The sequence below is a fragment of the Monocercomonoides exilis genome, assembly GCF_001643675.1.
Source record: "Monocercomonoides exilis strain PA203 chromosome Unknown scaffold51-639645, whole genome shotgun sequence".
In the NCBI taxonomy this organism is placed as follows: domain Eukaryota; phylum Preaxostyla; order Oxymonadida; family Polymastigidae; genus Monocercomonoides; species Monocercomonoides exilis.
Window position 1 is genome coordinate 298,910 of NW_027150596.1, and position 273,548 is coordinate 572,457.

The window sequence follows — 273,548 nt, forward strand, 5'->3', positions numbered from 1 at the left end:
TGCCTTTTGAAAGTTGCATTGAAGAAAGAGGAAGATAAAGAAACTCAAAAGGAAGTGGAAATGGCTCTTCTTGCATTGAGCAACGTAAGGAACTATGAAGCTTGATTTTATAATTGATTGATTTAATGAATATTCTTTATTTCATTTTCAAACATTTTTCCTCTTTTTGTTTCAGAAACCATCAAAAGAACTTTACTTGGATAAAATCAAAGAGATTATCAAGCATCATCAGAAGTGTAACAATCTCACTTGCCTTGCCTATCAATCGGGTTGGAAGTGTTTGATATATAGAGTTCTTGATGAAAAAAAATTGATGAATAAAATCATGAATGAGCTGCATTTTGTGAAAGAGGTGAAAAGAGAATTGGAAGAGCTGACAAAGTGCGTGAATTGGAAGAGAGAAAAAGGTGAAAAAGATGGTGGAGAAATAAACACTTTTGAGAGATGGATTTCTATTATGGAAACTTTTTTTGACGAGTGTCACTTGAAAGATGAAAACTTTGTTGTTCTTATCGACTGTATTGTTCAAATATTTAGAGCAACAGAAGATAATTGCAGAGAAATATGCGATCAATGTGTTGAATCATTATGGATTATGGTGAAAAATAAAGCTGTGAAAATCGAAGATTTATTGAAAAGAGGAGCTGTTGATGTAATTTTGGAGATAATTGTCCAATTTAAAATTTTCAATAATACTGTTTTATTAAGTGTGTATTCTTTAAGAAATCTTTGTGAAAAATTGAAGAACATGAGTGAAACAGAAATTGACGAAGTGAAACGAAAAGATATAAAAAGAAAGATATTTGAAAAAATGGAAGAAAAAGGATACGATGATTGCATTGTCAAATTGCGCTATAAAATTTACTACGAAGAATTTGATGAATTTTTTATTATTGATAATTGTGAAGATTATTTTGTTTGTTGTTAAACGATATGTATTTTTAAACAACATTAATTTTTCAACAATTGGTTTAATGTTCTTTTGTGTGGAACATTTATTGGCCTATTGAAAAATAGAATTTATATATGTGTGTGTGATTCTTTTTGATTTCATATTTTTTCCATTATAATTTTCGAACAGGGCATTTGTCAGAAAAACTTGGAAATGAATTGTTGATTTTAAATATTGATATGAGACAATTCACAAATATTCTTTTGTGACAAAAGAATGAAGGTTAAGCAATTTCCAAGCTTGTTATTTATCGATAAAAATTCTGTCATCAGTAACATTAAACTTGGAAACAATTTTCACACAGAAAAAAATTATGTTTTCAAATTAAATCTTTCACATATATAACTCACATGTGATATTTTTGAATAATATTTAAAGCTGAAAACTATTTTTCATTTTTTCATTAAAAATCGAGAGTTTGGGAAGATTTTTTTTTAAGCTTTCACAACTTTGTTCCACACACCTTTTTTTATTATTTTTGAAATTTAATGGTTTTTCAATATTTTTCACATGATAAAATCAAACTTGTTGTTATATATGAGACGAAAATATTTGGTACAAATTGTGAACTTTTTCAAAAAATAACTTAAATGTGTTTGATTATTTTTTTTTTGAACAGATTCTGTTTGAAAAACGCCGGACAAGATTGATTTCACAATAACAGCTAAAGGAACAACTCTGACAATTTTCCTCAAAATATATGGGACAAAATATTTCACTTCAGGCATTTTTATTGAAAAGTTATGAATTTTTCATTGACTATTTTATATCAAAATACACAATAAAAATTGGTCCATTTTTTGACATTCGTGAAATGTTGGAAAACTCGATGTTTTGATTTCAACTATGCCAGTTTCCGGATTTGAAAATCTAATTTATTTTGAAATCTGAGAAAGAGAAATAAAGTTATGAGTGTTGCAGTTTTTCAATGCTTCGTGCAAAAAAAGCTTGACAGTCCGTATTTTCCCCCATTTTAGTAATTCTTTTTGAAAAATCACAAAAGTTTAATTTTCAAATAAGTCAAAATATTCAAATTTTGCTCAAATTTCTGTTTCCATTCACGAATCTTCTTCAGAATGTTTGAAATAGCATTACAAAGATATTGATTCCATGTTTGTGAAGTTTGGTTGATGTTAACAATATTTTGAGCAAAATATGAAATTTTTGATTTATATGAAGATTAAACATTTGCGACTTTTTAAAAAGAATTACTTATATCTCATAAAAACAAACTCGTTTGATATACAAAACATTCAAAATAGCTTCATTTGCGCTCAGAAAAAAATCATAATTAAAAACTCGGAGAAATAGGATTTTGAGTTTCTCCTCGATTTTTATAATGATTTTTTTCTGAGCGCAAATGAAGCTATTTTGAATGTTTTGTATATCAAACGAGTTTGTTTTTGTGAGATATATTTTGAGGAAAATTGTCAGAGTTGTTCCTTTTGCTGTTGTTGTGAAATCCATCTTGTCCGGCATTTTGTGCGATACACCAATAATTATTCTAATTTTATCAACTTATTTTTCGAAATTGGGAAACTAATTATTTAAAATTAATAAAATTTATTATTTTTTGAAAAAAAATTTTTTTGAATTAAGCCTTCTATTGATTGAGTGTCGAAAAGTGATTAAAATATCATATTCAGTTAATATTCAAAATGTAGATGAGAAATTGAACCTCTAATTTTATTATTTGTGAATAAACATAAAAATTTCCGATTTTTCAGAAAAAAATCATCATCATGGAAATCGGATTATCTTTGAATTATTTCGCCTCACATTGTCAGATTTCACATTATGCAATAATGATATTATATTTTAATTTTAATATATTAAGAGGATCGATAAAAACAAATGAAAAATTGTGAAAGTGCTTTTATCTATTTATTTAATTGTGACAAATTTATGTTTCATGATCTTGTGTTGACGAAACTAATTTTATTTTGAAAGGATAATGTGAAATCTGACAATGTGAGGCGAAATAATTCAAAGATAATCCGATTTCCATGATGATGATTTTTTTCTGAAAAATCGGAAATTTTTATGTTTATTCACAAATAATAAAATTAGAGGTTCAATTTCTCATCTACATTTTGAATATTAACTGAATATGATATTTTAATCACTTTTCGACACTCAATCAATAGAAGGCTTAATTCAAAAAAATTTTTTTTCAAAAAATAATAAATTTTATTAATTTTAAATAATTAGTTTCCCAATTTCGAAAAATAAGTTGATAAAATTAGAATAATTATTGGTGTATCTGTATTATCAATTCTTTTTGTTCTATCGAAATATCTTGAAATGAAAATGATAATAAAAAAGCAAAACAATATAAAAATAAAAAGTTTATAAATAAACAAATTAAAAAACAAACAAATATAATAAAATTAAATAAAACAAAATTAATAAAAAATATTTTTTTATTAAAACTATTTCATTCTCACTATTTTTCTATAAAACAGTTTAAATTTGAGTAAAAATTGCAAAGAAACAATATAAAAGTTTCCGCTGTTGTTTTGAAAACTTATCCCATAGGTGGAATCATTATCTGCAACATAACAAAATAAAACTTTTTATAATGAATGGAGAAAAAATTGACAAATTTAAGGATAACTCCATTGAACACATTCATAGCTTTGAATCATTTTATGGAAATGGCTCCGAAAATACGTCTTCAAACATTGAAACTTTCAAGAATGAAATTAGCTGTATTTCTACTTTCACAATAAAAGGTGTGCTTTTTTGATGAATTGCATTTTCACCCAAATACTGAACAAAATCAAAATAAAATTCAAATTTGAAAATCATTTTATTATTCTTCTTTCAGATAATATTGGTTCATTTGTTTGCGTTGATGTTACCCAAGCTCAACAAGATGGATCTTTTTCAGATACTCACAAGTGGCAAGTGAAGGATGAAATTCAGAACAAAGACGATTCGCAAACTGAAAAAGGAGACACCGAAAATTCCGAACCTGATTTTTCTCAATCTTCATTTTCTCCATTCATTCTTCCAAAAGGCGTAACAAAAACTGCAGAAATTTCAAAGACAAAAGAGTGTGAATGTCCTCAACTTGCACAAGCAGAAAATTCACACAGTCAAGAACAAATAAAAAAAATTAGTCCTGATGATGAACTTGCTTATGCGACAGCAGCAGCATTATCAGCGCAAATGATCATGGATTCTCCTCCCCCCGTATCTTCTTTGGTAATGTCAACACCTTCGGATTCATTTGTTCTTCCAGCTTCTTTTTCTGTTACAGACACTTCATCCAATCAACACACTTCATCTTCGTCTTCCTCGCGCTCATCATCCATTTCACATCAATCCTCTACTCCTTCATTTTCTCGCAGTCACCCTTCGTCGCCCAGTCGAAAGGGAAAAGCTATTTCCTTCTTACCCCAGCGAACAGTATCTGCCACTTCACTTAGCACCTCACCAATGCCAACCTCAATATCTCCGCACATCACATCCCTTCTTCCCTCACGCATTACAACCGTCTCTTCGCTCAGCACTGCACCTTCATCGACGGGATTTAGCGTGCTTCCGTCGCATTCAGCGTCGCCTCCGTCGCCTTCAGGATTGATATCAACGCCAGCAAAGACGTCTTCTCCTCGTCTGAAGCCGACATTTACGCGCTTGGTCTCCTCCCAACACACCTCTCAAACACCACACCGCTCTCAAGTGCTCGACTCCTCCAGCATTTCAACCTGCTCCTCGGTGTTTGAGTCATCAACCACGTCATCCTCTTCCTTCCACTTTCCTGGCGACTCGCCTGGTGGCACGCCTGGGCCATCTTCTCCGTTTGCCATGTCCTCTTCAACTGTCATCACGTCTGCCTTGTCCGTCCCCTCTTCTCTTCCTCCCCGTGGCACATGCTCCTCGCAATCTGTCTCGCGGCTGTACCAACAGCAGCACCTGCAGCAGCTGCAGCAAAAGGAGCTGGAAAAGCGCGAGGACAAACTGAAGCAGTATCTTTCTTCGTGGAAAAACGAAGTGCTGCCGGCGTTCGACGAGAAGCGAGAACTGGAGAGTGTCAAGCAAATGTGGCGGTTTGGCGTGCCGTCGGCGATCCGCGGGGTTGTTTGGCGAAAGGCTATTGGAAACAGGCTGAACATTACGTACAAGCTGTATGAGATGCTGGAGATGCAAAGGAAAGCTACAGTCAAGCTGATGCAGGAAGAGGCAGAGCGGCGAGCGGAAGGAGAGTTGGGTGAATACGAAGCGAAGGAGGAGGAAGATGAAATGTGCCACTTTGTAAACAAAAGCAATGCAAGAAATGCCGAAGATGAAGCAAATATTAAAGGCAAGAAAGACATGTTAAGAAGCAGCAGCCAGCAAATGCTTTCATGTGAGCTGAATGAAAGTAAACACAAAAGTAAAGAAGAAGAAGAAGAAGGAAAAGAAAAAGAAGAAGAAGAAATAAAAAGAAGTGAGTGTTCAAGCTTAAAGAAAGACAGTGCTTTATTGCCAGACAAAGACAAGCCAGCCCAGCCAGCAGAAATCAGACGAAGCAGCACGCAGAGCAGTCTGAAGAAGAAAGCGCAGCCAGCTGAACTGTCTCCCATGAACGACCTTGTCAAGACGATGACGCACATCCAGCTGGATCTCCCGCGGACGCTGGGGCAGTACAAGAACTTCCAGCAGGGCGGGCCCGACCACGAGGCGCTGTGCTCGGTGCTGTTCTGCGTGGCGCGCTATCGGCCGGATGTGGACTATGTGCAAGGGATGTCTTTTCTGGCGATCATGCTACTGACAAGCATGGATGCCTTTGACGCCTTTGTCTGCCTGGCGAATATGGTCTACCAGCACCACCTGCTCTTCCGCATGTTCTCGGCGTCGCAGTCAGAGACGGTGGCAGGCGCAGAGGAGGAGCGCAGGAAGCAGCTCGAGAGGGAGAAGCGGATGGGCCACGTGGCGCCGCCGGGGCTGCTGCGCGTGCCGAGAGACACGAACGGGATTGTGGCGCATCTGAGGCTGTTCTCAGAGGCGATCAAGCTCTGTCTGCCAGAAGTGGACGAGAAACTCCGCGCTCTCTCGATCGAGGCGGGGCTGTTTGGGGTGGAGTGGTTCATGACGCTGTTTGTGTACACACTCCCGCTGGACACGGCAGCACTCGTGTGGGACAGATACACCTGCGACGGAGAAATTGCACTTGTACAGGCTGGATTGGGTTTGTTATTATTATTGTTAGTATTATTTTTTATGACTTGTGTTTCATCATTCAAAATGATTGACATATTGAAATGATTTATTTATTTATTTAATTATTTTATTTCCATTATTCTATGCTTGGTTTATTAAAATGCACCTTATGCCTTCAGGTGTGCTGAAGTCTCTGAGTGAAGTTATCCTCAGCAGCGATTTTGAGGTGGCGATGACTGTGTTGCACAGCCCCCAAAAGGGAATCACCGTGACGATGATGGGCGAGCTGATGGACTCTGTTCACATGACAAAGAAAAGATGGCTGAAAATTCTGCAGAAATTTGATACGTGCGAAAGAGACACCTGGTTTATGACAACCGGATGATGGATGGGTGGGCAATGTGAAATGCGTATGTATTACTTTGTTTTTTTTAACTTTGCACAGTTGGCAATTTCTTTTGGTCCGGAAATTGATTCGGTTGTGATTTTTGTCATGACACACTTCATTTTGGAGCGATATATTAAGAAAATTTGAAGTTTGATTTCATTCAATTTTTATTTCAATCATTTTTGCGAGTGATTTATACATTTTTTGTTTAACGATATATTAATAATTATCGCGAGTGACATGCACTTTCTCTATGTCTGTTATATATCTTTCGTTTGATTCTTAATTGTATCAAGAACTTTTTGTTTTATTTGTCATATTTTATTCCTATTTTATATCATTCAATTCATAATTATGAAAATACATTTAAAGGAACAATAAACTTTTAAAAAATTATTTTTGCAAAAAATAGCAGAAAAAATTGTTGGTGTTCAAGTCTTGGAATAATTGACTGAGTTGGTTAAAAAAAGTAAGTAAATATGGCTAAGATCAGGCTTTCTTCTCCCAACTCTTAATCACAAGTATATCGCTTATTCAATTATTTTGCACATTTTCATGAAAATTATTATTATTTTATGCCTTTATCATTTGAAATAACTTCTATGTTTTCTTTTGTTTTTTGATTCTGAGATGGGATGCGGAGCGTTGTGTACTACACCTGTTATTGACTTCAATAATCAGAATCTAGTAGCCCTTCCTGATTACATATATCAGAGTCGATCTATTGAAACACTAGAAGCATCTCACAATTCATTAACAATTATTTCTCCTTTGATAAAAAATTTACAAAATCTTCATACTCTTAATCTTCATAGAAATTTGATTCTGGTGCTTCCAGCAGAAATTGGAATGCTCACACATTTAAAAAGGTATTTCCTTTAATTTTTATCAGTTTGTAAACACTTCATAAAAATTCTTTCTACGAAAAGGCTTGACTTGGGAAAAAATCGATTGACTTCAATTCCAGATTGCTTTTCACATTTAACCGAATTGACATACCTTGATCTCAGCGAAAACCAACTGGAATTTTTACCAAAATCCATTAGCGAATGCACTCAGTTGAGAGAGCTTTATTTATCAAAAAATCGTTTAACAGATCTTCCTGATGAATTTGGAAAATTGAAGAATCTTGACTCTTTGAAATTTAATGGCAATACACATTTAAATTCAACCTTTTCAAGATTTGACGTTCTTGGATCTGATTCAGTGAAGTTTCTTGTTCATTTTCTTGAATACAGGGGGACTCATCCTCTATCAAGTCGATTTGCTCGTCGAGTAGATGCACCCCGCCTTTACTTTGCGGATCATGGACATCAATCTACATCGTGGATTGATCCAAGATATTTTGAGTATGTGCGAACAATTCCATATGGGCATCGCCAACGTTTCAAAATGGATGGCGATCCTTTCATTTCACCTATTAACCAAGCTCATGTTTCTGTATCTGTGACACAAGGTTCACAGCCAAGCTGGATGCGAGAGCCCTTCAAAACAGACATTCCCTGCGAGAATCCGCAATGCACAGGGCGCAGCTCGATGCATTGCTCCTTCCGCTTTTGCATCCAGTGCTGCACCAGCGACAACTGCATGTACCACATCCGCCTGAGAGAAGTGCAGCGCCTCAGCGCCACGCGCACAGCAGCGTCTGCACAGAGCTCGTCGTCTTCGTCGTCAACATCGGCAGCGTCCCCAGCGTCGACTGCTTCAGCGACCTCGTCTGATTCGAGCAACAGCTCCAGCTCATCTGCGAAGACGAGCGACTTTCTTGTGCGTGCTGCGAAGCTGAGGGAAGATCTGCAGCGCCTCCACCCACCGGAGCCTGAGCGGTGGTCAGAGAAGCCCCGGATGGGGTGCATCGTGCGGAGGGAGATGCTGCTCGAGGACTCGTTCCAGGCGTTCATGACCGTCAAGCCAGATGTGCTGAAGCTGCGGCTGAATGTGAAGTACCAGGGTGAAGAAGGGCTCGACTGGGGCGGGCTGTCGCGGGACTGGTTCTGCCGGATTATGCCAGAGGTGACCAACCCGAACTACGCGCTGTTCTCCTCCACGGAGCAGAACCCGTACGTCTTCAAGATCAACCCGCTGTCCTCAGTTAACCCCGACCATCTGCAGTACTTCCGCTTTGTGGGCAGGATTTTGGGGAAAGCGCTGTTCGACAACTTCACCATCACGGTCTACTTCACCCCGGTGTTCTACAAGAAGCTGCTGGGGTATCAGTGCTCGATGACAGACCTTGAGATGGAGGACCAGCAGTTCTACCAGTCGCTGCTGTATCTGCAGGAGAACGATGCAGAGGACATGGACTTCACATTCACCGTGACAGAGACGGAGTTTGATGTGGTGCGGGAGCTGGAGCTGAAGGAGAACGGGAGCGAGATCGCGGTGACGAACGAGAACAAGGCAGAGTTCATCCGGCTGATGATCGACCACAAGCTGAACTACAAGACGACCGAGCAGATGAGGGCGATCCGGCGGGGCTTCTACGACATCATCCCGCAGCAGCAGCTGGCTGGCTTCACTGCTGCTGAGCTGGAGCTGCTGCTGTGCGGCACGTCTGAGATCGACGTGGCTGACTGGAAGGCCAACACAGACTACGCCCACTGCACATCGGCCACCGAGCAGTGCAAGTGGTTCTGGGAGATAGTCGACTCGATGAGCCAGACGGAGCGGGCGAAGCTGCTGCAGTTTGTGACAGGCACCACAAAAGTGCCCAGCGGCGGCTTCGCGCGGCTGATCGGGGCGACGGGTCCGAGGAAGTTTACGATCTACCGCTGCCAGAAGACGTGTGAGCATCTACCGACAGCACACACATGCTTCAACCAGATTGACATTCCGATGTACTCGTCGAAGGAGCAGATGCAGAACAGACTCACAACTGCGCTGATGGAAGGGGCAGAGGGGTTCTACGAGAGATAAAAGGAAAAAAGATTGAATATAACATATCAATCAGTTAGGCTCATTCAAAGAAAAAAAAGAAATGCTAAATAATTCTTGTATATCTCCTCATCATCTTCAGTAATTTCATTCGTGATTGCTGAGATGCACTCAAGAATTTAATCTTTGATGCATAAAAAAAAATACACGACGTCTCACGTATTTTTTTTAAAACTATGTCTTCACAATAGATTTCATAGTATTTTTTATTAAGCTGTTCTTTTTCAGAGGTTTTTGTATCTGTCTTTTTTATCTGTTGCTTCTGTGCGTTGAATGTTGTTTTGACATATTATTGGCACTATTTTTGAGGAACACCTCTGCATCCTATCCATTTCAAGCATTCATTTCACCAACACTTGTGTTGGATCTATCCTACTTTATATCGGTTTATTTGGTAAACTTTTTCAAAGCCTATTTTCATCTATTTTTTTCAGTTTAAAACATTTTTTGAAATTTCTTGTGATTCTTTTTTGATTTGTTAAATAAATTTTTTTCCTTGTTATTATTTACAATATTCTATTATTTTTTCTTTAATATTTTTGAATTCAAGCGAATTATTATTCATTCATTGTTTGTCAAAGAAAAATATATATATAAGATCACAACAATGTTATTCTTCCTTTTTTCTCTCTTGTTTCTTTCTGAACTAATTGAATCAAAGATATATTTTAAGGAAGAATTCGACAGTTTGTATTTTTCAAGAAAATATTTGTTGATTAGCAAATTACTTTTAATGAAAAACATGAAATTTTTGAAAATTATTCTTTTTCAGAGGATTGGGCCTCAAGATGGGTTATCAGCACAGCACTTCCCGAAAGAAAGCTTGGAAAATGGGGGTTGGGAACTCCACCAAAATATCACAACAAGGAGAAGGCAAAAGGGCTGAAAACATTCACAGATCACCGACATTATCTCATCAGCGCTGATATGGGTAAAACCTTTTCCAATGAAGGAAAGACGTTGATTTTATCATATTCTGTGATGTATCCAGAATATAAAGACTGCGAAGGAGCATACATCAAATTGTTGCCAGAAGTGATAAACCAAGAAAAATTCAACGCAACAGATCCTTATTACATCATGTTTGGACCAGATATTTGCGGAAGAGATAAGAACTTCTTCCAGTTTGTGATTATGAAAAATCAAAAGGCTCATCCAATCAAAAAGATCATCAACAGCACTGCAGATGCAGGAACACATTTATATACATTGTTCCTTCATTTTGAGAACTACACCTATGAAATATTTATTGATGAAGATAGAAAATATGATGGTAAGCTTTGGGAGGACTTTGATTTTATGGAGCCACCTATGGTTTGACTTATCATTTTTTATTTCAACTTTGCTAAAACTGAATTTTCTCTTTTTTAAGATTCCTGATCCTGACGCAAAGCAACCAGACGATTGGGAAACAGATCCAGATATTCCAGATCCAACAGACAAGAAGCCAATGAACTGGGATCAGCCAATGGTGATTCCGGATCCTACAAAGAAGAAGCCCTATGACTGGGACGAAGCTACTGAAGGGCCTTGGGTGCAGCCAATGGTGAAGAACCCAAGATACAAAGGGAAGTGGGTTCCGAGGTTGATATACAATCCGAAGTACAAAGGAGAATGGAAGCCGCCTCTGATTCCAAATCCAAAATATGCCCCACAACTGAAGAAACTGCCATTTAAGCGAATCAGATACATCGGCTTTGATTTGTGGCAGGTGACAGCAGGGACGCTCTTTGACAACATCTTTGTTGGGGACGATGTGGACGAGTACAAGACATTCGTGTCTCAGACGTGGGAGCTGCAGAAGAAAGCAGAAAAGGGAGCATCGGAGACAAGCACAAGGGATGGCAATCTGATGGATGTGGAACCAGAGAATTATGATGATGAGCCTATTCCTGATGACACAGAGCTGGCTGACGAGGATATCGACAAGGAAGATGATGACTTCGAAGATGAAGGCATATCAATTTAACCAAATAAGCTCACTTCATTCTTTTGCTGTTTGAGTTCGACTGCAGAGTTACTACAAATTCATGATTATTGTTTTCTCAAACTTTTCTTCCTTTTATTGAATTATTCCGTAATTTTTTGTTTTATTACACGACAAAATTAAAGTCATTGCGTGAACATGCGTTTGTTTTATATATCTTTTCAATGGACAGAATATTTTTATTTTTGTTCGGTTGCAATTCAAATTGATCATGACCCCCTTTTTCTCTTTCAAAAGAATGGTATATAACTTCATTAATTCAAAATTTGAGATGACATTTAAATCTGTGATAATTTCTTATACATTCTCATTATATTGTAGGAAATGCATAATGACAAATCACAGAAGAGATAAAGCAAAGATATTCGCAGGCTGTCATATTATTTTGGCAGTTGGATTAAAAATTTGCATAAATCAACAAAATAAAAAATAACTGGAATTTTGAAACATTGATATGTTATAAATTTGAAAAAAATAGTTGGAAGTTTCGTTTGAATTGCAAAGATTTCTTTTATAAAAATAATTATTTTTCAATAAATCCAAAAAATGAAAAATTTAACAATTTCATTTTTAATATTCATTGAATAAAAAGCAAAGCAAAAAATTGTCTAAAATTCGTTAAAGAAGTGAGATGAAATAGTATATTTGAAGTTAGACCGAAAAAGTTATTTAGATCATATCGTCCATTGGCAAAGGAAGTGCAGCGGCTTCAGCAACTTCTTGTTGGATTTGAAGTGCAAGAGTTGGATCCATTTGGATTTCTGGTGGCATTAACGCCATTTGTTCCACCAAGGAAACAGATGGATCTCCAAGAAGTTTTGACAAAAGCATCAAATATGGCTTTTCGATGTTGTAGTTCGATTTTGCTGAAATTTCAACATATTGCAAATTCTTCTTGCGATGGAAAGAAACTTGTTTTGTTTTAACTTGTCTGTCTTTCACATCAACTTTGTTTGCAACGAGAACGATGGGAATGTTTTCACAAACACGTGTAAGATCTCTGTACCATTTCTCAACGTTGTTGTATGTTGCACGTGAAGTAACATCGAACATAAGAATTGCGCAATGTGCTTGAATGTAATATCCGTCTCTCAATCCACCAAACACTTCCTGTCCAGCTGTATCCCAGTTGCAGAATGTGATCGGTCCGTGGTTTGTGTGAAGAGTGAGGTTTGTCACATCAACACCAACTGAATTAAAAAATTTAAAATTCACATAGGACACCATAAAAATAATTAAGTTCACAAACTTGTGGCTATATATCTCTTTTCGAATTCTCCAGTTCTGTGACGTGTCACAAATGTTGTTTTTCCAGTTCCACCATCGCCAACAAGAACGAGTTTAAAAGTAGGAAACGATGGGGCTGCAACTGGAGCAGAGGTCATTGCGGGAGCAGGAGCTGGAGCGCCAAAAATTGACATTCGATCTTCAGATATACAACAAAAGGGTTAAAATACCAGTTGAGGAAATTTAGATCACTCTTTTCCCACCATTTTTCAAAACTTGTTATTCGTTGAAATAAGAAAAATTACGAATATATCGAAATTGAATATCATCAATTAGAAAATTCACCCTTTATTTCCTAAACATCTCTTACTGTATTTCACAAATTATAAAAAAATAATAAAAAAAATTTTTTTCATTTGTACAATAATTGGAATCTATGTGTTCAAGAACACAAAATAATTAAAACGAAACAAAGTGAGATGCAATAAAAAATCACCAAATAAATTAAACCTTTAAAGAATAAATTGCTGGTATTGTAGAAAAATTTAAGCCAACAATTTCTGAAAAAAAAAGAAACATATTATTTCATCGAAAATTATGAATAAAAATTATTCTTTAACGAAAACTCAAGAATATTAATTCCAAATAGCAAGTAGAATGAACAACATAAACAAGTTATTCATGGTAATATGGGAATACTTCGAAATCATTGTAAAGCACTCTTCCTTCGAAGTCATAGTGAAGCGGGCGGTAGCAATGCTCGCAGAAGAAGAATGGATCTTCAGTTGCCATTCGATCTTGGTACGTAACATAACTAGAATAAAAGAATATGAATGAAATTCACACATAGAAGGAAATAATATGAAGCAAATATTCTGATAAAAATAAGGAATAAGGATAAAGTTCCACAAACCGAGCAGGAAAGATGTCGCAGATTTTGCACTTCCTTCTTCTGATTTTAGCTTGGAAGATATGACGTGGGTAAGATGAGTATGTTTGGACGTCCATGGGAGTTGCGAGCCTTGCTTCAGTAAAGACAATGTTGTGCTCACACGAGCCCTGATGAACGTAAAGATAGGGCTGGCCTATCTTTATTGTCAAATCTAAGAAAGTCGTGTCTTCCATTCGCTTGGAGCTAAACATTCCAACAGAAGGGATAGTAAAGCGAGATTTGTCATTCACCCAATCTGATATGAATTTTGAATAATCCATATTCTCAGGTAGACGCATATCATTATAAAATGTGTTTTCAATAAGGAAAAATCCAGATTTTGTTTGTTGGCCATCCATAAGATAATCAGCAAGACAATATAAACGATCTCTAAGCGCAGTAAGTGACTGTGAGCCAAGTACTTGAAATTCTTGCTGTTTCAGTAATTTGGACGGATGATAAAGGGCAACTGTAATGATAACTTCATTTGGACCAATTGTACGTTCTTCTGGAGCATGAGTTGGCTCCTTCATCATCGATGCAATGTAGTTGATTTGCTTATGAGATCTGGTTGACTTTATATCTTGTGCGGTTCTAAATATAAATTAAACATGACAGCACCAACAAAATTTTTATGAATTAAATATGTACGACAAAAAAATTAAAGAAAAATATTTTTTTATGATAAAGATATTAAAATTAATAAGTTTCAAACCGATTTTTGTACATTTCATAAGATCTAAGTTTGCAAGGCTTTGGATCAATTTGGCACTCCCTCTTTGCGCGCTCAACATTGTCTGCACCATTAACTGTAATATGAATATTAACGATTTCAATTGTCAGCCGAACATTGAAACAAATTGATAAAAAGATATTCACGTGATCAGAAAAAAGCAATGGGTTTATAAGAAAGACACGAAATAGGGGTTCAAAAAAACTCTAAAAATCATACAGCTTTCTTGCTTGATGCCCATTTCCGCTTCTTCGTGAATGATTTTATCAATTACATCATCAATAACTTCTTTTTGTGATTTTTGTTTGAATTCGGAGCAGCTGTTGTATAATTTGTTTTTGAATTTTTATTTTGAAATAGGAAAGATAAAATCATAAACTCTTAAGAAAATCATCTTTAAATAATTAATTGTCACACTCCAAATCAACCTGGTCTCGCGACCATCCTTCTGGAATAAAGTCTTCTTCAAATTTTGGTACTTTGTCACTAACTGATGATTGAAAGTGGCGCAGTGATATTAATCTATGTCCTACAGTAGCCATATTTCTTTTATTTTCGATTGCTGTTGCAAAAAAAAATTATAGTGCAGCAATCAAACCAACACAGAAAATTTTTGAATGGCAAAGGGGGAATTTCATGGGTCGATCACATCAAACAGATCTTAAACGAGTATTTATTAAGTGCTCTTTTATAAAAATATAACACTCCCACATTGCAATTAGCGATATTATAAAAAGAAGATTCTTCAAAATGTACAAGTTACATGAAGGAGATCAAATGTCATCTGAATCATCTTCTGCTTCCGAGATACCTGTTGTGCAACGGCAGTTATCATATTCTTTAAGCGATAAGAATAAAAATATACCAGCTAAAAGTGAAGAAACATCCGATGATATGGACTTTAATCACCCTGGAGAACCTCCGCTCAAATCAATGTTTAATAAGGAAAGAATTCAAAAACCGTGGACTTTGAAGACTCATTTGTTTTTCATTTTGTGGTTTCCTTTTGGATTGGTTCTTGGGACATTTAAGTTTTTAACTGTTATGTTTGTCGGAATGCCACTGATGGTGATTTTTAATCTGTTTGATAAAGAATGGCTTTTTTGGCAAACAGTGGGGAGATTCTACAATTTCTGGTCATATGTTCGAAATCCTGAAATGTTGGCACCTGCCAGTGAAGCACCTATCATCACATGCAATCATGTCACTGATTTAGATGGTAAAAATATTTTATTAGAATTATAATTTCAAAATATTTCAAATATTTTATTTTATTAGGAATTGCTTATTTTCCAATACTTTTAACCAAACATGCAGTTGAAATTACGACAGTATTTTTGAAACCACTCGTTGATACCGCTGCGAGATGTAAATGGCCTTTGAAAGTTATCATTAGGGAAACGGACCCAGAAAAAAAACATCTCACCAGAGAAAGACTTCTTGAATTTTTTAATTCTGAAGAAAGCAAAGATCGTCAACTTTTTGTTTTGGCTGAAGGTGCCACCACAAATGGTAAAGTTGGGTATGCTATTCATAATATTTTAAGTTGAGTTAGATATTTAATCTTTTAAACGCTTGACTGTTCAAATTTTTAGGTTACTTCAATTCAACAGATTTGTTTTCTCTCTCGACAAGCCAATTCAACCACTTGTTGTCAGGGTGAATCCTCATATGCCAATAAATATTGACATTCCCTCAAAGAACATGTTTCCCAATTGGTGTGCTGTTTCTAAAATTGTTTAATTGATTGTTTATTATCTTCTGTATATTTTTTTTCTTTTGATTTTTTGTTGTTTTACTATTGTTGCAACTATTCTCTTTATAATTTTTCGGTTTTTGGATGATTTTTCCAGGTTTTGGTATATGTTTTGCCCATTCGTCACTTATGAATATACCGCACTTCCAGTCCAAACTCGAAAGCCAAATGAAACACCAGAGGAGTTTGCACGAAGAATTCAGCAAATGACTGCGGATGAGCTTGGATTAGCATGTACAACTTATTCTTACAAACACAAGGTTTGAATTGAAATTTTAAATGACCTATTTATATTTCATTGATAAATTTTATTCCTGTTTTGCATCATTCAGAATCGCTTGAAGAAAGTTGTGCGTTAATACTATCTTTAATTTTCGTTTCTGCTTGCCGTTGTTTTTTTTAAACTTTTTTGGCAATGTTCAGAAAACTTACATATAGTTTCATACACTCTTTCATTTTTTTCCCCTTTGAGTTCAGCCGATTTATTGCGTCATTATTTGTTTGGCCTGTTTTCCTCCGTCAATTTTTCGTTCCTATTGGTGAGCTGTTTTATTACTCTTTTTTCAAATTTGCTATTGTTTTATTCGAATTTTCAGTTTTGAGGATTCAAAAAGAAGGCATTGACGCAAATAAATTTAACAAAATTATAAAAAGAAGGAATGATTAATTCAGATGTGATTTAAAGAAGTAAGAAAATTTTGAGAGGTAATCCATTTTCAATTCATCAAAACAATCATGAGTAAGTTGCTTAATGCAGATGTAAATATCCCTTCATTTGCTTATGTACTTGTAAAGCAAACATGCCTCTTACATAATTGTTAAACGTTTTGTGATAATTCATTCGGGTTTCGTTCTCAAACCTTCTCGGAGTCGAGAGTTAGGAATGAAAGGTCATCCCAAGCTGCTTCTCACTCAAATGCGATTCATAATAGCTAAGAGAGGGGGAATGCAACCACACAAAACGAAAACAACAGAAGAAGTACATTAAGAAACTTGTTAAATTACGAAAAATTTCCTCATGAAGTCAAGATGCTTGAAAAATAGATTCCTCTACCGTCCTCATCCGCCACCAGGTCTGCATCCGCCAGGTCCAATAAAGTCTGTCAATAATAATAATAATAATAATAATAATAATAATAATAATAATAATAATAATAATAATAATAATAATAATAATAATAATTATAATAATAATAATAATAATAATGTAATAGGCATTAAAACGGGATATCCAACGATTATTTGTGACAAACCATCTTTTCTTAGGTCTCTCATGTTCATTTGACGAGGATGCGACTGCCTGGTCTGTTGAGGAGCAGAATATCTTTGTGAAGGAGCTTGAAATGAGAATCCAGAACCCCTTTGCATTTGCGAAGAGCCATACATTAATTCGTATGCTTTTGGTGGCCAAAAAGTAGCAAAACTACAAAACAATCACAAAAAAGAATAACATTTCAAGAAAAAGCAACCATTGCATCACTTCGGCATACTACCAATAAATATATTTTTTAGTTGATTTCCATATTTTTTTAAATGGAGATTCAACCACACGCCCGTCGCGGATGTTCTTTAAAAATTTTCGGAATAATCCAATAAAGTGTGCAAAATAACATAAGCATTAAAATGGAAAATGCAGATTCATAAAAAATAAAACAATATGCATTTATGCCACAATTCATAAAGATTATATCAAACCATCCACCAGACAATAACAAGAAGAAAAAAGAAATATGTAATGGGATAAAACCAAAACAAAATTTAAAATTTCTCATTTATCGAGTTGGACAACAGCATATTTTTTTAAAGCCAGGAATTTAATAACCTGGAGAAGTCGTTAGATTTTTTGCATTGAAAAATGGAGCTTAAACGTCAGGCCATACGTGCTCATTTTGATGATTTGCTAAATTTTGCTCAAAGCAAATATGCAGAAGTTCTTACGTCCCAACCTTTTAGCCCAGAAAGAAGTATTTATTTTCAACAAGTGTGCTCTTTAGACATTGCATTTGTTTTTGTTGAAACAAATTATGATTTTTTAAGGCATTTGATGCATTTCGGGAGTTGTGGGGATTTCAGCAAAACGAAAGAACAACATTGGAGCGAAACAACAGCAACCCATTACAACGCATTGATATAGGAAGCATTGCTTATAAAATTGGTGTTCTTTTAATGGTCTATGCCGAGCAAACAAGAGATTTTCATGTATTGTCTTTTTTTTATTTGATTTTTGAAAGTTAAATTTGCTTTTTACAACAATCGCAGTATTTTAAAGATGCCTTTCTGTTTTTCAGAGAAATTTATGGAAGGCAATATTTTGCTGATCCAGCCAATCTCAATCAACCAAGTGATCTGGATAAAACTCTCAAATATCTGTTTCGTTTTCTCAGTTGCTCATTAATTCTTCGCGAAGAGCATTGGCTTCAAAAGATAATAAGCGAAATCAGAACAATTTTGGCAGCAGATTCAATGACATTTTCGCCTCCTGTTTATTCAAAGTGGCAAGCAACTTTTGTGCAATCTAACCGTCTTATCATACAGCTTCTGAATATTTTACCACCGTTGTCACCTCCACTGACATTCTTTTTTTCGCGTTCGCTATGTGTTGCGCCAGATGAAAAACACACCAAAACTAAAGCATCAATAACGTTGTATCACCACAATAACTATCTGACTTATGTGGACAGAGACAACTTACTGTTCAAAGCACTTGACAAGGAAATTCAAAGTAAAGCTGATGCATCATCCATCTCATGTACGCTTACTGTTATCTGCTTTTATTGCATATTAGCGCATTCTATTTGATTTGTTAATTTTTTTTCCCTTTCCTTTCTTTATTTAATATTCGTGCATCATCAGATTCAAACTTGCCAACCAGCTGCTATGCAACTTCATATCAGAATGAATGGAGCAACTGCGGAATATCTGCACCTTCCATTCAGCCATCGCACCATCCATCTCATCCATCAACCGACTCATTTGTTTCTGTCTCGCTTCACAACGGAGTTGGCTTCATAACACAGACATCTTCAGATCCAGCAGACTCCACTCGAATCAGCTCATCTGCAGGCCATCTGCCTCCGTCTCTGTCCCCAACACTGTCCATTGCAGACATTCATACCTCCGTCCCATCAAACAAAGGAAAGAACATCCAATCTCCATTGCATTCCTTCTTCTACTACACATCCTCTTCTTCTGTCTCCTCAGAGCACTCAACACTTTCTCCTCTCCCCCTCCCTCTCCCCCCTCTCCCCGTTGACTTCTCCAAAGAAGTCCTGTCTCCCCTCCCTTCCACCTGCTGCCTCGCTGCCCAGCACACCCCTTCCTTTCAGCTGTCCCATTGCATCCTCGTCTCTGGCGGCACAGTAGCTGTTGAGTCGCTTCGAGGGGCTGTGGGAAAGCTCACACTGGAAACACTGCTGATGAAGGAGACACTCTGCATACAGACAATGGGGGTGGACAGCAATGGACATCACAGACAGGGAAAAGGAGTAGGCAATGGGGAAGGTGAAGGTGAATCATCGTTATCATCATCATTGTTTGAAGAAGAAGAAGAAGAAAGAGAAGAAGAAAGATCAGTGACAAATGAGAAGAGGAGAAAGCAGAAGAAAGAACGTGAAGGACACAACAATTGCTGTTTGTACTATTCAATGACATCTTCTTCACCAGCTGATCCAATTCCTCTTCCTCAGCCTCATCCTCTTCCTCCAAGTATCATTCCAATTGGAGTGTCTCCGTCTTGCCAGACAAACACCTTCCATCATCCAATCAGCATATCATCTTCCCTCTCCTCTGCCCTTTCACCGCCTGTGATGTTTTCTGAAGAAGACAGCTGCTGCACTGGAGAAGGGTACATAGACAGAGGAGATGATGCTGAGGAAGAGGGAGAGGAAGAGGGAGAGGAAGAGGGAGAGGAAGAGGTAGATTCAGAGAAGGTGACAGACACAGCGCGCGATGAAAGAGGAGCAGTTGCCTTTGACACAGATGATGAAAGAGCAGGAGGTGAGTCAGGATTCAGCCACCATCAGATGCAGTGGGAGCACCAGCTGCTGAGTGATTCCCGTGTTTATTCTCTTCCACACAGCAGCACATTCGGAGACAGCTTTTCTCCACAGGCACAGCCAGCACACAACGCTCAGCAGCAGCACCAGCCAGTTCGCCATTCACACAACATTCAATCAACCATTCCTGTTCTGGCAGACACATTCTCTGCCAGTCAGACAGTTGGATCATCGCTCTCCCACCTGGCACCATCATACGTTGCCATCGAGTTTCCCGCGCATTCTTCGCATCCTCCGTCTCATCATCCTCTTCTTTTCACTCCTTCTTCTTCCTCATCATCATCTTCTTCCTCTTCCTCTTCCTCTTCTTCTCTCTCCAACATTCCCAACAGCCACCCCCATTCAACCCATCAGTCTTCCCTTCTCCAGTCTTCAATGCAATCGATCAATCCACCCCCTTCCTTCCACTCCACTCTCTCTCCAATCACCACTCCATGGACATCACTCATGAACAATGGCTATTCAGACACTGCTCAGACACTAAGACAGCACCAGCAGACTCAGATGCTGTCTGCACTCAGCTCATCTCCTCTTGGATTGCATTCCTCCTCCTCCTCTTCTTCTAATTTACAGCAGTCATCAACTAACAAAGGAAACCATTATGTTGAGAATCCTCGTACTCTTCTGCTCCAAAATCCTTCTGTCGAGTCCGTCGTCTCCATTTTGGGACAAGTTCTGTCAGCACAGCAGATGCAGACAAGAGAAACAGGAGTAGCTCAGCCAGATCATTCGTCTCAATCATCTCAATCATCTCATTCAGAACACACAGATCAAGCAGAACAACCAAAAAGAGTCGAAAAAGTAACAATGTTGTATTTGACAGGAGACAGCGACCCATCTGAGATTGAGGCATCATTCTATGGATTGGCTGGAAAAACGACTCACCAAAAGAACACAGCTATTCCATCGATACGTGCATCTTCGCCTTCTTCTTCCTCTCCTTCCTCTTCCTCTTCTGTTGCTCCGAAAAGCCCACTGGCTCAGACACATGCACATTCACGCAGCACGCCAAAACAACAGCAGCAACAACAGCAACAACAACAGCCACATCTGTCTCCACTGACACAGTCTTCATCTCAAAAGAAAGAAGAAGCTGAACAAAACAATCGGAGTGCTACTCCTCCTTCTTCTCCTTCTTCACTCAACCAGTCCATTCTCTTATCTGATATAATTATTCCACCAACCTCAAAGCACTTGTTCATCCAGCCATTCAGCAACGCCCACTTTATAATCTCCTCCACCGCTCAACAACAACAGCAACAGCAACAACATTCCAAACAGAACCAGCCAGTCAGAAGAGAATTAACACCAACAGACAACTCAACAGAGACACCGCTGCCATCTGCAGAGTCACCTGCTGTTGTCCCCCTGTCAAGCGCACAACATCTTCATCAATCTCAACAGCAACAGCAACAGCAACAGCAACACATTCAACAGAAGATGTTCCATTTGGGCTTTTCAAACGAAGCTGCAAACGAAAATGAATCTTCAGACAGAGCAAATACAGCACAGGAATACAAAACAGCAGAAGCTGTTTCGCGTTCATTGCCTTCTGATGAAAGAGAAGACACAGGAAATTCATATGACAACAGCAGGAGTCAATTCGAAGAAGCACAAATGAATCTTTCTTCTGCTTTCCCTTCTGAAAGTTATTCTCCTTTTCCTGCTCGTTTTTCGACTTTGTCGCATTTGCAGTCACAAAATGACACAAACAACAACCAATCTTTTCATTCTTCATTGCCTCAAAACCAAAAAGGAGCGAATGCTCTTTCTGAGAATGCTTCAAACAAAACAACAAAACGCGAACAGGAAAAAGAACAAAAGCCAACCAATCAGAAGGAAACTGAACGAGAACATTTGATCACAAAGCAATCACAGCCACAAGTGCTGAAGAAGGCGAATCACATGCAGCTTCCACAGCCTGTCTTTGCCCTCGGTACAGCTGTTGGCGCAGATGGGGCGCCACTCGACACACAGCAGATGCTGAATGAGCTGTCGCAGATAACTTCAATCAACCAGATCCTCTCCTCACATCAGAACGCAGCATCTGACCTGTCACCTTCACACGACTCCATCGCTGCCTCTGTCGCTGCTTTATCTCCTCCTCACCAGACAACCCCATCTCCAGCCCCTCCCACGCCCTCTCCGCCCATCCCCTCTCAGTTCCCCTTCCCCTTCCGTCTTCCTCAGCATGCCCCGCTGAGTGGAGTAGACAGACACTCAGATCTGCCTGTGTCTCTGATTGATGGAGAGCCCCCAATCGCTCTGGACATTGCAACAGAAGCCATCTGCAAGTCTCCCCCGGTGCAGTCCATCCCACACCCAGCCACCGACCTCAGCCAGTCTGGCTCACTCATCCTCGACAGGGTGCTGTCACACTCCATCAACAACCTGAAGAAGAAGCCCAATGCAAAGAAAGGGGGGAGTGCAAGGCGGATGATGCGTGAGAGTGGAATATGCTCCGATTCAGAGCCAAACACAGACTCTGTGTTTGAGACGTGCTTTCAGTCAAAAGAGAAGAATTCGTTTTCTGGTAGAAAAGGGAAGGAAAGGCAAGTCCATTCATCTTCTGTGTCTGCACTCCCACATTCGTCTTCGTCATCTTCGGTTTCGTCTTCTTCATCAACATCTTCATCTGCTTCATCATCATCATCATCATCTTCTTCTTCTTCTTCTTCTTCTTCTTCATTAGAAGGAGAATTGGAGCTAATCGACTACAAAAGCGAGAACGAAGACGAGAAACTGAAAGGCAATGCTTATCAAAAGAGCACGTTCAACAAGAAAAGCAAGAGCCACCACAAAGAAGAATACCATTCTTCACAGAAGAGACAAGGCAGATCACACAAACACTCCTCAAAGAGAAGCAAACAGAAAGAAAAAAAGCATTCACACTCATCCAAAATCAAGCACCAGAGTTCTCAAATAGCAGAAGAAGTGAATGAAGAAATGGAGTTTCCACAGCCCCGTCCACAGCTTGCCCCTGTTCCAGCGCCTTTCCATCTCTGCCAGCAGCATCAGGAACATCAAAAGTATCAGGAGCAACAACAGAGGAATGAAAATAAAAACATGAAGAAGAAGAAGAAGCGAGGCGCATGGCATCTGAACACCACAGCCACTGCCTCGACCGAGTCTGTTTATCAGCACATCCACGAGACAGATCAATACTCTCTCTCAACCATCCAGCTCTGCGCGCCCATCGACAACCGCCCGTTCTTCCGCCCTGTTTCTGGCTATCGGCTGCCCCACCCAGCAGACGATGACGCACCTCTGCACTTCGAGGCATCAGTCCAGTCAGCTCCTGTGCTTCCCTTCCAGGGAGGAGGAGGAGAAACAACGTCTCCAGCACCACTCATGGTCCTGTCTGCTGCTACGCCCACTCCTCCGTCACAGACAGAGCAGCAGGTGTTGGCGGAGCAGATGAGGAATGCGCTGTCGGAGGTGTATCTGATGCCGAAGAAGAGGAGAGAGGCAGAAATCGATCAGAGCGAAAGCATCTCAGACAGAACACGAAATGGCTCAGTCGACGTCATCTGCGCTGATCAAACACAGAATTATGATCTCTTTTCACAGCAAAGCTCACAGCCAATGAAGAACCACTATTTGTTCAGTTCGTTCTCTCCCTCACTCGCACAGGACGAGATGGCACGGCAGGAAAGGCTGTTTGAGACCGAAAGGCTGTCGCCGATGGTTGTGAAGAGCGACTATCATCAACCACACAGACTGACAGCCATTTCGAGTGAGTGGGCAGACGAAAGCGAAGGGAGCACGCAAACATTTGGATCGGCAAGTGATAAGAGAGATGCGTATGATGGGTGCAAAAGAAACAGCAAGCGCAAGCCGAAGAGAAGGAGGATAAAACATTGTGCTTCGCAGAGTGCATTCAGCAACTCGCAGTCGAATGAGTCGTTTGACTTCAGTTCGCATTCAACGGAAGACAGCTATGGAGGAGCTAAGGAAAGCATAATTGTTGCTTATGATGCAACGGAAGATTCAAATGTGGTTGAGGAATATGATGAAGACGACGAAGAAGATGAAGACGGTGAAGAAAGCGAGGAAGAGGAAGAGGAAGAAGAAGCAGATAATGATGAAGGTGAAATGGCTGAGGATGATGAAGAAGAAGCATCCAATGAAAGAGACAACCATATACCATTCTTTGGAACAGTTGATATTACAAGTAAAGGAGACGAAGATTTAACTTTACACAGATTTCTCAAGGAAAGTGCAGGAGGGGAAGAAAGAGAAAACATCAGAGAAGGAGAACAAGGAGCACGAAGGAAAGCGAAGAATCGTCCAAACAGCCGAATACTTCCTCATCGTCTGCGCTCGTCTGTTTGGCGAAGGCACAGCAGAAATCAGCGGACGCGCCGTTTTGAGGGGCGCAACCGCCATTTGAGTTCTGTTGAGTCTGAAAGCTCATCGCCAAAGCAACAGAACGAGGAGGAGCTGTTTGATGAGAACATTCTCTATTTCCAGTCGCAGTCGAGGAAGGAGTCTGAGTCCGACAACCAGAGCAAGTACGACCAGGCATCGTCGCTGTTTGAGGAGAGCGAGGCAGAACAGTGTGGCTCTGTCAGCTCAACTGTCACTATTGAAAGAGTGGCTGCTCCGATGCGCTTCAATCCAGCCATCAAAAAGGGAGAGCAGACACAACAGCAACACCAACAGCTTCAACAGCTCCAACAACAACAGCAGCAGATTTCATCGTGTTCTGCCACTTACTCCCCCAGTTCCACAGAGTTCGACTCATTCCCTTACATCCTCTCTTCCCAGGGTCTTGTCAGCACAGATTCTTATTTGCAGAGCAAGTTCTCCTTTCCGCTGGCTACATCGCCACACGCAGGGATGTCTGCTGCTGCCAATCGAGGCGACACTTTCCCTTCTCCCATCTGCACATCCCCCGCAGTCATTGCCTCTTCGATGCTTTCAACTAACATCTCCTCTTTTCAGCACATGACAATCGAGAAACATCACCCTGTGCCTGTCATTGCCACAGGTACATTAACATTTTCTCCTTTGATTGAGTCTAATTTTCCGAACATTTACGAAGGCGCTGTCAACACCATCCCAATCTTCACTTCTCCCACGCACACTCCCACCCCAGCTGAAGCACCCATCCTCTCCTCTGTTCTTAGCGTGGCCTCGCAATCAACAACGCCTTCGCCCACTTCTTCCATCGTCTCTGCCTCTTCCCTCCATCCAGCACTGCATCAGTCCTCTGGCTTCTCCCTCCCTCCTCCCTCTGCTCTGTACGTCCAAGTCCCTTCTCCCTCGGCCAGGCGGTTCACTTTCTCTTCTGCTGCACTCGGCACAATGGCTGCTATGCCCACACGCACAATAACAACACCCAGACACACAGGAATACATTCTCTGCAACAAGGAGAGGAGCAATCTCTGATTAAGCCAGTTGCTTCATCTTCTTCATTGCTGTTGTCATCATCATCCTCTTCTTCTTCTTCAGCCAATTCAGAACTTCCATTCACACGTGGAGTTCCTCAAAGAAAGTATTCAGCCCCTCAGATAGAGACATCCCCACTGAAGCACCAGAAGACAGCCACAACAGCCAAACGAAAGCTTTCTTCACGCCAACTTGCACAGCAGATGGCTGTTCAGGCAGGAAAGCAGTCTTTACCACTCGCATCAACTCCAAAGGGCTCTTCTTCTTCTTCCTCTTCCTCTTCCTCTTCCTCTTCCTCTTCCTCTTCCTCTTCCTCTTCCTTTGCCTCTGCCTCCGCCCAGCTCCACTCTTTCTCTTCTGCTTCGTCTGCTTCGTTTCCTTTGTTCTCTTTCTCTGATTCCCTTTCTCCATCGCAGGCTGCTTCGAAAGAGACAGACAGAACAATCAGAGCAGCTCAGCCTCATCTGCCTCCAAATGCCACAATGTCAACATTAAGCTCTTCATATTCAGGGCATTTCAGAGACAATTATCAGACCGACTATTCTTCTTCAAATCAATTCCTGGCTGCTTTATCATCATCAAGTTCTTCTTCTTCTTCTTCTTCTTCTTCTTCTTCTTCTTCTTCTTCTTCCTCTTCTTCTTCTTCCTCTTCCTCTTCCTCTTCTTCCTCCTCAACTTCTGCTCCTTCCTCTTCCTCCTCATCCAACATTTCTGCTTTGCCTGATGAAGACAAACCCACAAACGAGTCCTGGCTGCCTCCGTGTGTCCGAACTAGCCTTCCTTCTCTTTCTCTTCCTTTGCTCCGTCCAGAGCGCTTTCTCCAGTCTCTTTCGCCTGCTGATCTGATCCCATTCACCTGCCGCCCGTTCTTCTGCATCATCGATTCAGATGCTTCTAAGTCTTTTGCTCCTCCTCACTCATTCAGACAGAAAAATCCTGTTATTCAAACTAGAAACCAGCCTAGCTTTCCCAGCGCTCCAGAATCAGCTTATCGTTCTCCCTTTCATCGCCATGGTCAACCTGTTGTCCTTCTTCTCTCGCCTTCTGTCCCTCTGATGGTGCCCTGCCATGTACATGTGGCTGTTCATGCACGCATCAATGCGAAGGGGCCTTACCCACCTTTCTCTGCCTTCCGCTCGTTTGCTGCACCGTCACAGCTTCGGACATCGATTTCGGCTGCTGAGCACACACCGCAGCCAAACAACATTCTTCATTCATCATCATCATCATCTTCTTCTTCTTCCCCTTCAATAAATACTTCATTGCCCTCTTCTTTCTCTTCTGAGAAACCTCCTCCTGTTCACATGGTGCCTTTTCTGCCTCCTTCTTCTGTTGTCGGACGCTTCTACACACTCGGCCTTGCAGACCCTGTTGCTGCCTTCCTTATTCTCTCTGCGCCAATCATCAGCTTCATCGAGTCCCTCTGCCGAAGCGATCTGTTTCCGTCTTGTCTCTCTTTCCCTCTGCACCCTGCTCACATCCCTTCCAAAACGCACATTGCAGATATGGCAGAAGCGCACAGCACAGCCAGCGACGCCTCGTCAGTACAACAACAGACAGGAACAGCACATCCCCACACCTCCTTCACAACAGCTGCAGGGAAGAAGATGGTCTGCCCGTGTGTTGCATATGCCATTGGCTCTGTTCATTCTCTTCTCTCTGCTTATTCTGCTGCCATGCCCATCCGCACCTCCCAGCAGACTGAAGCTTCGATGCTCTCAAAATCTCCTTCTTTGCCTTTGAATGTGTCTCCGTCTCTTTTAGAAAGCCTGGTGACCTTCTCTTACAATGACAGTGCTCCATCAGCTGCCTTGCTGAACAGCGAAGCCAGTTCAATGCATTCTTCTGCCAGGTTTTCGAATCCTTCTTCGCTGGCATCGTCTTCTGCCTCAGCTGAGCATTCGTCTCTTTCAGCGTCTGCTTTATCTTCGCATTCATATGAACTCAATCAGAATCACCCAACTGCGTATTCAAGCAAACAACCACTTCATTCTGTTCCTTCTTCCTCTTCCTCCACCTCTTCCTTGTCCTCCTCTTATACATCCTCTTCCTCTTCCTCTTCCTCCTCTTCTTCTTCTTCTTCAGCATCCCTCTCTTCTGTTGCATATTCTCAAAGACCCTTTCTAACCGACGATCGTTGGTCGATGCTGCCCCACCTGTCTGCCAAGCCTGAGACTCTTCTCCGCTGCCGCGAGTTGATCGAGCGCACGTTTGTGCTGATGACTCATCTGTATCTCCACCCGCATCTCCATCTGCCTCCTCCTTCTGCATACGATGTGCTGTGCGACCAACGCTGGAGCCTGCATTTTGCCGGATCTGCTGGCTCTGCTGGTTCTGCCTTTTGCTCCTCCTCTACACCTCTCTGGAAGACTTCTTCAGAATGCATCGACGCCTCCTTCTTGCGTCTGTGCGAAGACCCGTTCATTCGGCATTTTGTGCTGCGCCACACGCTGCTGTATGCCATGATGAGGATGCATGTTGCATATCAGGAGGCGCCTTCCCAGTGTTTCCCTTCGTCCAACCCGGAGCTCCCGCTTTGGTGGCTGACACACCCCGTCTGGCAACGACTGGTCCAGGAGCTTGCGAAACTCTGCGGGGTTGAAGGGATTTATGCACCAATTAGATGATAGGTTTTCAGTGGCAAATACTTTCTTTGCACAACAATATGAATTGGGTTTGAATGTTTATATGGAAGAAGAGAAAATCAATCCAAAGTAGTTTTAATATATTTTCATATTCATTGAATTTTTTGTTACTTTTTCGTTTTGTTGTAATTATTTATTGAATTATCTGGTTGTTGTTTCCTCTCCTTTTTGAGTGATTGAATTCAAACATTTGCATTTTTCATTTTTTTTTTTCATTCTTTCTTTCACATCTTGCTTTTGGTTGTTGTCTCGATTCGTTAATGGCAAAGCATGTCATTTACCTCTGCCTTACAAAAAATTTTGGAATGTTTGAAAATGTTTGATTGTTCGATAGATTTGATGTTTAGTCATAAATAAATTTTTGACTCTATTTGTTTTTCTCAACTTTCATAATCTTTTCATTTATTATTTAAGTATGTTTTTAGACTTATGTTTTTTCTTTTCTTTTTTTCCTTTCTTTTTCTATTTAGCAGCAAACTTTTAGAAAGGGAAATTGCTAATTATGGAATTTTTGAATATTTAGTTCCTTTTTGCTTCGGCTTTTATATGTTAATATTTTTTTTTTTAAGTTGAATTAAATATTTTTTTTATGGAGAAAAAATGAATTTATATCGTGTGTTTAGAAATAAAATGAAAAAATAATAATTGCTCGTTTTTTGATGTTTAGTGTGTAAATTTTGAAAAAAGAAATACTTATTTCCATTGAACCAATTCAGATGTTTTGTTGGAAAATGGGTGATTATTCTCGAAAAGAATTGTTTTTCAAACGCGTGCGTTATCAAGCAGAAAATTTACACTAACATGTTCATGCTTTTTATTTGTCTCAATTCATCAAAAAATTCAAGAACCAACATCTGAGCATTTTCAAAAGCTGTGAAGTCTATTTATTTCATTAAAAAAGTGTTGAATTCAAATCGAAGTTTTTCTTTCTATTTCCAAAATGGAAATAATTGTTTCATATGGAATTATTTTTTAATCAAAATATCATAATTTTTTGTATTGTGCATTTATTTCCACAAAATAATAAAATATTTTTTTATCAATTTTTTCGGTTTTTTTTTTTTTTTTTTTTTTTTTTTTTTTTTTTTTTTTTTTTAAATTGAAAATGATAAACTTTGATAGAGTTAAAAAAGAAAATGTTTGAAACATGCAGTTGTTAATTACCATGCCAACATTTTTTTCACGTCATATCATATGTGGCTGATCCTTTTTGAAATCACACTTTCGTTCGAGTTTTGATCAAAATATAAATCTCAATGGGATTTAAAAAAAATGAACTGCATATGTGAATTCACATTGTTTTTGATGCTGTAATTTCAGAGACATCAATATTACGATAAATCCTATTGAGATTCAATTTTAGATCAAAACTCGAACGAAAGTGTGATTTCAAAAAGGACAGACATATTTTTTATCAGATTTTTTTATCAGATAGTTTATGCGTTATTGGGGAAAAAAAGGAGGATGAAGGGGGGGGGGGGGTACAAAACAGTTTCAGAATTCATTTATCAAATATTTTTTAACATTGAATTTTGATTTAAACGCTTTTTTGTTATTTTAATTCAACTTTAATCTGCTTTTCAAAAATCCTTCTAATAATCAACATCCTGAATTATATTGAATTACAAAATAAACTATCATTATATTTGATGGGAAAATAATGAAAACGTTGAAATAGATCATTAATTTTTTCTTTTATTTTTTTCAACATTTCTGAAGTGAAAAATTCATGTATTTATATATTTGAAAAGATTCTTTTGTTCATTTGAGGGAATAAATGAACTTTCAAGCTTTTTTTGCACAAAGGACAAAATAATTGTTTCAATCATAACTTTACTAAATTCTCTCAGATTTCTTCATAAATACTATTCTCATATCCATGAACAGATATCATTAATGTTACACCACAATGTTTTGTGTTTTCGCACGTATTTCAAAAAAAAACACATTTTCCCCTTATTTTTTGATCAAAAAAGACAATTAAAAGTGCATAATTTTTCTATGAAAAAGCTTGAAGTTTCAAAATTTTCTCCACATCATGAATTTTTCTTTCTTGAAAATCGAATAAAGAATACAGATATTCAGGTTTGCTAAATATAAAAATTTTTTGTTAGAATTTCGAGACTTATGTTTCAAATAAGCCAAAAAAAATTGAAATTCATTAAATGTATGTGATTATTTTTGAAATCATAACTTTATACGGAGAGCCACTTTTTCAAATGTTGTTTATCTTTGAGTTGAAATTTTGTATTCAATTGAAAAACACATCGCAATTGTTTTATTAGTCTAAGTTTCTGTTGAAATAAGGATGAAAAATGTATTTTGAAAATTTATTTATTTTTTTATCTTTTTTTGCAGATATATGCGATTATTTTTGAGACCATATAGGGGAAAATACAGACTTTAAAGCTTTTTTATTGAAAAATAAAGTGTTTCTAATTGACTTTTTGAGAAAAAAATGATGAATGAAATGAGTTCATTTTTCATGATACGTGTGAGGCTACAAAGCACTTTGTGATATTTTTCTATGATTTTTGTTCACAGAAGAAAAAATGCAATTTATTTTGAAATCTGAAAAAGTGAAGAAAAGAAATTAGAGAAAAAAAATTTTTTTTTGTTGAGGGTAACTTTGCACCACAATTCAAAACTTATATTTTCTTGAAGACAATTACTTGTTATTCATTTACAAGAAAGAATTATCATTTCAAACCTCCGGGTTAATGAGGAATTATTTTTTAAAATTCAGAGAAAACATCTTGTTTTGATGGGATGGATCAAATTTGATCGCATTGACGTCTCACATTCCGAATCACAAATCAAATATTTTTCTAAAAATAAAACTGTTCCAAGAAAATGAAGCAATATGGAATTGGATAATGAGATTTTTGCCATTTGCAGTGAACAGAAGATGCCCGAAGTGGAGGAATAAATTTTCCATAGAAGCTCAAGATAATTGCAGAAATAACAGGTGCAACAGATGTTGAAAATACTGCTCATTGTTGGGATTAACTCTATTGAAAAATTCAAGGCATAGGTCTAAATGCGCTCCTTTTACAAATTGCGTTTTTATTCAATATTTTTATGATGAATTAATAGTTAATAATTATTTAAAAACTTTTTATGGACCGATTTTTCGAAAAAGATTTTTCTTGTTGAAAAAAATGATTTTTGAAAAATGACCCATAAAAACATGAATTTCATTGAAAAATATTCAAATTTAAAAGAAAATGTGATTTTTACACATCAAAAGTGTTTGCATTATTATATAGACTTATTTGTTAATTTTCATAACAAAAAATGAAAATCATAAATAAAAAATTTTATAAATATTTTTGATCTAACCCACAAGTAAATTATTTATTATATAAATAGTTGAATTTGTTGTTCTGGTTTAAATAGAACCTAAAAGTTTGTAATTCGTTCACTTTTATATGTTAATATAAGTATATTATTATATGCACACTTGTATAATATCGAAAACAGCTCTCTTTTTTCAATCAGATTTACATGTGCTTTTTGACTTGTATGTTTTTAAGCTGCAAGAAAAATTTTTCAAATTGATAGCAATGGAATGTATGATGTTTAAAAATAATTATGAAGTGTGAAAAATGTTAATTTTGATTTATGATGTGATGAAATGACAAATATTTTTATTTTTTAACTTTATATTTAAAAATTTACTTAATAAATGCAATGCAACCGGTAATTATATGGTTTAATTAATCTGTTAATGTCAATAATTTATTTTTTAGTTGAGAATAATTGAGTATTTATTTTTAATAAATAATTCTTTTTTCTTTTCATTTTTTTATTTATCATTACATGCCACAGATATAAATAGAAATGGTTTTAATATGAACAACGCAAAGCGAGTTTAGGGTATATATTTTTTTCACATTGTGAAACTGCTTTTGAAATAACACTTATTATTTCTTCTTCAAAAATATTTAAATCATTTTATTTTCAAAATCGGAAATGAAACATAAAACAAAAATGAATAAGATATTAATATAAATGCAGCTCCATCAAAACAATAAAAAACAATAACAACATAGGATTTGCAACAAAAAAATATGTTAATTGCAGTTTTTGCAAAGTGAAGAAGTCTCAATAAATAATTTGAAATGTTTTCTGATTCAATTCTAGTTTTTTATCCACTCATTGTAACTCCACCTTCTTGTGAATTCATGATTGTTGTGTCTTTCGTCAAAACAGAACAGTTGGAGATATCCACAAGAGATCCTTTCCATCTGCAAATCTCATCATCTCTTTCTCTCATCTCATTCACTTCCATTCCTTCTTCCTCTTTTTCATCTCCTTCCTCTCCATCAATCGCACGCAATCCAACTCTCACATCAACACACTCACAAATATCTCCCATTCCCCCTCTCCTTTTCATTCCCTTGTGTTGATTAAAAGAGCAATTCAGTACACTCATTCTCTTTTCTGCTCCTTCCATCTTCAACACACTCTCATTCACACAAACAGAGTTATTCTCAAAATTCACTTCCTTCATCTCCATATCAACCTACCCTCCAACACAAATCAAACCACAATAACTCTACATATCCGAAACTCCAATCTCACTCATCGAAATCTTTCCCTCTTTGGTGTATGAGAGAAATGGTGCTGTGGTGCAAATCCCATCAAATGTTGTTTCTGTCATCTTCAGCTCTCCACTCTCCGCACTCACAATAGTGCTCTTCATCACAAGATCCATTGATAACGAGCTGAAAAAGCATTCTGAAATTTCCAATCTCACATCCTTCTCTTTCAAAACACTCTCCTCAACCCCTTCAAATGCCTCTCAAAACACAAATCCACATCTCTCCACAACACACTCATCAACAAACACAATCACACTTCCTCCATTCATTTCATCTTGTTCAATCCTTGTGTTCAGATGAATGGTTGCCTGCGCCATCTTCAATGATTTCACATTCAAATCTCCAATCTCACACACTCCCCCAATCAGACATTCTCCATCAATCAGAATCATATTCGAAACACTCATTTCAATATGTCGAACTCCTGAGCAAATGCTTTTCATTCTTCTCCCGTGCATCGCACTATCTGTTGTCTCTCCACTGTGCGATGCAGACGTTGCAATACGAGCTATGCTTGTTAAAGACATCAAATAAACCTTAATCCCCACTCGATTTCCATTCACACACTCACACACTTCAATTGTTGTATTTTTCACCTCAAATGTCTCTCCTGCCTTCACACTTTTTTGTCATCACAACTCCATCTCCTGTTGTCCGATTCACATTTCGAATTGTCAAATTCCACAGTAAACTTTCTCCTGAAAACTATTCTGCTGATGATGGATCGGCTTACAGAGGTTGATTCATTTTTATATTTTTTTATCTCAACATCATCCATCTTCAGGTGCCTCAATGCAACTTCAAATACAGGTGCTGTTATAACACTTCCTCCAATTGCTCCTGAGATCACCACATCCTTCAGCGAGAGAGTCCTGCTCCCCACATACATAACAAACACACCTGACAATGAGATCCTTGCTGTGTTGTGATCCATTCTATTTCCTCCAGTTCTATCAACAATCACCTTTCTTCCTATTGAACACAAACGCACAAGCAGTGCAATTACATCTCCTTCATTCCTGTTTTCATTCCCATTCAATTTCAGCAAATCTGATGGAATTGTCAGTGGTGTGAAAAAATACTAATGAGTTTGCATTCACTTTTGATCCCAACAACATATCACTCCCATCCTATTAAAAACATATTTCAAAAAAATAATATTCAACTCATGTATCCTCCTTAACTTTATTCTATCTTCAATGCTCCTCCTTCGTTGCTCATCATCGACTTTTGCCCTTCAATCCAGCTTCCAAACATCGCCATCCATTCTCTTGCACTCTATCCAAACAGTTCTGTTTCTTTTTCTCCTTCTGCTTCGCCTCAAATTTCCAATCCTTCATATAAATGTAATTTATCAAATATATTTGAAAAAAAAATAAAATCTCATTTTAACAATTCTTTTTTAATGAAAAAAAATCAAACTTTGATTTTGTGCATTGTTTTTTTCTCTTCATATCGAGTTGATTTAAGCTATTTATGTTTAATTTTGCAGAATTATTTCATCAAAGTGCGTCAGGATCGCGTCCTAGACAAAAAAATATTAACATATGAAAGGAAAAGATAATATTAAAAAACTAAGCAAATGAAATTCAAAATTTGATAAAATTAAACATTTGATATCTTTTGTATTCTATTGCAATCAGTTTGAAAAATTTTTCTTGCAGCTTAAAAACATACAAGTCAAAAAGCACATGTAAATCTGATTGAAAAAAGAGAGCTGTTTTCGATATTATACAAGTGTGCATATAATAATATACTTATATTAACATATAAAAGTGAACGAATTACAAACTTTTAGGTTCTATTTAAACCAGAACAACAAATTCAACTATTTATATAATAAATAATTTACTTGTGGGTTAGATCAAAAATATTTATAAAATTTTTTATTTATGATTTTCATTTTTTGTTATGAAAATTAACAAATAAGTCTATATAATAATGCAAACACTTTTGATGTGTAAAAATCACATTTTCTTTTAAATTTGAATATTTTTCAATGAAATTCATGTTTTTATGGGTCATTTTTCAAAAATCATTTTTTTCAACAAGAAAAATCTTTTTCGAAAAATCGGTCCATAAAAAGTTTTTAAATAATTATTAACTATTAATTCATCATAAAAATATTGAATAAAAACGCAATTTGCAAAAGGAGCGCATTTAGACCTATGCCAAATTCAAAAATCCCTATTAATTTATTATCATGATATTTATGTGTTTCTGTGTTAACTTCGAAATATATCAATGCAGCTTGCTAACTGATGTTTCAAAACAAACTGTTTGGGGTTTTTATTCCATTGGAAGAGTATTCATGACTGATTACGGTTCAACATCTTTTGAAAAGTTTGGCGGACCTGGAATAAATATTGAAATAGATGAAGCAATTTTGCGAAAAAGAAAGTTTAGAAAAAGAAGAAGAAAGAAACAGATATGGTTATTCGGCATGATAGAAAGAAAAGAAAATGTTTGATTGTGAGAGTGAAAAACAACAAAAAAGAGACATTTAAACAAATAATCGAAAGAAACACAATTCCAGGATCAACCATTTCCTCAGATGAATGGAAAGCCTACATCCCTTTTCATCTTTAGGTTATGATCATCACACAGTTTCTCACAAATACAATTTTGTGGATCCAGAAAGTGGCATTTGCACAAAATTGATTGAAAGCATTTGGTCAAGTTTTTGAAAATCTCTTCCGAGAAATGGGATTAAAGAAAAATATATTGATGACTTTGTGACTAGCTTTGTTGGAAAAGATCAGAAACACTTAAATTTGAAGATTTCATTCAAAAATAACTTGTTTATAATTTCGTTAATGTTGAAAAAGAAATAGATGAAACTGAAATAGATGAAACTGAAGAATCTGATGAAAGTGATATGCCTGTTTTGAATGAAAATGTTGAATAAACTGAAGATGAATCTGATTCTTTTGGAGCAGGCGATGGAGCAGATGCATAAGAGATTGAATTGTGACAAATTAATTTTTTGCAATCACATTTGGACCCTAAATAATAAATTTTCTATGATAAATGCATTTTTGTTTTAAATACTTGTTAGTTCATATTTTCCTCCGAATTATCTCTTTCAAGTATTTCGTTTTAAGAGCTTTCTTTGAATACCAACAAAATGAAAACTGAAAAGTTTTATCTCCTTTCAAAGATAATTTTATAATAAAAATAAATTCAAAAATCTTCATTTAAAACAATTATCGTGGATTTTTCTATTGTTTGAATAATATTTTTTCAAAGAAATAAAACCTCTTAAGAATCAATACTTCGAAAATTTTTATTATTGCAAAAATAATCACTCATTTTTTTGTATGAAAATGATAGACTTATAAAGAGATGATAACAGAAAAAGTTTTTAACGAATCCTTATTTCTATTACAAATAAAAGAATGCTGCCATTAATAATTGAAGGAATTGAACAAAAAAATTACTTTTCAAAGTTTCTCCAACCATTATCAAAAAAAGGCAATCATTTATCAAAGACAAAACAGAAAATCTTTTGCGTTAGGAAAACATCATTTTTAAAAATAAAAAAATGAAAATAATTTCGTCATTGTTGATTATTGTTTTTTGCATTGATGACATTCTGAACAAACAAAAAGAAAACGACAAAAGCCTTGAACTTTGCTCATGTTTTAAAAAAGACAAACTTCTGAATAACAACATCAATAATGATTATTATTCAGGCTTGTTGAAGACCAATAAAAATCAAAACATATCACACGCAATAGCAAACCATCGTGAAATCTTCACAACAGAAATTATATCTTCAATGAGGCTTGTGAACACTTCCATGATAATTGTTCGTCTGTCAATAGTTTCTTGTTTCAGCAGTAATGCTTTTTCTGTAGCATTTTCGAATTTGTCAATACATTCATCAACATTACATCATAACATGCAGACAAATCTGTCATTCTGCCTTTGTGATGCTGGTAACATTGAGTTTTCAAACATCAGCACTAATGCCATTGTCTCAGGAAGAGCTTTTCCTCCATTCATAAGCACCTCCACATCCTGCTTGAGCTTGTTTGTGAGTCTTCATGCAACAGTAGATAAATCGTTGTTTCGCGATCTTTCTATCTATCCTTGCTCCTCGTTGTTTGGAGATGAAAATTTTGAATGCCTAATACTTCATTCTTCATATTTCTCGAATATCACATCTTCCAAAAAACAGCATAAAGAGCGAATTTCTTCATGCTCAAATTCCATTGAAAATTGCTTCTTCGACAAAGTGGATACGCCTTATTATGGAACTGTTGCGTCGGGGCTTACAACTTCAGCAACATTTTCATCTTCTAATTGTAGCTTCCAACAATGTTTGTCTCCAACAACTCCAGGAATAAGAAAAGAAATTAGTCAAGAAGGTACCTACACATTTTCTGATACTTTTTTTCACTCGTTAGACGGAGCAGAAGGAGGTGCTTTAAGGATTCTGATAAAATCTAATGTTGATATATCATCTTGTGAGTTTCATAATTGTTCTGCAACAGGCCACGGAGGAGGTATCTGCAATTTATGCAAGCAAATCGTCTTGTTGCAAGTAAATGCATCAAATTTTTCTGTTTGTTCTGCTGCAACATATTCTGGTGGTGGAATAATGTGCTACTATCAACAAAACACTGTTATTAGCAAATGTTGTTTTAATTCATGCATATCAGCTCGTGGAGGTGGAGGACTTGCTTTCATAAGGTATCCAGTTAACTGTTCGGTTATAGATTCAATTTTCAAGAAATGTGTGGATGAAACAAACAACCTTCTGTATTCTGGAGGTGGGATATCGATGGCTGATGCAACAGACGCTAAAATCAGCAATTGCATCTTTCAAGAGAATATTGCACCATATGGAGGAGGAATGAGCTTAACAACTGATGGGCCATACGGTGGAGAATTTTCTGCGAAAGTGATTTTCTGCTTCTTTGACCAAAACACTGCGCTGATATGCGGATCAGATATGATGATATCACAGGGATGGACTTCGAAAATCCAGAGGAGCATGATCGATAATTGTCTGTCTCTGACCACAAGCGTAAAAAGAGTGATGAATGGTACTTCAAACGATATTAGCTTTTTAATTCCTTTTGGGTTCAATTCTTTTGTAATAAACTCAATAAACGGAACAGATAATTGTGCTTGTGGAATGCCAAACAGAAAATGTAGATCCATTGCCTTTGCCTCAACACTTATCAATAGTGATGTCGAAACAATTTTTATATTTGTCGAGAGTTCTGAACTGTCAGAAGAAGAATGGAACATAGGACCGAACAAAATATATCTTCAAAAAGCAGTCAATGAAAGTGCAATTATAAAAACAAAGCATACGGCAAGTTCATGGATCACATTGACAACAGGATATATGAGAATTGAAGGATTTGAAATACTTCACGATACCTCATCTTCATCAAGAAACTTAAGCCTTTTTGCGATTACATCCACAGGCACAATAATTCTCAGTTGTTGCCACATTCACACAAATGAAGCACACTTCAGTGAAAGTGTCATGTCTTGCCCAGTTTTCACTCTCCAAGGAGGGTTACTGATTCTAGAAAACTCGTCAATCGATTCTTATCATCTTAATGCTGAGCCAGTGCTATTATTTTCATCGGAATCATCACTTCTTCTTTCAAATTTTACTGCAGATGCCTTGGTAAGAAATTCAGGAAATGGAGGTGCCATCAAAGGAGAAATCGGATGCAATATGCTCGTAAAGATAGATGGAGGGTCATTTGAGAACTGCTCAACGAATAATGGGAATGGAGGCGCTTTGGCATTTATCATTCTGCCTGGAGGTGAGTTGAATATCGGAAATGTTTCGAGTTTATGGCAGAATAACAACATTCAGTCGTGCAAATGCAATTCATTGGACCCAATGGATATTCAATTTGGTTATGGGGGAGGGATATATTTGTACCTGAGTGAGGGAGCTGACGCATTTTGCTTGTCACAAATTCAGTTTAACGGATGTTGGGCAAGTTGCTCCGGACATTCTGTATTCATTAATGCAACCAAATTATCGTCTGTCATTAATTTATCAACAATTGCATATCCCCTCGATCTTAATTGTTTCACAGATATTTGCGGATGCGAGCAAGATGAAATAGCAAATAACGAGCAAATTCCACTTGTTCTGTATCTCCGTCAGCCTCCGATAATTGCCTATGTGAATGGCAGAACTAACGGCCACAACAACAGTGCTTGCGGGTTTTCTGATTATCCTTGTGCAACAATCGTCGATGTTGCACATTATATATTTCCTTCGTCCGAGAGACGAATTGTTCTTCTCGATACATTTTCATTTGACTGCCCGCTAGACTTGGTCGGAGAATCATATTCTATCTCAACGCAAAGCAATAGCGCGCACATATCGGTAGCTGTGACATGCGCAGACAATCGAACAATGCTCATCTGTTGCACATGTGACACAACTTTTACAAACATAACTTTCGATCTTTCTTCATCTTTGAATGGCCCATCTGTCTTTATTCACTCGGCCCAAGGGCAACTGAAACTTCTGAACACGTCAATGAGAATGAATAGCGATATAACCGGTGTTGATTTTTCTTTTATTTGCGTTGCTAGTGGATCTTTTGTTATTCAAGGGTTTTGCGTGGCTTGCAATGACAAAGTTGTTTTCAGAGATACAGTGTTTATTTCTCTGAGCAATAATGAAAGTTGTCTCATAGAAAATTTGAACCTTAATGGAACATTTTCAAACAGTATGAAAGGACTCATATCAGATAATTCTACAGGATCAACAACCTTTCAGAATTGCTCATTTTCACGTTGTGAGCAAGATGGAAAAGGAATAATCAACTCTCAAAATGGATCGGCTCTTACCATTCAGAATGTTTCGTTTGCAAGTATTTGCTGTTCTCAAACAAACGGATGCGCCATATCTCTCCAGACAAATGACGAGTCAGAGCATGTAATAAGCGTTTCAGATTGCTTGTTTGATTCGTGTAGTTTGAGCGGGGCCGGGTTCGGAGGAGCTGGTATTTATGCATCATTAAACAGTTTTTCGAGTTTTGAAGTTACAAAGACAAGCTTCACAAAATGTTGTGCTCCTTTCAATGAAGGAAGCGGTGGAAAAGGTGGAGCAATGAGACTAACTCTGATTGATAACAACGCTTCATTTAAAATTGGTGCGACTGTGGTGTTTGAAGATAACAATGCTGAATTTGGAAAACAGTTATTTTTACAATCTCCTGAGTTAAAAGGCTGTGTCAAAACGGAATCAATCTGTTTTTATTCTGAAGCAAGCCCATTCCCGCTTGATTGGTGCATGGGAGTAGATGAAAAGATGCAAACTATCTTCGTTCCCTTGGTTCTTTTCTTGATTGGGAGAGAAGAAGTTGTATACGTATCTGCAAACGGGTTCGATAACTGTGTGTGTGGATTTGAATCATTTAAGTGCAGAACAATGGATTATGCATTTCACCAAATAGAGAACTCACACAAGCATTTATGCATATCTTCCAATTATTCACTGAACGAGGTTCTCATTCTGGATGATCCATATGGGTATTCGATTGAAGGCTTTATGCAACGTTCTGCTTTACACATGATAGGAAACAACACTGAAGTTTTCGAGATGATCTCGATTGAAAATGTTGTAAATCTCTCTTTTTTTTCAATTGTCATAATGCCGAAACTATTCTCAACACAAAGAATTCTTTTTCACATTGCAAAGCAAGCTTCGAATCTATCACTTTTTCGATGCCAAGCTTTATGCGTTGATGGTGAATCGAATGTAGAATATACGATTATTCAAGTTACAGCAGGAAGTATCACAGCGGAAAACTTTGAAGTTCAAAGCATCTCATTCATTGTCGGCCCCATGATTAGCATTATTAACTCTGGACATGCCTTTCTCGATTCCTGCTCTTTGATTAACATAACCTCAGATTCAGCTGAAGGGTTGATATGCTGTGAGTCCAATGGCATTTTGAAAATTGTGAATACTTCAATGACAAACAGCCATTCGACCAGAGGATGCTTCACTGCCGTGAATACAGGATCGTTGTTTTTGATGAGAAACTGCGCGTTTTATAATATGAGCTGTGATAATTCAAATGGAAGTGTTTTCTGTGGAATGCTGAAATATGGATGCGTAATAGATATAAGTGACATTAATATGACAAAATGCAGTGTAAGGACGGGCAACGGTGGAAGCATTTATGTTTCCATGAGTTCGAGAAGTTGCCTTTTCATTAACAGCAACAATAGTGCAGGGAACTCATTTTATTCATGTGAAGCTCATAACGCAAATAGCATAGCGGGATGTGGAGGAGCGATTTATGTGAGGTGTTTAGAGAATGATAATGAGTTAATATTGTCAGATTTGGCGTTTGGCTGTAGTGCAAGCAAAAATACAGCGGACTCGGGAGGTAATAACATATTTCTAGAAGGAGGATGTTTGAGCAATCTTGTCACGAAAAAAAGTTTCAACTTTTCTTTCAGCTATTATCCCAATGAAAGTTCTGACTTGAATGATCTCATGGGCTTTGATGAGGAAGACATCACTATCACAATTCCACTTGTGCTGTTTCTTCGAGAATTTCATCTTCCAGCATATATTGGAAACAATGGGAATGATATCCTTCACTGTGGGTACTCTGATTATCCATGCAAGACATTGCCATTTGTTCTGTCTAAAAGAATAAGTGAACCATCTGGCCATATCAGGTTTTTACCTTCATTTACCTTGTATGATCGTCTTGTTCTGGAAACGGCAATCCTTGTTTTTGATGCTGAGGAAAAAGGATCAATAATCGAGATCAGCCCAAACGGAAACGGAGAAGGTGAAGCGCTTATCGAGCTCAAAGCCAATACAACATTTTCTGATTTGAACTTTTGCATTCCATGCTCTTTTGCAACCAGTAGAAATTCTCTTTTTGGCATTCGAGAATTTTCTCTTTGTCTTGTGGAATGCTCCTTTGGGCCATTGGACATCACAAGCAAACTCACATATTGTTTTATTGATGTTTCTCAAGGTGAATTGTTGCTCAGTAATATCACACTCGAATATGCTCTTATTGGAGCATCAGGGCTAATCGTTGTTTCAGGAGCTGGCTCGTCAGCCTTCATTAATGGTCTGATATTACATGTAGTGAATAATAGTAATTCACATGCTTTACTGAAAATTTCCTCACACAGTTCATTGACAATTTCTAACTCGTTATTGGAAAAATTAACCATGCCTGATGCATGCCTGATTGAGGTTGAAGACACATCAACGCTAACAATGAAGAATAACACTTTTCAAAAATTGACAAGCGAAGCTGGTAATGGGGCAGCTGTTGCTGGTACTGTTGGAGCAGGAAAAGCATTTTCAGTAAGTAACTGTTCATTCTACAATTGCAGTTGCATTTCAAGTGGATCTCTTGGAGGAGCGCTGCTTGTGGATGTGAAAAAGGACGGAAGCTGGAACTTTGATCGCAACAACGTTGAACAGTGTACAGTACCTTGGCAAACAGGCCACGGAGGTGGTCTTTTTTTGCGTTTTGCTCATACAGCAATTGATTACTCAATGAGAAATATTTGCTTCACTTCGAATGATGCACACATTGGAACTGATGTATACCTTTTATGTCCGTCACCTCAAGATATTCTTCTTATACACAACTGGGAGGTGTCTGTGAACGAAGGTGACCCCAATAACACGAAATGGGTTCACGACGATTTGTCTGCACCTCCAGTCGATGCTTCAATATTATATTTTCTCTTTCCTCCAAATTCTGAAATCATTTATGTGATGAGTCGTGCTGAAAGTAATCCGAATTGCGGTGATGAAATATACCCCTGTAAGCATCTCATTGATGGATTCCACAAGCTTGGCCAAACAAAGTCCATTATTCACATCATTGATTCAAATAACCTTACAGAAAAAATTGATCGCAATGGAATGAGTCTCACAATTCGCGGACCTTCTTCAGATTCTAAAAGTGCTTTGCAAATCAACGATAGCGGTAGTTTCAGCTTGACTGAGGGAACTAGTTTGACTGCTCTGACAATTACAAATCTTGTATTTAACATTGCAGAAGCATGTTCATCCCAACAGCTATTCTTTGTGGTCGTTGGTCGTGCAAAGCTGGTGAGCTGTGAGTTTGTGGTTGATGAAGATGCACGAACAAATGCTATATCAATGTGGCTCTTTCATGGTTCTGGAGGAGATATTCAACTTTCATCTGTCGCTATCAATAACATGAAATTTGGGCTTTCAGCTGGTATTCTGAAAATGAATTTTGGTGTTTTTTCAGCTGAAAGGTGCTCATTGAAGACTGTTGCTATTGACAAGCATGCAATTCTTTTGAATGAGTGTTCAAAGGCACATATCGGGAATGAAAGCACATTTGAAAGCTGCGTTTCAAACAATGGAAATGGAGCGCTTCTACATGCAACACTTTCGGAAAATGAGGAGTTAATAATGAGAAATGTCAGTATTTATCTATGCTGCGTCAACGAAACAATTGGAAAAGGTGGAGGTCTATATTTTAATATGCAGAATCAAAAACAACCCCGCTATCTCTTATCAAATGTTGCATTTGGTGGAAATAAAGCAATGCATGGAAACGATATGTATGCGTATTGTAATGATCTCAACAACACAATAAAACCAGAATATTTTGTTTCTGTCAGCTTTTCATCCACGACATCAGACAAACTTGCAGCAGCAGGAACAGATTCGACGAAATTTCGGGATATCCTAGTAGATTTATTTTTGCTTCTAAAACAAGGATCTTTTAATACAGCACACTTGTCTTCTGCAGATGGCCTTGATCTTCTTGGATGTGGAGCAGAAGATTATAAATGCATGACATTCTGGAGAACATTCCAGAATACTAATGATAATTCCTCAGATAAGAACATTATAATTCATGATGCGGCTGTTATCAACAATAAATATGACTTGTCTTCATATATAATCAGAAGTGCTGAAGAAAGAGAACGCGCTTTCTTGAACTTTTCGTCAACAATATACAGCCGTGATGCGCAGTCAGTCATTTCCAATTCAATGCACTTGTCTTTTGCAAATATAACATTTTCAATTCCATCAAGATTTGCTTCCCTTCAGTCTGTCCTTATTTCATCTTCCTCAGCAAATGCATCTCTCGAAATATCAAATTCCTCATTTATTACTGATGAAGAAAACGAAATCATCTTCCACCTCGTTTCTTCGACTGCAGGCACATTTGTTATTGAAAACTGTAGTTTAATTTCACTTTTTTTTCTATTAGTTCCATTCAACTTAGCAGGTGAAGGACAAATTCTGAATTGTGAATTCAAATCAATTCAAAGCAATTCAGAGGATAAAGGAGGTGCTTTGAAGTACACAGCATCAGAAACCGAAAGAATAATCATCAAGAACATAAAAGCTGTTTCATGCAAATGCAGCACCATATCTGGAAAAGGCGGATTTGTATACGCAGACTGTTCTGCTAGCAGACTGTCCGATCCTTTTGTTTTGATAGAAAACATTCACTTTAAAGGCAACATGGCCCAGATGGGGATGAATGTCTTCATAACATCTAGTGATTTGAACAAGACAATAAACCCACAGACATTTGCATTCAATTATTCAACAATGATAGATGAAATCAGCTCCTTTTTTGGAAGTGATCTTGAGCAACAAGAAACAGACCTCTTTAGATTTCTTGTGCAATACATCAACAATTCAATTTATGTTTCTTCAAATGGATTCGATGTGCTAAGATGCGGAAATGAGGCAGATCCTTGTAAAACTTTCTGGAAAGGGATACAAAACATGGATTTTGAAAATCAAGAGAATACTCTGATCGTTTCTGGTTCCACATTAGTACAGGATAAATATATACTACCCACATTTACTATATGTGCGCAGAATACGAGGAAAAACATAGAAGAAAGTACATACGCTACTTTGTGCTTTGAAATGGATCCGTCAAAACAGCATGGAGGATCCATAACCAGCGAAGAAAACATGAGATTGTTCATGATCACTATTCTTATTTCTGAAAAGTTTGTCAATGAGGAAAATGCAATTGTTATAAACGAGAATGACGAACTGAATCTTGAAAAAATAACTTTTCAAGCAAATACAACGGTTGCAAATCCAGGTAGTTATTGCTTTGTGCTAATGAAGAAAGGTATTTTGAAGTGCACTTTCCTTTTGATAGACGCGTCTTGGATGAAAGATAGTGCACTTGTAATTTCATCTGGATGCACATGTCTATTTAAATCTGCAAATGCAAGAAGTCTATACTTCAATGACGGATGCTTTATTAATATTAAAGATCAGGATGAAATGACATCAAGAGGAAGCACCAGTATAATTGCAAGCTCATGTTCCATTTTGAATGTATTAAAAGCATCGTTAGGCTCATGTGTGTTTTGCTCATCATCTGAGGAGTGTGTTTCTTTTGCGATAAACGATTCTTCTCTTGAAGCATGTAAATCTTCGAGCTCTGAAGAAGGAGGTGCGATAGAATTTCAACTTAACTTCAAAGGATCTTTCATAGTCAGTGAATCAAATATCACACAATGTGGATGTTCAACAACAATTGGAAAGGGTGGAGGAGTGTTTTTGCAATCAAAAGAGATTGGCAAACTCAATTTTGAGTTTGTTAAATGCAGTTTCATCGGAAATACAGCTTGGAAAGGAAGAGATATCTTTATCAAGTGCCATTGCATTTCAACGCAAATCAATGAAACACAATTTCGGTTTGATCTTCGTGAAGAGTTTTATAATAGAATTGACGCTATCTATGGATCTGATCAGCTTACAAAAATACCTTCAGACTTGATGGATTACATCACAATCCTTCAACTATCTACCATTGTTGTTTCAGCTTCTTCTCATAAAAATGGTCAGAACTGCAGACAGTGCGGAACATCTGTTTTGCCTTGCGCTACAGTAGACTATGGAATGGGGCATGTTGTTCCTGGAGAAGACTCTAAGATGCGAATTGATGAAGAAAGTACCGTCGAGAAGGAGTTGGATCTCAGAAATATAACTTTCACATCAAAAGGAAAGCTGAGATGCTCTTTAATTATCACCCCTTTAATTCAGCAATCAAGAGATCACATTATTCAGATTTCCAATGAAGTTGAATTTTCGAACATCAATTTTGTGTTTATTGGTTCGTTCAAAGCTGAATACTCTTGTGTACTGAGTTCGTATGGAGGATATTTGATACTTAAAGAATCTTCTTTCTCCTGCAACACAACTGGCAAATCTGATATTCCCATTTTGCTCAAATGTGACTTTACAATATCTGTAATTCAAAAGTGTTGCTTATTCAATTTATCTATTCCTGGATTTATGCGTTGCAGCAATGGAGAGCTAACAATCTCAGAAACAACAGTGAAGGACACTTTCTTTTCATCGTATTTGTATTCCTTCGGAACAAGTCCATGTAAAGTGCAAATGAAAGAGATGCAAGTGATGGATTCCATCTTTGACGAAGATTCATTAATCCAATTTCACGGAGCCTCAGAGGATTCATATTCTTTCAACAGAGATTTTTCTCAAAGCTCCATCTCCATTTCACTCTCTTTATTTTGCAATTTATCAGCACAAGAAGGAGTTTCAACAGTGGTATCCATGGATATGCTACACTTTGCTTCCATTTTGAATAACTGCACCTTTGTTCAATGCACATCATTTCCAGAACAAGCAGGTATTGTATTTGCTTCATCAGATTCTCAGATTCAAATCGATTGTTGTTTGTTTGATGGAGTGCCAATCAATGAGCCAAACGTTGTCATAAATACAAATAGTGACAATTTACACAAATACTGTAAATGGAATGGATCACTTGTTCACTCAGCGAATTCTTCGTTGATGATGAAGGATGTTATAATTTCGAATTCGTTGTCAGGTGGATTTTCCGTATCAGCTGGCGATGCGACTATCGAGAAAGGGGAGTTTTTGAACAACAATCCTTTCATCGAAAAATATCCCTCTTTTCGTCGAAACGTCATTTGCTCAGATTCTGCTTCACTGACCATTTCGAGTTTGAAAGGCGGAGATGGATTGAAAGACAATTCTTCTCTTTGGATCTTGAATGATGGATGCACTCTCGAAGGATTAGCAGCAGAAAGGCCATCTCCTTTCTTCATTCCAAAATTGGAAGATGTTTCTGCGAATGAAAATGGAAGTCACATTGTTGTGAAATTCGAGGGATCTCTTTTTGTTCCTTGTGATTTGTCATTCAGACTTGTGTATAAAACAGGTGATGTGGAATTGGTTGAGACTTATCAGTTTGAGGAAGACAGTTTTGTATCCGAAACGGAAGTGATTGGAAGAATCTCATCAGGAAATATTTCGTCAGCTTCAGATGAAACAGAAGTGTCAGTGATGATATTGTTTGGCAAGCAATTGGCTGCAACTTCTCCACTGATTCTGAAGAACAAAACAGAACCAAAGACAGGAGATGAAAAAGTGGTTGAAGGAGGAAAAGAAGGAAAATCCAATTGGATGCTGATTTCCATTGTGCTTATTGTGATATTATTGATTGTTCTGATTGTTTCTGTTATGCTTGCAGTTAGGTGGAAAAAACAAAAGAGAAGGACAGAAGAACTGGAAGAGATTGTGAATGATACTGTGAAGAAAGATCCGAAGGCATTTGAGATGGTGACAATGGAGATGTCTCCTGAGGAGCAGTGGAGGAGAGCAGAGAGGGAGGCAGAGAAGAAGAATGAAGAGAGGATGAAGAAGAGAGTGTATGATACGAATATGCAACATTCTGAATCATCCGAGCATTTGTTGAGTGAGAGTGGTTCCACTGAATATATCCTTGGAAAGGATTCAGACAAGATTCCAGAATGGGCATTGGAGAAGGAAGATGAGGAAGAGGTGAGAAAGAGATCTCCTTCTCCATCCATTTCATCCACTTCCACCACTTCGACAACTGATTCAGATTCAACATTTGTTCGAGGGGAGGATCTGTGTCCAACCACCTCATCGATGTCGAATCTTGTGGATGCAATGGCTTGTTCATCTCCACATGAGAAATTGATTGTGGATCTGAGGGATTCACTATTCATGCTGCTTCATGGGAGCAACAAGACAAAGGAGATGCCGATTGGCTCCTTGAAGGAGAGAGAGCAAACAGCTGCTCAGATCCTGTTCTGGGTGGCAAATCTTGCAATTCATTCATTTGATGAAATGGAGAACCCACTTCAGTCATTGGCCAGCCTGAGTCCTCACATTGTGCTGTTTTCTGAACACATGGTGATCTGCATTGTGATGCATTCTGACTTCCTTTCTTCTGATGATAGTTCAGATTCCTCATCGATCTCTTCATTAACTGTTGTAACTTCATCTTCCTCCAATATTTCAGTGATGAGCGAGAGATTCACAGACTCGCCACCACCTTCATCTGCTTTTGAAGACGACGATGATATCAGAAAAGAGTGCCTGAGATGGAAGGCACCAGAGCTGATGATGAACAAGAAGATGGGGGCAACAAAGGAATCAGTTGTGTTTTCGATCGGGATGATGCTGTGGGAATGCTTGGCCTTGGAGATTCCGTTTGGGGAGTATGAAGCAGAGGTGGCAGGGCAGAAAATCTTAAATGGGGAGAGACCAAACTTGCATTGGATAGCAAATTCTTGCTTGGCAGAATTGGTAAAAAGTTGCGTGACACAGCTTCCAGCTGATAGACCATCGCTCATCAACACGAAAAAGGAATTCTTTCAGATTTTTCCTCCAGGAGTCATGATTGTAACGGTATCCGATGCAATTGATTTTGTTGAAGACACAAATGGACATTACAATGATAGAAGAGATGCTACAAATTGAATGTTTTTTATCCATAAGATAAAGTCCAAGCGAAAAGTTTCTTCAATCAGAATATAATGAGCATCAACATTTTTGAAGAACTAAATCTTTCATCAGTAATAATTTCTTCGAAGCTAAATTTCATAATTCTATAATACAAATAAATGAAAAGAAATAGCAAACCATTTATGCTCGTTCAAAAGGCATTCACAAGTTAAATTTGCAAAGTTCAATCCATAAAATAATTTTTTATCTCCAAATTATTTTTTTTTTCTATTTTGAGTAGAACTCCACAGGAAGTGAACTCTTCTGTTGATGATTTAATATTGCTCTTTATTTGATTTCAAAACTTTTGTAATAAATTCATCATTCATAGAGTTTGAAAGATTGTGAAAACAACGAAGATTTGTTTCCTTATTCATCTCCTGATAAATATATCTCTCGCACCAGAAATGAAAAATATGCCTAAATTCAAACGTGATTGTTAAGCGATCAGTTTCAAATTGCAACATTCATTATCATGCACAAATGTTGGATAAATTCGGAAAAATAAAATGACTTCAAACTTCAAACTTTTTTTCTTTTGCTAAGACGCTTTTTTAAAATGCATATTTGATTGAATGCCTTATATGTACCTTAATGGTTGATCCAAATATTTTGAGCTGCATGAAATGAAGAAAAATAAAGAACTCGCTTGAACAAATTTTGTTTCAAAGTTCCTCGATTCGTTGAATTGGGCAAAAATAAAAAAGGAAAGGAAAAAAACTCATCCATCTCATTTGTATATTTTCATGAAAGCTAAAGATATCTTCTTATTTGCTGAAAATCAAAAGAATCAAATGCAAATTAATAAAGCTTCAAAGTCCTTTAAATCAAAACAAAGAATAGAAAATCACTTTTCAAAAAATACAAAATAAAAGCTTCAATAATGTGCGCACAAAAAGGAGACTTTCATCTCATATGTTTTCGAAGAAAGCCGGTAATTGGCATCACTTTTTCTTTGGAGAGTATCGCACGTCGTTTCAATGCCCGCAAGAAAAAAATCTTCCAGACTCAAGAAGTGTTCAACCTCCATCAATCACAACTCATCATGATCAAGATCTCTTTCATACCTCATGAAATTCTAGCAATAATCATTTCCATATTGATCGCGTATCCATAATAAATAACTTTGATCAATTCTTCGAAATCGTCAAATACTCAGACTTTTCAAATTTGAGCAGTTTCACAACGAGAATGATAACGTAGAAGCGCTGAGATTTCCATTTTAATTTTTGTTGATTGAAGAAAATTTTGTGATTTTAAAAAAACAAAAAATATTCACTTTAAATGTAATTTATTGAATATGTGTGATTGAATGCAAAGCATTCTTTTCATATAACACAAAAAACATGGCTGAATTTCAGTAACTTTTCAATCAAGAAAATAAAAGAACAATAACATTTTCTTCAAAAATCAAAACTACTTAGCGGTGATTTTTTTTCCCAAAATATTTTATAAACTCATAATGATCTATTTTGATCAAATATCCGCTTCTGACCGTTCATAATTTTATTGTTCAAGAAATACAACGATTTCTAAAATATCACGAGAACAAAAACTTCGAGACGTAAAACTTACGTTTGAAGTTAGAAACGCCAATTCAGTATTCGAAAAAGTTATTGCTGCTCTTGATGCTTTTCCACAGAAGGTTTGTTTGATATCAGAAGCGTTAAACATTACGACCCAAAAAATTTATAGCGCTGTAAGATGTTATTGCGCCGGACAAACTTGGAACGAAAAAAAAGTTCACACAAGGCCTTGTTTGCTTAACTTCGAGGGTGAAGAAAAGGTGCTGAACATTGTTCATGAAAAATATCAACAACATTATGGAATAACAACACAAGAATTAAGTGAAATCATTTATTCGGAAATGCAAAGACAAAATTTGAAATCATTAAGGATGTCTCTTCACTTTGGACTTAATCCTGTTATCAAGCATTTTGATAAACAACTTGTGCCACCTTCTCCAGCATATGTGTCAGGATTTATTTCTAAGCACAATCTGAAAGTTCTCTCTCCATCTAATATCACACCAGCAAAAATGAATGCAGCATTCATGTCAAACATAAGAGCATGGGGCATAGGTGTATTTAAGGTCCTTTTCCAATACTTGGTTATTCTTAAAAACATTACAATAAATATAAAGTAGATTTAATAATAAAACATTTGTATGGACTGGAATTTTGAAATTCTTTCTAATCCTTGAGAAAAAACTAATTTTTAAAATGACCCATAGATATGAGTATTTTTTCAAAATTTTAATAAAAATTGATAATTTTGAAACAAAAAGTAGATGAAATGTTATTAATTGTAATATTGTCCTATTTTAATAATAAAAATTTGAGAATTAAAACATTAAAAAAAATAAATTAAAAATTTAAAATATTTTGATCAATCCCACAATAATATTTCATATTTCCAAAAAATTAGAATTAGTTTTCTTTTGTCATAAATTGGACTACTGTTTAAGGCTTATTAAAAAATGAAAAATATGAATATTGACATAAAATATACATAGATATGTTATTTTGAATACATTCTATTTTTGATGTTTATGAATAATTCATGAATTTTTAAAATGCAGATATATATTATAAGAAAAGATAATATTGTTATATGTTTTATGTCTTATCGATCTTTTTTGATAATATTGCAATGAATATATCGTCCAATTCTTTTCAATTAGTGAACTTTAAGTTGTTGTTTTTTTCTTTTCTAATATTCTTTCACAATACGTTCATTTCATTTTTCAAGAGCAACAAAAAATAATACAAACATACGATTAATGTTATATAATAAGCAACGATAATAACTTGCTTATTTTTGAATGTGTTATAAAATTTGGATTCATTAATTATTTAAAAAAATCAGCAAAACAACAACAAAAACAACAAGAAAAAGGAAAACCAGAATAAGTTTAAAGTTTTCCAATTGATGAGTTGTCAAAACGATCAATTGCTGTCAGTATTAGAATTTGATATTATTTTCCTCAATAAATGAATCACTTCACCCAAAGTGGGTCTGCTATCTGGTTCATCTGCCAACATCTTCTCCATCAGCTCAATTAGCTCCTCTTCTTCGATTCCTTCTGTCAGTGGTCGCACTCCATCCCTCATCATCTCCTGTGCTTCTTCTGCTTCACACTCGCTCAATGGAACTTCCCCTGTTGTCATTTCATGGAGTATTATTCCAAGCGTGAAAACAACTGCTTTTTCTATTTCCTCATCTTCCTCTTCAGGCGCCTTCCATCGCTTCATTTCTTCCTTCTGCTTTTCATCCTCCAATTCTTCAGTCAATAGGTAAATTTCATTATTTCCTTCTTCAATAAAGATTGTATATGGACACAACTGCCTCCCCATCATTTCCACCCTTTCGTCTCCAACTGAAATCAAATGCTCAAACAATTCTGCTACTGCCAACACCACTTCCTTCCCATCAACAACATCCATCGCTCTTGTTCCCAATGTGAAATCACCTTGCACTGAATGAATCACAGAATGCAACGTTTTGATATTCTTTTTCTCCTTTTCTCGAAATGGCTTCTTTGCTGATATCACGTTGAATGAATGAGATTGTGGCATCCCAGAAACAGAATCATTCTCGGACAATGGCAATGGAGATTTCAAATCTGGCAGACCATTTTTATTCAGAATTTCATTGTTCATTGACGGGGGTTCTGGAAGATCTTCTTCATCGTTGTCAATCAGAAGTGGAATTTGGCTCGTCATCCCTTCCAGCAGTGTGGATGGAATTTCACTCATCTCAAAGCTCCCTCCATTGTTTTCCCTTCTTCTCCTCTCTATCTTCCCCTATATCTCCTTGCTTTCAAATCTCTCTTTCTCAACTCTCTTTTCTGATTCTCTCAGTTTCTTTCACAGAAACACAACCACCACAACAAACAAACCAACAAAAATCACCAGAACAACAATGCACCCAATAAACGCAAACAAACACCATTCAATTTTATCCTCTCCTTCAGCCACTTTTTCATCTCCTTTTGGTTCAGTCTCACCATTGTTCTTCAGAATAAAAGAATCAGTTGATGATGGATTATTGCCATCCCCAAACAGGATGCTCACTTTCACTTCTGCTTCATCTTCCGCCTCACTTATCCTCTCCTTTGGTATTCCCCCTTCAACTTCTGTCTCCGACACATATCCACTTTCACCAAATTCATCCTTCTCAATCTGCTTTTCTTCTCCCATCTGTTTCACAACCATGAATGACAAGTCGCATGGCAGCATCTCCTTCCCTTTACACACAATCTCCACTTCTTCTCCCACTTCAATTGCTTCAACACTCTTCAGAACTGGGATGAAGAAAGGAGATGCCCTTTCCCCTGCTATCCCTCTCAAATCACATCCATCATTAAAAATCCAAAGTGAACAATTGGTCATCACTCCATCTCCGCCTTTCAAGCTCGAAATGGTCAATGAGGCAGAATCTGAGCAAATGATGTTTCGACGATGAGTAGGATATTTTCCATTGAATGGATTGTTATTCAAAAATTTCCCTTTCTCAATTACAACGCTTCCTCCACTCATTGTTATTCCACTTTCTGGTGAATTTGCAATAGTTATATCTTTCATCATCACAGAACTCTTCACAATATCAACAAGAGATCATTCCCATCTGCACATCTCTTCTTCTTTATTCCGAGCTTGTTCATTTCTTTCCTTTGAACTCCCATCGAATATGCAAATGTCCATTTTCACATCCAAACAATCCTCAACTTTCATCAATTTTCATTTTGTGGTATTTGAACTTATTCCAGCTGTTGTGTTATTTGCTTAATGCACAGCCCTTTTTAAATAAAATGTTAAAATCTATTTATTTCACTGAACAAAGATAATATTTTGAAGGAATCAATAAAACTATATTCTTCAACATTTGCTCCGTGACTGAAGTATTTCAATCCAAAAAATGTGAAATGCAATCTCAAAATTTCATCCAGCAAAACATGCTCCTCCCCTCTCCTTTGAAATGAAACACCAAAAGCATTGACTTCTATTTCGTTTTTAACGTTCAACAATGATTCGTCAAAAATATTTCGAAATTCAACTTGTTAAGTCCGAATACATAATTAAATAAAGAAAATAATTGAAAAAAAATGTTTCTCACACTTTGTTAGTGCCTATATTTTCATGATCGTCATGTAAAAATACAAACATCCTCAAACTGTACAATAATATTCATTTTTTGAAATCATAATTAAAATTTTTAAAAAATAGAATGATTCATTGATAATATTTCATCATAAACGAAAAGACAATATATGTATATGTGATATATTATATGATCTCAAACGATGGTTCAATTCATAACAAAAGAAAGCAAATTCTAATTTTTTGGAAATATGAAATATTATTGTGGGATTGATCAAAATATTTTAAATTTTTAATTTATTTTTTTTAATGTTTTAATTCTCAAATTTTTATTATTAAAATAGGACAATATTACAATTAATAACATTTCATCTACTTTTTGTTTCAAAATTATCAATTTTTATTAAAATTTTGAAAAAATACTCATATCTATGGGTCATTTTAAAAATTAGTTTTTTCTCAAGGATTAGAAAGAATTTCAAAATTCCAGTCCATACAAATGTTTTATTATTAAATCTACTTTATATTTATTGTAATGTTTTTAAGAATAACCAAGTATTGGAAAAGGACCTTAAATACACCTATGCCGAGCATGGTTCAATTTTATGTTTAACAAAGATATCAAGCCATCTGTCAACAAGCTTAATATATTTAACGCAGACGAATGGAATGCTGATTTTTGTTCTTCCCAAAAATTAATCGTATATGCCGAAGCCAAAAGAGCACCTGATTCCACAGAAGATCACTCTTATAATCATATATCAATAATGACCACCATTGGACCATCTTGCATAGCTCCTCCACCATTTATCATTATTTCTGCATTGAAAACGGTTCCTCCTGAACTTTTGGAGTACAAAAAAGCAGGTTCATGCGAAATTCACGTTAATGCATCAGGAAGGATGGACAGAAATGCTTTCTACTGTTATGCTGTTCATTTCTGCTCGTGGGTAACAATTTGTAGGTCGCTCGGAGTTATTCAACACAATTCTCCCGTTTTTTTGATTCTTGATGGTCATCCATCTCGTCTTTGCTCTTCAGCTTTGGTTTTATTTGCAAAATATTTTATATTCGTTTTCACACTACCTGGAAATTTGACTCACATAATGCAACCTTTTGATGTTGGAATTGCTTGTCCTCTTCGAAACGCATTCAGGAAGCTGATGAGGAGAAGGAAAATTAAGTGGGTGGAGGAGCACAATGATGGACAAAAAATGAAAGCCGCTGACAGAAGAAAATTAATCGTTGAGTGTGCAATTGATGCAGAAAAGACATCAACATCATTACTTAACAAGGAGAACGCATTCAGGACAACAGGATTGTTCCCAATCAATCCAGAAATCTTGATTTCAAATCCGTATGTTTCTGATGTTACAGAAGACCCTAAGTATCCAGATGGGATTAGGACAGGAGAATTTGAAGTTCCTTTTAAATGGTTAACAAGTCCAAGTTTTATTTTTTCACTTCAAAAAAGAGAAATGGAAAAAAGAATAAAATAAATATTTACACTAAATAAATGATCGAATAAGATCATTATGAATTATTGAATCGTTTTGAATAAAAAACACGACGCTATTCATATCATTGTGCATCTCAAACAACAGCTACATATGCGCCAATTCAATTTTGAACCAAAAGGATAAAAGCTCTTTTGACTTTTGTTTTAGAATGTGAATAATAGGAAAACAAACATATTTCACTGCGCAGTTTTTTCAAAAATAAATAAAAAAAATAAAAATAATAAAAAAATAAATAAAAAATAAAAATCTCGAAAGCAATAATTAGAAAAAAATAAAAATTTGAAATTTGAAATAATAATAATAAAACAAAATATAAAAATAAAATATCAAAACAACAATTATAAACATAAAACAAAAATGAAACACTCTGGAACATTTTCAGTAAAGAAAATCAAAAATTTAACACAACAACAAATATATATATCTTTTTTTGACCTTCTAAAAGCGAAGCTCTTTTCCGAATAAAAATGTTGTAACAAAATAAAAGAATACCGAAATAAAAGTATCGATGGACTTTCTGGTTATTTATTCACTTCCGTGATCGACTTGTATTGTTTTCGCTTCCTGTTTCTCACCACATAAATGGCAATCACAACAGTAACTGCAATGGCGATTAAAAACACACTCACAGACACAATAATTGCTGCCAATTGTCCTGTTGTCAATTTCTTTGGTTCTTCTTTCTTTTGCTTGGCCAAAGAAATGAAATCTGTGCTCTTTTTTTCTCCTTCTGATATTCCGCTCGGATATCTCACCCGGCAAACCAACGACGTGTATTCGTCACCATTCAACAGAGATTGAGGAATCATCACTCTCATTTCTGTCTCGTTCACATACTCAGAAACGGGACATTCAATCCACTCCTTCGTTTCCCCAACTCTTTTCTTCTATGCTTCAACTGTAAGTTTACATGGAAACAGATAAGATCCGCGAATCACAGCTTGCGTTCCTTCATCTGATTCTATTATTTGACCTTTTCCTTTCTCTGCCATCCCCTTAGCCTTTATAATCATCGTTGCATTTGTCAAAATTGGGGTAAAGAAATATGAGTCCATGCCTTGAGCTGCATGCCCACCAACTCCTCCTTCCACAAGCATCCCGAACGGCCTTTCTTCTAATCCGTCGCTTCCACTCGCCAAGCTATTGATGAAAAGTGGCTTCTCTTCCTGCTCGTTCTGAAATCGAATGTTGTTCCGCAGTGAATGAAACTTCTCCCAATCCTTTCCGATTGGATGATTGTTCTCAAAGCTGCAGTTGTTCAATGTCAGACGAGAATACGTAGAATAAATCGCTCCGTCGCTGATGCCCACAAATGAGCTGTCGTTGATTGAAATGTGAAAAGCTTCGTACAGATAAAGCAATCCACAATCCCACAAACATGAAGGATTTTCCTCTTCTCTGGCTTCATTCATCTCATCCCTGCTTGCAAATGGCTCCTCCAATCTCAAAACACTCCTCTCCTCCTCTCCTTCTTTCGCATTTTCACATTCGTTGTGCTGTTTGCTACTTGTAATGTTTCCGTTTCTCCCGTAAATAACCAACTGCTTGAACGTTTCCGTCGTTTTTCTGAGCACTATTAATTTGTAAGGAAGCGCTCTTCCTTCTCCACCTTTCACATTTTCCCCTTTCAAGCATGTGTACCATGGCCTGAATACAACATCGGTTATCTCCAAGTCGTATTCAGCGTTAATAATGTCTAATGCATCTCCTTCAACAGCATCTGGATATTCGATGTCAATGTGCTCAAATATAATGTAATAATTGCTCATCTCAAACACAGCTACTTCTCTGTCCGCTTTCATATTCGAGCCTATCCGAAGAATGCCCCGATTCTTCTCTGCACCTGAGAACATCTTCGAAGCTGTAACGGATCCCTGTTCCCACTCAGATGAAGGTTCTGATGAAGCCTCAGATGCAGAAGTTAGTGTGACGAACTCGTCAATTAAAAACGGCTTGTCCACAAAGACTCTTCCAATAATATACATCGATACTTCTCCAATTTGTATTCCATGTTCGATGGCTGTGCTGATCAGATCTCAAGGCTTTTCTTTTCTTCCACAAATCTTGTCGTCGCTGGCCTTCGCTCCTCCAACATAAATGTTCTGCGAATGGTATGGCAGTCTGTTTGCTTCATCGCCCAGAAGATCAACAATATTCACTTCTTCGCCTTTCCTTTCTTCCAAAAGCATCAAATTTGTCTCACCATAAATCTCTTCCATCTCAAATTCAAACAATTCTTCGTTAATCTGCTTCCTTCCATTCGGAAACGAAAGATACACATACTTCCCTTTGTCAGCTTGGCATTCAGCAAATCTCATTCCATTCAATCTCAAATTTATTGTTTCTGTAACTTCGTCAGCCACTCTAATAAACAGCGCTCCTCCTTTCGACTCTTCGTTCTGCATTGAATTCCGTTCGCTCACAGCTGTTTGTACGCTTTTGCACGAGCAATTATTGAATTCAGCATCGTAAAAACTGTAATAATTATAGCTCCCGATTTCCAAATACAGCACTCCTCCAAGCTTATGTTCTTTTGACTGGCAATTAGAAAAATTCCCATTCGAAAAGCTCAGCTGCTCGCACTCCACCAAAACAGTTACGATAGACTGTGCTGTGCATGTTGTGGAGATTGTGTCCATGTTCAATCCAAATAAATCAATTTCTTTCGCTGCTTCCACCAAGACGATTGCAAAAGAAGATGTGAAATGAGACATAAATACTTCGTTCATAGAAAGTTTTCCCATTTTGCATTCAATCAAGACACAGTTTAGAATTTGTTTAGGATCTGTGCACGAGATGTTCACCCGGTAGATGACAGCATACGCCCCGTCTCCATCACACACAAACAGGCCATTGTCTCTCCCGGTTTGTCTCCTTGTATCCACTTGAACATCTGCATTAAACAGATGAATATACGCATTTTTGCGCACATTAAACAGCCCCTCGCCTGGACGCACCTTCGCTTCGTCCAGCGCTGTTATGATGTTGACAATCATGCTTTCTCTGTTTAGGATTTTAACATTCCGTTCTTCAATCACCATTGGTTCAGCATCGTATTTGTTGCTGTCTTCTGTTGTATATATTGCAAATTCTCTGCCCGGAAGACAGTTCAAAAGAGCCTGCTTCATCGTCTTGCAGGATCTTTTCCCACTTCTGCCGCATTCTGCGCTGTCTTCTCCTTTTTCTCCATCGACATCGATAACCACCGTGTCAAAGCGAAGCCAGTCGTCATGGAAAACTATTGTTCCATCTTTCTTTATCGCTCCAACTCGATGGTCTTTCGTCACGCTGAAGGAATCTGCGTCAAAAGGCGATCGGCTCATTTCAATGTCTCCTTCACTGCACAGCGCAAGATCATTTCCGCACTGCCCTGCTGAATTGTCTCTGAAGAAACAGTTTTTGAACAAAATTTCGTCGATCAGCCTTGCCTCTTCTCCCAAATGTATTGCCATCCCTCCGCCTGTCTTCGCCTCGCATCCCCGAAATGTTCCGTTTCTGCATTCAAATTTTGCCATCTGCATCAGGTCATTTATCAGCAGCCCTCCTCCATCGGCAGCTGCCTCACAGCTGCAAAACTCCACATTTTCCAGCTTCACTTTCCCTTTCATTGCTCCAAGCATCACTCCTCCCCCGCGAACTGCCTTTCCATAATCAAATGAAGTATCAAGAATGTTCAATTCGCTCTCTGGGCGCATCATCTCAAAATAAATGCTACCTCCATTTTCTGATTTCAGTGATCGTATCGAAGATATTTTGCATTTAGATATAGTGATCTTCACTTTTTTATCTGCTCCACTTTTTGCTTCGAGCAGCGCTGGCCCTGCATTTGCCCTCTCAACAGAGCTTAAGAGGCCTCCTTCCAGTGTGAACGAAGACGGAAGTTCCAGTGCGCATTCTTTTTCAAGCTTTGCTTTGTCTATTTGAAAGTTCTTCAATTTTTGTGCCACAACTCCCTCAAAAATGTGTAGTGTGGCCACACTTGAAAGATAGCTATATCCGAAATTACCCAAATAAAAACCCTCGATCGATAATTTACCTTCAGTTATTCTCAATATCGAAAATGGAGCATATTCATCTGTTCACTTTTTAATTAATATGTTGCAATCCATTATTGTCAAATCTCCGTCAACGCCTCTAGAAAGAATAATTGCAGATGCTTCTTTTGCTTCCTTTGATAGCTCCTCAGTTTTAAAGGGAATAAGATTAAATGTCAAATGTTTCAATGCCAATGTTTTCTCATTCACCATGTGGAACTTCCCTTTCGCAACAATGCCATCCAATTCAAAATCGAGTGTTTTGCCCGCGCCCTGCTTCGATGCTGCTGCTATCACAAGGCTGAAATCTTTCAAAAACTGAAAACCGTATGGAATTTCAGCGGAATCAACAATCTTGACGGACTTATCTCCAGGACCTTCCCCAAGCAGCTCAATTCCTTTTGCAATTGTTTTGAACGGATCCGCTTCACTTCCACAGTTCTGCTTCGAATCGTCTTCTTTTTCAGAAATAAAAACGGCATCAACAGCTGCCTCGGGACATCCATCGGAAAATGCATTTGACCGATTTTTGTTATCGCTTTGAAGAGCGGGACAGCTGGCAAAAAAATAGTTCACCAGAAACAAAATCAAAAACATTTTTATAAAAAGACAATTGGTTGTTGATCAATAAAAAGTCAATAATAATCAAAAGTGTTCTTGTGCAAAACAATTTTTTGAAACGCTTCGTCTCGGAAAAACTGCGCCATGCTCCAGATATTTTTTTCTTCCTGGGGTTGCAGTTTCCTCATTCCAGAATGCATTTCAGAAAGAAAAAACAACATATTTTCTGCTGTTTGAGTAAGAAGAGAGAGAAATATATTTTTATGTTACTTATAATATTTCTTTATTTTCCCGGAAATAATTTTTCCTTCAACTTTTTGTATGTTTCAGAAAAAAAAATTACAACAAATCATTCAATCAATTCAAATGAATAGAAACAGTTGCTTCAAAACAAAAATTGCAACAAAAAGAAAATATCATAAGAAATTTTTGTATTTGATTTTTTTATGTTTCATGAAGATGAAGTTTAGAAAAATAGAAAATATGAAAACTGACATGATGATGCTTGCTTGGTGAATAGAGACATCTAATTCTATGGATTAGCAAGCATCACTTGCCAAACAATTTGTTGTTCATTCATTCCAATCTTTTCCAGTTATTATTCATTTCAATTGTTTGGAAAAGCAAAATTTGATAATTTTGAAGCAGAGCGTTTTCATTTTCATGAATAAATCCACTTTTTCATTTTCTTCCCACATAGATTCATCTCATTCGGATTATTTGGCCATCATTTTCTCTTCGTCATTGATTCTGCCTTAACACAAGATTTTTTAACTTTTCTCTTCCACAAATCATGAATCAAAATTAAAACCCCTGAATTTACACGTTCCACTGCTCTCCTCCTCCCTTTTTCCTGATCTCACAACTCCTCCAAATTTTTTATGTATCTCTCTAGCTCAGTGAAATCAACATCATCCAAACCTTTTGTGTTAATGGTGCTGGTTAAACAGTCAAATAACAAGCCTGAAGATCAACACGCAGAGTAGGATATTTGATACAGTTGAAAACAGAGCATACTTCGCACCAGAAGTTTATAAACTCAAATACTCATTTGGCAACATGCCCATGGCTCCAGTAGAAGGTGAATAGAACAAAACAGATTCAGAACAAATGGAGGGACTGTCAGCATCGAAAAGCAGAGAGTGCAACAAATTAAACCCATTTGTGGATATTTACAGTATCAAGAAAAGATTAATCACCAAAAACACAAACAAACTTAGAGAACAACAGAAGGCGAAGTGAGAAAAATGACAATTCATTTTCCTGTAATGAAGAGTGCAGCAATTGAGGCAACAGTACTTAAACAACTGAATTACAGTTGTGAGTGAACATTTCATCACACCTGATCAGCAGTATATACAAACAAAGATGGCATTTCCAAAAGTTGAGAAGATGAGCTGTTAATGAGGAAGGTTTAATGAAAACAACAGAAACAGAAATGGAAGAAGGCGAAGAAGAGGAAAAGAAAAAAACGAATTTGAAGAAGAATTTGAATAATAAGAATCAAATGCTGAATGATCAGAGTTTAATACAATGACTGCTTTCACAAAAAAAAAATTCTTGTTGCAGCAGTGCAGAAGAAAGAACGAAAGAAGAAAATGAAGAAAATGCATCTGAAAGAGAAATGGAATGAAAAGAGTTCGATGATGCTCTTTGGACGAGCTGGGCGACAAAGGTGAACAAGACTCATCTGAAGAAAATGCAGATTAAATAAATAGATTCAAATTTCATAACAGACTACAGAAAAAAGAGAAGATAGATTTATTTTGTGTTGCAATATGAGAATTTGTTGGCCATTCAAACAACAAATTCTCAAATAACAAGAGGATGTTCTTTTCATCAACCATGTAAAAATATCATCAATGAAGAGATCGAAGGAGAAGGAAAAGGAGAAGAAAATGTGTTTTCTTCAAAAATACAACTTTAAATGGATTGTTCCTGAAAATGATGCACAACATGAAAAAAAAGCTGTTCATTGGAATGGAAATAAAAAATGTATGAAATTAAAATAATTAGTTTTGCATTTATTTTGAAAATTCCTCAAAAGAACACACTTGTCCTTTCTATCGCAAATGCAGAGGATTGTCAATCACAGATGCTGCCATTCTTCATTTTCATAGTTTCGCAGTGCTTCTTTCTCCATCATCCTTTTATCCCTCATAAACATTCTGCTTTTGATGTTATCATCCACTTTTTTTTCTGAAAAAAATATCTCCGAATTTTATTCTTTCCAATAACTGTCCAATTGTTGTCATTCCTTTTCATTCTCAACCAAATGCTTTGAAATAGAATTAATTGCCATCCCCTGTTTTAATTGAATACAAAAAAATATTCAATTCCCATCCTGTGATTGTATCTTGGCATCTAGCTCTCTTCTGATGTTCCCCTCAGAAAAACAAAGGAATGGCCGTTTTTGTATTTTTTCAGATTCTTGGACTCTGATAAGATGATATATAAAAGAATCTTCTAAACAAACAGGAAGAATTAAAAATGCATACATGCAAATATTTTGATTTTTTAAAAAAAAGTTGAATTTCCTTCAATGATGCTTTTCATAAAAATCATCTCCCCCAATTCCATCATCAATTCCCCGCTGTCGCTGTCTCGTGCAGCCTCTCAAAATAATATCGCCCATTCCGCAGAAAATATTTGTTCACTGTCTCTCATTTAAGCAAGGAATATTTTTGTTCTTTCAAATCATATGATCTGAATGTCCATTACTGAAAACACGAAAATAGTTTAATCGCTTTTTCTGTCTTTCTTTGTGACAACTTACCAAATAACGCTAACAACGCAGAATGGTATAACAACTTATGCTTTCATGGTTGCTTTGAGTTTTTGTTTTGCGCCGATTTCTTCTTTCCAATGATATCTGAATTTAAATCAAATGACGAATTTTCGTTGTTTTCTGGATGCAATATGCTTTCAAAAAAATACAGTCAACGAGTATAACCGAAAGGTTTAATGGTTTGTGCTCATTATTGCAATTTAATTTATTTTTTATTTATTTGCAGAATTGTTTTCTGAGTTTGAAGATTGCAATGAAGATGAACAGAAACAGAAAATCCCTGAGATAAATGAAATAGTTGATGGAATGAATATGGAAGAATTTGAATCAGTTTTCACAAAAGATTTGTACGACAAAATGAACAAAATGATTGAGGAAAAGAAAATATCGATAGAAAATACAATTTTGCTGCTGAAGCATGTTGGATATAGCAGAAAGTTGAAAAATGTAATCAACCTATACTTTGATGAGTCTTCACTGAGCAGAAGATTCGAACAGATGATTATTGAAGAAGAAAAGAAAAAAGAAAGAAAGATCGAAAAGCTTCTGGCTGATCTTTGTGAATGCTATCTTTTGTTGAACAAGTGGGGTTCTTCGAAGTTGTTTTCAATTTGTGTGCCCTGCCTGTTGAAAGCTGCGTTGCACAAAGAGGGAAAAAAGGAGACCCAAAAAGAAGTGGAAATAGCTTTGCTGGCTTTGAGTTGCATTTACGAATTATTTGTTTGAACATTTCTTTTTCATTTTTGATGAAATTTATTTTTTCCTCCTTATTTTTCATTAGAAAATGGAACAAGAACTTTTCTTGGATAAGATTACAGAAATCATAAAATATCACCAGGAACATCACAACCTCACTCCACTTGCTCATCAGTGTGCTTGGAAATTTTTGATTGATCGATTACACAAAAACAAAAGCTTGGAAGAAGTTATTGTGAATGAGCTGCATTTTTCGAGAGAGGCAGCAAGAGAACTGGAAGAGCTGACAAGAAATGTGAATTGGAAGAAGAAAGAAGGAGAGGAAATGAACAAAGAAGAAGCAAATGAAGTGCTGGTAATTAGGAGATGGATTAAAACACTTGAGATTTATTTTCTCTATTGTCGGTTGCATAATGAAGAATTTACAGAACTTTTTGGTTTTATTGTTCAGATATATGGAGCAGCGAAGGATAATCACAGCGTTATTAGCAATCAATGCATTTATTCCTTGAGAAATGCAGCAGAAAATAGAGTTGTGAAAGTTGAAGACTTATTGAAAGGAGGAGCTGTTGATGCTGTTTTGGAGGAGATCCAGAGACAAACATTGGATGAAGTCATTGTATATAAATGCTTACAATTCTTTAAGAATGTTTCGGAAAGATTGAAAGAAGAGGATGAAGATGAAAAGAAAAAAGTGAAAAGAAAATCATCAAAAATGGAAATATTCGAAAAGCTGGAAGAAGAAGGATACGAAGATACCATCACCAGCTTTAATGAAACATTAAATATTTGTAACATACGACATTATCGTGCACTATCGTTGAAATTTTCTGATTATCTTGTGAATATTTGAGGAAATGAGATGCTTAGAATTTCATGACTCACAATTTCACTTTCTCTTTTTTCATTCATTTCACAAAACGGAACAAAATTATATTTTCATATGTTAAAGTGATTTATTATCCAGATTCATCAAAATAAAGTGAAGAAATAAAAAAAAAAAAAAAAAAAAAAGAAAAGAAAAGAAAAGAAAAAGAAAATTCAATTTTTTTTTTCCAAATTAAAATATTAAATATCATGAATTTCTCCATTTTCTTCTTTCTTTCACCAAAGTTCTTCACAAAATGAGTTGACAAACATTTTTTATTTCAAATTCTTCATTCTTTCTTTTGATTGTTTTTCTCAAAAAAACCTCTTTTCAGCTCATTGGCAAAAAGAAAATTGTGTTCTCTCAATACTTCCTTTGCTTTCAAGGAATATCAGAAACCCTCAGTGAATGTTGAAAATACAACAAAAACAGTAAACAACGATGCTGATGCTGATTCAAGTGAAGAGAAACATTCAACCCAAACGCTTTCCTCTGCCTGTTTCCTCATTCTTCATCATTTCCATTTCCAAAAGTTAAAACAATTCGTTTACTGCATCTGAAGGAAATAAAAACATTTTTTTAAAAAATAGGAGAAAAAAACATCAAAATTGAATTGTTCATTTGAGATGATGGACTTTTTGCGAAGAATTTGAAATAAGAAATGCTTCTTTAATCAGAAGAAGAAAAAGAAGAAAACAAAAATGCTGGATATAAAGTTGAGAATTTTGAATAAGAAGAAGATAAAAACGAAGATGAAGAAGAAGAGGAAGAGGAAGAGGAAGAGGAAGAGGAAGAGGAAGAGGAAGAGGAAGAGGAAGAGGAAGAGGAAGAAAAAGGAGAAGAAGAAGAGGAAGAGGAAGAAGAAGAATAAGAGGAAGAAGAAGAGGAAGAAAAAGAAGAAGAAGGAGAAGGAGAAGAAGAAGAAGAAGAAAAGGAAGAAGAAAAGGAAGAGGAGGAAGAGGAGGAAGAAGAGGAAGAGGAAGAAGAAAAAGAAAAAGAAGAATTATAGCGATTATTTTGTTTAGGTGGTTTGATCATTATTCGATACATTTTTCTTGTTGTTGGTTGTTGTTGAGAGGAGGAAGAGGAAGAAGAAGAAGAAGAAGAGGGAGAAAGAGAAGAAGAGGGAGAGGAAGAAGAAGAGGATGAAGAAGAAGAAATTTGTGAAATGTTTTTGTTTTGAGAAGGAGAACGAGGTGAAGAAAAAGGAGAAGAAGAAGAGGAAGAAGAGGAAGAAGAGGAAGAAGAAGAAGAAGAAGAGGAAGAGGAAGAGGAAGAGGAAGAGGAAGAGGAAGAGGAAGAGGAAGAGGAAGAGGAAGAGGAAGAAGGTGAAGAAGATGAAGTTAATGAAGATAATGATTTGATAATTGAAGCAAACAAAATGGAACATCTGAAGAAGAAAGGAATGTTCATGTTTCTGTATTTGAATAACATGAATCTTCGGCCTATTTGATTATAGTGAATCAAATGTCAAAGAGATTGCGGATGAGGAAGATAAACCCTGATGAAAACGAGGAGAATGAGTTGGCTGTGCTTCAACAGCGAAGAGGAGGAAGATGAATGGAAAGGTTGGCATTCATTCATCGATGCTCACGATGCAGATGACAATGCCTCTGAAATGCATTCTATGATACTCAACGCACAAAATTCAATGAGCCATGCACAAACATAAAAGCTCAGTGAAACAACAACTTTGTTGAAAAACAAATGAAGAAAACAAAAGCCATCATATTCTCTTTCATTGGCTGTGGCATCGAAGAAAGCAAACTTCAAATGATAATTGACGTTTTCGCTTTAAATGGTTATCCCTCGAAGAATGAAATCCAAATGCAGCTGGTCCTAATGCAGTTCGATTGCTAACAAATATTCAACAATTATATGCCTCGTAGTTGTGTTTCTCCACTCTTTTGAAGCAAAAGCGGAATCAGAAATAGTATTTCGTTACTTTCCATGTCTGCCGGGCACAGTCCGAGAAATAGGAAAACATTATAAATAAAATTGACATTTTGGGGTTCTCCTTTTTATCGTTGATTTATTGCCTTTTTTTTGTGATTAATATCCTTCCTTTGTATTGCCAGCCACTTTCCTCGACAAAAAAATACCACAAACTGCTCCATCTGCCTTATGTTCCAATATACTATATAATTTTGAATGTTCCCACTTTTTCATTGAAATCCATCCTCATATCTTCATTCTCTAATATTCTCAGTGAATTTGTTTTCAACTCTTGCACCTAATAAAAAATTATGAAAATCATAGTCCTTGCGTAACTTCATTTATTTCCCAATGGCCATATAATAATCAGCTCCGTTCTCATCGTATTGCTCTCCAAAGCGGGGATTGGCCATTTCAACAATAACTCACATTCCTGCACTTTGGAGAGGACACAGATAGAAATATCTTCACAATAAATAGAGTAATGAAAAATACATATATTATATCTTTTTGTGTTATTTATGAAATTGTTGTGTTTCACTTGGCCATCCAATTTCAAAAATAATTTCACAAAAATTAAATAATCAATACATCTTTATCTTTGTTTGATGTCACACAGGAAATAATATTTCAAATTCTGCAGGTTATGTTCACTCACGGATTTTTCATTCTGTGAATGGAATATTCCGTTCTTTCATGTTCAATGATCTTAACAACCATAACAACAAACATAATAAAGATAAAACGTTGTTTGTATTCATAATCCTTTGTCAGAATGACGACCAAAGGAAAAACAGTATGATTTCATATATTTTTATTTCTATTTTGAATTTTAATTTTTCATCTATTTCATCTAACCAAACAAATGCGGATTCAATGTGAATGGCAAATTTTCATTGTTTTCTGAATGCAATCTATTTTCAAAAATGAAGGAGACAGACAACACAAAAAAGTTCACAGGTTTGCATTCGTTGATGATTTGAATTCTTATTTATCGGTTTTCTTTCTTTCTTTATTTGTTTAGAATTGTTTTCTGAGCTGGAAGATTGCACTGAAATTGAGCAGAAACAGAAATTTGAAGAGATGATTGGAATAGTGAGCGAGATGGACGAAGAAGAATTTGATTACGTTTTCACAAAAGAATTGTATGATGAAATGTACAAAATGATTGAAGAAAAGAAAATATCTTTGAAAGATTTGGTTTTGATGTTGAAGCATGTTGGATATTATAGAATGGTGAAACGTATCATGTGCAGTCACTTTTGCGGTTCTAAGTTAGTCAAAAGTTTTGAGAAGATGATTGTGGATGAAAATGAGAAGAAAGAAGAAAAGGATGAGAATCTTCTTGTTGAGTTTTGTGAATCTTATTTAATGCTCTATCACTACCATTCACAGAAATCGTTATTGGTTTGCGTGCCTTGCCTTCTGAAAGTTGCATTGAAGAAAGAGGAAAATGAGGAAGTTCAAAAAGAAGTGGAATTTTCGTTGAATTCTCTGAGCAATATTTGTACGAAAGCAGTATGACTATTTATTTATCTGTTGATTTCTTTGCTTCATTTTTTGATGGCTTCACGTACTTCAAAAAGGCCAATTGGAAAAAAACAGTATTTGAATGGGATCAAAGAAATCATAACACATATCCAAAAGCATAGCAACCTGACACGAATCGCGTATCAATCGGCTTGGCAGTTTTTGATCAAAAGAATGTACAAAGACAGAAGTTTGGAAGAAGTGGTTGTGAAAGATCTGCATTTTGCACGAGAGGCAGCAAAAGAGTTGGATGAACTGGAGAAAGCATGGTTTGGAAGGAAAAAGAATTCTATCATAATGAAATTAATATTATAAGCTGGTGGCTTAATTTGTTGGATGATTATTTTTGCTGTTTGATATTTCAAAAAGAAGAATACAAAAGACTGACAACAAGTATTGCAGATATATGCAGAACAGCAAAGAAAAACTTCAGAAGGATATATGTGAAATGCTTCTCATTATATGTGAAAGAAATGTTTCAGAAAGCAGAATATGTTGATTACTCGTTGTGTGAAGAATCAATTGACTTCATTCTGGAGGAACTGCATTAGCCAACAATTGATAATGAAGTAACAACAAACAGCAAGAGTGTGTTTGAAAATCTTTCGAGAATAATGAGGAGTGAAAAGGAAAAGGTGAATGGAGTGATTTCATTTCTTTGGATTGTCCAAAGCAAGCTGAATGGAAAGGCAAAGCAAAAAATGATGTTTCAAAGAAAGATGCGCGAGAAGCTGGAAGAAGATGGATATGAAGACATTATCGTCAGCTTCTATGGACTTGCTTTGAGAAGTAATATTGATTGGGAATTGCTAAAGCATCTCAATAATTATTTCATTCTTCCTTAAGAGTCATAAATTCAGAATTGTCAAAGATGGTTTCACAATTTGCAACATCATTTATCGTTTTTTCTTTTTCACATATTTTTTCGTCTCTTCGTTTTATTTATCTTGCATATCAGTATTGTATTCCTTTTCTTCATTTATGCAAACAACCCCCCATTTTTCTTTTTTGAATTTGAATTGTTTCCTGACACCTCTTCCTTCTTCTTCATATTTATCCTCTTTTTCTGCGGAATTGTCATCTTTGTGATTGACTGATGTTTATCTTTCTTTTTTTGTGATTTCTCTTGAACTTATTTGTCATCTTATTTTCTTCATAATGGATTCTCTTCCTTATTCTTTTGGCCTTTCAATTTTTATTAAAAAAAAATTTTACCGGATCTGATATGATCGTTGCTGCAATTTCTAATGCTCTTTTTCTCCATTCGTCATCTTCAAATTGTTCTTATTTCTCAATCTCTTCCTTTATTGAAATTTCTCTGTTATTTTTTTCGTTCTGGCACACTTTTATTTGTGTGGTGTTGGATTTTTGTGTTGGGTATTTCTTTTTCTCAGGCCTGTTTTATAACTCTGACCCTTTTTTTTTATGGAGCTGGTCATGGCTTAATACAAACTTGTAGCCAACAAAAAATAGCAAGAAATGTTTGTTTGCACACATTCTATTTATTCAGAGTTTTTCTCATTAAACATTTTCTTTTTCCAATAGATTTTTGGATTTTTTTTTTCCGGAATGCAAAAAATGTTTCGAGAACTGGAGCAATGACCGCTTGATGAGGAGAGAAATAAAAGTGAAGCAGTGAATGGGATGTGTGCGAATGAGCATGTTCTGGCAGGCAACGAGAGCGATGAACACTCAGCCACATTCTGTGCGGAGACTGGTGGCTGTTCCTCTCCAATCCGACTGTTGGGCAATCATTCAGCCATTCATGTTCAATTTCCATCTTGATTCTTTTTCTCTTTCTATTCTTTTGGAGATGCCAGATGGTGCCACTTTTTAACCCTTCCCTTTCACAATCCACTTTCCTTCCTCCATGCTCCCTCCACCCACACACAACCCCCCAAAACTCATTCGCTTCGCTTTGTTGGTGCAATGAAATGGTTCAACATTCAAAACAAAAACAAACAAAAACTGACAAAAACTGACAAAGGGGGTTCAAGTCAAATCAAAATCAAACAAAATCAAAAAATAAAAACAACAGAAAACCATTCAAATAAATGTGTGCTGTCTTTCTGCCTTCAAATCACAAGCGCCTCATCAGCAAAGCTGTCCTGGCTCCCAAAGTGCTCCAAATCCATACGCAATCCTGCCTCCAGCAACAGGCTCCACCCGTCCATTTCATCAACACTCCTCCCAATCCACATGCACCAAAGCCATCCAGACAATCTTTGTTCTGCCCTTTTCCCCCTTTTCCTCCCTTTTCCTGCATCTCTTCACAAAAGAACTCGAACAAAGCATTTCTTGGACTCCCTTCGATCCATGCGCATTCGGCGGTCGATCCAGCTCAGCAGACCCTGTCCTTTGAAGGCTGGCCATTCGTATTTATCATCGGCCACTTGATCGCACAGCTTCGCAAAAATGCTCCCACACACATTTATATATATACACTCTGCTCCATTCAAATCCATTTCTTTTTTCTCTTCTCCTTCTCTTCTCCTTCTCTTCTCCTTCTCTTCTCCTTCTCTTCTCCTTCTTTTTTCCTTCTTTTTTCTCTCCTCCTCTCCTCCTTCTCCTTCTCCAAATTTCTTCTTCTTCTCTTCTCTATTTTCATCTTTGTGAAGTGTTTCATCAAATCCTTTCCTCTTCTCTTTTTCCCTCTTTTCCTTCTTTTCCTCCTCTCTTCTTTTTTTATTCATCATCTTCTTTCATTCTCTTCTCTTCTTCTCTTCTTCTCTTCTTTTCTCTTCTCCTTTCTCATTTCTCCTCCTTTTCTCTTTCATTTTCTCTTTCTCTCTCTCACTCTCTCTTCCTTTATTCATCAACTCTTCTCCTTTCAAATCCATTTCTCTTCATTTCTTTCTCCTTCCCTTTCCCTCCTCTTTCTCCTTTCCTCACTCTTCTCCCTCTTCTCCTCCTTTCCTCCCCTCATCCCTCCATTTCCATCAGCCTTTTATCTCCTTCCCGATGAAGGAGATGGCCCCAGACGCTGCGAGCTCGAAACATATCCCCCCCTGCTCCCGCTCATCGACGATGGCATCCCACTGCTGCTCCGATACCCGCTCGATGACATCCCTCCTCCTCCTCCTCCTCCTCCTCCCATCCCTCCTCCTCCTCCTCCACTCCCTCCGCCCATCCGCCCACTCCCCGTGCCTGAACTCATCCCCCCTCCCATCCGGCTCACACTCACACCCGACCGCCCCATCCCCACCCCTCCTGTGCTTTGTGCTCGACCGCGGCAGCCCACTCCCACTCGATGTTCCATAATACCCTCCTCCTCCTCCTCCCCCACCACCCCCTGCTCCTGCCCCAATCCCTGCAGACTGCGACACAGAGTGCGGCCCACTCCCATACCCTGCATACCCTCCTTCTCCTCCGCTCCGGTGTGCACTCCCTCCCACACCCCCTGCTCCTGCCCCGCCTCCTGCTCCTGCTCCTGCTCCTGCTCCTGCACCTGCACCTGACCCAGATGGCGCTCCTCGCATGCCCCCCATCGCTGCCAGCTGCTGCTGGTACTGCTGGTACTGCAGATACTGCGCCTGCGTCATCGGCGTCGCCCCGGCTGTCCCAGGCGCCACCATCATCGGCTGCCCGCTCGGCCCCATCACAATCCCCGGTGCCATCTGCGGCCCATACCCGCCCCGGCTGCTCCGCCCGCCCATCGACTGTGCAGCTGCTGCCTGCGCCTGTGCCTGCGCCTGAGCCTGTGCTGCTGCTGCTGCTGCCTGCTGCTGCGCCTTTATCTGCGCCTGCATCTGCGCCTGGAACTGCGGCGTCTGCTGCTGACTCGTGCTCCGCATCGTCGCTGGTGCTCCCTCTGATGGCGATGGCGCTCCTGTCTCTCCTCCTCCTCCTGTGACTCCTGCTCCTGCTCCTCCCCCGCTCTCTCGCCCTGACCCCAAAGGCGATGGCCCAGGCGATGCTGTCGACGGGTGTGCTGTTGCTGGCGTCGACGTCGACGGAGGCGTTGCTGTCCCTGCTGTCGCCATCGTCGACGACACACCCATCCCCATCCCCATCCCCCCTGATGGCACTGACCCCACAGGCGCTCCTCCTCCTCCCACTGCTCCTCCTGTCACTGCCCCTCCTCCTCCTCCTCCCACTGCTCCTGCTCCTCCAATCCCTCCACTCCGATCCATCCGGTCTGTCGACAGAACCACCCCGTGCCTCTCGTTCGCCTCCCGCTCCTCCTCCTTCCGCCTCTCCCCTCCCCTTGCTCCCCCTGCTCCCCCTGCTGCTCCTCCTCCACCAGAAGAGGAGGATGAGGAGGAGGATGAGGATGATGACCCCGCTGGCTCCTCCACACTCCAGTCGTATTGGAAGTCCAGCGTGTACCCGCTCTTCAGAAACAGCGACCGGAACAGCCGCCGCAGATAGAAGTAGTCCGGCTTCGCATCAAAGTGCAGGTCCTTCACATACCGCATGTACAGCTCAAACTCCTTCGGGCAGTCTTTGCACAGCGTCTCCACCGGGATGCTCATCTTCATGTCGCAGATCGCCCGGAACTTGTTGTTCCGGTTCTCGATCTTCAGCCCCTGCCACGGCAGCGACCCGTTCAGGAAGTAGATCAGGATGTACCCTATCGACTCCAGATCGTCCCGCCGCGACTGCTCTATCCCGTGGTGCGAGTTCTGCCCACCCATTCCCCAAATCACAAAATGATAATAATAATAATAATAATAAAACAACAACAATAATAAAACACACAATCGATGCATATCGCACAGTCCCGGTCAGCCCTTTGTCCTCCCTGTACGGAATGTGCTGGTGCGTCGACGAGTCGCGATACCGCTTCGCAAGCCCAAGATCGATGATGTACACAATGTTCTTCTTCTTCCCCCGCCCCATCAGGAAGTTGTCTGGCTTGATGTCCCGATGGATCTGCACCACCAGTCAATCAGTCAAACAAATAAAAAAAAAGATAAATAAATAAATAAATAAACTCACAAACATAGTCTCGCGAATGCAGAAACTCCAGCCGGCAGATCATCTGGTCTGCCAGCATGATCGTCGTCTTCAGGCTGAAGCGCTGGTGCGGCTGCGCTGCCACCAGGTCCTCCAGCGACTTCCCCAGCAGGTCCATCACCATCACGTTGTAGTTCCCTTCTGCCCCAAACCACTTGATCTGCGCCGCCAAAAGAGAGAAAGAGAATGAAATAAAATCAAACAATTCCAAAGTGAAAAAAAATAGAATGCACAGCAAATTAAAAAATAAAAAAAGAAAAAGAAAAAAGTGCTTTCCCCACACATTCGGAATCCCTGGCCCTCCGTTCAGGTGCTTGTAAAGCTTGCACTCATACATCAGCTGCGGCATCTTCGCGTTCGCCGGCTGCTCCGCACCACCACCCACCAACAGCAATAGCACGCATACACACAAGCCCCACCATCGTCACCACACCACAAATCCATCCAACAAAAATCAAATGAAAAAAAGTCCCTGGTTCAAAGCGAAAAAAAGTGAATCCCAGAAAAGACACGCCTCCAGCTTCACTGCATATTCCTCGTCCGTCCCCGGAACGACTCCCTTGTAGATGTCCCCTGCACCACAAAAACAGTTAAAATTCGCCAAAACCTAACACCTGTTCTCCACACCGAACGACCCGCACCCGATTTTCTTTTCCAGCTTGTACCGTCCCCCAACAACTTGCGGCACACGCGCAATTGGTGGGGCTTGCGATGGCTTTCGAGATCTATCTGCCATTAAAACTTATGATCAAAATTACCCCTTATTTGCTTTTATCAGATATCTGAAATAACTCTAAAGAGTTTTTTTTTGTTTTTTATTTTTTTTTTCCCACATATTAAAATGGACAAAACAATACCTCTGTGACCTGACAAATAACTTGAAGCCTCGTCTGTCATAAAAAAAAAAAAAAAAAAAAAATTTTTAATAAATTTAAAATATACTATTGCAAAAACTTCTAAAGACTTTTCAAAGCACTATGATAAAGATTTGTTGATAGTATCTGTAATATCTTGTTGTTTTTTTTCTTTTGTCAGTGACCGTCAGTGACTGTCAATGACAAATTGTGACAAAAATATTCCTCAACAGACATTTCGTTACAAATAAAATAAATATCGTAAACTTGATCATTTGGGACAAAATATTTCTCTTCAGGCATTTTCATTGAGAAATTTTGCATCTTAGTGAACTTTTTGTGATTAAAAAAAATGAAAATAATGGGTTCATTTTTTGAAATACACGTGAGGTCGCAAAACATAATGATGCTGTATTAATGATGTTTGTTTACAGATATGAAAATGAAATTAATTTCAAAATCTGATAAAGTTTAAAAATGTTATAAGTGAAACAATTTTTTCATGCCTTGTGCATAAAAAGCTTGAAAGAACGTATTTTCCCCCATTTTTTTAATTTTTATTTTATCAAAATAATAAGAATTGTGACATGTGGATTTCCAAATTAATTATTATAGTAATAAAGAATTATGAAATCGTTATTCAAAGCTATTTATGACAAATAAAAAACATCTTCTCAGTCATTTTGTCGATTTTTCGTTTTTCTCTTGTCACGTCACAGAGGAATAGACAAAACATCTGCGTCACATGCCTTCAGACGTGAACATTTTAGGAGTGACGTGACGTGACTGAAAAAATTTCATTTTCTAATAAATAAATATTCTAAAATTAAAAACAAGACGTACAAAGAATAATTGATTTTTTTTGTGATTCATCTTTCATTATTTTTTTTTTAATTTTTTTTTGAATGTTCATTTTCAATTTTTGTATGAACAATGGGTTGTGTCGTGATCAATTTTTTACGGTATAAATACCAAGGCATTCGCGTCACTGATGGTCACTGACGTGTTTTTTGATAATGAAGCATTTGGAAATTATTATTTATTTGGATCATTCTTTTTGAAAAGTCGCAAATGAAAAAATTTTGGGTTAAATAAAACTGAACATTTTTTGACCAGTTTTTGCTCTTTATACTGAAAACTTATAAACATATAGAATTTGAATACACAAACCTATTTAATGTGAGAAAAAGTGCATGTTGGAGAAATGTGATTGATTAAAAACAAAAAATGACAAATTAGGAACAATTTTTTTAAACCCAAATAATTAGTATTTGCGACTTTTCATAAAGAATGACCCATATGTTATTCATGGATGCATCACATGTGTTTGCCTCTTCATTGGTAAATCCATAAATCGATTGAGGAAAGTTTTTTAATTTTTTCATATTTTTAATAACACTTTTTTATTCTTCTTGATCTAAATAGTTCGAGATGTATTAAGAAACAGAGGAGATTATAAATCACACAGATGCGAATGGATAAAACAGAAAAATATAGAAACCAATGAGTACACAAACTGTTTGAATTTATTGATTTTTCTTGAAATAAATATGGAACTTATATATAATTTTGACATAGGTTATTATCATCCAATGAAGGAAGAATAAATCATTTCCAAACTTTCTCTTGATATTGTTAATCACAAAATATTTATTGGATTCACTCCTTTGAATAATGTCAGGATTGTGAAAAATGATATACACAGACTTTTTATGTGTCCCCGTGAAAAAGATGGTGTTGCTTGTGGAGTGACTGGTCGGAAGGATTACTCTTTGATTTTTATTCACAAATGTGATTTGATTATGAATAATCATATCTCTTTGTTTTTTTCTCTGAAGTCCAATTTCTCAACATATTCTAATTAAAGGAAACAAATCCATGGAACTTCTCAAACAACATTGGAAGGAGAGCTTGCTGAATCTTTCATCAATGTCGTTGCCCGTAGAAATATTTCTTTTCTTTCAGTTAAAACAAATAAATTCAATGATTTTGTATCAGCATCAATAAAGTCATCACCAGCAAATCCACACATGAGCAGAGAAGATATTTTCTCTCGCTCAACAGAGAGAAATGTGAGTAGGATTCTTCATGAAACAAATTCTAAGAAAATGAAAAAAGCAATTTCAATAATTTCTTACAATCCCCTTGGAGTGGTCATTGACAGAGGAGTTGTTGGGGGAGTTAACTACACTGCAGTGGGCATTTCAACAATTGATCGATTTTCAAAACCTCTAATTTGGAAGTTGAACAAAGGCTGTCGATCAGAATCCGGTTATTTCAATATGGGAACAGGAATAATGACAGAGTTGAGTGCTTATGGATGTTCTGTCAGAGTTTGGTGCTCAGATGGACTTTAACCACAAGTTTTATCTTTGAACGAGATATCAACTTATGATTGCATGGAATTACCTACTTTGTCGCATACAAATAATTATCCCAGACCAATTTTTGAAAGGTGTCTGAACCACATGTCAATATTTTTTTTGAAAAGTTCCATTTGTTTTATTTTTAAAAAAATCAAAATTTCATATTTCTATCAAATTTCTGTTCACTCTCACCAAATTTTGCTATTATGAAAACAAAAGTTTGACAATGTTATTTTATCCATTTTTGAGAATTTTCGTGAGTTGGAACAGATACATGTTAGAAATATGAAATTTTTTATTTTTTTTTGAAAATTATACAAATGGAACTTTTCAAAAAAATTTATACATATAATCAACCTGGTTGTCAGTCATGCTTTTTCTGAAAATGTTAAACTTAAGAAAATGAAGGAATTGATTATAAGATTCAGTCAGCAAGCACATTTGTCAATTATCAGAAACAGTTCGAAAAAAAAGATGCCCATCATTTATTGCTGCCAGATGGCTGTGCTTGTTCAATATTTGTTTCTTCATAAGGCAGAATCAATCAATAATAAACAAAACCAGCATGCATTCAGATAACAAAATATTTGAAATTGCTCTAACTGAATTGTTGCTGTATCCACTTTGTTCGATTCATCTTATTTTTGAAAAAGAATCGACAAAACCTGGAGATGCTTTTCCTGTCATGATTCAAGCAATGAATTTGTATGATTCTTTTTCAACATATGAATATTTCAAAGGTGGAGAATGGCATAACGCCTTTACCGATATAGTCATTCTGTAATAAAACTCCACACTTTGTTATTTTTCTGGACAACTAATTGCAACATCTTACGCATTAACTCCAACAGGATCATATAAACATCGAACCAACAAATTCACTTGTGACCCTAGGGAACGTTTGAATATAAACAAAAAATACATATTATTATTATAAAAATATTCATATTTTTCCTTTATCTCGTAAATATTATTTAATTAAGTTTCAGAAACAATTATTGATGTGTCCAAAAAATCAAGCGAATCTAAATCACATTGTTGTGGAGAAGATTCATCTGGATCAATGTGTCTAATTCAAAACTCATCATACACTTCGTCTTCATCTTGTTCGTTATCATCTTTTTCATCCTCCTCTTCTTCCTCCTCTTCATCCTATTCCTCTTCCTCCTCTTCCTCCTCCTCTTCGTCTTTATCTTCCTCCACCTCAAATGTTTCCTCTTTAACTACATTTCCTATTTTCCAGAATCCTTCTTCGTTTGAGTCAAAACCAAATCATTATCACAAAACTTGTTCGGATAAACATTTGTCAAACCTTCCATTTTCATCAACTGAAAAGTTGAAAATAGCTTTTGTGAACTCTGAAAAAGAAGATGAAGGATATAGAAAACGTGTTGTTGGATCTTCTTTTTCAACTTCTCAAACTGCAAATTGCACAAAAGTGATGAATATTGAGTTCTCAAACTCAAAACTGCAAAGTTTATATGTTTCCATTTCAACTCTGGATTCGAATTCTCAAGAAAAAACAGAAGAATTTGAAGAACAATACGAAATAGAGGATTTTGATGAAAAAGATCTGTTTGGATTGATTCTAGTTGAAGAAGAAGAAAAGGATGACGAATATCAACACAAATTCAATCAAATGGATCTTCTTAATTGCTCCCTGACTAGAAAAACAACTCAGCGTGATGAGGTGTCGGATAGTTTGTCAACAGACATTTCTAAAAAGTCACTAACTGAAGAAGAAAATTCAAGAAATGCAAAAGAACTGACGAATTATAAAGAAAACAACGAAAGTGAAAACGAAAGCGAGAGTGATGTGGATTTCATATTCAATTTTTCTCGTTTCAGAAAAATTGAAAAATGAAAAGTTGATTCAGAATCTCAAACTTTGAAAATAATATGGGATTATTTATTTTCTGATTGGTTTGGTTGGATTGCGGCAGGTTTTAGAGTTTTGTTAAATCATGTGATTGACGAAAGGCTCAATAGAATAAAGTCATAATGAATGAAGTTTTTTAAAGAAATAATTCTTAAAAAATAGAAAGATGAAGACATCGAAGCAGATGATTTCATTTTTTATCAAGATTTTGGCTCAAATAGTGGAACACAATTAATATGTTCTTATATAGCTAACTGCACAGTAACTTCTTCAGCAGTGAATCATCTTGTGAGAGAATATTTTCAAAATCCCGCAGAATAATTGGAGATCTTCACCACAATATTTCAGACAGAACACTCTATTCTCTTCTTCTTCTTTAATTTCTTATGGTGATAAATATTTTCAGTTTTGAATATATTTAATCGATCATTTTGTTCGTCACTTAGTAATTTTCTTTCCCAAATCTCTTCATCTTTACAAAAAGCTGAAATATGGAACAGAATTTAAATGTTATATGTTTTGACAGAAAATCAAAGTTAATTTACTGAATATTGAATGAGCTGAAGCAAAAAGAATAAACGAAATATGTGATTAGGGGAGAAAAGAATCTTAGAGCGATAAAGATGAGGCTGAGTGTGCAGGTTCTGGTGGTGAGCGAGGTGTTGGATGTGTAGGATGGTCAAGTTGTGTTTAGCAGTCTGGAGGCAACGGTGGAAGCAGAGGCATGCGATGCGGAAGAGTTTCAACTGGTGCATGGCACAGGCTTGGAGCTTCCGGTGAGGAACATTTGCGTCGTGCTGCAGAATGAAGTGAGTGTGCTTTATGAGACAGTGATTGAGGTGGTGGAAATGACACGCAAGTCTGTGGAAATGAATCTTTTGAATATAGGTGCTCCAGAAAGCAGGAGAGGCGGAACTGTGGCAGCGGATCTTGGAGCTACGAGGTGACTGAAGCAAAAACAGTAAAGCAGTATCAGGATGAACAACTTCAGTGTGCTTGTGTTCGTAGTTCAGTGGGCGATGCAAGTTTTTGTATACGAGGAGAGCTCGGGGAGTACGGAGGTGGTGGTGAAGCTGTTGGGGTTCAGCAAGAACGAGGAGCGGTGGAGGAAGAATACATATGTGCAGGAAGTTGGTCTGGGGGAAGTGGAGAAAAAGGAGCTGATACTGTTTGGGTGGGAGATGTGGATGGGAGACGAGGATTCTGAGGAAGAAGAAGAAGAAGAAAATATTTGTTGTTGATTGAGTTTTGTTGAACAAAGGAACTGAATTTGATCTGCCTCTTCCTTTTTTATTGGAATAGCTGAGCTGAGAGTCTTCAATGTCAGTTTCTGAATGTTTGACTGAATGCTTTGTTAAGTGTGTGTTTTTGAGATTTTCTTCAAAAGATACAATGAATCTGTGTTTAAAGAAGAAGCCAATGAACTCGATGAAGACAAAAGGTTTGCATCTGAAGAAGATAACTGGATTTTCCAGAGGACAAGCGAATTGCTTGTGATTTGTGTGCCACACTGCACATGCTTCCCATCCACCAATGCCATCACCCGCGGCAGAGACGGGTCAAACGGAAGGATAGTCCCACACAAAAGCTGAATCCTGCTGCAGGACGCTTCGCTCGGAAACGTTGATTATGTGAACGACTCTGCCCGCTTCTTCAGAGAGAATATGGTTGACTGTGCGCGATTCTGTGTTTTTATCAGTGTCTGTGATTGCGAATGAGAATGTGTTTGTCCCTCTGCTTTGCCTGGCGAAACAAATAATCTTCCTGTGCTCGCTTTTGTCAAAATTGCCAAGTGCTTTGAGGAAGCAGAAGATAGCAGAAGGCAATCGAGTCTGGCTGAGTTTCCATCTTCATCTGCAAAAAGAGGATAATCTGTGATTTCATCACTTCTATAACTTCCATCATTTCTGCTTCTTCTATTGAAGTTACGGTTACTGTTGTTGTCTTCGCCAAGCAGAAAAAGCGAAGAAAGAGTAGCTTTTATCGACCAGAGGAGCGATGTCACTCCTCTCAGCACTTCCACCTCGTCTGACTGCAGACGCAGATGAAGCGAGGCAGCCGGAGCACGCGATGACTGCAGATCAAGAGGCCTTTCACAGAATATTGAACGTCTTTTGGATGAGGATGAGGATGAGGAAGAAGAAAAAAGAGGATGAAGATGAATAATTGTTGATAGAACGAAGGAAAGAGGATGTTGAATGGGATTGAGGTTTGTCAAAGTTGAGGGAGGACTTGAGAGAGGAAGGCTGGAATGTGCTTTGTTGGATGTGGGGGTGCTGAGAAGGATGTGAAGATTGTGAAGAAGAAGAAGAAGAAGAAGAAGAAACAGAAGCAGCAGCAGAAGAAGAAGAAACAGAAGGACTAGAATTAATCACATCGCTCTTCGTCATTCCATGGACTGACTCCGCAGACACAGCTGAAGGGGAAGACAAGAACATTGACTGATAAGAAGCGAAGGATGTGAATAAATGGAGCTGATTGAAAGAGATAGGAAGCATTCTATTTGTTTCCTTTGAGGAGTGTTTTGTGGGGGTTTCTTTGCTTCTCAGCAGCAAACTGCCTGTGGAGTCAGCTTTTACAATAGAAGAGTGAGGGTCATGTGGTGATTGATATGATTGATATGATTGCTATGAATTTAATGATTGTATTGATTGAATAGATTGAATTAATTGAGATGACTGAGGTGATTGAGGTGTTTGCAATGGAATAGGAGAAGAAGGAGAAGGAGAAGAGGCTGAATGTGAGGCAGAAGGTGAGGTTGAAGAAGGAGAGTTGTCTGAGGTGAGGAAAGGGGAAAAAGAAGAAGAAGTGAATGTTCATAAAGATGAAGATGTGGAAGAGGATAAAGAAGAAGGCGACATTGAAAGTGAAGGCGAAGCAGCACGCTGTTCTGTTGAAGAAGAAGAAGAAGAAGAAGAAGATGATGAAGAAGAAGAAGAAGAAGAAGAAGATGAAGAAGAAGAAGAAGAAGAAGAAGAAGAAGAAGAAGAAGAAGATGATGATGATGATGATGATGAAAAAGAATATTCATAAGTTCTTCTTTTATTTTGAGAAGCACAGTCAGATTATGAAGTCGATGATGACATTATCCCATCCTCTGATGTCATATCCATGTGAGGCGTATGCTGCAAGAGGTCTTCCTTTGAAAATCGCTCTTGTTGCGCAGCCATCCGAGAAGATGTTTGGGGCAAAAATGTGCATTTGACTTGCTCAATGCCGAGTTGAGAAGCTGCGTAACTCTGATGATTATTCATCTGGCTGGATTCAACAGAAGACATTATCATCTGCTGCTGCTATGGTCGTTGAAGTTTGCAGATATGGTTCTTTGGCGTTCATTTAATTCACTTCCAACGCGTTTGCAGCAAACATCCTGTCATTAATTTGTATCTGTTCATATCTCTGTTGCAGTTGAGGCATCTGTTGTTAAAATTGTGCATTTTGCATCTTCCCCATCTTCTGAGGTGGATATTGCGGAAGAACAACATCAGAAGAGTTGAAAAGAGAAGACGGGATAGTTGTGAAGTCATTGTTATTAGTACAAGCATTATCGCTGCAAGCACTGTAACTATTATTATAATTGTGAGGTGGTTGATTCGAAGCCATTTCTTGATTCAACGACTAGCTCTGCTGATATTCATTGATTATGCCATGATAAGTGACAAAAGCGAGCAGAACATTTGAGAGAGAGGCATTCCGTTAAATTGGCTTCAGACAAGAAGGAGGTGGAGGCTGGGAAGCATTTGCCATGGATGATGTTGAAGGCATTGAAGGCACAGATTGAATAAAAGACATAGAAGATATGGAAGGCACAGAGGAGTTGCATTGAGATAAAGAAAGACAGGTGGGATGGTATTGTGCTGATGAAGTGGATGAGGAAGAGAGGTTTGCAAATTGGACACAGGGTCAGTTGAATATTAAGAATTAGAAGAAGACGACGATAAGGAATCCAATGAAGATGACCCAGTATTGCAAGACTGTAGCTGATAACGATGCAGAAGCAGACACAGGAACAGAAGGAACAGTCATTGAGTACGAAGAAGACTTTGATAAATAAAATAAAGTCAGTGTGTGTGAAACCCAAGCAAGGGTGTTGCATAGCATCTGCAGAGGCGACGGAAGGAGTTCCAGCTTCATTATTAGCTGGCTCTGCTCCAGAAATATCTTCTTCACCAGTCGTCTCTTTCTCTTTCTCTTTCTTTCCCTTTCTCTTCCCCTCTCTCTCCTTCATGATGCATATCCGTTGCCTTCCCCCTTCCTTCCTCCTCCTTCTCAAACAGCTTCTCCCGCCCTTCGTTCTTCCCTGAATTCGCTGGTCTCTTATCATCAGTCACATTATCTGCATCCGATGATCCACTCCATTCAGCAATAGATGAAGATACAATGTTAATGCCTTGTGGATTCATGGAAGTGGACATTCCATTGGATGGGGTGTCTGTCACTGGCAAAGCATAAAGTTATGTTTCATCTGGAAAAAACATCGTCTGAAAAAGAGAAATAGAGACGAATGGCTCATCTTTATGGGTACGATGGCAATATATGGTTTGGCATTTGGTTGTGGAAGATTTGTGTGTTGAAGAAGAAGAAGAAGAAGAAGAAGAAGATTCTTGTGAAGTGGATCATATGCCATGAGATGATGGTGCAGACGTTAACGCTGTAGATGTGAGTGTCGCGTTGCCATCAGCTTCTGTTTCCTTTCCATTGCTCATTTTGGTTGATGAAGTCTGCTTGTTGCTAATGTTGTTGTTATTGCTGTTATTATTATTATTATTTATGTTTTTATATTCAGATGCCGCAGATGAAGACAAACAACAGAAAGCAGACGGTTTTTGGATGTTCTTATCAGTTTGGTCACCAGCTGGATGAGATGTTTTCTGAGAACTCGAAGTAAAATTTCTTTTATTAGGTGGATGAGATGATGAAGTGGAGGAATATGATGATCATGAAAGAAGTTTCATGTTTATTTGAAGATGAAGATGACGACGAAGAAGAAGAAAGTTAAAATTGCGTTGAAGACTGATGTTATAACAGTGAAGCAGAAATAGCACTCGACAAAATCTGCGAAAGCGTTGGTTTTTCAATGGTTGAATTGAAAGGTTCGTTGACAGGTGCGAATGAAGAGAATTGTGTGTGTGAAAAGGGATGAGAAATCGAAGATAATTCCATCCCAGCAGAAGAAGTGCCAGCAACTGAAATGGAGTTGTTGTGAGATGCAGCAACAGAAGAGGAAGAGGAGGATTAAGACAAAGCAGACAGAGAAGAGCGTGAATGATGGTTTGCATAAGGAGCCATTCAAGCATCGCTGGTAAGTGCATCCATCATCATTACCAGCCACGATACACTGTTTAGAAAAGACGATAGCAGCTCCAGCGATGAAGCTGGCAGAGCGGACAGGGTGAATACAAGAGAGGCTGATACCCAGGAAGAGGAAGATCCAGAGGAAGAAGAGGGCGTGGAGGAATATGATGAAAGAGTAGAAGAGGTCGAGCATGATGAGTGATTCGTGTGGTGGAATAGCTCAGAAGGCGAAAAGAAAGGCTCAATTTGAGAAGGATATGGAGGAGGCAGGAAAGCCTGTATCATTTGTGTTAGAAGAATGGTGAAGTCTGTCAGTGAAGGGTTTCCAGCAACGCCTGCGATGTGCATCACAGACGGAATCTTCTCAGCCACAGAGGCAGATGAAACAGATGACGCATTAGACGCACCCAGTGGCATTACATTCCCAACAGTCACACCCTGTGAGGATGATCCTTGTGGATGTCGATTGTATCGATTTGATGGGATCTGCTGTGAAATTGGAAGAGGTCCAGTCGGTGGGAAAAGAAGATAAGGCATCCCAAATGAAGTCGATGAGTCCAGTGATGAATGTGCATTTGCTCCTCCTGACGAATAAGAAAATCCTTGGCATTTGGACTAGGAACTCGAACGAGGTGCCGACTGAGTTTGAAAAATAATTGGTGTATTTTGTCTCGGTGTGGAGAAGCAAAATCCTGAGAAGTTGGAGATATTCCATCTGAATGTGGTGTCGGGGATGAAGAGGAAGGAGTTTAATCAGTTGAAACAGATAAAGAAGCAAGAAGTGGAGAAGAATATGAAAAATGATAAAATGATTATTGAGGAGAAGGGGAAAAGAAGAGTAAAAAGGCAAAGGAGAATGAGAAGACGAAGACAAAGGTGAAAATGATGAAGAAGGAGAAAAATAATTTGACATTTGCGCAGAAGATGATGAAGGCTGCCTGGGAATTGAAGAAGTTGGCGAATCAAACGAACGAGCGGCACACGAAATTGATTGCATTGAGTCACTTTCTGTTTGAGATAGCCTGCTTTTCTTTTCCGTCTGAAACGAAATTGCCCCTTCGCTTATCTTTCTTGTAACACTCAATTTCTTCTTCGGGGAGATCATTTAGATTTTTTCGTATTGATTCACCAGCTGCATCAGAATGCGGGCAAGAAGCGGGCTCTCTGCCATCGCTATCATCTGTGCCTCTTTTGTGAGTGTGAGGTCGCTGTCCATCATAAGTTCCATCTTCTTTTTCTGTCTTTTGTGCGCTTTTAGCTCTGCTCTGTGTGCTTCTCTCTCCTTTCGATGAAACTTTCGCTCTTCTTCTCCTTCTTCCTCCTCATCTTTTTCTTCTCCTTCTTTTTCTCCTCCTCCTCCTTCTTTCTCTTCTTCTTCTTCTTTTTCTTCCAAAACACCATCTTTCCCACTGCAAACAGCACAAGCCCATTCAACACTATGAAACATCCAAGTGTAATCAGCAGAAATATTATTTTGTCGTTCTTCTAATCTGTCAAATAGAGCGAGGTATACTCCACAAACGCACCTGATAGAAGAACAGAACTGGAAAGAGAAGAACATGTGCTCCCAGTAAAGGCAGATATCTCACAGAGCAAGGGAAGCCAAGGAGAGAGGAGAGTAGATATGAGGGAGAAGAAGTGTGATTGAAGATGAGAGATAAAGGCACAGAAGCAGACGAGGCTGGAAGCTGAAGTGTGGCAGCTGAAGAGTGCAGTGGATTGGATAAAATGATGTGTAAACTTTGATGATGAAGAAGTTGAAGATACCTATGAATGAAAAAATAAATGAGTATTGAATGAAGTTGTGAAGCTATTTCTTTTTAAAAAATTATTATCGAAAAAAAAACATTAAAAAATAACAAACTTTTTTGTTTTAACCTAAATTTCATAATTCTTCCACTCTTGATATCTTTCATTCCATCCTTCAAAAGCCCTATTTCCTTCCCTGCTTTTGCGCATTTCCCATTTCCCTCAGTCGAAGCGTGCATCAGCAGCACTTTCCATTTCTCTGTCGAGCCAATCGTGCTTCGCTGCCACAACAGCACCCATTCCATGAAAGAGAAAGCAAATGCCTTCCAACACAATCATCAAAAAGCAGGCGGCTTTGGTCCAGAACCGTGTGGATTGCGCAGTTATACATGATACTGTAACGAGGATGAAGGAGACGATGGAAAATGCAGAACAATCGATGAAAATAAACAAAAGTTAACAACAAACACATAAGATAGAGGAGAGGGACGGATGTGTTTGAAAGGAGTGAAAAGAATAGGAGAAAGAGGGAAAGGGAGAAGAAGAAGATAATGATGAAGGAAGAAAGGAGGCCATTTCTATAGATAGTGATTATTCTTTTTCAATAAAATATTTCTTTGTAATTATTTGAATTCATTAAATCTCCATATTTTAATGTCTTCATCCTATTTTCCGTTTGAACGAGCAATTCATATATGTTAAGATACAATAATTATGCGCAAATACTTACCGATAATTTGAAATCAATACCAGCAGCACAAACAATTCTGAAAACATCTATTTCTGTACAAATTATTTAAAAATCAACACAATATTCTAATCCAAACCTTTCACATAAATTTTCCTGTTATTTCTTTAAATATCGAGCTTGTTTCCAAAAATAATTATGAATTATTATTATGGAATTTGTTTTTTTTCATTTTATGGACTATAACGCTGTATTCATTGTAGTATGAATTTGGAATAAATATGGAACAAAACATGATTATTTTCTCAAATGAATAAATTTATCATAACAAATAATGAAATGAATATCACTGACATTTTAAAGCTGTTGCTAACCTAATAAAAAAATGAACATGAATTCTTGTAATATACTCTTTTGAAATATATTTTGTTGAAATAAATCCATCAAATAATACAATAATTAATTCACACTCTTTATTGTCTCTTCAATAAAAATTCATTTTCCTTCGAAATTATTTTCTTTTAAATACAGTAATAATGAAACATAAATATTTTGTGGGCACTTTGTTTCGAAACAATATTTCATTATTTTCTGAAGATTGTCAAATATTTGTTTAATACTGTTTTTAACATTAGATACAATGCAGATTGAATCAAATTATTCAAATAGAAAAAATAATTTAAAATTCTGGGGGTTATTTAAAAATACACCTGTTTATTTGAATTGACTTGCTAATTTTTAAAATCTTCATCCTATTTTGAATTAAATGTGCAAAACATGAAAATAGATATCATTAGATAATTTGCATAAAAGATTGATATGAAACACTGAAGTTTATTTTGATTCTAATTTTGAAAAAAATTCGATCTTTCAATAATCAACTTCGAAAGAATTGAATAACTCGATAATTCGTTTAAAATGCTATTTCAACTTATGTTATCGAAAGCATGAGTTATATAATGAGAGTTTGAATGATTGTTGCAATTAAATATTCAATTTTCCCAATATACAAATCATAAAAGCTATTTATAACTTTTTGTTTTTTTCTTCACAATTGTAAATTGTTTCTTTAAAATTGTAGCACCAACGACAACTTCTGTTCTATTTTGATCAGTCCTCACGAGGAATTTACTGCTTTTTTTGTTTTAAGCAACAGCACTTTTCAAACAATATTGTTTTTCATTTTTCGCCTTGTCGATAAACAATACCTTTAATCATTTACGTGAAATATATAAAACACTGAATATAAAAAAGTGTGTATGGTAATTTTTCAAAATTTCGTTTTTTATCAAGAACATTTTATATTATTTCAAAATTTTCTTTTTGGATATTTTTCTTCTTATAAAACCGATCACACAATCTATTTTTAATGCCTTCAACACTTGAAACCTTTGGCCTTTGCCTGTTTTTATTTTTATCCCACTTCATCCAAACGATTTCTTACAAACTTAATTTCTATTTCAATTGTGATTGACATTTATTCTCTTACGTTCCAATCAACGGCTTTCTCTTCCAGCTCGTTCAAAACGTCATCAGGAGATCCTTTGTTTCTTTCTTCAACAATTCCGACACTTTTCTCTCTGCCTTTAATGCTTCTTTTCTCCACCAAACAAGTTCTTCATCAAATGCTGCTGTGGTTCACATTGGAACAGAATCTCAAAGAGCAAAACCTGTAAGATTGACTTCATTCGATTTAAACAGTTATCGCTTTGAATGATGCGAATGGAATAATTCAAATAGCGGAAGTGATCATGGAGGTGCTCTAAAAGTCAACTGCACAAATGCAAATCTCACAATAACTTTTTGTTCATTTTACAATTGCTCTTGTACAGGTAATGGCCACGGCGGAGCATTATATTGTAATCGTTCGTTGAAGACTGACATTACAAAATCAAATTTCACAAGTTGTTCGGCCACTCATGGAGGAGCAATTTGCATTGCTTATCCACAATCAAATTCTGTTTATTCATTCTCCGAAAACAGAGTGGAAAGTTGTAAAATAACAAGTTGGTGTGGAACCGGTTGGTATTTCTTGCTAAATGACTTGTCTGCATCTGGCCAATTTCTGTTCACAAAATGCAAGTGTATAGCAAATACTGGAAGTGATTGTGCTGGTTCTCTGTCATTTTTTAATCCTCCAGGAAATAAACCAAATCAATTCTCAATCAATGATTTTCAGTACATAAACAACAAATTGACTGCCTCTTCCACATGGGGTGGGGCAGGTATTTAATTGGACGTCACTTATTCCTGGATGAGTGGTGCAAAATTCATCACTTTCTGCTTCTTCGATGGCAACACTGCCACAAATGGCAGAGGAAATGACGTGTTCTTTTACGGAAGTGATATTACCCAATCCCCATTCGAGAATTGTGGATCAACAACTCCAACAAAAAGAGTGTGGAATCAAGGAACAGCTGATAATACCGTGTTCAATGGCTGGCTCCCCCTCGTTGCCCAGAACAAAATCGTTGCCAGCAATGGAACTAATTCTGATGCCTGTGGCAGACCCCAACAGACCCCATGCGCCACCATCGAGTATGCCCTCAACAGCTTCATTTCCCTCCTCCAAGACGCCTCCCTCACCCGCCTTTCCTCAATATTTGTTCCTCTTCAAACACTAACCTTCAGCGCCATTGACACAAAAATCACAGGAAATGGCACAACCGCCACCACCATCGCCTCCAGTGGCATTCCCCAACCACCAAACTCACATTCACAGTCATCACAATCAACATCATCTCTTTCCTCATTTTCATCATTTTCATCTGCATCTTCTTCACCAGATCCATCTGCCACTTCTGCCCTCTTCCAACAAACCCAGGGCTCCCTCACAGTCTCTGCCCTCGCCATCTCCCACAACTCCACAAATCCCATCACCCCCATCCTCTTCCACCTCTCCCAAAACTCCCCTTCCCTCAAACTCAACACAACCACAATCACCGGAACAACCCCATCTTCATCATCAATCACAACTCCCCTCTTCTTCCTCACTGCTGGCTCCCTCGCCCTCAACCACACAACAATCACCAAACTCATCCTCAACAGCCACCCCCGCCAGCTGTGTCCTCTCCTCTGCCACCTCCCCTGCCCTCTCCTTCTCCCTCACCAACCGCACCATGGCAAATATCACCTCAGAACAGTTGAGCCAACAGACTGCCACCAATGGCGGGTGCATCTCATTCTCCTCATCTGCATATGTCAACCCGTTTTCGGTGAGCAACACCATCTTCTCCACCTGCTCTGTGAGCGAAAGGAAAACGGATATCGAGAAAATAAAGGAGGAAAAAATTGAAGAGAATGTGGGATGCTTCTGAAAACAGAAGCGAAGGTACAAAGAAGATTCGCTATTCTTTGAAAAGAAAAAGAACAGAAATATTGATAAGGATGAGTTTGAAAAGGAAGAAAGAAATGATAACGAAAATAAAGATGATTTACAAGATGAAAAGAACGAGAAAATTAAAGAGAAAGATCATTTTGAAATTATAAGATTACGACAAAAAAGAGAATGAGTGAAAAAATGAAAGAAAATTAGGAAAATGAAAAAGGAAAAGGAAATAGACATACGATTCTGCAATTTTTCCATCACTATTCTATGTTAATAGTGATGATTCATTCTGTATTATAAAACACTCGCATAAAACAAATTTGTTCATCAGAATTCATAGAATATCGTTGTATTCTTTTTATCATTTATGCAAAATTGATAAAAATTATCTTCAAAGTGAATCATTCTTCACTTAAAACTCAAAACAAATAATTATTTCATTTTGTTGACAAATTATTTATTAAACATTTATTTATTTTATGCTTATTTTCACGCTTCCGTAGAATAATCAAAATTTCATTTATGAAATTGTCAAAAAAGGTTTGATTTTTCGGCATGATTTAAGAAAGGTGGGCAAAAAAATTTTATTGAAAAAATGGCAAAAAAGAGCACCCCTCCGGGTTCGAACCTTCGACTCACCAACTTGCAAGTTTGTTAGCAAGTCGCTGGTGCCGATCGGCTAGAGTGCTCTATTTTTCTATACTTTTCTTACACAAATATTTATAATAAAACCCTAACACTAAAAATTGATCAAAAAATGAACCACTTTTTTCGAGCGCAAACCCTAAAAAGAAGAGCGGGAACAAAACCCTAAGCCCAAGAACTGTTACGCTAACCCTACAACCTAAACCAAGCAACTAATACAGAGATTATTTTTGAATTTTAACCCTAAAAATATAATTATACTGGGTCAGATCAATTTTGCCCACCTTTCTTAAATATTGCCGATTTTTCTTTTATTTACACTTTATTTTTGTGAGTGTTTTTTGTTTGTTTTATTATCATTTCCCACAATTATTATTAATTTGAATGATCTTTTCTAATTTGAATTAGGATGGTGATTTTTAATTTTTGGCCTTTTATTTGAATTGAGTGGTATTAATTCAAATTAATAGAGGCTTATTTAAAAAACCTCAATTAATTCAAATTTCGCAACTTAATCTGCATTGTATCTATTACAATTCTGACTAACAATTTCATTTGATTCAAAGTGATCTGATATTTCATTTACAAAAAGGGTTCTTGATCAACAAAAAAACATATCACGATCATCACAAATCCACATGAGAAACGATACAAATTCGATGAGTAATTGTACATCTGACAGATCGGAAATGAGCAAGTGGACAGAAAATAGTGGAACTTTTGGTGATAAAGATGGAAGAACAGAGGCAATGCGACATATCATCAACACAAAAACTGAACCGCCTGAAGGGATGAGACATGACATTACTCTTGCAGATAATGACGGATACACAATGGCCATGCTCTGGATCAAATATGTCAAAACAGAACCACCAGAGTGGATGAGACATGACAAAACAATTAAATGTGGTTCAGAAGAAAAGACAATAGACATGATATGGTTTGAATATGTGAAAACAGAGCCACCCAAGTGGATGAATTATGAAAATACAAAGAAAGACAAAAACGGAAGAACAGATGCAATGAAATGGATTCAAGAGACAAAATCTGAACCACCAGAGTGGATGAGACACGATGTTTCTCTTGCTGATGAGGAAGGAAGAACAATGGCCATGCTCTGGATTGAATATGTGAAGACAGAACCACCCAAGTGGATGAGGCACGATGTTACACTTGCTGATAAAAATGGAAGAGCAATGGCTATGATTTGGATAGAAAATGTTAAGATAGAACCACCTAAGTGGATGAGGCATGATAAAAAACTTTTTGATGACAAAGGAATGACAATGGCTATGTTGTGGATTCGATATGTCAATACGGAGCCACCAGAATGGATGAGACATGACAAAACAGTTGCTGATGAAGAAGGACAGACAATGGCCATGAATTGGATTGAATATGTAAAGACAGAACCACCAGAATGGATGAGACACGGAATTAGTCTTGCTGATAAGGAAGGACAGACACTGGCCATGTATTGGATTGAATATGTCATGACAGAACCACCAGAATGGATGAGACACGGAATTACATTAGGAATTGGAGAAAGGGGAACAATGGCTATGATGTGGATTGAATTTGTGAAAACAGAACCACTAGAATGGATGAGACACGGAATTAGTCTTGCTGATAAGGAAGGACAGACACTGGCCATGTATTGGATTGAATACGTCATGACAGAACCTCCGGAATGGATGAGACACGATGTTTCTCTTGCTGATAAGGAAGGACAGACAATGGCTATGCACTGGATTGTATATGTGAAAACAGAACCTCCGGAATGGATGAGACATGAGAAAACACTTGCAAATGAGAAAGGAATAACAATGGCCATGTTATGGATTGCAAATGTGAAGATAGAACCTCCAGAATGGATGAATTATGATAATATGCTTCGTGATGATAATGGAAAAACAGAAGCAATGCGTTGGATTGTTTTGAATAAAACTGAACCACCCAAGTGGATGAGACATGATATTACTCTTGCAGATAATGACGGATGGACAATGGCCATGTTGTGGATTCAAGGAATCCAAACAGAACCGCCAGAATGGATGAGACATGACAATGAACTTGCCAATAAGAACGGAGAAACAATGTGCATGCGTTGGATAAAGGAAGTGAAGACAGAACCTCCAGAATGGATGAGACATGGAATTTCAATTAAAGGAGGATTTAGGGAACGAACAATGGCCATGCATTGGATTGAAAATGTGAAGACAGAACCTCCAGAATGGATGAGACATAATATCATGTTTCGTGATAATTATGAAAAATCAATGGCCATGCTCTGGATTGAAAATGTTAAAACAGAACCACCCAAGTGGATGAGACATGATATTACTCTTGCAGATAATGACGGATGGACAATGGCCATGTTGTGGATTCAAGGAATCCAAACAGAACCGCCAGAATGGATGAGACATGATATTACTCTTGCAGATAATGACGGATGGACAATGGCTATGATTTGGATTAAATATGTGAAGACAGAGCCACCAGAATGGATGAGACACGATATCACACTTTGCAGCAATAACGGACAGACAATGACCATGCTATGGATTGAATATGTGAAGACAGAACCTCCGGAATGGATGAGACACGGAATTACTCTTGCTGATAAGGAAGGACAGACACTGGCCATGTATTGGATTGAAAATGTCAATACGGAGCCACCAGAATGGATGAGACACGGCAAAACAGTTGCTGATAGCAGAGGAAGAACAATGGCTATGCACTGGATTGTATATGTGAAAACAGAACCACCAGAATGGATGAGACACGGAATTAATCTTGTTGACGACAAAGGAATAACAATGGCCATGTTATGGATTGCAAATGTGAAGATAGAACCACCAGAATGGATGAGGCACGATATCACACTTTGCAGCAATAAAGGATGGACAATGGCCATGCTCTGGATCGAATGCTTCAAGAAAGTCATACCAGAGTGGATGATACGTGACAAAAAATTAACTGATGAAAGCGGAACAATGGCCATATTTTGGATAAAATATGTGAAGACAGAGCCACCAGAATGGATGAGACATGATATTACTCTTGCAGATAATGACGGATGGACAATGGCTATGATTTGGATTAAATATGTGAAGACAGAGCCACCAGAATGGATGAGACACGATATCACACTTTGCAGCAATAACGGACAGACAATGACCATGCTATGGATTGAATATGTGAAGACAGAACCTCCGGAATGGATGAGACACGGAATTAGTCTTGCTGATAAGGAAGGACAGACACTGGCCATGTATTGGATTAAATATGTGAAGACAGAACCACCAGAATGGATGAGACATAATATTACAATTAAAGGAGGATTTTGGGAACGAACAATGGCCATGGATTGGATTGAATACGTCAAGACAGAACCACCTAAGTGGATGAGACACGATATCACACTTTGCAGCAGTAACGGACAGACACTGGCCATGCATTGGATTGAATACGTCATGACAGAACCACCAGAATGGATGAGACATAATATTACACTTGGAAAAGGAAGATGCGGCACAATGGCCATGTTCTGGATCAAATATGTCAATGCAGAACCACCAGAATGGATGAGACACGATATTACAATTAAAGATGGTGGGGGAGAAAAGACGATGGCCATGCTCTGGATTGAATACATCAAGACAGAACCACCCAAGTGGATGAGGCACGATGTTACACTTGCTGATAAAAATGGAAGAACAATGGCTATGATTTGGATAGAAAATGTTAAGATAGAACCACCTAAGTGGATGAGACACGATGTTTCTCTTGCTAATAAACATGGTGAAACAATGGCCATGTCCTGGAAAATATTGGTCATGACAGAGCCACCCAAGTGGATGAATTATGAAAATACAAAGAAAGACAAAAACGGAAGAACAGATGCAATGAAATGGATTCAAGAGACAAAATCTGAACCACCAGAGTGGATGAGACACGATGTTTCTCTTGCTGATGAGGAAGGAAGAACAATGGCCATGCTCTGGATTGAATATGTGAAGACAGATCCACCAGAATGGATGAAGACAGATTAATTTCACATAATTGCAAAAGAGTGTTTCGTTGGAAGTGAAATTCGTTTCTTGAACTTCAACGAATCAACATTTCACTGTGTGTCTGAACAAAAACCTTTGTCATTCATGAGATGAAATGTTTGATGTTGGAATGTTCTTTCTTTCTTTTATGAATTGATTTTTACTTTTTCGATGGAAATTTGGACATGCTTCAAAAATTATTCATTTTTGAACCTCTCCTTTTGTCTTTTCATTGCTTTGATATTTTCTGTCCAAATGTGCGAATCATTTCACTTTTCGAATTTTTAATTTCTCAGATTCATCAAATTTGTTGATTTTCTTTTTCATTGTAATATCCACATGCACAAGTTGATTAATTCAGATGAAGTATTATTTTTTTTCCATTCATTGCCATTCATTTCAGTTTCACAATAATAACTGATATCGTAAAATCCATTTTTTCTTTCAAAAAAAACAGTCAAGAAATCAGAAGAAATGAAAGAAGCGAGATGATAGGTTGAGAATTAATAAGGATTAACAATCTTCAACAAAATATTATTTTGAGTGTTTGACAAGGTTGATGAGAAAGAAGAGATAAGGAAGAGATTACCATCCATCCCATCAACTTCAACAGCAAAATCAGAATTTAACATTTGTTCAATCGCTTGGCATAAACATACAAAACGCGTACCAAATTTTTTCACCTAATAACAACAACAGAAGTTCCATTTGATGATTCCGTTAATATTCAGTACGAAACATCTTGCGAAAAGAAATGTGCATGAAAAAAGAACAAAATTTTTTTCAAAAAAAATTCATGAAAAAATATCATTTATGGTTCAAATTCCGAAGAATCTTCTCCTGTTCCAGCTCCAAATGGATACGAATCCTCGCTTTCTGATTTTAAAAGTTCTTCTTCAGTATTTTCTTCATCTGTAATTCCAAAAATGTCATTCATATCAGGAATTTCTTCGTTTTTATTAACTTCATCATCGTCAATTTCCAATTCAAATTCATCTTCAGATCGAAAATTGATAACTTTTTCTATGAATTCTCCGAAGGAAATTTAACCTGATCTTTTCACAATGAATGTCGCAAGCACTCCAGGAATATATCGCTTTCTCACTCCATATCAAGGGAAAAAAGATCGCAAATGTGCCCACATTCCTTCGATAGTGTTCGTGTTGGCTTTCGTAACAGGATCGACGTAATGACGTTTAGGCAAACGGTTTGGTGTGTGTAACCAATTTCTCCTTAGCAAGTGTAAGCTTTCCACTCGTCGCTGATTATTGTTGATCCTTCTTTGATTCTGTTTTTAATTATATGGATTAGTGTCTCTTTTTTCCGATTTGGCACAATGACCATTTAATTATTTCCTAATTCTTCTTCACCTTTTCGTTCGATAGCTCCAAATATCCACATCAATTTTTTCTGCTTTCCTTATTCGAAAAATAGTTTTATTCAAGGCAAATAAATTTATATTTATGTCAACAAAATAAATATATGATGTTAAAACCTTTTTTGTATTTCCGTCTCCTCCATGCAGCTTCATCAATTACCTCTATTTAACCAGCCCCTCCAATTTTTTCATTTCTGTAATTTAAGTTATTTTATGCAGTCGACCTTGATATTCCTGTCTAGTATCTAATCGTCATTTGAGATTCATTTAGCATCATGCCAATTTGCAAATCTTTGATTTCCAGCCAAAACATCAAAAGAATCATCATCACAGTAGAAATAAGCAATTTTGAAGACCCCAGAGTCGTATTTTTTAAGCAGGAAACACTTTGCTTGCACAATGAACACTTCAAAAAACTTGAATGTCCCCTTCCTTTACAGATATATTTGACTTTTTTGCAGTGTTGACAAACTTCAAATACCTTCGGAAAATACTGTTGTATCCATTTCCAAGATGATTCATCAGATGAAAATGTCTCATACAGTGAATGGCACACCTTTTTGAAAGGTTTTTTGCAAAAATTCAAATTTTTGATCGATAAAAATTTTGTGATCAAACCCATTTTTTATGTGATTTTTTGATAAAAATTATATTTTTAATTTTGTCCAGAGGATGCAAAGCGCAGACAAAGAACATAATATTCTCAAACCTAATAAGCAATAGATTTCGAAAATGATTGAAAGAATCAAAAATATTAGGTATGCTTATTCTATGCTTATGCACCGTTCTATCTTGTATTGGCTTTTAGACAAGAAAACACAGAGAAAAGCAGAAATTTGTTATTTTCAAAATTGGGCATGATTTAAGAAAGGTGGGCAAAATATTTTTATAAAAAAAATGGCAAAAAAGAGCACCCCTCCGGGTTCGAACCTTCGACTCACCAACTTGCAAGTTTGTTAGCAAGTAGCTGGTTCCGATCGTTTAGAGTGCTCTATTTTTCTAAACTTTTCTCACACAATTATTAATAACAAAACCCAAACCCTATAAATCCAATAAAGATCAAGTTTTTTCAAGAGCAAACACTAAAAGGAATAGCGGGAACAAAACCCTAAGCCCAAGAACTGTTACGCTAACCCTTCAACCTAAACCAAGCAATTAATACAGAGATTATTTTAGAATTTTGACCCAAAAATATAATAATACTGGGTCAGATCAATTTTGCCCACCTTTCTTAAATATTGCCTATATCTCTGTGTACAAATGAGGAAATTTGATCTTGAAATGATGAACGTGTTGTGTTAATCTTCCATATGTATTTATTTTCTTTTTTGTTTGTTTTTAAAACTGAATAAGAATTTTTTATTTTTTGTGACTTTGTTGATCGTTTTCTAAAACAGTTACACTTTTGCTTAAAGAAAAAATGGAAAGAAGTTGACATTAAAAGAATGATTAAGCTTTTTCAATATTATTGGTTATAAGTTATTATGATTCTTAATAAATGAAAATATGATTATTTTTATAGAAAATCCAATATTTCTCACTTTGAAGTTGCACGATTTTCGAGCAGAAATGGAAAAACAAGGAAATGATGGACAGTTTTGGGATGAGTATAGAAGAACTGAGCTTCTTTGAAGTATGAAATTTTAAAAGAAAAACACAAGATGCTCAAAAAAAAAGAAACTGCAGTTGGAGAAAGCTGCAGCATTGCTGAAGAACATGGAATATTGTAAAGATGTGTCCGTCAAATGAAGTTATTGCTAAAGCAATTCTTCGTTGAACGGATATATTGTGGGAATTATAATTGAAGACAAGAAAAAAGAAGAAAAGAACGAAAAGCTGATGTGTGATCTTTGTGAATGCTATCAATTGTTTAACTGCAGGATTTCACCTGAATTTCTTCATATCATTGTGCATTGTCTTCTGAAAGCTGCATTGAAGAAAGTGGAAAGCTAGGAAGTTCTAAAAGATGTGGAAATAGTTTTTCTCGCTTTGAGCAATGCTGGACATTCCATGTGAATATTTCTATTTCCTTTTTGATATTTTTGCGTTTTTTCTAATTTATTGATAAGAATACAATTAAGAATTCTGTTATAATGAAATCAATGAAATTATCCAACATCATACTGAATTTCACAATCTCGCACAACCCGAGAATCGGTCAACTTATTTGGTTTGAAAAATTGTTATTGTTGAACGAAGGTTTGGATTGTTTAATTACAAATGAACTGCATATTATCAGAGTTGCAGAAAGAGATATAAAGAAGTCTCTGAGTACGCAGATTGTGAGAGAAAAGGAGAAACAACAAGCGAAGGAGAAAGAATGTAACAAATACAATCATTTGATGGATCAAAACAATGGTATTTTGGTATTTTGAATTTTGAATAATGAAAAAATTGGTCTCGTAAACGGTTTTGTTCAGCCTATTCGAGAGGAAAAGTATATCAATATTCATATAATCTTTCAATGCTTTAATTCCTTGGAAGAAAGCAAGAAGCGGAGATGTGAGTGATTAAACATTGTTGAATGATGCAATCACTGCAATCTGCTCGTTTTATTTTTTATAATGAAAAAAACTTTCACTCGTTCAAAGTCACCCCACCACCACCACCACCTCCCCTCTCATAGACACATATGCAGTTGGTCATATTAAATATGATCAACGCCAGTTTATTATTTTTATTGTTCACTTTTTCATTTCTGAAATTTGCTGTATTTTTCTTGTGATGACAAAAGAGGAAATAATATTATGAATAAAGATATGCAATGTTTAACCGTTTTTCAAGTTGTCACTTTTGTTGATCTTTCGTGGATAATGATTAAATAACAATAATGTTCAATAACATTTGAATACAGAACAAAATTTGAAGAAAGCAGAAGACATTCATGTTTCATTTTCAAATTTGGAAAATACATGAAATAGATGATTTTTTGTTTAATCACACGAAGAAAGAACTCAAGTGTGAAATGATCAAAAACAAAAATGGTCGTGTCGATTTCAATATTTTCAGTTATTTTTAATTCTTATCATCTCTTTTTTCTTCCTCAATTTTTTATATTTTTAACGTTATTTGAATTTATGTTTTCGTTTTTCATTTTTTCTATCTTCTGATCAATATCAACCTTAAAAATAAATTTATATATGCAAGGAAATAATGAAGTGGACATTGATGATTCGTCTGAAGACATTGAGCCTTTATTAAAGTATCATTTTATTCCACTTGATTTTATGTGCGAAATACGCGTTACAGCAAAGTGCATGACTCTTAATTCAAAGCAAATAGCTGTTGGATCATCAGATGGACATGTGTATGTTCTGAGCAATCAAGGGACTCTATTAAAGACATATAAGCCAGCATCATCGCCAATAAATGCTTTATCAATTTCTGAGGATCATTTTATTGGAGTTGCTTCCGAAGAAGGACTTGTAGTTGTTATTGCACCTTCTGATGAAGGAATAGTTGTAAAACATCAATTTCCAAAGGGAGTGAACGCAATTGCGTTGCATCCTAATTACGGAAAGCAAAAAGAATTCGTTGCTGGAGGTGTTGAAGAAAAACTGACATACACTTCAAAAGGTTAATTTTTATCCTTTTGGAGAATAATCATTCATTCAATTTTTTTTTTTTTTTTTTTTTTTTTTTTTTTTTAGGCATGTTTCGAAATAACACTAAAGATTTATCTACAAATGATGGTGAAATATTGAATATTCGATGGAATGGTCGTTATTTGGCATGGGCTACAACATTAGGACTTAGAATTTATGACTTTGAACGACAAGCACCAATTGCACGCCTTACAATGTTTAATTCAAAACAACGTGCTCTTGCAAAATTATATCCATTTTGTCTATGTTGGCGGGGATTAAACGACTTATTTGTTGCATTCGGCAATCGCATGATCATGTACCGAATTCATGAAACACCAGATGAAAAAGGCCGACTTGCTTCAATTGTTCATCAGATGGATGGGTTAGACTTTTGCATCTGCGGAATAGCTCCATTTCTTCACCACTTAGCGATGCTGTGCAGCTACGAGCCATCAACTCCGACTGCTCCACGCAGCCCTCCTGAGCTGAGGATTGTCCGTCTGGACATTCTGCCGATCGGACGTGTTTCACTTGATGATGTGCTGCGTGCTGAGATGAGCTGCGATTCGCTGATTATCTCGCCGAGCTCTTCCGCCGAGCAGGCAGCACTCGGCACCTCTTCCTCAACAATAAGCGGCGTTCTCGACGACTCGCTGACTGTGCAGCCTTCTCCAATCTCTCAGCACTCCTCTTTCCGCCCGAAGGACATATCGCTCTACCACGTCGACGGGCTCATTAACCTGTTTGTCCTCTTCTGCGGCGGCGGGGCAGCTGGGCTTGCTTCCTCTGCGAACTCGCCGCAGTCTGTTGGAGGCAGCATCGTGTGTGGATCGCACATCACCACCGACGACCACGTAGGCTGGCTGATCTCGCGAGGGAGATATGCAGCTGCGCTGGAAGACGCCGAGAAGGCGCGGAGCGGCGAGCTGAAGCGGACGACGGTGGACGACATTGTGTCGCGCTATTTGGATGTGCTGGTGAAGAAAGGGGACTGGCCGTCGGTGATTGCGCTGACTGAGAAGCACCTCCGCGGCAACGTGTCGCTTTTTGAAGGCGTCGTCTGCTGGCTCATCTGCATCGAGCACCTCGAGGCGCTGGGGGTGCTGCCTGTTTCTGAGCCACAGCTGGACGGGCGGGTGTACGAAATGGCGCTCTGCTACTTCCTCTGCAGAGACACAGCTCGCTTCAAGACAGAGGTGGGCAGGATTCCTTACCAGCTGTATGACCCAAAGGTTGTTCTCGCACAGATAGACGAGGTTGTGGACTTGTACAAGGACGTGGCTGCTGTCGTATCGGAGTTTCCACTTATTGACAGTATGCTATTGCTATTTTTCTTTTAATATGCTTTTTTTCCCCCTTTTTTTAATTAAATTAATCAACATTTCCATTTTTTCTTTGAATGAACTGTTCAATTGAACCAACCCTGTATATATACATTCATTCATTCATACATACATTCAAACATACACAGAAGGCGACCGTCATTCTGTTCCTCATTTCCAGAGCACATCTGACCGGATCTCCTTTCTGCAGAGTGTGACACAAGGAAGCATGACGCGGCAGCTGATTCTGAGTCGTTGTCTGAGCGAAGTGGCGATGCAGCTGAAGGAAAAGCGGATGGCACTGCAGGAAGAGTTTGTGGTGATCAATGCGATGTACCTGCTGCGCCTGGAGCGGATGCAGGAGATGGTAGAAGAAGAAGAAGACGATGATGATGAAGATGATGATGAAGATAACAGTGAAGAAGAAGAAGAAGGCAATGAAGCAAAAGGAGAGGTGACAGGAAGCAGAGACAGCAGGGGAGTGTTGAAAGAGACACAGACAGAACAATCGCCGACTGTTCTCAACACCCTTGAGACAGACAGAAGAGAGCACAAAAAGGAGGAGAAAGAGAAAGAGAAAGAGAAAGAGAAGAAGAAGAAGAAGAAGAGAGTGAAGAGCAGCCAGCAGCCAGCCCAGCCGTCTGCACAGAGTGGGATAGCAGATCTGTCAGCTGATGAGCACCAGTTCATCCGCGACCAGATTGCGTTGGGTGCATTTGGAGGCATTCCACCTGGGCTGAGCGAGGCAGATCTGTCTGCCTATTCCCGCTATGCTGTCGAGGCAGAGCAGCGCCGGCAGCACGAGAGAGAAATGGAGCTGGAGAGAGAGAAAGAGAGGGAGGTGGAGCGGGCGAGGAGGCAGATGAAGCTCCCTGCGGCACTGGCACAGGCACCGCTGGGGGGTGTTGGTGTGCCGTCGGGTGCATCAATACACTCAACATTGTCTTCGCTCTTCAGCTTCTCTCACATCAGCGCCTGCAATTGCCAGCACCACACCCCACTGAATGGCAGACCCCTCTTCTCGTTTGCTTCGCCTGTCAAAAACAACAATTCATCTTCACTTGCTTCTTCTTCTGCTTCTTCTTCTCCTTTCTACGGTCTGCCTTCACGCAACTCTTCCACTTCATCCACATCCACATCCACATCCACATCTTCTTCATCATCTCCTTCATCATTCACTTCACGCACATCCACTTTGTCTTCTTCTTCTTCCTCTTTCTCTTCCTCCTCTTCTTTCCTCAGCTCTTCTCCTCTGACAGCTGTTGATGCAGACACGATGACACTGCTGTCACTCGAGCTGCAGCGAAAGGAATACAAAGCAGCACAAGTCATTTTGTGGCTGATGGAAAAAGAGAGAGAGAGAATTCACACCGCTCTGCTTCATTGCAACAGGCTCATCCTCTTCTTTCAGCACCTCATTTCACTCTGGGTGAAGATCCCTCAGACAAATCAGACTTCTTCATCTGCATTTGCTTCCTCCTCTGCAGCAGCAGCAGCTGCTGATGGCTCAATCTCAGAAGGTGCAGAGAAAGAGAAAGAGAAAGAAGTGCTGGCAAAGGAATACGAAAAGAAGGAAACACAACATTCTATTCTATCAACTGCCTCCAAACGAATGGGATCTTCATCTCCTCTTCCTCCCTCCCAGGCAGAGTCAATCGATGCCCTCAAGGCTAATCCCTGTCTCTTGGCTGAAGTGGTGACGCTGGTTGTGGTGCAGCTGGATGCGCTGCTGAGGAGCCTGACGAGTGCGAGGATGTCGCTGCTGGAGCAGGCAGGGCTGTGGCACGAGTGCTTTGCTGTGCAGGTGTGGATGGGAAACAAAGCAGTCTTCAACTCAATCAAACAGTACCCGTCGCGCACCCTCCCGCTCGTTGTGACACATTTGGCTGAGCTGTGGGAGATGGACGAGCAGATGACACTGAACATTCTTGTGCACACGAAGAGGGATGCTGCAAGAGACGAGAAGGAAACAGACAAAGTGAGTGGAGGCAGTGCTGTTGATGCCTCTGGAACAACAAGTCTTTCTGTTGAAAGTGGAGGAGACGAATACTACTTCAGTGTATTGTCTGCAGTGAATGCGCTGACAGGGGGAGTGGGCATTGTGAGTGGGCAGAGTCAGCTTCAACAGCAGCAGCAGCAGCAGCAGACGAGGAGTGTGGGGGCATCTCCTTCATCTGTGCGTGTGGGAGGTGTGGGAGGTGTCGGAGGTGTTGTTGGGCGTGCTGCTTCAAACAGCCTGGCGCCGTGGTTGAGAGAAGGCGAGTGTGGCAGAAGGGTGTTTGTCTATCTGCGGGCACTGTGGAATGTGCGGAGACAGCGCTGCAGTGGGTGGGAGGATGAGATGGTTGTGTTGTACTCCATTCACTGCCCAGCAGAATTGCTGGCATTTCTCACGGAATGCACAAGCTACAACGTGGGGAGGGCACTGAAGGTGTGTGAGGAGAGGCACTTTGTTGGAGGGATGGTTCATCTGATGCGGCTGATGGGGTCGAGACTGAGATCGGTGGAGCTGGTTGTGTTGGGAATAGGCGATGTGGCAAGTGCTGTGGAGATGTGCTTGTCCACTCCATCTGTCGCTGGCAAGCCAGTTCAGCCAGCAATCGCAGGCTCCTCAGCCTCTGGTGCATCTTCTTCTTCTTCTTCCTCTTCATCATCCTCCTCCTCCTCTTCTTCTTCTTCCCTCTCAAGAGAGGGCAGAGATGACCCGTCGGGTGATGCGATGATCCATCTGCTGTCGCTGTGCCTGTCACGAGAGGGGATAGCGCAGATGGTCAGATGTGGATGCAGAGAGACACTTGGAACGAGTGTGGTGCAGCAGCTGGTGAGGAAGTCGTCGGGGATGGGATTGGGATTGGGCAGAGAACTCACCTCTTTCCTGCAGTCTACCTCGTCGTCTTCTTCTTCTTCCTCCTCTTCTTCTTCATTATCATCATCCTTGTCTTCTTCTGATCTATCTTCTTCTCTCTCATCAGGTGCTGTCATCCAGCAGGGTGTGGTGGATGCGCATCTGCTCATCCGCAAGATCCCCTCTGGCTGCATCATCCTTGGCCTGAAGCGTGCCATCATCTCCTTGTTGAACGAGTGGCGTCTCCACATGTCTGTCCTCTCGGCCTCGCGCACAGCAACAGAACAGGACAGCCGCAACGCTGTCTCCAATCTCGTGCGTCTCAAGAAAAGCGGACTCAAAATCACACAAAGAGAGACTTGCCCCATCTGCGGAAGGAACCTGTTTGACAGCGTGCCGCCGCTGGGTGTCGCTCCTTCGATGGGCTCGCTGCCTTCTCTGCCTTCTCTGCCTTCTCCTTCTTCTTCGTCTGCCTCTTCTGAGTCTGCTCTTCAGCCAACACACATTGTGATATACATGTGTGGCCATGGGTGCCATGAGCAGTGCCATTTGCGTGCGTTGGAAGAGAGACAGCAGTTCGGAATTGATCCAATGCCTTCTTCTGTTTCATATGCCTCTTCTCCTTCTTCTCAATCGGGTAATACAAAAAAAGTTAACATGTTTTGCTTTAGATGCATGAGTTAAATCATACTTCAATGCAAAACATATCACTTCATAAATTATTGTCATATCTCCATTTCTAAAGAAAGTACCTCTATTTTTTTTTCTTTTTAGCATCTCATCGTTTTCTTCACATCAAATTATTATTTTTTTTTTCTGTTTGAAATTGTGATGATATTCCTTTTAAAGCTGTAATTTTGTTAAAATAATAATATTTATTGATCATTTCTTTGTTTTATTTTTTTACCTTCAAATGATTCCAAAGAAATGCAAATCAATTTTTTCAAAATGCATGATTGCTTTGCAAGTGATGTTTATGATCTTAGACCTTTGGACAGTTGGGTTCGTTGATACTTACACACTTTTCGGCTTTACAAAAACAGGACGCTTGTGCCTTTTATTCTATTTTATCCCGTATTTTCTTATGGTGTGGTCATTTTTGTATACAATAATAATTGGGCCCGGATACATTCCGATCAAATGGGGAGTAAATCCAAGTGTCCAAAGTTCTATTCCTCAACTTCGCGAATGTTCTTTTTGTGGAGGAAACAAAGTGCATCGTTCACATCATTGCTCAAAATGCAATCGATGCGTTCTTAGAATGGATCATCATTGCCCTTGGCTGGCAACGTGCATTGGTGCAAGAAACCATAAATCATTTGTTCTTTTTCTTTGCTACACTTTCTGCATAGGAGTACAAACACTCATCTTTGGATTTATATGGATGACTTTAGGCTTTTCTCAACAGGACATTGAAGTAATGATACATGGGGAAAAGGTTACAATGTATATTAGGGCTGGATTTGTAATATTTTCATTTATGTATGGAATGTTTTTCATTTTGTGCACTGGAGTGTTGAGCAGCCAGCATTTTGAAACATTCACCAGTAATGTCACCGGAATTGAAGCATTATCACCTTCTCGTTATCTCGATCCCGAATTTAAATCCAAAGGAATAAGAAAACATTTATACGATCAAGGATCTCCATTGAAAAATATGAAATCGTTTATGGGGAATTGCGTGATTTTTTGGCTTATCCCAATTCCTCCACGTAGAGGAACTGAGGTCTTTGATTGGGTTGAAGATTATGGAAAGTTTGAAGACATTGGAGATTCTGATGAAGAATTCGTTCGAACAAGAGCAGAAATGATTGTTGGGGAAAGAAAAGAAAATCAAAATTTACAGAATGAATCAGATTTCACATTTCCATACAAACGCGTCCTTCGCTGAAATATTATAGATATTTCCTTTTTCATCAAATTATTTTACTCCATAGACTCGATGCCCCTTTTGCTATCCTCAGGAACTTTGTTCGGAAGAAGGAAAATATTAGAAAGACATATTCAAATAATTTTGTTATATTCGAATATTGAAAGAAAGAATGAACTTTGAGTAAGAAATAGAAAAACACAACTTAAAAATTAATAATTTTAATAATTTCAGGACAAATGAAGTTGCAAAAATATTATTATATATGTATTTTAATACTGCTATTATATGGAATTCTTTTGCTTTTTTTTCTTATTAATCAAAAAAATTTTGATTTGCAGTCTTATGGATCACATTATGGGTGATCGAATCGGAAAATGAACCAGTATGTGCCAACATGGAATACAACAGAAATAAAAGGTGCAGATTCAAGAATAAATACACATTCTGCAGTGTATTATAAAGGAACGATTTATCTTTATGGAGGACTTGCACCAAATCCTTCGATTATGTTATCCATAAATGCTGGTGTGCAATAAAAAACAATTGATAATCTATCTGAGCTAACGTTATCATCTGTAATATTTTGTATCCTTTTATGAACTTTTTTGTTTCAACTTCAAAGAAACCGGATTGGCAAAAAGTCGTCCTATCAAGCCTCCAAAACGTTATGGTCACACTTCAAACCTTTATGGATCGCACCAAATTATATTTGGTGGTAAAGATTTTTCTGTCAGAGTCAATGATCTGTACGATTGTAACTTGGAAACAGGGAATACATCATTGATAAAACCAACTGGAACTGTTCCTTCGCCAAGGAGCCTACACTCAAGCGTAATATACAAAAATATGCTCGTTGTTTTTGGTGGCGTTGATGATAATGATAATTTGTACAATGATGTCCATGTATATCATTTTAGTGTGCAAAATTGAATTAAAAAAGTCTTTTTAATCATTTATAATTTATTTTTTAGATGAAAAGCGATGGGAAAGGATTAAAACTAGCGATGGCGGAAACTCTGAGAATCAACCTCCTCCTGTATTTCTCCACAGCGCTGTGCTTTTGAACGGGAAAGATATGTATGTGTTTGGAGGGAGCAGACAAGTGAACAGAGGACATGTTATGAAGAGAGGCCTTCTAAACTCGCTCTACAAACTGGACTGTGAGAGCTGGGAGTGGAAGCTGATAAAGCCAACGCTCCTGACGATTGTCCGGGGTGATGACGCAGATCATCCGCCTGTCTCGCTGGAAGACCCACAAGATGTCTTCTTTGGAGGAAAAGCCATGCCTTCTCCTGTGCAGCACGACAGACAGAACTTTGGGGGGCTGTTCATTCCATCGCCGCGGTTTTCGCACTCTGCAGTGGCGTGGCGCAACAAGATGCTCGTCTTTGGCGGGGAAGGAAACGCAAAGCTGAATGATTTGTGGCTGTTTGACCCGCAGACTGAGCGATGGAGGCTGTTCTTCACAAACGGAGTGGCTCCTTGTCCAAGGTTTGTGCTGTCATTTCTGTTGAAGTCACGTTTTTTGGTTCATTTTCTAACTTCTGATTTATTTCTTTTTAACAACTTATAAACTTGAATCATTTTCATTCTTTATTACTATATTTTTTGATTTTATCGCTTTTATTTCTGCATTTCATCAAAGAAATGCTCATGTATCATTAGTGATTGGAGACACCTTATACATTCAGGGTGGGTGTGGCCATCGTCTTCTTCTGCCCCATCTGCACTGGCTGAATCTCGGCCAGTCGTTCTTCAATGCCGACAGCCCACTCGCCATCAACCCGAGCCATTCACTCAGCTCTCTCCACACACTTCCTCCTTCTCCTCCCCATTCGCCCTCAGAAGAGGTGTCCCCGCGCAGTCAGACGCCACCTGCTGACTCAACACTGAAGACAGCTGACGACGACGACAACGACGACGAAGAACTGCCGCGTCTGCCGCCATCGCCAATCCCTCTGCGGATAAGCGATGCTGTCTCAGACGTGCTGGGCATAGCACCTTTCCTCCCTTTTGTGACACTCCCGCCCATCGCCTTCCACCTCCCTTCACTCGCCCGCGCTGCTCCCGCTGGCTCCTTCACGCGCCACCCGCGGAGAATGAAGAAAGAGCAGATGAGCCATTTCCTTCTCCCTTTTCTGCCGAGCATATCTCATCTGCTGCTGGAGCAGGTGTCGCTCTTCAAAATCAGCATTCCGCAGGCAACTCATCCGCCTTCGTCGAAGCAGCTGTCGTTGGCACTGCCTTCCTTCAGCAGCACACAAAACAGAGCATTTGGCTCAACCATCGCTGCTGTGCAGCACGATGCGCTGGAGTCGATGTGGGGGCCTTTTATGAAGTCGTCCTCTCGCTCAAAGAGGAAAGTGAAGGCTGGTTTGGACAGATTGACAGGAGAAAAGAGAAAGAGCAGCGAAACAAGTGAGCAGAAAAGGGACTCTGAGTATGAAACTGAAAATACTGTCAAAGAAATTGTGACTTCTTCATCTTCAACTAATACTGCAGACACTGAACAATCAAACACTCCAACATCTTCATCTTCATCTTCAACCTCTTCTGTCTCAAATTCATCATCATCATCATGTTCTCCTTCCTCAATTCCTGCATACACAAGCATCGCTGGTGTTACACCATTTTCATTTGAATGCTCTTCATCATCATCATCATCATCATCATCTTCTTCTTCTTCTTCCTCCTCCTCCTTCTCTCTTTCTCCCTCCATCTGCCCATTCCCCACCCCCGACGACACCCCAACAGCCCCTCAAACACTCCTCTGCAGAGAGATTCTGATGCACGAGGCATTGAACGACTTTGGCATGAGCACATTCAACTTCTCCATTCTCTCACTTCTGAGTGACAGCAGCACAGCGGACTTGGCACTTCACGTGACAATCAAAAAGACAAACGAAATTGGTGTGTTGATTTGATGATGTTCTGAATGTGTTTCTGAATGAATGCTTATTTTGATAATTGATTTTTTGTTTTTTCTGTGTATTTTTCAAATTAATATGATTATAATTTTAACTTGTCCTTCTATTTATTGATGACTTCTTTATCTCATCCATTTCTAAACAGACACATTCTATTCCCCCGCAGCGGAGAAAGAGATCGCTCGCATCTTTGGCGACGTATCTGAAGATGCAAATGGCTCGTTTGTTGTTCTTCTCCACTCGTTTCTGGTGGAAGAGCGGATGCCTCAGCTGCTTTCATTCTGCACATCACGTGGAAAAGGAGAAGAACTCTGGGCACTTTGGAACGAATGTTTGTCAGACACAGGAAAGAACAAGGCATCTTCTGTGTCTGAGGATGGGATGATATCACAACTGGATTCTTTGGAATCAGATGATAATTCGCATACAGACACTTCTTCTTCTTCTACTTCTTCTTCTCTTTCTTCTTCTGTTTCATCGGCATCACAATCACAATCACCTTCACAATCATCATTTTCACCACAGTCATCATCATCATCTTCTTCTTCTTCTTCTTCCTCATCCACACGCAATGACACAACAGCAGGCACCACTTCCCCTTCATCCTCTTCATCCTCTTCTTCCTCTTCCTCTTCTTCCACATTTTCATCTTCTTCCACAACCAGCACCTTCACCCGCTTCCACTCATTATGTGCCTCTCGTGAGTGCCAGTTCATATCCCACACGACTCCCTTTGTCTGCACCACACGCGCCTCGCTGGCTGTGCTGCTGGGCTATCTCTACAGCGACTGCCTCCTCCCTCTCCCGTTCATTCCTCCCCTTGCCACAGAACACACTGCTGTTCGGCTGCTTCAATCAGAGGCAGAAAAGATAAAAGCGCAGATGAGGAGCAGCTGTTGTGACAGTGTGGGAGATAGCAGAGGGAAGAGAAGGAACAAGCGAGTGGTGTCTGAAGAGGAGCTGAACTTGTTTGAGCTGTATTCGATGCGTGTGGATGCCAGCGCCACCTCCTCTCCCTTCCAGACACACACCACCCCTCCTTCACTCGACACTGCATTTCTGATAGCTCTGGTAGAGGTGCATCAATGGGGAAAAGCTTGGGATCTGCAGAGGATGAGGCAGCTGTGTGTGAAGATGTTGAATGACAATGTGCAGCCATCGACGGTGGACAAGGTCATTGCCGCTGCCTCTGCTCTCAAACAGGACAGGCTGAAGAAGCAGTGGGCTGATTGGATCTCTATCACAAGGAAGAGAGGGGTCTTTACCACTTGAAAATTTCTTTTCTTTTTTTTTTTTAACTTTTTTATTTTTTATTATTTTTTGTTTTTTTGTGATTGCGAAATGCGTTGTTCTGTCTACTGTTTCTCTAAATTTTTATTGCTGCGAAATATTTCTCAATTGTCTTTTTTGGTTTTTATTTGTATTATTTTGTTATAAGTTAATGATTATTTTGGTTTTTTAAAACAAACTTTAAGTTTCTTAAAAAAGAACAAACAAATAAATTTTTTTTCATTTCATATGATTTTTTTTTAACAAAAAAGTGGCTCACCGTCTATGTTTTACTATAATTATTGAAATTGCGAAAACATTTTTCTCAATTTTAAAACAAGAGATAAAAAATCAGATAATAACATTCACAAAAGAAAAAATTGAAAATGATGAAATAACAATAAATTATAGAAATTAAAAATTATGCAATTCTAATATTTTTTTCCGCATATTATGCTTAAACAACATTTTTATTTTCTGAAAATGAAATTAAAATTCTTAATTATTTTTTATGTTGGTTTGTATTTGATCATAAGTTTTAATGGCAGACAGATCTCGAAAGCCATCGCAAGCCCCACCAATTGCGCGTGTGCCGCAAGTTGTTGGGGGACGGTACAAGCTGGAAAAGAAAATCGGGTGCGGGTCGTTCGGTGTGGAGAACAGGTGTTAGATTTTGGCGAATTTTAACTGTTTTTGTGGTGCAGGGGACATCTACAAGGGAGTCGTTCCGGGGACGGACGAGGAATATGCAGTGAAGCTGGAGGCGTGTCTTTTCTGGGATTCACTTTTTTTCGCTTTGAACCAGGGACTTTTTTTCATTTGATTTTTGTTGGATGGATTTGTGGTGTGGTGACGATGGTGGGGCTTGTGTGTATGCGTGCTATTGCTGTTGGTGGGTGGTGGTGCGGAGCAGCCGGCGAACGCGAAGATGCCGCAGCTGATGTATGAGTGCAAGCTTTACAAGCACCTGAACGGAGGGCCAGGGATTCCGAATGTGTGGGGAAAGCACTTTTTTCTTTTCCTTTTTCTATTTTTAATTTGCTGTCCATTCTATTTTTTTTTCACTTTGGAATTGTTTATTGTTTTTTCATTCTCTTTCTCTCTTTTGGCGGTGCAGATCAAGTGGTTTGGGGCAGAAGGGAACTACAACGTGATGGTGATGGACCTGCTGGGGAAGTCGCTGGAGGACCTGGTGGCAGCGCAGCCGCACCAGCGGTTCAGCCTGAAGACGACGATCATGCTGGCAGACCAGATGATCTGCCGGCTGGAGTTTCTGCATTCGCGAGACTATGTTTGTGAGTTTATTTATTTATTTATCTTTTTTTTTATTTGTTTGACTGATTGACTGGTGGTGCAGATCCATCGGGACATCAAGCCAGACAACTTCCTGATGGGGCGGGGGAAGAAGAAGAACATTGTGTACATCATCGATCTTGGGCTTGCGAAGCGGTATCGCGACTCGTCGACGCACCAGCACATTCCGTACAGGGAGGACAAAGGGCTGACCGGGACTGTGCGATATGCATCGATTGTGTGCTTTATTATTGTTATTGTTATTGTTATAATTATTTTGTATTTTCTTTTTCTTTTCTCTTTTCTTTTTGTGATTTGGGGACTGGGTGGGCAGAACTCGCACCACGGGATAGAGCAGTCGCGGCGGGACGATCTGGAGTCGATAGGGTACATCCTGATCTACTTCCTGAACGGGTCGCTGCCGTGGCAGGGGCTGAAGATCGAGAACCGGAACAACAAGTTCCGGGCGATCTGCGACATGAAGATGAGCATCCCGGTGGAGACGCTGTGCAAAGACTGCCCGAAGGAGTTTGAGCTGTACATGCGGTATGTGAAGGACCTGCACTTTGATGCGAAGCCGGACTACTTCTATCTGCGGCGGCTGTTCCGGTCGCTGTTTCTGAAGAGCGGGTACACGCTGGACTTCCAATACGACTGGAGTGTGGAGGAGCCGGTGGGATCATCATCCTCATCCTCCTCCTCATCCTCCTCTTCTGGCGGAGGAGGAGCAGCAGGAGGAGCAGGGGGAGCAAGGGGAGGGGAGAGGCGGAAGGAGGAGGAGCGGGAGGCGAACGAGAGGCACGGGGTGGTTCTGTCGACAGATCGGATGGATCGGAGTGGAGGGATTGGAGGGCCAGTGACAGGAGGAGCAGTGGGAGGAGGAGGAGCGCCTGTGGGGTCAGTGCCATCAGGGGGGATGGGGATGGGGATGGGTGTGTCGTCGACGATGGCGACAGCAGGGACAGCAACGCCTCCGTCGACGTCGACGCCAGCAACAGCACACCCGTCGACAGCATCGCCTGGGCCATCGCCTTTGGGGTCAGGGCGAGAGAGCGGGGGAGGAGCAGGAGCAGGAGTCACAGGAGGAGGAGGAGAGACAGGAGCGCCATCGCCATCAGAGGGAGCACCAGCGACGATGCGGAGCACGAGCCAGCAGCAGACGCCGCAGTTCCAGGCGCAGATGCAGGCGCAGATAAAGGCGCAGCAGCAGGCAGCAGCAGCAGCAGCACAGGCTCAGGCGCAGGCACAGGCGCAGGCAGCAGCTGCACAGTCGATGGGCGGGCGGAGCAGCCGGGGCGGTTATGGGCCGCAGATGGCACCGGGGATTGTGATGGGGCCGAGCGGGCAGCCGATGATGGTGGCGCCGGGGACAGCCGGGGCGACGCCGATGACGCAGGCGCAGTATCTGCAGTACCAGCAGTACCAGCAGCAGCTGGCAGCGATGGGGGGCATGCGAGGAGCGCCATCTGGGTCAGGTGCAGGTGCAGGAGCAGGAGCAGGAGCAGGAGGCGGGGCAGGAGCAGGGGGTGTGGGAGGGAGTGCACACCGGAGCGGAGGAGAAGGAGGGTATGCAGGGTATGGGAGTGGGCCGCACTCTGTGTCGCAGTCTGCAGGGATTGGGGCAGGGGCAGGGGGTGGGGGAGGAGGAGGAGGCGGCGGGTATTATGGAACATCGAGTGGGAGTGGGCTGCCGCGGTCGAGCACAAGCACAGGAGGGGTGGGGATGGGGCGGTCAGGTGTGAGTGTGAGCCGGATGGGAGGGGGATGAGTTCAGGCACGGGGAGTGGGCGGATGGGCGGAGGGAGTGGAGGAGGAGGAGGAGGGATGGGAGGAGGAGGAGGAGGAGGAGGAGGAGGGATGTCATCGAGCGGGTATCGGAGCAGCAGTGGGATGCCATCGTCGATGAGCGGGAGCAGGGGGGGATATGTTTCGAGCTCGCAGCGTCTGGGGCCATCTCCTTCATCGGGAAGGAGATAAAAGGCTGATGAAAATGGAGGGATGAGGGGAGGAAAGGAGGAGAAGAGGGAGAAGAGTGAGGAAAGGAGAAAGAGGAGGGAAAGGGAAGGAGAAAGAAATGAAGAGAAATGGATTGAAAAGGAGAAGAGTTGATGAATAAAGGAGAGAAAATGAAAGAGAAATGGAGAAAGAAGAAGAAGAGGAAATGGTTGAAGGAGGAGGGGAAGAAGAGAAGAAGAGAAGAAGAGAAGAGAATGAAAGAAGATGAGGAATAAAAAAAGAAGAGAGGAGGAAAAGAAGGAAAAGAGGGAAAAAGAGAAGAGGAAAGGATTTGATGAAACACTTCACAAAGATGAAAATAGAGAAGAGAAGAAGAAGAAATTTGGAGAAGGAGAAGGAGGAGAGGAGGAGAGAAAAAAGAAGGAAAAAAGAAGGAGAAGAGAAGGAGAAGAGAAGGAGAAGAGAAGGAGAAGAGAAGGAGAAGAGAAAAAAGAAATGGATTTGAATGGAGCAGAGTGTATATATATAAATGTGTGTGGGAGCATTTTTGCGAAGCTGTGCGATCAAGTGGCCGATGATAAATACGAATGGCCAGCCTTCAAAGGACAGGGTCTGCTGAGCTGGATCGACCGCCGAATGCGCATGGATCGAAGGGAGTCCAAGAAATGCTTTGTTCGAGTTCTTTTGTGAAGAGACGCAGGAAAAGGGAGGAAAGGAGGAAAAGGGGAGAGAATGAGAGAGTGGGAGTGAAGAGGATGAAGAAGGAAAAGGGCAGAACAAAGATTGTCTGGATGGCTTTGGTGCATGTGGATTGGGAGGAGTGTCGATGAAATGGACGGGTGGAGCCTGTTGCTGGAGGCAGGATTGCGTATGGATTTGGAGCACTTTGGGAGCCAGGACAGCTTTGCTGATGAGGCGCTTGTGATTTGAAGGCAGAAAGACAGCACACATTTATTTGAATGGTTTTCTGTTGTTTTTATTTTTTGATTTTGTTTGATTTTGATTTGACTTGAACCCCCTTTGTCAGTTTTTGTCAGTTTTTGTCAGTTTTTGTTTGTTTTTGTTTTGAATGTTGAACCATTTCATTGCACCAACAAAGCGAAGCGAATGAGTTTTGGGGGGTTGTGTGTGGGTGGAGGGAGCATGGAGGAAGGAAAGTGGATTGTGAAAGGGAAGGGTTAAAAAGTGGCACCATCTGGCATCTCCAAAAGAATAGAAAGAGAAAAAAAAATCAAAATGGAAATTGAACATGAATGGCTGAATGATTGCCCAACAGTCGGATTGGAGAGGAACAGCCACCAGTCTCCGCACAGAATGTGGCTGAGTGTTCATCGCTCTCGTTGCCTGCCAGAACATGCTCATTCGCACACATCCCATTCACTGCTTCACCTTTCTTTCTCTCCTCATCAAGCGGGCATTGCTCCAGTTCTCGAAACATTTTTTGCCTTCAGGAAAAAAAAAATACAATAATCTATTGGAAAAAGAAAATGTTTAATGAGAAAAACTCTGAATAAATAGAATGTGTGCAAACAAACATTTCTTGCTATTTTTTGTTGGCTACAAGTTTGTATTAAGCCATAACCAGCTTCATAAAAAAAAAAGTGTCAGAGTTATTAAACAGGCCTGAGAAAAAGAACTTCACAATGGAGATATCTTTTTCGTCAGTTTTTATTTTTCTTTCTTTCATTGTTTTGACAGGAAAAATAACCAAGACAGTCAAAAACATTCTCGAGTGGAAAATTGTTTGTTTTTTGATTTTTATTTTTAATTTTTTAATTTTTTTATTTAGATTAACGAGGATGAATATGAATGAAGAATTAAATAATTATGGGCATATTTGTGTTTTGGCAATTGTTTGTTTTTTGACTTATATTTTGCAATTCTTTGCAAAAGACTCGAAGAGCTGAATACACATTATGAATTTACTTGCATTTTTCTTGCTTTGGAAATTATGTTCAGCTTTTAATCCATCCACTAACATTATTGAAAATCTGCAACCAGGGCTTTACAAGCTTGATATTACAAAAGAACGCACACTTAAAGTTGAAACAATGGAATTGAACATCACCACTGATAGGCATTATTGCGAATTTTCGGACGAAACAATGGATGTTGAAATTGATAATGACGAAATGTTTTCCAAAGCTGACTACCCTTGTACCGAAGATAAAATTTCTGCAACTATTACAGCTTTATATTTATTACAGTATAACATGGGTTCAGATTTTAAAGGCACACGCTTTAGAAAATTATCATATTTTCATCTTATGGCGTGCGGAAAAGTTATGATCACAGATTTTGATAACAAAACTGTTCTAGAACATCATAAATGCGAAGATGAAACGACTAATCATATTCTTCCTGCGTTATTTGATCCATCTTTCTTGGATGTCACAACCGATTCTTGTATTCCTTTTGATTTAACTGTTCCGAAGGAATGTCCCAGAAATTGCACTGCAGAAGGGCAAAGCTGGAACATCCAACAATCATTTAAAACGCGTACCTATTCTGTTGGATTCGGAAGTCAGATTACAATCGGGCAATTAAAAAGACTCATTTGCAGAATTGGGCCAGTTGCAGTTAAGATAAATGTTGGAACAAATATTCCTCTTGCAGAAGAATCATCATTTGAGAAAGCTATTTATAACGGAAGAAAAACTCCCTACGAGAAGAGTGTAGATATCTGGATAGCAATTTATGGTTCAAAGAAAATTGCAAATGAGTTAACAGGAGAAGAAGAAGAATATTTAATTGCAAAAAATATACACGGAGATGATCTGCCTGATTCAGACCCAGACAATGAAAATGAGCAATCATATTTTTTTATTTCTGTTGCGGATGATCAAGTTTGGGGTAGGAGAAAATCAGAAGAATTACGTAACATTAACAAAGGAAGCAACAGCCAAGGTGATCCTGATTATCGATTTGATGTGTATTTTATGTATTTGCCTTCTATTTGGGATGATGAGATAAGAGGAATATATCAGCAGGAGATTGATGAAGAAGGATATGTACATTACACTTCACTCACACAAGAAGAAATGGACAAGAATTTTTTCCCTCTGAAAATTTCAAACAAAGCGTATGCAAAGGAATCGTCAACTCATAGTTCTCTTACATCTTCATTCTCTTCTCCTTCTTCTATTGATTCTGCTTTTGAATCCACAACTTCATTAAACAGATTGCATCAACGCAACATCTTTTCTTCTCGGCCAAAGCCTCTTCTTTGGAATCGTCAAGGAGCTTCTGCATTTCCAGTGAACTATTCTGTGATATCAGAATATGAGCTCTTCTTCCACCCACATTTCCGTCTGTTCACAACACTTGATTCTTCCTGCGACAAAGTGTCCACGTCCCAATTGAGATCAGCTGCCGATGCGATATCCTTCTCACTCTTTGCGCATTTCAGAGCCAACCAATCAATTTCTCTTCATTATTCTCTTTCTTGTCTGCCAGAGTTGTTCAACAAAAGAGGAGAAAGCAGAGAGCCCTCCTCGTCGTGCAAGGGCATTGGGCTCACAGCTCTTTCGTCTGTAGTGAAGCACGGCTTTGTTGGGATTGATTGCCTCGATAGCTCTCTTCGAATTGTCGAGAAATGCCCAATTCGCTGCACATCAGACACAGCCGCCAGAATAAGCAATTTAGGAACACATGATAAGAATTCGTGTTTGAGCGAAAAAGATGCATCGAATAACTCAGGCATCTGCTCAAGCATATCAGATGCTTTTGAGGCAAATGCCGTTAACAGCTCTTTGGTTGTGCAAAATGGAGATCAATTGGCATTTGTGAAAGTGGTGGATGTATCTGCAGAGGAGCTGAAGGGATATATTATGAAACATGGACCATGCGTTATCACATTCACCGTTGAACAAAACGAAATCGACTCTTTTGTCGCAGGATGGAATGACGAAATGTCTGTTCTCGGAGAGAATGATAAAACAGCAGAAAATGCAAATGCATTCACTCCAAACTCAAAGGACGCAAACGAAAAGATCACCCGCTCTGTCACTGTGCTTGGATGGGGCGTATCGCCTCCGAATTCAAAGCACTCAAGTGAAATTGAGTATTGGCTTGTTAAAGATCAAGATAAGCTGAAGCATTCTTCTGATAGCGCAGTCGATTATTACGCAGATTCCAGCACTGCAAATATTTCTGAACATTTTGAAGCAACTTCAAACTCTGTTCCTCGTGCAATCAGAGACACATATCGCGTTGCAATTTCGTCCAAACTTTCAACGAAAGATCACTTGACTGCTCTTTTCTTCCCTGCAACTGTTGAGACTCGTGGAGACGTTGGAGGATCATTTCACGTGAATATTCCATATAAGATCAGCATCGTTTTAGGTTTAATTCTTTTGCTGTTTTCTTCTTCGCTTCTTTAGAAAAGATTTTCATTATTTATCTCAAACTGTTTATGGTTAAGCTTCTCCAATTTCTTGAATTGGTATTAATATAAAGTTCATTATATTTCTTCTTTGAATAGTTGAAATTAAATGGCGCATTTAAATGAGCTGGATAAGATTGACGTTTTGTAATGAACATTTTAGTGCGTTGAATAGAATTGTTTTCTTTGCTTTTTTCAATTTCAAGATTATTTTTTGATTTTTTAGATATATTATAAGCATAGAGTTTTTTATCTGAAAAAGATAAATTGGATTTCTTCTTGTGAAATAATTTTGACTTTTGCATTTGTTTGTGAGCTTGAAGCAATAAAAGAAAAAGTCACAGATTAACTTATTTATTGTGCTGAAACTCTTTGCTCTTTTGATTGAATATTTTTTCCAGAAATTCTTGTATTTGTCTCAATGCAGAAAAGCCGAAGTGAAAAACAATAAAGTTTTATTGGATTATAAAAGATAAATGCTTCTATTTTAAAAATAACTTTCAAATGAATAACTGTTTGCAAAGAAAAAATTAAACGACGTTATTGTTTGTTTTTTATTTTTTTGGTTTTAAAACTTTTCACTTTTCTTTCTCAATTACCGATATTCTTAATTATTGGAATTCGTTATTTGTCTGCATCGTCTTTCTTTTCAGAAACAAAAAAAATTGACATTTTATTCGGATATGCTCGCTTTGCAAAAAATATGAGATATTCGCACATATGCTTTTGAATCTCTTTTTTTCAATATTTCTGAATATATTTTTAAATCTCGGTAAATCTTGGAAAAAATAAGGCAAAAGAAAAAACTTAAAAATTAAAAAATTTAAAATAAAATAAATATAAATATAAATATATAAAAATAAAAGAACATAACTTTTGAGTTACAAAATGAAATAAACTCATGTTCTCAAACATTTACATTTTCATAATTCAAATTACAGATAATCCATAAAAAATTATTTGACTAATAAAATAAAATATCCCCTAAAATTTGTTGAACAGCATTACAAAAAAGAAAAAAGTCGGAAAGAAAAAAGAAATATTTCTAAGTTTTGAAATATTGCACATCTCATTTCTTCAAACAATCACGAAACAATCAGTCAATTCAAATGAAAAGTCAGTAGAAAAATATGCTCTTTCTAAAATAGAAATTGTTTTATAAAAGCTTGTGATTAAATCCTCAAATCCATTTTCTTCCATTTTTTCATAAAGCACCATGTTTATTTCCTTTCTTTTCGCTTCATTGTCTTCAAAATCAAAATTATTTTTCAATCTTTTTCGAATTGTCGAAAGCAATTCAAAGTAATTGCGTTTCATAATGTCTACCAAAGTTGACCGCTGAAGTTCATCTGAAATTAGATTTGCAACTCCTGCCTTTAATAATGCATCAGCTCCAACAGCTCCACGCTCCGCAGATTTCTGAAGTATCGAAAGACAAGATTCAGTTATTACTCTTTCATATTCTCTAGATGCTCTGCATAACTCAATAATGCAACGATCCAACCCAACATTCTTCATCTCCAGAAATTTGTATAAAAGAAAGCAAGACTCCAATGTTCGGAGCCATCTCTTCAAAGTGAACACTTCTTTCTTTTCTTTTTCGCCTTTCTTCTTTTCTTCTCTCTTCCAATCAATAAGAATTCTCAGTTCCTCCAACTCTCTTGTAACCTCTTCCACAAAATGAAGATCATCCTCAACAACTTTTTTCAAACATTGATTGAAGGATAATTGGTTTGTCAAAAACTCCCAAACAGACTGATACGCGAGCCGTGTGAGATTGTGATGTTCCTGATGATATTTGATGATTTCTGTTACATCACTGAGATACAGTTCTCTTTCCATGACCTATGCAAAAAATAAGCAAATAAAATTACAATAAGAAAGGTTAAATTATTCAATAAATGGAAAAACAAATAAATCATACATAATATGGCACTGCATTGCTCAATGCCAGCAACGCTATTTCCACTTCCTTCTGAGCCTTCTCGCTTTCCTCTTTCTTCAACGCAACTTTCAAAAGACAAGGCACACACGCTTTGAGCATTTTATTTGAAGTTGAATTAAATAATAATAGGTTGCATTCGCAAAGATCTATCAGAAGCTTCATGTTTTTCCTTTCTTTCTTCTTCTCTTCTTCAGCAATCATATTTTCAAATTTGCATTTCAGCAATGCACAACAAAAATTATTTATTCGGATATTTTTCTCAAATAAGCAACATCCAAGATTCTTCAACAACAAAATCGAATTTTCAAAAGATAATTTCTTTTTGAAGATCATGCAGTGTATTTTACTGAAAAATTCTTTTTCAACAATAAATTCAAGCATTTCTTTATTCATATCTTCGATCATTTCAACCATTTCTTCAATTTTCTGCTTCTGTTCATCTTCATCACAATCTTCCAGCTCAGAAAATAATTCTTCAAAAAAAAAAAAGAAAGAAAGAAATCCAATCAAAAAGAATTCAAATCAACAATGAATGCACACTGTTGAATCTTTCAGTGACGCTTATTGCCTGCATTTTTATAAGAATATTTTGTCAAAAAACAAAAAATAACATTCACATTGAAGTTGAATATGTTTGGATAGAAGGCATAGATGAAAAATAAAAAACTCATAAAGATCATAGAAAAATATGCATTCAAACCGTTCCATCAAGCGTTGACATTTTCTACTTGTAATTTAAAAGAAAAAGAATGCTTTATCTTTTCTGTTTGTTGTTATGGTTGCAATGATCGTTTAATTTCTTTAAACTGGAATATTCATGCACTGATTGAAAGTTCAATGAGTGAACATCACCTGTAGAACTATAAATTTTATTTCCTGTTTTGAAAGTTCACAATGGTGGAGATGCAATATTTTTGGAATTCTATCTTTTGAATTATTGAGATCCGTTGTCCAAGGGGAATGCAACAATTTCATCAATAACACAAAAATATGTAATGAATGTAATTTATATTGTTCTATTGATTGTGAAGATGTTTCCATCTGTATCCTTTCCAAAGTTCAGGAATATGAGTTGTTGTTGAAATGGCCAATCTCCGCTTTGTGGAGCATAAAGATGTGAATGGAGCTGATTGTTTTATTGCAATTAGGAAATAAAGGAAGTTACGGAAGATATATGATTTTTATTTGGAGAAAGAAATGAAAACAAATTCAACTGATGTTTTGTTGAATGAAGATAACCAGAAGGAATTCTGTGAAGGACAAAATCTGCACAAAATTATATAGAATTTTGGAGCATGAGGCAAAGGAGAAGCTTTTTTGGCAAGGAAAGTGGCTGGCAATATCGAGGGAAAGATATTTCTTGCGAACAAAAACTTAGAAAACAATGCAAAGCAATGAGAGTGGAGATCAGGGACATCAATGGGAGTGAAACAGCTGTTGTTGCCGTTGGAAAGATGCATGTGTGTTTTGTGAAATATGCGCTGAGAAACAAGACTTTCCAAAAATTCGTACTAAAAGGAAAAAGAATAATTTGTGGCAAAAGCATCAGTCTCGGCCTATGTTCTTGCAAGAATGGCAAGATAAGTGAAGTATCCTGCAGCTATTTCCCTTCTATAACCTTCACTGAGCTGCTCCAAGAGCGAGCCAAAAGCTTGGCGTTTCGTTTCCATGGGCAGTATTCAGCAATTTGAGTTGGGAATTATCTTCTGCCCGTCTCCATCAACGGTATTTCGACTTCTGCTGGCAAAGTTCTGTATGTTTTGAGGCTCTGTTCGGCTGCTAATATAGGGTTGGGCTGTTTTGCTACAGTTGTTGCGGGAGATGGCAACAATGCGACTTTGTTTTATCTGCTAACAACTGCAACAGGTGGATCAGCCTTTATCTTCATCTTCATCGACTTCCTCTTCTTCCTCTTCTTTCTTATCATCCACTGCACACACACACACACACACACACACACACACACACACACACACACACACACACACACACACACACACACTCCTTCCATTGTCCTGCAGAAGTCACGCTTCTCCTTCTGTTGATCGCTTCACTTTTCATCACTATCGAAGCTTCCTTAATTCAGTGCATTTTTTGTATGGCAGCGCAAATGCATCGACTTTGCTGAAGCATCTGGAAAGAATGAAAATAGAAAGAAGAAGGAAGATTTTGGACATGATAATAAATGCAAGAGCACTTCAGAGAGATGACTCAACAGCTGGTGATATCACATCATCGAATGCCCAACTGACTCAAACAACTGCCATTTCACAATCATCTTCTTCTCCAAATGAAACTGAAGGTGCCAATTCTTCTTCCTCAACACTGCCTCAATCTCCAAAAAAAGAGATAGGTGTCAAAAAAGAGGATGAACAAATCTTTGCCATTTCATCTGAACTTCCATCTTTTTCATTCAGACCACTTCGACTGAAGGCTTATGCAAATACCCAATTCAACATATCATTTTCTTTTCTTTCCTCTCAACTTCGGTTCATACTCGACATTCTCCGAAATCTTCCACCAAAAGAAAAAGCGATTGTTGTTTCCAGTTTCATCTCTCCGCTCGTTTTGATCCGCAACATCTTTTCATCAAACTCTTCATTCGCATCAACATCCACCTTTGCTCTTTGGAAGAAGGCGAATGGGCAGGGCAGAATGAAAGAGGTGTCGTATTTCTCTTCTGTTCCACCGCCGTCTGTGCTGCTGATGCTCCTTCAGTGCTTCTGTGCTGATTATAATCTGTCCTGTGCGAACACTCTGATTGTGGCAGACGCCCTACTGAGCAGCAAAGACGTGGAGCAGATCGCAAAACGGATGGACAAATCGAAAGAGATGGGAAAAGAAGAAAAAGAAAAAAGCAGAAGAAAAAGGAAGAAGAAGAGGCAAAGAAAAAAGCAGAAGAAGCAAAGAAAAAGGAGAAAGAAGAAAAAAGAGCTGAAATCGAAAAAGAAAGAAAGCGATTGAATGAGCTTATTTCAAAGCAGAAAGAAGTTGTCGAGAAAAAAGAAGAAATACTTCAAATGCTGAAGTCACTTGAAGAAATAGAGCAAATGTATTCAACTATGATAGAGAATTTGAAGGAGAAAATATCTCATTATGATGCAGATGAGAGAGAAGAAGAGAAAGAGAAGGAGAAAGAGAAAAAGAAAGAGAAGAAAGAGAAAGGAAATCTTTGGAGCAATGTGATGTTAATGATAACACATCAAAAGTCTCTTCAGTCGAAGATCAAGAGAAAAACAAGATAAATGCACAGACTTCGAAGAAGGATACAAATGTTGCGAAAAATCTGGATGCAAATTGTGAAGAGAGAGAAAGACAATCACATGGAAAAGAGCAGACTGAAATTGCTCGTCGTGCAAGACCGATTGCTTTTGAAGGGGCAGACAATGAAAAGGAACAACAAAATTTGCCTTCGCTTTCGTTGTCTCTTGAGACACTCACACTTTCCTCATCTCTTCCAACTCAACAGACGATGCAACAGACGAATTCGATCCTGTTCACTTTCCTTTCTAATTTTCACAAAGAACAGTCTGCCCATCGAAAGGATGGTTTCACTCAAAATTCTTCTTCCTTGCAACAGCAACAGTTTCCAAATCAAGTCACACAGAATCAGACACAGCCATTCAATCCAATCTCAACATATTCTGCTTCACTGAATAAAAATAGCAGCAGCAGCTCATCAACTTCACTTGGAATGGAAATGCAAAAAACAGCTGGAGATGCAGATGCTCAAATGCAAACTTCTCCTGCTCGCAATATGTTGATGAGTGACAGATCAAATAGCATTTCTCATAGTCCAACAGCACTTTCTTCGCAATCATCTTCTCCTTCTTCTTATCATGGAACTTCTCGATTTTCACCACAAAGTGCAGCATCATCCTCTCATTCTTTGATCGTTGCCAATGCCAAAAATTATGTCGAAAATAAGAATTTTCGAAAGCAAAATTACAACAGATATCATCAGCAGACATCGTCCTCTCCTATTTCTTTGCAATCAATATTTAGTGATCTCTTCGATCAGCAAAATGACAGACAATCAACTCCATCGAAGAATTCATACAGTCAAGCCACACAACCTCGAATATCCAGGCCTTCCTCTTCATACCAATCTCAGTCTGGATATCATCGCATGAGCAGCATACCTGACATGCCAAAGAATTCCAATTTGTCCGCACAATCCAAAAGAAGCAGCAGCTCCTTCCACAACCCTTCTCTGCCATCTGTTGTGGCAAAATCAGTTTCATCTCCAGATGCCAACAAATCATCGCTCATTTTTGTTAAGCAGCCAACACGCTTATCAACCTCACCAAATGATGTATTCCTTTCTCATAACATCGCAAATCCTCCGAGTCAGCCTCAGCCTCAGCCTCATCCTCAGTCCCAGTCTCAAGGTTTAACTCAGCCATTTGTCGATAGAAATCAACAAAAAACTGAATCTACGTTATCTTCTTCTCCAATTAGCATTCCAGCAGTTTCTCCTTTGACCGAGTCCAGCCATCAATCTTCTCCTCCAAAGATGCTGCTGGCATCATCTCAGCCATCGACTTCATCCGAATTTCCTTCTGTTCATTCAACTGCACAGCTCATTAACGAAGCAGTTCGTCAAATAAGATCACAACCTTCTGCTCCCTCTTATACAGCTTCTTTACCATTTGCGACTTCATAGAATGAAACTAAGCAAAATATATGTTTTCTTTTTCTTTTCACTTTTGTTTTATTCAATCTTTTTTCACTCACATTTCCTCTTGAGATTTTTTGGTTCTTATAGCTTTTAGCTCACAAGAAGACTTAAGAAATAAATAATTCTTCGTGCTTTGTGAATAACTATGAATATATGAATTTCTAATATGCTAATATTTTTTTTTCATTTTTTGAGTGATTTTCTTATATTAATATGACAATTTGGAATGAAGATGAATTTTGAAAAAAAGAAAACTCTCCCATCATAAATACGTTTTCATTTGATCAAAATTTTCTTAAAAAATTCACCATAAATTGGCTCGCAGCATACTATACGATATGAAAAAAAGCACACAAGTTAAACTTTTAAGATGTTAATGAATTACATCCTCAAAAAAAGAGATTTAATTGTTCTTAAGTGAGTTCGCATCATTTGCATTCCAATGAAGATTATGGTGGAAATAAAAGGAGTCGATGTTATTGGTGGAATAAACTTCTTGCAAATAATTCTAAATAACTTTTTACCAACAGATTTCTTGGATTTCAAAATTATACAAAAATGCAACAACAAGTTATAAAAATCTTCAGATGGCATTTATTTTAAAGCAATTATTCACATTAAACAGCAGAGCCACTATCACGTTCATAACAAATCATATGAAAATGATGGAGCATACTGACTACTCAAATATTCAATAAACTATCGCACAAAAATGATAATTAAGAAAAGAAAACAGTTTTTAATCCATATTCATTGAATTCGAAATACCTGTCGAACTTGATTTATTGTATGAATCTCCAAAAGGAGCAAACAATTTCACAATTACAACGAAAAGCCATCATTTATTTGCGAAATCAAAGAATATTCATTTATTTCCTTCAAATGATCAAGTGCTGACAAATGTCCGCTGCTTCAATGAGGCAATCACCTTAATATCTGTGCAGTTGAGCATCCGTTTGAAGAGCGCAAGCGAACAGATTGAAAGACAAAGACAGGAATATTGGTATCACAATCCTTCTTCACAAATGCAATGGGATATGGATGATCGTGAAAACAAAATGATTATTAAACGTTTTCATAAAAAACTCATATTTTCCTGCTCACTTCTGCTTTCTGAATCTCTAGGGCGTTCGCTTTCTCCACAGCACCCACTGTAGCATTCGACAGCATCTGTCATTGTCAGTACTGCAGCACCTGGAGGGAAGCGTTGGATAAGCTCACGCTTCAGCAAAGCCAAAGTGGGCCTTTGTGAGGCACATCCAGACAAGCAGCACTTGGTAACATATTGCAATGAGGAAGTGCTTATTCTTTCAAAATTCGGTCTTTCACCATTCACAATCTTCTGGCCCGCCACCACACCCTCATACTCCCCAAACGGGATCTCCAGCGTCACACACTCCCACAGCATCATCCCAATCGAAAAGGCAACTGATTCCTTTGTTGCCCCCATCTTCCTGTTCATCAGCAATTCTGGTGCCATCCACCTCAAGCTCTCTTTTCTAATATCGTCGTCGTCTTCAAACGCGGATGAAGGAAGGGAGACATCATCATCATCGCTGGCAGAAGTCACAACAGTTAATGAAGAGATCGATGAGGAATCTGAATCATCAGAAGAAAGGAAATCGGAATGCATCACAATGCAGATCACCATGTGTTCAGAAAACAACACAATGTGAGGACTCAGACTGGACAATGACTGAAGCTTGTTTTCCATTTCATCAAATGAGTGAAGTGCAAGATTTGCCACCCAGAACAGGATCTGAGCAGCTGTCTGCTCCCTCTCCTTCAAGGAGCCAATTGGCATCTCTTTTGTCTTGTTGCTTCCATGAAGCAACATGAACAACGAATCCCTCAAATCCACAATCAGCTTCTCATGAGGAGATGAGCAGGCCATTGCATCCACCAGATTCGACATCGACGAGGTGGTTGGACACAGATCCTCCCCTCGAACAAAAGTTGAATCTGAATCAGTTGTCGAAGTGGATGAGATGGAAGGTGAAGGAGTTCTCTTTCTCACCTCTTCCTCCTCTTCCTTTTCTAATGTCCAATCAGGGATCTTATCTGAATCTTTCCCCAAAATGTATTCTGTCGATCCGCTTTCACTCAACAAATGCTCTGACGATTCTGAGTGTCCCAAGCTTTTCTCATATACTCTCTTCTTGATCCTCTCTTCATTCTTCTTCTCTGCCTCCCTCTCTGCTCTCCTCCACTGCTCCTCTGGTGACACCTCCATCGTCACCATCTCAAATGCCTTCGGATCCTTCTTCACTGTATCATTCACTATTTCTTCCAATTCTTCTGTTCGTCTCTCAGATTTCCTCCATCGAACTGCAAGAATAACAGAAACAATCAGAACAATCAAAAGAATAATTGCCATAATTATCACTATCAACGGCCAATACGATTTTCCTTCTTTTCCTCCTTCCACCACTTTTTCATTTCCAGTCTTTGGTTCTGTTTTGTTCTTCAGAATCTGTGGAGAAGTCTCTGCCAATTGCTTCCCAAACAGAATCATCACTGTCACCTCCGTTTCATCTGCAATTGCTGTTATATTTTCTGATGAGATTCTTCCAATCACTTCCGTTTCGGATACAAAACTGTCTTCCTCAAACCGATATGTCTCAGCCAACTCCACATCTCCTGTTTTGAATATCAATCTGAATGACAAGTCGCAAGGCACAAAAAGTGATCCCTTGAATTTCACAACAACATTGCTTTCGTTTTCGTTCACTGAAACATCTTCCAGTTTGGGAATAAAGAAAGGCGATGGCCTTTCTCCTGCGAATCCTTCGAGAGTGCATCCATCATTCAAGATCCAAAGAGAAGAATTGTCATTCAATCCATCTCCGCCTTTCAAACTCGAAATGATCAGTGAAGCAGAATCTGAGCAAATGACGTTTCGACGAAAAGAGGGATATTTTTCGATGAAAGGATTGTTGTTCAAAAACTCCCCTTTCTCGATCGTCACATCGCCAGCTGATACGGAAAATCCACCTGATGATGAATTCGAAATTATAACATCCTTCATCACCAGTGAAGAATTCGCTGAGTGAACAAGTGATCCATTCCATTTGCATATTTCTTCAAAATTATTATTTCTCTCACTTTCACTTACTTTTGAAAGAATTCCTTCAAACTCACACGTTTGCATCGAAACATCCTTTGCATTGCTTATCTCCATTATGCTTCCTTTAACAGAGAGAGAATCACAATTAGAACAGGAACAGTTTGAAAGAATTACTTGTGCTGAAGTTGAAGAAGCTGAAAGAACAGAAGCTCCTTTTGAATTTCTCGAACAGTTGTTGAATGAGGAGATTCCAATAGAAACTGTTCCTGATGACAAATCGTTTATCGCAATGATGCAACCTTCAGACAATTTCACTCCATCTGCAGATACTCCATAAAACACAACACTTCCACAATCACCAATCTCAAATACATCTGTTGTTGATTCAATTTGTTCCAGTTTCACATTCGTAATATTTATCTCATCACAGTTAAGCAAAAATGAAGGCTTTTTGAATGAAAGGAACGATACTGAGCAGTTGTCAATATGAAAAATTCCATTTTCGACGCTCAGCAATGATAAGTTGAGAACAATAGATTCTATATTATCTGATTGGCCAACAGATGAAAAATCAACAGATGAAAGAGAAAGTTGTCCACTTGCTTCATGAATGATTGAAATGCCTGAATATGAAAATAACAGATCAAAACTGAATTTCAATCTCTCAATCCGAACATTCTCTGAGGTTGTGATAAGACTTCCATCGTTGGTTATTGTTGAGTTCAGATGCACCAAAGCAGCTGAGGGAGATTGCAATGAGCGGATGATCACATCATGAACATCACATTTCCCAATAATAACTGTTTGCCCCAAGATCAGCAACTGAGAGAATAGAGATGGAATAACGTGCTGAACTCCCATATTCAATGAGTTGCATGGCATACTAAATTCTCCGCATTGCTTGCTATCTCCGTGGTTGCCTGTTGCTGAAGAAACAAATATTGTCTCGCTCTGGTATTTCACAACCTTCAGCAGAAGATCCTCTTCCCCAACAAACGAGTCTGTTGTGCAGCCCCATATCGCTCGTTCCTTCACAAACGGTGTTCTGAAATCCAAAAGGAACTGCTCATCAACAATCTGTGTATCAACTGAATTGCATCGAATATACACATCTCTCCCTCTCAATGCAGAGTTGTCTTTGAACGTGATGTTGGATAGCATAAAGTTCAGAGGCTTTTCATCTGTCGAGGTGCATTCCAGAAACAGCCACCCACCTCTTCCTATGGTTGAGCAGAAACACTCAGAAATCGTGCAAAAAGAGCAGTCAAAACTTCCTCCCTCATTCAACACATAAAACATCCCTCCTCCCTTTCCACACTTCAACCCTCCACATCTCTTCATTGTTGTGTTTCGAATCACCATTTTCAATGGCTCATCATCATTATCATTTCGGATGATCGGAATATCATCTGTTGTGTTCTGGGTGACTTCCTCGAATATGCTCCACTCAATAACAACATCTTGCTCAACTTCATTTGTCTCTCTTCTTGAACTCTTTGATATGCTCAATCCACTCGTCCCATCAAGTTGAACATCCTTCATCGTCAGGTTTTTAATCTTCAAAATCGTTGATGAAAGCACAGAAACAATATCTTTTGAAAAGCTAAGTGATTGAACTTTCACAAATTCCAACACTATTGTCCCTCCTTCTGCTTTGATCAGCCCATAATTCATTATTTCTCTTCTGCTTTCTTCATTTTTTGAGAACGAACAATCTTTCGCAGTCAACAAACCATCGTTTGAGCCAACATATATCAAATAATTGACTCCACTCATGAATGAAGAAGGAATCACAAAATTAATTAATTCGAAATTTGTGTTTCCCTGAATCTTCAAAGCAGCTCCTTCTGCTCCTTCAAGAGATGAAGCAGATTCCAAAGAGCACATGCTGCTATTATCAGATTTCACTGAAATTCCACTCACATCAACACTCTTCTGAAGATACCCTTTTCCAATGATGTTGACATTCCTTTCATTTCCTTCTGACAATCTCGTCAGTGAATAATCGATTGACAGACAAGGATAATCTGAGTATCCGCAGGCACCCATATCTCTTCCTTCACTGCAAATAAATACTTCCGAACAAAATGTTAACCAGAAATAAACCAGTGGAATGGCATTCGTTGTGTCACTCCCATCAAAGCCTCTCATAGAATCAAACGAAAGATCAGCCAGATGATCGGACACAAATGGAAGTGAATCATTCGTGATGCTCTTCGTCAAGTTGGATGATTCAACAAAAAGATCATTTCCATATCTCGCGACATTTGGCTTGCCTGCCTCAAAAACAGGGGATGAGATCACAAAAGAAATTTCGTCATCAACCACCTTCATCGCCATCCCTCCACCAAAGCCAGTCTTTTCTTCTTCAGCTGGTGTTGTGCATCCTGTGAATGTGCAAGAAATAATATCCAAGTGCGTATTCCCTTTCAACTGCACATTGATAGCCCCTCCTCTGCTTCCTTTTTCATACACAGAACATCCATCAAAAATGCATTCTTCAATATTTATTTGTGTATTTGTTCTTTCATCTTGATTGTTGTCAATGTTCAAACAGCCTGCATTTCCAGAAGTTCTGGCAAATGATTTCATTTGACATTTTGTAATGTTCAATTTTTGTTCATTGCAGCATTCAACCAAACACTCATTCTGCTCCCCACTTCCTGAGAAATTGCTTTCCACAATTTCAACTGAACTTAAACCTCCGCTATTTCCATCACAAATTATTGCGCTTGTCTGCCATTTGATCCCAATCCCAAACACATTGCTTATCATCACTTCACCTTCTTCAATCTTCACAAAGGAAATATCCAAGCTATTTTCAGAAGCAATTATCCCACAATCCTGAATTATCACTTTGTTGGAAATGCAATGGAATATGCTTTCATATGATCTTATTCTTTCTGCAACAGAAAACACCACCTTGCCAAAGGTTGTTGGACAGCGCGTCTCGAATACTCCCCTTTGTGAACCAGAAATGCCTGCTCCTATCTCATGATTTGATGTGTTTCCTTCTCCACTCACACTCCACTCATTTGAATCCATCTTTAATTCTTCCCCAAAAGAGAACGGAGAATTCAGCTTGATTGACTTGTTTTTGCCTGAAAACCTCAAACTGGCTGCTTTTGTAATCGTGATGCATGGAACTTGCTCGAATCCACAACCACTGAAATCATGAGCCTCTTGCCCACCCACATGGCATGGCGCTGTGAAGTTATTCCACAGATACACAACAAGCGGTATTTCAAATTCATCATTTGCTGTTGAGCGCTCAAAGCCATTCAACTTTTCCAACTCATTCAAATTAACACCAAAACCGAATATTGCTGAGTCGATTACAGCACTCAGATCATCAGCATCCAGAAACACATCTTTCCCTTTCCTTCCCTTGCACCCATTAAATTGTATACTATTCAAAATAAAATCAGATGCTTTATCATCCAAAACAAAATATATCGCTCCTCCCATTCCCTTCTTCCCATCCGCATTTGCAGTTGCCTCACACTCCGAAAACCCAACCTTTGTTCCTTGCTCACCCACATTTCCATTATTTGGAGGATCTTCTGTAATGTTGCCAACACTGAAGCTTGATCCACTTTTCATATTCATCCACAGCCCTCCTCCATTTCCTCTCTCGCTTTTGCACAAACTCATGCTTCCTTCCTCAAACACAAATGAACATCCACTTTCCAGTGTGCATTCGATTGCTCCCCCGTTTTCCTCTTTGACTGCAAAATTCGAAATGTCTGTTCGAATGATTTCTATTTTCTTGGCACTTGTTGAAGAGATGAGCCGTGATGATGCTATTCCTTCAGATGTGGCAATGGAAGAAACATCACTGTCGCTCATTTGAAGAGAAGCTTTGTTCTTCACTTCAATAAATCCTGATGCATAACTTGTTCCAATCCCATTCAGCTGAATGCTTTTCAACTTGGCTTCTGTATTGTCTCCAAACAAAGAAATAAATGGATATCCACTCAAAATCATTGACGAAGCCGAGAACATGTCGATTATTAAGATCCCAGAGTCAATTGATAAGAATTGCAATGACAATTCTGATGATGGATTTTGAAGAGAAAGTGAACATTGAATCAAAGAAATTGATGATGAGGATGAAATAAAAGTGGAGCGAAGAGGAAGGGAAGATGGAAGAGAGAATATCAGTTTTGATAATTCTGTTTCAGCACTTGCTGAAATCATCGCTGAATTAGATGTAGAATTTGAATCAGAAACTGTCCATCCACTTTGACCATCTTTTCCTTGGATTTCATGTTTCTGTTCACCAAATGCCAATTCATCGCTCATCATAATCATTCCATTCACAACAACTTTCTTTGTTCCTGTTTGCCTTTTGAGTGAGTGCTTCATTGTCAAACAAGGGAATTGGACGATTCCACAATGTGAGTGATCAGATGCCTCGACGTTGCTCACAGATATTTCTTCTGGAGTGGGAAGGAGATAGATACACAGAGGAATGGCCACACCGGTGTTTCCATTGTCATATCCTCTCACTCTGTCAACAGAATCCAAAGAGACTGTAACACATCTGATGTTTTCTGATTTTGCTGTTTCTTCCAGATTGGGTGAAATGACAAAGATATCATTCCCCCATTTGGCTGTGTTTGTGCTAAAGGAAGAAGATATCAGGAAATTGGGATTTTCATTCAATAATCGAAGAAGGATTCCTCCCCCAAATCCATATGTTGCAGAGCAAAAGCACCCATCAAAAGATCCGCCTTTCAATTTCACTTCATTTTCGTTTCCAACACACAACATTATCGATCCTCCATTTTCTGAACTTGAACTTCCACATCCTTCAAAAGTGCTCGAATTCACATCAATATTTGCCTTATCATTCAAAAACGACATCACAGCCGCTCCGCTCGTTGTTCTTTCAATTCCATCGAATGAACATTCTGAAAGTGTCAATGCAATTTCATTTGTCGAAGAAAGCGAAAACAACGAAACAGTTGAAATTGTCTTTGCCCAGTTCACATGTTCCATCTGAAACATCCCATTCTGAACATTGATAAGCTCTGTGATGAATGCTGTTTCTGCTGATTGTCCGCTCCCAAAAAATATGTTCAGTCTGCTGATGCTCATTCCTCCTGCTCCACTTATCTCAAATAGCCTTGAATCTCGGTTATTTGGATCTATCGAATTATGCACGATGTCAAAGTTGCTGATGGATAATACGCCCATTGAAACGCAAAAAAGGCATGTTTCTTTTTGATTAAGGAAGCTTGTTTGCACAACCGAAGAAGTTTCTTCACTTCCACATATATTCAAATGGTAATCTCCAATATTCACTCCTCTTGTGATCAATAAAGAATCTATTAGTTTCACTTTCCAATTATTTAATGGAAGCGTGTGGTTAACTGCACTTTCAAGCGTCGTGCATGGATTTGATTCTATCAATCCACAAACAGGTGATATATCTGTTCCTAAAGAAGAGACAAATCGTATTGTTCCTTTCCATGTGGCAAGCCAGTTATCATATTCGGTTAGTTGATTGTTATAAAATATCCTATTAGAATCTGTGGTTGAAAAAGAGCTTTCAAAAGGAGATTGAACTAAAGAATTTCCAGTGAAATAACAATCGTTTCCCCTGAGATTGTCTGCTAAGTTCTCGCAGAAAAAACAAAAATAAATAAAAACTCTGTTTGATTCGCTTGACATCCATGGCTGTGAAAATATAATGATCCCTCCTCCACCATCATTAGTCTGAGTTCCATGGGCTTTATTCCTAACATAAAGATTGTTTGATATTATCAAATGATTTGTGGATGTTGGAATATATGTCCCTCCACCAAAAGTAGCCGCTTCATTGCTTTCGAAGTAATTATCTTGAATTATCTCTTCAGAAGTTATTGTCGTAGGTTCGCATCGAATAGCACCTGCATAAATTGTTGAAGATGAACATTTTTCAAAACGACATCCTTTAACATAATATCCCATTGTTATTTTGTAAATGAGAATAGCTGGTGTGTTATGCACTGCATGGCACGAAGACGAGTTGCTATCTGTCACATTTGTGAAGGCTGTATTTTGGGAATCAACACAAGTGTGATAATATGAATCGAGATAAGCAAATGAGCATCGAAGGATTGTTACACTGTTCCCTTCTCCTCTAAGAACAACACCTGCTGAGTTTATTGAGGAATGGTTTGCATTTTTCCATTCGCAATCTGTGAAAGATGAAGTCTCATTCACTTCAATTCTTTGCATTTCTTTGTTTCCAGCAATATCACCATTATCTGAAGTAGAACAAGAGCAAAACGATGAATTACTCGTTGAAAATATTGATTGCAAATTTAGTGATGGAGCGATTCTTCCGTATATTGCATCAGAAACTGATGAAAATAAACACCCTCGAATATTCACACAGTTTTGTGAAAAAGTTTGTTGCCCACTGCATAAATTCTCTCTCGAAGTGAAATTATAAAAAGATGTGTGATGAATAGCGATTGAGGATAAGGTTGATGATAAGAGAAATGGATTTGAGCTGACTTCATATCCTTCAAAAATTGAATTGCTTACACAAATATAACCTCCTTTAAGGAAAGAATTTTCTGAGTTCATTAAAATTAATGAAGAAAACATTGATTTTTCATGAGAAACTTTTAAAGAAATATTGTGAAGATTGAGTTTTCCATCACTCAAAATAAAGAAATTGATTTCACTTGTTACAAACAAGTATAAAGAACATGAAATTGCGGACATTTCTGTTTGCTCGCCAATTGAAAAGCAAACTTCATTTTTTCGTTTGAAAATTGAGATAAGATCAATATTCAATGTTACGTTTGCACTTTTGCAACTTGCTTCCCATGTTGTTCCATAATTTGAAGAAGCATTTTTTGCAATCAATTTTTTTCCGCATAGATAATTTAAGCTATTCTTCATTCCTTGATATTTGAAAGGATTAAGGCAAAACGATAGATTATCTTTTTCTTGAGCAAATAAATATGGAATTTTTGAATCTCTATAATATGCGTCACGTGAAAAATCAACATTCGAATTGCATTGTGCTTCTGATATAATTGAAACAAATAATAGGTGAGTAACTACAATTACGAACTTTCTCATCATTTCAAATATTATTGTGGGAAATTTTCTGATATCTGCCTTTCCGAAAAATATCACACCAATAGCAATTCAAAATAAAAAATTTTGCATTGGTCAAAAATTCGTTTTCAACGAACAAAAATTATTGAAATTTTAAACAAAGTTCAACAGATTCAATGTTTTGGTGAAAATAATGATTTTTTTCAATCAAATAAGCTTTTTTTTATTGCATTCTTTCATGATTATTTCTGAAAAATTAAATTTGAGAACATGAATAACCCTTTTGAATCATTGGAGGTGCATCAGTTTTGAATGAACTTTTCTTTTATTTATCGAATATTGAAGGGCTAGTATTCTATCTTGTTTCTACAATTTGTTCAAATAAATTTCAGTATTTATTTGAGATGAGGGAAAAAGAAAAGATCATTCTTAGGGTGATTTATAAACCCGAACATTTTTATAAACCCGGTTATTTTTTTTGTTTGTTGAAACAGAATAAATAGATTATAAAAATTAAAAAGGCAAACATTTATTTATATATTTAACTATTTTATGACGGCACTAAAATTTTTTTGTTTCAATTTTAGTTTTTGATGAAGATCAAAGGAATTTTTAATTTATTTTCGATCATTTGTTTTGCTTGTTTTTAACCAACTCTCTTTCTTTGTTTATTTTTAATTACAATATCATAAAATATGCATACTGACCTTTAATAATTCCAAATGTTCTATGTTTTTATCTTTTTTTTCGAATGTTTTTCACATTTCATCATTTTTGTCAAAAAATATGAATAAACGAAAATTATGAACTGTGCAATATTTTTTACATATAAAAAATGATGTGCGTGAAAAGAAAAATGTTTGCATAAAGCATTCACCGAGTTAAAATTTTGTGAAATGTTGTTGTTTTCATTACACACATCAAATATTGAAAATGATAAAAATGTTCATTTTGTGTTCAATTAAATTTAAAATGACTAATTATTAAGATTACCAATGCATTATTATCTTTTTTACACGACATAGTAATGAATAATCCTTTAAATAAAATATAAGCTCGGTAATTTTCATTTTTTCATATTTTTTGACAAAAATGATGAAATGTGAAAAACATTCGAAAAAAAAGATAAAAACATAGAACATTTGGAATTATTAAAGGTCAGTATGCATATTTTATGATATTGTAATTAAAAATAAACAAAGAAAGAGAGTTGGTTAAAAACAAGCAAAACAAATGATCGAAAATAAATTAAAAATTCCTTTGATCTTCATCAAAAACTAAAATTGAAACAAAAAAATTTTAGTGCCGTCATAAAATAGTTAAATATATAAATAAATGTTTGCCTTTTAAATTTTTATAATCTATTTATTCTGTTTCAACAAACAAAAAAAATAACCGGGTTTATAAAAATGTTCGGGTTTATAAATCACCCTATATGGAGCAAAATATTTATTCTTATGAAAAATACAACTATTTGTTCTAAACTTATTCTTCATCGAATAATATTATGTCCGGCTTTCACATGCATAATAACGAAGAAAATATATATATATATATATATAATTTCTTTTAAATATCGTTACAAGGGATGTATGTTTTCATATGTTGTTCATTTATAAAAAAATCCCATTGAAATTAAAATTCTGATCAAAACTCGAACGAAAGCTTGATTTCAAAAAGGATCCCATATGCAATATCAGTTTATGATGAATTCCCTTTTTATATGTCAAGGGAAGAACTTTGTTGTTAAACAATAGGTGAAAAGCAGTCTGTTTGAATAGAAGAAAGATTAGATTTCAATAATTATATTATGTTCAAAAATCATAAAAGCTTTTCGATCTGGCGATGAAATAATCATATTTTTTGTTTGGTAATGTGATGTGTCCAATAACTCAAACTGTGAAATGGACGCAAGCTCAAACACATACAAAAATGTTCAGAAATAAGAATAAATTATCACAAAATGCTGAACTCCATTTTTACTCAAATTTATCTTCAAAATTGAAGAAAAGGAAATAATGATGCTTCTTTGAAAGATCAGATCGGCAAGATAAAAGTTATGATAATTTTGTCGAAGATTACGAATTGGAAGTTGGAGCAAATGTGCGTAAAGATGAAGGCACAGATAATGTTGAAGAAAGAGGGTTTTGCTGACTAGCTAAAAGACGACTTGGTGTTCCAGCTGGAGATGATGCGGAAGCAGCAATAGAAATCAGTTGAGTTGTTTGCTGAGATGTTGTTTGTGACGAACTCGAAGAAGAAACAACTCCATCATTAAGGGGTGCGCTTGCAGTAGCTGCGACAGGCGCAGTCGGGAAACATTGAAACGTTGGCACTGCGCTAACTGGTGAAGTGGATGGAGGAGAAGGAGAAGGAGAAGAAGGGGCGTAATTCAACGGGGATACTGATGGAGAAAACAATGAAATTGAAGGAAGCAGAGATGGCGAGTGCGATTGAGACTGATACTCATTTGAAGAAGAATTCACATAATTTGAAGGATAACCGCTTGTCCTTTGAACGGCAGGAATAAATGGAACAGCACCCGGCGAGAAATAAGTTTCCTCTGAGCCAATAGCAGTCGATGGCGAATGAATAGTAGACATTCCAGTCATCATGCTTGTCGAACTTCCATACTCAGCCCTATCTGTCAATGAAAAAGAATTATCATTGCTGTTGCTGCCGGGCTCCAGATAATCAGGCCCGTTCATCATTACTGAGGAAAACCGTTGATTGTACCCACCCTCATTTCCCTGTACATCATCATCTTCTTCTGTACCATCATCCGCATTAAACGCGCCTATGTTAGACGGAAGCTGCGTTCGAGTCAAATAACGTCTCCGATAATTCGAGTGATATCCCAGATGATCTTGCTGGCGTTGGTCCCGTTGCTGCTGCTGCTGTGGAGCAACAATGCGAGATTGGAAGCGATGTCGCCGATCCTGCTGTGAAAGCTGATATCCTGCTGATCGAAATGCTCCAATTCCGTCGATGCCTACTCTCTGATCGTTCCCGTTCCCAATTGCGCGTCCAGCTCCTCCATCTCTGGGCATAAGCTCCTTTTCTAAATCAGGATCATTCATTTCGTATTCGCCCAGGTTGCCTTCGTCGAACACTCTCCCGCTTCCCAATTGCATGTTTCCAACTCCTCCTTCTCCTCTTAAGCTCCTTTCCATTCCTTGTTCATCGCCAATCACAACCCCAAGATCTCCTTCTCCTTCTCCAAACCTATCCACATTTGCTGCCATTCCGCGACGACGAAGCCTCATCTTCCAATTCAAATCATCTGTTGAACTCATCGCTGGCTTGTCTATCGGGTTCATCTCCATCTCTCTATACAGATGTCCTCTGTTTCTCATGTTTTCCAGCAGATCTTGCTGAATAGATTCCAAATGGCTTGCTTCCGTGTTGTGAATGTTAGAAATTTCTCTTCTCTCGCTAGCAGATCCAATGCCCTCATCAACGCCAATCTCAACAGATCTGATTGGCCTACCAAGCCTATCATACGTGACTTGTGTTCCAAATATTGAATCAACACCTCCGTAAGGTATGTTTCTTGAAGCTCCAATTAAAGATGATGATACAACGGATTGTTGCATTGATGTCATCATTTGTTGTGCTTGAGATGTGGATGAGCCAGTAAGTGAAAAAGATGGTGAGTGAGACTGAGAAGAGTTCAATGTAGTTGGTGATGGAGAAGTGGAGTAAGTGGACGAAGATGTTATTCCAGCCGAAGCTGCTGATCCTACGTTCATTGAAGAAGAATCAGTGCTGGGACGCATCCGCATCCCAAATCCCATCGGCATCCCCATTTGCATGCTCATCATACGCACAAAGCTGGGCTCGTTTGCATCTTCCCTCTCTTCTCTCGGAGGAGCAGGAAATTCCTCAAATCCTGGCTGTCGAAGCAGCTTTTCTCCACCTAGTCCAGCAATTTGATGGTTATACAGCTTCTCGTCCACCTGATTGTTGTACCACTTTCTGACAATTTTGAAGAATAGCTCGCACGTCAGAAGTGAGTCGCTACCAGCCTGATGAGTGATCCCAACTCTCTCCACACTGTAATCGTTCGCCAGTGCACTTAGCCCTCTGCTTGTGCGTGATAAGATTTTCAAATCGTAAATGCGAGGAAAGTATGCATCAAGAAGTGCCATAAAGTCACAGTGATACATCGGAAGAGGACGGCATGTCAATAGCTTCATTAAATACCCAAAATCGTAACTTGAATGAAATGTCACCCATGTTACGTCTGGGTTCATAACAAGACCCGACGTTGTCAAAGCTTGAGCAAATTCATGTTGATCAATTCCCTCTGTACTGAAACGATTCCATTCAATCCCTGCATTCGTGAGTAAGTTGATTGATGTAATTGCTGATTTGTCCGTATTAACATCAAAACGGAAATTGAATTGCCATGTTGTTGTTTCTGGCGGAAGTTCTCCGTTATCCTTTGAAAAAGTTAGCCCAAGCTGTATGAGTTTCAACTGATCAACGTTTGACTTGATTTTATCGTACTGATAATCTGCATGGGACGAACTTTGTGGGAATACGACTTCTCCTGGAAATTCTGTATCCTATTGTACAAATTCATCATCAGCAAAAGAACAATAATATTGTGACAGAAAAAATGAAATTGCAAAAAGCATGAAGATTTTAAAAAGATTCGAGAATCAAATACAAAACGCCAATTAAAAAATCATTAGCATTCATTAAAATTTGTCTTGTGTTGTGAATATTATGTAAAGCAGCTCATATATCAAACCATTGAAACATATGGATACTCTGGAAGAATCTCAGAAATTCGTTCCATCTCCTCTTGCATATTATTTGCCCAAACTTCCACAAACATTCTATCTTGTCTATTCACCTGATCCATGGGACTTTAAAAGGCTATTTTTGCTTTCCTGATCTGGAGATCAAATTGTGGTTTTAATTGATCTTTTCATTTGTGAATGTTAAAAAATTAGATAATTGATTATAAATAATAATAATGTTAATGTTATATGATTGTAAGTTTATGATAAGTTGAAGATAAAAGCGAATTCACTTTGAATTATTTTTTCAAATTTTTTATCCTTGAATGAAGATGGTGTTAAAAGATCAAATTTTTTTTTGACTCAAATAGCCAATCAGTTGCAATGTTTTGAAGATTCAAAATTATTAATATGTGGCACAATGGAATTCGTGTTTTATATTGTTGAAATTCAAAATCACAATTTTCTGCTCATTTTTCACAATAAATATATATCAACTAACCTTCTGTTCGCTTTGATTTCCATTCAAACCTATTTTTTGTGCCAGCATTCGCTTTATAATTTCCAGTTTTTCTTCTGTCATTTCTTGAACTGTTATCTTTTTCCTCTTTCCCATCATCTCCTTCTTTATCCTTTCTTTTCCACTCCTGCATGGCTGATATCTCCTTCTGCCATTTCTCTCTGTTCGGGTTCAGATAGCTCTGCTCCTCTGCTTCTTTCCTTTCTTTTTCTCTCACTCTCTTATTATACGCAAACACATCCTCATTCTCATCTTCTTCTTCTTCATCATCTTCATCATCATCTTCGACTTCTCCTGTTTTCACCTTCTTTTTGCCTGATGATTTCTTCATTGCTCCTTCTTCGTCTTTCACTTTCATCCAGCTGTATTGCTTTCTCGGCTGTTTCAACTCTGCTAATCTTATTTCTTCTCTTTCTCTTTCTCTTTCTCTTTCTCTTTCTCTTTCTCTTTCTCTTTCTCTTTCTCTTTCTCTTTCTCTTTCTCTTTCTCTTTCTCTTTCTCTTTCTCTTTCTTTCTCCTTCTCCTTATTTCCTTCTTTTTCCTGTTGTGCGTTTTGCTTCTTTTTCAGCTTCTGGTCAGATGCTGTTTGAGAAGAGTATTTAAATTGGCTGTTGTTCTGAGGAGGAGAAGAAGAAGGAGAAGAAGATGAATGATATTCAAATGGATTGCTTTCATTTGAAGAAGAAGAAGAAGAAGAAGAAGAAGATGGTGATGATGATGATGAGTCAGATGTACTGGACGAAGGGCGATACTGAAATGAAGAAGGAGGAGGAGAAGTCGATTTTGATGGTTTGTAAGAGAAAGAAGAAGATGAGAAGGAGGAAGAAGAGGAAGATGAAGGAGGAGGAGAAGAAGAAGAAGAAGAAGAAGGTTTCTGTTTTGCAATTATCTTCTTCGTTCCCACTGCCCCATCTCCAGCCTCTTCCTCTCCGCTCTCTCTGCTTCTGCTCCACTTCTCAGCCCACTTCGCCTTCCAATCTGAATAAACATCGCCAGCAAGCTGCTGCTTTCCTGCTTCCTTCAACCCACTTGATGAACTAGATGCAGTTGATGAATACACTCCATTCGTTCTGCTTGCCATCTGCCCCTTTCCAGGCAAGCTGAGCTGGCTCACTCTTCTTTCTGCCTCGTCTTCGTCTTCGGCGTCATACCCTTCTTCTTCCACTGCCTCTTTCAGCAGCCCGTCGTTGATCTCATCCAGCTGATCGTCATAGTCATCGTCTTCTTCAGTCGACTCGATGATGGGAAGAGAAAAGGAGAAGGAAGAAGAAGAAGAAGAAGAAGAAGAAGAGGTAGATGAAGATGATGATGATGCAAGAGAATAACCATATGGAGTGAATCCTCTGTATCCATCAGTCTCTTCATCCTCATAATCACCAAACAAATGCGAATAAGAAGATGAAGAAGAAGAGGAAGAATTCTCCTTCCCACCACCTCCTCCTCCTCCCATCATCATCATTGCTGCTCCAACCAGATGCGATCCAAAGTGTGCCTCGTCAGACACAACCAGCTCGTCTTCTTTGTCCCAGTCGACATCATACGAAACAACTGAACTCTCAGCCAGCTTCAGAACAGACAGCTTTTGCGCCTTCTTCCGCGCCTCTTCGTCGGCTTTCGCCTGCAACTTCGCTCTTTCTGCCTCTTCCGCCTCTTTCTTTGCCTGCTCGGCTGCTTGCTCTTTTTCCTTCCAGTTCTTGCCTTTCAGTTTGAGTTGGAGTTTGGGTTTGGCTTTGGGCTGAGAGAGAGAGAGAGAGAGAGAGAGAGAGAGAGAGAGAGATAGAGATAGAGATAGAGAGAGAGAGAGTAAAAAGAAGAAGATAATAAAATTGAAAAGATTGATTCAAAGAAAGAAAGAGAAAGAAATAAAGAAGAAAAAGAAGATAATCAAAATATTCTCGTTTGAATAGAACAATAATGACAAAATACGCACCTGAGTATCATCTGCTTTGTCTGTTGTTGAAGCAGAAGATGAAGAAGAAGACGATGAAGACGAAGAAGATGAAGATGATGAAGAAGATTGATTAAGCACAACGGGTTTAGCCTTCTTCAGAGCAGGAAGAGGGAAGCATACTTCTAACCATTCATCATCTTCTTCACTTTGAGAAGAAGAAATGCCAAAGAAAGATGGAGAAGAAGAAGAGGAGGAGGAAGAGGAGGAGGAAGAGGAAGAAGATGAAGAAGAAGAGGATGATGATGATGATGATTGAGGAGAAGAGAGGAGAGAGAAAGGCGAATTAGAGCTCAAAGAAAAGACAGGTGGCGACAGAGCATTTGGAGGAGGAGAGGAAGAAGAAGAAGGAGACGAAGAAGAAGAGGAAGAGGAAGAGGAAGAAGAGGAGGAAGAAGAGGAGGAGGAGGAAGAGGAGGAAGGAGAAAGAAGAGAGAAAGGCGAAGAAGGTGTTACACTCAACTTGGGGGGAGAAGGTTTGATTGAAAGAGGAGCCTGAGAAGAAGAAGAAGAAGAAGAAGAAGAAGAAGAAGAAATAGATTTCTCTTTGCTCTTCACAGGAGAAGATGACATTCCAAGTTTCTGTTTCACAATCTCTCTGAACTCATTCCTTTGTGTTGCATATGCCAAAAGCTGTGTTCCTCTTCGGCTTTTGGCCTCTGCTATGACAACTGACAAGCGATCCTCAAATTCTTGCTGGTTGCGTCTGTGAAAAATGGGAAGAAAAAAAAAAAAGAAGAAGAAGAAATATAAAAATATATGTGGAAAATTAGAAATGACAGAAAAATAGATATCAAAATAGAAGGAGGAAAGAAACGTTGTTATCGAATAAGGTGATTCAAAAATAAAAATAAATATGTTCTTCCACAATAACAACATATTCATCCATCTCTATTAATCACAATCACACACATTGAAGGATGTTTGAATGCCATTCTTATCTGAGGCACCATCCCCAGCAGCGTAAGCTCACCAAATGCATAGAAGATAAACTGCTCTTCCTCCTCTTTTTCCTTCTTCTTCATCGCCTGTTGCATCCCTTTCATCTCCTTCGCTGTGTACTTCTCCTTCTCTCCAAACACCCCAAACGCCCCAAACGGCGGCGGAGAGCGAGAAAGAGGAGGAGGTGATGGGCTTCTCTGCACAGACGACGCGCCAGCTGCTCCGCCTTCTTCGTTCTCCAGCCCCAAAAACAGCACAACAACCAGCTCGTCCAACCTCCCGCTCTGCAGCTCCTTCGCCACATCCTCCAGAAACACCCGCATGTTCACCCCTTCGTCACACAGCTCATCAAACACTGTCATTTTCTCTCCACTTTCAGAAGAAGAAGAAGAAGAAGCACTCCCAAATGAAGATGACGCAGATGCTGTTGTCTGCCTTGCTGCTGCAAGAATCGCATTCGCCTTCTCCATCTCCTTCTCTTCTGGCGTCTGCCTCTTCTTCGTCTCCTTCAGCGCCTTCCTCCCTTTCCTCTTCCACGATGTGGAGAAGATGGGAATTCCTTCGTCTCCGCCACAAGCAGCAGCAGTTGGCGCAGAAGGGAGGAATGGCTGGACAAGACCAACACACACCGCACAGCAGCTGAAGTAGAAACAGGAGAGCATCGCCCGCTGGATGATGTGACTGGGACACCGCGCCTCGGAGCTGAAGGGAAGGATCGAGGAAGAGGAAGAGGAGGAAGAGGAAGAGGAAGAGGAAGAGGAAGAAGAAGATGATGCTGATGAATATGAAGATAGCCCCGTCTGCTCCTTCATTCTTCGCACTCTCAGTATTCTCGTCAGAACAGAAGCTGCTCGCAAAAACAAAGTGACTCCGCCGGATGCAAGAAATGGAGCCATAAGCGCAGTCGGTCGGGCGTTTGGATAAAACAGCGTTGAAGTCGTTGCCGGCGCATCCTTCATCTCGTTCATCATCTCCTTCGCAACCCCATCGCCACTATTCTTCTGAAACCCTGGGATGGTACTTGTGAACCTGCCCATGCTCCCTCCTTTCTCGCTTCCCCTCCCGTCTTCGTCAAAGGAATATGTAATAATAAGAGAAGTTAGAGTCTTAATTACATCAGATAAAAGCTGCAACGATTCCTCAAAACTGAAAGCTTCTTCCTCTTTGAATTTATCTGAAGTATTGTTTTTTGACTTTGCTTTATCGTCTAAAAGCGTGGTGCTTTCTTTTCCAAGTTCTTTTTCTGCAATCACAATAATACTTTCGACACATCCTGTTGTGATCCCAAAGCAATTCACGATGTCATCACGAATCGTTGGAAATTTGCAAAGAAATCGATTTAAAACGCCTTGCGCAAGTGGCGTTATCGGTGAAAATAATGCAGAAAAATCAAAAAGCTTTGGAGCATCAATGATATCATAATGAAGTATGAAATCATTCATAAACTGTGGTGTTATAAACGAATCAATTAGACTTGTTGAGATTTTTTTTGTTCCGCATTCGGATAAACGTAAATACACGCAAAATACCCTTGAAAGTAATGACCTAAAATAGTGTAGTTAACAAAATAAAACGAAAAAAAAAATTACGTTCAAAAGATGAAAATTTACCTGTGTGTTGAATGAATTGAAGAGTTCCTCGAAGGTCTCTGACTATATCTCAAAAACGAGTCCAAAAACACCAACAGAGATGGTTGAAATGCAAAGGTCGCAAGAAAGCTTGGAATGGTCGATCTCAATAAAAGAGAAAGCTGTTCGTTCCATTCAGCAAATAACGAAAGTGTCTCTGCTGTCGGCAAGGTGTTTGGATCGTTTATAGCATTGTCACATGGAAGATAAGGGCTCAAATTCATTTGAATTGCTGCCTTTGCTTCTATGACTCCTGGAAGTTTATATTGTTTTTTAGTTGACATTATGATTTTTTTTATGGTACGGTCATATTATATTTTTTCATTTTTTCATTTTTTCATGCTTTTTTTGACAATTTCATTTTCCTATTCATGCTGTAGTTTCTTTCCAATTAACCTCTCGGTTTTTTTTTTTTTTTTTTTTTTTTTTTTTTTTTTTGAAAGAATAAGTTTCATATTTAAATAATAAAGTTTCATTTGTCAAAATAATGTTGAAACAAAATGCTCACTTCATAATTTCATTCAACATCATTCTTTTTGTGAAATCTCAAACGTCGATTTTTCAGTTACAATAAAACCAAATGTATTTTTATGAATTTAACAAAATGTATTATCATTGCATCGACATTATTTTTTTGAAAATGGGTGAAAATTTTTGAAAAATCACTTTTTTTTTGCCTGATCTGTCCCACAAAAAATCAGAAAAATTAAATTGTTAACCGTAATTTTTTCAATAATAATTTATTAACTCTTTTTTGCTCAATGGAAGAATTTGACGTTTTATTATTTACAATATTCTTTGTTAACATTAGGTGAAGAACACAATAATTGAAGTTTTTTATTGCATTTTTTCTTATTTGACTGAATCACGAAAATTATGAGTTTTTCCATTTATCTTTTTCAATACGATGATTTCTGCTTATCTTTTATTTGAATAACAACAATGATTATCAATTGAACTTCATTGGACAAATGAATAGAATAATTGTTGGCTTCAAATCCGTTTGTTTAGAAACAGTTATTTTTTTTTCAACTTTGATTCATTCAATGAAACAAAAAGTGCGCAAAAACAATTTGACAAAATCTTATTTGTATTATTTCTTTTTAACAATTTGATAGTCGTATATTCATGCAAAAAACAATACAATTAATGATCTGCATGTTGAGTTCTTATTTATCTTTGAAAGCACGATATCATAAGAATGTTTATAAAAACTAAGTGTATTCAAAACTGTTATCACACAAAAACTGCAATTTGTTTATTTTGTTTTAACTTTTATTATTTTCTTCAATTGGAACAGCACGTGGTTAATTTTTTCATACTTCCTTTTTCGATGTACTAAGAAAGGAAGAAGAAAGGGATTAGTATTCATCACGACAGGTACCTGTCAATTATTCGTCTTATACATCGGCAGTGGCTGCACAAAACATGTGGAAGTCAGCAATGGATTATATGGAGAAAAGGCCGGGGTATTAGAGCAGAACGTCCAGCAGTCGTTGCTTCTGCAGAAGTAGCTAATGTTGATTCTGTCTCCTCTATTGCTTTTTTTGCTTTATATGTTTTTCTGTTGTGCAGAGGACGGCTCTGTATTTGGGCATTGCATGTGCGAACGATGTGGCGCTTTCGGAGATGTTTTCGGTTTCGCTTGTGATGCTATTTCCTTCGCATTAAGCGTTGGTGCGAACCAAGTCAACGATCAATTTGATTATTGCAGCTGCAGATGTGAATAGCATTCCCGTTAATCTGTGATCTGTTTGACATGTAGCTACTTCCATCGGTTACAGCTCGGCTGTTTTTGCGATCTTCAAGGTTAAGGCGATAGGCAGTGAAGCTGTTAGATGAAGTGATTGGGTGAGCAGCCCCAGAGCGTGAAGTTGGGGAGATTGTGGAGAAGGGTCCGGAGGCGGTGGGGCTAAGGCTAGAGGGTGTGATTCTGTCGCCAGTAGCCATTGTGCCACATTTGCTAGAGGAGCTAGAAGAAACAGTGGACGGAAGATAAAAAGCAGAGGGAAGTGAAACGTGAGATTTTGAAGAGGTATTCGTATTTCAATATGCTGAAGAAAATGATCCGGGAAGGCATTCGCCTATCGAAGCGGATCAGCGCACTGGCGGAGCAGCTGCGACAGAAGGTTAATATCATCCGGATGAATCAGAGGAAGATTCTGGAGCTGAGCAAAAAGTTCAACGAAGAGGTGAAGGAGGTGAAGGAGCAGCTGGCGGCGATGAAGAAGAAGGTGGAGCTGATTGATGAGGGGGTTGAGAAGGAGAAGAAGATAAAGTTTGAGGGACAGCAGTCGGATAAGATGAAATCTAAATCATCCGTATTTCTGGTGTTTTTGCTGAATAACTTCAAGGCAGAAGCAGCGATGTGAAAAAGGCGAAGAAGATTCCGTTTGATCCCATAAGTTCTGCGGATGGTTCAACTTCTTCATCTTTGTCGGAAACAGCTTGTGGAGGATTCGCATAAGATGAAATGGAGCCTCTTCTGTTTGTTTCATCGGCAGACATTGCCAGAGCTGACGCTTCTGATCATTCTAGCAGCATTCCGGTTGTTTAGGTGCTGTTTACAATCATTTGTATCAGTTCTTGAGTAGTGCCAGCGCAACGACTTCTTCGTGCTGTGCCTGCAGATACCAAATTTGTGCTGCGCTGATGAACGGTGAGCGCCTCAAACGCCATCTGAGAAAAGAGCTGTTGTAAAAAAAGGCTAGTCATCGCTTCATGCTGTTGAACTGGAGCTGGACGACAGTGTGCTGGTGCTTTCGTGGGTGTAGGCGGGTGCAAGGGTTGAGATCTGGTGAAATGTTTGGGGGAGGCTGCGTCGTAAGTTGTGGCAAAGAATTGAGAGTGGTTAGAGTTTCTCCAAATGGTGCGGAAGCTGGTGGAGCTTACAGCGCTGAAAGTGAAAGAAGAGGCAGAGGAAAAAGGAGGAATAGTTTGCGATTCCTTCATATTTTTCCCCTCAGCAGAAGGCAAATTTTTCATCTGAAAGAGAAAAATCAAATGGAAACCAATGCGATCCGGGAAGAGGTTCGTGAGAAGAAAACATGGAGCGAATATGAATGAGAATATGGAAAGGATGTTTGAAGTCAGATGGGGAATTTATGCATTTTGGATCAGGCATGGAGGCAGATGTGATATTAGATTATTCAGAAATTGAGCAGGTTACGCAACCGGAAAAAAACGATTGGAACATTTTCAGTTTCGCATTGTGCGTATGTGAACAAGTGGGGTTCTCCGAGGATGCGTGAAGCGTAATTTTGTGTTTCTTCTCTGGAATCTTTGCTAACGTTCCAATGAGTGTCATATTTTCTGTTTCAGGAATTGAGATTTCTATTGTAACTATTTCCTTCTGCGCTGAGTTGGAACTGCCGCTTCACATTCTTTAACTCCGTCTGCTAACCTTGTGCATTTGGTTCTTCAAAACTCCTGACTTCGAGAGGAAAACACCAATCAGCCTTGATATGCCAACCAATAATTACAATGATAGAGCATCTTCTCATTAATCATCTGATTTTACTAACGATTCTGTGCATTTATATTTTTTTTTCTATTCCAACAGTTATCAAATGATTCAAAATTGTTCTTTCTATCCCCTCAAAGGAACAGCCGGAAATCGTCGATGAAATTTCATTTGTCGAAGAAAGTTAAATCAACGAAGCAGTTGAGTTTGTTTGGACCCAGTTCACGCTTTCCATTTGAAATATTCCAACCTGAACATTTATCGGTTCTATAGAAAATGCAGTTTCTATTGATTGTCCACTTCCTTTTGAAATGTTCAGTCTGCCAATGTTCAGCTCTCCTGCTCCAGAAATCTCAAACTGCCTTGAACCACGATTGCTCGGATGTGCCGAGTCATGCACAGGTGCAAGGTATCTGACAGTCTATGCGCCTGTTGAAACTGAAAATAGAGACAATCTCTATTCTTCGAATTCTATTTTGATTGTTGTTCTTAAATCACTTTTCCATAAATTGTGTTTGAATGCACACCACCATCTACGCTCTTAGCATGAACAATTATACCCAAAAGCATTTCGATTTCCTCTCCAAACCCAAATATCAGTTGAGTGAGGCAACGGCTGATCGTGCTGCATGGATAAGATTCATATAGCCCGCATGCATATGTATCGTTGCCTTTTGTTTGTGTTTCGTTCGAAGAAACAAATCTCACATTTCCAAAATCATTACAAAGCCATTCATTGTGATTAACGTTTGAATAATAGTAAGAACAAACTCTGTCGTTTGGCTGGTTGAATAGCAGGTTGAATAAATATTATTTGACGTTGGGCCTTGTAGAACAATATCCTGTACCAATTTTCCACATGTGTTTTTTTGAAAAAAGCAGTCATAAAGCAAAACTACTTAATTATATGCATTTAGTTCTATGCAAACAGCTCCTTCTCCACACTTTGAATAGCAATGACAAAATTAACTATCTGAGAAAACAATATGAATTGCTCCATCCCAATTCAAAATCGAGCCTCTGCAAGAAGTTGAAGAATTTGACGCTCGGCAATATTTGAAGAATGAATTTATGACACATTTTTCCTGTCTTTGGGTTTTTATTTGATTGAGTTCAATTGCCCTTCCGTCATTGCCCGATGAGCAATTGAAAAATGAACAATTATCGACCATTGACTGCACAATAACATTTTCAAATTGAATTCCTCCACCTTCAAATTCTATTTTTTTTTTGTAGCACATGAGCATTGTGCAAACGTCGAATGGAGAACAATACATTCAGCGATTTTCAGTGCATATATTGCGCCCCCTCTTGTGGATGAAGCATTGCATCTCGTGAATGAAGAATTCTCCACAGATAGAATAGTATTTTCATTGTTATGCACATAAAGGGCACCTCCTTGTGGTGCTGTGCAATCAGTCCATTCACACAATGAAAATGATTGGCTTTCTGTTGTATTCATTTGCCCTTTTTTCTGAAGAGCATTCATTTCTCTTTTCCCATAGCGTGTAGTTGTGTTTTTTCAGATAAATTTCTCTGAAGAATAGGATCCACTCGAAATCCCTCCTTCAAATACATTCACACATGAATAAATTGTGCAGCTCTCCATTGAACTCAACAAGCATGAATATTCCATCTGGTAATTACTGTTCTTGTCATATTTCACTGTCATGTTCCTGAAGGCTGAATCATGAATCTGCTCTCTTTTGCTCTTTCCTGACAACAGGAAATAGTCTGTTGATGAAGCTGTCAGATCGGCAATGATGAATTCTTTCTAAACGTTAAAATTTGAATTATTAGTTGAAAATATAAGATCAAAATAGCAAACATTCTTTTTGAGGATTAAGCATGTGTTTGTGTGTAGATTGACATACTTTGAAAATGAATTGGAGATGTGGTTTTGTTGTGGAAAAAACAAGAATTCTTCGTTAGCATTGATTTGTTTGTAGTTATCATCAAAAGTGAAGACAAATATTTATTCAACATATAAAATAATTCATCTGAAACATACAAAATGCAATGAATAAGTAATTTCGATTAATTGAAACAAACTTTAATTTCCGGTCTTTGGTAAAGCACACTGTCTTTTGTAAATTCTGTGAAGATGTTTTCTTCTGAAATTCACGTCTTCTTGCATTCCTTTATTTCAATAAAATCTTAATTTATTTTGATCAAAATATGCAATAAAAATTCAATTTTAATAAATATCTTCAAATACAATCATGGTGAGTTCGAATGAAATTTTCTTCATCGAAAAAATGAACACAAAGCATTTTTGAATGAAAGAAAATGAAAAAATAATATTATTATGGTATTTATTTTTGATCTGTGGTGATTTTTCAAAAATTTTCTCCCAAATATTCATCAACAAAATTTCAAATAAAGGAATTATTCTTTAAATTTTAAAAATAGAATACTCCAATTTCGAAAGAAGAATTTTTTTCTAAGGAATTTTCCGATAATTGCAGAAAATGGATTTCAGATAAATACAAGTTGTGTGACTTATTTTGAAAAGGTTGGATCGTTAAAATTTGAAGTTCAGTGAAGTTTGACACATAAAAAAAAATACTTGCAATCTATCAATTGAGCTTCACATTCAAAAAAAATCAAAACAAAAAAAACTTCCGATATCCTTTAATCTGCAAAACAATATTATTTGATAGAATCAATTTATTGAATTTACGAAATAACACCAAATTTCATTGAACTAAAAAATAAAACATTTGCGACTTTTCAAAAATAATGACACATCTGTGAGAGAAGAAAACATATCTTCGTTAATTTTAAAAACATGCCTGCATTGAAGGAACAATAAAGAAATTTGAAGATAAAAAAATATATAAATTTCATTGAGATAGTTCCGCTTTCAGCAGTGATTGAAAATGTCAGTTATTATAAACATAAATAGTTATCGAATAATCTTAAACGAAATTATGAGATTGGGGGAAAAAAGAAAAGAATAGAAAAGAAATCTGAAAATTTTTAAATAATTTTTATATCATCTATATTCTTTCTTTTTTCTGTTCTTTTTTAAAAAAATGTGAGATAAAATATCATTTTTCATTCATTCTCATTGAGAAAATAGACACTGTTGATAAACTTTCATTTGTCAAAAAATGAGAATAAAATGTGTTTATTTATTGACATCGTGGAATGTCACTAAATATTATTCTGTGAAATGAATAATGTCCATTTGCAGATATGAAAATACAATTTATCTTTATATCTGAGAAAGATTAATAAAGTGATGAGTGAAATAAATCTATTTTGCCTAAAGCAAAAAAAGTTTGTGCATTCGTATTTTCTCCCATGTTATTGTGCAAATACGTGATTTCAATTTTCAAAAAATGTTGCAAAAAATTATTTCAAATTGAATTTCACTTCAAATCTTTTTGGAAAATCTCCAGAAATTCATTGAATTAAATCTTTTTCTGTTTTATTAATTATTCGCAGTTTTTTTTTTTTTTTTTTTTTTTTTTGGTTTTGTAGAAAAACGAATGTGATTTAAATTTCAATGACATGTGAATCCATCATCAATATTTGAAATAGAATTTTTTCAGAAAAAAAAATGTTCGACTGTGTGATAATTTTAATTATCATATTTTATCTGTCAGTATTTTCAATAAGATAATTTGTTTGAATTTTTGAAAGTGAACATCGAAAAGTTATTGCACCGTCAGCAAAAAATTTTTCATGAATGCACTTCAAACATTTGATTAAGTAACAATTGCAATTCAAAAAGTGTGAAAATAAAAATTTTCTAGCCATGATCAAAAGAAAATTTTGAATTCAACACCCCGTAAATTGTTTTGAATTTTTTAAAAAATATCACCCAACTATTGAAGAAAATATTTATCAAAACGTTGAACGGAATAAAGCGTTATGAGGGAAAGTTAAAAAAAAGATTATAAGAAATATTTTATAATTTTTGAAATAAAAATAATTGAAAAATCAAATGTTTTTTCCTCATTGCTCAAAGTATGGATGGTTTTTATGTTGACGAGAAAAATCGATCGTTTAGAGTCATTCGTTTTTTGAATAATATTAATGCCAAAATATAAACGAAAATCATTTCATTTTCAAGGTCAAAAATAAAATATAAAATGAAAATTAAATATGTTGAACATTAAAATATAAAAGATGAAATGTAATATTCACATGAAATATGAAAATATATCAATTGAAACTCATTTTTTAATTGAGATTTATAAAAAACAAGAAAATATTTTACATTATCACTTTTCTTGCTTGTCTAACAATACCAATTTGATTAAAAAACATACAGTTTCCATAAAAGTCTTTTCCAAAAGGACTTTTCATTATTCATCCATTCTGGAGGTTTTGATCTAACATAAAGTCTCCAATAATCTGCCATTATCCCTCCTTTCTTATCAGTTACTGAAATGTCATGCCTCATCCATAATGGTGGTTCTGTTTGAACAAATTGAATCCAAAACATGGCCATTGTTGTTCCATCATTATCGCCAAGCTTAATATCATGTCTCATCCACTCTGGGGGTTCTGCTTTGACATTAACAATCCATATCATAGCCATTGTCAATCCTTTGTTATTAGAAAATGTATTACAATGTCTCATCCATTTTGGGGGGGCTGTTTTAACTTCAAGAATCCAAAGCATCGCCATTGTCCATCCATTATTGTTGCCAAGAGCAATATGATGCCTCAAAGATATTGGAGGTTCTATTTTCACATGTACAATCCAGTACATGGCCATTGTCAATCCATTTTTATCACCAAGTGTTAAATCATGCATCATCCATTCAGGTGGTTCTGTTTTGACATACATTATCCAATACATTGCCATTGTTCTTCCATGCCTGTCTTTTTGTGCAATGCAGTACCTCATCCATTGCGGTGGCTCTGTTTGAACAAATTGAATCCACAGCATGGCCAGCGTTCTACCATTATTGTTGCATAAAGTTATGTCATGTCTCATCCATTCAGGTGGTTCTGTTTTGACATAAATTATCCAGTACATGGCCATTGTTCTTCCGTCTTTATCAGATAGTGTGCTGCTGTGCCTCATCCATTCAGGCGGTTCAGCTTCATTCTCCATGATAAAATGCATGGCCTCTGTCATTCCATTTTCCACATCAAATGGATTTATAGCATTAACTGTATTTCCCATATATTTAACCTTTGAATAAATTCAAGAGTTTTTATTTTGCAAACAAATAATGGAGAAATATCAATAATCTTTATTGATCTAAACTTTATTATGGCTCGTAACTTGTTCAAAAAAAAAAAAAAAAGCTTATCGAACAGTATTTCTTCAAAAGAATTTTAAAAACGAAAAAAAAATAGCTTTATTTCCCCACCACTCCATCAAAAAAAATTCATTTCCCACAATAAATCTGATTGGAATATTCAGGGACAATTTTAAACGAAAATCAATCCATATTATCCAACATAATTATCTTCTTCTCCTCATTTATTGGAACGATTTTTAAAATTCAAACAAATAAATAAAGATATCATTATGGAAATGGAGTGAATGATTTCTATTTTTTTCATGAGACTGCGGATTCTACTGAAGAAATTCATATCGAAGAGTCAAAGCATTTGGCCAAACTATTATGGGAGTTGTCTTTTCTTGTTGAAGAAATCAAGCGAAATGAGAAAATTACAAAGAAATTGATAAAATTGAGCTAATGAATGACTCAGAAAATAAATGACATATATTCTGGATAGACTCTTTGAATACACTCGAATTATTCAACAATTTGAAAAATAATCCTTATTGATTATTCAATCAATTTAGGAAATGAATAAATCATCGAGAAATTCCACTGGAGGTGATAGTGGGGGAGTTTGTTCCATTTCCAGTGAAAACGGTGTCAACCGCGTTGAAAGGGGGTGTTTGAGTGGGAACAAATGTTGAGGTAAGGAGAGAGGGAGGCATCTTGGAGGAGGGAAATGAAGTCGTTGAGGGCATACTCGATGGTGGCGCATGGGGTCTGTTGGGGTCTGCCACAGGCATCAGCATCAGTTCCATTGTTGGCAACGATTTTGTTCTGGGCGATGAGGGGGAGCCAGCCATTATACACAGGGTTATCATCTTGTCCATAATTATACACTCTTTTTGTTGGAGTTGTTGATCCACAATTTTCAAATGGGGATTGAGTGATATCACTTCCGTAAAAGAACACATCGTTTCCTCTTCCATTAGAAGCGGTGTTTCCATCGAAGAAGCAGAAAGTGATGAATTTCATTCCATTCATCCAGGAATATGGTGGAAGGAAACACATTGCACCACCTCCATAATTTGCGGATTCAGTCAATTTATTGTTTATAAATTGGCAATCAACAATCAAAAACTGAGTTTGTTTGCTTTGTGGAGGCCAATTGAATGTGAGAGAACCAGCAGCATCACCACCTGAGTTTGAAATGCACTTGCATTTCGAAATCAAGAATTGAGCATTTGATGGCATTCCACCAATTCCAAAATACCAACCAGTTCCACACCAATCTGTTATTGAGCAATTTTCCACTCTGTTATCTTGGAATCCCCAAACAGAATTTGATTGTGGATAAGCTATGCAAGTGGCTCCTCCATGAGCAGCTGAGCAGCTTGTGAAATTGGATTTAGCTATGTTAACATTTAGTAGATATAAGCAACCTAACGCTCCGCCGTGATCACCACTTGAACAATTGTTGAATGAACACGATGTCATGGTGAGTTTTGCGTTTGTGCAGTTAATATGAAGTGCACCTCCATGACTGCTTCCACTGTTTGAATTATTCCATTCGCACCATTCAAAGCGATGGCTGTTTTCATCAAATGAAGTCAGTCTACCTGGTGTATCTCGTTGAGATTCAGTTCCAACATGCACAACAGCAGCATTTAAAGAAGATCGTGTTTGGTGAAGAAAGGAAGTGTTAAAGGCGAGAGAAAAGTGGATGGGCTGTTGAGTTTGGGGAGAATTGCACAATCAATGTGGTTGAGAGTGCGGAGGAAGACGGATGAGAAGATGGAGAGGGCTAAGAGAAGAGATAAAGAGGGGATTGAATTGATGTTGGTGTTGGTGGAAGAGAGAGAAGAGGAAGAGGTGGTTGAGATGAAAGGATTGAGTGAGTGTGACGGAATGGATGAAAGAGATGGAGGGGATTGAGGAGAGGAGATGTTGGAGAAGAGGGTGTTTGAGAGATGGAGGTTGAGGTGGATTTGGAGGTGGGGATGGGATCGTTGATGGATATGGAGAAGGGAAGGGGAAGAGGAAATCGAAAGGGAAGGGGTAGGGGAAGGAGAAGAAAAAGAAGAAGATGAGGATGAGGATGAGAAAGATGAAGGAGAAGGTGAAAGGGAAGGAGATGGAGAAGGGGAAGGGGAAGAAAAGGAAGAAGGAGAAAAAAGGAAAGGCTGGATGAGGGAGATGAAGGAGGAGAAAGAGGAGTGGGAGATGGAGAAGGAGGCTGGGATTGGGGAGTGGGCATCTGAGAGGAGATTGTTTGGGGTGGAGAAGAGGGGGAAGGAGAGGATGGCTGGTTGGTGGGTGATGAGGGAGAAGTTTGTGAGGGCGAGGGAGGCATGGGCAGAGAGGAAGAGGTGGCAGTGGTTGTGGTGGTGGTTGTTGGCGAGGGAATGTGGGTGGATAATGCAAGTGGAGGAGCAGGTGGTGACAGCTGAGTGGCGTTGGGCAGCGAGGAATGCACAGCCACTGAGAGGTTCTTTTGTGAGATGGCTCACACACAACGAGGTGTTGATGATAGAAATACTTGTTTGAATATTACAAAAATAACTATTAACTCTTTGTCAAACTCTTTTTAAGTAATTTTGAACAAATCATATGCATATCATTTCCATGCACTGTGTTGAAACATTCTTTCCATATCTCATTATTATTCTCCGGTGGAATATTCCTTTGTTCAATCCAAAAATAATTTCCATTGCAATAACCACGTTTCATAAATATAATTGTTTCACTCATCTTTTATGTTGGATAAAGTGCAGTCATGGAAGAGTATTATGGTACATAATAAAAGCAAACGAATTCACTATGATTCAATTGAAATTCTTCAATTAAACAAGAGTTTAAGTAAATATGGAAAAAGAAAGAAACATTAATTTTCAAAAAAGAAAAGATTCAGAAATTAATTTCACGAAAAGAGTTGTCTATGCAACAACAGAAGTTTTCATTGGAAAAAACGAGTGAAAATCTTTTTTCTGTAGCCCAAAATAAAATAATTAAAAATTGAAATAGCTTATTTGTTGGCTAACTTTTTGTATATTGCAGCAAATGATTTGGGAATCAAGTATGTCAATAAACTTAGTATTTTCAATACATGAATTTATGAAAAATTTGAAATTTATGCATTTTCTTCACAAACAATAAAAATATTAATTTTTTGAATTTTAATAGTCCCAGAGAGTCCATCTTCCGTGAGATCATCATACACATTTAATGAACAAGGATTTGCGCATGTTGCATTGTTGCCCCATGAACTTGAAACCATTATGATGCAACAGGAAGATAAATTAGCAGCAAATGTTCGTCTTGTTGAAATTGATCAAGAAAACAAATCTGTATGTTTTCTTTATTCTTTTTTTGACTTTTCATATTAAGTTTTGTGACATTTTTAATTGAAATATAAATGAAGCAAATTACACAACTAATATTCGAAGCATCTCAACTTATTGATGAGCAAAAGACTAGACATCATCGCCATCAGATGATTGTCGAGGATCATAAAGGAATTCTCTTGAGATCAGAAGAAGAAAAAAACGGATTGCGCAATGAGCTTGAAAAAACCAAAAAAACCATTAAAGAAACAGAAGTGCATTTCATTTCAAGCGTCAGATCAATGAAAGCTGACTTCTTTCGTCTGAAAGAAACAATTGAAAACAAAAACAAGAGAATATGTGAGCAAGAAGAAGTTATTAACAAACTAAAGGAAGAATCTCAAAAACAGCTTCAAACAAAAGAAGAACTTTTTCAAAATCACAAAAATCAACTTCAGCAATCATTTGAATCAGTTGCAGATCAGTTGCAAATTGCTCAACGAAGAATATCAGAAGGGGAAGAGATCAGGGTAGCAATGACAAAGAATCTTGAAAAGGAAAAAGAAGACAAACAAGAGTTAAAAAAATCAAACGAAGAATTATCAGAAATAATTCGAAAGCAAAATGATGAAATTGCCATCTTAATTGAGCAAAAGGAAACAAATCAAGCAATTTTCAGCAAAGAAATTGAAGAAAAGAAGCAACTGAAGAAGGAAATACTGAATTCTCGGCTGAAAGAGGCAGAAGGGAAAGTGATGTGTGTCCGCTTGTACTCACTTGTCCAACGCTGGGTGCTGTTTCACTTGGCTTTTGTGGAGGAAAAGGAAAAAGAGACAGCAGAGCACGCAGCAGAGGCGATGCTGAGGGAAGAAGCGCTTCTTGCGAAGGCGGTGCAGATCGTCCGCAGAGCAGAGGAGCAGATGAAAAAAGACGAAAATGGAAACGACGAAGAAGTTGGAAGAGTAAACGGAAAAGCTGATACAAAAACAAAAGAGAAAGGGAAAATGGCAAGACATTCAAAAAAGGAAAAAGAAGGAGGGAGAGAACAACAAGAGCACAACAACAACAACAACAATAATAATTATGTGAAGAATGGGAATAATGTGAAGACGAATTGCAGCACTTCGTGGGGGGAGAAGATGTTGGAGGAGCTGATTTTCGACAAAGACGTGGAGGAGATCTTAATTTGCGAGAGAGAAGAGAAAAAGAAGAGAGAAAGGGGTTTGCTGAAAGAGCTGCAGTTGGCGTTTTGCGACGATGATGAAGAAGATAATGGAAACAATAAAGAAAATGAAGAAAATGAAGAGGAAGAAGAAGAAGAGGAGGAAGAAGCGAATGATGAAGAAGAACAAAATGACGGCTCTGAAAGTGCGAAAAGAGGAGGAAGCTCGCCTTGTCTTTCATTTGAGCCAAAACAATTAAATGGCGAAATGCCTTTTTTCATCGATTTTATTAAAAAAAGCAGAATGCCAAGTTCATCTTTGTCACTTCTTTCGCAAAAAGACAGAGAAAACCTGGAAGATGAAGAACAAGCGGACAACAACCAAACAAAAAAGAAAGGCTTTTATGAGAACGAACAAAATAGCGATCAAAACACAGATCCAGCAATTGTCACAGACGAAGATTTCACTCAGGCCGAGAAGGAGATGATAGAAGAGAAATACAAACAAATTGTGGAGAAAATCGAGTTGGACGAAGGAAGCTCGCTTCTTTCTTTGCTTTCGCTCCGAATGAACGGCTTGGCGAAGGAAAGAGAGAAAATTGGAGAGATTGATTCAAATAGAGGAATGGCAGAGAACGAAGATGCTCATGAAACAACAACAACAACAGCAAGTGAGGTGGACAGTCAGAACATGTTTGGAAAATCAACAAAAGAGAAGAAAGCGAAGCAAAGAAAAGAGCGAAAACAAAGAATTGACTCAGAGATGGATGAATCCAAAGAGAACAACGATGGCATTTCACGATATGAAAGAAGCGAATACGAAGAGGAAGAGCAAGAGGAAGGTGATGATGAAGACAGCGAAGAGGCAGAAGAAGCAGAAGAAAGCAGAAATGACAACAAGAAAGCAGCCAAAGAAGAAAAAGACAAAATCGTTGAGGATGTGGCAGTTGTCTGCAAATGGAGTGGAATTAATGTCAGCAAAAAACAGGCAGAGCGAATGCTTTTGGATGCGCTGAGTAAATCCAACTCTGAATATCCAGAAGAAGAGAATGATGGCAAACACATCAGAGCAAACAAGAGAAGAAATACAAACAAAAAAACGAAAGAAGACGGGGCTTATGAAACAGAAAGTGATTTTGATGAAGAACTTGAGCCATTCGATGAAGAGGGATCGGAAGAGGATGAAGACAATGATGATGATGAAAAAGAAAGGAAAGGAAACACATTGATAATAAAAGCGAAAAAACTAAGACAAAAATCTAATTCAACACACTCAAGTTCAAAGGGCAACGACGAAGTCACTGCCAAAATCAGTCGGAGCACATTTGAAGCAGCAAAAGCGTCGATCATTTTGATGGGCCGTTCAACAGAGGCGCTTGCTGCATCCAGCAGAAAGCACTACAACTTCAATGGAAGGCGCTCTTCTTCTTCTCTTCCGCCCTTTTTGAGGCGGATGGCACATGCGCTGCATTCTGTGACGAATCTGCTGATAGACGATGCACTGCGTATCAGAAGAGACACAGAGGAGCAGATAAAAAGGATAATTGGACTGTCTCAGGAGCTTCTGGCAGACAAAAAAATGATTGAGAATCCGCTGTTTTTTGTGGAGGAGCAATTCAAAAGCGAAGAAATGGCTGACAAACAGGAGAAAAACAGTGAAGAAAACAGCGGAGAGAATGGAGACAGGAAAAAAGAAGGAGAAATGCAAGCAGAAAAAGCAGCCAATGAAAGTGCACCGTCTTCTTCTCTTTCCGCTGGCCTGATGAATTCGTACCAGCCGCTCTTCAGCAAGCTCTATCACACATTTGAGCTTATCCGGTCAGCCTTTGGAGACACGCTGCTTCCACTTGTTGACTCTTCAGTGAGTGAAAGCGAGCTTGTGATAGGCAGCCGGCTGGAGGAGATGGGAAGAGAAAGAGAAGATGTCGTCTTTGAGGAGAAAGAGCTGCACGACAAGAGCGAGGTTAAAGAAATGCAACATCTAAACCAAACACAAGAAGTTAGAAATGAGTCTGGGAGGATGCTGAATGCGAAGGAAGGAGAAGGAGAGCGGAACAAGTTCGCGACCATCTCCCGCTCCTTCTCAAATGCGTCGTCGCTGCTGGAGGTGCTCAGGCAGCACCGCGAAGAGGAAGAGGAAAGCGAAAGGAAGCAGCAGCAGCTGGTGGAAAACATCATAAAAATGAGAGAGAGAGTGAGGGAGACATACTACGGGCACATTGCAGAAATCGAGAAGTTCGCAAGCGATTTGGACGAAGAAGGGGTTTTGCTTCAGCAGTGCTTGGATTATGTCGAGAAGGTTTGCGCATTCAACTTTATTTTTTTTTTTATTTTTTTTTTATTTTTTAAAAACATACAATTTCCAAAAAAAAATATCACCCTCTCCTTTTCATCCATTTCTTTCTTTCTTTTTCCCTTTTTCTTTTGTGTCTTCACACACATATTTTATTCCACCTCATTCACAGATTAATCGAACCATCAGCAACTGGCACAGTGTGTTATCTGCCTTGAATGAAAGACGCACTTCGTATGAGAAGTCTCTTCAGTCCAGTGCAGCTGTGTTAGAAAGAGAACTCACCACAAACCCTTCCCTTGCCTCCCTCTCGTCTCTGCAGCATCTCCAAGCCAAAGCCCTCTCCCGCTCATTTTCTCGCTCGCTTTCTGTCTCATTCGCCAGCATCAATCCATTTGCTGCCTCTTCAAACACTTCACTCACTGCTCCTTCCTCTTCTGCTTCCTCTTCTGCTTCTTCCTCTGTCTCTTCATTTTTATTGCCTTCATCATCATCATCATCAACATCAACAACAACATCATCATCATCACCCCGCCCATCCTTTTCACAGCCAGCCACCCAAATCATAACCTCCACTCCCACCCAGTTCCCTCCTTCTCCCCTTTCCCGCCCAAGCTCTTTCTACTCTCCTCCCAGCAGCACCACACAGCAGCCAAAGACTCTCACCCAATCTGTCGCCTTCCACTCTCCAAAGACTCCTTCCCTCACCATCACCACTCCTGTGCGCAGTCCAACCCCTCCTCTCTTCCCGTCTTCTTCTCCTTCGTCGCTAAGCACTCATCAAGCAGACTTCCCCCAGTTTGCTTCCACTTTCACTTCTTCTTCTTCTTCTTCTTCCTCCTCCTCCTCTTCCACTTCTTCCACTTCACCTGCATTGTCTTCTTCTCTCCCTGCTGCTGACTCGTCCACTTTGAAAGGAATAACTTCGTTGGCTGCTCCTTACCAGCCAGCCAGCTTTTCGCAGCTGCATTCATTTCAAAGTGCAGACGATGTGGCTGAGAGCAGCGAAAACGGAGAAAGAGCAGAAAATAAAATGACAAAAGAAAATGAATTTGAAGACAAGAAGCTTGTTTATGCAAAAAACGAATCTTCAAAGGATAATAATGCTGAATCGCAAAAATGGTTGTTCACTTCAATTCTTCCTTTGTCTGTGACCCTTTCTCCATCCAGAATTCAGATGCATTCGCACGCATAATTGCTGATTTTTAAATTTTCAGTTAATATTCTTTTAATATTTTTAATTTAAGATTAAAAAATAAAACAATAATTCAATCAAAAATGATTTTTATTCATCTTAAGCAAATATTTTAAAGCCCTTTTTTTATTTGTGACATAATAATTACTCATTCTCAAAATAGATTCTATCTTGAAATCAAGAAATTAATCAGAAATTTTTTCTGTTTCAAGAAAAACAATTTTACAATTAATGGGGGTTGTTTGATCAATCCCTTTGTTTGTTAATTGAACAACATAGAAGTTTGAATGAGTTATTAGATTTTTATTAAAGAAATTATATTTGTTTTCGCTACAGTTACAATGACTCGCGTTTATATGGACATCTCAATTGGTGGAGCCCCAGCAGGAAGAATGGTTTTCCAACTGTTTTCTGACAGATTGCCAAAAACTTGCGAAAACTGTTTGAATCTTTATTTATTTATTTTTTTATTGTGCCATTAACAAATTTTTTGTATTCATTTTATTATAACTTATTTAAATAAACAGTCCGTGCTTTATGCACAGGTGAGAAAGGATTCGGATTTGCGAACTCAATATTCCATCGTGTGATCCGTGGATTTATGGCACAGGGAGGTGACTTCACCCGTGGAGATGGACGTGGAGGAAAATCAATTTATGGAGATCGTTTTGCAGATGAAGGATTCATTTTCAAGCACACAAAGCGTGGACAACTATCAATGGCCAATTGCGGTCCAGACACAAACGGATCCCAATTCTTCATCACCTTTGTTGCCACTCCTCATTTGGATGGACACCATGTTGTGTTTGGAGAAATTGTTGAAGGAATGTCAGTTCTTGATGCTATTGAGAAAAATCCATGCGATAGAAGTGATCGCCCAACAAGAGAAGTCAAGATTACCGCATGCGGTCAACTTTAAACAATATAATATTTGTTGTACAAATTGATGTTTATCGTTTTTAATCCATTCGCTTTTTAAAACTTGGTCTTGAAAAATTCAACTTTAAGATTCTTTTTGAAAAAAAAAGTTAATGTTAAATAAATATGAAGAATTTTTTTGATTTTTTTGGGTTGTCATTTGAAGATAAATAATTTTAAATTTGAAGTTGTTTTGAACCCAATATGTTGTAAGAATGATTACATTTATACAAATTTAGGAAAAATTAGTTAAAGCATCTCCAAAAAATTAGAAATTTCTGGATAAAGTCCACTCAATCAATACCTTCTTTTGACGCTTCTAATGCAAAAGTATTTGACAAGTTGTTTTTAATTAACAAAACTTTGGCAATATCAAACTTTTTGCGTTATATTTGGATTCAATTAATTTTTCATCATTTAAACAATTTTGAAAACTATAATAAAAATAAAAATACATAGCACAAGTTGTGTAATACAATAACAATTTCATTAATTGGATTTTCTTTTTGCGAAATGCTTTTTCTACGAAAAGATTTTTGTTGATTAGATGAAATTTGAATAGACTTGTTCAATTCAAATAAATCCATTTTATACAAATAAAGTCAGTTTATTTTAAATGAAGATTGTTTATACAAATTAACGCTGAAATCCATCTTGTAAAGGTATTTAAAAAATTATATTTTATCTTTCAAAATTGCTAAATGGTACATTTGGTGTTGTTTTTTAAAGAATAAATAATATAATTTTTTACTACGTTTTTGATCTTTTAGTTTTTAATTGGAAATATGACCAAATTCCAACAAAATGAGCTTCAAAGACAAAAAAAAAAAAAAAAAAAAAAAAAAAAAAAAAAAAAAAAAAAAAAAAGAAAAAATCCGAGAGTTAAAGTTTATTTCGTTAATATTTGTATGTTTATTTTGGAAAAAACACAGATGATACGATTTTCATTAGGATAAAAATGTTGAGAGGAAAAGTGAAATGCTCCGAACAGTTTCATTTCATGAAATACAAAAAACTGCAAAAGTGTACGAAATGAAGCGTGGAAGTTGACAAACATGATTTTCTTTTTTCTTCTTCCTCTCCTTCCCCCTCTTCCTCATCCCATATTATCTCCTCCCAGATGCAAACCCCCAAATCCCTGCCTCCTTCTCCATCTCTAATTCTTCTTTTTCCCCTTCCCTTTCTACTTCTATTTCCTCTTTCTCTTCCCCTTCCCTTCTCCACATCCATCACCAATCCCATCCCCACCTCCAAATCCATCTCAATCTCCATCTCTCAGACATTATATTCTCCAACATCTCCTCTCCTCAATCCCCTCCATCTCTTCCATCCCTTCCTTCACACTCACTCAATTCATTCATCTCAACAACCTCAACCTCTTCTCTCTCTTCCACAAACATCAACACAAACTCCAATACAACCCCCTCCTTCTCTCTTCATTCATCTCTCTCTATCCACTCAACCATCTTCAAACACACCCACAACCCCATCGATGGCGCCATCCTCCCCAACCTCAACAACTCATCCACTTCTCTCTCTGCCTTCAATGCCTCTTTCCTCCACAAAACACGCTCTTCACCAAATGCTGCTGTTGAGTATATTGGAAATGAAACTAATAGAAAGAAACCTGGAAGATTGGATTCTTTTGATGCTAACAGCCATAAATTTGAATGGTGTGAATGGGAAAATTCAAGTGGTGGAAGAAGTCATGGAGGAGCTCTTTATGTTAATTATGTGAATGCAAATATCACAATCACTTCTTGTTTATTCAACAAATGTTCGTGTAGTGATCATGGAGGAGCAATATTTTGTAGATTTTTACAAAATGTCAACATTTCAAAATCCAATTTCACAAGTTGCTGGGCTTTGCATGGAGGGGCAGCTGCGATATGGATTCTTCAATCAAATTCTATCCGTACGTTCATGCAAAACAATGTTGAAGGTTGTGCAATAACAACCACATTTGGGACAGCTTGGTATTTTGTACTCGATGATATGACCTCTGCTTGTCAATTCTTGTTCACCAAATGCAAGTGTATAGCAAATTCTGGTGGTGATTCTGCTGGCTCTCTCACTTTTCAAAATCCACCAAGCAATAAGCCAAGTCAGTTTTTTGCAAATGATTGCCAATTCATAAACAACAAATTGACAAGTTCATCATCTTCATGGGGAGGAGCTGCTCTATGTTGCACAAATACCTTCACTTGGATGAGTGGAGTAAAATTCATCACTTTCTGTTTCTTCGATGGCAACACAGCAGAAAATGGAAAAGGAAACGATGTGTTCTTCAGTGGCAATGCCATAACCCAATCTCCATTCCAGCAATGTGGTTCAACAACTCCAACTAAAAGAGTGTGGAATGAAGGAGAAGCAGACAACACCGAAAACAATTGTTTGCTTCCAATCATCTTATCTCCTTTTTTTCAAATGAAAATACATGAGAAATTTCATCTCTTCATCTTCTTTTTTCTCTTCTTCACCCTCTCTTCCTATTCCTTCCGCTTCGACTGTGTTTGTGAAAATATACCTTTTTAATGTGAAGCTGAAGCTACAGTTTCCGTGTCCACTTCTCCAAAACCTCATGTATTATTTCCTCTTTCTGCTTTTGTTCTTTATATTTCTTAAAAATTAAGTTCATGTCTCCATCAACTTTCTCTTCCTCCTCCTCCTCCTCTTCCTTCTCAATATCAATCGAACTTCTATCTATCTCTGACTCCTCAAACATCGCCAAATCATTCTTCGATATTTGCATTTGTTCCTCATCTTTCTTTTCTCCATCTGAACTTCCATCTAAAGTTATGTCCAAAGACACATCTGCTGCTTCTTCTTCTGCTCTCCTGTTCTCCTGTTGGATGTTATCGGATGGAGAAGAACTGCATCCTTCACTTTCTGTAAATTACTGTTTGTCTGTCTCTTCATGTGTCTCCACCTTCACAAGCCTTAGCCGACACAGCCCAAGTGCTTCCCAACCAACAGTACCATTGCACTTTCCAACTTCCCCTGCTTCTCTTTGATTCTCTCCACAAACTTTCAGTGCACTGTCGGATAGCCTCCATTCGTCTCATTCATTTCACCTCCCTCTGTCTCTTCTCGCTCCCCCAGCACCGCCAGCTCAATCGCTTCTAGCAACAGAACCACATCCTCCATCCTTAGCACCACCGCCGACAGCCCCTTCTCCACAATCTCCCCCACTTCACACACTGCAACCCCTCGCCCCATCACTTCGTCGTCCAGCTTCACCTCCACACGCCTCGACTATTGCGATCACCATATCTGCAGCGACGGTTCAAACAGATCGTTGATCGGTGGGAACGCATTCACATCTGCCGCTGCAAAGATCCGCTTTCTCCCTGACTTCGCGTCCACCGACGCTGCAAGCGACGGAAGCTGCGTCACCAGCGGAACCGAAAGCATCGCCGAAAGCGCTAAATCATAGGCACATACAACGCCTCCATGCAGCACCGCCAGACGCGCCACAACATATCACCACCACGTCTACAGCACATACACCTCAGCCGCCTCAGGCTCCACAATCAGCAGCCGCCTCTTGATGTCTTCCATCACTGCTACTGACGTGTATGACTCCTCCACCGCAGAGGCATCCGAAGGGTCAATCACAGGCGCTGATGGTAATTGATCATCTTCTGCCGCCTTCTTCTCTTTGATTATCTGCCTCCAAAATGGTGAATCAGATCAGCATTCTGCTCCAAATCGGATTGATGAAACAGATGAAGAAAGTTGAACTTGATCTGGAAGAAGAAAAAGAGGAAGAAGAAGAATGATGAGAAGATGAAAATAAGCCATTTCTTTCTACGGCACATGAGAAGCAGTATTTCGTAGAAGGTGAAAGAATGTGTTTTCGAGTGTTTCTGCGCTGAATTCCCGCCAGCGATAAGTGAGGAAGAGAAGGCGGGAACAGATCATTGCATTTCGAAGGATACGAAGAAGAAAAAGAAGATGTTATTGATGAAATTATTTGATATTTGGAATAATGAAGGTTAACGATAACAAATACAAAGACTCTCGTTGAAATCTATCTTTATCTGATTTAAACTTCTTTGGCCGCATATTCTTCTGGCAAGTAGTAATTCCTGGATTTTTCAAGCATTCAACTTGCACCTTCACATCTTTACAACAAAAAAGGAAACATTTGCATTCCTATTTTCTGTTTTTTCCTTTCCTCATTTTCCTCTTTAAATTCCTTTTATTAGATAAAAAATATCTTTCAACAAAAACATTCCTTCAACAGAAATAAACGTTTGGAGTTTTGCGAATCACGAACACTCTCAATTTTCGTATTTCCACTTTTTCTCACCAGTCTTTCTTTCTTTCTTCGATACACCCTTTCTTCACTATTCTTCATCTTGCTGAAAACTGATTTCTTCTTCTTCAAAACAATTCGATTTATTTCAGTTCTGTTGTTCGTTGTTTTTGTCCGCATTTTCATTTCATCACCATGTGCTAATTTTTGAATATTCATATGATAAAATAACAATCCATCCATCACAGTTCAACAAAAATAAACATTCATTACAAACCAAAATCATTTTTACTCATTCGTACATGCATATTTGAAGATCAACACCGCAGCAATGCACCAAGAAGACACAATCAAACTATTGAACATTGTTTCTCCTTCCATCAACTATTTGCGTGCAAAAATTGTAATGATCTTCCTCTCTAAAAGAATTTACATGCTCCTAGAATTTCTCTATCACAAGATCTGTTGTCTTGAAAACCAAATATCGAGCATCTGAAATTCAACATTTCCATATTTTTTTTAAAAAAAATCTTCACTCAACAAACTCAATCAGAGAAACATTGAAAATTGTTTTTGATTAATGTTTTTATAATGTTTGCATATTTGGAATTTCCTTTTAATGCATTAAAACCAATTTGTTCATATTTTAGAATTTCAGAAAAAAGAAATCATTTTTTCACTTTTTCACAAAAGTGAAAAACACAAAAAAATAATTTTTATCGAACATTTTAATTATAATGTTCGTTATTCTGTTTTTTTTGAAATCATAACAAAACAGAAACTCAAATGAAGGTGGGAATTTCTAAATGAAGTGAGCTTATTTGAATAAAGAAAGTTTTATTCAAATAAAGTTATGTTTTATTCGAATAAAATGAAGTTATTAAAATAGCAAATTTTTATTCAAATTTCATCTATTCTTATTAATAACTTTCATTTTGCACAAAAATCATCCATTTGTAATTTATGAGGAAGGCATGAAACAAAATAAAAAAGAGGGAACATCAAATTGGATAGTTTTGTTACGCTTGTGATTCGAAAAAAAAATCGTCAAAATAGAAAGGATATAATTATCAAAAGAGCTTTTTTTGGTTATAAAAACAAAATATTCACTTCTCTTTAAGTTTGCCTTTGGAAACGATAACTAATTCAATTGTTTGCGTATACAAATCTTTAAAAAACAGAAAATCACAAGACAGTTCATTTTTCAATGTTGATATTAACACATTTGAAAATTATTAATAATTTAAAAAATGATTTTCATTTCTTTTCTTTTGAACTCGATATCATCACAGATGCGATGGGCACAATTGCCATAAACATAATACAAACAAAGTTGTTGCTAAAAGAATATCTCAATAAGAACATAAACAAATCTAACATATTCTTCGTTAAAAAACGAAAAGTTCGAATCGTAACATCTCAAAACACAATAACAATAAAAATTCTATATTCTTCACTAATTAAATACAAAACAAATGCATTCATCTCAAGATATGATGACCAGCACATATTTTATTTTACCCAAGAAGTCCAAGTGATTTTATTCGCTTGTACCTGAGAAAAACACAATTAACATGTGTCATTTCAGAATAGGAAAAGAAGCAGTTTGATAATCATATTAACAAAATCCAATATCAATAATATTTATAAAAAAGAATACTCAAAATATGCAAACTGTTCAGGTATCTCCATCAAGCAATTCATCGCAAACGCAGGCTGAAAATTATTTGATTTCATTTTCTTAATTTTGTTGAACTCGACAAATTGAAACTTAAAACATGATATATATATTCAAAAAAAGAGAAAAAAAATATTAAAAAGCATTTAAAATTAAGAAAAAATTATTCTTGAAATAACAAACATTGTCAAATTGCCTCTGAGGTATTCTATCGTCAAATTTTTTCATCGTATCCCTATCAAATATTTCATGTTATATAATTTTCAAAGTTAAAAGAATTACATTTATTTATTTATATTATTTTTTAAAAAAATAATTGCAATTATCAATAAATTCAGCATACCAAGGACCATCACCAACACCAATGCAGACAATGGAAATAGGATAATATGATGCTTCTACGATCGCATCCACTGTATCGCGAACACTTGTGCATTCACCATCGGTAACAAGAAATAGAATGTGATACTAAAGGGGAAAAAATGTATTTAAATTTATAACAAAAATTTTCAGAAACGGAATTTTTTTCAATAAAATTCAAACTGCTTTTGCCTTTTTAACAATTTCAATTGTTTCTCTGATTACAGGTGCAAAATTTGTTGGGCCAGAAAGATTAATACCTGAAGTAATCTGTTTATATCTTTCAAGAACATCCTTGAAGCCATAAGCAACTCTATCAGGGTAAAATGGAAAGCAAGATTTGTCTCTGCGATGTAAAAAACAAAATCATTTCAAAAAATAAAATTTATGTGGCTTTCATACGTTGTGAATGAATCTCCAAATCCAAATGCAGGAATCAAATGATCGTCTTTATTTTTAGATATAGGACAAATGAAGAAGAAAAATATTTTTTGAAATAAAACAGAATGAAGAAAAAACCATCAAAAACTTCCATTGTCTCGCCAAGAATTTCAATTACTTCCACATATGGATTTTTTACTGTCATATCGTGAAGACTTCGATTTTGAAAAGATTTTTCTCCCTAAAATAACATAAATTAATTATTATAACAAGTTTCACCATACCGTATACAAATTTGATTTCGTATAATCTATTCCAAAAACAATATTTGAAGATTCAAGTCCAGCCTTTCTAATTGCCATTTGGACCTTTAAAAGACAAATTTACATAATAAAAATTGATAAAACATCAATACATACTTCCTTTATTGTTTTATACTTATCTTCAATTGGATCAGAAGCCGAAGCACCACAGCCCATCTTAAGATCGTATTAACCATATCAATTTTGAAGATATAGATAATTTTCTGTTTCGTATTTCAATGATAATATTCAGATCTCGCGTTTATAGAATTTCAGTTGTTCGCATAGAAAATGAGAAATCCAGATTGATGACACAGATATTAAAATAAGTAGCTTTTATTTTTTTTTTCAAAATGAAAAAATGGTAACGGATGTGATGAACATTTTTCTAAACTTCATCCAGGGTTATATAATCCATTCCACATTATGAAGATTTATTTGAATTTGGAAACTAATTTTTGATGAAATGATTCAATTTTTTGATAATCTTGAAAAATTAATGAGAATACTATTTTGAAGAAATTGGAAAAGAGAAAAATGCGAAAAAATCTTCTACAATTTCCCAGTGAAATTTCCATTTCAGGTATCATTCAAAATAGAAAAAAGAGTGTTAAATAGAATCATAAGAAAGATATTGAAAGCAAGTTGATCATTTCCATATTTCAAAAACTGTTATTATAAAATCAGCTTTTAACACTATTTCTGATGATCCATTTCATTGCATTCGTATTTGTATTGAGGCTGAATGCGGTTGAAGTACAAGCAGAAAGTGTGGAGATGACCACTCTTTGGGCTTCAGACAGAGAGGATGGAATTGGCTGTTTGACAAAGGCAGTGAATTCATCGATGAGAGTTGTGCATGCCAAGCTGATTGGTGTGCAAAAAGGTTCGATCGGAGAGTTTGTGGAGGGATCTGAAGTGATCCTACAGGACTGCGTGATTGAAGCTACGAACAATGAAAAGTCACCATTTTTGCTTGCTGGATCTTCTTTGAATGCAAATGGCATTGAACTCATTGCACAGAAGCATGGCTCTGTTGCGTGCTTTTGCGAGAATAAAGGTGGGAATGAGGAACTATTCCTGAGGAATTCGAGGTTCGATAATCTCGTGTGTATGGGGAAAAGTTCATTCCTTCCTATTCAGGGGAAGGGAATGTCTGTTGTGAATTGCGAATTCAATAATGCTACTAAGCAAAATGGATTTAAAGGATTTGTTCAGGCTCCTGGATGTTTGGAAACTCAGTTAAGTGGATCAAAATTTTTTAATTGCTGGAACCTGTTTTATGGTGGAATCATGGGAGGAATGAATGTGCATGAATTTGCTTCTAGAAATTGCAGTTTTTGTCAATGCAAGCACAACGTGCAATTAAGGTCAGGAGAAAATCCTTTCCCACCCACATACGATGGAGAGTCGTTTGATAGCCAAACATTCTCATATACTAAGACAATCGATCGATGGGCTTCAGCTAATTTTACACATTGTGCGTTTGTTTCGTGCAGAGGACAAGTAGGAGGGGGTTTAAATATTTTTATGAGCAATGCAGAGGTTATTTCTTGCACTTTTGAAAGCTGTTCAGCTGAATCTGGTGCTGGTGCACTGTGTTCAATTACGGAAGGTCACAAAGTGACTTTGAAGAATAGCAAATTCGTTAAGTGCTCAACTACAGGCATTGAAGGCGATAGTGATTCGGCTGGATATACTTCTGGTGGTGCTATTTCTATTTATGGTAGTTGTTATTTATCTGGACTGACCGGAGAGGAGTGTATTGCTGGTGATGGAGGATTTATTGAGGCGTCATTATCTTCGGATGTGACGTGGGAAGGACTTACAGTTAAGGGGTGCAAGACTTTTGTTGGAAATGGTTGGAACATGGGTGGTGCCATGTACTTTTCTCGTATAAGTTCGTTGACAATCAAGGAGTCATTGTTCCAGAATTGCGAGGCTGGATTTAGTGGAGGTGCGTTGGCTTTTTATGAAGTGAAAAAAGCATCTGATCTTCACGTCCTGAACTGCAAGTTTATAGAAAATAAGGCTATTAAAAACCTTGAATATTTTGATAAAATGAACTCAGAATTAAAAGAGGAAGATCAATTAAAAATAACGAAGGAAATGTGTGTGAGCGATATATTTATTTTCGAGAACGAAACCGAAGGAAAATTTACGAAAGACAATTTTGCTGGAACGACTTCATCGAGCAGGAAGCCACGAACATACAGCCGTTCACAAGGGAAATTTGACAATTTGATGAAAGGAATCCTATCAACAGGCGCAATTGTTGGTATTGTAGTTGGAAGCGTGGCCGGTGTGATTATTATCGTTGTTGCGATAATAATCATTGTGTGTGTTGTGAGAAAAAAGAAAGCAAAGAAGGAGGGTAGCAACAAAGAAATGGTATCTGTTGATGTATCAACACAAGAGGAAACTTCATAATAACTACCAGCAGAGTAGTCCGACCGGGCTTATCTGTTGTTTTTATTTTATTATTATTTTTATAATTATTTTCAGAGTCATTATTTAGTTTATAAAAAATTGTCTTTTAAATGTCATTTGCTATTCAATTTGTTCTTCACATAATCAAGCTGCTGTTTTCATATTTGTGTAAACCCTCATTGAAAAACCAATTTTCTTTTATTTGTCGTTTTTGACAGTCTTCTAAAGTCTCATTTATTATCTTCAAATTGACTGATTTTTTTGCTATTTTATTTCTTGAGACCGATGGAATTGATGATTTAGTGACTCGACTCAAATCAAATAATATCTATTACGCTTTAGCCAAATGCGTAGTATTTATTATTGTCTTTTTTTGCAACATTTATTTCTTTGTTTTCCTACTTGGATTTTCGGTTTTTTTTTCAATTTTTGATGCTCAACCAAAAAAAAGTTAGTGCATTCAAATCACAATGTTTGTTGACAAAGTCCAAAATGAAGCATATAAGATTAAAAGTCCAAAATAATGAAAGAAGAAGAAGTCATTGTCCATAATTAGCAAAGGTTTTTATACAAACGTAGTATTTTCAGTAAGTGGCAACTTATGTTCTTTTTCAACTATAAATTTAAACATTTCTGAATACACAAGTTTTCAGAAATCAGCATGACTTTATTTGAGTTCGATCCATTAAAAGCAAATAGCAACATATTCAGGAATTATAAACCATCAAAACGTTTTTTTTATCTGAAGAACATATTCCATAATAATTTATTTGATTTGTATTTTCGTATTTTAATTCTGTTAAAGGCAGGCATTTAATGAAAATAAGTGAAATGTTCTTGTTGGCATGATGACTTTAATTCAAATTTTCAGTTTATTGAAATGAAAAATTTTGATTTTATTTTTTTATTAAGACAAAAAAAACAATAACAATTCCACCAGAATATATTGGGAAATGCATATTGGTAAAAGGTCAACAACTGTGGCTTTTGAAAGGATGCAATCTTGTTATATTTAATATATCTACGAATCAGATCATATTTCGAACAACTCATTTAAACGAATTAATTTCTATGACTTTTTCTCCCACAAACGAAACTGTGTGGATATCTGATGATAATGGCTGGATACTTATTTATACTGCAAGTGTTTGTGATTTCTTAGATTAGTTTTAATTGTCTTTAAAATATGTTTTTAACAATATTTTTTGAAAATATTCATTTTCAGAGCAGGATTACCAAAAAAATACAGAAATTGTTTGTCTTTCAAATTAAAATAATTTATTTTATGATTGCTTTATGATTTTAACGTTTTTTTTGACATTTTTTTTTTGTTCATTACCAAACCCTAACAAAAAAATTTTTTATACCAAAAATGCCAAGTGTTACATTTCCCACAACCGTGATTCGATCTATGTGCAGCTCAGATTCTAACAAAACTATATGGGGGTGTGGGGATCAGGGTAGGGTGTTTCAGTGGGATGTGGAAAATTGCTCAACTTTGCGTTCGTTTCAATTGGGCAATGAGACTCTTTCTGTTCTTAATTACTCAAAATTACATATCTGGATTGGAGGCATTCAAGGAAACGTATGGTGTGTGAGAGAAAATAATGCTTCTACATTTCCTTCAAGATGCTATCAGCACAAATCAAACGATTCAAAGGAAATATATAAAAACAAAATTGAGGAAGAATATAGAGGGAAATCTGCTAATTTTGGAACTGAAGCAAGTTTTTACAAGGTTTTCTCTGCAGAAGGAGGCGATGAGATAAGAGCGCTTGTTTCTGATGGAGAAATTGCATTGATTGGAATCAGGAGAGGATTTATCATGCAAATAAAATACACAAAGACGCAAGACTCTTCTTCATCGTCTGCTCCTTCAGATTCTGATTCATCTGCTAATTCAACTTTGCTTTCCGAGCTGAACATTCACATGCCAATCGCTTCAATGAGTCGCTGCGAAGACGATGTGGTTGTTCTGACTGAGCAAAATGCTGCAAATGTATGTTCTCCCTCTTTTCCCCTTCCATCTTCTTCATCCATTTCCAGTTCGGGGCACAACAGTGCTTTTCCCTCTGGCCCTCTCACATCTCGTTCTTCGACGCTTTCAACTGCCTCTTCTTCCAGCGGCTCGTCCACATCTCGCTCATTTTCCTCTGCTCCGCTGTCAACTCGCTCCTCCTCGTCCACTTTGCCTCACTCTTCCATCTATTTTCTCCCAAAGCCTTTCAGTTCCGACTCGCCACTCGCGAAGCATGCGCTACCGTTGCCGATATCGTCCAGCTTTCCTTGCTGCCTTGCTGTTGGAATAGCCTCACAAAAAAGGAGCCAAAAAGAAGGAGGCGGAAAAGGAATGGAGCAGACTGTTGAAGCAGGCAAAGCAAACAAAACGGATTATCTGTATTCAATGCGTTCTCTTAGAAACAAGCAAAAGTCTGAGGAACAACAAAGCACAAAACCTCTAACAGAAATATTGGTTGCAATGAGCTCTGGCTTGTGTGTGAAATATGAAAAACAAGGCGAATTTGACGGATCTGGTACGAAAGGGAAGGAAGAAAGAAAAGCCAATGATAAAAGGCAACAAAAAAAGGACGACGAAACAACATGTGCAAGTTATCAACATGGAAAGACGCTTGAGACAAACAAGGAACAAATACCTAAATTCCCTCAGAACTTCGCAACAAAAGAAAGCAGGCAAAAGGTTGAAAACGATGTACAAGCTGGAAGCGAAAGCAGAATGAGTTGCAAATCAATGGATGAAAAGAAAAGAGTGTGGCAATGCAACGAAGAAGAGGAACGTGCTGCTTTTGGGGAAGAGAATGAGGAAGAAGAGGGAACAGAAAGGAAAATGAGGAAAAGCGAATGTTTTGGAGAAGAGAGCGAAAAGGCAGAAGAAGAAAACGAAAGGCGAATGCAGCGCTTGAGGTACTCGACACAGTCAGAGTCAGATTTGGAGATTGATTCAAAACAACAAATTTATTTGGATGCGAAAGAAAATTGCGAAAGCAACAAAAATATGGAGTCGTCTGAGATTGGAAGGCAAACGCAAAACGACAGCGATTTCAAAGAGAACATCGAAAATGGCTGTTCTTTGGACAACAGAAGCGATGCAAATTCTGCTTCCTCTTCTCACAACGAAGAAATGAGCGAAGCAGAGAAATCATTGAATCTCTCTCATTCATTTGATCTTTCGCCTTCTCCTCTTCCGACGCGCTCTGCTGCTTCACATTCATCATCATCATCATCATCATCATCATCATCATCTTCTTCTTCTATTTCTTTGCAAAGCAGCATCAATGCAACAAAAGAAACAGCCTGCGATGAAGAGCAACCATCAGCACACGATGCAACTCATTCAAAGACATCTGCATGTTATTCGTCATATTCTTTTCCTGCTTCTCCTCCTTCTCAAGACAGCCTCCTCACTCCTTCAACGCGAGCTGAACAGTTTTATGCCTCGTCTAATGCTCTTCCAACGTCTTCAATTGCATCCAGCGAATCGACAAGCTCTTTGGAAGCACCCCAACCGTCCTATTCGCCCAACCAGGCGCCGATTCTTGAGACAGACCGGCTGCTGTGTGTTATCAGAGAGCAGAGCGATAAGCAGAAGGAGATTGAAAAGATGCTGGCGGTTCTGAAGGAGAAGTTTGTGAAGGCGAACGAGAATTGGGAAAGGGAGTGTGAGTGGATGAGGAAGAAGTATGTTGAGTTGGAGAGGGAAAAGAATGAAGTGGAAAGAGAAAGAAAGGAGAGAAGCGAAAAAGTGAAGGCAGAAGAAGAGCAGAAGAGGAAAGAAGAAGAGGAGCGAGAAGAGGAAATAAAGAATTTGAGTCAAGAGAATGAAGAACTGAAGAAGATATTGGAAGATTTAACGAAAGATAAAGAGCAAATAAACGAAGAGAGCAACAGAATGAAATCAGAATTGAACAAGAAACTTGAAGAAGAAAGAAGGAAATATGACGAAATGATGGAAGAGAACGAAGGTTTGATGGAGAAGAGAAGAGAAGAAGAAGAGAGACGGACAGAAGAAGAGAGGAAAAGAATAGAGATGGAAGAAGAAATCAGCAAGATGAGAGAGGAAATGACAACATTATATAAAGAAAGAGATCGAGAAAAGCATGAAATGCTATCGAAAATCGAAGAATACGAAAAACTTGATCAAATGAAGAATGAAAAGAAGACAGAGGCTGAAAGAGAAATTGAAAGCATCAAAAAAGAAAAAGAAGAGCTGAAAGAAAGAATCACACAAATTGAGAAAGAAAACAACGAAAAAGAGCAAAAAGCGAAAGAAGAGAAAGTTTCAATGGAGAAGAAAATGGATGCTATGGAGAAGCAACAGAAGGAGGCAAATGAAAATATGAACAGATTACTAAAAGAAATTGCTGAACTTGAAAACGAGAAAAAGAAAATGCAGACAGAAAACGAAGTGTTTAAAGAAGAAAAAGAGAAAATGGAGAAAGAAAGCAAAGATTTGAAGATTCAGTTGGAAGAGCAAATGGAAAAGGAACAACAGGACAAAAGCCAAGAAATATCAGAAGAGAACGCGAAATTGAAGGAGGAAGCTGCAAAATGCTCAGAAGACATCAAAAAAATGATTGAGGAGGTTCAGCTGCAGCAGGTGCAGAACGAGAAACTGAGAGAAGAAGCAATGAGAATGAGCTTATTGAAAGAAGAACTGGCTTGTAAAGAGAATGAATTGGAAAAGCAAAAGAAAGAAATCGAAGAAGAGAGAAGATTGAGAGAGAAAGAAGAGAAAGAAAGAGAAGAAGAGATTGAGCATTTGAAAGAGATGAATGAGCAAGCTAAACAAAGCAACGATGTTTTGCAAAAGCAGAATGAAGATTGGAAGTTGAAGTGGGAAGAGTTGAAGGAAAAATTGTATGAAGCAGAAAACGAAGTTAAGCGCAAAGAAGAGATCATCAGTCAAATGGAAGCGAATGATGAGGGAAGAAAAGACAAAGATTCCACTGAAGATGGACAAGCGAAGGATGAAGAGAAGACAGATGCACAGACACAAGAAGGGTGTGGTGCAGCTGAGTCTGATTCACACACACCTTCCAAGTCTCGCTCTTCTCAGACATCAACAGCATTGAATTCAACAGCGCTTCAAACAACACCTCACCAGTCTGCAACAGAAACTTCATCTGCTTTTTCAACAAATCCTTTAAGTTCAGTTTCTCCACGCATCCACAATTCAGACAAGGACTCCTCACTTATGCACACAAATGTCCTTTCGACTCCTCAGAAACAAGCACAGCTGGCAGACACTGCATCGACTGAAGCGACTCCAACAGCTGCTATTTTGGCTGCTGAATTTGCAGCATCAGCTTCTCCTTTTGCCTCTTTCTCACCAACTTCGTTGTCTTTGGCTAAATCGTCTTCTCTCTTTCCTTTTTCATCTGACCTCCTTTCACAGCCACATCACTTCCATTCTCTTTCCACGTCATTTTCTCGTCGTTCTGCTGAGGCCTCTCCTTCTGTCCCTTCTTCTCTTGTCTCGTCGCTTTCTTCGCCTTCGCCTTCTCCTTCTTCCTCTTCTTCCACAAGCTCTTCTTTCTCTCTGTTTTCGCTTCTTTCTTCTCTTTCACTGCTTTCCTACCAAAACGCGTCACTTCAATTGGAAAGCGACCGAATGCTCATTCAATTTCTTGCTGCGCTGAAAGCAGCAGAAAATCAGGAAGAGTGTCTGAAGCAGCTGTCTGAAGCAGTTGCCGAGCTCATATTGAGAAGCGATGTTGAGCTGGTGACTTTATCAAAGGAGTATGCAAGCGGAAAAGAGAGTTCAAAAATTGATGCCAAAGAAGAGAGAAAAGAAGGAAAAGAGGGTGCAGCAAAAGAAGAGAAAGAAAGAAAAGAATTAAAGCAAAACGAAAAAGAGACACACAAACCAAAAGCAGAAAGCAAAAGTGGAAAAGAAATTAAGAAAGAAGCAAGACCCGGAATTGGAAAAATGAACGAAAAATCAAAAAACAAAGTTGTGAAACCAAAGGAAGTTTCCAACATAAAAAGAAAATCGGGAACAAAATCTGTGCAGAATTAATTGAAAAACTCAAAAAATCAAAATTTCTTGCTTTAGAATCATATTTCTTCATAATTTGCAAACCTTCAAACAACTTACTGTATTTATTTTATTCTATTAACCTTTTTGTGAAGCAAAGACCAGTTAAAAGTTGAATTCCAATATATGTTATGTGGTTTTTTTTATTTTAAGAAAATTTTAACAATTCATTTCGGTTTTCATTTCAATAGAATATCTTCAGTGAGAATAAAAAACACAATAGACATATCATCACACATTGATTCATTGCATTGAAAACAAAAAAATAAGTTTATCGAAAATCTGCGAATATTTTAATTTAATGATATATATAATTATTTTTTGTAATCAGAAAAACACTTTGAAACGCGCTTTAGTATTTACCATTGAAAATCTAGATACTTTAAAAATCTTTAAAATTGCACTTACACAATTTTCATGGTAAATATTAATGCGAACAACAAAAGCATTTGTTGTAATCATGTGAGGCGCAATTGCTGTAATCCTGCGTCAATTTTCATTTATATACTTATAACGTGTGCATTTTTAGCAGAAGCATTATTTATTACATCTTTTTTAAATGCATATTAAATGCTTAAAAATCATTGAAAGTGCTTTTCAAGGATGTGTAATCGTTCATTATTTTGCTTTGCAGCTTTTAGTGTACTGGGACATAAATTGCATTTTGTGCATTTTTCATACGTTGTTATTTGTGGTGATTATGATATTTGAAATTGCATCTTATAACGCAGTGTTGTATGTTTTCAATCTTTTTTAATATTTCTGTGAAATGGAGTCGATAACGATTTTGTTTTTATTCATTATAATTTGCTCCTATGAGTTGGACAGATCCAGGAGCAATACCTAATTGGTGGATCGATTTAATTCAACAAGAAATCGATCACAAAGATAATTCAACTTCCTTCAGGAGAAATGTTGATGAAAATAATTGCCAAAATGAAAATCAGATAAAAATGAAAGCTGACACACAAGCGAAAGATATTATCATCGATGAAAGTGAATACGAAATGAGCTCAAATGAAGAGGATAATAATCCTTTTGCAAGTATACCACCATCAATTGAAAGTATTTCTTTATCAAAGCAGCTTGCAGGGAGTTGCGATCAAAAATTCAAGACCAGTGAAATATTTTCGTTAAGAACTGAAACACCTTTCGACATTTCAAATCAAGATGGAAACATTTTTAATTCAAAACCTGTTTATTTAGAAAAGCATAACTCAAAAACATCATTGCTTGAGCAACATGCAAATTTGAATCAAATAAAACAGTCAATTTCCAATCATTTGTCACATTCCTCTGAAAGCGTAGTACAGTTTTTGAGTAATATGCCTTTGTCATTTCGCTTTATTTCCCCTTCTTCGAGCTCTCCTCAATCAAGATCAAATACGATTTCAACATCTTCGCCATTTAAATATTTATCTTCTTCAAGTTGTGAATGCAACAGTGCAGAAGATCCGATATTCTCTCTTTTTGATACAGCCACTTTTTGTTTTAAATGCCAACAATTTCGTCCAGCACGAGCCCATCATTGCTCAGTCTGCAAGCGTTGTATTCTCAGAATGGACCATCATTGTGTGCTTTGAAAACGAAGGAAAAAAAATGTTAAACGATTTGGAAGAAAGAAAATAATTGAAAAAGATACAAAAAAAAAATTGAAAAAAAAGAAGTTTTTACATTAAAATGAATAAACTTTGAATTTAATTTAATAATTTTGAAAATTTAACATTTTTTATTTCATTTTGTTTTTTCATTTTGTTTTTGTTTTGTCTGTCTATCTATCTCTTTTTAGGTCCTTGGGTTGGAAATTGCATAGGGGCATTCAACCACAAATTTTTCATTCTATTTCTGTTATATACAATTATTGCTGGAATTGACATTTGCGCAAGCTCAATTATTGTTATTGGCAAAGTTTGAAAAGACAAAATTTGGCCTATTCTATTTGATATTATGAAATTATTCATATAAAAGAAATAAATATTTTTTTAAAAATTTATTCTTTATTTTTAATCGAAAATTTTGATTTTCAATCATTCATGATTTTGTCAACTTCATTAATTTCTTTCTTCCTTTATTATTATTATTATTAAAATTATTAGTCACTCAAAAGTCTAACTTTTGAAGCATCTTCAATGACGAAATTTTGCTTGCTTCTTGCTGTGCCAATATTAACATTTGCATTTTCAATAAGTGCACTTATGATGCTTTCTTCTCACATACCACTTGCTCTGAAAAATCAAACAACACTCGAAAAGTTTGAAGAAGAAGACGCAAAGATCGAATTAGAGAGAATGAAAAGAAGAAGAAGAAGAAGGGAGGAGAGAGAAAGGACTGATAAACATAAAGAAATTGAAGAGAACAGAGACATTTCTGATGAAAGAGAATCTAAAGAAAAGAATGAAATCGAGACTCTTGAAATTATTTTCAAGAAAAAATGGAAGTATTATTTAGGTTCAAAAAAGAACAATTTGAAGGTTGTGATGGGAAGAAATGTGAAAAGGTTTGCAATATTAGAATTTTTGAAAAAAATGTTATAATGTGAATGAACTTATATGGAATTCATTTTCTTTTGTGAACGTCAATGATCTTTTGAAAAAATTATAAAAATGTGTAAATAATGTTATCTGTTAATCTTTCTTGAAATTTCTTTGTTTTCCCAGCTGGTGGAACCCTTTTGTGCTTCCATCAATTCCGTTTAATGGATGTATTCATCCAATTTATTATTCTGAAACACCATCGTTTCTTTCTTCTTCTTCTCCAATCTCATCTTCAGCTTCGCATTCTTCATCTGACAATCATTCTTCAAATGCTTCAATAAATCAAGAAATGACCGATACAAAAGCAATTAAGCAAAAATCAAGGCAAAAAAGTATTCGAATATTTGATCCTTCACGGGACACATCTCAATCACGTTCACTTCTTGCAACTGAAATTGCTCCGTTATCATACAATTCAACAGACGCATATTTGGCATCTCCCACTTCAATTGATCTCCTCACTTCAGCTGATTATCCATATCCATTATTTGATCTAAATTCTCCTTGAAAAAAACGTCTCCAACATTTTATAAGGAAAAAATTTCTGATTAAGTCAATTTTTTCCAATAATTTGAGTTTGATTCATTTTTTATCAAAGTTTGAAGCACCAAAATTAAAATATTTTTACATTTGTTTATTTTTTTGTTGAAATGAGAGATTTTTAGTGAAATGAAACTTTTGTAAGTCTTAAAATGTTTTTGAAAATTCTTTTTTGATAATAGTAAAAAGAATTCATAACAGTTTTTACAAGTGACAAATAATTACCAATTCACGATTAAAAAAAAAAAAAAAAAAAAAAAAAAAAAAAAAAAAAAATAACAGATAAAAACATAACTAAAAAAATTCGTGATGACAAAAGCAAGCAAAAAATGAGAGATAAAGAATGATCGAAAGCAGATTGATAAAAAATAGTGAAAAACATGAATAAATAAACTGGTTAAGATTTCATGGTAAAGTTTTAGTGGAATGGAAAACACTCAAAAAGTCAGATAAGATATAAATAAAATTTCAAAAAATAGAATGTTCAAGCGGCATTCGAAAGAAAATGCAAATAGCATAGGCCAGACACAACGAACCCCCTTTCCATTATCGCACAAAAAAGAGTTGTACTTATGTTTTTTCATTTATTTTCAACTCCAACGCTGATAAAAATTCTCAAAGAAATACATCAAATAACTGGGCAAAACCTATAAGAATATTCAACACAAAACCAATTAATAGAATAAAATCCAAATAAGTTGATTTAAGTGCTAATTCTAACATTAAAACAACCAATAACGCTAAAGAAAAGTGGTAATAAGAACACTGAAAAATAACAAGATGATTAAATCATAAAGCAACAGAATAGTGAAATAACAAAGATTTCATGATTATAAAATCTGAAGAATAATTTAATTAGAAAAAGATGCTTGTTCAAAGCATAAAGGAAAATTAGGAAGCATTGCATTTTTTTGAATTTTAAATGCTGCATATCATTTGTATCAAAAGGGACTTGAATCGATTCAAGAGAAAATTTTCTGATAAAAGCAACCACAATCGCAATATGGATTCTTTTCGAATTCGCTATCCCATGTGAGAATTATGGAGAAAATCGTTTCTGAAATTATCTAATTTCTTCATTATATGAATCATCCTGTTATGAATCAAATCCACGTGTACTAGTATTTAATGATAAATGCTTCAATTCTTGTAATATGGAATTATTTATCTTTTCCTTCAACCCAAGAAAGTGAATTGGGGTTTATCCAAGGGTAAGATGGAATTTGGAGTAATTGCAAGCATTTTCTGTTGCAATATCTTTGATGTTGTTTCTTTAAAATTTACTGTGGTCCATTTGTTTCTTCTGAAAAGCAATTATCATCTTCAACTGATTCTATGTCTTCAACCTTTTTCTGTAAAGATTTTGCTTTCTTTCCTTTTCTAAGTTTTCCTTTTTCCCTCTTTTTCCCTCTTTTTTTTCCTCTTTTTTTTTGAGAAGGCGATGGGCTGCTATCAATTACTAGATGCATGATTTCATCAGATATGACAGGGAACGGGGAATCGATGATTGAGATAACTGAGTCTGCAGGCATGCTCTTGTCAAAACCATCGACCTGTTGGATAGTCTCAATACAAAAATTTTCTGGCTCGATAGGTATGGAAATATCATTGATTCCAATTCTTTGTGGACCTTGGCTCTGCTTCTTTTCCAGTAATGTTGATGAAATATCATTCGTCTCTTTTGTTATTTTGCTATCTTCTCTTTTCATTTCTTCCGCTTCCTCTAATTTCACTTTCTCTGAATCTATTTCTATAAATGGCATTTTTGATATGCTCTGTTTCTTTCTATAAAGAACAGCTAATATAATAAACGCAATTATCATGATTACGATAATTACAACACAAGCAATAAATGCAATTATGCTCCATTCAAGTTTCCCTTTTTTTGGTGATTCGGTTTCATTGTTGGATATTTCGCTGTTTGCTTCTGTGCTATTCTGCAAAATGAAAGATATTGTTTCCGAAGGAGATTCCGCATTCCCAAATAAAACGCAAACGCTTGCCTCAGTCGTCTTCTCGTCCCAACCCAGACTTGAGAGTTGTACTGTCAATCGAATATTCTTTTCGTCAATCGAATATTCTTTTTCAAGAATTTCTTTAACAATGTGATGGCCATCACTCCTGTTTAACGTGAACTGTAACGATAAATTGCATGGAATAAGAAGCTTCCCTTTCAGCTCAATTTGCGCATCTTGCCCCTGACTTGAGGCCGTAACAGATTCAAGATGTGGTGTAAATAAGGGAGAAGCTCTCTTTCCAGCTATTCCGCCAAGTGTGCATCCCTCATTCAATATCCATAGCGATGAATCGTCTTTTAATCCATCACCATCTTTTAAGCTGACCAACTCTAGCTCCGCTGCATTTTTGCATATTATATTTCTTCGTAGAGATTCATACTTCTCAATCTTAGGATTATTGTCCGAATAAATTCCCATTTCGATTCTCACTTTTCCTCCCACGACTGATAATCCTCCATTCTTTCCATTTATAAATGCAGTTTCCTTCATAAAAACTTCGCTTTTCTTCAATTCCATCATTGATCCATTCCATCCACAAATATCTTCAATTGAAGAAAATTGTTCAGGATTATTATTGATGGATGCATTTGATTGGAGTTCTGAAAAAGAATTCAATTCGTTCAAAGACTTATCGCAAAGCAAGCGAGAATTAGAATTAGAAAAAAGACCTGCATTAAAAGTGCTAAAAGAAATTGATGTCACAGATTTGCTTATTCCAATAAATGGAGCGTTGCAATTATCCTCAAAGCAATTAAATGAGCAGTTGCCAATGTCAATAGTGGGACATTTTTCAAATATATCAGCTTGTGGATTGCCAATCAATGGAAGATCATCAAATTGTGAATAAATAAGCGGAAAACATTGACTTACGCTTTTTAATTTTGCTAATGATTCGACAGAAAGTCCACGAGATAAATTTGAAAATGACGAATGAGATAAAGAGAAGTTTATTTTTTCATCAGAATTGTATCTTTCATTTGGATCCGCTATTGAATAAAAAGAGCTTTCAATATCATTTATGATTGTGTCATCCACAGTCATTGAGGAAATTGATATATTCCCACAATTTTGATTCAAAACAATTGGGCTAACTGCAAAAGCCAATCCATTCATTCGAAATTCGCTTATCGTTAAATCACCTCCTTCAATTAGTAATATGTTCATAGCAATTTGGAAAGGATCATTCGTGGATCTTTTCAAAAGTGCATTAGCAGTTTGATCCGCTTCTTCATATGTTAATTCAATTGACGTGAGATGCGCGTGTCCTTCTGTAGATTTGATAACTGCACCACAAGCCAATTCTCTCGTAATGTGCAGAGAAGCATTTTGCAATGCAAAGAATTTTGAATTACACAGCAATCCTGTGGTAATTTCTATACTTTCATTTCCTTTTAAAACCAAAGTTATTTGCTTAGTTCCAGGAGATTGAGAAGAATCTTCATTATGAGGTTGAATAGTTGTTCCAGATACGTCATTAGAGCTGGTGATATAGCATTTCCCATCGATTTGAATATATTTGTCATCACCTTCAAGACGACTTAAAGCGTCAGAAAAGCTTTTACAAGGGATGCTTGTAGTACCGCAAAGTTTTGAGTCAATTCCATCATCTGCAATAACCACAACTGACGATTTTTGCTCCCACAAATCAAATAGGTTGACATCTTTTGAATCCAAAGCATCAGCCCCGTAAAGAGCATTCTTCTGATCATATCCATCAAAAAACGAGAAGTCGAACCAGCTCATTACAGCGCCTGTGCTCAGTCGTGTTGCATACACAAAAACATCTCTTCCACATTTCGCACTATTGAATTTAAACGTTGGTGAGGACAATAAATAACTTCCAACAAACGGAGGCAGAAGATTCAACAGCAAAGCTCCTCCTCGTCCATTTGACAAGTTTGCGCTTGAAGATGAGAAAGCTGAATTGTTTATCAGCAACTTCATTTTGTTGTCCAATGCCAAATACATGGAGCCTCCTTGGCTTTCTGAACCATCAACATTAACGTTGCTGAATCTAACTTGGCTAAAGTTTAATGACTGATCTTGTTGGTTATCATTTAGCTTTTTCATTGCGATGCAACCTCCATGAGTCCCACTGCTTTTAATTTGCGTAAAATTCGAATAAGATACAGAACCTGCTGAAATGTAATTCATTGCAATCAATGGGCAACTCAAATTCACATTGTTGAAGTTACATCTATTCACAGTAAAGCTTCTGATATTAACAACTTGAAGAAAACCATCACAACCATTTGCATTTGACTTTGAAATGTTTGAATAACTCAATGAAATGCGAATAGTTTCATATTTTTGCTGATTTTCGTACCCAGCAATCATAAAGCTTGCATCCTGATAATTCAAATCGCTTAATGAAACATAACTAAATGAAACATTTCCATTTATCATATTCAGAAATGGATAATTCAACGATTCTCTTGTCGCATTGTTTGATATTGAACAACTACCATATTCCAAATTTCCTCCATTAACTGTTGTGAAACTATTTATCGAACCGTGTCTCTTTAACAAAATCCTTAATGTTTTAAATGATATCTTTGTAATAATCTCAAATGCCGAATTTCCTTGGAAAGCTGTACCATCTTTTGTAGTCAATGTGCTTTTTGATTTATCTGTTCCTTCAATAGAAATTTGGTAATCTTGACAATTAAGTGATATTCTCTTTTCCACACTTGACTTGTTGAGAATTTTACAAATTCTTTTTGAATAGCTTGTTTTAGCTCTCTCAATTGCTTGACTTATTGTAGCGCATGGATATTTTTGATATCCACAAATATAATTATCTATTCCATTATCATCTATACTGCTGTTACTAAATGTTCCCAACGTAAATGCAAATAATGGAACAGCATCCACATCTGGATCATTTATTAATTCACTTCCAAGAAATTCATCAATGTTTGCTCCGCTAGCAAGAAAGTTAAACGTTGTTGATTTCACAATCTCACTTAAATCTTTTGCATATAGAAACATCACTGATCCGAATATGGCTTTGTTATCAATGCAATTATTCATATCGCTAACTCTCATATCCATTTTCATCGGAAGATTTTCCAAATTATGAACATACATTCCACCGCCTTTACTTCCATCTTTCAAAAGTCGGCATTTCTTAAAGATCAAATTGCTAAATAATAACTTATAATTATCAGCATTTCCAAATGAATTATAACAACTTTCCTCTTCGGAAATGCGACAAAAAAATCCACCTCCCACTAATACTATATTCCCTTCATCAAAATCGATAGCTTCACAATTTTCAAACAGGCAGTCTTCGATTATTAATTGTTCGAATTCTTCTTTCATATTGATAACATTATTGTTAATATTTACAAATTTTTTCATTAATTTCATATTTGTTTTTCTAGTATTTAAAATAAACTTTAAACCTCCTCCTCCTGCTTCCTCATAACTGCCGCCACTAAATCCCGTGCATTTAACCACAAGCCCCGTAAACTTGCTGTTCGTTACACTTCCTCTGACACATCCCTCAATCTCCACCCCTCGCCCACTCACAAAACTAGAATCACCATCTTCCGTAGCTCCACTAATCGCTGCTCCCGAAATAATGAAACTATCCGCCTTCGCCACACGCACAAGACTCCCGCAACCTTCCTCAGAAACACTCTTCGTAATAGTAACCTCCTCCATATTTACACTTACACCTTCTCCCGCTTCCACTTTCACCAGATACGCCTTCCCTCCATTCCCTCCATTCACTTTGCAATCGTTCATCCACACATCCACCAAATTAACTTTATTTGCAACTTCTCCTCCTCCTTCTCCTCCGCCCTCGGCAACTTGCGAGCTCACCCCATACTCATATTCAATCATGCTCTTCGAAAGCTTCATTGCCTTAACCGTCACATCACTCATGCTCAGATTACTTCCCCCTTCATAGTGGATCACTCTCCATCCAATCGTCTCTTCGCTAATTTCTGCCCCATCAAACTCAACATGCTCCACACTCAGGCTCACTCCTGCCCCCTCACTCCACACAACACTGCTGCTCTTATTCCCTGCTTTATTCAATGAAAAATAGACATTCTGTATAACCAAATTAACATGGCTCGTAATCGCCCCCTTCGCATCGCCTTCCTCTCCTTCATTCCTTCCGCTGACTCCTGGTTTGCTCTCAATATCAATCATCACTTTCATTTTTTCTGCACTCCCATCTTCACTTCCTGCTGCCCCATCAATAATAACTTTCCCAGGCAGAGCACCATTCGCTCCATTTCCTGCCAAAAGCTCAATCGGCGCCTTAATAGCATAATTCGCCCCAGAAAGAACAATCTTCGCCTCATCACTGCTTACATCCCACCCAGCATTCTCATATGCATAATCAATCTTCACACACGGCAGATACTTCCTCCCGCATCCCAGAACATCTTCCCCGCCCACCTCAATCTCCTTTTCCTTTTTCCCCATCATCACATATGCCCCCTCGCTTTCATCCCAATCAACCAAATATCTCAGCAGGCTCTCAGTCTCCTCTCTTATTGTTTTCTCACCTTCCCCTTCTGTATCTTCTCTAAAATACCCTCCTTCCATCTCGTGCCGCCCTTTCGCACTTTCCGTATCATATTCAAAATCAAATCTGATTTTTTCCACAATCTCCGAAGCATTAGCGACAGGATATCTAACAAACAAATTCCTGCCGTGCAACGCATAACACTCATCTCTTTCACCGACGCCAAACAGATTCTTCTTTCCTGCCATCGGACCTTCCGTGTCTCCTTCCTCGTTCTCTTTTGTAACACCCCCCAAATAAAATTTCATATTTGTATTCTGTACATCCAAGAAGATCCCTCCTCCTCGACCCTCAGTGTTATTGGCATCCTCTGCCATTCCCGTCTCATCCTTCTTTTCCCCCGCCCAGCACGACTTAAACATGCACCCCTTAATCTCAATCCTGCCTCCTTCACCCGCACCATCATCTTTTTTCCCAAGCACACACCACACCCCTCCTCCCACTAAAAGCGCTTTTTCCTTCCCTGCTCCAATAACTTTGCATCTTTCAAACTGGCATCCTTCTATAGCCAGCTGTGCTTCTTCCTCTTCCGTTCTAATATCGCTTGCATCCCCATTTCCGCTTTTCTCCATCGACCGCCCCGTCACTCCCGTCGCCTTCACAGTCGCCTTCAGCCCCCCGCCTCCCGCTTCCTCATAACTGCCGCCACTAAATCCCGTGCATTTAACCACAAGCCCCGTAAACTTGCTGTTCGTTACACTTCCTCTGACACATCCCTCAATCTCCACCCCTCGCCCACTCACAAAACTAGAATCACCATCTTCCGTAGCTCCACTAATCGCTGCTCCCGAAATAATGAAACTATCCGCCTTCGCCACACGCACAAGGCTGCTGTCAGTTTCTGTGCAATAACAATTTGCTATATGAATATGTGATATATCAATTTCCATCCTTTCGCTTCCAATATTATTTTCGATATTTATGAGATATTTCTTATATGTGCAATTTATTAATGATAATGAAAATGCTATCTCTTCATTTTCATTGATGTTTGTTATTAATAAAGAAGATGGGCTTTCAGATAAAAATGTTAAAGTTCCTGATATCATGAATAAGAATGATTTTATGAAGCAATTTTGGACATTCACTTGATGGAAGAAAAGCTTTCCAGCTTTGAGTGTTATTATCGTTAAGTGTGAGGCATCTGTGTCTGTTTCTTGAGTAAACAAGCACTGAGAAAATGATAAGGTGTAATTATTTGAGTTGTTCACCTCGGATGTTATAAAAGAAATATCACCTGTTTGATTAGATATAAAGGATATTTCAAGCCTTGTAAAGGAGCACTGCGTAGTGACTTCAATTAGAGCTTGTTCAGTCGATGTAATTCTTATATTCATTTTCGAATTGGCATTATCGTTGGGGTTTCCACATACATTAAAAGGTAGATCTGTCAAAATTAAGAGTTCATTGAGTACAAATTCATTCATGAGTATAAGTTCTCGCTCGCATATTCCTAAAAAAGTGTTGCTTAATGCATACATAATTGATCCACAAGGGTTGTATTGCGTCCCACAATTTGGATTATCGTTTGTAATATTTGAATTGAAATAAAAAACATTGCCTTCTGGTGTAAGGTAATCAATTATTGAGATGATTGTATTATCATCGGGTGAAGCCTGATATCTGGTTTTGTTGTCGTTTTCTGACATGTCAAAAGCGAAATATTCTGTGGTGGCTACCAAATTATACAAAGAAGATTTTAAAAATATATTCATTCCATTTGTCGCACTGCAGGAATTTTCTCCTATTCCAAATGTGAGATTCTTAAATACAAAATCCAATGATCTTAGTTGAAGATTCAAGTATATTGCTCCACCTTTTGTGCTCTGTTCAGATGAGTTTGCATTGCATGATTCGAAAGTTGAAGAATTTAACTCAAGGCGGACTCCACGCATTAAATCAATATATAATGCGCCTCCTTTTAACCCATTCTCTACCAAGGTGCAATTACGAAAAGTGCTATTTGAAATGCTTAGAAAAGGATCAGTCGGTTTCCCTCCCGTGAATTTGATGCAACTTCCACAATTTCCAGTATTTCCAAGAGTTTCCTCTTTAAAATTCAAAATAACAGAAGAAAAATTGGATTTAGAAATAGTGAACTGATTAGCCATTTCTATGCTGAAAAGCGATGAATGAATGTTTAAAAATTCGAAGTTTGATTCTGTTATAGTGGCTATTGAAGAAGATTTCACATTAATAATCCCTTTCGAACTTGTTAAAATAGATGAACAAGGAGTGTTCGAGCCAAATTCAGAGCAATTATCATTTGGTCTTATGGACAAATTTTCGAATTTGCAATTCGCATTCTCCCCTGAAATATCTAAAAGAGAATTTCCAAATGTCTCTGGCAAAATAATTTCAACCCCAATCATTTCCAGTGAAGCATTTTCCATTTTAATAAATGCTGTTTCTTCGTTGCTAAATGTTTGAAGGAAAATTTCCAAATAACTCATCATTGTTTCAGAATGGAACTCAAGTGAAGGAAAAGTTGAATCAGAGCCGGTGACATCAATGCTCGCATTGCTTTCTTCAGATAAAGTGATTGCGCAATTGAAATTTTTTGATTCTGTTATTGTTGTTTTTCCGTTGATTTTGACAAAAAATGGTCCGGTTTTATTGAAAATAGTTGTCAAGCTGCAACATGGAGAATTCTCTCTACAGTCGTTCGTATCTTCTCCGTCATTTTCGTTAACATAATAGAGTTCATCAGCGTTCTTAGACGTGTGACTTTTTAAGGTGAAACAGAAAAAACATCACAATAAAAAAAATCACAATTTATGCAATGAAGAAAGAAAAATTGCAAAATTAATTTCAAACATTTTTGGCTCAAAACTGTATGTTTCTCCAATTTGCGATAAAATAAAGAAATAACAGAAGCAAACACACAGCAGGCAAAAACCCATTCGTAAAAATAAAAAACTTCTTATGGGGAAGCTATGAAATTGTGATAATTTTTCTGAAAAGCTAATTAATTTGTTATTAATGAGAAAAGTTAATCTCAAAGTTCATGCCTTTTCTTCCTCTTTTTCATTTTGAAAATGAATTGATTCTGTATTACAATTTTTCGGTGAAGATGTTTCTTTTTGAAGGTTTTCCACGATAAAGAAAGATCAGATAAAGAAAGTTGGTAAATTTTTGTTTGAAATTTGCAAAGATAGAAAAATATTCATTTTATGAAAACAATCAATCAATCAAACAAACAAACAAAGAGAAAAAAAAGAAAAAAAAAGAAAAAAAGATAAAAAAGAAAAAAAAACTCTTTGGAAGTTTCCTGTCATTTATTTTTTCTTCCCCCCAAAATGCTCTTAAAAGTCAAATAAAATTTTGTTTTCATAAAGAAAAGGAACAAGGAATGTGTGTGTATGTGAATGAGGATTTGACAAATAATTCACACAAAATGAACATAATGATGCTCGTTTAAGTGCCGTTCGATCACAAAATGGAGAAAGATATGAAAACCATTCATTCTCCAGATTTCAATTTATAATTGTTATTTGTACAATAACAACCAGAAAGAAATTAGAATTTTCAACAAAGTTTGAGATTATTATGTTTTTCAATAAACAGTTGATAATAAGAAAATTTTGAAAGCTTTGAACAAATTAGCTGTTGCCTTATTTTTTAATATGATTACAACAAAAAGGAAATTCTAAAAAACATAAAAAAAAAAACCGTAGACAAAATTAAACAACATAAAATAACAAAATATCAATCTGATAAACTCTAAATAAGTTTTTGTAGGATATAGCATTAAACATTTTTATTACACATAAACAATATCAAACTCTTCTAAGAAGCAGAAATCATAATTGAAGAAGGAAGAGCATTTGATGTCTGGGAGAAAGGAACTTGCTTTAATTCAATTAATTCGCATTCAGTCCATGGATGGCTCATCGTCACCTAAAAACAATCGATTGATCAATATAAAAATCATAATTGTTAAAAATGTTATTAAAAAAATTAAATGAATATTGCAAACAGCAAAATAGAATCGTTCAGGAATTTTTGTGATAACAATTGGCAATTGTGATTCGTTCATGAAAATGTAGAGGCATCTCGAAGCACAATTAACTTCAACAGAAATGGCATCGTTGAACGAGAAAGAAAAAGGCAAGCAACTGTCTGGCTTGATGATTTGAACGCGGTGAGCCAAAGGCAACGAGGAATCAGAAGCTGTATGTTGAATAGAGGAAGGACCCGAAGAAACCGCAGAGACTGGAGGTGGATATGAAGAAAGCAAGGGGTGTGAATGAGAGAAGGAGCGAGGCAGAGACACAGACGAATAATTTCCAGTTCCAGTTGAAGATGAGTCTGGTGGATTATTCGGCGTGCGATGAGAAAGCAACGAAGAACTGAGAAAAAAGCCTGATGAAAGAATTGATACTCCAGAAACATCAGATCCCAGTACACCAGAACACAAAGACGAAGATGAAACACGAAGAAGGCCAATACCAAAAACAGGTTCAGTATTTGAAGAAGATGTGTTTAATGAGTTGTGAAATGCAGGTGTGCTTGAGGCTGATGGCATTGCAGATAGAGATGGAGGAGGATGGGGAGCAAGAGAGGTTGATGGCACAGATGGAGAAGAGGCCGAGATGAGGAAAGATGGAGGAGGACGAGGCGGAAGGGGCGGCGGTGGAGTCGAAGGAAAAGCTCCAGGAATGCGGATGGACAAATGAGAAGACGGCATCAAGGAACTTGGAGAGGCGGAATGGGACAAAGAAGATAGCGAAGAAGAAGGTGTGTATGCTGAGAACGAAGCAGAGCGGGAGCGCTGATGCACATTCTGCCCTTGCTGCTGGATCGATGGAAGTGGAGGTGGTGAAGTGGGGAAGGTAAATGGTGTTTGTGGCTGAAATGAATGAAGAGAAGATTCATGTGCAACAGATTTTTCTTCTTTTCTTTCTTTTTCCTTTTCGTTCTCGTTTTGTCTTCCTCCAATAAATCGAACTGTGAAGCGCCAGACGCCTACAGCCATCATTTTCTTGATAGGAACTGTAATTGGTGTGCTTGATACGCAAAGAAGATGACGTCCGAATGCAATTGCTGGAGGAAGAGGAGGTGAATGGAATGGAAATGAGAAAAATGAAAGAACTGCAGAATGAGAAACGGAAGAAGAAGAAGAAGAAGAAGAAGAGTGCCGATCTAGCAAGTCTGGTGTATTTCTTTCAATCATTACGTCTGCTTTTGAATCTGCTCCTTCATTTCCCTTCATTTTTCTCATTCTGATTCTCATCCTCTGCTGAATGTTCAAAGCTTCTTTCCAGTTTGGTTTGCTTGCTTCCCAACACAATCCATCTTTGCTTTCATCCACTGACACAAACATCAAGCAGAGCTGTGCTTTTTCACGTGCACTTTTAGGAAGAGCAACAGGCAACGAATTTGAAACAGAATCAGAAATTGCAGAAATGATACAATCAGTCTTCTCTTCCTTCTTCTCTTTCTTTCTTTCTCTATATTTATCCTTTTTTCCTGCCGCATCAAAGTTGCCTCCTTCTTCTCTGGAACAGCACAGTCCTTCAATTAGAAAACGAAGCATCTGTTTCGCCTTCTCATTCAAATTCTTCCCTTTCAACAGATAAATCACACTTGATGCACAACTCTGTTTCATGTGTAGAGAAGCCACTGCATCAAACTCGGAAAATAGTTTGTAAAACAATCCAGACTCAATAAAGTGCTCATAAAAGAAGTTAATGTCAGAATATTGGTACTTCATTTTCTCGATTCCTTTTGATTTTCCTTCTTCATTTTTGGGCTCTTCTTTTTCTTCTGTTGGACTTTGTTTTTCTTTCAGTCTTTTCATTCCAACTCCAGCACCTTTTGCAGCAATGATCTCTATTGCTCCCAAAACATCACCAATTGCTTTTTTCTTTTCCTTTTTGTGGAAATAAGAAAGAAGATGCGACAGAACAAGCAACAGATTCAACTCGATCATGTGATATATTTGTTCGACTGTTGACGAAGAGCACAAAATACATAGAAGACGGAGAAGAGAAGAGAAAAGCGGAGATTGATGAAAAGAAGAGTTAGAAAACGAGGTTAAAGGTGGCTCGGATGATGTTTTATCATCCTTAATTTGACTATCTTCACAGTTGTTTTCTGTTTTTTTGCTTTCATCGTCATGGACAACAACAATCCAATCTTCTCCTTCGAATTCTTCTCCCTTTTCTTCTTTGACTTTTCTTTTTGTCGTTTTCTCTCCATCTGCACTTCCCAACGATACTTCTCCACATTCCTCAAATTCAGGATCTAATGCCTTGAATATTGTTGTCACAAAGTTTGATTCAAGTATCTTAGCAATGGCAGCTGGCTTGTCTGTCACCAGATGCCCCAAAATCCAAAGACACACTTCTGACAATGTGACTTTGTCAACAAATGAAAAAGAGGGCTGCACAATATTGGAAGATGCCATTGGTTTGCTCTTTGATTCTTCTTCCTTGTGTGATTTATTTTGACCATTTTGCAATGTATTGTCCGCCACACAGTTTTTACTGTCGTTGTGTTCATTTTGCTCAGACAGAACGTTTTCAACAAGTTTTATTGTGAGTTCAATCATACCGTTTCGGATGAGCTCATCACGAAATACGTCTTTGGATTTTCTGTGATGGTTGATTGTGCCATATGATGAAGGCATCGAAGGAGGAGGAGAAGAGGAAGAGGAAGAAGAAAAAGATGAGAGTGAAGAAATCGAATGGCTTGCTGCTGAATCAGTGCTTTTCTTTTCATTTTCTTTGAGATCGAAGCAACTTTTGTGGAATCCTTCGTGTTCTTCAAAACATTCTCCGTCTTCATCATCTTCCACTTTGTTCTTGGCGATATCCATCAGAACTAAAGCAGCAGAAAGTGAAGCTGAAAACACAGGAGATGATTCAACCACACGAACAAGAACCGAAATGAAATGCTGGCTGAGGAAGACTGGATGGTTTGCTGAAAAATATGATATAATTTGAAGAATGTAATAATTAAATAGAGAAAGAGGGTGAAAGAGAAATAAAATAACAGGGAATATATTTCAAAAAATCCGAAAAAATAGTACGAACACAAAACAGATACAAAGATGACCAATTAAAGAATATTCAATTTTATAAATAATCATTCAATATATCCGCATTCATTCAAAACAAAGCAAAACAAAAACAAATACAAAAACAAATTGTTATTAAATCTCTCTGTTTTTCTCTCTCTTCCATACATTTCCCATCAGCCAGGGACAGTATTGCACCGCAAGCTCTGTTCGCTGTCTCCTCGTTCTGCGACATCAGCATGAACTTCAGCACAGACAAGACATACCTCGACCTCTCGTTCAGCATCATCGCCTTGTGCAATGAGCACAAAATGCACACGACTGTTTCCGTGTGCAGCGGCGAGCGGTTCAGCTGAAAGACGTTCAGCATCAGCTCAAAGGGGAATGTGCACATCGAACACGGACAGCCAGACACAGTCAGAGATGGATGCAGCGAGCAATAGCGGCAGGTGCATGCAGATGCTGCTCCATTCAATGATCCATTCAATGATCCATTTATTGTCCCATTTGAGCTGTCTGGTCCAAACAGTCCTGGTTTGCACACCTGGCAGCTGCAAGTCTCCATAAACGTGCTCAGCACCTCGTTCCACTTTCCTCTCTCCGCCCGCTTTGCCCCCATTTCTGTGAGAATCTCGAGAATTTGCAGGACGAAGAGGGGAATATCGGACACATCGCGATACAGCAGGACAGACAATGTGGATGTGATGAGCTCTTTTTCGAATGGGAATTGAACTACAACAGAAGAAGAAGAAGAAGAAGAAGAGGAGGAGGAGGAGGAGGAGGAGGGAGTTGATGAAATGTCTGTTTGAAATGAAGAGGAGGATGAATGTGAAACGAAGGAAGAGGAAGATGAAGCGGAAGAAGGAGATGGAGGAGAAGATGAAGAAGACGAAGAAATGAAAGATCTCAGCAGATTCAGCAGAAAACAAAGGAGAATATCGACACAATCTCTGTGTGTGTGAAATGGAAGATTCTGATAAAGTGGAGAAGAAGAAGAAGAAAGATTTGAAGAATCAGAAGAAAGTGAAGAAGAAGAAGAAGAAGATGATGATGATGATGATTGCTTTTCAGATCCAAGAGATTCCAAGTTGAATGAGCAGTTTCTAACCAAAGGGAACTGCTGAAAGGAAAGAACGGGGTGAAGACTGCGAAGTTGAGGAGTGACAATACAAAAGGGAGAGTTAATCATTGAATTGCGCTGCTTGGACTTGGCAAAGTCTCTTGAATTGGGAGGAAGAGGAGAAAGAGAGGAAGAAGAGGAGGAGGAAAAAGAGGAGGAAGAAGAGGAGGAAGAAGGAGAAAATGATGATGATTGAGACGAGCCAAAGGGAAAGGAGGGAGAAGGAGAAGAAGAGCTTGAAGTGAGTGAAGTGGAGAAGCGATATGAAGGAGAAGAGGAAGACGGTGTGGTTGCAGATGGCTGTGATGAAGTGACCGAAGAAGGGAAATGCGAAGAGGATGAACCGACTGAGGCACGTGAAGAAGGATGAGAAGAGGAAATTGAATTGACTGGGAGAGAAAAACGAGATGGGCGTGAAGAAGAAGAAGAAGAAATGGAAGAAGAAGAGGAAGAGGAGGAAGATGATGATGAAAGAGAAGAAGCTGAAGAAGCAAAAGCAGAAGGAGAAGAAGAAGGAAACGTGCTGAATGAGCTCTCATCTTGTTCGTCGAAGCATTTTGAGAGGAGATGCACAGCTGAAATGACAAGTTTGATGAGTTTTGGGTGTGACATGACAGAATCCAACACATTTGACAGCTGAAGAGGAAGGTTGGCGAGGGTGATGCAGGCTTCGGTGAGGAGAGGGACGGAAAGGGGGTTGATTGATGATATGTGTGAAGAAGAGGAGGAAGGAAATGCGAAAGATGAAGTGTTTGATTGTGTTGGTGATTGTGGGGGAGAAGAAGAAGAAGAAGACGACGAAGATAGCAACGAAGGTGAAGAATGTGTTGGGGAAAGAGGAGTTGGATGAGATGACTGAAGTGATGAAGAAAAGAGAGAATGAGAAGGCGAAGTTGCAGAAGAAGAGGAAGAAGATGAAGATGAAGACAAGGATAAGGGAGATGGGACAAGAGGAGAGCCATGAAGAGATAACTTGGACTTTTGTTTTGAGGAGCCTGCTAAAGGAAGAGGGGAAGAAGAGGAAGAAGAAGATGATGATAACGATTGAGCTGTTAATGATTCATCCATTGGCACACTGTCTGTCTCAAACAATGCCATCAAGTGTGATGAAATGATGCTGCAGAGTCTGTCCAGCAAGCCCAGTGAAATCAGATGAGTGATAGCAAAATTGAGAGAAGAGAGAGAAAAAGAAGAGGAAAGCAGAAAATCCTGAATGCCCCGCAAGGCAGCGATGTATGCCTCGAAGGACGAGAGAGAGGAGGAAAGAGGATTTGGGCTGAGGTTGGAAGAAAGCGATGGGTTGGGTTGTTATTCAAAAGAGTGAAGAAAAATAGCAGGTGTGGAGGGGAAAATGCATAAGTTAAATATGATAGTTGGAAGGGGAAAAGAAGATAAGGCAAGTTAGAAAATATTAAAAATTAATAAATAAAGTGAAATTGTTGGCATACTCATTTTCTCTCAATTTGCCGAACCAGTTGTTAACGTCGATGTTTTCCTTTTGTGAGCTTTCTTTCTTTTCTGCTTCTTCGCGTGCTTCATCACTTTTTGAGGGGATTTTTGAGAGTTGAATGGAAGAAGGTCTTATTAGAGCATCAGTTGAAACAGTTGAAGAAGAAGAAGAGGAAGACGAAATAGAAGAAGAAGAGGAAGAAGAAGAAGATGAAGACATTTGCGATGTTTGTGAATGAGAAGATGATTTGATTGAGATGGCAGTGTCTGTGAGTGGAGAAGGTGATATGCTTGAAAGATGCTGTGAATATGTTTGGTGGATAAAATGGTATTGCCGGCGAAGATTGGCTCTGAAAAGGAAATTTAAACATAACACGAAAAACACACAAAATATAACGTTTTTTTGTTTACATTTTAATAAAAAATGAAAGATTCAGTTGAGAATAAACAAAAAATGATCAATAAACAAGAACAAGCAAACAGATACTCCTGCTGCTTCTGCTTTGTCATATCGAGCACTGATGATGATGTTGAAGGCATAATAGAATCTGAAGAAGAAGAAGAAGAAGATGATGATGATGATGAGGATGAAGACTTCACAGTGAATGAAGTGTAAGTTGCACAATCTGAGTGTTCATCCAGCCACTCACGCATTCTCCGCAGAAGAAGCGGCTTTTGAAGGATTTCAGAGGCAGTTGGACGCTTTGAGGGCTCCTGTTGTGTGGGAGATGATTGTAAAAAGGTAACAGAGAGAAGGAAGATGGAAAAAGAAAGGAAAAAGGAAGGGGGAAAAAGGTTTAAAAAGAATTGATATGTGCAGTGAAACAAAGAAGAGCATTTAAATTCAAAAGATGAAATTGAATAAAGAAATAAAATAAAATAAAATAAAATAAAATAAAATGGAAAATATAGAAAAATGAAATGTTGTATCTGCTAATGAACATCACACACACCGTCTGTAACAAGCACATAATCAGATCAATCACCTCTTCCGACACATCTTCTCTTTGCACAAATGTTCCCGCGCTCTTCATCTTCATTCGCTCCACACTCGTTTCTTTTCCTTCACTTTTACCTTTCTCTTCATTGCTTCTTCCACCTCCACCGCCTCCACCGCCAAAATCAATCTTTCCTGTCTCAATCACCATCAGAAGCTCAATGATGCTTGAGGCTGCAAACGGGACTCGCAAATAGCACAGCTCAAACAGCAGGCACCCCAATGACCAGATATCTGATGCATAATTATAGCTGAATCATTTATAATAGCAGATAATCAGTTTATCCAATAATATTTGAGACAAATTTTAAACGCAATCAGAGAAAGCAAATAAAATTGTTTCAAGTCAAAAACACAATAAAAATAATAAGTTGCATTTGAGGATTAAAGAAAATAAAAAGATGATAAACTTTTCTCCTTTTAGCATTTCTGGGCTCATATAGAATGGCGTTCCAATCAAGGTACTAGCCATATTAATTGTGCTTCTCAAATTCCTTGATACTCCAAAATCGCCTAAATGAATGTTTGATAAGTAACATAATACAGTTTCATAATGCAAACCTATTTTAGCAACGTTTCCCACAGATAACAGAATGTTCTCAGCTTTTATATCTCTATGAAGTATATGTTGTTTATGAATCGTATCAATAGCAAACGTAACGTGCGTAAAGAGATCCAGTACTTCCTAAAAAAAAGTTAAACAAGTTAAGTGCATTTAAATGTTTTGTATTAAATGTAAATAGAACAATTTATTATCAGCAAACTGATTGAGGAAGAGCTTTTCCCATAGACTTTTGTCTGTTCAAGTAGTGCCCAAGGTCTCCGTTTTCACAATGCTCCATTACTATGAAAATGGTGTCTCCATCAACAAAACTCTTGATAAATTGTACTATAAACGGAGAATGAAAGAGACAAAGAATAGATATTTCTTTTTCAACGTCTTCAGCTTCCTCATCGCACATGCATTGTATTGTTTTTAGCACAACTTTTTGTCCAGAATTTTTGTGTTCTGCAAGATAAACTTTGCCATAGGCTCCTTGCCCAATAAGTTTGATAACAGTATCTGAGAATAAATCAAAAAATCAACATATTAAAACAATTGGTTAAAATTATTATTTACAAAAATTAATTAAACAATCGTTCTTTCCATGGGTGTCTTCAGGGTCCTCCCAATTGTCCATAAAAAGAAAATAAAAAAGAGCCAATCAAAAAAACTAATTAAGGCTAGATGATCAAAAAAGAAAAAAAAATGTGAAATCCAAAATTTGCAAAACATGAAAAAAGAAAATAACCTACTAATTGGAAGTGTCATCCAATATTTTATTGGCACATAATTTAAACAGATAAAACATAAATATGAATTGAAATAAATGTGAATTGGGGGATATGAACAAAATGCTTGAAATGAATGATTTATGAAATGAAGTGATAGGTTTCTTTTTAAATATCATCTGCATCCTCTTCGTCTGATTGTGCAGATCCACTTGTGTCTTCATCTTCATCTTCAGCATTGTTTTCGCTTTGATCTCCAGTCTGGTTATTATCAAGTTGTTGTTCGTTTTGAGAAGGTGAAAGAGGTATGTTTGACTCGTTGTCGCATGCAGGACACGACAAAAGAGGAAGATTAGTCAATGAAAAATCTGTTATTTCTGGCGGAATGCAAAAGCGGAATGGAAGAAGAGTTTCAACTGATATCGAAACTGTTGAAACCAGTTCATCCTAAAATTCATGAAAAAGCATGAGCAATTATTGAGGATAAGAAAATAAAAGGAAAGAATAAAATTTTGATATTCCATTACTCTATAAAATCACAAATAAAATGCAAACATTTGCATAATTTTCAATTAATAAAAAAACAAAAAATATTTTATTTAATTTCTTTTTCTCTTTTTAGTAGTCCAACTCATTTCCATACTGGGTCATCTACAGACATCATTTTCATGTCATATGCGTATGTTGAGTAATGCTGAATCAAATCAGAAAAATTCAGTCTGCCTTCAGCAATGCATTTCGCTTTCAGATCGACTGTGTACAGCTCAAAGCGGACGAAGTGAGCATCAAGATAATGAAAGAAATACGGTGTGCAGTCACAAGTGTATCTGTGAATAAACAAGAAATTGAGCAGAAGAAGAAAGATATTGAAGAGGAATAATTGAGAAATTTGGAGGGAAAAAATTATTTTAATGTAAAAAGATACAAAAATTATCAATAAAAAATAAAGAATGCCATTAATTTGCAGAATAAGATTTTAATTCGTTGTTTAAAAGTTAGAAGTCAATCATCTTTCTATTTCTCCAAATTTCTTGTTGAAGAATGCGTACTTTGCAACAAATTTATATTCAGGATTCATCCCTTCCACAATAGGTGTTTTTTGTGAATCAAACATAAAAAAGTCCACAGAAAGAAATGTTTTGATGCCAGTTGAATTAAACGACGAAGCAGAGGAGGAAGAGGCAGAAGATGGTGAAATGGCTGATGTGGTTGAATCGTTAGCTCCTGTTCCTTCTTTCTCATTTTCAAGTCCTTCTTCGCCTGCTCTTCCGCCTCTCTTCATGCGCTTTCTCATCTTTTCGAAGAATTCCTCGTTCATCTCAGCTGTGTCCATGCAGATTATCAGCATGTTCTGTCCGTCTACGACTGAGTGGTCATCACAATCAGGATCAGAAAGATAAAACGGATGCGATGAAAGACGCTTCGACATTGCTTCTATCTCATTGGAGAGCTTGTTCTGACGCATTGTTCAAGAAAAAAAATAATTGAAATAAAAAATATTGTTCGCAAAATCGAAAAGAAAAGAAAAGAAAAAGAAAGAAAGAAAGCATAGAAAATAAGATTCAAAATGCAAGAATATATCAACATTGACGCATTAATGAAATATCCTTTCACAAACATAATTCTCGACTGACTGTTCATGCTGTTGCTTCAGTTGAATGCATTCCTCTTCTTTTTCTTTTAACGCTGAGTAAGAATTTCATGTTTGACGCAAACAATAGAGAATTTCAAAAATTATGATAAAAACAAAAAAAATGTGCTAAAAAAAAAAAAAAAAAAAAAAAAACGCGCAATAAAAGATATCATAAAAGTTTCCATCAATTCTCACTGTTCTTTTTATTCTTTCAAAGTTCTAACCTGATTCTTTCTCTGAAAGCGCGTCATTCAACTCCTCCTTTTCCTTTAAGAATCTTTCTTGCTCATATTTCAACTCATCAGCTTTCGAATATGAAGGCTCCTTTAAATAAAAACATGCAAATGATGGGAAATAAACAATTGAAAAAGAGTTAAGATGAATAGAAGTGAGTAAGGATAGGAAAAAAAGATCAATAAAATAATCCTAAGTTAAAAATAAATGTTTGCTAACCTCTTTCTTCCCTTCGATTATTTCCATTAATTTCTTCATTTTCTTTTTTCTTTCTTTTTCGGTCAGCTCGATGACTCCTTCACCTTCTCCCATCCATTTCCGAACAACCATCAGAGCTTCCTCCAGCAATGTTTCTCCGTTTCTCCTCGGAAGTTTCTTCAGGATTGGCTCGTAAGCAAGCAGAAGTGGATCAACATTCATCTCAGCTTTTTGTGCTCCTTTTGCAGCTTGCGAAGCAGAAGCACTCGATTTGATGGCGCTCTCCAATTTGTCTCGAAGATTCGCAATTTGCTCGTCTTTGGATTCGATTTCTTTGTGGACCTGCTGCAAATCCTCGGTAAGCGCATCATTGTCTGCTTGTATTGTGTCGTTTTCAGCTGAAATATTTCATTATTTATCAGATAAATACACAAAAATTAAATCATAATCATTGAGTCAAATAATTGTGGTTGTTATTTTGGCAATTGTATTTGATAAAGAGACAAAAAGGAAGAAAGCCACACCATCCAATTCCAAAATCTTCGTTTTCAGCTCTCGAATCAGCTTGTCTTTGTCTGTGATTTTTTTCTTTAACGTTTCATTCTCTTCATTCAGCTATGGCAAATAAAGAATGAAAAAATAGGGGAAAAAAGTGAGAATTCAAACTTTCAAATCACTCAACAGATCAAAAAACATTGAAATTTTATTCTTAAAAACATAAAAAGTGCAACAAAATAAAAATAAAATTCGTTCATTTACCTCATTCTCTTTCACAATACCTGTTTCTTTTCTTTCAGCAAGTTCTCTTTCTCTTCAAACACAACAGCCAACTGCTGTTTGGCTTCTACTGCTGCTTTGACATTCTGTTGTAGTTGGCTTATTTGTTCCTTACGTAATTCGCTGTTGCCAGCCTGTTGCTGCAGTTTGGCGTTGTCTTGCCTCAACTTAAATTGAAAATTAAATATTAAATAATAAAAACAATTGAAACGATGAAAATGAAAATTAAATTATAAATTAATAATGAAATGCAACGAAAAAAGAACATGTTGAACAACTAAACAAAAGAAAACGAAAAATTTAATTTTGCACAAGGTTTGACTTTCAAGCAAATTTGGTATTAAAAAACAAATAATAAAATTAATTTTCAAATAATTAAAGCGTCTATTAACGAAGCAAATTTCGATTTTGATTTAATGCATTCAAAATCACACAGCTTTCGAATTTTTATACCTCTTCTAGTTCATCATTGAGCTCTTCAATCATTCGATCTTTATCAGATGATTCCCTTTTAAGTTTTTTCATCATCTGTTGTAGTTGATCATACCGCTGTGCAACATCTTCCATCTGTTCCCTCATCGAATCGACCTCTTGGTTCAACTGACAAGCATAATATTTTCCGTATTTTTGTTTGGCAATGTTTGTAAAATATGAGTTTGTGCCAATGACAATTAATGAGGTGGAAAAGTGCAATAAAATAAATTGCAAATGGAAAAAGGGTTGTATTTTATGTTAAAATTTTAATATTATTAATCAATTCATACGGCACTCATTTTCTTTTTATCTTGCTCCATTAATTGAATTATCATCTGAAAATTTCGATTAAAAACAACGATTTTGAACGTAAAAATTCAATAATTAGAATCAAAATTGCATAAAGTGTAAGAAATCAATTTGTTAATTGTGAAAAGTGAATTAATTGCACACCGGATCCGGTGCAGATGAGAACCCTCCAGATGTTCCATAATCTTTAGAAGGCGAAACTCTTTCTGACATTTCATCAAGAGCTTGTTTAACTTGCTTTGCTTTGTGTGAAATATCTGTTAATTGAGATTGAACATCGCTTGGCCTTGGCGACGGTGATCTTTGTCTTTGATAAGAATTCTTTTTCACGTTGAGTTAATAATTCTTATGAATCGATAGAAATATTTTTAATAATTAGTACCGTTAAGCTTTGCGATTTTCTCGTTTGATCTCTGCCATCAGATAGTCTTTTAAGCTGCGTTCATGCTTTATGAATGCTATTATTAAAAATTTTGTCAAACTTTTCTTTGCAACTCTTCCTGCCTTCTCTTTTCATCATGTAATTCGTCAACCTTTCTTCCGATATGATATTCTTTTTCCGGATGTAGTTGGTCTATTTTTATTGTTTCAATAATTCAATATATTAATTGTTAATAATTGTTATAAATAATACTTTCTCCAATTTTTTCAGAATAAGAAGAACTTGAAGCATCATATAACTTTAAATCGTCTTCAAAACGATCCAAGACATTTGATTGTTGCAGCCTTGTTCCTCGATAGCCTGACATATTGTTCAAAAATAAAATTAATTTAAATTAAATATGGGTCAATGAATTATATAAAGGGATGTGAATCAAGAATTTTGTTGGAAAATTAATGTTTTCAGGTTCTGCTGGTAAAAAGGGTGCAACTGCAGGGACATTAATCGCTGCAGTTGTTATAACTGTGGGATTATGGCTGTTCATTGACGGTTTTCTTTGCGAAAGATGCTTTTGATTAAACATTTAATTTTTGATTTTCGATTTAAAAAGGGGCTGTCGTTGCTAAAATACAACCAATTAATTATGCAGCATATGTATGCTAACTTTTTTTATGGTTAATTGCTTTGTTGTTATTATTTTTTTTATTTCAATACAAGATATGCATCATTGGAACTGTTATTTTTGAAGTGTTGTATGCTTTATTTGTTAATAATTTATATTTTTTCAGAGCACATTTTTGAAATTTATTTAGAGCTAATTTTTTGAACTGGGTTTGCCTAATATTTTGTTCAAATTTATTATTGTAAGCATTTTTAAGAATGCAATAAATGGAACAGACGATGATTCTTCAGATTTAGAAAAAAGAGTAGCACAAATTTTGTTTTTCATATGCGTTGTTGTTTCCATTGGGTTTGCTTTCGCCTTTAATTTGAAATGTTGAATTGTAATTGAAAACATTTAATAAAAAGTGGTAACGTGGGAGCATTCTGTATCGCATATTTTCAATATATAAAACCAAAATCCGAAAACATGTACTCTGGAATAATGATTTTTGTGTCTAGTATATTGTTTTTGGTTGGATTTACAGTCTTTAGGTTCACGAGGCAGTCTCATAAATTTGATTGAGTTCAAAGATAATTTAAGCTTATGTATTAGTTTTTTTTATTTAAATTTCAGTTTGGGAATTTCATTTTTTTTATTTGAAAAAATAATAATTGTGAAAGCTTTTGGAATTTTCTTTTCATTTCACTCTTGATGCTACCATTTTTTTAAAGCAAATATTTCTTTTTGAAAATTTTTATTCATTTTTGGGAAAAAAAACTATAAAATTTCCCGAGTGGTTCATAAGCCCTAACTTTTATTGAAAAAAGCAAATTACTAGAAGATTCTTTTAAATATAGTTTAAAGAAATGATTTCAGTATATTATTGAGATGGATATCTTGTTGGATATTTTCAAGATAGCATTTTTTGTTTCTTTTCTTGATTTATTTATTTATTTATTTATTTATTTATTTATTTATTTATTTATTTATTTATTTATTTATTTATTTATTTATTTATTTATTTATTTATTTATTTATTTATTTATTTAGGGCTATAATTTAATCTTGACCTTTTTTCTTTATCTAGACCTTTTTCTTTTTTGTCCTGCCAACAGCTATACACAAGTTTGTTTAAAATATAAAATAACCAGAAATGTTTGAAATGTTTTAATTTCCTTATTCTGTATTTTTTTTTCAATATTTCATTTTTAACAAAAAGATCGAGGATTATAAATATTTTATGTTTTGATCATTGACTTGCTGCTTTTTCAACGAATATTTTTAATCGGAAGTTTTAAGCTTTCATATCATAATACATCGTTTCTTTTTTATATGATTTAGTTGATTTAAACTTTCTCAACTTGTTTTTTTAACACTTTTTCTCATTTCACACATTTTTTAAAAATACACAATTTCAGAGACATTCATCCATTTGTTTTTAAATTTATTGAAATGACAAATAAACATTATTAAAATAAAACGATTCTTGTATGTATAAAATAAGTATTTGTTTGTATATGTTTTGGAATCAAAATAACATAAAAATCACATATACTTGATTATTAGTTAATATTCTTGAAAAGTTCCTTTTCATTTCAAAACTCAATACAAATAAACTATAAATAAGACTTTATGCATTTTTTCCATTTTAATAAAATTTGTCACAAACACTTGTTTATATAAAAAATCGTGTTTTAAGCAAAAACAGTGAAATGAGAAAAAAAGGTCGAAAATTAAATTGAAAATGTTAAAAACAAGTTAAAATAATAATATAGGAATGTTAAATGCTGATGCTGTGGCTTAAAACGTTCGGTATGAAATATTGGCTTCACAGCCAGCAAGTCTTTGATCAGGGTCCTAAAATTATAAAAAATCTAAATAATTTTTTGAATATAAAAATTTCAAAGAATTTTTCAACAGAATTCTGTAAAACAAAAATATCAAGAAGTCTATTTATTTTGCTTTTGTTTAAAGCCTTTTTACAAATCAAAAAAGCAAAAATAAGTTTAATAAAAAAGGGTTGAGATAGAATTTTGAGGTCAAGATAAAATTTGCACCCTATTTATTTATTTATTATTATTATTATTATTATTATTATTATTTGAGTGATTTGCAGAGTGAAAATATAACATGCCCTGTTGCGCAGGTCTTGTTTCGTCAAAAATTTCTTTCTCGAATTCGTTCGGATGATGCTGTTTTTTGAAACAAAAAGACACCCATAATAAATTACTGAGTATGTTTGAAATGATCATTTTATGATTCTGTCCATATGCACTTTATATATTAGTTTTGAAAATGATTTTATATTGAAGTTGTTTGCTTATTGTTTTTCCTTTTATTATTTTTACTCATACTCATATTTTCTTTAATAAAAATGAAACTTTGCAAATATCTCTTTTTCCTGTTTTAATGAATTGTGTGATTGCTAAAAATAGGAGAAACAATTACAAACTTCAAGGCTTATCAATGAAAAAGATTAAAAGCAGAGAATGAAATCCATTTGGAGTATAGTTAAATGCGAAGAATTCGAGGAAAAAAATGATAAAGATTGAAATCAAAATTCTTTACTGTTCTATTCATCCCCATTTTTTATGTTCCAAAGTTCATTCGAAAAAGAGGAACTCCAGAACATGAAGAGAAAACCTTTATCTTAAGTATTTGAATTCTTCGATGAAATTTAAATTCTTGGAATTCAATTTTTTCGCAATCACACATTTTCACCAGTGATTTTTGAGCTGAAAGATTAATCTTTAAGAGATTTTATCAATTTTGAAAAAATAGAAACAAAACATCTTCTTCAAATGGACTACAGACGAAAGGTGGTTCACACAATTCACAAAACACGCATTATTTTTTGAGATTATTACGAACCGCATCAGATAAAACTTCATCAGAAAACATGAATAACATTGGTTGTGCTGTGCATTTTGGTTGCATGTTACTCAAACAGAGTGGGATCCTTTCTCATATAAATGGAAAAAAGAACTTTCATGGGACTTTTCACATTAAAAAAAGTTAAAGTTATTTTCTAAAATAAAAAATAAAACATAATAGTGCTGAAACGGTTATTTTTGTGGAGTTAACTTCATTTTTTCATCATTAACAATTGTATGCATATTTATTTCTTTTTATTTCAAATAATATTTTTTTTTCTTTAAAAATGAATAGATGAAGAAAACTCAGGCTGAAAAATAAATAGAAATTGCCCAATTGACATGGTTTCTTCCATCAAGAAATCATTGAGTTTTTAATTTTTTAAAAAAATAATTGAATTCAATGAAGTGGGACGAGCAAAAGTGGGCTCATCAATAATTATCCTTTCATTTTTGAGGTTTAATTCATCAATATCGCTGTGCCCATCTTTCAACAGCTGCGGTAATGAAGGAGAGTTTCCATTGTATCAAAAGATGAATGTTAGATTCATTTCCTAGGCTTAATTATTCTATTTCAATTATTGGCTTTGATTTGCTTTATTTGTTTCATGTTTAAGCTCAGAGCTATAAAGCAAAAACCCATTTCACATGCGATTCAACGTATTGATGAAGAAATATAATGAAATGGGTTGAATGAATTTGAGCAGTAATTTGACGCCAAGGATGAAGAATGCTAAAAGGATACAAAAGAAGCAGAAGCACTCAAGAGATAGATATCAACAAATACGATCTATCACAATTAGTTCCAGGTATCATTTTTCATTGGATAATTTTCATTGATAAATTCAACTGGTGAATGTAGATAGACTGTCACTGTCAGTAATTCTTTCTGAATCTGCTCTATCTCCAGAACACTGCTCCATATCAATCGCATCGGACATTGTGAGAACAGCAGCTCCAAGTGGGAAATGTTGGATAAGTACTCTTTTTATGGATGTGAGCGTTGGCCTTGCTTCAGTACTGACTGCTATGCATTCTTTTGAACATTCTCTTAGATTGCTGTCTCTGATCATTTCGATATCTGGTCTTTCTCCGTTCACTATTTTCTGCCCTGCCACCACACCCTCATATTCACCAAACGGAATCTCCAAAGTTAAGCATTCCCACAGCATCATCCCAATCGAGAATGACACTGATTCCTTTGTTGCCCCCATCTTCTTGTTCATCAGCAGTTCTGGTGCCTTCCATCTCAGACACTCTTTTCTTATCTCGTCTTCGTCTTCAAAAGCAGATGAAGGAGGTGGTGAGTCTGTGAATCTCTCGCTCATCACTGAAATATTGGACGATGAAGATACAACAGTTAATGAAGAGATCGATGATGAATCTGAATCATCATCAGAAGAAAGGAAGTCTGAATGCATGACAATGCAGATCACCATGTGTTCAGAAAACAACACAATATGTGGACTCAGGCTGGCCAATGACTGAAGTGGGTTCTCCATTTCATCAAATGAGTGGAGAGCTCCATTCGCCACCCAGAACAGGATTTGGGCTGCTGTTTGTTCTCTCTCCTGAAGAGTGCCTATTGCCATCTCTTTTGTCTTATTCCTTCCATGCAACAACATGAACAGAGAATCCCTCAAGTCCACAATCAGCTTTTCATGAGGCGAGGAACAGGCCATTGCATCCACCAGATTCGACATCGACGAGGTGGTTGGACACAGACTCTCCGATCGAACAAAAGTTGAATCTGTGTCTGAAGTGTCTGTTGTTGAAGTGGATGAAATGGAAGGTGATGGAGTCTGCTTTCTTATTTCCTCTTCCTCAACCTTCTCCAATGCCCACTGAGGAATCTTGTCTGAACCCTTTCCCAAAATATATTCAGTGGAGCCACTCTCACTCAACAAATGCTCTGATGACTCAGAATGTCCCAGACTTTTCTCAAACACCCTCTTCTTGATCCTCTCTTCGTTCTTCTTCTCTGCCTCCCTCTCTGCTCTCCTCCACTGTTCCTCAGGCGACATCTCCATTGTTACCATCTCAAACGCTTTCGGATCCTTTTTGATATTGTCTTCCACAATCTCTCTCAGATCTTTGTTCTCATTCTTCACCTTTCTCCAACGAACAGCCAAAACAACAATAATTGCTAGCAACAGAATGAAAACTGCAGAGGCAATCACAATAACAACACACCACTTCTTCTTCTCATTTCCACCTTCCGCAATCCTTTCATCTCCATTTGTTTTTGATTCACTTTTGTTTTTCAGAATGAATGACTGGGTTGATGAGGGAGAATCGGCATTCCCAAACAGAACGCACAAGCTAACTTCAGTCTCTTCTCTCACATTCTCCAATTGTGAAGATGTTGCGACTGTTTGTATTTCATTTTCTGAAGAAAATTCATCTTTGTTGATCTCATGAAGTTCAATAAATTCCTCGTCTCCGCTTGTGAAGCACAATTTCAAGGTCAGATTGCAAGGAAGAAGAAGCTCCCCAAACAGAGTCAAATTTGTTGCACTCGAGGATATTGGCAAGCTCTTCACTTCATGCAGCACTGGGATAAATAGTGCCGATGCTCTCTCGCTGGCTATTCCACTCAGCTCACATCCGTCATTCAAGATCCACAATGAGGAATCTGACAAAACTCCATCCCCTGCTTTCACACTTTTCATATCCAGCTTGGTCGAATCAGAGCACCAAATATTTCTTCGAGCTGAAGGATACAGCTCAATCGCTGGATTGTTGTTCACAAACTCGCCTTTCTCGATTCTCATTGTTCCCCCTCTTGCTGAAAGGCCACCATTGGCAGAGTTTGTGAAAGTCGTGTCACTTATCACTGATTCGCATTGAACCACATCCACAAGCGATCCGTTCCATTCGCAAATGAAGGGATCGACATTGCTCGTGTGCGGCCCATCTGTTTCGATTTGCTTTTCTCCATCAAACAGGCATCCTTTAATCTCGATATCTTTGCAAAACAACAGAGAAGCAATGCTTCCAGTTGTTTTATGTGCTTGGAATCTTGAAAACGAGCAATTGGACAATTTCGCAATGGAGTCAAATCGTTCAATTCCAATTACACTTGCATCCTCTCCCACACATGTGATATTCTCAATGAAAGAAAGCGATAAAGAAAATGAAGCTGATGAAGTCTCTCCATTCGAAATCTTGCTCTCACCTCTATTGACTGCAATAAAGCGTCCATTGCACACTTCCACTCCATTTACATCCAAATTTTCCATCTTCACTGCTGCATTTCCGCTGATCTGCACAAAATCCTTTTCAACTTCCACATTATTGACAACAAGATTGTTGACTTCGATCGACTCCTTGATATAGATAGCAGCGTCGCATTCAAACGAAAGCGAAGAAATGTTCACCTTGTTCAGGAGACATTCGCCTCCATCGATTGAGAGCAGGCAAAATGGAAGAGATCTTTTTGATCCTCCAAGCAAGCTTCCTGCCTCGAATGAACATGCATTTAGTGTTGCCTTGCCAGAGTCAACCTTCAAGAAAGAAGTGCGCTCTGTTTGCAACACAATCTCAAATACGAACAGAAGTGATTGCAGCTGCACCTTGCCATTTGTGCGAACCACGAAATCCTCAGATCCCTTTATTTCTCCTTTCACAATCACAATGCTGCCATTCTCCTGCAATCCCCTTAACGTCAATGTCTCAAGCACAATTTCTTCGTCCACAATTGACTCCTCATCGACAAACAGCTGGCTGAAAAAATCATGAGTCAGATGCCGCAGCCCAAAGCCGATTGTGGCGCATGGCAGCTTCGGTTTTCCACACTGCTGCTCATTGCTCCCTCCGTTCCCTTCTTTGCTCGATACCACAATGGTGTCAGATTGATACTTCACAATCAGACTCATCAGATCCAGCGCCTTCTCCTTGTGATCAACCTCGTCCATCCCGAATATTGAATTTTGTTTGATGAATTCTTCATCGCGGAAGTCGAGGTTGAACTGCGTTTCGTTGATCTGGCTTTCAATGTCGTGGCACTCGATGAACACATCATTTCCAACTTTTGCTGTGTTTCTTCTGAAAGTCACGTTATCAAACGCAAACTTCAGTTCTCCATTCAGTCTGGTGGAAAGATACACACCTCCTCCTTTCCCTTCGCTCGCTGAGCATCCGCACAGCCTGACACTTGCATTCTTCAGCTTGAATGATCCTTCTTCATTCAGTGCGAATAGAATTCCACCTCCCTTTGTGCTTCCACCTGCACAACACTCTTCCAGCGCAGACGATTCAATATCAACTTTGACTCCACAAGTGCATGTGCTGCATATCAAACTTGCGTCTGTGCCTTCCACATTCACTGAAGAGAAAGTGCAATTCTTTGCAACAACTTCGCCCGCATCATTTCTTTCGTTGTTTTTGTGATCTCTGCTTTCATCTTGCACCTTCACCAGACTTCCACATTCATCTTTTATTTGTGAAACATCGCATTCATCAAACAAGCTCTGGACTCCCGAAAGAATCACAAAAACACTTTGCTTCGCTTCAAACGATGTGATCATGCACTTCCATAAACGCAAAATTCCCTTTTTCGCAAAGCATAGAGCAGCATTATCCATTTTCTCTTCGTCTCCATTGGTTGACAGTGAGCAATCGTCAAATTCAAGCATTTCACCATCACTTTCGAATATGCCTGTTTTTCCATTTGGCCGCAAGCGATATGTGCAAATGTCAAGTGCTCTCAGCGAAAGAGTTTTGCTGTTGCTTATCCACACAGACACTGCACTTTCTTCTTTGCTCCCAATTTCAAGAGCAGAACGCACAACTTCATCTCCTCCTGAACCTTGGGGCTCAACAACCAGCCCAGACAAATCGTATGAACCTTCCACGCTTGCTTTTTCTTTGATTTCCACTACCTTTCTGCTTGCATCTCCGACAATATGCTTCAGCCCCATCCACATCGACTTGCAAGGATCTTCATCACTCCCGCATCTCGCAACATCGTCTCCTCCTTCCCACACAACCACAACTGAATTGCTGTATTCAATCAGAAATCTGAGGAGATCCGTGTTGTTCCGCTTCTCATCAGTTCCCACAAACATATTTGAGTTGTCGTTCAACTCATCAACGCTAAATGCAAATGTCTGATTTGTCACCGATTCATTCAGATCGTTGCTGAGGATAAATATGTTTTTGCCAAGAAATGCATCATTGTTTTCGAAATGAACATTTGCAAACACAAAAGAAATATCAGAAGCTGCCTGTTTGTTGTTCAAGAAGAGGCAACCTCCTTTGCCAGAACTGCTTGTTTCAGCAGCACACACTTTCATCTCACAACCACTCACTTCAAACAAACAACTTCCAGATATGTTAATATTTATCGCTCCACCTGTGTTGCTTGCAATTGACTTCACATTCGTCATATTACACTGCTCCATCTTAATTGCATTTTTTGCATCTTCGCTGAAAAGAACAGCACAATCTGTATTTGCATTGGACAAATCTGCAAATGTGCAGTTGCTGAAGCCAACAATTGGCTCGCCGGATTCTTCATTTTCAGCTCCAAGAAGCGACAATTCCAATATAGGCTTTGCTGTTCTTATGTTGTGAATAGTTGTCCAATTCATAATCAGTGTTGCTCCACTGCTTCGCATTATGGAGTATTGAATCTCTTCTCTCGACTCTTCCTGCATTTCAAAGATGCATTTCTGAACTTCCAATACTCCGTTTTGTGATGTTAAACTGATCAAAGTGTGCTTTGTTTCATCAAAGCGTTTTGGAAACTGAAGAACTGTGTTCTTTATCAGAGTGCTTCCCTCAGAAATAATGACACTGTCTGACTCTCCTCCTATTGTTGATTTTATTATCACAATGATTTGGCTGTTTGTTTTGGTTTCAACACTCACACCTGTCAGATCGGTCTCCTGCTCTATTGCTGAGCGTCCAGCGAGTGTTATTCCTTTCTCATCATCGTCTGCAAGTCTGCAAACTCCGTAATCCACACTTGCACATGGGCACACTTCCATGCCACACCATATTCCATTATCTCCTGTCAGCCCATCCACTTCAATGACCAACGAGCTGTAACCTTCGAGGAAGATGAGAAGATCAACATCATTTTCGAACTTTGATCTGTCTTTCCCCATCAGCGAGTTGTTCCTCTCAGTGATCTTTTCGTAAAATGAAAACGTTGATGCTGTCACAGTCTTTCTCAAGTCTTGACAGACAAGATACACATCTCTCCCACATCTTGCTTTATTACCTTCCACATACATTCCGGCCAAGTCAAATCTCGATGATTCACCCTCAAATCCCAGCCAGAGTCCTCCTCCATGTCCACTTCCATCTCCTTGCTCCGTTCTTCCAGCAATGCATCTCTTTATTGATGTGGCATCGCTTGTTGAACTGATTCTTAATTCGGCGCTGCCTCTCATATTCAGCTTCAATCCTCCTCCATTCCCTCTTTCTGCAACACAGTCTTCAATGGTTGTGTTTTCCACAACAACTCCACCATAAGCAATCACTCCACCAATCAACCCTCCATCTCCTGTTTCCAAATTGATTCCGCTTCCATTGCAATTAATCACATGAATTTCATTTGCCTCGCTTGCCTTTATCAGCCCAGAATCTGTGAATTGACAAGTACTCCAATTACACATGCTCAATCTCAACACACAACTGCTTCCTGCATAAATCAAGCTGCTTCCTTCCGTGCTGCATTCGTTGGCATTCATTTCATTAACGGTGAATGAGCCTCCATTTGCAATCTCAATAAATCCATTTTCACGGGATAATGAGATATTTCTCAGATCGACATTTTCAATCACAAATTGAGATGCGTCTCCGCTTGCAGTGAAACCAGACTTCATAAATTTCATTGAGTCCAATTCCAGTGATGACACTCTCACTGTTCCTCTTTCCACAGCAAACAACGAGTATTGTATCGCATTCACACCAGTTGAAAATTGAAATCCACACTGATTGAATTCCAACGTGTCTTTTTTCAAGTGAAACAGCGTTTCATGATACTGCAGAACTGAGGGCAAGTTCAACACAAGATTTCTCATTGTTGTTTTGTTCGAAACATCAAACAATCCCTTGCAGCTCTCTTCTGCACACGATGCTTCTCCGTGGATCACAAGCAACCCCCCATCTTCGGCTGCATCAACATCTGTCTGTGTTTTGGAAAAGACAACAGTTTCACCAACATCCACTGTGCTCTTAACTATAATGCTTATCGGAGAGCAATTCGCTCTATTCACCGTGAAGCTCAGCGTTCTGCATTTGAAAAACGAAAAACCACAACGAGGATGATCGGCACCAGAAGCAGACACTTGAATCCCACTTTGAGGCACATCTTGAGTGTAGCAAAGAATGGGAACGATGAGTGAAGCGTTGCTGGCATCGCCTATCCCTTCTGCATCACTCGCATCTTCATTCATTTGCAAGACAAATGCGAATCTCTCAACTGGGATCAACTCCAGATGATTTGATGCAATAAACACGTTCCTCCCATGTTCTGCATGATTTCCGTTGAACACCACATTCACAATCTCAAACACATCACTTTGTGCGGACAACGCCAGAAATAATCCTCCTCCTCTTCCAGTGTCACTCACTCCGCTTGGGTTCCCATTTCCATTCTCAGCCCCGCAATCATGAATTTCTGTTGCAACGCTGTTTTGCCCAATCTTGTATGATCCTCCCTGCATCAGACTCCAATCAATACATCCTCCATTTCCTTCACTGCATGAGCAGTTTTTGAACGTCACATTTTTTATCCAAATTGAATCGCTTCTTCCTCTTGATGCTGAGAATATTCCACCGTTTCCCTCTCCTTTTGAAATGTTGCTAAATGTCACATTCATCAACATGCTTTCTCTCGTTCCACTCTCAACATATTCTTCAAAGAGCGAGCGACTTGACAAGGCAATATGCTCAACCAAACAGTTGTCCATTTGAAACTTGGCAAATATGACGCGAAACAGAGGATTGCTCCAAATTCTTTCAGCTGTTTCGTCAAGCCCGGAAATAGTTACGCTTTTCAATGAAAGCATCTGGGAGGCAGAACCCATCGCAAACAGCGAAGCAGAAAAATCAGCGGAGTTGTGACGAATGGTAACAAGCGATATTTTCATCGATCCTGAAGTCAAAGTGAACAAGAATGATGAAGGATCCAGCGAGGATGTGTTAATGATGCAATTATCAGCACTTTCACCTTCAAATGAGGCTTCTCCCCCATCGATGATCATTGCCAACGGGGAATATATCGAATTCAAAATGTGAACGGTCACTTTGGCACCCCTTTCCAAGGAGTTGAATGCTTTTTCAATTGTTCCACACGGTTCGTTTGACGACAACCCACATATTGTTTCTGAGATCGAATTCGCTCTGCAATATGTTGTGCGAATTGTTGGAAGCCAACAATCAAATGCAGTTCCACTATCATTGTAATGCACTCGATTTTCTGGTGTTGTGGAATATGATGATTCAAATGGATTGACATTGATTAATGAATCTGAGATTTTTATATCGTGTCCCTCGTTGCATCTCGCTTTGTTTTCAATGAAAAGACAAAAAGAGAATATGATAGGAGGAGGATCGTTATTCATCCACCCAGTTGAATAGAGTGATATTCCTCCGCCTCCGCGATTATTTGCTTCTCCTGTTCCGTTCGCCAAATTTTCAGAGAACAAACAATCGGAAAATATATATGGAAATGAATGATATTGAATATTTGATCCTCCTCCAAAAGTCCTTGCTTCATTGTTTTTAAATTTGCATTCATGAATCACTCCTTTCTCAGTTCCATCATTTTGATGCAAGCGTATTCCACCTCCATAATCAGTAGATGCAATACATCTGCTAAAAATACATTTTAATAATTGATAGTTTCCATTTAATTTATAAAGAATCATTCCTCCTGCTGTCATACCGGATTTGCAATTTGAAAAATTGCATTCTGTCATATTCACACCAGATCCTGATTGAACATCAACAGCTCCATCATTTTGTTGACTCATATTGCGAAAGCTGCATCTTGTGCATTTAAGAGTCGAGCCGCCCATCAAATAGATTGCACTTCCAACTCCACTAACATTAATGTCATGCCATTCGCAATCAGTGAAAACATGCGAATCATTAGAATCTAGTCTCTGTTGCGTCATATGTTTGTTATTTGATACAGCTATGTTTTCTTGGCGCATACAGCTTTCGAGGGTGATGTTGAGTGCGGCAAGTGAAGAAAAGGGGCTGTTCACTGATCTTGTAATACCCCCATCAATAACATCACTGACTCTATGAAAAATACAACTATCGAGTGTTGTCCAAGTTGCAACTGAAATAGTTGGGGATATAGACAGAACCGGAAATGTTGATGTGATGTTGTGCATAAAAAGGCAGGTGGCAGAAACTGAACAACAAATGTCTGCTGCAAGGAGTGGAGTTTTTGACATCTCAAACGATGAAAGCAACGAATCGGAAAGAGAAATGAATGCTTCTTTGTGAAATGACATTGTATTGGGTGATGAACAGAATAAACCTGGAATTGGTGCGAATGAGCGAATCGAGGAAATTGAAAGATTTTTAGCATCTGTCACTCCTCCATCAATCACAAAAAAGCTGTATTCAGAAGAAGAAATTGCAGCACAGCTCATGAGGAAAAGGATTGATTGCTCATTGATTCGAAAGAATGATTGGCTATTAGATGTTTTGAGAATGACACATGAGCATTCAAGTGTTGTGTTTTGAACAGTAAAAGATCCAATAATTGTCCCTCTTTCGGTTCTTTCTCGAGCAGAAAGCGATAAAGTCTGATTTAGCTCAATATCATTTTTTTTCCAGTTTATTTTATCTTTCCATTTCACTGCACAAAAGTTTGCTTGTAAACAAGCCAATAGAAGAATAGATAATATTTTCATTGTAGTCTTATGGAAAAATTATGCGCTATCCCCTATTTTTAAATGGATAAGAGCAAAAACAATTTTCACAGATTTGATCTAATCCATTATATTTTAATGAACATTTTTTCAGATTGGGACGAATAGTTTTATCACAAATTTATTGTTGAACACCACATTTTCATATCTTTTTCGTTGAAAAAATATATTAAATGCGGCATAATCTCGTTATATCGGACAACGCAAATTCTTGTTTTTTTGCTTCTGACATACTTAAATATGTATTTCATTCAATTTAAAAAAAGTTTTTATGCGCGGAAAACATTTTCAAAAAAAAAAACAAAAAAGTATCAAAAATATTACAATTTTGGGTTAAATTCTAATTAGGGTTATTGAAAAACAGATAAAGTTCAATAATAACTTTTTCAAGACAAATGTAAATTTCAGTTTTTTATTGAATTGATGAATTTATCAATGAAGAGTGTCCACTGAAACAGTTTTCGGAAAAATTCGGCAAACCTATTGTTTTTTTCAGGTTTTCATTTCTCTATCAATTTTTGTTTCAAATGTGGTTTTAGGGTTAGGGTTTGAATTTTAATCAACATTTTTGAATTTTGTTTTGTTTTGGGGTTAGGGTTAAAAATAAAAGAATAATTTTGAATAGAATCTTTTTGAGTGAAGCAATGGTCGTGTTGTTGGGATTTTTCTTGTGTTAATGGAATGGACAATGGTTCAAATACCTCCAAATACTTTCTCTTTCAATTTTTTATTTTAATATTTCACATCACATAAGTTTAATTATTCCAAAAAGTGATGGCTTGGGATTGTCTGATGGGGCAGATTCATCAGAACGAGAAGATGAATCATTACAGTTGACAATTTTTTCGATTTTTCAATTTTTTTCATTGACCCACAATCATATTTTTTTGAAAAAAGAAAAAATAAAAAACCTGATTTTGACTAACTTCCGCGCTTTTTTAATAACCAAAACATAAATATATTTGATCAACAAACATTTCTATCAACAATTTAATCAATTTTTCGATGTCCGATATCACGCGATTTTGCCTTAAATGCTTCTTATTCACATTGATTTTCAATTTCTTGTTTTGATGTGAAAAAATTAAAGACTGGGAAGAATTCTGATTTTTTATGCAAATAAAATTAAATCTCAAACTTGATGAAAAATGTTAATATATATTTTTGTATTTCTATCTTTTTTTAAAAAAAAAACATTTTCTTTTCTTTTTCATTAAACAATTATTTTTTGAATGATGAAAACTTTCTACCAAGGAAAAGATAATTCACATTTTTCTCGCTTTAAAAGCTTCATTGTTTTATTTCATAATCGAATACATAATTTTCTATTAATTATGTTTGATCGAAAAAAGGCAAGAATAACAACAAGTGCATGATAATACAAAGTCTGACAACTGCATCAATTTGAAAAAATTGTTATTTTTATACCTCAACGATATTGTTCATTTAGACTTTCAGCATATTTTTTTAAAATAAAAATAACAAATAACTATTGATCTCAGAAAGTCTATCATGTGATGTTTTTCTTCTGATTGCCATTTTGTTTTCAGGCACATTAAAAACAAAAATAAAAACAAGAAAATTCTGTTAACAATTACAGAATTTCTTTTTTGATGAACACATTTTTTGAATTTTATTGTTTTTTATTATTCATCACTTTTGGTTGAAAATATTATTGAATATTCTGAGGACATCTTTTAATAAAAGGTTATCGATCAAAGATGGAAGCACGTTTTGAAGTGTGTAATTTCAAAGATAAAATTCAAAATTTGTCAAACATTCTTTTTCCATTAATAATCGAAACATGATGAATATTCGTAATTGTAATTTCAGGCTCTTCTGCAACGTCTGGAAAAAGACATTGAAAAATTGGAAAGAAATCAAGGAGCTGGAGACGAAGTTGAGATAGAGAAAAGCCCATTTGATGCATGCTATTTTTAATGCCAAAAATTTTCCATTTAATGATATTTTTTTTCTTTTAAAATTGCGATTTTTTCAATATTTCATTTTCAGGATTATTTGGAAGCTGTGTTTCCTCCCCTTCTTGAAGTGGCTCATAAACTTCCCGAGCCAGTCCCAAAAATGGTTTGAAGTTTATAATTTTATAAATCTTTCAAAGACTGACGAAAATTTAGACTGAAATGCTCGAGAAAGTGTTTAGAGAAGAACAAATTCTTATTAGAAAGTCTCTAAAGTGCAAGAAGCCAACTCCAGAGCAAATGAAAGCTCAGTATAAACCAGTTGCTGATGCAATTAACGTATAATTTATTTGAAATTTATGAAAATTTGAATTAAAGTAATATTTATATTTAGGCAATTGGTAATACAGTTCCATTTAAAACTGAACCAAATTTCGGTCAATGGAAAGTTGTTGAAGAGCTGTCGAAATGCGCCAACTGGGTTGAAATTGAGAAAACACCTATGGATTATGTTGATAATACATGGCAAGTTGCAGACTTCTATAATTTGAAGATTATTCGTGAAAATAGAGGAACGTATGATGCTAAATTTAAAAAAAATAAAATAAATTGAATGCATATTTTCTATTATTTTCCTCCATTTTTCTTTTAAAGAAACCAGGATCAAGTCACATGGGCGCAAGGAATCAAGAAAGTGGCAACTGATTTGCTTGACTTCATCAAGGAGCATTATCGCACAGGACTCTCGTGGAAGCGTGATGGAATAGACATCGACCAATATACAGACGGATCTGCATCGTCTTCCTCAACACCCTCCAGCTCCTCCTCCATCCCTGCTCCGCCAGCCATCCCTGCTGCACCGGCTGTCCCAGCTGCTCCGCCTGTTTCCGCTTCTTCAGCCACTGCTGCTGAGAAACCAGCTGCCGACACAACAAAACTCTTTGCAGAGCTGTGCCAAGGAGAAGGCATCACAAGCCGCTTGCGCCATGTTTCAGACTCGGAAAAGACAAAGAACAGGCCAAGAGAAGAAAGAAAGTTCACTGTGCCATCTTCTGTCGGTGAGAAAAGAGTCGAAAAGGAAGAAGCCGTTGCAGGACCAAAAGGTTTCATTACATTTTCTTCTTCTTTTTTTGATTTATTTTTGAAATCTTTTATGAAAATCAAATGCGTCTACAAAACTGAACAATCGATGCTTTCATTCTCAGCAAAAGCAGTTGCACCACCTGTTTTCCAGAACTTTGGCAACAAATTGAAATGCGTATGCCTTTATTGGATGTTTTTCATGAATTTAATATTTATTTTATTTATTTATTTACAAATCTTCATAATTTTTATCTGTGTTAATCCACATAACAAAATGATATTTGAATGAATTCAAATTTTATCCATTCAGGAAAACCAAGTGAATGTGCCTGATCTCACATTAGACTCCGACACCATCCAGCAGACGGTGTACATGTACAACTGCAAGAAGTCTGCGCTGCGTGTGACAGGCAAAGTAAACTCGATTGTCATCGACAAGTGTGTCGGGTGCACAGTTGTGGTGGACGATGTGGTGTCGACGGTGGAGCTGATCAACTCGAAGGACACCAAAGTGCAGGTGCTCCACGTCTGCGCCTCGTTCCTCGTGGAATCTTCAGAGGGCGCTCAGATTTATGTGTCGGCAGATTGTATGGAGAAAGTGGAGGTGTTCTCATCCAAATCAGCCAATATCATCATTTATGCACCTGGAATCAGAATCGACCCTGACACGAAAGAGAAGGAGGAAGGAATGGTTTGAAATAAACATCAATTTATTTTAAAAATTCTATTTTGTGTTGCATTTTTTTCTAAAACTAACTTTTTTGTTGCATCATCAGATTGAGCATGCACTTCCGAGCACGTTGCGCACTGTATTCAAAGATGGAGAGCTTGCGCATGACTTTGTGAAACATGGTTAATTGTTGGTTACAAATACATTATTTTGGAGAGTTATCTGCTCTCGTGCGTTTTTACTGTCATTGTATTAATTATAAGTACTAAGTGCGTTTTGTGCAACATTTCATTCAATTTATGTTTTGTTTAAACTCATTTGTGAAAAGAATAAATTTGTTTGATATGATTGCAATAACTTCTTACAATTTTTTTCACAAAATATTTTATATGGAAAGGACTCAGACGGTGCCCTAAAGTTATTGGGTAAATTTGATTTGAAATCAAACAAATTTCTCAAACACAAAATTTACAAATGCTTAGAATATTTTTTAAGTGAACCGTTTTTTGTCATTCAATTCAAGATGAGCTTTTCAGTATTTTCTTTCAATTGATCCAATTTTTCTGACATTCTCGGCTTAAAGCACACACGCAATAAGAAAATTTCGAAAAAGGAAACCTTCATTTCAATCGATTATTAAGACTTTACTTATGGTTTTGGATAATAAAGTTACATATTCGATCAAAACAAAATACTTGTCATTTTATGTCAACAAAAGGGAAAAAGAGTTCATCTGCATCTTCACAACCCCAAGCTGTTCCTCCAAGAGATCTTTCTGCTGTTATGAAAAGCAGATTTTTTGTTGTGCCGAGCTTCGAAATATATGGAGGTTTTTAAATTTGTGAAATATTTCTTTTTTATAAAGTCTCTATCTTCAGGAAAGGCTGGATTGTTTGATCTTGGACCGCCAATGGCAACATTTGAACAGAATATTCTTCAAGCATGGCGTCGACATTTCATCCATGCAGAAAGAATGCTTGAAATTTCGTGCACAAATGTTACTCCTTACAAAGTTCTGAAAACAAGTGGCCACGTTGACAAATTTCAAGATATCATGGTCCTTGATCCAGTAACAGGAGAGGCGCACAGAGCTGACCATCTTCTGGAACATTTTGCTGACAAAGAATTGGCGTCCAATCCAGATATGCCGGCAGAAATGAAAGCAGAATTGCTCCAACTGAAAATTCAAGCTGAAAGCATGACAGAAGAACAGATTCAAGAATCAATCGAAAAATTCAAAATTCTGTCTCCTGCTGGTAATAAATTGGACAAACCTCATCCTTTTAACCTCATGTTCGAAACAAAGATCGGGCCAACTGGAAAAGATCCAGCGTTTGCACTTTTTTATTGAAACATGAGCGCGTCCTTTAAAGACTAAATTTTAATTTATTTATTGTTTTGTATTTCATATTAGATTTTTGCGTCCTGAGATAGCTCAGGGTATGTTCATGAACTACAAAAACTGTTACGATTATTGCAATGGCAAGCTTCCAATTGCTGCAGCTCAAATGGGGAAAGCGTTTAGAAATGAAATTTCTCCACAAGGCGGGCTTTTCAGATTGAGAGAATTCACACTGGCTGAGATTGAGCATTTCTATGATCCAGAGGAAACATCTCATCCTCGTTTTGCCAATGTTGCTAATGTTAAGGTTCGTCTGCTTCCTCGCGAAGAGCAGGAAAAAGGAAACTTGACTCCAATTGTGATGACAATTGAAGAAGCACACAAGGGACGAAAATGTCCAGGAGAAACATGCAATTGCTCATGCCATGCTTCGTCTTCTTCCTCGTCTTCATCTGCATCATCTTCATCACCATGCTGCTCAGAAGGCTGCTCGTGCACTCGTCCAGTGATTGTCAACGAGACGCTTGCTTATTTCCTTGGCCGGACGCAACTGTTTTTGGAGTCCGTTGGGCTGAAGCCAGAGAAGATTCGCTTCAGACAACATCTGCTCAAACAGATGGCACATTATGCACGCGACTGCTGGGATGCAGAAGCGTTGACAGAGGAAATAGAAGAAGAAGAGAACGAGCAACCAGCCGGGAAGAAGAAGGACTCCAAAAAGGAAGGGAAAAAAGATAAGAACGAGAAGGCAGAAAGCGCACCAGCTGCTACAAGAACCGAAGAATGGACTGAAATTGTGGGAATTGCTGACCGTTCCTGCTACGATCTCAGAGTGCATAGCGCTGTGTCAGGAAAGCCTTTGATTGCGCAGAGAAAACTGAAGGAGCCAAAGACTGTGATAAATGCTGTACCAAACAAGCAGGTGATTGGGAAGGAGCTGAAGCAGAAAGGAAAAGCAGTGATGGAATACATTGAAAAGATGAGTGAGGAAGAGGTGTTGGCGATGAGAAAGGCTCTTCACATGGAAGACACTGAAAAAGCTGACACAGAAAAAGCCGAAGAAGCGCCATTTGTCATCATCAAGCCGTTTCCTGATGCTCCAAACGAGGAAGTGAAGATAACACCGCAATTGGTATCATTCAAGAAATCCGTCGTCCATGTGGAGAACTTCCTTCCGTATGTGATTGAGCCATCATTTGGTATCTCTCGTATCATTTCAGCAATAATCAGCCAGAACTTCTCGACTCGCCCAACCGACAGTCAACGTGCAGTCATTTCCTTCCCTCCAAAAGTTGCACCTTATGCCGCAGTTGTGTATGCGCTGCAGTCTGACGAAAAACTGAGAGCAAAAGCAGCTGCAGTGGAGGACTCGCTGGATGTCCCGTTGTTCACTGACCCGTCGACTGTGTCGATCGGAAAGCGGTATGCGCGCGCAGACGAGGTCGGTGTGGCTTTTGCGGTAACTGTGGACTACACGACGCTGGAGGACAACACAGTCACAATCCGTGAGAGAGACTCGATGCAGCAGTGCAGAGTTCCGAGTGCTGAGCTGCCCCATCTCATTTCCTCGCTGATCAATGGAACAGAAACATGGTCCAAACTTACATCAAAATATCCACTTGTCGAAGTGAAGGAGGATGAAGATGATTAGATTTATTGCAAATAGGTTATCCATTCATCGCTTTTCCTTCGTTCAATTTTTTTCAAATTTTCACTTTCTTTTCTCCATTTACAAATTTCTACAATTAAATATTTTTAAGTGCTATTTATGAAAAACGTTTTTAAACAATATGCAATGCGTTCAAACAAAATATGTTTTTTCTATTCGACGAAAGAGGAGAGATATTTAGAAAGAGAGGATAGCACCAAATTAAATTTTTAGTTGAAATAGATAAAAAAAGAGTACTTAACAATACTTTGGTCGCATCAACATTTGTTGCTTTTAGTTACTCTTGGTCTTACAGAAGTTTAACACTAAAACTTCTGATCAGAAAAAGCATCATTATTCTTCATTCCAATTTCAAGTTTCTTAAAAATATCATCAATTGCAACATATTTCCCTGAAAGAGTATTGCTCATTGAAGGATTATCAACACAGTCGTATAAAACAATTTAAAAGAACCCGTTAAAAATCAAAACAAGCAAATATCTCAGCAATATGTCCAAACAGAAAGACATTGCTTGTTTGAGTTTCTCCACAGTATTTAACGTGTTGAGAATATGATTCGTCAGAAATGTCAGTTGCTGAACAATTCTGTTGGCACACTGACGGTAAATTACTTTGACATCCTTTTAATTCCTGTTAGCAATTTCTCATGCAAATGTCTTCTTATGGATTTGAAGCATCCTTTTGCGCTCCAAACAATTTTTTATTAAATCTTTCTATTTGGAATTTTGCTTCTATTTTCTGTTTTTAACAATCCATTCGACTAGATCTTTCATTCTCTTTTCATTTTGGAAACGTATTCAACCAAAGGAAGTTCTCTTTCAATTGAAGACAGTTCAGAAAAAGTTATTGATGCAAACTGTTTTAATTGGGAAATGTTAAGATTTAGAAGATATCTTTCATCAGAAAAGCCAGATCTAGAACAATTTCTTCCTTTGCCATGTTTCGTTTCAAAAGCTCGTTAATTTCTGCTGTAATTTTCTTCTCAAAACGAATTCTTTCAATGAGACTTGTTCTGTCCCGTGAGATACCGTTGAAATCTTTTTGCTTCACCTTTTCATAAGCTTTTCCCAATGGAGAGTCTTTTTCAAACAGTGAATAAGAATCAAGAATAGACAAAAAAGTGATGAAATCATGTTGAGATTGCAACAAAAGTGCTCTGCGCGTTTCAGGATCGTAAGGTAGCTGCTGACGAAGATATCCATTTAAAAATAAAACTGAAAGAAGTCGAACATCCATTGCCCCCAACTCAGATAACTCCAAAAACTCCTCTATTCAAATACAATCCCACATTTCTGCACATTGTATCGCATTGTTCAAGAATTTCTAAAGCTGACTTGATTTCCAAAGAAGTTGCAGAACGTGAAGAAACTTTTTGGTAAACGCGAAATGCTCTTGCAAACAATCGTTAAAGAGAAGGTGCATCTTCATTTTTTTTACTATCCTCTTGAATGATTGGGGCTTCATGACTCATGACGTATTAATCAGTCCAATCGAGAAAAAAAACATAAGAATTTTCTTTTTAATTATTAATGGTATCAACTCCAGTTCAGCAAAAGAAAATGAAGCATCATATGCATTCATTAAAATCATGTTATTTACGTTTTCATAATAAATCATTATACCATAATGATTTTCAATGGCATCTATTTATTTATGTCCAATAATTTTATTGGTCGTTAACGCAGTTCTAGGAGTCCTTATTATACTGGCATCCATCTTTGGAGATGTCATGGCAGGAGGGCCGATTACTTATCTTCAGAATTTGTCATCGCAAGGTAATTTCCAGGCAGGAGTCATTTTTCTGATTGGTGCCATATTGATTTACGTGTTCATGTTTGTCTTTTTTTATCTAATTATAAATATGCCAGCAATTGATTATAACTCGAAAATTTTTATTTAGACGAGTCGTGAATCCATCCTTTGAACCGAAAATTAAAAAGAGACAAAAAAAAGTTATTCGCCAAGCTATTCCACGTAAAAGATTGTGAAATTATGAAGCACATTCCATCCCCTTTGTTTTATTAGCTTTATCTTTTCAACGATTCGACTTTTCATATCACTCAATATTTTTTGTTATGTATTCTCCATTCTCCCTTCACATGGATTTTTCTCGAATGTGTTGTTTTGTATGATTTTTTATTTTGCAAAATGGTAGTCAAATGAAACAACGCGGTTAATGAACAAGATACATTTGTATAATTCTTTAATGAAATTTGCATGTAAATGAAATGAAGCAAAGAAATAATAACATAATATATTCTTTTTGAGAATTTTTTTTTTGGCAATGTGAATATGCAGGCAAATTGATATAATGTCGAAGCGAAATTATTCTTCGTTTAATGTAATAATATTTATTAAATGATATTTTATCTCAAAATTTTTTTGTTTTGAAAAGAGGAAATATAAAATAATAAAATAATTCAGAAAATTATTATTTTTCGCAAAATACTCATTTTGCGTTCAAATTTCACATGAACAAATGAAGTTATTACAATTTCCTTCACCTTGATATGATTGGACCATCAGTAATTTCATTCCTTTCTGCAATTGTTTTCTGAAATTAAAATGTTACCAATTTCATTGAATTTGTTTCTTCTTTTTGTTCTTCTTTTTGTTCTTCCGAATTTCAAAATCTGTTTTTTCCTCCTGCCCTTTAAGAGTTTTCATCATCTCTATATGGTGGAAAATATCTGCTTTCATTCTTTTTTTTTTTTTTTTTTTTTTTTTTTTTTTTTTGCACGAATCATGAAAGCTTTGTTTCACTCAAAACTTTATCAAGCTTTCTCTAATCAAAAAATAAATTGGGTTTACATATCTGTAAACTTGGTCTTTGAAATGATAACTCAATTATTTGAAACATAATTAGTATTAAAAAAACATACACGTTTTGTTCGAATTGTTTGATCACAAAAAGTTCATACACAGTGCAAAATTTTTCTTTGAAAATGCTTGAAGTGCAATGTTTAACCACACTTGGTTTTTTTATTCATCATGCAATTTCTATCATATTTTTTTTAAAAAAAACTGTAGAATGTGCACAAAATACCTAACAATATTGGTTTTTCTATTACTGCAAGAGGAATTATTCCAACAATTTTTATTAAAATATATCTCATCAATAAAAACTCAGTTGATATACTAGACTTTCATTTTCATGTCGAATGAACTTTTTAATAAATTTTTTTTCGTAATATCGGAGAAACTCAAAATCATATTTCTCTGAGATTTCAATTATAATTTTATTAAATAGTCTGTTTTAATGAAAATGATAGTCTTGTTTATTAACTGAGCTTGTTTTGTTAGGATAAATTTTTAGAAAAATTGTCAGAATTATTCCTCTTGTAGTTGTCGAAAAATCTATCTTCTCCTGTATTTTGTGCACATTCAACATTTGTTTTGACATTTTGAATTCATCCCTTTTCAAGAAAACAAAATCAACAATTATTGTTGAATTTTTTTTTGCAACACATTTTTTTTAGAAAAAATTTGTTTATAAAAAAATTATCAAAAAAATTCACTTAGATGTGGAAATAATTCATTTCGTTATCGTGACCAGAAAAAAACGTTGATGTCAAAAATAATCACAAGCATTTTCAAAAGTTCTATTTTTTTTCAACTGTCTTTTAGAAAGATTTCATGAATGCAAATGGGTGAGTTATTATCCCGAACGTTGAAAAATCCGGACTTTTTTTAATAAAAAGTTTATTTTAAAACATTTTTAATTTTTTGTTTTGTTTTTGGTATTTCAGAAAAAATCAGTGATAGAAATTCTTGATTAAAAAGCAATATCCAATCCACAATGGGGAGAGATAATGTGGTTAGCTCCTTTGTTTCTGATTTGTGCCTCCCCTGAGGAGATAAGGTCGTTGCAAGGGGGATCATAGGTTGGAATTAAATCAAAAGAGAAATATATTTTAAGTTATTATTTTTTCACATATTTAAATAATATTTTTCAAAAAATTATTAAAGATTTAATCCAAAACTTTATAACATAAACACAATGTTAAACAAAAAAGTATGTGGCTGGTCAATTCTTTGAGAAAAAATGATGACTTTTGAGTGTCGAAGAATGGATAATTGCTCAGAATGCATGGTAATCATCATTGTTGATGTCCATATTCGAATCGTTGATGAAATCGATACCAAAGGGTTCTCACATTCTTCAGTTGTCAGAGCATTCTCTGTAGTTGAGGCAGACAGAGCTGTTTGAAAAGTCGGAAGGCCAGAACAGTTCAATGAAGATGACAAAAATGCAATGGTTTAAGAAGAAAAATAAGAAAGTTTATCAGGAACAAGTTTGAATATAAAAGAACAAGAGAATTTGTTTGTTTTCATCTAATTTTTTCTTTAGTTTTAAAAAATAAATATTTTTCTAATGGAATCAGTCCTTACTGACAAAAATAGACGTTCAGAAACTGAAGTTGATGAAAACATCAGGAAATCAAATGCACATCCAAATTTGTTTGCAAAAAAGAATTCAGAGCTTATAACCTCCATGCCAAGAAACGAAGATATCCATCATTTTTCAGTTTTTTACCAAAAAACTCTTCTTGTTTTCTATGAGCTTCTTCAAGTTCTTATCAGTTGACATCATTGTTCACACTTTTTGATCTTCAACACTGATGTATTTTAACTTCTTCTATTTGATATCTTTAAAACTCTTGTGATTCACTCTTCAGGAGTTTTAGCCGGATTCCGTGAAATTTTGTAAAACATGCCAAATGCCACTTTGGTTGTTGCAGCTGATGCAAATGGATAATTTCTCATAAGCGTTGTGTTGTGTACATGCAATTAATTACCAAAGGAAATGCGAGTTCTTCTGAGCGCAGGCATTGATGTTTGGGATAACAACGATAAATGGATAATGGAAAGCATATTTCAAAGATTCGCAGAAGAGGTTTTCTTAACTGGAATAATCAAAAGAAGGAAAATATTAATGAAAACCTATGAGAGATGTCTTCTTCTTTTAAATTCTCACTCTACTCGGGCTCAGCCTGACGTATGGCAGAAATTTGCGGATCACAACATTGACGTCGTCACTTTCATTCCTCACAGTTCACACATCACATAACCTTTTGATTGTGGTGTGTTTGCAGTATTCAAAAAATGCATCAACTCCCTATACTCCGTACCTCCAGATTCTTCCATTTCTCTTCGACGTGAGGCCATCTCCAACGTTCTTTTACAAGCTCTTCAGACGGCATTTCTTCCAGCAATTGTTGTTTCTTCGTTCAAGAAATCCGATGCGCTTTCGAACGATGTGCATTCAGTTTTATCAACACTTCCGAAGGAGCCTTCATTGACGCTGAAAAAGAGAACACATAGGTTTGAATTTTTTTTACAAAAATTATAACTTAACAAAATTTTTTTAAAGAATGGAAAAAAGAAAAGAAAATGAAAGAAGACATGAAAAGAAAAGAAAAGATAAACGAAAACGAAGAAAAAATACTTTTCGCGGCTGAAATGTCTAATTAAACAGTTGATTTCACAAATCCCTAATTGTGAATGATGATGTTTTGGATGATGAATCAAAGCAGAAAAATTCCAGAAAATGTGTGTTAAAAGAATTTGTAGTTAATATGGCTAATTTTTTATGAGATCATAAAATTGTTGCATCGTTGATCTTTTATGAGTAATTTTTTTTTTGTTGTATAAAATTTTCATTAAAAAAATGTATTTGAAAATCAAAAGAGAGATCGTTGTAAGACTTGATAACATGCAACTGATCGATGACATTATAAAAAAAAATTTGAATGAAAAAATGTTATGGTAAATTTGATTATTCAATTATCTTTTTTCCCCGAAAGTGAATGGATCGGAGAAGATAAGAGAAAATGGACGTTTCATTGAGAATAATGGATATTATTTTTCTCGACAACAAGGTTAGTGACAGCGGGGAATTGATGATGGAACTAGGCAAGATGATTTTCAAGAAAAGCATCTTGGAAGGAAATGCAGCAATATGTTTATCGAATGAAAATATTAACCTGTTTGCTTTTTTAATGGTTTTTGTTCTTTTTAAAGATATTACCATCTGTGGCCTTCTCAGAGGCAAGAATCTGATAAATTGTATAAATGGCCATTCCTTTGCTTTTCTGAGGAGAACATAAGAAGTGAGCTGTGCAGAGAGACAATCAGTAGATAGGAATTGCATATTTTAATATTCGGAAAAGAGAGAGGATAAAAACAAATTCGATTTCAAAGTATTTGGTTGAGAATGAAACGGAGAATGTCTTCAATTGAACAGCTTTTAGAAAGAATAAAATTCGGAGATGTTTTTTTCAGAAAAAAAAATGGATGACAACGTCGAAAGCAGGATATTTATGAGGGAATAAAGGAAGACGGAGAAAGAAGCACTGAGAAACAATGGAAAAGGAGATTGACAGCATCAGTGATTGGACAATCCTCTGCATTTGCGATAGAAAGGAAAGGTGTGTTCTTTTGAGGAATTTTTCCAATCAATGCAAAACTAATTATTTTTTAAAATTTTTCAATTTTTTTTTTCATTCCATTCAACAGCATTTTTTTATGTTGAACGTCATTCTTGAAGACAAACCATTTCAATCAGCATTTTTGCGAATTATGTTGTTTCTTCTCCTTCTCCTTCGATTTCTTTATTCATAGTTTTTTCATTTGACTGATGGAAAAAGACATTCTTCGTATTTGAGAATTTGACCGAAAAGTATTTAAATTCTCATGTGGCAACAAAAAAATCTACCTTCTCTTTCTGCTATTGGCTGTAATGAAATTCGATTCTATGCAACATGTCAGCAATTTCACAATTGAGTTTTGTTCGCCTTTGTTGTTCAACTTCCTCCAGAAGAGCTCCATCCAACTCACTTCATTTCATTTCTCTTTCAGCTTCTCTTTCTTCTTTCGTTTTTTCTTCATTCCTGCTTCTGCAAGAGTATTGTTTGCGAAAGCAGTCTTTGTCTTTCATTCTGATCATTCGGCATTTATTTCTTCTTCATCTTCAAATTCTCCTTCATCGACTTCTTCTTCTTATCTATCGTCTTCGTATTCAAAATCTTCTTCGTGGCAATCGTCTTCTCCTTTGCAAATATCTTCAACAAATTCAAATGTAGTTTGAATTTTAAATACCAATAAATCAGCGTCATTTTCTGTTTATGTCAAGAAGTATTAGACAATCACTCAAAATTAAGCCAATTTTTCTTGAGAAAACACAACGTTGTTAAGTTGAGTCAATCTGTCCATCATAATAATGGAGATAATGAAATTTTGCTTCAACTGAAATAAACTTATCGAAAACTATTTGTTGACTAACAAACGATTCACAATAACATCGTCCTCCTTCAACAAAAACATTTTCGAATTTTTTATAGATTTTTTTTGATTCCCTATTATATTTATCTTCTTCGCCTTCTTCTTCTTCACCTCCTCCTTCTCCTTCTTCATCATTTTATTCATTTTCTTCTTCTTCAAATCCTTCAACATCTTCTGCATCTTGTCATTTCCCTCCATCTGTGCTATCTTCAACTTCGTTCCAATTTTCTTCTTTAACTCATTCAATGCCATTTTCGCTCATTTGACATTGGGACAGAGTCTCGATCTTCTGATGTATTTATCACATTCAATTCTGCAGAGATGTAAAATTAAACTGAAAATTGCTTCATTTCTTTTTCTTCTCAACGTTCAAAAATTAATTGTGACCTCATTTCATTTTTTATTCGCCATTCTCGTGATGAGAAAAAGCCGTCCAGACGAATTTATTTAATGTCATTTTCATTGGATTCTTCTTCTTCCTCTTCTTCTTCTTCTTCGATGAACAACTAAAAATAGCCTTTTCATTTCATTCAACTCCCGTAAATTTAGTGCAAAGCGTCATTTTTCATTTCAACTCAGAAAGACGAAAGGAATATTCGTTCAATCACAGAATAGCAGCTGAAATAAATGAAAATGAAAGAGATATTATGGTGGGCAAAGAAAAGAAGGGAAACATTCATGAAATAAGAAAAGGAGGATGCCTTTCACTCATTTTTCAGGGATGAAGGAGACGCAGATGAAAAGATGATAATTTTGAAACAATTCGAGTTTGGAGGTGAATAACGACGGAGATGACCTTCGAGAGATTTCTCCATTACAACGTGAATTCTCCTTTGATGTGAGTGAATTTCTTGTGAATGTCTCCGACTGAGCTAACTCTCGCTTGTATTTCTTCATTTTCAGCTTCTGCTTCTGCTACTTCATCTTCATTTTGCTGATCACTCCTTCAATGAAATATCTTTGATGGCCTTCTTTGAATGCTTCAGGATGCGCAGCAAAGACGAGCAATAGGAGACATCTTAACAATCACAGAAGTGCAAGAGCGAGTAACCTCTTCACATTCCAATTTTTCAGTGCGTTCTCATTCAATTCTCGCACATCAACCAAAAATCGGGAGGAAACCTAGATGAAATGGAAGTTGATGACGACGAATGCGAAGAAGACGAAAATGACGAAAAAGAAGAGGAGGAGGATGAAGAAGAGGAAGAGGAAGAGGAAACAAAAGAAGAAAGAGATGATATGGGCTTGAAAAAAGACACACACAACAAAACATTCCCGCATCCAAAAAAGCCAAAGGAACATACAAAAGCAGTTAAAGAATATAACTGGGAATGAATTATGTGACACATTTGGCGAGCTTGAAAAGTTGCCAGGGTCATTTTGTGAGGAAGAAACTCTGCCTCTTCTGCCACCTTTGGGAGAACAGAGGGAAGAAGGCGGGGAAGAGAAGAGAGGAGCTACAAAACATCGTCTTCTTGGTTGGAACAATGACATTCGGAATTACATGAAAAGAGGGAATATGATGAATGAGCATCCTTCTTCTTCTTCTTCTTCTCCTTCTTCGCCATCTTCACCATCATCCGCTTCAAATTCATTGAATATTGGGGGTCAGCCTCATTTTGAGCATCCAAGCAGCAGTGCTTCTGTTGTGATTCAACAAGAAGAATGCAAACAAATTCCTCTATCATCGTCGTCTTCTTCTTCTTATTCTTCTTCTTCATATTTTTCTTCTTATATGATCTCGAATTCGAGTAATTGTGATTGTGATTGCAATTGTTTCTATCTAGCAGCACACAATTTGAGAGTGTCTCCCACACGTCAATGCTGTCGAAGATTCCCTTTTGGAGCACTTGTGAAGGCTCTGATTGCTCTTGTGTGCAGATGCCTTCTCCGCCTCCGCACTCTTCAGATGCACTGCCTCTTCCTCCTCTTCATCTTCCTCCTCTTCATCTTCTTCGCTTTAATTTTCCTCAGCATTTTCATCACCATTATGGATATCGTCACTTTCTCCTCCATCGACGTCATCTTCCTTCGCATCATCTTCTTCAATCACAGTCTGTTTCATGTCTCCATTCGGATGATTATCTTCGTTTGACTCAGCCACACCCAAATGTTTGCTGTTTGATGAGCAATGTTAATTTTTTGGGAGAGTTGAGAAATGAAAAAGAAAATGGACCAAAAGGAGATGAGAAAGAAAAAGGAGCAGAGAAATAGCAGAAGGATAATATAATTATGAAGAAGGAAAAGAAGAAGAAGAAGAAGAATATTCAGAGAGGAGGAGAACTTCAGAGAAGAGAAAGGAGAAGGAGAAAATTGGATTGATGATTGATGATTGGACTGTGAAAGAGGAAAGGGAAAAGCAGAAACGGAAATATTGATTTTATTTCTCCGATGGGTTCTATTTCTCCGAAATCTTCATCTTCTTCCTTCTTTCTTCTTCCTCGTCTGATTCATCACCAATTTCAACATCAAAAGAAGCAAGATTATCTTCAATGCATTCTTTTCTTCATCTTTTTTCTTCTCTTCCTTCTTCCTCCTTCTCATCTTCATCATCGTCATCTGTTTCTTGTTCTTCTTTGCAACATTCTGCATCGCCATCTCATTCATCCTCTCAAACAATACAGCTTTCCTCTGCCTTCGAGCAATATAACATCTATTTCTCTTCTTCTTCTTCTTTTTCCTGTTGTCTCACCGATATTAGAGGCAATGCAAATCGTGTAATTGCTCTTCTGTTGTCTCTTCGTTTCCAACAACCACATGCATTATTTGCAATGTTTGCATTTTGTGTTTGTTTTGTTTTCATTTTGTGATCGTTTTTGGATGGAATTGGCAGAGCTGCAGACAATTTGTGAGGAACATTTTGGATGCTGACAGGGGCTCATCTTCATCAAAAGAGCAGAGAATGCAAACGGCTGAAGGCAGAGCAGAAGAACAGCAGCTGGCTGTTGCTCCGATCGAGGAAAATGGAAGCGAAGTTTATGTGTCTTCTTTGTTGGCATGGGAAATTATTAAAAGAGGAACTGTCTTTCTCTTCCTCGACGACGACCGGAAATTCGCCCGTTTTGGAAGGAATTGGGGCAATCATTTTGTACGAGCATTGAATGAAGATGTGTTTGAGGTGAATTCTGTTGAGCTGCTGAATGAAGATATGCGAGCAGAGGGCGAAAGAGAAATTGGAGCCTTTGAGAGTTTCGGAGATGGTGCTGATGAATAACAGGAAAAAAAAAATCATCATTCATTGAGTTTTGTGAGCCATGCGATTGATGAGATGCTCGTCGTCGAGGAAGAAGAAGAAGATGATGATGATGAGGAAAGCTGTTGGAGGGAGAGAAGCCATTTGGTTTGTTCATTGGATGAGGAGCAGCTTCAATGTCAGCAAGGCCAAATCATTGTTTGGTATCTATCAGCTTGGCGGAGCAGATGAGTCGCTTTCAGCATTGGTTGTGGCAAAAAGGAAGCATCTCTTTTTTGAACGAAAAAAGAAGATTTGTTTGTGGAGATAAAATAATGAATGAAAGAAAAGGATTAAAGATGAAGAAAATGCGTTCACTGAAACTAAAGAAAAAATGTTTCGAGTATATTGCTGAACAAATTTGATGTCGATTTGAGAAGTTTCCACACTTTAATTGAAAATATTTTTCTTTTTTGAGGTTAGTAGTTATCAATTAAAAAATAATCCTTTTGATCATTTTCATATTTCTTCAATAATTTTTTTCTCAACAAATTCTTTATGAACATTCTTCCAGAATACACATTATCAAGAAGGGCAAAAGCTCTTTGGGAAGAAACAAAAAGAATTGGTGGAAATAATGTTGAAGAACTCCTTATCTACTTTTTTACAAAGCTCAAAGATGCGGAAGATACAATGAAAAGAATAAGGAAAATGCTGAACGGTCTGAAAAATAAACACTTAACATAGTTTTTTTTTCATTGATGATTTGCTGTATATTTTTTTATAATGCCAACTTCACAGAACCGTATTTTACCTTAATTGAAGACTTAGCCATTGTTTACAATTCTGCTCAGAAGCACACTCAAACGATGCTTTTACAAGCTCTTACCAAATGCTCATCGTTAAAAAGATTAGAAGATTGCGGATTCGATGTTACTCAAGGGAAAATAAATCACGCCAAACAAACTTTGAAAAAAAACCTCAACAAAGTTGAAAAGCCACTCGAATCAGTTATTCCTCCAAAAAGAAAAGGTTCGAACGTATTAACTCTTTCCATTAATTATCATTAAACTCATTTTTTGTTATTCGTTGCAGGATTAAGCGAAATAGAATGGAAGACAGGGAATAAATGGATGATGAATCATTCAACAGAATTATCTTCAACTGTTTCAATTCGTAGAAAAAAGAAAAAAGCAACTGACGAAGAAGAATTTTTAGATGAAAATGCTTGGAATGATCTCATGATTATTAATACTGAATGCAGCGATCTTAATCCGAAACAACAACAGAACGAAAAAGTGATTTCTTCCATCAACAAGAAATGTGAAATCACATATCTTGCTGAAGTTTCCAACAAATCAGAAAGAGATCATCTATGTAGTTGCTCAAATGAAAACATATTTTCAGATGGCTGGAGGAGGTTTGACGAAAAGAAAAAACTGGGATATTCAACAGTAAAACTTGAAAGGAATTCTTCTCTTAAAAATGATGGATTGTCAATGAACTTATCTAATTCCCTTCTTCCTTATGATTCATTTCCTTCGGATTGTAAATGCTCAATCGATTACCAAAGCGATGGAGATGCAAATGTGATGACATACTCGGAAGTGTTCCAATCTCCTCCGCTTTTTCCTAAAGATTTATTTACATATAACTTCTCAATAAATTCTTTTATGAACAAAAAGTCCGTTTGTTTGAGCCGAGAGGATATATCTGGTGAATTGAAAGAACAAAATTCAAATGAATCAAACAATATCCATCCGCAAGAAACTGACTTTGAATTCGAAACAACAAGTGTTTTCAGCAATTGCGATAAGAAATATCAACGATTTCTGTTTGATAAATCCAACTTCGATCAAGATGTTTTAACCAGTCAAACACTCTTTTATTCCTCTTCATCTTTCCCAACTGACTTCAATAAATCAGTTTTTTCTTCAAAAGATAACATTTATCACTCATTATCCTCAAAGGAATTGCTTAATAATTCAGTATTTGATGACTTTTGCATTAAAAGGGATAATCAAATCCATGGAAACAACATCAACCACCACCATTTTGGACTTCCTAATTTAGGCAACACCTGTTACATAGCTTCAATTCTTCAATGTGTCGCATCTTCAATTCAGTTTCATCCACTTCAATATCATGAAAACAAAATGGATAATTTATCATCATCGTTGGCGAGAATTTGTAACAATCTAAATGATCACGACTCAATTCCTGATCAGTGGAATAATGACACAATTGATAAATGGGATCAACACTGCAATTATGGTCATCGTGAACAACAAAATGCAGTTGAAGCATTTCAAAAGTTCGAAGCATTATTTGTTTTCAATGGATTATGTGACGAAAACCATTTTAAACCAAAAATATCTCGATTCACTCAGTGTTCAAAATGCAACCATATTAGTGAGGTCCAAGAAAAAAGATCTTCAACATTCTTCATCAACGGTGGATCAATCTTGAATGGCTTGAAAAGAGAACTCACCAGAGAGAACTTGTCAGAAAACAATTTGTACCAATGTCCTATTTGCAATTCTTTATGTCCATCAAGTCGTTGGGCCAGATTTACTCTGTTTCCAAAAGTTTTGGCATTATCCCACATTTGCACTCATCCAACAACGGCAGTTCCTCCAGAATTAGTTACATTCAAATACAATTCGGAAAAAGACAAACTCAACTTTTTTGTGAAAAACAGTTATATGGAAAACAAATTGCATTTTTCTAATCAGGATGCTTTGATAAAATACTTTCTTGTGGGGCAAGTATTATATAAAAAAACCGGAGTGAACTCAGGTCATTATATAGCAATAGTTCGGAAAAATACCAATGGTCAAAAGAATTGGATAATTTGCAACGATTCTTCTGTTGTTCATATTTCTGATGAAAACTTCTACAATTCTTGGCTAGTCGTTGCGAAATCTGGATATATGCCAGCCATGACGTTCTTTGCGAAAGAAAATTATAACAATTTTTGTATTTCAATTTTGAAGGGAGGAACAGACAAGCCTGGCACCCAGAAGAAGAAAAGTTCGTCTATATCTCTTATTGAACTTAAAGGAGCAATTCAGAGAGCAAAATATGATTTTGCATTTTCATTTCAATCAACTTTGAAACCGCTTCATCATTATTCAAAATCACATCACAATCCACTTCCAATATTCTCACCGAACGAAAAACGCTTGATATTTGCTCCAAAAACGAAACTGTGGGAAAACTTCACAAAGGAAACAAACATCAACATCTCTTTTTCACACTTTTATAGATTGACAATTCAATTTCAAAAAGCCAAAAGACGAACAGATCTTTGCGGGCTATGTCAAAAATTGGAACAGTTGGAAAAGAAAAAAGCTGCGTTACCTGAGGGAAAATATTTCAACACAGAGCAGTCAAAAACTTTGAATTTACTTAAACATCACAAACAAATGGCTGGATGGCAAAGAGTGCATTTTCGGAATACTGTGGAAAGTCTTTCGGACAATGAGGTCATATGCCTGTTTGATTTTAAAGAAAAGTGGAAGCTTCCGATTCGAAGAAATCAACTGCAGCAAGAATTTTATGATTACAAGCAGATTTCTCATTTTTCGGTTATTACTCTTCAAAAGAACCATTCAGACCTTTATAAAAAAACGTTTAATTTTCTTTCAAATTGCATGAACAACGATTATCGCTATGTCATTGAATGCATAGAATCTGTATTGAAAAGATCTATTTTCGGTAAGGCAACATCATTTAAATTTTTCTGCGATGCTGGGTCGCATAATAGAAATCGGTTCATTTTGCATTTCATATTATCAAACAAAACAAAGTTATTCAAGAACAAACGTTGCGAGCTCAACTTCTTTGTTGAGCATCACGGAAAAAATTTGTGCGACAGTGAGTTTGGCGTGTATGTTAAGGCAATAAACAACAATATTTCCTCAGAAACAATAACAACATTGCAAGATCTTCTGTTATTCTTTAACAATATTATAAAAACAAATCAATCATTTTCATCTTCTAACAATGAAAAAACTTCAAATTGTGAATTTCATCAAAGATTTTTTGAGGAATATCAACCTTCAGAAAAAAAATATTGGTCAGCTTTGAATGTCCAAAGAATGAAGGATTTTTTGTATTTCGAACGCAGTGGAACTTTGATCAGTGGATCGGCAGTAGGATTCGAACCACAGCGCTCTCTTGTTCCTCTGGATGTGACAGAATCAAAGCTTTTTGTTCAACAAGAAAGAAAAACTTTCAATTCAAAGTCAATTGACAGCAATACTCTTTTTATTTCGCAACAATCACAGAATATTATTGAGCGAAGGCTTGCTCTCTTCAGAAATGAAACTTTTTCAAAGCTTTTTTGATAATAACTTTGAATGCTTATCAACATAAGCTACAGCAATTGCACATTCTGAGTTGGCATCTTGTTGGAGTGATGCTGAATGTGGCTGCTTTTATTAGAATTAATAATAAAGAATTATTTTTTCCAGTTTTGGATGTGAGATGATATTTTTCAGTTGTGCAATTAATGTTTCCCAACGTATGCTGATGATGAGAAAGACAAATTTGGAAATCTATGTGACATAAAGAACGATATTAAACATACGCATTGACAAAGTTGCTCAAAGAAAAAAAGGCAAACTCGAGGTACCAATCATCTTGTTATTGAAGTGAGATGAGAGAAATTGCTTTTTGTTGAATTTCTATTTAATGTCATCCTTTCTTTTTGTGAAAATTGCAATGTTCAACTTATTTAAATGGTGAAGATGTTAAAATTTAACACAACACAATAACGTTTTATGATGAAGTGCACTTGCTGTAATTGTTAAAGAAGAGTTTAACAAAAACCTTTTTCGAGATATATGAACAATATAAAAAAATTATTAGCCCACATACTCTGCTGTTCAAGAACAACCTTCAAACCTTTGTCAAATGTTGAAGATTTACTGGTCCTTCAAATCTTAGTATTTGATCATTGAATTTCACAGAAGAAGAAGAGGATTTTAGTCAAAAATTTATATGAATGAGTCCCTCTCCCCAGTGACACCACAAACACACTCGGCGATGAGCTTCTTGTAACGTTGTGATCGATCCCCACATGCCCCGCCTCCAGTTGACCAGAAGATATACTGAATAATGTTGTCGAAAAAACAAAAATAGAATTAATCCCAATCATACTCACAGTCTTCCCTCTCCCAACTATTGAAATCATCATTTCCCCAAACTAATCGTCTCCCCTTCGATCACATGCTTTCCGCGCCGCAAAGTGATCGTCGAGCTCAGCTGTGCCTTGCTCGCTCATGAAACGTACACCAATGTCTTACATGGCTCTGCGTTTCTTATCCTTCGCAAATCGCTTTCGTCATCTCCATTTATCTAAGCCTATTATTCATTTTCCACTTCGCTTTACCACTACAACTTTTCCGTTAACATTTTCTAATGTCCATTTCTGTTTTGCATTTGCTTCTCTCTATCATCTCCATATAATGCGGTTCACACCTTATTCCAAACTGATTTTAATAAAAAATGATACAATCCATTACTAAAATTCGTGAAAGCACACCTCAAAATAAAAATGTTACATCACTTTTTTTGACAGGAAGCTCTCTTCAAAGACACTTGTGTATTTTTTTTTCTGTCAAAAATCAACAACTCTATTATTCTCTTGTGAATAATTGAATATATTAGTCAGCGCTGAATATAATTAATTCTGTTCGGAAAAAATGAAAATGAGACAAAATAAACTTCAAACAAAGAAATGAATGATTCAAGAAATTATTATCAAATTAAAAGATATCATATTTCTTCAATTTCTCAGAACAAACAAAACACAAATACTTAAAACAATATTATTGTCGAAAGAAATGGAATTTCTAAACTGCAACAAACTTCTAATATCAAATATTTTGGAAAAGTTTAACTTCAACGATTTTGTTTTTGAGAATTTCTTTCCCGAGAAATTGATCCGTTGAAAATTTTAGTTAGTTTTTAATATTGCAAGATGAAATCCATGAATAAACAAATTGTTCTTTAAAAATTCGAATGAATTTCGCTTCCTGTTCGTTTGATTGTGTTCACATTGGCAATGTTTTCCATCAATCTTATGGCTGCAGATTTTCTTTTCATAAACAAAGCATGTTTCTTGTTGAAAACCATCAATTATTGGAAATGAAGAAACACATATTTATTCACAAACCACTTTTGTAAAAGTTGAAATATAAGTCGATTCAACTCAAATTGATATTTGTGAGGTTTTCATTTCGATTGCGTGGGAGAAATATGGATGAAACTTTATTACTAACAAGTTTTATAATGGGATTGTTTTGGTTCACTCAAAATGTGGTTGACAAAATAAAAATACATAAAATGAAATTCCTGATGAATAATTCGAGAATTAAAAAGAGAGAAATAAAAATGAGCTGTCAATTAAAACTTTTAATTTGATGAGACTATTTTAATGATCCCATAAAAAATCACCCATATATATTATAAGTCATTTATATTTTTTTGTCAAAGCATTATTGCTGAAAAAAATCAATTAAAACCAAAATTAAAAAAGCTCGAGTATATTAATCACCCAAAATGAAATAAAAAATGTTTTGAGGATCATTCTCATTTTTTCGTTTTAAACATTTTCAAGAAAAATTTCCTCATTTTCAACACTTATAAAAAAGAAATTACTCTTTTGAAATTTTGTTTTGGAAACGTTGCCCAAAAACATTTGTGGAAATTTTAATATCAAGTGTCTTTTTGGATGCGGGAAGAAAATACATCATCAACAACATATTTATTTGATAAATTTTATCAAATGAGTGTTTTGAACAATAAGCCAATCGATCAACATGTTCTTTGCTTCAAAATTTACCATCATAATGAATAGTTAGTGGACCTTTCCTTCAAATGATATTTGCATCAGTTGGTCAAACGAATCATCAATGGAAAAATATTAACTTTTTTTCATCCTTTTCAGAATTTTACGGAAAATGGATCAAAAAGTTAAAAGGCAAAACATCAATAAAAGAGGAAAAAAGTGGAGAAAATTAGAAAAATTTCAGAAACAGATTTTCTCCAAGATGCAACAGATCTTCGTTCTTTTCTTTCCTTCGTTTCATATGCGAGCTTTTGAACAAAAATCTTGATGAAATAATGTGAAAGATCGTTTGTCTCATAAAATTCACACGTTTTGAAAAAGTTATATTTGTTCTTTATTTCACACAATTTTCAACCATTAATTCATGCATTTTCATCATTCTTTCGTTTTCAATGACAGTTGATTTATTCATATGCGGTTGTTTACAAGCACATTTTTGTTATGTGATTTTTCCAAAAAAATTTTTTGAAAGGCTTGAATTATTCTTGTTCTCCATTTATGAATATTGATTGATTTTTCTGAAGATTCAACGATTTTCATAATATTCAGAATGGTGTGGCTGCAGCATTTCCTGATTGGAAAGAACAAGAATCATGTTTTTCCATTAACGAATCCAAAGTTATGGGCTAAAAATGTTCACTTCTTGTTTTTTTATTAAGGGTTCAGAAGAAGAATTTCAGTTTTCTTTTTCTACTGATGCAAATGCTCAGTGCATCAACATTTTTGATTTCCACGGTTCAATTGTTCATAATTGCAATTCATCAATTTTCTTGTGGAGAAGAGAACTTTTTGCATAGTCATATCAGAGAGATGCATCCCGATTGTTCATTTCGAATTCCAACATCAAATATAAATCCATCTTTTCAAGACGCGCAATTTGCAATATCTGAAAATACAGAGTCAAAAAACGATTTGAAGAGTCTTCTCAAAGCCGAATTAATAACTTCAAACACATCAATTTGCATTCGACAACTTGTGCTTCTGCAGAAAGAGGGCTGCTATTTGGTTTCTTCAAAGTTCAACTCTTCGCTTCAAATATGTTCATGCTTGCTAAAGTTTGCAGGAAGCGAAAAGGATGGTTTGTTCTTTGGAGGTTGTGGTTCGCTTTCGTTTTGGAATATTTCGCTTCACTTTTCAAAGAATGTGAAGACAATGTCAAGCCTTGTTGAAGTACCTATGAAAAATTTAAACTGGATTGATGATATTAATGCAGAGGTGCGTGATTCAGAATTCTTATCCTTTGTTCAAGGACCAACACCGTTTGTTCAACTGTCACCCTTGACTTCCATCACAATCAGCGAATGCTCCTTTTTTAATGTTTCACAGAAAAAAGTCAACGTGAAAACTTGCCTGCCTTTTTCTTATATGAATCCAGATAAGAGATGTGTAATGGATTCAGTGAATTGCATTTCTGTTCAGAATCCATATCTGGGGTGTATCGTTGATGGAGCAACAAGTGTATTCATCTGCTGCAATTCGTCATTTTTGAGCTGTGAGGCAGTTACAACCAGAACGAATTTCAGCACAGGATTCAAGGAGTTCAATGACACATCTTTTTCGTTCAAAAGTGCAGAAATACTAAATGGTGGAGCAATTTGTCTGACAGGGGATGCATCTCTCACAACTGCAAGATGTTTGTTTGAAAACTGTTCTCTCACCAAGTCTGGTTCCAGAGCAGCTGCAGTTCGAAATGAAGGATCAGGAAAGTGGAAGTGTGAGAATACAGTTTTTCAAAATGGTTCTGCAACAGCATCTGGTGCGTTTGATATAAGGGGGACAGGAGAACTCGAAGTGACTTTTTCCAATTTTACACAATGTTCTGCAAGAGATGGTGTTGGTGCAGTTGAGATTAACAAACAAATATCTTGCCTTCTCATGGAAGATAATTTTTTATTGAATGAAGCAAATGGAGGTTTTGCAGGTGCACTAAATTGTTATGTTATAGAGCATGATTTTTCAGTTGTTTCTTGCTTTTTCAAGTCAAATAGAGCCAAAACTTATGCAGGGGCAATCAGATTTGATCACAGTCAAGTTTACAGTATCACTGCAACACTATCTGATTGCATTTTCATAAACAATACAGCAAATGAAGGAAATGATATTTATGCACATGAAACATGGACTGGAAAATTGAATCTTGTTGCATCAAGGTTGTTTTCCACAAGCAATCAACCCAGAACGATATTTGCCTGGGCAACTGCAGAGGAGACCTCACATTATGTGATCGATCCGCCAAACAGCCAGAATAAGATTATGATTACAACAAATGGCTACGATTGGGATAATTGTGGGCGAAGTGACTTTGACGAATTCAATTGTCTGACAATGAAAAAAGGAATAGAAAGAGCCAAGATAGAATCGATGAGTTTTGAGATAAAAGAAGGACTGTTTCCTTCAGGCCAAATTGATATTGGATCTTCAAATGTTATTGGAAGCGGATCTGGAGCATCGATGACAAGCATAAAGTCAGAGATGAAAAGTGGAGAAGAAGCACTTTTCAGAATAAGTTCTGGAAAACTTCAAGCATCGGAAATGAAGTTTATTCACGATGGTTCGAATGAACACTGCAGAAGTTCATCGCTGTTTCTGATGAGCGAAAGTTCTGGGCTTCTTGTTCTTTCTTCTTGCCAAATAACTTGCGAAACTTCATCTGTAGAACAGTCCTTTTCAAAGCCTCTTATAAGTTCAGAGAATGGCAAAGTGACACTTGATTTGTGCCATATTGAGGGCTGCCAGTCTTTGAATGCATTCATCACAAAGCAATGTGGAAATCTTGTTGTGAATGATACGTGCATCTCAACAATGACTCGGCAGTCCGGGAATGGGGGTGCTATGGAAGTGATATTGGTGGATGATGCAGAATATATCGTAAAAAATGTGTCGTTGAAGCAATGCAAGGTGGGAACAACAAATGAAAAGGGCGGGGGAATCTATTTGGTTCTGTGCGAAAATTCAACAAGTAATTATCAATTAGATTCTGTGAATGTGTCAGGAAATGATGCAAAATGGGGAAAAGATATGTTTGTTCAATGTGTTGACTTGAATGGATCAGTGACAACAAGTCGGATTGTGAATATTAAAAACGATGATGGCGACAATTTGGATTTCTTTGGGATTGACAGCACAGTATTTCTAGATGCTCCAGTGAATCTGTCCTATTTTTTTCTTGCACAGGCAATCGTTAGAAATCGAAATAAGTCAGTCTGGAAAGGATTATTCTGGATGTGGAGATGATGTATTTCCCTGCAATTCGTTTTGGAGAGGATTCAAAAACTTGGCAATTGATGCCACAAACGAAAAAAAGGAATTGAGGATTGATGGATCGACTGTTATTCAAGACCAGTTCATTTTGTCTTGTTTGATGATACGCTCGAAACAGGGCGAAGAAACAGCGAAATTGGAATTTCAGTCCATTGTGGAGACAGGAAGTTCAGATGTGATGCTGTTGAATGAGAATAATTTGGAGTTTGACAGAATCTGCTTCAACATTCCATCAAGTTTTATAATCTCGATATCTTCTCTAATTTCTTCCTCAGACAAGGAAAACTCGAACCTTGTTTTGAAGAAGTGCTCATTTGAAAACAAAACCAAGGATTCCATCACATTTTCTCTTCTTCTTGTTCTTGGAGGAACTCTTCGAGTCGAACAATGCACAGTATCTCAGATGGCTTTTAATTCAAGCCCTGTGATTGTTTCAAGCAAAGCACTTGTCGTTCTTGGAATGCTCACTATTTCCTCTGTGGAACTCACAAGTTGCCCATTAGTCTCAATTGTTTCTGAAGAGCCAAGCGACAAACGCATAAGCAGAAATGAGGAAGTTCAATCACTAACATTGAGTTCCTGTTCCTTTGAAGGAATAACCTCTTCCAGTTCAAATATGGCTTGCATTTTATCATCAATAATCAATGCTCCAGTTTTAATTGATCAGAGCTCATTAATGACTATTTCATCAAAAGACAGTAATGATGGAGGAGCTGTGGGAATATCCATTCAAGAGAAAGGTGCACTCACAGTAAACAAAACAGAAACAAGCAGATGCGAATGTGAAAGTGATGCATCGGGAAGAGGTGGGTTCCTTTTTCTAAACTGTGTGGACAATGCAAATATGATAAAATTTGAGGATTTGCATTTTACCAATAACATGGCAGCGATTGGTAAAGACATGTTCATTGTTTGCAGCGATCTCACAGAATTGGTCAATTCAACCTCATTCAGCTTTGCCATGGATATTGAACATTCCAAACGAGCAAATTCACTGATGGGTTTTGATAGGACTCATTTTGCCAAAGCTGAAGATCTTTTTATTTTCATTTCAGGATATTTCAATGAAACTATTCACGTCGATGGGGAAAGAGGAATAAATAGTATCGCCTGTGGAAAGCCAAACTTTCCATGTAATTCGTTGAACTTTGGATTGAACAGAATACAGGGTGAGGGAACAAAAAATATTCTCATATCAGGGGGAAGCTCACTTCTTGAAGAAGTGCTGATGGACAATGTCACTGTTAAATCAGAGCAGGAAAACTCATCATCAAGATTGGTTGTGAATAAAACATTGGCTAATTCTGTTGGAGTTGCAATATCTGCAAGCCTTGTATCATTTTCATCAATCAACTTTTCGTTGCCGCCAATTTTCACCAATTTGCAGAAAGCTCTTATGGAAACATTGGACAGTGAATCGTGCTTGAGCATTTCTGAATGTTCATTCAATCTCCAAAGCGAGGGAATATTGTCCTTCATTCTTTTGTCAGTCAAAAATGGAGATTTGAATCTTTATTCATGCTCATTTGAAATACTTCAAATATCAAAGCCTTTTATTGAATTTTATCAGTCTTCGGATTCAACTGGTGGGACATTGACGATTGAACATTGTTTATTTGGAAGTGTAACCCAAAGCATCAACAGCGCCTGTATTTTGATAACAACTATGGTCAATGATGCAAATGCTATGCTATCAAATTCATCATTTACTGTGTGCGCAGCTGATACTAGTGATTGCGGAGGAGCGTTGCATGTGAAGATGGAGGAGGGAGGAAGATTTGAGATATACAATACAAAGATTTCTTCATGCTCTGCCATTGCAGGAAAAGGAGGTGGAGTGTTTTTGAATTGCCTTTCTCAGGAAAACAAGATGATTCCATTCCATTTCAAAAACATAACGTTTTCAAACAACAAGGCGAGGATAGGAAGAGACGTGTTTGTGAAGTGCTTTTCAATTTCCAAACAAATCAGCGAAGAACAATTTGATTTAGACTTTCGTGAGCCACCGTATGACAGGTTTAATGCGATCTGGGGTGTGGATGAAACACTTCCAATTGAAGATGTGGATCTCATTCCTCTTATTGTTGTGCATCGCAGCGAGCTGATTTTTGTGTGTGGAGTGAATGATGAGGGGAATGATGTGAAGCCATGTGGGAACTCAACAACACCATGCAAATCCTTGAGCTATGGGTTGTCTCATATTATATCTTCAGCATACAGTCAGCTTCTGATAGATCGAGAATGTGACATATCACAAACTTGCACTGCAAACAGTGTGACAGTTAAGAGTCTGAATCCAGCAACGCATGCTGTTGTGCATCTGAAAACGGAGGTTTCAAAATCGCAAAGATCAGAGTGTATTTTGGAAAGTGCTGAGACCGTGAAATTTGAATGTGTTTCATTTTTATTTCAACATGGATTTGTCTCAACGTGCAAAAGCATATTCATTCAAATGAATGGATCATTGGTTGTAGCATCCTGCTTATTCTCCAGTACTGATCAGAGCATTTGCATCAATCAATCGTTGTTTTCAATTGCTTCAGGATCATTTGATATGAGCAGAACAAGCGTGAAACACATGATCACTTCAAGGCCGTTGTTTGAGCTGAGGAGTTCTTGTTTTGCTCAGCTGCAAGCCGTTGAGTTTGGCGGATTGGCATTTGGAAGCTCACTGATCGATGCTTGTGAAGGCTCAAATCTCATCATTAAAGAAATAAACACATCAGATATCACTGTTAAAAACAGTTCTCTAATTTCAATAAAAGAGCGAAGCATTTCGAAAATGAACGAGGAGAATCTTGAAAGTTCTATTATGATAATTCACTCGAATGTCTCTGGGATCAAACGAATGACACCAGGCACATGCTTGTTGTCATCATCTTCTTCCATTCCAACTCTCTGTCGAATATCAAACTGTTCATTTGTTAATCAGACATCATCTTCCACAAATGCACAGATAATTGATATGTCCAATAATGTTTCCATCGAATCTTCGTTTTTTGAAGGATATCAAAATGATACCAATATCATCGATTATTCAGCAATTGAAGATGCATGCCATTGGAATGGATCGTTGATTTATCTTTTCAACAGCACTAGCCATTTGAAGGACACAATCATCACAAACTCTGCAGAAGGGGGCATATCAATTGATCGTGGGAATGTTGACATCACCATGGGAATGTTTGTGAACAACACGCCTTCTCTTCCGCAATATCCATCGGCTCGAAGAAATGTTGTTTGCACAGGCACTGCTGTGGTGGATGTGGTGAGTCTGAAGGGAGGCGACGGGTGGAAAGACAATTCATCGCTGTGGATTCTGAACGAGGGGTGCACTCTGAAGGGTTTGGCCTCAGATCGACCATCGGCTTTGTTTGTCCCTGAGCTGCGCGAGGTGCAGATGGAAGTGGAAGGCACACAGGCCAAGCTCAGGTTTGTGGGTGAGCTCTTGCTCCCCTGCAACCTCTCCTGCCAGCTGGTGCGCTCACTCCGCTCTGAGCAGCACATTGAGAGGCATGAGTTTGGGGAGGATGGGTTTGTGGATGAGCACGAGGCCTGGTGTGCCGTTTCATCCTCAGAGATTGAGCCCGAGGCAGAAGCAGAAGAAGAATCAGAAGAGGTGAGTGTATGTCTTCTGTTTGGGAATGCCGATTCTCCTTCATCAACCCAGTCATTCATTCTGAAGAATAGAAGTGAGACAAAGGCAAAAGGAGATGAAAGGATCGTTGAAGGTGGAAATGAGAAGAAGTCGTGGTGGGTTATTATTGTAATTGCCTCTGCAGTTTTCATTGTGTTGCTGGCAATTATTGTTGTTTTGACTGTTCGCTGGAGAAAGCAAAAGAGAAGAACAGAAGAGCTGGAAGTGATTGTGGAAGACAATATCAAAAAGGATCCGAAAGCGTTTGAGATGGTAACAATGGAGATGTCGCCTGAGGAACAGTGGAGGAGAGCAGAGAGGGAGGCAGAGAAGAAGAACGAAGAGAGGATCAAGAAGAGGGTGTATACAAAAAGTCTGGGACATTCTGAGTCATCAGAGCATTTGTTGAGCGAGAGTGGCTCCACTGAATATATTTTGGGAAAGGGTTCAGACAAGATTCCTCAGTGGGCATTGGAGAAGGTTGAGGAAGAGGAAATAAGAAAGCAGACTCCATCACCTTCCATTTCATCCACTTCAACAACAGACACTTCAGACACAGATTCAACTTTTGTTCGATCGGAGAGTCTGTGTCCAACCACCTCGTCGATGTCGAATCTGGTGGATGCAATGGCCTGTTCCTCGCCTCATGAAAAGCTGATTGTGGACTTGAGGGATTCTCTGTTCATGTTGTTGCATGGAAGGAATAAGACAAAAGAGATGGCAATAGGCACTCTTCAGGAGAGAGAACAAACAGCAGCCCAAATCCTGTTCTGGGTGGCGAATGGAGCTCTCCACTCATTTGATGAAATGGAGAACCCACTTCAGTCATTGGCCAGCCTGAGTCCACATATTGTGTTGTTTTCTGAACACATGGTGATCTGCATTGTCATGCATTCAGACTTCCTTTCTTCTGATGATAGTTCAGATTCCTCATCGATCTCTTCATTAACTGTTGTATCTTCATCGTCCAATATTTCAGTGATGAGCGAGAGATTCACAGACTCACCACCTCCTTCATCTGCTTTTGAAGACGAAGACGAGATAAGAAAAGAGTGTCTGAGATGGAAGGCACCAGAACTGCTGATGAACAAGAAGATGGGGGCAACAAAGGAATCAGTGTCATTCTCGATTGGGATGATGCTGTGGGAGTGTGTGACGCTGGAGATCCCGTTTGGGGAGTATGAGGGTGTGGTGGCAGGGCAGAAAATAGTGAACGGAGAAAGACCGAATTTCAGAAAGGCTGAAGAATCAAAACTTCTTCAGTTAATACAAGCTTGTTTTGCACAAAACGGAGAAGATAGACCGACTTTGACACATTTCAAAAGAGAGTTCATTCAACTTTTCCCTCCAGGAGCTGCTGTGCTCACAATGTCTGATGCAATAGACTTGGAGGAATCAAGAGAAGGCAATGACCAATCCACCACTGGTTATTCGTCAATTGTATCAAGAAATTGAACAACTGAGAATAGTTGATGTGAGATCCAATGCATTCACGTCAAATGTGTCATTTGTTTCTTTTTATCTATTTTCAGATTTTTGCTGTTCGGCACATTAGATTTTATGTTTTTCTCTCTCACTTCAAATGGCTGTTTTCGAAAGGAATCAGCCAGCACGTTAACAAACTCATAACACATATACACAGATAAGCAAAATTAACTTTTCCACTTAGAAAAATTGGCAAATGTCGAAAATTGGGAAACATTCATTTTCAACTTTTTAAAAAAGTGATAATTATAAAAAATTTAAAAAAAATGAAGTGAGGTTATATGAAATGAAAAATGCAAAATTAAACAAATTGCGAATAAAACTTTTCATTTGAAAAAATTTTTGAATTTGAAATGGCATAATACCCACTATCTGGGTTTGGACATGAAATAAACCAACTTGCTTATTTGTTTGCAAGTCATCAGCTCCAATTTGTCGGAGAAACCTTCATTTTCAATACTTATCTTTGTGACTTTTTTATTCAAAAGCCCTGACAATAATAGTGAATCGGAAAACGAACATGTTTTTGGTATCCAAATGTTTCAAAGAAAAACGTGCACAAACAATTTGTGCCTAAAACTGTTTCAAAATACAAATTTCAATCAAACGGTGGAAAATACGGACTTTCGAGCTTTTTTTTCGCCGAAAGCATTAAAGAGATGGGACAAAATATTTAACTTCAGGCATTTTCATTGAAAAATTATGCACTTTTGATTAACTTTTTGTGATCAAAAAATTTGAAAAAAATGGGTTTGTTTTTTAAAATACATTTGATGTCACAAAACAAAATGTTATTATATCAATGATGTTTGTTGACAGATATGAAAATCAAATTGTTTTTGAGATCTGGGTTGGTTTTAAAATGTTATAAGTGAAACAGTTATTTCATGCTTTGTGCATAAAAAGCTTGAAAGTCCATATTTTCCCCCAGATATGGTATATCAGCTATAGATCCATCTCGATTAAGATCATTCAATATTATCGAGTTATGTATATCTGATGGTAGTTATCATCTTGTATTATCAATTGGAATAGGCAATGATAATAAGATAGAGATCGATGATTATTGCTGACACTCTTAGGGGTTTATCATGATTAGATATTCGGTGATGTTCTATAATGAAGGAGTTATTGATTTGTGTAATCGATATGTGTCAATAGCTGACATACGATATCTCCAAGGAGAAGATTAGCTAAAAGATTAACTGGAGTGTCGAAGATGGTGAATTAGTGTGAAAATTGATGAAATCGTTGATGAATAACATGAATAACATGTTGAACGTGTTGTCCATTGAACATGTGTTGTGTGTTAAACGTGTTATCGTTGATGAAATCGTTGTGAAAAACATGAGTTCGCAACGAAGTTGCTCAGGAGACTTTGTCTCCGTTGTATGTTGAACATGCGTTGGTGGAAATCGTAAATAAAAAATAATTGATTTTGTTTTTTGTTTTATAGAAAATGGGTCGGAAGAAGATATACGCAACTGTAGAAAAAGCAAAAGCGGATCAACAGAAACAAATTAAACAGTTTCAGGAAAAACGTAAGGAAGAAACTAAGTATTACAACGAACATGTATCCGAAAAACAGAAGATATTGATTAAGATATTGAGGAGAAAGCTTATCGAAAGTGATGAGTTGTTAGATGAGATGATGGAAAAAGTTAATGGTTATTTGCATGCACCGGGTTGATTGGGCAAAATGTGTAAATTGATGAAATATAACAGGCCACACACATTTGTTGTACCGTCGATTGTATCAAACAGGGGTCACAGTGGCATTATTGTGGATTGTCACATTGATGTTTTTCACTTAACTTGAGGGTTATTTTTGTGTGTTTAGCTTGAAAAAGTGTAAATTGGTAGACAGGACACCAAATTGTGGCAATATAGAGATGCTGAGGGAAGGGAAATATTGTCTAAAATCTCCGTGCTGGAAGCGTGTCCTGGTGTTCAGGTGTCAAGGATAGTTTAATTTCATCTGAAAAGAGCTGCCAACATGGGCATTTCACACCCAATTTGGTATGATTTTGAGTGTTTTTATTTATTTTCGACCATGTTGTCATTTTGCCACATTGCCACATGGAATCTTTGATGGTATATGACAAATGATACACTCTTATAATATCGTTTGTGTATTAATGATTCAAAAAAAAAAAAAAAAAAAAAAAAAAAAAAAAAAAGAATATGTTTAGATAATTTCCACATAACAGTCCACATCATCTTCATCTTCTCGTCGTTTGAGGAGTCGTTCATATTCTGGCTTGAGTTTATAACACCACACTTGACTTCCTCTTTCACATATCTTCTTGTGCTCACATCTGTCTATGATTGCTTGTTGGAATGAGCGATCGTTCTTTTATTCAACTGGCCTGAAACATAGTGCACCAGAACATCTCCACACTTCTTTGAGTTTATTGTAATGCTCCTGACAGAACAAATCGATGACAGAGAGTGATGCTGCAATGATATCTTCCTTTGCCTCCGTTGTTGGAATAGCCCTTATGTTGAAATTGGAGAGATCTTTGCTGAGGAAATAGCAGAGAAGTTGTTCATAGAATTCATTCTCGAAAGAGCTTGTGAAATCCTTGAAGAATGTGAGATTGTTCTTATATTTTGAGTTACAATCACAAACAACATTTTTTCTGTCACCAATCTCAATCTTTACCGGGTATGTGTGATTTGTCACAAATATGAAATGAGCAACGTTCTCAGTTATTCTTCTTGGCTGATTCTTCTTATTAATTCCGATTGTTGAATCTGCAATTATACTCATCAATACGTCAAAGTTAGCTGTTCGATCATCTCCAACGTTCTTCAATTCGTGAAGTGCATTGAACATTTTCCCTTTGAAGATGGAGTTGAACTGTCCTGTCAGTTCTGCAATCTCTGTGACATTCGGACATGAATATCCTGCCAACAGTTCAGCAAGAACATTTGTCCAGATAATCTTTCCAATTCCTTGCAAACCTTTGAGAACAAGTGATGTTTCTGCTTTTTGACCAGGATTTTGAACAATTGACGCAATCCAACAGAGGATGTGTTGACAGAGTTCATCGTTGTTGTTGGCAATAACTTCTTATGTAAAATCAAGGAATGGTTTGATGATTTCGTCATTTTGTTCGTTTGCCGTTTGGTATTTGAACCCATGGAACAGAGAGAATATTCGAGGGTTATCTGAGAAGAACTTCACCCCATCAATCGATAGAACATGAGAGTGTTGTTCGAAAGCTGTTTCAACTGTGAGAGTCTTTTGATCATCATGCCAGAGTTTTATTGTTTTGAAGAGTTCGTACATTGCTGATTTTATCTTGAATGCTATCGAATAACAAGAGGTGTGAATGTCAAACTCTTTCACAATGAATTCAATCCTTGCTTCAATAAACCTCAGAACTTTTGTGAGATCTTCAGTGACTTCAGACAGTGAGGAGTATAGTTTTCGACAAGCTTTATCCCTGATTTCAGAGAACGAGAACGATGAGTTGAGATCTATTTCATGAACAGTAATTTCTCGTGGATGTTCTTCCTTTTGCTCATTCTCTTTTCTGAGGAGTGGAATGATTATATCGTTGAAACATGTTGGATTCCATCTCTTGACAATCTTTTGAAGAACAAATGGATGTGACTTGTGATCCCTGTGCCTGTTTCGTTTTTCTTCAAAGTGAGTGATTGCATTTGATGTCAGAGCAGCTGTCTCTCTGATTTGATTGAAAAGAAAATCTATTGATTGATTATCAAAACCGTTAATATTGACGAGAGAGTTGAGAGCTGTAAATAACGGAAAAAGAGTTAACTCAGAATCAAGTGACAAAGAACCTGTGTCGTTATGCATTTCAACATCTTTGAGTCCATCAACAAGAGCAAGAGCGACAGTTGGAGACATATCAACAATTCCATCTTTTGTGAGAAGATTGTGTGGTTCAGCTGCAATTATCGCTGATGTATTCTCTGTTTTGAGGTTCATACCGAATATGTCAAGAACACTCTCAAGTGATGAAAGATCTCTGAGGCATAGGTTCAAACGCGTTCCTTTTGCAATTTGCGTTTTAAAACCCTCAAATTATAACGAATTAATAGATAATAATTATTAAAAAACTTTTTATGGACCGATTTTTCGAAAAGAATTTTATTTGTTGAAAAAAATGGTTTTTGAAATATGACCCATAAAAACATGAATTTCATTAAAAAATATTCAAATTTTAAAGAAAACGTGATTTTTACACATCCAATCCGTTTGCATTATAATATAGACTATTTTATTTGTTAATTTTCATCAAAAAAATATAAATCATAAACAAAAAATTTAATTAAACATCTTTGATCTAACCCACAATAAAATTTTTAATATCTGGAAAATTTGAATATGCTGTTTTGGTTAAAATAGAACTCAAAAGTGTGTGATACGTTCACCTTTTTATGTTAATATAAGTATATTATTATATGCTAACTTGTATAATATTGAAAACAGGTTTTATTCACAGTTTCATTAAAGTGTGCTTTTTGACTTAAATTTTCATTAGCGTGCAGATGTTAATTTCAAAATTGGTTTCAATGGAACGCAAAAGGTATTATATGATTCATAATATCAAATAAATATTCATTTTGTTTTTTTTCTTTCAAATATTTTCTTTTCCTTTGATGTGTTAATGAATTTTTATTTGAGACTCGATCAAAACATGCATCAATGAATAAATCTTGCTAAAATAAACAATAATCACACAAAACAATTCAATATTGTATTGTAAAAACAATAAACTTGGGTGATTATTTTTGAAATCATATTTTATCAAACAAAAATATCGGTTCAAACATATTTTTTGAATACAATTAGAATATAAAAATTGAAAAGAAAAAAGGCTTATTGAAAACATTTTAATCTGTGATTCGGAAAAACTATTTGTTTTGAAAAACAATTATCATGCATTTTCTCTTTTGAATATAAATTTTCTTACAAAAAACTTACAATTTTTGAATAATCAACACCCAGAAAAAAGATATGACTTCAAAAATAATCACCTACTTAATAAATGTTTGTCATTTTTATGTTTATTAATAAAAATGAAAAATGAGATTGATTTTGTTTTTTAAAAGTGGATAAGATGTTGAAATATGTGGAAGTGATGAAGATCCACACTTCACAACGTGGAAAGGGATAAAAAACATGGAAAACGAGAATGGAATCAAAACCATTTATATTGAAGGACACACAATAACGCGAGATTCATTCAACATGTCCAATTACAAGATCAAAAAGGCTTCTTCAATGGGAGAAGAGAATGTGAAAGCAACTTTGAATTTTGAAAAGTCATTTGGAAGCCAACTGGAATATTTCATGGTGAATGATATTCATCTTGAATTGACGAATATCCAACTTCAACTGGCATCGGGATTTGACAACTCTGCTAAAACAATTATTTCAAATATAAATGGAGATTTGGTGATAGGTGGTTGCTCATTCCATTCAGAAGCAAGAGAAAACAATGGATTTGATTGTGTGTTTGTTGATGCGATTGGAGGCAGTATGGAAGAGAATGATGGAGGATCACACACCCAAGATTGGCTTGTTGAATGTTCGGGTTTTCTGACAATGAGGAGACCTTCATTTGTTGTGAAAGGACAGATGAATTCAAGGATAAGTGCAATCATTCATTCAATATCAACACTCAGTGTGACGAACTGTTCGGTCTCATTTGAGAGTGGGGCATTGACCAATGGAAAGATCCGATATAATGTGATAATCATTGAGGGGGGAGAATTGATTGTTGATGGATTTGTGGTGGAAGGATGTATAATAACGAAGAAATGAGTGAGAGGAGTGTGGAAGGATGAGGGATGAAGATGCTGTTGAAGAGAGGATAGTCGGAGATGAAAGTGAGTGGATGTTCATAAGGGATGTGTGTGTGTGCTCGACAGGGAATGGAAGGGGAGGAGGGATGATGATTGATGCACTTGACCCGAATGTGGAGCACGTAAACACCGAAATGCCACCACTTGGGCTGAGATTGGAGAACATCCGATTCATGATGAATGATGCGTTTGTGGGGAAGGATGTGTTCATCCGATGTGACTCGATTGAGTTGCAGCTGAATGAAAGGCTGTTTGGACTGGACTTCAGCCAGGAGGCGCTGAAGGGGAAGGACTCGATGTGTGGGAGCGATGGAGAAGGGAAAGTTGATGTTGATCTGATTCTGCTGATCACATTCTATTATTCTTCACAGGTGTTTGTGTGTGTGAATGGGAGTGACAACAGGCAGTGTGGAGCACAGAACAATCCATGTGAGAGCATTGGAAATGCTGTGCTGCACATTCAACGAAGCATAGGGAATACAATATGGATTGATGGAGAAGGGATGATGGGAGAGGAATGTGTGATTGGGGATGTGAGGATGGTGTCGATGATGAGGGAGAATGCGACAGTGCATTTTGAGGGGAAGATAGAAAAATCATCAGAGGAGGACAACATCATGAAGTTTGTGAATGAAAGTGCAGTGGAAAGATGCTCATTTGAGTTTGGAAGTGAGTTTGAGGCAAATCACAAGTTCGTTTTGAAAGTGAAAAACGGATCAATGGAGATGCGAAGTTGCGAGTTTATTTCATCTGCTGTTGAGCTGAAGTTGGACAACACGATAGTGATTATGGAAAGCGGAGAATTGAGAATGTGGGAAATGGAATTCAGCAGTTTGCATCTGAGAGCACCATTGATAGTATTGCGTGAAGAGTCGAAAGTGCAGACGAGAGAAACAAACATTTGGAATGTGACGTGTGAAGGAGATGAGGCTGTTGTTGTTGTTGAAGGGAAAGCAGTGTTTGAGATGAAAGAAATGAGCTTTGAGAATATTTCACTGTTGACGGATGGATGTGTAATAACGTTTGATGGAGCAGAAGAAGAGATACGAGTGACTGATTGCTTGCATGCGAAATGTGTGCATATGAATGGGAAAGGAAACATGATGGAGATGAGAGAATGCAGGGAAGTGCAGCTTGAGGCATGTTTGTTTGATGGAGAAAGATGTGAAGGCGGAGAAAAGAAAATCAATTGGAAAACGAATGAGGAAGAAGAAATGTGCAGATGGAATGGATCTCTTGTGGACGTTGTGAAGAGTTATGTGATGATGAAAGTTTCAACATTTTCGAATTCACCAGAAGGTGGAATAACAATGAGTGGAGAAAGAATAAGAATTGAAAAAAAAATATTTCAAATTATTTATTGAGACTTCTTCACTATGCAAAAACTGTAATTAACTTATTTTTTTTTCGCAAATCCTATGTTGAAATTGTTATTTATTGTTTTGAAAGAACTGCTTAAACATTAATATCTTATTCATTTTTGTTTTTTGTTTTATTTCCGATTTTGAAAATGAAATGATTTTAATATATTTGAAGAAGACATTTTAAGAATTATTTCAAAAACAGTTTCAATTTTAAAAACAAAAAAAGCCTAAACTCGCTTTTTATTGTCAGAATTAAAAACATAACAATTTTATATCTGAGACATTATATGAAATATAAACAAAGAGAGAAGAATGAAAAAATTAACTCATTAAAAACAAATTCTCAATTATTCTCAACTCAAAATGATTTAGATAACTTTTGGATTAATAAAACCAAAAAATTACCTGTTGCATTGTATTTATAAGGTCTAATTCAAAATAAAAAGTTAGAAAAATGAAAGAATTTGTTTGTTTTTCGAAGTTTCGATTTAATTTTGTACTTTTTATTCATTCACAGTTTCGACAAACCGGTTTCAATCCATTTCCATCTTTTAAGAAATGTGTCTTTTGTTGATTCAGAATAGCAAATCACATATCAACAAGTTAACTTGACTAAAGAATAAAAGTGTTTTTTAACACTCAACATTCACAAAAATAACTATAATAAAATAATTGAATATAAAAGAGAACGTATCACACACTTTTGAGTTCTATTTTAACCAAAACAGCATATTCAAATTTTCCAGATATTAAAAATTTTATTGTGGGTTAGATCAAAGATGTTTAATTAAATTTTTTGTTTATGATTTATATTTTTTTGATGAAAATTAACAAATAAAATAGTCTATATTATAATGCAAACGGATTGGATGTGTAAAAATCACGTTTTCTTTAAAATTTGAATATTTTTTAATGAAATTCATGTTTTTATGGGTCATATTTCAAAAACCATTTTTTTCAACAAATAAAATTCTTTTCGAAAAATCGGTCCATAAAAAGTTTTTTAATAATTATTATCTATTAATTCGTTATAATTTGAGGGTTTTAAAACGCAAATTGCAAAAGGAACGCGTTTGAACCTATGCCTCAGAGATCTTTCATCACTTGAGAGTGTTCTTGACATATTCGGTATGAACCTCAAAACAGAGAATACATCAGCGATAATTGCAGCTGAACCACACAATCTTCTCACAAAAGATGGAATTGTTGATATGTCTCCAACTGTCGCTCTTGCTCTTGTTGATGGACTCAAAGATGTTGAAATGCATAACGACACAGGTTCTTTGTCACTTGATTCTGAGTTAACTCTTTTTCCGTTATTTACAGCTCTCAACTCTCTCGTCAATATTAACGGTTTTGATAATCAATCAATAGATTTTCTTTTCAATCAAATCAGAGAGACAGCTGCTCTGACATCAAATGCAATCACTCACTTTGAAGAAAAACGAAACAGGCACAGGGATCACAAGTCACATCCATTTGTTCTTCAAAAGATTGTCAAGAGATGGAATCCAACATGTTTCAACGATATAATCATTCCACTCCTCAGAAAAGAGAATGAGCAAAAGGAAGAACATCCACGAGAAATTACTGTTCATGAAATAGATCTCAACTCATCGTTCTCGTTCTCTGAAATCAGGGATAAAGCTTGTCGAAAACTATACTCCTCACTGTCTGAAGTCACTGAAGATCTCACAAAAGTTCTGAGGTTTATTGAAGCAAGGATTGAATTCATTGTGAAAGAGTTTGACATTCACACCTCTTGTTATTCGATAGCATTCAAGATAAAATCAGCAATGTACGAACTCTTCAAAACAATAAAACTCTGGCATGATGATCAAAAGACTCTCACAGTTGAAACAGCTTTCGAACAACACTCTCATGTTCTATCGATTGATGGGGTGAAGTTCTTCTCAGATAACCCTCGAATATTCTCTCTGTTCCATGGGTTCAAATACCAAACGGCAAACGAACAAAATGACGAAATCATCAAACCATTCCTTGATTTTACATAAGAAGTTATTGCCAACAACAACGATGAACTCTGTCAACACATCCTCTGTTGGATTGCGTCAATTGTTCAAAATCCTGGTCAAAAAGCAGAAACATCACTTGTTCTCAAAGGTTTGCAAGGAATTGGAAAGATTATCTGGACAAATGTTCTTGCTGAACTGTTGGCAGGATATTCATGTCCGAATGTCACAGAGATTGCAGAACTGACAGGACAGTTCAACTCCATCTTCAAAGGGAAAATGTTCAATGCACTTCACGAATTGAAGAACGTTGGAGATGATCGAACAGCTAACTTTGACGTATTGATGAGTATAATTGCAGATTCAACAATCGGAATTAATAAGAAGAATCAGCCAAGAAGAATAACTGAGAACGTTGCTCATTTCATATTTGTGACAAATCACACATACCCGGTAAAGATTGAGATTGGTGACAGAAAAAATGTTGTTTGTGATTGTAACTCAAAATATAAGAACAATCTCACATTCTTCAAGGATTTCACAAGCTCTTTCGAGAATGAATTCTATGAACAACTTCTCTGCTATTTCCTCAGCAAAGATCTCTCCAATTTCAACATAAGGGCTATTCCAACAACGGAGGCAAAGGAAGATATCATTGCAGCATCACTCTCTGTCATCGATTTGTTCTGTCAGGAGCATTACAATAAACTCAAAGAAGTGTGGAGATGTTCTGGTGCACTATGTTTCAGGCCAGTTGAATAAAAGAACGATCGCTCATTCCAACAAGCAATCATAGACAGATGTGAGCACAAGAAGATATGTGAAAGAGGAAGTCAAGTGTGGTGTTATAAACTCAAGCCAGAATATGAACGACTCCTCAAACGACGAGAAGATGAAGATGATGTGGACTGTTATGTGGAAATTATCTAAACATATTCTTTTTTTTTTTTTTTTTTTTTTTTTTTTGAATCATTAATACACAAACGATATTATAAGAGTGTATCATTTGTCATATACCATCAAAGATTCCATGTGGCAATGTGGCAAAATGACAACATGGTCGAAAATAAATAAAAACACTCAAAATCATACCAAATTGGGTGTGAAATGCCCATGTTGGCAGCTCTTTTCAGATGAAATTAAACTATCCTTGACACCTGAACACCAGGACACGCTTCCAGCACGGAGATTTTAGACAATATTTCCCTTCCCTCAGCATCTCTATATTGCCACAATTTGGTGTCCTGTCTACCAATTTACACTTTTTCAAGCTAAACACACAAAAATAACCCTCAAGTTAAGTGAAAAACATCAATGTGACAATCCACAATAATGCCACTGTGACCCCTGTTTGATACAATCGACGGTACAACAAATGTGTGTGGCCTGTTATATTTCATCAATTTACACATTTTGCCCAATCAACCCGGTGCATGCAAATAACCATTAACTTTTTCCATCATCTCATCTAACAACTCATCACTTTCGATAAGCTTTCTCCTCAATATCTTAATCAATATCTTCTGTTTTTCGGATACATGTTCGTTGTAATACTTAGTTTCTTCCTTACGTTTTTCCTGAAACTGTTTAATTTGTTTCTGTTGATCCGCTTTTGCTTTTTCTACAGTTGCGTATATCTTCTTCCGACCCATTTTCTATAAAACAAAAAACAAAATCAATTATTTTTTATTTACGATTTCCACCAACGCATGTTCAACATACAACGGAGACAAAGTCTCCTGAGCAACTTCGTTGCGAACTCATGTTTTTCACAACGATTTCATCAACGATAACACGTTTAACACACAACACATGTTCAATGGACAACACGTTCAACATGTTATTCATGTTATTCATCAACGATTTCATCAATTTTCACACTAATTCACCATCTTCGACACTCCAGTTAATCTTTTAGCTAATCTTCTCCTTGGAGATATCGTATGTCAGCTATTGACACATATCGATTACACAAATCAATAACTCCTTCATTATAGAACATCACCGAATATCTAATCATGATAAACCCCTAAGAGTGTCAGCAATAATCATCGATCTCTATCTTATTATCATTGCCTATTCCAATTGATAATACAAGATGATAACTACCATCAGATATACATAACTCGATAATATTGAATGATCTTAATCGAGATGGATCTATAGCTGATATACCATATCTGGGGGAAAATATGGACTTTCAAGCTTTTTATGCACAAAGCATGAAATAACTGTTTCACTTATAACATTTTAAAACCAACCCAGATCTCAAAAACAATTTGATTTTCATATCTGTCAACAAACATCATTGATATAATAACATTTTGTTTTGTGACATCAAATGTATTTTAAAAAACAAACCCATTTTTTTCAAATTTTTTGATCACAAAAAGTTAATCAAAAGTGCATAATTTTTCAATGAAAATGCCTGAAGTTAAATATTTTGTCCCATCTCTTTAATGCTTTCGGCGAAAAAAAAGCTCGAAAGTCCGTATTTTCCACCGTTTGATTGAAATTTGTATTTTGAAACAGTTTTAGGCACAAATTGTTTGTGCACGTTTTTCTTTGAAACATTTGGATACCAAAAACATGTTCGTTTTCCGATTCACTATTATTGTCAGGGCTTTTGAATAAAAAAGTCACAAAGATAAGTATTGAAAATGAAGGTTTCTCCGACAAATTGGAGCTGATGACTTGCAAACAAATAAGCAAGTTGGTTTATTTCATGTCCAAACCCAGATAGTGGGTATTATGCCATTTCAAATTCAAAAATTTTTTCAAATGAAAAGTTTTATTCGCAATTTGTTTAATTTTGCATTTTTCATTTCATATAACCTCACTTCATTTTTTTTTAAATTTTTTATAATTATCACTTTTTTAAAAAGTTGAAAATGAATGTTTCCCAATTTTCGACATTTGCCAATTTTTCTAAGTGGAAAAGTTAATTTTGCTTATCTGTGTATATGTGTTATGAGTTTGTTAACGTGCTGGCTGATTCCTTTCGAAAACAGCCATTTGAAGTGAGAGAGAAAAACATAAAATCTAATGTGCCGAACAGCAAAAATCTGAAAATAGATAAAAAGAAACAAATGACACATTTGACGTGAATGCATTGGATCTCACATCAACTATTCTCAGTTGTTCAATTTCTTGATACAATTGACGAATAACCAGTGGTGGATTGGTCATTGCCTTCTCTTGATTCCTCCAAGTCTATTGCATCAGACATTGTGAGCACAGCAGCTCCTGGAGGGAAAAGTTGAATGAACTCTCTTTTGAAATGTGTCAAAGTCGGTCTATCTTCTCCGTTTTGTGCAAAACAAGCTTGTATTAACTGAAGAAGTTTTGATTCTTCAGCCTTTCTGAAATTCGGTCTTTCTCCGTTCACTATTTTCTGCCCTGCCACCACACCCTCATACTCCCCAAACGGGATCTCCAGCGTCACACACTCCCACAGCATCATCCCAATCGAGAATGACACTGATTCCTTTGTTGCCCCCATCTTCTTGTTCATCAGCAGTTCTGGTGCCTTCCATCTCAGACACTCTTTTCTTATCTCGTCTTCGTCTTCAAAAGCAGATGAAGGAGGTGGTGAGTCTGTGAATCTCTCGCTCATCACTGAAATATTGGACGATGAAGATACAACAGTTAATGAAGAGATCGATGAGGAATCTGAACTATCATCAGAAGAAAGGAAGTCTGAATGCATGACAATGCAGATCACCATGTGTTCAGAAAACAACACAATATGTGGACTCAGGCTGGCCAATGACTGAAGTGGGTTCTCCATTTCATCAAATGAGTGGAGAGCTCCATTCGCCACCCAGAACAGGATTTGGGCTGCTGTTTGTTCTCTCTCCTGAAGAGTGCCTATTGCCATCTCTTTTGTCTTATTCCTTCCATGCAACAACATGAACAGAGAATCCCTCAAGTCCACAATCAGCTTTTCATGAGGGCGAGGAACAGGCCATTGCATCCACCAGATTCGACATCGACGAGGTGGTTGGACACAGACTCTCCGATCGAACAAAAGTTGAATCTGTGTCTGAAGTGTCTGTTGTTGAAGTGGATGAAATGGAAGGTGATGGAGTCTGCTTTCTTATTTCCTCTTCCTCAACCTTCTCCAATGCCCACTGAGGAATCTTGTCTGAACCCTTTCCCAAAATATATTCAGTGGAGCCACTCTCGCTCAACAAATGCTCTGATGACTCAGAATGTCCCAGACTTTTTGTATACACCCTCTTCTTGATCCTCTCTTCGTTCTTCTTCTCTGCCTCCCTCTCTGCTCTCCTCCACTGTTCCTCAGGCGACATCTCCATTGTTACCATCTCAAACGCTTTCGGATCCTTTTTGATATTGTCTTCCACAATCACTTCCAGCTCTTCTGTTCTTCTCTTTTGCTTTCTCCAGCGAACAGTCAAAACAACAATAATTGCCAGCAACACAATGAAAACTGCAGAGGCAATTACAATAATAACCCACCACGACTTCTTCTCATTTCCACCTTCAACGATCCTTTCATCTCCTTTTGCCTTTTGTCTCACTTCTATTCTTCAGAATGAATGACTGGGTTGATGAAGGAGAATCGGCATTCCCAAACAGAAGACATACACTCACCTCTTCTGATTCTTCTTCTGCTTCTGCCTCGGGCTCAATCTCTGAGGATGAAACGGCACACCAGGCCTCGTGCTCATCCACAAACCCATCCTCCCCAAACTCATGCCTCTCAATGTGCTGCTCAGAGCGGAGTGAGCGCACCAGCTGGCAGGAGAGGTTGCAGGGGAGCAAGAGCTCACCCACAAACCTGAGCTTGGCCTGTGTGCCTTCCACTTCCATCTGCACCTCGCGCAGCTCAGGGACAAACAAAGCCGATGGTCGATCTGAGGCCAAACCCTTCAGAGTGCACCCCTCGTTCAGAATCCACAGCGATGAATTGTCTTTCCACCCGTCGCCTCCCTTCAGACTCACCACATCCACCACAGCAGTGCCTGTGCAAACAACATTTCTTCGAGCCGATGGATATTGCGGAAGAGAAGGCGTGTTGTTCACAAACATTCCCATGGTGATGTCAACATTCCCACGATCAATTGATATGCCCCCTTCTGCAGAGTTTGTGATGATTGTGTCCTTCAAATGGCTAGTGCTGTTGAAAAGATAAATCAACGATCCATTCCAATGGCATGCATCTTCAATTGCTGAATAATCGATGATATTGGTATCATTTTGATATCCTTCAAAAACGAAGATTCGATGGAAACATTATTGGACATATCAATTATCTGTGCATTTGTGGAAGATGATGTCTGATTAACAAATGAACAGTTTGATATTCGACAGAGAGTTGGAATGGAAGAAGATGATGACAACAAGCATGTGCCTGGTGTCATTCGTTTGATCCCAGAGACATTCGAGTGAATTATCATAATAGAACTTTCAAGATTCTCCTCGTTCATTTTCGAAATGCTTCGCTCTTTTATTGAAATTAGAGAACTGTTTTTAACAGTGATATCTGATGTGTTTATTTCTTTAATGATGAGATTTGAGCCTTCACAAGCATCGATCAGTGAGCTTCCAAATGCCAATCCGCCAAACTCAACGGCTTGCAGCTGAGCAAAACAAGAACTCCTCAGCTCAAACAACGGCCTTGAAGTGATCATGTGTTTCACGCTTGTTCTGCTCATATCAAATGATCCTGAAGCAATTGAAAACAACGATTGATTGATGCAAATGCTCTGATCAGTACTGGAGAATAAGCAGGATGCTACAACCAATGATCCATTCATTTGAATGAATATGCTTTTGCACGTTGAGACAAATCCATGTTGAAATAAAAATGAAACACATTCAAATTTCACGGTCTCAGCACTTTCCAAAATACACTCTGATCTTTGCGATTTTGAAACCTCCGTTTTCAGATGCACAACAGCATGCGTTGCTGGATTCAGACTCTTAACTGTCACACTGTTTGCAGTGCAAGTTTGTGATATGTCACATTCTCGATCTATCAGAAGCTGACTGTATGCTGAAGATATAATATGAGACAACCCATAGCTCAAGGATTTGCATGGTGTTGTTGAGTTCCCACATGGCTTCACATCATTCCCCTCATCATTCACTCCACACACAAAAATCAGCTCGCTGCGATGCACAACAATAAGAGGAATGAGATCCACATCTTCAATTGGAAGTGTTTCATCCACACCCCAGATCGCATTAAACCTGTCATACGGTGGCTCACGAAAGTCTAAATCAAATTGTTCTTCGCTGATTTGTTTGGAAATTGAAAAGCACTTCACAAACACGTCTCTTCCTATCCTCGCCTTGTTGTTTGAAAACGTTATGTTTTTGAAATGGAATGGAATCATCTTGTTTTCCTGAGAAAGGCAATTCAAAAACACTCCACCTCCTTTTCCTGCAATGGCAGAGCATGAAGAAATCTTTGTATTGTATATCTCAAATCTTCCTCCCTCCTCCATCTTCACATGCAACGCTCCTCCGCAATCACTAGTATCAGCTGCGCACACAGTAAATGATGAATTTGATAGCATAGCATTTGCATCATTGACCATAGTTGTTATCAAAATACAGGCGCTGTTGATGCTTTGGGTTACACTTCCAAATAAACAATGTTCAATCGTCAATGTCCCACCAGTTGAATCCGAAGACTGATAAAATTCAATAAAAGGCTTTGATATTTGAAGTATTTCAAATGAGCATGAATAAAGATTCAAATCTCCATTTTTGACTGACAAAAGAATGAAGGACAATATTCCCTCGCTTTGGAGATTGAATGAACATTCAGAAATGCTCAAGCACGATTCACTGTCCAATGTTTCCATAAGAGCTTTCTGCAAATTGGTGAAAATTGGCGGCAACGAAAAGTTGATTGATGAAAATGATACAAGGCTTGCAGATATTGCAACTCCAACAGAATTAGCCAATGTTTTATTCACAACCAATCTTGATGATGAGTTTTCCTGCTCTGATTTAACAGTGACATTGTCCATCAGCACTTCTTCAAGAAGTGAGCTTCCCCCTGATATGAGAATATTTTTTGTTCCCTCACCCTGTATTCTGTTCAATCCAAAGTTCAACGAATTACATGGAAAGTTTGGCTTTCCACAGGCGATACTATTTATTCCTCTTTCCCCATCGACGTGAATAGTTTCATTGAAATATCCTGAAATGAAAATAAAAAGATCTTCAGCTTTGGCAAAATGAGTCCTATCAAAACCCATCAGTGAATTTGCTCGTTTGGAATGTTCAATATCCATGGCAAAGCTGAATGAGGTTGAATTGACCAATTCTGTGAGATCGCTGCAAACAATGAACATGTCTTTACCAATCGCTGCCATGTTATTGGTAAAATGCAAATCCTCAAATTTTATCATATTTGCATTGTCCACACAGTTTAGAAAAAGGAACCCACCTCTTCCCGATGCATCACTTTCACATTCGCATCTGCTTGTTTCTGTTTTGTTTACTGTGAGTGCACCTTTCTCTTGAATGGATATTCCCACAGCTCCTCCATCATTACTGTCTTTTGATGAAATAGTCATTAATGAGCTCTGATCAATTAAAACTGGAGCATTGATTATTGATGATAAAATGCAAGCCATATTTGAACTGGAAGAGGTTATTCCTTCAAAGGAACAGGAACTCAATGTTAGTGATTGAACTTCCTCATTTCTGCTTATGCGTTTGTCGCTTGGCTCTTCAGAAACAATTGAGACTAATGGGCAACTTGTGAGTTCCACAGAGGAAATAGTGAGCATTCCAAGAACGACAAGTGCTTTGCTTGAAACAATCACAGGGCTTGAATTAAAAGCCATCTGAGATACTGTGCATTGTTCGACTCGAAGAGTTCCTCCAAGAACAAGAAGAAGAGAAAATGTGATGGAATCCTTGGTTTTGTTTTCAAATGAGCACTTCTTCAAAACAAGGTTCGAGTTTTCCTTGTCTGAGGAAGAAATTAGAGAAGATATCGAGATTATAAAACTTGATGGAATGTTGAAGCAGATTCTGTCAAACTCCAAATTATTCTCATTCAACAGCATCACATCTGAACTTCCTGTCTCCACAATGGACTGAAATTCCAATTTCGCTGTTTCTTCGCCCTGTTTCGAGCGTATCATCAAACAAGACAAAATGAACTGGTCTTGAATAACAGTCGATCCATCAATCCTCAATTCCTTTTTTTCGTTTGTGGCATCAATTGCCAAGTTTTTGAATCCTCTCCAAAACGAATTGCAGGGAAATACATCATCTCCACATCCAGAATAATCCTTTCCAGACTGACTTATTTCGATTTCTAACGATTGCCTGTGCAAGAAAAAATAGGACAGATTCACTGGAGCATCTAGAAATACTGTGCTGTCAATCCCAAAGAAATCCAAATTGTCGCCATCATCGTTTTTAATATTCACAATCCGACTTGTTGTCACTGATCCATTCAAGTCAACACATTGAACAAACATATCTTTTCCCCATTTTGCATCATTTCCTGACACATTCACAGAATCTAATTGATAATTACTTGTTGAATTTTCGCACAGAACCAAATAGATTCCCCCGCCCTTTTCATTTGTTGTTCCCACCTTGCATTGCTTCAACGACACATTTTTTACGATATATTCTGCATCATCCACCAATATCACTTCCATAGCACCCCCATTCCCGGACTGCCGAGTCATTGTTGAGATGCACGTATCATTCACAACAAGATTTCCACATTGCTTTGTGATGAATGCATTCAAAGACTGGCAGCCCTCAATATGGCACAAATCAAGTGTCACTTTGCCATTCTCTGAACTTATAAGAGGCTTTGAAAAGGACTGTTCTACAGATGAAGTTTCGCAAGTTATTTGGCAAGAAGAAAGAACAAGAAGCCCAGAACTTTCGCTCATCAGAAACAGCGATGAACTTCTGCAGTGTTCATTCGAACCATCGTGAATAAACTTCATTTCCGATGCTTGAAGTTTTCCAGAACTTATTCTGAAAAGTGCTTCTTCTCCACTTTTCATCTCTGACTTTATGCTTGTCATCGATGCTCCAGATCCGCTTCCAATAACATTTGAAGATCCAATATCAATTTGGCCTGAAGGAAACAGTCCTTCTTTTATCTCAAAACTCATCGATTCTATCTTGGCTCTTTCTATTCCTTTTTTCATTGTCAGACAATTGAATTCGTCAAAGTCACTTCGCCCACAATTATCCCAATCGTAGCCATTTGTTGTAATCATAATCTTATTCTGGCTGTTTGGCGGATCGATCACATAATGTGAGGTCTCCTCTGCAGTTGCCCAGGCAAATATCGTTCTGGGTTGATTGCTTGTGGAAAACAACCTTGATGCAACAAGATTCAATTTTCCAGTCCATGTTTCATGTGCATAAATATCATTTCCTTCATTTGCTGTATTGTTTATGAAAATGCAATCAGATAGTGTTGCAGTGATACTGTAAACTTGACTGTGATCAAATCTGATTGCCCCTGCATTTGTTTTGGCGCTATTTGACTTGAAAAAGCAAGAAACAACTGAAAAATCATGCTCCATAGCGAAGCAGTTTAAAGCACCTGTATATCTGGATTCAACTTTATTGAATTGAAAATTACATTCTGTGATGAAGCAAGTCAAGCATCTACTAATCTCACCAGCTCCAAGACAATCCTCTGTGTGGCAAAAAGAAAAATTATTCAAACTCATGACAAGTTCACCTGTATTTCTTGAATCAAAGGCTCCGCTTGCAAACTTTGCGAAATTATTCTGAAATGTGTTATTTTGGCAACTCCACTCTCCTGATCCTTCATTTCGAACTGCAGCTGCTCTGGAACCAGACTTGGTGAGAGAACAGTTTTCAAACAAACATCTTGCAGTTGTGAGAGATGCATCCCCTGTCAGACAAATTGCTCCACCATTTAGTATTTCTGCACTTTTGAACGAAAAAGATGTGTCATTGAACTCCTTGAATCCTGTGCTGAAATTCGTTCTGGTTGTAACTGCCTCACAGCTCAAAAATGACGAATTGCAGCAGATGAATACACTTGTTGCTCCATCAACGATACACCCCAGATATGGATTCTGAACAGAAATGCAATTCACTGAATCCATTACACATCTCTTATCTGGATTCATATAAGAAAAAGGCAGGCAAGTTTTCACGTTGACTTTTTTCTGTGAAACATTAAAAAAGGAGCATTCGCTGATTGTGATGGAAGTCAAGGGTGACAGTTGAACAAACGGTGTTGGTCCTTGAACAAAGGATAAGAATTCTGAATCACGCACCTCTGCATTAATATCATCAATCCAGTTTAAATTTTTCATAGGTACTTCAACAAGGCTTGACATTGTCTTCACATTCTTTGAAAAGTGAAGCGAAATATTCCAAAACGAAAGCGAACCACAACCTCCAAAGAACAAACCATCCTTTTCGCTTCCTGCAAACTTTAGCAAGCATGAACATATTTGAAGCGAAGAGTTGAACTTTGAAGAAACCAAATAGCAGCCCTCTTTCTGCAGAAGCACAAGTTGTCGAATGCAAATTGATGTGTTTGAAGTTATTAATTCGGCTTTGAGAAGACTCTTCAAATCGTTTTTTGACTCTGTATTTTCAGATATTGCAAATTGCGCGTCTTGAAAAGATGGATTTATATTTGATGTTGGAATTCGAAATGAACAATCGGGATGCATCTCTCTGATATGACTATGCAAAAAGTTCTCTTCTCCACAAGAAAATTGATGAATTGCAATTATGAACAATTGAACCGTGGAAATCAAAAATGTTGATGCACTGAGCATTTGCATCAGTAGAAAAAGAAAACTGAAATTCTTCTTCTGAACCCTTAATAAAAAAACAAGAAGTGAACATTTTTAGCCCATAACTTTGGATTCGTTAATGGAAAAACATGATTCTTGTTCTTTCCAATCAGGAAATGCTGCAGCCACACCATTCTGAATATTATGAAAATCGTTGAATCTTCAGAAAAATCAATCAATATTCATAAATGGAGAACAAGAATAATTCAAGCCTTTCAAAAAATTTTTTTGGAAAAATCACATAACAAAAATGTGCTTGTAAACAACCGCATATGAATAAATCAACTGTCATTGAAAACGAAAGAATGATGAAAATGCATGAATTAATGGTTGAAAATTGTGTGAAATAAAGAACAAATATAACTTTTTCAAAACGTGTGAATTTTATGAGACAAACGATCTTTCACATTATTTCATCAAGATTTTTGTTCAAAAGCTCGCATATGAAACGAAGGAAAGAAAAGAACGAAGATCTGTTGCATCTTGGAGAAAATCTGTTTCTGAAATTTTTCTAATTTTCTCCACTTTTTTCCTCTTTTATTGATGTTTTGCCTTTTAACTTTTTGATCCATTTTCCGTAAAATTCTGAAAAGGATGAAAAAAAGTTAATATTTTTCCATTGATGATTCGTTTGACCAACTGATGCAAATATCATTTGAAGGAAAGGTCCACTAACTATTCATTATGATGGTAAATTTTGAAGCAAAGAACATGTTGATCGATTGGCTTATTGTTCAAAACACTCATTTGATAAAATTTATCAAATAAATATGTTGTTGATGATGTATTTTCTTCCCGCATCCAAAAAGACACTTGATATTAAAATTTCCACAAATGTTTTTGGGCAACGTTTCCAAAACAAAATTTCAAAAGAGTGATTTCTTTTTTATAAGTGTTGAAAATAAACACCTTGAATTTTTCTTCATTTGTTCTTTAAACGATAGTGTGAGGTAAAGGATATCTATAATTTCAAAAAGATTTAGTAGTGCCTTCATGAAATAGGAAAAAATGCAAAACTGAAGTAATCAAAGTAATATCAGATGAATTTTCACAAATGTTCTCCATATTACATGCAAAAATTTCAATTACTTCCCTGACATTAACGTCAATTTTCAATTCTCTTTCTGCTTTGCAATGTGTAATCGTCATAAAAGCAAATACCAAGAAAGCATTGTTTTATTATATAAAAGCCTTTCTCCCGAAAAATCATAGTTTTTTAATAATGAATAAATAATAAAGGTTTAATCGTTTTTTTTTATATATTCATTGAATATTTTTGGAAGTGATGAAAATTTAAATTTCTTCGAATTTGAAATTGGCCAAATGCTCTTTTCATTTAGAAAGTTGTCTTTCAACTTTTAAAATTGAAAATGAATTTTCTCATCAATTTGCATTTATCTCTTTTATTTTCGATTTAAAATTTTTCGATTACAAACTTTTCGATGGATAAATAAAGTGAACAAATCAATGAGCAAAACGCAATATGATAGTTGAGAAGGTAACGCATATTCTTTTGCATCAGCACAATACTTTTTAAATGCTATTAATACAAATAAGAGAGTGCGTCAAAAAGAAAGGGATAAAAGGAAGAAATACTTTTTCATAAAACAAAAACTTAAAATCTAATTCATAAAGTGCATAAACAAACATGAATTTTAACGAAACATAAAGAAAAGAAAGACAATAGATCTGCTACAAAATAGACAAAAAAATGAAGAAAATCAAGTTCTTCTCCTGTTTCATCTTCAGCTTCATAGCATTTGAGTTAAAAGATGAATCGTTTTCTCAAGATTTCCGCGCGACTGATGCAGAGCATAAATAGCTTCTCGCTTTCCAAATCCCATTTCTGTCAGCGTTTCCACAAACGGGGAAGACTGATACGGCGACGACGATACAGAAAATGAGCTGGATGCGTCTTTCAAGCTTGAATTGGCTAGCAGCGAAGTTGCCGTGCGGATGTGAGGCGGAGAAGGCGATGGCGGCACAAGAGGACTCGGAGCAGGCGAAAGAAGAGGCGATGCCTCAGGATCAGACCGGTTGTGATGGCGGTGGTGGTGGCGGTCTGAGCGAGGATCGTCTTTCGGAGGAGAGGCAGAGACAGGCGAAGCTGCATGCGTCGGGCCGTGATAAGAAGAAGGGCGAAGTGCAGAGGAGTGAGAGTGTGTGTGATGTGGGCGTGAATGCGAATGTGAATGTGAATGTGCATCTCCAAGCAAGCGTGGCTTCAGTGCCCGAGGAACAGCTATTCGAGGGCTGCCTGCTGAGCCAGACAGATTCAGCTGCAGGAGCAGCCGGCGATGGCCAGAGCCTGAATGGACGCCAAGGCGTGTGGATGGGTTGATTGGCGGGTACGGATTCTTTGCACGCTGCGGCTGGCTCGACGCCACGATATTCGGAGCTGTCTGTGGCTGAGCGTATGAAGAAGCAGACGGAAGGCGCTTTTTGTGCTGCGGATGAGAAACATCGCAGTTGTTGAGGTGGTCAGACATCACAGTGATGTCTGAGGCGATGGAAGGCGCCTGGCAGAGAGAGGAAGCATCAGAAGAGTCAGATGCAACAGAGGAGTTTTCGTTTCCTGCAGCTTGGCGCAGAGGAGAAGGCTGGGCAGGTGCAGCATTTTTGGGAGGATGGATCACAATGGCAGGAAATGAAGGGCTGGAAGGAGATTCAGTGGATGATTTGTCTTGAATGGAGAGTTCAACTGAAGGAGAAGCTGTTTGGGATGAAATGGATGAAGTGGATGAGGTGGAAGCAAAAGAGCTGGAAAGCAGTGGAGTTTGTGCTTCATCGTCTTGGTGAAATGTGCTGCCATTTTTAGTTGTTTTCTAAGAAAGAATCGATAAAAACGGAGGCAAAGTTGCGTTAAAAAGATCTTCCTGTGAAGATGCTGATGATTGTGTGTGTGAGACATCATCAAAATGCCTCAGCTCGTCTTCTGTGAGGAAATTGCACTTGTAAGGGCCTATAGTCATTGAATTGTCAATCAAATCGATTTTGCACTTCGTCAGAAAAACAGACAAAGCAGAGTAAAAATATTTGAATTAAAAAATGAATTGTGAAAGTTCAATGATAAATGCAAATAATACAAGAGTTCTGCAATTACAAACTCGAAATTTTCGCAAATTGTCTGCTCCAAGTGAGACATCAAATACGCCCCCTTCTAACACAAACATTGGAGTGGAGACAAGCATTCCTTCAATCTGTTCGCGTAACATCATTGCAAAAACATATCATTTGGGATGATTATTGCAATAAAAAAATGATTAAACAATAAATATAAATTTGAGTCTCCAAAAGAAGAAGAAGAAGAAGAAGAAACCATCAAATCAACTGAATGAGATATAGCCCATGATGACCCCAGTTCCAACTCCAACAGCTGTGCCGTGGGTCGTCTGGTCAATCACTTCTTCTAATCTGAAAATGAGTTATTTGAAGTGGGGGAGGATTATATTAATTGTATTGTTTATACGAGTATTGTGATAGAATATATAGCAATCGAATATCGATAAATCAAAGATAAGCTTTTTCATTAAGTTAAAGAAAAGAGCATACCCGCATTTGATTGCACATTGCAGTGTGATAAACGTTCTTGCAGCTCCTGAGTCAACAAGGATAGCCACACGCACATCGTTGATAAAGCCTGCACAAAACAAACTTGTTTGAACATGAAAAGATTTCGATTATATTCAAAATAAGCAAATAAAGAATCAATAGGAGATGTAGCATACATCTGGCAATAGCTAAAGTGCCTTCTTCCAATTTCCTTCAACTGCAAATTTCTTCTGAGCTTTTGAAAGCTCTTCTTTTGCATCTGGGGCATAAGGAAAAATTGTTACATATTTCTAAATCACAAAAATATTCATTTACATAAAATTTGCATAAGAGAAAAGCGTACTTCCTTGTGCTTATGAACAATATAGGCTTTCATCTCTGTTCGAAAACGCTCCAACAATATCTTGTTAACAAGCTCCAGACTCCCTGTTTCGATTGCATCAGCGAGAAGCGGTGTTTGAATCCTGAGTAAATCTCTTACTCGTTGATCCATACTGTAGCTCTGCATCAAAAGTTCTCCATCTTTCAGTTTTGGATATTTAATATCTGTTCCCACGGGTAAATCTGGAAGTCTATTAAATGTTGTTCCCGTTTGATGTGGCCTTTTCTCTTTAAAAGAAGACCAAGCGCTTTGATGTATACCATCGCTGTTGTGTTCAAATTAATATTAATGGAAAAAAAGTGCTTGATTCATACCGAAGAATGATTCTAAACTGCAATGGACGTGATAAATCCAATCCTCATCGATGAGAATCAATTAATAATAAATCATGTTTTGTTTGCAGGATAAGATACAGTTTTAATTATTATAAACAAAATATTAAAAACACATAAAATACTTACCATTGAGAATGACATTGTCAACTAAAGATTTTCCTTTATGAACTAAAACAACATTTTCTCTATCAGTAAAAAGATCATCAGCAATCAATGTTCTCAACTCTCCAGCTGTCACCTCGAGTCGTAGCCTGTATAAAAGTTTTAATCCTGTCTCATTTATATGAGCTTCATTTGAATACTCAACGATATCTCCAAATTCTCTTATTTATTTTCTCACTTTTGTTTGCCTTTTTTTGGAAGTGGGTCGATCAGAAAAAAACTTAAATGCTTGGCTATAATTTAATACAAACAACAAATCACAAGAATGTTGATTAATAAATAAAAAATGATTTGAACAATAGTGAAATGAAAGATATGTGTTTTTGAATTGATATGAAATGAATCACAAAAGCTTGAGAGCTTCAACTCGTTCTTGAAATAGCTTGCACATATCTGTAGCTATTGTGTCAAAAGGAGATAGCACATCTACGCTCTCGCTTGCGCTGCATTCAACAAATGAAAGCCCATGAAGACGAGCAAATTCAGAAGCTTTGAGAGGATCGACAATTCCCACAGAACGCAAGTCAACTTTATTTCCAACAACCACTCCAGGAAGATTTCTTCCGGCTGCCTCTTCGACTTCTTTGTACCATTTTTGAAGCGATAGAAATGATTCTTCATTTGTAATATCATAAACATATAAAACTGCAGAAATGTTTGTCAACTTTCAAAAAAAGAAAATAAATAATGCATTAAGATGTATTGAAAAATTTTAAACATATTCTTTGCGAAGCGTGCTGAATAATTGCTGGCCTCCAACATCAGCAATAAGAAATTCGACAGTTGTGTTGTAATCCTTTACAAAATATTGCTTAAATTCCAGGTCGCATCCAGGAGTCTGTTTTATTATGTTTGAATAATAAGAAGGAAAGACAAAACTGAATTTTTTTTTACAACATGGAAAATATATACCAATGTGTAAGCTGGGTTAAATCCAGAATCAGAACTGATGAATCGTTGTACAATACTCGACTTTCCAACAGCTCCATCACCAACAACAGCAAGTTTGCATCGCAAAAGGCTTGTTGCTCCTACAGAGCCCTCTGAAGAACTCATCGAACGGTCAAATAAAAATATTATTCAAATTTTTGATCAATTTTCTTAAAATAAAAGCTTTCGCGTAGTTCGATTTAAAAAAATATATTTATTAATTGTTTCTTTAAAGCATTTCTAAAGAGCCAAAAAATTTTTAAATAACAATCAAAAAATAAAACTAATCATCGTTCGAAAACTTTACTTTTAGTCGAAGGAACATTCCCTGTGGAAACACAGGATCTGTCACAGCCAATTCTGTGTCCGACTCAAAAAGATCTCCAACTGGTTTCTGTAAATTATCGTGCGTTTGAGCAAGTGCACGCATGTATAATGGAATTCCTCCAGGTAGTTGAATGGAAGGGTTTTTCATTTGACTGTAAAAATAATTTGTTTGAAAATAAAAAAAACACAATCATGAATAAATTAAAAAAGAAGTTTGTAGAAAAGTAAATGTTCACACTATTCTGGATTCTCTTTCAATTTTGTCATTATTTCATCGAATGGAGCATCTTTGCGAACTTCAATCTCGGATGAGATGTCTGCACAGACAAGGCAGGTCTCGTTCTTAGAAAATTCAAATGTGTTGGTGTATGGTTGCTGTTATTTCAACATTTTCAATTGAGGAAGGCAAAACACAATAATTGTATTATTAATGAAAATTCAAAAGAGAAAGGAAAAAACGAAGAAATTTATGAAAGATCGAAAAGAGAATCAACATTACCTCAGCACCAGAGTACTGGCAGTAGTTATCCAAGCTAAGGGCATTCATTGCAATCTTCATTGCCTCGTTCACACACATCGCTGCAATGATGGAGTTTGTGGATGCAATAGCTGGGATAACGTGTTTAATCACACCAAGTGTGAGCTTGAAGTCAACACCTTCAATTTTGTACTTTTCAGCTCTTTCGCTTGCACATTTCAAACACCACAACACATCTTCTTCTTTGTCGCCGTCTGGCTTTCTTCCATCTGAGTGAAGATGAAAAAACA

General features: G+C 37.0%; 66 protein-coding genes across 66 annotated transcripts in view; 31 read left to right on the plus strand and 35 right to left on the minus strand.

Moving 5' to 3' along the window:
* Window positions 1-3,486: 3,486 nt before the first annotated feature.
* On the plus strand, window positions 3,487-6,485 carry MONOS_12982 (Tre-2/Bub2/Cdc16 (TBC) domain-containing protein G; the record flags this gene model as incomplete). Its single annotated transcript, XM_067865650.1, has 3 exons — window positions 3,487-3,687; window positions 3,783-6,128; window positions 6,280-6,485. Exons 1-3 carry the CDS (start codon window positions 3,534-3,536, stop codon window positions 6,483-6,485), a joined length of 2,706 nt encoding a protein of 901 aa, XP_067720778.1. The 5' UTR covers window positions 3,487-3,533.
* Window positions 6,486-7,118: 633 nt separating this feature from the next.
* On the plus strand, window positions 7,119-9,404 carry MONOS_12983 (putative E3 ubiquitin ligase SMURF1/2; the record flags this gene model as incomplete). The annotated part of the gene is made up of 2 exons (XM_067865651.1): window positions 7,119-7,357; window positions 7,418-9,404. The coding sequence occupies 2 exons, from the start codon at window positions 7,119-7,121 to the stop codon at window positions 9,402-9,404; spliced, it is 2,226 nt and encodes a 741-aa protein (XP_067720779.1).
* Window positions 9,405-10,022: 618 nt separating this feature from the next.
* On the plus strand, window positions 10,023-11,574 carry MONOS_12984 (putative Calreticulin). Its single transcript, XM_067865652.1, has 3 exons — window positions 10,023-10,108; window positions 10,195-10,736; window positions 10,795-11,574. The coding sequence occupies exons 1-3, from the start codon at window positions 10,030-10,032 to the stop codon at window positions 11,389-11,391; spliced, it is 1,218 nt and encodes a 405-aa protein (XP_067720780.1). The 5' UTR covers window positions 10,023-10,029; the 3' UTR covers window positions 11,392-11,574.
* A 199-nt stretch (window positions 11,575-11,773) lies between these two features.
* Window positions 11,774-12,855, minus strand: MONOS_12985 (RAN1, GTP-binding nucleocytoplasmic protein). Its single transcript, XM_067865653.1, has 2 exons — window positions 12,659-12,855; window positions 11,774-12,599 (listed from the first exon to the last, which is right to left on the minus strand). The coding sequence occupies exons 1-2, from the start codon at window positions 12,828-12,830 to the stop codon at window positions 12,079-12,081; spliced, it is 693 nt and encodes a 230-aa protein (XP_067720781.1). The 5' UTR covers window positions 12,831-12,855; the 3' UTR covers window positions 11,774-12,078.
* Window positions 12,856-13,042: 187 nt separating this feature from the next.
* MONOS_12986 (putative snRNA-activating protein complex subunit 3-like protein) lies at window positions 13,043-14,842 on the minus strand (the record flags this gene model as incomplete). The annotated part of the gene is made up of 5 exons (XM_067865654.1): window positions 13,043-13,450; window positions 13,550-14,161; window positions 14,283-14,376; window positions 14,520-14,620; window positions 14,718-14,842. 5 exons carry the CDS (start codon window positions 14,840-14,842, stop codon window positions 13,312-13,314), a joined length of 1,071 nt encoding a protein of 356 aa, XP_067720782.1. The 3' UTR covers window positions 13,043-13,311.
* A 208-nt stretch (window positions 14,843-15,050) lies between these two features.
* On the plus strand, window positions 15,051-16,709 carry MONOS_12987 (putative ancient ubiquitous protein 1; the record flags this gene model as incomplete). The annotated part of the gene is made up of 5 exons (XM_067865655.1): window positions 15,051-15,519; window positions 15,579-15,822; window positions 15,896-16,018; window positions 16,154-16,316; window positions 16,389-16,709. 5 exons carry the CDS (start codon window positions 15,051-15,053, stop codon window positions 16,413-16,415), a joined length of 1,026 nt encoding a protein of 341 aa, XP_067720783.1. The 3' UTR covers window positions 16,416-16,709.
* On the minus strand, window positions 16,613-17,790 carry MONOS_12988 (uncharacterized protein). Its single transcript, XM_067865656.1, has 4 exons — window positions 17,752-17,790; window positions 17,547-17,623; window positions 17,310-17,479; window positions 16,613-17,156 (listed from the first exon to the last, which is right to left on the minus strand). The coding sequence occupies exons 1-4, from the start codon at window positions 17,752-17,754 to the stop codon at window positions 17,116-17,118; spliced, it is 291 nt and encodes a 96-aa protein (XP_067720784.1). The 5' UTR covers window positions 17,755-17,790; the 3' UTR covers window positions 16,613-17,115.
* Window positions 17,791-17,911: 121 nt separating this feature from the next.
* Window positions 17,912-29,021, plus strand: MONOS_12989 (uncharacterized protein; the record flags this gene model as incomplete). Its single annotated transcript, XM_067865657.1, has 4 exons — window positions 17,912-18,037; window positions 18,094-18,255; window positions 18,316-18,805; window positions 18,910-29,021. The coding sequence occupies 4 exons, from the start codon at window positions 17,912-17,914 to the stop codon at window positions 28,131-28,133; spliced, it is 10,002 nt and encodes a 3,333-aa protein (XP_067720785.1). The 3' UTR covers window positions 28,134-29,021.
* Window positions 29,022-32,301: 3,280 nt separating this feature from the next.
* MONOS_12990 (uncharacterized protein) lies at window positions 32,302-33,285 on the minus strand (the record flags this gene model as incomplete). Its single annotated transcript, XM_067865659.1, has 3 exons — window positions 32,302-32,553; window positions 32,728-32,881; window positions 32,993-33,285. 3 exons carry the CDS (start codon window positions 33,283-33,285, stop codon window positions 32,302-32,304), a joined length of 699 nt encoding a protein of 232 aa, XP_067720786.1.
* Window positions 33,286-37,282: 3,997 nt separating this feature from the next.
* Window positions 37,283-48,548, plus strand: MONOS_4951 (uncharacterized protein; the record flags this gene model as incomplete). The annotated part of the gene is made up of 2 exons (XM_067875061.1): window positions 37,283-37,328; window positions 37,426-48,548. 2 exons carry the CDS (start codon window positions 37,283-37,285, stop codon window positions 48,546-48,548), a joined length of 11,169 nt encoding a protein of 3,722 aa, XP_067720787.1.
* Window positions 48,549-50,072: 1,524 nt separating this feature from the next.
* On the plus strand, window positions 50,073-51,355 carry MONOS_4950 (uncharacterized protein). The gene is made up of 2 exons (XM_067875060.1): window positions 50,073-50,217; window positions 50,268-51,355. The coding sequence occupies exons 1-2, from the start codon at window positions 50,201-50,203 to the stop codon at window positions 50,716-50,718; spliced, it is 468 nt and encodes a 155-aa protein (XP_067720788.1). The 5' UTR covers window positions 50,073-50,200; the 3' UTR covers window positions 50,719-51,355.
* Window positions 51,356-51,520: 165 nt separating this feature from the next.
* Window positions 51,521-52,330, minus strand: MONOS_4949 (uncharacterized protein; the record flags this gene model as incomplete). The annotated part of the gene is made up of 1 exon (XM_067875059.1): window positions 51,521-52,330. The coding sequence occupies one exon, from the start codon at window positions 52,328-52,330 to the stop codon at window positions 51,521-51,523; it is 810 nt and encodes a 269-aa protein (XP_067720789.1).
* A 111-nt stretch (window positions 52,331-52,441) lies between these two features.
* MONOS_4948 (uncharacterized protein) lies at window positions 52,442-53,158 on the minus strand (the record flags this gene model as incomplete). The annotated part of the gene is made up of 1 exon (XM_067875058.1): window positions 52,442-53,158. One exon carries the CDS (start codon window positions 53,156-53,158, stop codon window positions 52,442-52,444), a length of 717 nt encoding a protein of 238 aa, XP_067720790.1.
* Window positions 53,159-55,368: 2,210 nt separating this feature from the next.
* On the minus strand, window positions 55,369-56,012 carry MONOS_4947 (uncharacterized protein; the record flags this gene model as incomplete). The annotated part of the gene is made up of 1 exon (XM_067875057.1): window positions 55,369-56,012. One exon carries the CDS (start codon window positions 56,010-56,012, stop codon window positions 55,716-55,718), a length of 297 nt encoding a protein of 98 aa, XP_067720791.1. The 3' UTR covers window positions 55,369-55,715.
* A 69-nt stretch (window positions 56,013-56,081) lies between these two features.
* MONOS_4946 (uncharacterized protein) lies at window positions 56,082-57,179 on the minus strand (the record flags this gene model as incomplete). Its single annotated transcript, XM_067875056.1, has 1 exon — window positions 56,082-57,179. One exon carries the CDS (start codon window positions 57,177-57,179, stop codon window positions 56,082-56,084), a length of 1,098 nt encoding a protein of 365 aa, XP_067720792.1.
* A 51-nt stretch (window positions 57,180-57,230) lies between these two features.
* On the minus strand, window positions 57,231-58,889 carry MONOS_4945 (uncharacterized protein; the record flags this gene model as incomplete). The annotated part of the gene is made up of 1 exon (XM_067875055.1): window positions 57,231-58,889. One exon carries the CDS (start codon window positions 58,887-58,889, stop codon window positions 57,231-57,233), a length of 1,659 nt encoding a protein of 552 aa, XP_067720793.1.
* Window positions 58,890-59,273: 384 nt separating this feature from the next.
* Window positions 59,274-59,825, minus strand: MONOS_4944 (uncharacterized protein; the record flags this gene model as incomplete). The annotated part of the gene is made up of 1 exon (XM_067875054.1): window positions 59,274-59,825. The coding sequence occupies one exon, from the start codon at window positions 59,823-59,825 to the stop codon at window positions 59,274-59,276; it is 552 nt and encodes a 183-aa protein (XP_067720794.1).
* Window positions 59,826-62,505: 2,680 nt separating this feature from the next.
* Window positions 62,506-64,297, plus strand: MONOS_18176 (uncharacterized protein). Its single transcript, XM_067871169.1, has 4 exons — window positions 62,506-62,590; window positions 62,729-62,756; window positions 62,804-63,297; window positions 63,359-64,297. The coding sequence occupies exons 1-4, from the start codon at window positions 62,588-62,590 to the stop codon at window positions 64,124-64,126; spliced, it is 1,293 nt and encodes a 430-aa protein (XP_067720795.1). The 5' UTR covers window positions 62,506-62,587; the 3' UTR covers window positions 64,127-64,297.
* Window positions 64,298-64,810: 513 nt separating this feature from the next.
* Window positions 64,811-65,575, minus strand: MONOS_4943 (uncharacterized protein; the record flags this gene model as incomplete). Its single annotated transcript, XM_067875053.1, has 1 exon — window positions 64,811-65,575. The coding sequence occupies one exon, from the start codon at window positions 65,573-65,575 to the stop codon at window positions 64,811-64,813; it is 765 nt and encodes a 254-aa protein (XP_067720796.1).
* Window positions 65,576-67,002: 1,427 nt separating this feature from the next.
* MONOS_4942 (uncharacterized protein) lies at window positions 67,003-67,728 on the plus strand (the record flags this gene model as incomplete). The annotated part of the gene is made up of 3 exons (XM_067875052.1): window positions 67,003-67,036; window positions 67,101-67,594; window positions 67,663-67,728. The coding sequence occupies 3 exons, from the start codon at window positions 67,003-67,005 to the stop codon at window positions 67,726-67,728; spliced, it is 594 nt and encodes a 197-aa protein (XP_067720797.1).
* A 1,782-nt stretch (window positions 67,729-69,510) lies between these two features.
* MONOS_4941 (putative Casein kinase I) lies at window positions 69,511-73,309 on the minus strand. Its single transcript, XM_067875051.1, has 7 exons — window positions 73,193-73,309; window positions 73,080-73,138; window positions 72,849-72,929; window positions 72,552-72,725; window positions 72,308-72,481; window positions 71,801-72,231; window positions 69,511-70,522 (listed from the first exon to the last, which is right to left on the minus strand). Exons 1-7 carry the CDS (start codon window positions 73,299-73,301, stop codon window positions 70,495-70,497), a joined length of 1,056 nt encoding a protein of 351 aa, XP_067720798.1. The 5' UTR covers window positions 73,302-73,309; the 3' UTR covers window positions 69,511-70,494.
* A 4,978-nt stretch (window positions 73,310-78,287) lies between these two features.
* MONOS_4940 (uncharacterized protein) lies at window positions 78,288-78,871 on the plus strand (the record flags this gene model as incomplete). The annotated part of the gene is made up of 2 exons (XM_067875050.1): window positions 78,288-78,334; window positions 78,553-78,871. 2 exons carry the CDS (start codon window positions 78,288-78,290, stop codon window positions 78,869-78,871), a joined length of 366 nt encoding a protein of 121 aa, XP_067720799.1.
* Window positions 78,872-79,291: 420 nt separating this feature from the next.
* Window positions 79,292-80,102, minus strand: MONOS_4939 (uncharacterized protein; the record flags this gene model as incomplete). Its single annotated transcript, XM_067875048.1, has 2 exons — window positions 79,292-79,754; window positions 79,897-80,102. The coding sequence occupies 2 exons, from the start codon at window positions 80,100-80,102 to the stop codon at window positions 79,292-79,294; spliced, it is 669 nt and encodes a 222-aa protein (XP_067720800.1).
* A 378-nt stretch (window positions 80,103-80,480) lies between these two features.
* Window positions 80,481-81,081, minus strand: MONOS_4938 (uncharacterized protein; the record flags this gene model as incomplete). The annotated part of the gene is made up of 2 exons (XM_067875047.1): window positions 80,481-80,703; window positions 81,032-81,081. 2 exons carry the CDS (start codon window positions 81,079-81,081, stop codon window positions 80,481-80,483), a joined length of 273 nt encoding a protein of 90 aa, XP_067720801.1.
* Window positions 81,082-81,830: 749 nt separating this feature from the next.
* Window positions 81,831-82,079, minus strand: MONOS_4937 (uncharacterized protein; the record flags this gene model as incomplete). Its single annotated transcript, XM_067875046.1, has 1 exon — window positions 81,831-82,079. One exon carries the CDS (start codon window positions 82,077-82,079, stop codon window positions 81,831-81,833), a length of 249 nt encoding a protein of 82 aa, XP_067720802.1.
* An 874-nt stretch (window positions 82,080-82,953) lies between these two features.
* Window positions 82,954-83,496, minus strand: MONOS_4936 (uncharacterized protein; the record flags this gene model as incomplete). Its single annotated transcript, XM_067875045.1, has 1 exon — window positions 82,954-83,496. The coding sequence occupies one exon, from the start codon at window positions 83,494-83,496 to the stop codon at window positions 82,954-82,956; it is 543 nt and encodes a 180-aa protein (XP_067720803.1).
* Window positions 83,497-84,064: 568 nt separating this feature from the next.
* Window positions 84,065-85,013, minus strand: MONOS_4935 (uncharacterized protein; the record flags this gene model as incomplete). The annotated part of the gene is made up of 2 exons (XM_067875044.1): window positions 84,065-84,395; window positions 84,838-85,013. The coding sequence occupies 2 exons, from the start codon at window positions 85,011-85,013 to the stop codon at window positions 84,065-84,067; spliced, it is 507 nt and encodes a 168-aa protein (XP_067720804.1).
* A 2,996-nt stretch (window positions 85,014-88,009) lies between these two features.
* Window positions 88,010-88,435, minus strand: MONOS_4934 (uncharacterized protein; the record flags this gene model as incomplete). The annotated part of the gene is made up of 1 exon (XM_067875043.1): window positions 88,010-88,435. The coding sequence occupies one exon, from the start codon at window positions 88,433-88,435 to the stop codon at window positions 88,010-88,012; it is 426 nt and encodes a 141-aa protein (XP_067720805.1).
* A 1,572-nt stretch (window positions 88,436-90,007) lies between these two features.
* Window positions 90,008-93,424, plus strand: MONOS_4933 (uncharacterized protein; the record flags this gene model as incomplete). Its single annotated transcript, XM_067875042.1, has 1 exon — window positions 90,008-93,424. One exon carries the CDS (start codon window positions 90,008-90,010, stop codon window positions 93,422-93,424), a length of 3,417 nt encoding a protein of 1,138 aa, XP_067720806.1.
* Window positions 93,425-97,942: 4,518 nt separating this feature from the next.
* On the plus strand, window positions 97,943-104,447 carry MONOS_4932 (Homotypic fusion and vacuole protein sorting (HOPS) complex component Vps41B; the record flags this gene model as incomplete). Its single annotated transcript, XM_067875041.1, has 4 exons — window positions 97,943-98,378; window positions 98,453-99,703; window positions 99,861-103,193; window positions 103,543-104,447. 4 exons carry the CDS (start codon window positions 97,943-97,945, stop codon window positions 104,445-104,447), a joined length of 5,925 nt encoding a protein of 1,974 aa, XP_067720807.1.
* Window positions 104,448-104,803: 356 nt separating this feature from the next.
* On the plus strand, window positions 104,804-108,871 carry MONOS_4931 (putative host cell factor; the record flags this gene model as incomplete). Its single annotated transcript, XM_067875040.1, has 5 exons — window positions 104,804-104,954; window positions 105,052-105,345; window positions 105,401-105,920; window positions 106,075-107,339; window positions 107,502-108,871. 5 exons carry the CDS (start codon window positions 104,804-104,806, stop codon window positions 108,626-108,628), a joined length of 3,357 nt encoding a protein of 1,118 aa, XP_067720808.1. The 3' UTR covers window positions 108,629-108,871.
* A 295-nt stretch (window positions 108,872-109,166) lies between these two features.
* MONOS_4930 (putative casein kinase I-like 5) lies at window positions 109,167-112,610 on the plus strand (the record flags this gene model as incomplete). Its single annotated transcript, XM_067875039.1, has 7 exons — window positions 109,167-109,275; window positions 109,330-109,388; window positions 109,539-109,619; window positions 109,743-109,916; window positions 109,983-110,156; window positions 110,253-110,726; window positions 112,575-112,610. The coding sequence occupies 7 exons, from the start codon at window positions 109,167-109,169 to the stop codon at window positions 112,608-112,610; spliced, it is 1,107 nt and encodes a 368-aa protein (XP_067720809.1).
* A 1,096-nt stretch (window positions 112,611-113,706) lies between these two features.
* MONOS_4929 (uncharacterized protein) lies at window positions 113,707-116,608 on the plus strand. The gene has a single exon (XM_067875038.1). The coding sequence runs from the start codon at window positions 113,791-113,793 to the stop codon at window positions 116,254-116,256; it is 2,466 nt and encodes an 821-aa protein (XP_067720810.1). The 5' UTR covers window positions 113,707-113,790; the 3' UTR covers window positions 116,257-116,608.
* A 911-nt stretch (window positions 116,609-117,519) lies between these two features.
* Window positions 117,520-118,365, minus strand: MONOS_4928 (uncharacterized protein; the record flags this gene model as incomplete). The annotated part of the gene is made up of 3 exons (XM_067875037.1): window positions 117,520-117,531; window positions 117,585-118,103; window positions 118,183-118,365. 3 exons carry the CDS (start codon window positions 118,363-118,365, stop codon window positions 117,520-117,522), a joined length of 714 nt encoding a protein of 237 aa, XP_067720811.1.
* A 1,980-nt stretch (window positions 118,366-120,345) lies between these two features.
* MONOS_4927 (uncharacterized protein) lies at window positions 120,346-122,869 on the plus strand (the record flags this gene model as incomplete). The annotated part of the gene is made up of 3 exons (XM_067875036.1): window positions 120,346-120,920; window positions 120,974-121,385; window positions 121,457-122,869. The coding sequence occupies 3 exons, from the start codon at window positions 120,346-120,348 to the stop codon at window positions 122,867-122,869; spliced, it is 2,400 nt and encodes a 799-aa protein (XP_067720812.1).
* A 1,090-nt stretch (window positions 122,870-123,959) lies between these two features.
* MONOS_4926 (uncharacterized protein) lies at window positions 123,960-132,533 on the minus strand (the record flags this gene model as incomplete). The annotated part of the gene is made up of 3 exons (XM_067875035.1): window positions 123,960-125,051; window positions 125,214-132,208; window positions 132,503-132,533. 3 exons carry the CDS (start codon window positions 132,531-132,533, stop codon window positions 123,960-123,962), a joined length of 8,118 nt encoding a protein of 2,705 aa, XP_067720813.1.
* Window positions 132,534-134,808: 2,275 nt separating this feature from the next.
* On the minus strand, window positions 134,809-137,889 carry MONOS_4925 (putative CCR4-NOT transcription complex, subunit 7; the record flags this gene model as incomplete). Its single annotated transcript, XM_067875034.1, has 2 exons — window positions 134,809-137,587; window positions 137,776-137,889. 2 exons carry the CDS (start codon window positions 137,887-137,889, stop codon window positions 135,095-135,097), a joined length of 2,607 nt encoding a protein of 868 aa, XP_067720814.1. The 3' UTR covers window positions 134,809-135,094.
* A 95-nt stretch (window positions 137,890-137,984) lies between these two features.
* Window positions 137,985-143,089, minus strand: MONOS_4923fu4924 (putative activating signal cointegrator complex subunit 2; the record flags this gene model as incomplete). Its single annotated transcript, XM_067875033.1, has 4 exons — window positions 137,985-140,022; window positions 140,218-140,941; window positions 141,148-142,722; window positions 142,788-143,089. The coding sequence occupies 4 exons, from the start codon at window positions 143,087-143,089 to the stop codon at window positions 138,265-138,267; spliced, it is 4,359 nt and encodes a 1,452-aa protein (XP_067720815.1). The 3' UTR covers window positions 137,985-138,264.
* A 1,767-nt stretch (window positions 143,090-144,856) lies between these two features.
* MONOS_4922 (uncharacterized protein) lies at window positions 144,857-145,177 on the plus strand (the record flags this gene model as incomplete). The annotated part of the gene is made up of 1 exon (XM_067875032.1): window positions 144,857-145,177. The coding sequence occupies one exon, from the start codon at window positions 144,857-144,859 to the stop codon at window positions 145,175-145,177; it is 321 nt and encodes a 106-aa protein (XP_067720816.1).
* Window positions 145,178-150,538: 5,361 nt separating this feature from the next.
* MONOS_9748 (uncharacterized protein) lies at window positions 150,539-151,509 on the minus strand (the record flags this gene model as incomplete). Its single annotated transcript, XM_067880277.1, has 1 exon — window positions 150,539-151,509. The coding sequence occupies exon 1, from the start codon at window positions 151,415-151,417 to the stop codon at window positions 150,539-150,541; it is 879 nt and encodes a 292-aa protein (XP_067720817.1). The 5' UTR covers window positions 151,418-151,509.
* Window positions 151,510-153,224: 1,715 nt separating this feature from the next.
* On the plus strand, window positions 153,225-154,285 carry MONOS_9747 (uncharacterized protein; the record flags this gene model as incomplete). The annotated part of the gene is made up of 2 exons (XM_067880276.1): window positions 153,225-153,364; window positions 153,494-154,285. 2 exons carry the CDS (start codon window positions 153,225-153,227, stop codon window positions 154,011-154,013), a joined length of 660 nt encoding a protein of 219 aa, XP_067720818.1. The 3' UTR covers window positions 154,014-154,285.
* A 241-nt stretch (window positions 154,286-154,526) lies between these two features.
* On the plus strand, window positions 154,527-159,523 carry MONOS_9746 (uncharacterized protein; the record flags this gene model as incomplete). Its single annotated transcript, XM_067880275.1, has 4 exons — window positions 154,527-154,542; window positions 154,650-154,813; window positions 154,888-158,250; window positions 158,417-159,523. 4 exons carry the CDS (start codon window positions 154,527-154,529, stop codon window positions 159,437-159,439), a joined length of 4,566 nt encoding a protein of 1,521 aa, XP_067720819.1. The 3' UTR covers window positions 159,440-159,523.
* Window positions 159,524-159,696: 173 nt separating this feature from the next.
* MONOS_9745 (putative cyclophilin) lies at window positions 159,697-160,500 on the plus strand. The gene is made up of 3 exons (XM_067880274.1): window positions 159,697-159,720; window positions 159,776-159,880; window positions 159,967-160,500. Exons 2-3 carry the CDS (start codon window positions 159,781-159,783, stop codon window positions 160,356-160,358), a joined length of 492 nt encoding a protein of 163 aa, XP_067720820.1. The 5' UTR covers window positions 159,697-159,720; window positions 159,776-159,780; the 3' UTR covers window positions 160,359-160,500.
* A 2,700-nt stretch (window positions 160,501-163,200) lies between these two features.
* On the minus strand, window positions 163,201-163,918 carry MONOS_9744 (uncharacterized protein; the record flags this gene model as incomplete). Its single annotated transcript, XM_067880273.1, has 2 exons — window positions 163,201-163,612; window positions 163,868-163,918. The coding sequence occupies 2 exons, from the start codon at window positions 163,916-163,918 to the stop codon at window positions 163,388-163,390; spliced, it is 276 nt and encodes a 91-aa protein (XP_067720821.1). The 3' UTR covers window positions 163,201-163,387.
* Window positions 163,919-165,331: 1,413 nt separating this feature from the next.
* On the minus strand, window positions 165,332-167,530 carry MONOS_9743 (putative E3 ubiquitin-protein ligase RGLG2). Its single transcript, XM_067880272.1, has 9 exons — window positions 167,457-167,530; window positions 167,322-167,405; window positions 167,176-167,278; window positions 167,059-167,104; window positions 166,840-167,002; window positions 166,640-166,764; window positions 166,480-166,531; window positions 166,294-166,388; window positions 165,332-166,172 (listed from the first exon to the last, which is right to left on the minus strand). Exons 1-9 carry the CDS (start codon window positions 167,514-167,516, stop codon window positions 166,136-166,138), a joined length of 765 nt encoding a protein of 254 aa, XP_067720822.1. The 5' UTR covers window positions 167,517-167,530; the 3' UTR covers window positions 165,332-166,135.
* A 514-nt stretch (window positions 167,531-168,044) lies between these two features.
* On the plus strand, window positions 168,045-169,769 carry MONOS_9742 (uncharacterized protein; the record flags this gene model as incomplete). The annotated part of the gene is made up of 1 exon (XM_067880271.1): window positions 168,045-169,769. The coding sequence occupies one exon, from the start codon at window positions 168,045-168,047 to the stop codon at window positions 169,767-169,769; it is 1,725 nt and encodes a 574-aa protein (XP_067720823.1).
* A 1,372-nt stretch (window positions 169,770-171,141) lies between these two features.
* MONOS_9741 (uncharacterized protein) lies at window positions 171,142-176,063 on the plus strand (the record flags this gene model as incomplete). Its single annotated transcript, XM_067880270.1, has 2 exons — window positions 171,142-171,507; window positions 172,195-176,063. 2 exons carry the CDS (start codon window positions 171,142-171,144, stop codon window positions 175,804-175,806), a joined length of 3,978 nt encoding a protein of 1,325 aa, XP_067720824.1. The 3' UTR covers window positions 175,807-176,063.
* A 461-nt stretch (window positions 176,064-176,524) lies between these two features.
* On the plus strand, window positions 176,525-178,866 carry MONOS_9740 (putative Palmitoyltransferase ZDHHC15; the record flags this gene model as incomplete). The annotated part of the gene is made up of 5 exons (XM_067880269.1): window positions 176,525-176,559; window positions 176,645-177,396; window positions 177,614-177,732; window positions 177,921-178,321; window positions 178,482-178,866. 5 exons carry the CDS (start codon window positions 176,525-176,527, stop codon window positions 178,864-178,866), a joined length of 1,692 nt encoding a protein of 563 aa, XP_067720825.1.
* Window positions 178,867-180,178: 1,312 nt separating this feature from the next.
* On the minus strand, window positions 180,179-186,355 carry MONOS_9739 (uncharacterized protein; the record flags this gene model as incomplete). Its single annotated transcript, XM_067880267.1, has 4 exons — window positions 180,179-183,014; window positions 183,243-183,296; window positions 183,762-184,026; window positions 184,324-186,355. 4 exons carry the CDS (start codon window positions 186,353-186,355, stop codon window positions 180,179-180,181), a joined length of 5,187 nt encoding a protein of 1,728 aa, XP_067720826.1.
* Window positions 186,356-189,060: 2,705 nt separating this feature from the next.
* Window positions 189,061-197,236, minus strand: MONOS_9738 (putative NEK protein kinase; the record flags this gene model as incomplete). The annotated part of the gene is made up of 10 exons (XM_067880266.1): window positions 189,061-189,365; window positions 189,445-192,392; window positions 192,658-194,885; window positions 195,058-195,408; window positions 195,540-195,772; window positions 196,012-196,306; window positions 196,466-196,568; window positions 196,617-196,740; window positions 196,820-197,118; window positions 197,191-197,236. The coding sequence occupies 10 exons, from the start codon at window positions 197,234-197,236 to the stop codon at window positions 189,255-189,257; spliced, it is 6,738 nt and encodes a 2,245-aa protein (XP_067720827.1). The 3' UTR covers window positions 189,061-189,254.
* A 259-nt stretch (window positions 197,237-197,495) lies between these two features.
* Window positions 197,496-201,701, minus strand: MONOS_9737 (putative First C2 domain of RPGR-interacting protein 1; the record flags this gene model as incomplete). Its single annotated transcript, XM_067880265.1, has 13 exons — window positions 197,496-197,774; window positions 197,971-198,154; window positions 198,377-198,783; window positions 198,946-199,013; window positions 199,185-199,284; window positions 199,414-199,790; window positions 199,917-200,007; window positions 200,172-200,336; window positions 200,623-200,769; window positions 200,934-200,978; window positions 201,097-201,273; window positions 201,435-201,526; window positions 201,587-201,701. The coding sequence occupies 13 exons, from the start codon at window positions 201,699-201,701 to the stop codon at window positions 197,496-197,498; spliced, it is 2,247 nt and encodes a 748-aa protein (XP_067720828.1).
* An 87-nt stretch (window positions 201,702-201,788) lies between these two features.
* Window positions 201,789-202,910, plus strand: MONOS_9736 (putative Uncharacterized protein family (UPF0220)). Its single transcript, XM_067880264.1, has 6 exons — window positions 201,789-201,883; window positions 201,945-201,988; window positions 202,052-202,086; window positions 202,147-202,165; window positions 202,213-202,304; window positions 202,364-202,910. Exons 1-6 carry the CDS (start codon window positions 201,790-201,792, stop codon window positions 202,518-202,520), a joined length of 441 nt encoding a protein of 146 aa, XP_067720829.1. The 5' UTR covers window position 201,789; the 3' UTR covers window positions 202,521-202,910.
* A 2,746-nt stretch (window positions 202,911-205,656) lies between these two features.
* Window positions 205,657-214,698, minus strand: MONOS_12284 (uncharacterized protein; the record flags this gene model as incomplete). Its single annotated transcript, XM_067864893.1, has 1 exon — window positions 205,657-214,698. One exon carries the CDS (start codon window positions 214,696-214,698, stop codon window positions 205,657-205,659), a length of 9,042 nt encoding a protein of 3,013 aa, XP_067720830.1.
* Window positions 214,699-216,426: 1,728 nt separating this feature from the next.
* MONOS_12283 (Adenylyl cyclase-associated protein CAP) lies at window positions 216,427-218,742 on the plus strand. Its single transcript, XM_067864892.1, has 9 exons — window positions 216,427-216,455; window positions 216,550-216,642; window positions 216,730-216,801; window positions 216,852-216,974; window positions 217,030-217,211; window positions 217,290-217,738; window positions 217,841-217,893; window positions 218,029-218,409; window positions 218,495-218,742. Exons 1-9 carry the CDS (start codon window positions 216,438-216,440, stop codon window positions 218,573-218,575), a joined length of 1,452 nt encoding a protein of 483 aa, XP_067720831.1. The 5' UTR covers window positions 216,427-216,437; the 3' UTR covers window positions 218,576-218,742.
* A 325-nt stretch (window positions 218,743-219,067) lies between these two features.
* MONOS_12282 (putative glycyl-tRNA synthetase) lies at window positions 219,068-221,543 on the plus strand. Its single transcript, XM_067864891.1, has 3 exons — window positions 219,068-219,217; window positions 219,267-219,720; window positions 219,803-221,543. The coding sequence occupies exons 1-3, from the start codon at window positions 219,094-219,096 to the stop codon at window positions 221,379-221,381; spliced, it is 2,157 nt and encodes a 718-aa protein (XP_067720832.1). The 5' UTR covers window positions 219,068-219,093; the 3' UTR covers window positions 221,382-221,543.
* Window positions 221,544-223,022: 1,479 nt separating this feature from the next.
* MONOS_12281 (uncharacterized protein) lies at window positions 223,023-223,584 on the plus strand. The gene is made up of 2 exons (XM_067864890.1): window positions 223,023-223,232; window positions 223,300-223,584. The coding sequence occupies exons 1-2, from the start codon at window positions 223,036-223,038 to the stop codon at window positions 223,385-223,387; spliced, it is 285 nt and encodes a 94-aa protein (XP_067720833.1). The 5' UTR covers window positions 223,023-223,035; the 3' UTR covers window positions 223,388-223,584.
* A 6,230-nt stretch (window positions 223,585-229,814) lies between these two features.
* Window positions 229,815-231,897, plus strand: MONOS_12280 (uncharacterized protein; the record flags this gene model as incomplete). Its single annotated transcript, XM_067864889.1, has 3 exons — window positions 229,815-229,994; window positions 230,050-230,556; window positions 231,517-231,897. The coding sequence occupies 3 exons, from the start codon at window positions 229,815-229,817 to the stop codon at window positions 231,895-231,897; spliced, it is 1,068 nt and encodes a 355-aa protein (XP_067720834.1).
* A 4,743-nt stretch (window positions 231,898-236,640) lies between these two features.
* Window positions 236,641-237,145, minus strand: MONOS_18177 (uncharacterized protein; the record flags this gene model as incomplete). The annotated part of the gene is made up of 4 exons (XM_067871170.1): window positions 236,641-236,691; window positions 236,767-236,803; window positions 236,898-236,972; window positions 237,069-237,145. 4 exons carry the CDS (start codon window positions 237,143-237,145, stop codon window positions 236,641-236,643), a joined length of 240 nt encoding a protein of 79 aa, XP_067720835.1.
* A 2,745-nt stretch (window positions 237,146-239,890) lies between these two features.
* On the plus strand, window positions 239,891-247,311 carry MONOS_8705 (uncharacterized protein; the record flags this gene model as incomplete). The annotated part of the gene is made up of 2 exons (XM_067879137.1): window positions 239,891-241,734; window positions 241,889-247,311. 2 exons carry the CDS (start codon window positions 239,891-239,893, stop codon window positions 247,065-247,067), a joined length of 7,023 nt encoding a protein of 2,340 aa, XP_067720836.1. The 3' UTR covers window positions 247,068-247,311.
* Window positions 247,312-250,173: 2,862 nt separating this feature from the next.
* MONOS_8706c1 (uncharacterized protein) lies at window positions 250,174-251,058 on the minus strand (the record flags this gene model as incomplete). The annotated part of the gene is made up of 1 exon (XM_067879138.1): window positions 250,174-251,058. One exon carries the CDS (start codon window positions 251,056-251,058, stop codon window positions 250,174-250,176), a length of 885 nt encoding a protein of 294 aa, XP_067720837.1.
* A 1,861-nt stretch (window positions 251,059-252,919) lies between these two features.
* Window positions 252,920-254,305, plus strand: MONOS_8707 (uncharacterized protein; the record flags this gene model as incomplete). Its single annotated transcript, XM_067879140.1, has 1 exon — window positions 252,920-254,305. The coding sequence occupies one exon, from the start codon at window positions 252,920-252,922 to the stop codon at window positions 254,303-254,305; it is 1,386 nt and encodes a 461-aa protein (XP_067720838.1).
* Window positions 254,306-255,435: 1,130 nt separating this feature from the next.
* MONOS_8706c2 (uncharacterized protein) lies at window positions 255,436-256,320 on the plus strand (the record flags this gene model as incomplete). The annotated part of the gene is made up of 1 exon (XM_067879139.1): window positions 255,436-256,320. One exon carries the CDS (start codon window positions 255,436-255,438, stop codon window positions 256,318-256,320), a length of 885 nt encoding a protein of 294 aa, XP_067720839.1.
* A 3,100-nt stretch (window positions 256,321-259,420) lies between these two features.
* On the minus strand, window positions 259,421-265,832 carry MONOS_18178 (uncharacterized protein; the record flags this gene model as incomplete). Its single annotated transcript, XM_067871171.1, has 4 exons — window positions 259,421-260,332; window positions 260,397-260,829; window positions 260,879-261,421; window positions 261,871-265,832. The coding sequence occupies 4 exons, from the start codon at window positions 265,830-265,832 to the stop codon at window positions 259,421-259,423; spliced, it is 5,850 nt and encodes a 1,949-aa protein (XP_067720840.1).
* Window positions 265,833-268,843: 3,011 nt separating this feature from the next.
* On the minus strand, window positions 268,844-271,289 carry MONOS_16770 (uncharacterized protein; the record flags this gene model as incomplete). The annotated part of the gene is made up of 6 exons (XM_067869643.1): window positions 268,844-269,917; window positions 270,200-270,292; window positions 270,449-270,506; window positions 270,645-270,732; window positions 271,068-271,208; window positions 271,268-271,289. The coding sequence occupies 6 exons, from the start codon at window positions 271,287-271,289 to the stop codon at window positions 268,844-268,846; spliced, it is 1,476 nt and encodes a 491-aa protein (XP_067720841.1).
* A 577-nt stretch (window positions 271,290-271,866) lies between these two features.
* Window positions 271,867-272,579, minus strand: MONOS_8704 (IFT27b, intraflagellar transport protein 27; the record flags this gene model as incomplete). The annotated part of the gene is made up of 3 exons (XM_067879136.1): window positions 271,867-272,187; window positions 272,242-272,361; window positions 272,436-272,579. The coding sequence occupies 3 exons, from the start codon at window positions 272,577-272,579 to the stop codon at window positions 271,867-271,869; spliced, it is 585 nt and encodes a 194-aa protein (XP_067720842.1).
* A 23-nt stretch (window positions 272,580-272,602) lies between these two features.
* Window positions 272,603-273,548, minus strand: part of MONOS_8703 (putative ubiquitin-activating enzyme E1 C) — a 1,956-nt gene continuing 1,010 nt past the window's right edge. The window contains exons 5-7 of the mRNA XM_067879135.1: window positions 273,280-273,527; window positions 273,019-273,155; window positions 272,603-272,932 (exon numbers count right to left, since the gene is read on the minus strand). Of these exons, the coding sequence (XP_067720843.1) occupies window positions 272,737-272,932; window positions 273,019-273,155; window positions 273,280-273,527 (581 nt within the window). The 3' untranslated portion in view covers window positions 272,603-272,736. The remainder of the gene's footprint in view (window positions 272,933-273,018; window positions 273,156-273,279; window positions 273,528-273,548) is intronic.

What these genes read in the sequence shown, in the direction of transcription:
- MONOS_12984 (XM_067865652.1), top strand. Translation starts at nt 10,030, where the DNA reads ATGTTATTCTTCCTTTTTTCTCTCTTGTTTCTTTCTGAACTAATTGAA. An exon ending in TTTTAAGGAAGAATTCGACA is followed by an intron (nt 10,109 to 10,194) that starts GTTTGTATTTTT and finishes ATTCTTTTTCAG; the next exon opens with AGGATTGGGCCTCAAGATGG. An exon ending in ATTTTATGGAGCCACCTATG is followed by an intron (nt 10,737 to 10,794) that starts GTTTGACTTATC and finishes CTCTTTTTTAAG; the next exon opens with ATTCCTGATCCTGACGCAAA.
- MONOS_12985 (XM_067865653.1), bottom strand. Translation starts at nt 12,830, where the DNA reads ATGTCAATTTTTGGCGCTCCAGCTCCTGCTCCCGCAATGACCTCTGCT. An exon ending in AAAGAGATATATAGCCACAA is followed by an intron (nt 12,600 to 12,658) that starts GTTTGTGAACTT and finishes TTTTTAATTCAG; the next exon opens with TTGGTGTTGATGTGACAAAC.
- MONOS_12988 (XM_067865656.1), bottom strand. An exon ending in AAAAAATATATTTATTGGTA is followed by an intron (nt 17,480 to 17,546) that starts GTATGCCGAAGT and finishes ATTGTTTTGTAG; the next exon opens with TTTTGCTACTTTTTGGCCAC. An exon ending in GAGAGACCTAAGAAAAGATG is followed by an intron (nt 17,157 to 17,309) that starts GTTTGTCACAAA and finishes TATTATTGACAG; the next exon opens with ACTTTATTGGACCTGGCGGA.
- MONOS_18176 (XM_067871169.1), top strand. An exon ending in TATAACCGAAAGGTTTAATG is followed by an intron (nt 62,757 to 62,803) that starts GTTTGTGCTCAT and finishes ATTTATTTGCAG; the next exon opens with AATTGTTTTCTGAGTTTGAA. An exon ending in GTTGCATTTACGAATTATTT is followed by an intron (nt 63,298 to 63,358) that starts GTTTGAACATTT and finishes ATTTTTCATTAG; the next exon opens with AAAATGGAACAAGAACTTTT.
- MONOS_4941 (XM_067875051.1), bottom strand. Translation starts at nt 73,301, where the DNA reads ATGGCAGATAGATCTCGAAAGCCATCGCAAGCCCCACCAATTGCGCGT. An exon ending in AATCGGGTGCGGGTCGTTCG is followed by an intron (nt 73,139 to 73,192) that starts GTGTGGAGAACA and finishes TTTGTGGTGCAG; the next exon opens with GGGACATCTACAAGGGAGTC. An exon ending in GGAGCAAGGGGAGGGGAGAG is followed by an intron (nt 70,523 to 71,800) that starts GCGGAAGGAGGA and finishes GGATGAGGGGAG; the next exon opens with GAAAGGAGGAGAAGAGGGAG.
- MONOS_4929 (XM_067875038.1), top strand. Translation starts at nt 113,791, where the DNA reads ATGAATTTACTTGCATTTTTCTTGCTTTGGAAATTATGTTCAGCTTTT.
- MONOS_9745 (XM_067880274.1), top strand. Translation starts at nt 159,781, where the DNA reads ATGACTCGCGTTTATATGGACATCTCAATTGGTGGAGCCCCAGCAGGA. An exon ending in GCCAAAAACTTGCGAAAACT is followed by an intron (nt 159,881 to 159,966) that starts GTTTGAATCTTT and finishes TTAAATAAACAG; the next exon opens with TCCGTGCTTTATGCACAGGT.
- MONOS_9743 (XM_067880272.1), bottom strand. Translation starts at nt 167,516, where the DNA reads ATGGGCTGTGGTGCTTCGGCTTCTGATCCAATTGAAGATAAGTATAAA. An exon ending in TTGTTAAAAAGGCAAAAGCA is followed by an intron (nt 166,765 to 166,839) that starts GTTTGAATTTTA and finishes TTTCCCCTTTAG; the next exon opens with TATCACATTCTATTTCTTGT. An exon ending in CTCAGAGGCAATTTGACAAT is followed by an intron (nt 166,389 to 166,479) that starts GTTTGTTATTTC and finishes TCATGTTTTAAG; the next exon opens with TTTCAATTTGTCGAGTTCAA.
- MONOS_9736 (XM_067880264.1), top strand. Translation starts at nt 201,790, where the DNA reads ATGTTTTCAGGTTCTGCTGGTAAAAAGGGTGCAACTGCAGGGACATTA. An exon ending in CAATTAATTATGCAGCATAT is followed by an intron (nt 201,989 to 202,051) that starts GTATGCTAACTT and finishes TTTCAATACAAG; the next exon opens with ATATGCATCATTGGAACTGT. An exon ending in TGCGTTGTTGTTTCCATTGG is followed by an intron (nt 202,305 to 202,363) that starts GTTTGCTTTCGC and finishes TTTAATAAAAAG; the next exon opens with TGGTAACGTGGGAGCATTCT.
- MONOS_12283 (XM_067864892.1), top strand. An exon ending in AGCCGTTGCAGGACCAAAAG is followed by an intron (nt 217,739 to 217,840) that starts GTTTCATTACAT and finishes TTTCATTCTCAG; the next exon opens with CAAAAGCAGTTGCACCACCT. An exon ending in TTGGCAACAAATTGAAATGC is followed by an intron (nt 217,894 to 218,028) that starts GTATGCCTTTAT and finishes TTATCCATTCAG; the next exon opens with GAAAACCAAGTGAATGTGCC.
- MONOS_12282 (XM_067864891.1), top strand. Translation starts at nt 219,094, where the DNA reads ATGTCAACAAAAGGGAAAAAGAGTTCATCTGCATCTTCACAACCCCAA. An exon ending in GAGCTTCGAAATATATGGAG is followed by an intron (nt 219,218 to 219,266) that starts GTTTTTAAATTT and finishes CTCTATCTTCAG; the next exon opens with GAAAGGCTGGATTGTTTGAT. An exon ending in CCAACTGGAAAAGATCCAGC is followed by an intron (nt 219,721 to 219,802) that starts GTTTGCACTTTT and finishes ATTTCATATTAG; the next exon opens with ATTTTTGCGTCCTGAGATAG.
- MONOS_12281 (XM_067864890.1), top strand. Translation starts at nt 223,036, where the DNA reads ATGGCATCTATTTATTTATGTCCAATAATTTTATTGGTCGTTAACGCA. An exon ending in ATATTGATTTACGTGTTCAT is followed by an intron (nt 223,233 to 223,299) that starts GTTTGTCTTTTT and finishes ATTTTTATTTAG; the next exon opens with ACGAGTCGTGAATCCATCCT.